This window comes from Anabrus simplex, chromosome 4 (assembly GCF_040414725.1).
Source record: "Anabrus simplex isolate iqAnaSimp1 chromosome 4, ASM4041472v1, whole genome shotgun sequence".
In the NCBI taxonomy this organism is placed as follows: domain Eukaryota; kingdom Metazoa; phylum Arthropoda; class Insecta; order Orthoptera; family Tettigoniidae; genus Anabrus; species Anabrus simplex.
This window is the reverse complement of record NC_090268.1, coordinates 241,700,743-241,989,100: the sequence shown is the minus strand read 5'-3', so window position 1 is coordinate 241,989,100 and position 288,358 is coordinate 241,700,743. Positions and strand designations below refer to the sequence as shown.

Here is a 288,358-nt window from a genome sequence, read left to right as displayed (position 1 = left end):
GTGATGGGCAGCCTGAGACTAGGTCTCGAGGTTTCTCGAGAGTAGCGCAGGCAGTATTTCTCGCGAGAAATTTCGAGAGATACCGAGAGCGTTGTCCCAGCATTGTGCGGCGAGCAGCGTGTCGTGGGGCTACGGGTAGTCGGAGCTGAATGTTGTTTGCGGCGAGTATGCGAATAGCCAACCACAGGCCTTCTCCATTTTGTAAATACGTGTCAGCAAGCGACTAGATCGTTCATTTCTACCGAGGTCTAATTTGACGCAGTATAACATAATTATAAGGGATACGCGTTATGGCATTGTATGCATTGGTAGGTACACGAATGAGTGGTTTAAATGCAGACCCTGACGGCTACTGTAGGTACACGTACCTGGATACAAGAGGCGTGTATTATTCGAACTCGAGACGAGGTAAGAATTGCCTTGCTGCATATGCAACCACCATTACGCATGAGAGTGGAATGTGTAATCTAAAATGCTTCAGTTTGCTCCAATTCTTTCGAAAGATATGTGTACATCGATATCAGACCCCACATTCAATAACATTTGACCACTGCTTGTGTTTACCGATATTTTGATGATGAAGGAAATCATTCCTTACAATGTTATAGAGTATTCCCTTCATAATTAGGTACTTCAATATATGACGGTGCAATGTAAAATTGTACTAGTTGTACGCGACAACTTGAAGACGATGTCCGAAACGCAGTGTAAGTCGTGGATGCCGGTTATTTTGAAGAGATGTCACATAGCACAGCCTGCTGTTTTGCTTGTTCAAAGGAAGTAAAATACGTCAGCAGAAGTACTTCTGGGAAGATACGGCACTTAGAACACACATAATATCAATGAAGAGGAATCGTCACAGAACACCTCCGGCCCGGTCTACATCCAAGAAGATACCCTGTCGACTAGTGATACGCAGTCTGATACGAGGTCTTGAGATTTCACAAGATTACGCAGACGCTATTTCTCGCGAGAAATTTCGAGAGATCTCGAGAGCGTTGTTTTCGCCGAGTATGCGAATAGCAAACCACACACCTTTTCCATTCAGTAAATATGTTTCAACAAGCGAGTAGGGCGCTCATTTCTAGCGAGGTATATTTTGACGCAGTATGTCACAATTATAAAGGATATGCATTCTGGCATTGTATGCAATGGTAAGTACGCGAATGAATAAGCTAAGTACAGAAACTGACGGCTACTGTATGTACACCTACCTGGATACAGTACTAGAGGCGTGCATTATTCGAACTCGAGACGAGGCAAGATGCGCCCTGCTGCATATGCAACCACCATTATGCATGGGTGGAATGTGTAATCTAAAATGCTTGAGTTTGCTCCAATTCTTTCGATAGGTAGGTGTACATCGTTATCAGACCCCATATTCAATATCATATTATGAGCACTGCTTGTGTTTACCGATATTTTGGTGACGAAGGAAATAATTCCTTACAATGTTATAGATTATTCGCGTCATATGTAAAGTTAGCATAATTGCCCAACAATAACAAATGCACAACAAGCAATTTCATGGAAAGGAAATATTACAAGAAGTACTACTAACTTAACTGTCTAAATCCAGCATCATTATACACAAATTCACACACAACTTAAGTATTTCCATTACTTAACACTATGGCTGACAATACTATAGGTTGAACTTATTACTAGCTTAATACTGCAAGTGATAATAAACTTAAAACATAACTACCCAACAACTACAACAACAAGCAATTCCGTGGAGAGAAAATATTAGAAGGAATACTACTAGTTTAACATTCTAAATCTAGCACACAATCACAAATTCAGTGCCTGTCGTTTACAGTTTTTACTTTGCACTAGCACTAATCATCATCTTACGCGATTTTGGTACCGGAAGAAAATCTATCAAAGACTGCTGCAGAGGATTTATTCCAATCCCTTATGGTCCTGTTTACGAAGGAAAATTTGGCACATAAGTATGCTGGTTATTATTACACTACCGGTACTGTAAGTGACCGTTGCCACCGGGATATTTCCCATTTGCAATGTATTTGTTAATAATAGACTAATAATATAATTATGTACTTCGGTGTATGACAGTGCAATGTGTAATTGTGTGTAGTTGTACGCGACATCTTGAAGACGATGTCCGAAATACAACGTAAGTCGTCGATGTCGGTTATTTTGAAGAGATGTCACATACCACAGCCCTAAGTGTTGTTCATTCAAAAGAAGTAAAATGCGTCGGCAGAAATACTTCTGGGATGATCCGACACCTAAAAACACATAATATAAATGAAGAGGAATAGTCACAGAACACCTCCGCCCGGTCTGAATCACAAAAAGCTACCCTGCCGACAACGATTGTGAGGCATCCTGGTAGGGTTACATCCTAATAACAGTTATTAACAAATTATACGGGTTATTCAGCTAAGAACCTGAAATAACTCGTGGACAATTTAAGGTACTGGCATTCTGTCTTCACTTTCGTTAATGGTATTAAGGAGCTCATAGAACATGCAGTGCTTTCTTAGGATTTTGACAAAATTTATCGTCACACAGGTTTCCATATGGGAACTGCTGATGATAACTATCAAGCTTACAGTCGTAGTTACTGGGACGTCGCGTCGCACAGCTCGCAGCACACGAGAATCGGCCTCGAGAGCGTTGCCCATCATCCCTGCTGAAAGAATTGGAGCAAAGTCGGGCATTTTAGATTACACGTTCCACTCATGTGTAATGGGGGTTGCATATGTAGCAAACCACATCTTCCCCGTCTCAGGTTCGAATAATGCACGCCTCTAGTATTCAAGTAGGTGTACATCCTATCTACAGTTATTCACAAATTATGCATGGTTATTCAGCTAAGATGTCCACAGTGAACAGTTTAAGATACTGATATTCGGTTTTCACTTTCGTTAATGGTATTGAAGGGGTTCATAGTTGAACATGCAGTACTTTTCCAGGCTTTTGACAGAATGTATTGGCTAATACGTTTTCATATGAGAACGTTATTTCACACAATAACTGCTAATGAGAAACTAACAAGTTTACAGTCGTAGTTACTGGTACGTCGCACAGCTTGCACTATAGGAGGATCGGTCTCGAGATTCTCGCGAGAGTCTCGAGATCTGCGACGTCAGTCTCGAGAGTCTCGAGCGAGAACGTTCGCCTTCACTACCTTACAAAGCAAATTATGTGTTGAGGATCAATGACAGCATAGATCGCTGATGGAGAGCAATTTTTACACGGAAGTAATTGGAGGTGCCGACGGAACATCTCACATTGCTTGTACTGTTTGAGTAGAGCAGCCGCATCCAGTTGATGAGGAAGCTCTGGAACTCCGTGGCCACGCAGTGAGTAACCATATACGTAGGGTTGGGACACAGCCGAAGGCCATCTCCAAATGGAGGAAAGCTAGATGTAATGGCTTTCTCTTCTCCTGGTGTATTGTTCAACACCTGTGTGGCAAAAATTACATTTATATTGGTGGAACTTTTGACAAACTCCCATTGGTTTATGATGAGAACTGATTAAGAACTCAGTTGAAGATCTTCAGGGAGTAACGTAGGAGGCAAACTGGTTGACAGTCTCGACACATAAATGAGTCGCCCTTGTTTTTAAAAGTAGGTACTGGTACACTCCCATTTTCAGTCAGTGTGAATTTGATTTGATTTATCTATGGCATTAAAGAAGACTGTGAACTAGGAATAGTGGTTCCGTGAATTTCTACAAATCAGCTGGCATGTCATTGGGACCAGGTACTCTTCCTTACGCGATAATGGTGCTCACTCTCTCTCTCTATCTTTCTGGTCTTTGGAGGTAAACTTGATTGAAATCACTGAAGTGCTTCTACCGCTGTTTTAAAATTACACTACTGTCTTGTAGTCTATGCCCATCCCTGTCCTTCACACACTTGTAATGTTCAGTGTGTTGGGCTACCTTACTTCAAACCCTTGCCAGTCTGTAGGTAACCTTCTCACTATCCTCTTTGCTTAGTTGCTCATGAAGGCTGTTGTATTTGTCTTGCGCAGCCACTAAAATCCTCATGGCTTACCGTGGGATGTTTGTGTACTTTTGCATGCTTTATTAACCATGAATTTCCTTCTTCTTTGTCACTTCTTGCTAGAGTCATATTAAGTGAGTTCAAATTATTTTAATGGTCATACATATTATTCAAATGTGTGGAGGGAATCGTGCAGTTCAACCACCAAACCTAAATCAATGTTAATTGTCTGTACATTGTTGTTTACAGATTTGCATCTTCCTAACCCCCACCCCTCCCCCAAAGTAGCCGAAAATTGCTCTTTTCAATCTTTCCAGTCTGTTCACTCCTGGTCACTTTTTTAGTTGTCAGTAAAATCTGCCCTTAGTGGAACCTTTTTGAATCAGAAAACTATCCATATCGGAAAATTTTCCCGGTCCCGTGAATTATGGTTTAATATTAATGTACCTGTATTTAGCGGAACCTGCCTGACTCAGAAACGGAAGGAAATTCTGCAACTAACGGAAAAAATGCGTGGATGTCCTTCCTAACCCTTTTCAGTACATACGTATGGATCTATGATGGCCGAGATAGCATTCAGCCAGGAAGTGAACTCGGATCTTCTATCTGTAGACATGACATGTGGTGTAGACATCCTTTACTTACAGGAGTGCAGAAAGGCTGAAACTTGAAGCAGGAAACTTAGGGGCCTCCTTCGTCCCTTATCTAATTTCGTCACCATGCGAATGTAACTTTAATGAGTTAATGACTAATGGAACGCAGGAATTATGAAGAGTTGGGTACACTACTTGCTTAACCATGCAGTGCATTTTTCCTAGAAAGGTCACAGATTTAGTGTGATTTCAGTTAGCAATTGTGGAACTTCGGGCTGAAGTTACAGTGTAATTTTAAAAGTGATGGAAGGAAAGAACCGCATGGTTTTAGATTTGCACACAAAAATTAAGATTTTAAAAGCTAGTGAGAAAGACAAATTATCTGCTAAGCAGACTGTAGCAAAGTTTACGATTGGAAAAACGCAAATTACAACATTCTTAAGAAAAATTCGGAATTAAATTAAGGGTGGTCAAGGGGAAATTGAGCAGTGAAATGAAACCTCAGAGTAACTGCGAATGAGGAAATAAACAAAATTGTTTGGGAATGACTTGTTAGTGCAAGAGTAAGGAATATTCCCTCATCAGGGACAATGCTACAACAGCATCTAAGAGACCTTGCGGAAAAGATCAGAAAGGAAGATTTTACGGCTTCCAATGGTTGGTTGGAGAGTTTTAAAGGACGACATCAGATAGTGTTGAAGGAGGTATGTGGAGAGGCTGCAGACGTTGTGGAGGAAACATTGGCAGATTTGACTTCAAAAATTGGCTCTCCAATTAATTGAAGACTATGGACCCTGGAACATAGCTAATGGCGATGAAACCGGATTATTTTTCCAAGCACTAGCTAGCAACACATTATCTCTGAAAGGGGAGAGATGTACAGGAGGAAAAAATTCCAAAGATAGATTGACATTTTTATGTGGTTTTCTTTCTGAGGAACTTGAAAAACTATTCGTTATAAGAAAATCAGCAAAACACACACGCTTCAAAATCATTGATTGAAAGAGTCTACCTGTCGATTGGAAATCCAATAAGAGGGAATGGATGATGTCATACATAATGGAAGAATGGTTCGTGTCATTCAACTCGAGAATGAAACAACAAAACCAGAACGTCATTCTATTTCTCAACCTTGGTACATGCCATCCAGCAATACGCCTTTGTAACATTAAGCTTCCATGATTCCCTAAAAATATTTCTAGTGTAACTCAGGTGATGGACCAGGGTGTCATTGTTTTAAGATTAACTACAGAAAACTGATAATGGCATCACTGCTTGCAAACACGTAATGAGTGGCCTCAGTCACCGAATTGTCTAAGTCTGTCCATCTGCTTGATGATGTAACTTCGATCGCAGAATCAGTGATGTCACCAAATACAGTATGTCAATGCTTTCACAAAGCCAAGTTTATCTCACACCCTGATTAAGGAACCGTAATAAACAAGAATACTCATGTGCTACAATAAAATCTCAAACAATTTAATTATGGTAATGTCAGTGCAGAATATTACATAGCCATTGGTCTAGAAGTTGAGACAGAGGCGGCGTTAGAAAACATCGAAGAGTTCATGAAAGGGTGACCAGATGCATGTAGGTAAAACACCTATTTAAAAAGGAGGACAATGTTGAAAAGAAAGACAAAAATTTTCTATGAAAGTCTGAATTTAGACTCTTATACATTCTAATTTTTACTTACATAAACAAAAAATAATAATTTCCATATTATGCAGCAAATTCTTACAAAATTTAAACAATGAAACTAGTTCACGCACCTTACTGATACTTTTCTGAAAATTCAGTTGCTTTTATGTGTTTTGGCGTATGTAACTTATAAAAGGTACACATGCAAATTCCGTTAGAGTATATACAACCATTGAGGAATTTTGCATATTCTACTTTGAAAATATTCGTATTATCTGTCCATTGTGCTGAGATCAATCAAAATACTATTTCTACATTTGCATAGTGCCCTAGTTTAGGAAAACGTATTCTGCAAGTTTTAGTAACTCGGAATTACAATTGACTTTGCTCATTTCTGACTACAAGGTAACTTGTTATATTCAGGGCCATTACTACTCTCATTCAGGAATTGTTTGAAATTGCAGAACTGATCAAAAGGTTTCACATCATCAATTTGAAAGCTAAATACAGAATACATTTTGCAAAATCACAGTAATCGATATTACTCTCGGAGCCATCCATTTTTAACAGGTTCCTTCAAATCCCGGTTATATCTGTCACTTGTCATGTTGTCAGTTGTCGCACGTTAACATAGCGATGTTCTGACGGAGTATTGCTGAGAGCGAAGAATGCAGTATACAGAGTGAAAAATAGCACCTGCTGGTATTATCACAATACAGTCCGGCTCCATGGCCTTGTTCACAGGGGTCCTGGGTTTGATTCCCGGCAGGGCCGGAAATTTTAATCATCATTTCATCCTCATCACGACGTACAGGTCGCCTATGAACGTCAAATCGAAAGACCTGAACCTGGAGAGCCGGACATATCCCCGGACACTCCCGGCAGGAAAAGCCATACATCATTTCATTTCATTACAATACAAGGCATGCATAGAATAGTCATATGTACTGTATATCCATAATCCACCCAGACCCCGGGCATTGGTCTAAAAAGGAGGATATGTCCGGATAAAAGAGGACGTCTGGTCACTCTAGTTCATCACCCATCAGCTCCAAGAAAAGGAAAGAGAAATTGATGACGATGATGAAGATGGTTTATGTAACGTGAAGTCCTATCAACATGCCCTACAAGCTAGTGGAAAATGATGCGGAATTGTTCAACTTTATTTGCCATGCCCGAATTTTAATTGAGAACTGTTCAACCGGCGATAGTTGTGTCCAGCATAAAATTCAGGATTATTGGAAGAAGTAAATGACAGTACTGTACAGTGTTACTATTGGTGTTATGTCTACAAAGCATGTAATGTGTATTTACTATACTACTGTGCACTTTGAGGAAGTTGCTTCTGGAATGCAAGATATCAAGAAGTTCCGAGTAAGATAAATCTGTGTTAGTGTTGATGAACTAGTATACAGTATATGTGTGTGTTGTTAGTGTCATAATTGTAAATACTACGGTACACAATCGTATAAATCTACTGTTGGATTATTCAATTTAGGTAAGTACTTATGATTATTTTATTTTAACCACCTTTATGAACCAGAGCCCTGCGTAGGCTACAGCAGGAAAAAAATTATTGGCCCTTGGGTTTGTGTTGAGGACAGGTTTTACTGTAATTTCTTCAGTATTAGTTGCTGTGTAATAAGTGATCCAAATCTTTATGCAGACTGTAACATGCATCACTTCTGTTTGAGCACCTAGTTTTCGATATCCCTTTCACCAAAACATGTGTTTATAATGTTTCTCACTAGTATTACAAATACAACCCTTAAAATGACTATGAATTACTATTTGCAAGATTAAACTGCAAGCTATCCAACCAAATTCAATTAATATGCTGAATAAGAGACATACAGTACATACGGACATGCACCTTTAATCCAAGCCTGCAGGTTACTGTACACCCTTGCTATATTAGCAGCTTTAATATTAACATTGTCTCCTACAATTCATAATGTGGGTAATCCTAAATTCTCAGGTTCCATTTTAGAGTTGCTTCAGCTATCTCAGCTCGTTTATATCCCAGATTGGATGTAGCCTAAATCCTAGAAAGCATTTCACAGGTTGACTGTTTTCCAAAACCTCTACCTTTCTCAGAACATCCTTCTAGTAGTTAACTTTACTGTTATATGCGGAATTAAGATTCTGATCAATCCTTCCTAACTGCTGATCCCTCTCCGGTTTATTAGCATAACGCAAGCACAGTTTTTATGCTCCAATATAATCGCATTTTCATGTTTCCAATTTGTAAGTTCTGAAGGTAAGATGTAGCTTGGACACAGAAAATGGAACCTGTACTGTGATAATGTACAAGAAAGGACCTGGAAACAAACTCTCCATTTATAAGCTGCTCTTGAAACAATGATTTAGTGCAGTACATTTAATTATCACAATCCTTCCTTTTGTTACATTTGAAATCTTTGCTCGAATATTGTTTCACTTTTTGTGTAGCAGAATAGTCCCTAGTTCTGTATATTTCCCATAAGACAGGATGATTTCTAATTTTATCTATTGCACTTCCACACATATCACTTTTACTACTTTTATGCCTTAGACAATAGTCACTATTGTCATTAATTTCATTCCTACTATCATAAGTACTGTAGTTACAGAAGTTGTACAAGAGTCATTCCACGTCAAGAGATACAATTTTTAATTACTTTACCTTTCCAGAAGCAAAAACGAAAATTATTATGTTATCTGCTTTATTCCATAGCCTTATCAAACTGAATTGTTATAAGAACGGTAAAACTTGTGTATATTTGTACTGGAGATCTAAAAACTTCATCTATTGATGAAATGACGTATGTCATCACATGGGGGCTGGCTTGTATATTGTCATGAGACTTTCATAATGAAGAAGTAAGTCGCTCTCTAAGAGCTTAGGAAAGGTTCACCGTATGTCATGTCAAGCACAATAAATTGGCAAATTATATCTGGTTTCAGTAGTATTACTCAATATCAAAACACTGGAAGCTAAAATGAGATGCTGTCCATTTGTTTATCCAAGCAAAGAATTCATAAAACCATAAGATCCCATTGAGATCCTAACTTAAACATTTGTCAATATCATTTTTCGACATCATAGAAGACAATGTGATTTTATCTATTGAAATTTTTTGTCATGGCTTTTTGAAACAGAATTTTGAATTAACGTACATTGTAAACTTCAAAAATCTCATCACGTTATATATTATTAAATTTCTTCGTCACGTTGTACCATTTGAGTCATTCCACGTTCACTCTCTCTTTGAAGGTTTGGTTCTTGTGATCTCCCCAATACTTTTTTCATTCGTTCCGATAGTACGAGGCGGGATCAAATATAAACAGGATTTTATTTTTTACTAGCCATATCACCTGGCGCTGCCCGGGCATGTTATTGTACCCCTTTTTCCTGTTAATTATGTGTGAAGAGAATGTTTTGTAGGTTTCGTTATTGTGATGTTGATTGATTAAGAACTATTTTGTAGTTTAGAAGTTATTGTTGTGTTTAATTGCAAGTCTTATAGATTATTTTCTTTCTTGTTAATCAAACTAATCTCGGTAAGTTTGGACATTTTCTTCATCACCACTTTTCGCCATGCCTATGCAGGTGAACTGGCACTAAAACGGCATCCATTTTGCCACAATACAACTCTGCGACCGTGGAAACTATTGTTTTCTCAACCAACCACTACTGGTCTGCATTTAGGGCAGTCGCCCAGGTGGCAGATTCCCTATCTGTTGCTTTCCTAGCCTTTTCCTATGATAAAAGAAATGAATTAGGAATGACTATTCACCTTTGCGTAGGTTTTATTAAACAAATCTCAGCATATATGTATGAGACTATGTTATGTAATACGTGAACGAGGTTAACAATAAGTCAAAGAGCATTAAACATCCAAAGAGTTCTCATTAGATACATTACGTATAACTAACTTCCATAGAAGTTATATCATCACATTCACCCCCTCCGCAGAATTGAACAAAGTCCTTCAGATAAGCTGGAGGATGCGGGATGCGACTGCTGCGACGTAGTGGCGTTTCGTCTTGAGTACGAATCGGGGTTCGAAGTGGACTATCAGGAGTTACAGGGATATTGACCTGAGTTGCAGGGCTCCCTTCATTGGAAATCTCATGACCCGCGGTGGATTCACTAGGGAGTGGCGCTGGTCCATCATTCGCTGTGGGAGTGTCTTCTCCTCTCGGTGCCAGGTGCCTAGTAGATACTGTAGACTCTCGGCCGTCAGGATACCGGATTAGGGCATAATCATGATTACCATTTAGGAGGGTAACTTCTTCAACCAGTGGTTCAAATTTAGATTGGCGATTGAAGCGACGGAGTAGCACAGTTCCAGGTTTTAGTAGCCATGTAGGAGTGGAGTAGCCATTGCTACTGCGTCGTGGGTGGCCAAACATGCGCTCGTGAGGAGTAGCATTTGTGGCTGTGCAGAGTAGAGACCGAATGGCGTGAAGCGCTTCTTGAAGTACGGATTCCCACTCGGTGATTGACAAACTTTTATCTTTAAGGGCAAGTTGAATTGTTCTCCAGATTGTCCCATTAAAGCGTTCAACCTGGCCGTTACCCTGTGGATTGTAGGGTGTAGTGCGGCTGGTGGCCACTCCAAACGAAGCGAGAAAGTTCTTGAGATCCTGAGACATGAATGATGAGCCTCGATCCGTATGTATGTAGGATGGGGCTCCAACGATGCTGAAAAGTTGAGTTAGGCAGGAGATGACTGTCGAGGAACTCGTGTCACGACAAGCGAAAGCAAAGGGGAAACGAGAAAATTCGTCAGTTACGGTGAGAATGTAGCGATTTCGAGTCTTAGTAGGCAACAGTCCTTTGAAGTCCAGATTTAAACGTTCAAAAGGGGCTGTGGTCTTGATAAGAGAGCCTTGATGTCTGAAAAACTGAGGTTTTACTTCCGCGCACGTCCTGCATGCAGATGTGACACGCCGGATATCTTCTATTGAGAAGGGAGGAATTTTAATTCGTATCCAATTACCCATTCATGTGATGCCTGGGTGACAAAGAGATTGATGAAGAGACAGTAGTTTTTCATAATCTGTATTATTATTGATGGAACCGACTCTCGAGAGTGCATCAGCAGCTTGGTTTTGGTTGCCTGGTCGATATACAATGTCATACGAATAAGGGGATAGTTCCAAACGCCAGCGCATTATCTTCTCATTCTTTATTTTCCCGGGATGTTTTGAATCAAACATGAAAGTTACAGAGCGCTGGTCAGTGATAAGGTGGAAATGACGGCCCATGAGGAAGCGTCTCCATTTACGAATGGCTTCCACAATAGCATAGGCTTGCTTTTCGATTGCTGAATGGTGGCGCTCAGAACTTGAGAGCGTTCGAGAGAAAAATTCAACAGGGCGTTTATTTTGGGAGAGGGTAGCAGCAATAGTAGAATGTGATGCATCAGTCTCGACTGTGAACGGGGCATTGTTGTCTATGCTACCAAGAGCGGCATTTTCTATAGCAGACTTGATATCTTCAAAAGCTTTAACAGCAGTGGCAGATAGGGGTAGTGAGGCTTGACACAGAGGTTGAATTTTTGCTGAAAAATTAGACACGAAGGGCGAATAATGTGAGAACATGTCAAGCGCTCTCCTAAGAGACTGGTGGCCACATGGAATTGGATAATCTCTGAGAGGCTCAATCGATCAGGATCAGGCCTAATAGTCTTGTTACTGATTGTATATCCCAAGAGTCTGATGCATTTTTGTGAGAAGTAGCTTTTCTCAGAGTGGATTGTTAGATTATACTTGAAGGCCGCTTTAAGGAATTTATCGAGGTTCACATCGTGTTCATCTTGGTTTGCTCCACATATTGTGACATCATCTAGGTAAGCGTAGGTATCTGTAAGACCTTCAGCTTGAATGACCTCATCAATTACTCTCTGGAATGCTGATACTCCGTTTGTCACACCGAATGGTATTCTGGTGAACTGGAACAATTTTCCACAAGCCTCGAAAGCGGTAAAGGGGCGATCGTGCTCAGGGATGGGTACCTGATGGTAAGCACTGCGTAAATCAACGGTACTGAAAACTTCATATCTTGCCACCTGTGTAATTATATCGTTGATTTGTGGCAGGGGGTATGCATCCAAAAGGGTGAACTTATTAATAGTCCGAGAATAATCGACTACCATGCGACGTTTGTGATTAGATGTCGATACGACATGAACCTGAGCTCTCCAAGGAGAAATACTACTCTCAATTACACCTTCCTTCAGTAGTTTTTCAATTTCAGCTGCAATGAACTGCGAATCACTGTCAGAATAGCGACGAGATTTAACAACTGTAGGTTTACAATCAGACGATAAGTTAGAAAATAGTACAGCAGGCTTAACTTTGGCTGCCGCTAGTCCATAAATATGGAGAGGGGCTTTAGAACCTCCGAAATCGAACTGGACAGAGGAGTGCATCTTCATTAAGTCACGACCAATTATCAGATCACAACAGAGGTTAAGCAGGACTGACAATACTATTTTTGAATAATGGTGTCCACACATTTTAATATCTACAGTACATTGACCAATGATTTTAGCTTTATGTGTGGTAGAAGCAAGACCCACTTCTACAGAGGTAGGATGAATTTTTAAATTCAGTTCTCGAGCAATGCGATTGTCTATAAAGCTCAGATCGCTACCAGATTCGAGCATGCCCGAAATAGAATGTCCGTTAATTATCACGCCTGTCTTAACTGACAATGACAATGGGGCAGATTGTTTTAATTTGCTAGTTTTAACCGAGGTAGACCTACAAACTGCCCAGTGCAATTGGGCCTGTTCTAAAGACCGTGCCTGAGTGTAAGCATCCGAAAGGGTAAGAGTCGTGTTCTCTAATAAGCGTTGGCGAATAACAGGACTGACTAATCCTCTGATAAACGCATCTCGTATGCAGTCGTCACAATTAGTTTCAGCAGTCACAGCTTTAAACTGACAGTCTCTGCTGAGAATTCTTAGCGATTCTAGATAGCGGTCGATTGATTCATTAGGTTGTTGCCGCCGAGTAAATAGTTGATGTCTAGCGAATATTTCGTTTACCGGCTTGACATATAAGTTCTTAAGAATAGATATTGCATCATTATAAGAACGGCAACGACTTACGTGTTCGTAGACTGCAGGAGATATATAGTTTATTAGCAGACGGAGCTTTTGCTCTTCTGTAGCACCCGGATATTCACTTAGGAAGTTTTGAAATGTTTGGGACCAATGATTCCAGCGAGTTGTGGCTGTTGACGAATCTGGATCCAAGTCGAGTATAGTTGTTTCAGGTGGTGTTGCATTAGATCTGTTTAATAAATTGATAAAAGAAATGAATTAGGAATGACTGTTCACCTTTGCGTAGGTTTTATTAAACAAATCTCAGCATATAGGTATGAGACTATATTATGTAATACGTGAACGAGGTTAACAATAAGTCAAAGAGCATTAAACATCCAAAGAGTTCTCATTAGATACATTACGTATAACTAACTTCCATAGAAGTTATATCATCACATCCCAAAATTTCAAAGAAATTGGAAATTTATTGAACGTCTCTCTTGGTAAGTTATTCCAATCCCTAACTCCCCTTCCTATAAACGAATATTTGCCCCAATTTGTCCTCTTGAATTCCAACTTTATCTTCATATTGTGATCTTTCCTACATTTAAAGACACCACTCAAACTTATTCGTCTACTGATGTCCTCCCACGCCATTTCTCCACTGACAGCTAGGAACATACCACTTAATAGAGCAGCTCGTCTCCTTTCTCCCAGTTCTTCCCATGCCAAACTTTGCAAAATTTTTGTAATGCTACTCTTTTGTCGAAAATCACCCAGAACAAATCGAGCTGTTTTTCTTTGGATTTTTTCCTGTTCTTGAATCAAGTAATCCTGGTGAGGGTCCCAAACACTGGAACTGTACTCTAGTTGGGGTCTTACCAGAGACTTATATGCCCTCTCCTTTACATCCTTACTATAACCCCTAAATACCCTCATAAGCATGTCCAGAGATCTGTACCCTTTATTAACAATCATATTTATGTGATTACCCCAATGAAGGTCTTTTCTTATATTAACACCTAGATACTTACAATGATCCCCAAAAGGAACTTTCACCCCATCAACGCAGTAATTAAAACTAAGAGGACTTTTCCTATTCATGATACTCACAACCTGACTTTTAACCCCGTCTATCATCATATAACATTGCCCACCGTCTATCTCACAACACTATCGAGGTCACCCTGCAGCCGCTCACAATCTTGTAACTTATTTATTACTCTCTACAGAATAACATCATCTGCAAACAGCCTTATCTCTGATTCCACTTCTTTACACATATCATTGATATATATAAGAAAACATAAAGTTTCAATAATACTGCCTTGAGGAATTCCCCTGTTAATTATTACAGGGTCAGATAAAGCTTCGCCTACTCCAATTCTCTGAGTTCTGTTTTCTAGAAATATAGCCACCCATACAGTCACTCTTTTGTCAAGTCCAATTGCTCTCATTTTTGCCAGTAGTCTTCCATGATCTACCTTATCAAATGCCTTAGATAGGTCAATCGCAATACAGTCCATTTGGCCTCCTGAATCCAGGATATCTGCTATATCTTGCTGAAAACCTACAAGCTGAGCTTCAGTGGAATAACCTTTCCTAAAACCAAACTGCCTCCTGTCAAACCAATTATTAATTTTGCAAACATGTCTAATATAATAAGAAAGAATGCCTTCCCAAAGCTTACATGCAATGCATGAGACAGTCTCAGCGACAGTTGGAATCGTGTACATCATATCTATAATGCGGCACGTAAATACATTACCTTATAACTTACTGCTACACCCAAAGACTAAATGGAATGCACCCACCAGATTTTGTACTCTTTGGTTTTGAGAACTGTTTTTGTTTTTGTACGAGAAATAACGATGCAAATAAAGTTTTAATTTTGTAGAAAATAATAAAAGTCATCACCTGTGTGACTATCAGACGAATTCCTTTTTATCGGGTAGATTTTCGGGTTCGACGTAACATTAGTGGCGACCGTGACTGGACGTGAACAAAGCAGTAATTTGAAATGGATAAGTTGACTAAATCGCGAAAACCAATACGTGCGATGTTCACGAAAACATACGATGCGGTGATGGCGGAAACAGACCCCAACAAGGTAAGATTGCATTTTACTAAACTAGAACGACTAGAAAATGAACTCAAGGATGCCGATGAGAAAATATTAGAAGTGCTTCTCGACGACAGTGACGACGAACGATACACAAATGAATACGACAAAGTGAATGAATATCGTGATAAAGTAGATGAAGCTCGTCAGAGAATGGAGTTGTTGTATTAACACAACGTACAAATGAAGGAAATCAAATATCGAGTGATGGTTTCGTAGGTTTCTCACAGAAAAAGCTCAAACTGCCGAAAATCGAACTTCGAAAATTTTCCGGAGAGGTTAGGGACTGACCAGGAGTCAGTTTCGTCGAATTCATGACGACTCAGACATAGAAAAGGAAGATCAATTTCAATATTTGATCCAATGTACTGTTGAAGGAAGTAGAGCTAGGGAGGTGGTAACTAGTTTCCCACCAACAGCTAAAAATTATGATAGTGCAGTTCAGTGCCTTAAAAGTAGATTTGGAAAAGAAGAATTGCTCGTAGAATTTTATGTTCGTGAACTACTTGGACTTGTGATTCAAAATGTTTCTTCAACACAAAGACTAACTCTCCTAAAGCTCTATGATCCCTTAGAATCCCACCTTCGATCCCTTGAATCTCTGGGCATGACTGCTGACAAGTACGCAGCATTCTTGTTTCCGTTAGTTGAGTCATCTCTACCAGAAGACCTGCTGAGAATGTTTGTTTGTCCAGCCCTTGTCCCGTTTCCCTACGGGGTCGGGTATGAGGTGAGATGAATTTGTCGTGGCGTTTTTTTATGACCGGATGCCCTTCCTGACGTCAACCTCATCAGAGGAGTTAATGAGAGATGAAATGAATGACGTGATATATGATAGTAGGGAGAGGGTGAAACCCGGTGCCGGCACATAGCCTACTCCTGTCGAATAGCACCAAGGGGTCTGCTCAAGGCTTAACGTCCCCATAGAAGACCTGCTGAGAATATGGCTTAGAAATTCTGTCCATCACCCTGTTAGTGACTCTACCGAGGATTTATACTGTGACAAACTATCGCAACTGATTGTATTCCTCAAGAATGAAGTGGAAGGTGAACAGAGGGTAGCACTTGCCCAAGGAGGATATAATACAGCAAATCAGAAGCCTACAAAGCAGAAACCTAGGTTAAACGAAGTGGAAAACATAGCCACTGCTAGTAGTCTCTTCACAGGAGACATTAAAGATCTTGGAAATATATGTGTATTCTGCAGAAAATCTCATGTGAGCAAAGAGTGCTTCAGGGCAGAGATGATGACTCTAGTGGAAAGAAAGAATATTTTGATGAAAGCAGGGTATTGTTTTCAGTGCTTGAAACCTGGTCATGTTGCCAAGATCTGTAAGGGTAATGTACTGTGTCACTTCTGTGCAAAGAAACACGTTATTCTAATGTGCCCAACATTACCTTCAAATATTTCCAAGGAAAATGTGGAAGAAACACAAGACGAAAAGGAAGGTGCCAGTGCTACCTTGGGTAACCAAAACTGTAGTCAGGATGTTCTTCTGCAGACCTTGTTGGTGAAGATCACAGGAAGAAAAGGGGATCGGGTAGTAAGAGCACTCATAGATAGTGGATCACAACGATCATACATATTAAAGAAACTGGTAGATACCATCGGACTGGAACCGTCGGGATCTGAAAACATGATTCATGCTCTGTTTGGAGGAACTGAATCAAAAGAGTATCTACATTTTAATTATCAAATACAGTTGAGCGGTTTAGATGGCAGGGACACATGTAAGATCCCTGTATTGGATCAACCGATTATTTGTGGTACTGTCCCTAGAATCCAAAGTGGTCCTTGGATGAAAGAACTCGAAAAAATAAAATCTTTCTCTCTGATTCTGGAGAAGGGACGCCTGAAATTGAACTTCTTTTAGGAGCGGACACCTACGGTACACTTCTCACTGGAAGAATAAAAAACATGGAATGTGGACCAGTGGCTGTTGAGACTCGACTTGGGTGGGTTGTTATGGGGAGGCTATCTCTGAACAGTCTCTCAGACTCATCCAGTATGGTGGTATCGTCGATGTTGACTTTGAACACTGCAATCACTGATTTATGGAAGTTGGACACCCTGGGAATTAGGGATCCTGCTGAGAAGACATCGAAAAAAGAAATAGAAATGGCTACCTTGGATCATTTTAAGAAGACTGTCTCAATCGACGAGGAAGGCCGTTACGAAGTCCATCTACCATGGAATGAGGTATCTGAGAAGCTCCGCGACAATTTGGAAATTGCTGAGAAGAGGTGCAGGACGACAACTAACAAACTGTTGAGTAGCAACAAGTATCAGGAATACAATGTTGTGTTTCAGGATTGGCATCAAGAAGGGGTGATTGAAGAGGTACCCTTTCAAGACCTTGAGAATAAATGTCACTATTTACCTCACAGAGGTGTATTCAAAGAAAATTCAACCACACCGTTAAGACCCGTATTTGATGCTCCTTGCAGGGGGAAGGAAAGTCCATCTCTGAATGAGTGCCTGGAGAAAGGACCAAATCTGCTGGAACAAATTCCACCTATTCTGATCAGGTTTCGCCGTCGTGAAATTGGAGTAATTTCGGACATGAAAAGGGCCTTTCTGCAAATTTCTATTGCTCCTTCAGACAGAGATTTCTTGAGATTCCTATGGTGGGAGGATTCCTCCATGAAGAAATTCAAGATATTCCGACATCGACGAGTTGTATTTGGGCTCAAGTGTAGTCCATTCTTGTAGGGTGCTGTTCTTGACCTCCATTTAGAAAACAGCCCTCCTGAACTGCAAGAAACAGCACAACTATTAAAAAGCTCATTCTATGTCAACAACTGCGTAACATCCCTTCATTCAGAGGAGGATACGACCCAATTTGCTGAGAAATCTATGAAACTACTTTCAGGAGCCAGATTTGAACTACGTGGCTGGGAATACACCTCAAGGGGAAAAGAGAATACGTTTGAGAAGATTTCTCCTGTTCTTGGATTATTATGGGACATGGAAGAAGATGTATTGTACTGTGATATGAGGCCTCAAAATGAGACTGGATGTGTTACACGAAGAAAAATCTTGTCATCTGCTCAGAGGATTTTTGATCCCATTGGTTTTTCATGTCCTCTGACCTTATTCCCTAAACTTCTCATTCAGGATAGCTGGAATTCGAAGATGGGGTGGGATGATCCATTGCCAGAGGATGTACAGAAGAAGTTTAGAAAATGAGAAGCTGAAGTTTGGCGACTCTCTGAAGTGAAAATACCGAGACATTTCATAGTAAGCAGGTCTGAACAAACCTGGAGTTTACATACATTTTGTGATGCCAGTCGGAGTGCTTATGCTGCAGCTGTCTTCATACGAAGCTGTGCCGGTACTGAAGGGATTGTTTCTGTTCAGCTGGTCATGGCAAAGACAAGAGTTTCATCACTGAAGGAAATTTCAATGCCGCGATTGGAGCTCCTGGCATGCTGTATTGTTAGTCGACTAGTAAACTTGGTCAGAGAAAGTCTGAATTTGAACATCTCCGAGTTTTATTGGACGGACTCTTCAGCGGCATTGTATTGGATCAAGAGAGATGAGTCGTGGGGAGTATTTGTGAACAATCGAGTGAAGGAGATTAGATCTCTGACGAGACAAGAAGACTAGAGGCATGTTCCTGGGGAGCAGAATCCAGCTGACCTTCCATCTCGAGGCTGTTCCGTAGAAGTCCTGATAGACTCCAAATGGTGGGAGGGGCCCCACTGGTTGAAGTTGGCAGAAGGGGAATGGCTGACATCAGAAGTCAACGTGGATTATGACATCATCAAACAAGAGAGAAGAAAAAATTCCCCATCGCTGATCAATTCCTCAGCGGAGAATGGAGATGCCTGGTACTTAAGAAGATTTTCCAAGTTTTTTCAAATTGTCAGGCTCATAGGATGGATACTGCGATTTGTTGGAAAATAATTGAAACGTAGCAGTTGTAAAAGTGGGGGTGATCTCTCTGCTTCAGAACTAGCACAGGCGGAGAGAAGGCTCCTGCGTCTTGTCCAGGCAGGGGTTCTGGAAGATACTGAAAGACGACGACTGAACTCCCTTTGCACCTTTGTGGACCAAGATGGTCTTCTGAGGCTGAAGACTAAAATTGTTCAAAGAGAAGATGAGGGAAATTTTAGATATCCCATTCTTCTGCCTTCCAGTCACAAACTTGTAGAGATTCTAATCAGAGACTACCACATACAATATTCTCATGCGGGTGTTGGGGTGTTACTTAGAATATTAAGGGAAGAATACTGGATCTTAAGAGGTCGGAAGACAGTACGAAGGGTGATCACAAAATGTGTCAAATGTCGACGATTTGAGTCAAAGAAAATTGATGTAGAACCTGCTCCATTGCCAGACGGTAGAGTGAAAAATTCGTCCGTCTTCGAGGTCAGTGGGGTTGATCTTGCGGGGCCACTGATTTTAAGGGGTGGAGAGAAAACTTGGATTTTGTTGTTTACTTGTGCTGTGTATCGAGATGTACATATTGATATGGTGTTAAACCTTTCCACAGAAGCATTTCTTCAAGGACTGAGACGATTTATTGCAAGGCGGGGACGACCCAGAGTTATATACGGTGACAATGGGACCAACTTCACAGGAGCTGTGAATTCCTTTGACTCTTTGGACTGGCATAAGATAGAAGAGGAAACATCTTCAAGGACGATCCAGTGGAAATTCATTCCACCCATGGCTGCTTGGTGGGGTGGATGGTGGGAGAGGATCATTCAAATGGTCAAGAAGTTGTTGAAGAGGATGTTGGGAAGAGCCTCTCTCACCTACGAAGAGGCTTTGACTGTCTTATGCGATGTGGAGTCTGTGGTAAATTCTAGGCCTTTGACGTACCTGTCTGAGGATCCAAGCGACTTAGTGCCACTGACTCCTGCAATGTTCCTGCAGGACAACCGGTCGATTGGAGTCCCTGATCTGGATTGCCTTGACAAGACTGATCTCAGAAGACGGGCCAAGTACCTGCAGCGTTTACGGGAGGAATTGAGGAAAAGGTTCCGTGATGATTACCTGAGCCTTTTAGTACATCCGCAAGTTAAAGGAAAGTGTCGAAGGATGCTAAAGATTGGTGACATTGTGTTAGTAGGCTCTGATCAAAGGAAAAGACTCGATTGGCCTTTGGGTAAAGTGATTGAGATGCTTCCTGGTAAAGATGGTAACACAAGAGTGGTTCGAGTGCAGACTGCTGGACGGGACATCATCAGGCCCATTCAACGTTTGTACCCAGTGGAGATTACTTCATCGCAGGATACCTTACACGTGGAAGATGATGGAGATAATGAACAAGAAAGTGTTATTTCTGCTGTAAAAGATGAAGTGAAAACGAAAAGTGGACGTTTGGTGAAACTCCCTGCACGATATAGGACTTAAGTTTTGTGATAAGTTCTTGTCTTGTTAAACTGTGAAAGTGAAATGACTGTCAGATTATTTTATTGGTTCATTTTGGTTTTCTGTTAACAGGGGAATAAAGAAAACCAAAAGGTGGGAGTTATGTTACATCCAGAGACTAAATGGAATGCACCCACCTGATTTTGTACTCTTTGGTTTTGAGAACAGTTTTTGTTTTTGTACGAGAAATAACGATGTAAATAAAGTTTTAAGTTTGTGGAAAATAATAAAAGTCATCACCTGTGTGACTATCAGACGAATTCCGTTTTATCGGGTAGATTTTCGGGTTCGACGTAACACTTACTTTTATTATTGTTTGAAAGAATCGCATTTGACGCTAATATTGGTCGTTTTCGATTATTCTTGTACGCCATTCATATTCATAGAATATAAGCCACGAATACGTTGGTCATGCAGCGCTGGTCTTTGCCACACGTACATCTATAGTTTTGGTAATTTTCTCTTTCACGCACTTTACTTTTAGGTTTTAAATGACTTATTTCAAGTGTTTTTTAGTTTTCTTAATTGTGAAGTTGATTGATTGTTTATGAACTCTTTTGTAAATTTGTCAATTTATAAATATTGTTGTATGTATAATTTTACGTTCTAGCTTGAAATTATTTTCTTTTGCCTTAAAGTATTTCCTTGTGGCAGCCCAGAATGTCCGGGAAATTGCTACTTAAACATAATTCATATAACATGCCACCTGTGGAAATCCGTCAATTTACAGAACTGATTTCTTTATAGCGATGTCTTCTTTATGCAGATATCCATGTTGGTCTACCTGGGATTTTAATTTCGTGATATCCAGACTCTATAATGGCCACACCAACGCGTTCTAATTGGCTGAATGTTCCTCTTGGGCAACGTCATCTACACGTGCCGAGATGTGCTAACTTCTGGTGACGCCGAGCCTTTCTCACGGTCCCAGGGAAGCATCGCGCAATATTCAGCGACTTTATGTCTCCATGGTTTCCGGTCTCAACTATCCTGCGATCTACTACTTTTCACCATGCCTGACTGAAATTGGTTTCAACAAAATTATTTAATATGGCAAATATAAATCTTATTGTCTCTTATGGGCCGTCAGGATACAGCTCAGTATAGCAGATATTTTAGATGCAGTGCAAATGGACTCTATCGCTATAGGATTATTGAAGGTTTTCGATAGGTTAAATCACTGCTGACAAAAATGAGGGTTCTTGGACTAGACAAAAAACGCTTGAATGGATGGCTAAATTTCTAAAAAATAGAACTCACGACTAGGTGAAGCATATGATCCTGTCATGATGATGTGAGTAAAGAAATGGAATCAGAGATAAGGCTTTTTACAGATGATTTTATTATGTATAGTTGCAGAATTTTCAGTAGCAGCAGAAGGACCTCAACAATATTGCCAGATGGACAGCAGACAATGGGGTGAAAAGTTAGGTTTTACCACTAGGAAAAATCCTATCCCAGTTTCAAATACTGTATTGGGGTGAATGCACCTTATGGGGTTCGCTGTAAGTACTTAGGGGTTAATGTAAGGAAAGATCTTCATTTGAGAAATTATGTACCGTACGCGAGATTGCAATGGTGTGAAATGTCAGGTTGTTTTAACGAGAGGAGGAATCCTTTCCCAGTTCCAATTTCTGCATTGATGTGGTTAATGTACCTTATGGAGATCGCTGTAAGCACTTAGGGTTAATACCAGGAAAGATCTTCATTTGGGAAGTTATGTACGCGAGATTGTAAATAAAGGTAGATATTTTCACATGGTTATGAATAGAGCCCAAATTCCCATGCAAATGCATGTTTCTTTTTAATACCGGGTACGGTAAGCTTGTTACACTTATGTCTCCGTTGTATGACGTAACGATTTCAAATAACCGTACTTTCTTCTGAGATTTTTTTATGTTTTAGCCATTTCAAGAGAAAATTAACGCATTTTGCATATTTTTAAGATATTGGATTTCAAAAGCGAATATTTGGACCTTTACATTGCACAACGTGAATTTCTTCTAACTTGGGCGCATATATAATGTTAACTTGCATCATAGTGTCTTGAAAGAATGTTATTTAGTATGCAGAAATTGGGACCTTTTATCGACGTTATATGTCTAGTATTGAAAGACTCAGAGGAAGAGAATGTACTCCTGGCATCCTACTTGACAAACAGTTACATAATATAGAAGTCCTATAATCCAATGAGCCAAGCACTTTCTTATCTCTTGTTCGAGTAGGCCGAAACATTGACGTAAGCTGGAAGGCCCCACGCCTACCACTGTAGGTCTAATTCTTAGAAATAAGGTGTCCAGGTTAAAACAGAACCGTAAAATGAGCATTACGAAATGACGGCTCATTTTCAAATTTACTTTTCGTCAATGTTTGGTGCTAGGCATTTTTGTGACGTTGCTTTACTAAGATAGCGGCTTAGAACTCTTCGTTTTGCACTGAACCCTGCTCTGTTATTATCCTAGAATGTTCTACCCGAAACTATCACTCACACTCGGCTGAGGCCAAAATGATAGATAGATCCCTGCGCGGATATACAAAATAACATCAGCTCCGCAACCGCACTTCCTTCATCCGCATCCGTGAATGTTTATCCACATCCGCAAATTGTTATCCGCGGATATTATCAATATTTACATACAGTATATTATACCCAATGTCTTGAAACAGATATATCTGTTAACATAATACAATAGGCCTGACACCTGGCACCACAACCCCTACAGTCACAGGTGTATTGCGTTGTTCCTTTCTTGCACTAATTGCGGGCAGAAGCCAGTTAGGCTTAGGTCAGATTTACGGCTTTATGATTTCAAGGATCTATATATTACCATTCTTCCATATCAATGTTAAGGGTCACCTAACTACAAGCAGAAGTAAGAGTGTACCTGAGTGAATGTCAATGAACAACATTATTTAGAAATTATCAGCAAAATTATCCACACTGACATACAGTTTGTAACTGCCAAGACAATAATTTCGCGGATATCCGCATCCGTGCAGGGCTATAATGATAGAATGAAATAAGGCGTTGGAAAGCAGCACACTTGGACACTTCACACTGCAATTTAGTGTTGGACTGCGTTGTGAACCATTGGGATGGTTTGCGATTTCACTACCTGTGATTTTATCACAGTGGTTTGGTTGGAGCTGTGTACACCCGTGACAGAGCTCATGAAATTACCACTCAGAGGACCGACACTGTGACGCGACGAGTGCTACGCGCGCGAGAGTCAATCATCTATCGCGACTAGGACCGCTGCAGCAAGACCGGCTCCACCCATTGAAAGAGTAAAGCAGTTTTCATATTTAGGCCTGGCTTTAGACAATAACTTACGTTGGAATGAGCTTATCTTAAATATAAAGAAAAAATATTAGTGTAATTGGAGTACTAAAATGATTGAAAGACTATGGAATAAACAGCCATCACTTAAGAAACATACACACCTCCCTTATACATTCACAGCTTATGCACATGAATATAATATGGGGATATTGTACACAGGAAGCTATAAAGGGACTAGAAACTCCGAAAGGGAGCTTTAAAAATTATGTATGGATATGATTTACTAAAACCACATGTGGAAGTTTTGTTAGGAAACATACATACTACCAGTTCAATGCCAGATTAAATACTCACAAGCTTTATTTATGTTCAGGTATAAAAATAATATGATTTCTGTTAATATAGAACTACGATACAGCAAAGACATTCACACCCATAACACAAGATCAGCAAACCAGTTTTACAAAGATTCCACTAATACTACCAAATATGGTGTTAAAAGCATTTCTTATTCATCAAGCACAGCCTTTAACAATCTACCTCCCAAATTGAAACAAATCAATAAGTTGTACAGATTTAAGGAAGAAGTACGCAGGTACTTCCTTGAACAGTATGTTGGAGAATAAATCGATAACCACTGTATACCTATTTTCCACCTAAGTTTAGTTTATTTTTAATATCTTCTTTTCTCCGTGTAAAATGATATTATGATGTAAATCAATAATTGTAAAATATTCATTGTTATATATGTAGGCCTAAGCCTTATCTGTTAACTGAAACTAAAAAGCTGCCAAGCTGTGATTGTAAAGGGCAGTCCCTCCTTGAGCCACTAGCTCACTGGGACATTCTATAACCAATAAAGTAACCGAAGTAGCCGGATTGCTGGTATTGGCTAACACGAAAATATCACGTACATATTATACCAACATCGCTAATGTGATAAATGCAACATCATAGGGATTTTTTCCACATATGAAAGCGCTTCGCCTACAAGTACGCACCGCTAATAATCAACTGGAATCACATATATTCTACTAGAAAGGAGAACAAGGAGCTGATTATTTAGAAATTTCAACGTTTTCTCTTAATTTCACTTCGCTGGACAGATAAAAATACGTGATAAAACTGTTAAAATGATATTAATAACATAGTTTTGAACGTTTCAAAATAAATTAAGGTGCGAAATTCCTCAATGTATTCGCTCTCATGAGAAATATGAAACATAATCTGTCGCCTTAGTTTTGAAGTGGTGGGAAATGTCTTACATTCAGCACACAATGAAAGGGAAGTACACCTGAAATAATAATGTTATTAGCTTTACGTCCCACTAACTAGATATTTACGGTTTTCGGAGTCGTCGAAGTGCCGGAATTTAGTCCCGCAGGAAATTTTTTACCTGCCAGTAAATCTACCTACACGACGCTGACGCAATTCAGCACCTTCAAATACCACCGGACTGGGCCAGGATCGAACCTGGGGTCAGAAAGCCAGCGCCTTAACCATCTGAGCCACTCAGCCCAAGTACCCACGAAATGATTATGTTAACCCAGTGAACGGCTCTGGTAATGCTAAAATAATGTTGACATGTGGTACAGCAGCACTTCACATAGTGATGGTAACCTTAGTAATGAGACGTTCAGACACTAAAAATGTAATAGGTTTTTACCCATTAAAGGACATGAGTGCAAATACTCTATTGACTCTAAACATTGATATTTAACCCGAATTGACGAGCTTCAGTTCGGTGTAGTCTGCTTGATAACAGATTACCGCAGCATGAATCGGAAGGTGTTGTCAGTGTAAAACCCTGCGTTACAAACCCAGCTAATCGCTCCAAGTCACTATTTCTTCTGTGTAAATGTGTACAAATTACTCCATCTATCACATTTATAAGTTTTGTTATACTCCAAGATCCACCCAAACATTTCCGTACGCAAGCACAGATTATTGTAAAACACACTTGCACCTAAATCACTCCACACTTTGAAGTGCATAGACACTGACAAAATATCACATTATCAATGATCTTCTATCTAAATTAATATTTTTCGAGGAATACGATTAGGTTCACCGTTTGGAATTAGAGAAAAAGTCTTCCCTAATCTCAGACTTATTCTCAAAATGATGTATGCACACTACATTTTTGTTATATACTTCAAAATAATCACGATGTATAGTCCTAATCAATTTCTATCTGAATGTTTTATTCCGTAGAAAACTTAAAAGTAGTTGTATAAGGGGCATTATCATAGTTAGACTCAAACCTGGTTCACAACACGATCATAACAAAGACATTCTCACATTACTGCTTATAATTGCAGATCCTAATTGTCCACTGACCCATATAAATACACTCGCAATCTTATATTCTACAGGGAAACAAACATTTATCGTCAAATTTCATGAAATTACACCAACTACATACGATAACAACAAACCAAACAAACCCACAATTCCAATATGTCGGGCTACTCGATTCTCCATCTTCGAACGATCGAGAGTAGCATTAAGGTCTGAGGATTGGTGTCGGTCTTGCTAAAATATATCAGACCTTAATGCAGTTATCGTTATTCGCTAAAATTGTGACGCATTCGGTTTATTCAAATGTAAACATGAGCATGTGCGAAGTATCCGTTTGGTTCTTTCTGTTCGTTTAGTTTGATTAGGAACCGTTAGTGTAGTGATCTATTTATTGAAATTTGTCTTTAAAACTATTTTGATATATTAGGATGTGTCAATAGTATTATGTGTCTGGATGTAATTCATATTACAACAGATGTAGGCTACTTACATTTAGATCACCTGTATTTAGTGCATCATGATGATTTCTTAGTTACAAATAATTTATTAGGATGGATTAAAACATTCGAGGATAAATTTGTCAATAGGGAGGATGATTTCCGTGTACTTGATGAGCTATTTTTTTCGGATAAGCCAAAATGTCTGTGTTGGTGCCTATCCTTGTGCATTTCTCAATTACTATTCCTTTTGAGGTTTTTAAAAGTGAGGTCATAAAAAGTGATAAAGCTATTTATTTTATCTGTGAATGAAGATTATATGCTCGTTATCAACAAGTTTTCAACTTATATACTGTTACTTACAGTACGTATTTACATTGCCAACGATATGCATATGCCATCGGAGAACTTCAAATAGATTCTCCCATTCAGTATCTGAAGTGAAAGAGATGTAGTATAGCAGTTTGGTGAGTCACTATCAGGTCATTGTTATGAGATAATTGAAATTCGTATCAAGGTTATGTTTCTAATAAATTTCTTGAACGAGTTAGGCAGTTGTATTTAAAAGCGTGTGGTGATATAGACGTCATTCAAATAAATGTATTTCTAAAACAAGTATTGATTTTAGGAAGAAGAATTACGGTCTCGAATAATTTACAAGGGTAGCCCTTACTATATGTACACAATTAGATAAATTTCCAACTTCATTGAAATAATTTTAGAAATTACTAGGTAAATAATTTATAGGTAATCTGCCACTTGGACGACAGCCCTAAATTCAGGTCCTTGGTGATTGATTGTTTGATTGAATTGAATTGAATCTGACACACTTTGAAACGCATCAGATATTCCCCCAGCACTGATACCGGTATGTTAGAATGCAAGCCTATATTACCTATTTTCTGGACCGTACTAGTTCATGGGAAAGATTTTTATTTTGAATTTTCCACATATTGCTTATCGAAACATAGAATATTTGTAGATGGTATTGTTGTATTGCGCAAAGTAAAGTATCATTTTCGTTATTATTGACAACTTCGCAATTCAATGCAATAATCAGAAGGTTATATTTATGTATCAGAGGCTTGTTTATATTCAACCGATGCGTCGGCCATGTTGATTTTATTAAGGTCTGATAATATTGTAAATGGTCTTGGCTGTAGTCACAACACATTCGCTCTGCTCTTTTGCAGTTCCAGTCTGTGTGTGAAGCCAGACTATGTGGAACTGCCGCTGGCGCATGCATATACATCTCAAAATATTTTAACATCTTGATTGCTGTGATTTACTGTTGTAGTAGGACGAACAGAAGTGCTTAGTGCGACGAATTCTGTTGGTTGGTATGTTCCAACACTACGCGGCGCTGGTGTAGATAGTGATCAACTGTCTCCAAACATGTGATTCTAAATGAGATCTGATGTGACTTAATTTGGAAGTTATCGTTTAACTAAATGATTTAAAACGGCGTGCTCACTTTTGTGATGTTTCAGGACTGTGTATTCTGTTTACTGCCCGATGACTGTGTTTCGTTCGAATTAAGATACAGTGTTCCTTGTTTTGAAAGTAATATGTGAAAAATACGTAGGAAATATCTTGCAATTAGTAATGATTTAATGGCATTATTTCTGAAATTGATTCGTCAGTATTTTAGCGAATATCTCAAACGTGTATGTGTCTATAGAGCTAAGTGATCTTTCATTAATTGACCCCGAAATCAAACTCAGTTGCAGTTATAAATTATAATCTTAAAACCCATGTTCAACTGTTAGTGTACTTGCTACGTAATACAGTATAATCATATTATAACTCTGCAAGCACCCACATAATTGTTACGTACCGGTACGGCGTGCACATTTAATTCCTATATAACTACTTAAAAATATATTAACATGCTTAGCTTAATTAATCTTGCCAGCCCTTCACACCATCAGTCAGTTAACTAGACACCTTTGACATTTTCTGGGTATGTTTTGCGGTCGTACGAGCTCGCAATTTTTTCTTGACCTCTTTTATTCGGAAATAACATCGGGATCGTATTGTAATGGAAAATTAATTTTTGTACCAAATCCTGAGCAAGGTTCAGTACAGCACCCAAGTCCATAAGAAACAGTATTAGAGGAAAACTGTCCAGGCATTCTTGAAATACTTCTCCCCATAATGCTTCTTGGACACTAAAATTTTTCGCTACTTCCTCTACCTGAGAAAACATAAATAATAAATTCGATGGGTAAATGGGATAGTTGAGTGAGTTACTATATCCTGGTAGACTTGTTAGGACTGAAAACGGACTGCCTTTTGTTTCCTCTGCATTGTCCGAGGACAAGTTGGTTCGCCAGCTGCAGGTATTTTGATTTGACACCCGTAGGCGACCTGCACGTCATGATGAGGATGAAAATACGACGCATTCACCCAGCCCTCGTGCCAGCGAAATTAACCATTTCTGGTCAATGACCTGCCAGGAATCGAACCCGGGATCCCTGTGACCAAAGGGCAGCACGCTAACCATTTAGCCATGAAGCCGAACTCCTCTGTATTGTTTTGCAGAAACAAATACATGCTGTAAAATCTGTCACTTTGCTTGCATGTTTAACAAAATCCCCACAGAAGTGATGAATAACATTCATTTTTGAACTGGTGAAAGTAATTACTTGTTCATCTTCCCAACTTGATAATAGTGGCTGATCAAAAGTAAGTTTACTGTAATTTGTTCCTGAGCTGTACTTATGATTTTGGCAATCTCTTTGACAACAGCTTTTGCCATGGCTCTAATCTGACTGAAAAATAATGTTAAGGATACTATCACTTAAAGGGAGATCTTGACGGGGGTAGCCTTCGATCACTTTGATAATAGAATGGGATCTTTAGTGTGTGAAAAATACCGTTTTTTAATTCGAATGTTTATCGTAACCCGACTTGCAACCCGGTGCATAGCAAATTGTAGGCAAATTCACATGCGTTAGTAAATTGATGCATATGACAAATTGCACGTCCTACTTCTCAAATGCTTAATCGTTTTCACTTTTCAGTTCACGAAAAGTTAACACCAGATATTTTGCACGTATAAAACTGAAGAACGTAATAAAACTACCGGAAAAAGACCAGAATCAGTTTACACAATTCCACATTAAGCCGACAAAAAGCGCGCGTTCTTGGACTTTTATCAACAGCAGCGCCGCAGTTGGCGGAGAACATATACCCTGTGTCTGTTAACACGTTATTCATAGGGAGTCATCACACTATTCATTTCTATTCTTCCTGTTATTGGCTACGCCTTGGCTTCAAGCATGGTCAGACTTCACTAAAGGCCGTGACACTGAAACTTGGCAAAACTGAATCTGCTACACCTTGGAGTCTTACTTGTAACATATTAGTGGTGGGGACGGAGCGGTTCGTTTCCGAGCAAGTACTGTGACGTCATTACTCGGTTAAACCGAGTAGAGAACCGAGTGCAACTTTATAGCGGTAAATTTAAACTTTGTATTGACCTTCTAAACTACAGTTTACATTCATAAAGAAGATTATCAATTATTATCACGGTACAATGCTCCGTACTATCTATTATTGGTTATTTGCACAATTTTTTATAATGTAATATAAATTTATCAGATAACGTAACAAACAGTGTAATTAAAATTCTTTGCTTAATATGAGGCATATCAACTGGACATAAATAAAGAAATAAACATACAAATGAATAAATAAATACAACAAATATTAATGCATAATATGGATACACGTACCGTATTCCATAAAGTGATAATTGACGAAACGAAATCTAGTGCTTTGAAATGTGCCTAAACTCATATAATGTCAAACATTTCATTTATAACTATGTGGTAAGGAGATAAATGAGAAATCTGCTAAGATAACATCAGTAATGGAAATACGTATATAAATGATCTCAGTTCTTCATCTTGTGACAAGCATTAAAATCAAGACATAACACGCTGTACACAGAGAGTATGGTAAGTACCGTTAGTGTTCTGTATTGCATGGAATAGGTATTGTTTAGGAGGTATTTCTGTTAAGAAATATCAGAGTTTCAGCTCGTCTTGCAAAAAGCGACGACCTTCGGTCTGAAAGAGTTTGTCCAACACATCAAAACACCTCCTATGCAGGCACATATGTAGAAGGTACGCTACAGTAAGCAAGAGCAAGTACATTTAAGGGTCAATGAATATTGACATTTCACGGCCGCATTGTAATCGACATTGACTTTCAATCTATTATGTCGTGTAGCGTACATTTAGTACGTGTCGAAGAGATGTTAAGTAAAGAAAAAATGGCCAACCGGACATCAGTGGGATCCGAACCCGCAACCTCCCGTGTTCGCGTTGGTAGCTCTACCAATTGAGCTATGGTGGCCTAGTTCTTTTTTTTCTGTTGCAAAGGATCTAAAATACAGGTCTGGCTCTATCCTCAACAACCGTCAGTGACTGCATGTCTTCGCATACAAAAGTAGCCAAACTCCTATGCAACTTATTTTTTTCCTGCACTGTCTCATCCATACGTAGGAATGGAATTACTTTCACGATGTGCAACTGTATTTGTACCATGTCCTTACGATGCGTCCGTTTTATGTGATTCCATAAATATGACGTTCCTCCACCTGTACAATAGATTTGATAGCAAATTTTACAAGTAGCGGATTTTTTACCTGGACGACTAGAAAAAAAAAATACTGCCATGCTTTGGAGGACTGTCATGGCATTATTGCTTCTTTCTTATTACAAATATCGGTAGAAAATAATACGCAACAACTTTAAACAAAGATATAATTATATAGTATAAGGAAACACAAATAGAACGGACGTCTCAGTGTGGAGTCTGAACAACAGCACAGTGGTGTTGCGAGTGTTGCCTGGTTGGAAGTTTTACTGAAGCACCCGGAGCGCTATACGGAGTATTCGAGTTGAATTGGTTCTCCGCTGTGTCGTCACGTGAACCTGAAGAACCGAGTTACTCTACAGTTCTACTCGCTCCGTCTCCACCACTATATCATATGGGAAGTTAACCGTCAATGATGTTTCCTCAAATAAAACGTTGCTGGAAGAGCAGTTTTCATTGGATATGTAGGCGGCCCCTAGTGGACTTTGACTGAACTAAATAACCGTAGATAACTTTTCTTTGCCTAGAGTGAAAATCAGCAGAAAAAATAAAGATGGAGTGAGCTGTTTTTGCATATTTATGTAACGATAATTGTGGTGTAAAATAAAAGTGTAGCTAAAGCGGATTCAGTGTGTTGTGTACTTCACTACATAATTGGTGACCCCGACGTGATTCAGTGACGGAAGTGCGCAATAAACATCGCGAAGTGCATAAGTGTAGTGTAAGTGTGAAGAACAATGGATGAAAACAACACAACGGGTACGCCAACGGCAAGCGAATCTCATTCAGGACACATGGCAGGTAAAGCTAACAAGGTAAGCATCAAGATCCCTCCTTTCTGGATAGAAAAACCTAAAATATCTTTGTGGCGGCCTCTAGTATCAATATATGTGTATAAACTCATATATGTGTTATAAACTCCTTGAACTTTGTTAGGGTTTCGAAGACTTTTATATATTGATGTTCTGTGCTTCTAATATTATCTTTATTCTCTCTTATTATTATTCATGTTTTTACTTTCGTCCCCACGATAGTTGGAGTGTTAATAAAACACATTAATACACCATCCCTGTTCTGTTATTCAAGTACATAATCATCATCAATAACTACATTGGTGACTCCCGACGTGATATTTAAATACGGCGCGGAACACATTTTGTGGTTAGTCAAGTGTTAAAATGACCGATGCCAGCAACGAAACAAATCCACCGGCAACAACAGTATGGAACGAAGCGGGTATTGCTCGCATTTCAGTGAAGATTCCGCCCATCTGGAAGAAAAACATAAAGGTATGGTTTCTTCAAGTTGAAACACAGTTTGCTATGTTGGGTATCACTAACGAAACCACGAAATTTAATCATGTTGTTGCGTCATTAGAAGCGGATATTGTAGAATTAATTTCCGACTTTTTATCTCGACCACTATCTACCACTCCGTTCACAGAGCTTAAAGCACGACTAATTCAGGAATTTGAAGAGTCAGAGAATAGGAAAGTGACGAAATTATTAACAGAATTAGATTTAGGTGATAAGAAGCCAACTCAGCTCTTGCGTGAGATGCGAACTTTAGCCGGTAAGCAAGTCAAGGACGATTTCTTGAAAACCATATTTATGCAGAGGCTTCCTGTTACCGCACGTTCTATATTAGCTACGAGTAAAGATAATCTGGACACAATAGCCACTATGGCTGACAAAATTGTTGAAATTTCACAGCCGGGATTAAATGTTTGTGCTCAAACCGCGCAGGCACCATCCACCATTGCAGTCGATAAAATAAATGATGTCAGTAACAATCGTATCTCAGGACTAGAAATGCAGATCGCTGAATTAACACTGAAAATCAATGAACTGAAAACGTTGTCACGTTCTTCAAGAAGTAGCTTACGATCATCTCGTTCCTCACCAAGAAGGTCACGAGACAGGTTCCGATCAGCCCATTCTTTTAATCCTAATGGAGCACTATGTTGGTATCACTCTAAATATCGCAGCAGGGCAAAGAAATGTCAGAGCCCATGCTCATATCAACCACCTTCCGCTCAAAATTCTAACATGCAGTCAAACTAAAACGCTCCACACTAGCGGCGGCAGGTGATCGGAGTCATTTTTCACGCCGCCTATTTCTCACAGACAGAAGTAGCGGAAGTCGTTTCCTGGTCGATACCGGAGCTGATATTTCTGTTATTCCACCTTCGGATAGTGATCGCCCAAAAAGGACAGATCGTAAACTTTATGCAGCAATCGGCACTGGTATTAACATTTACGGAGAGCATCTACTAGTACTCAGTTTGGGTTTACGGCGCAATTTCACATGGAAATTCGTAATTGCAGATGTGCAATCACCGATTATTGGAGCCGACTTCATTCACCATTACAACCTTATCGTAGATCTAAAGAACAGGCGACTCATTGACCCATTAACATCAGCAGAGACACCTGGCACATTGATTAAAGTCTCGGGCATAGAAACAGTTTATCTAATGCCACCAGATCAAAAACATGCTGACATTCTAAAGAAATTTCCCAACTTGCTCCATGAAAACGTCCATTTCGACATCCCAGATACCTCTGTTTATCATACCATTGTCACAGAAGGACATCCTGTAGCAGCAAAGGCACGACGACTACCACCAGATAAACTCAAAGCAGCTAAAGCAGAGTTCCAACAAATGATCGATATGAAAATCTGCCAGCCATCAAAGAGCGCCTGGGCAAGTCCCCTCCACTTAGTTCCCAAGAAAGACGGATCCTGGAGACCTTGCGGAGACTACCGTGCTCTCAACAACATCACCAAGCCTGACAGGTATCCTATTCCTAACCTTCAAGATTTTAACAGCCAACTACATGGAAAACGAATATTTTCAAAAATAGATCTGATCAGAGCTTATCATCACATCCCTATACATCCGGACGATGTACCTAAGACAGCAGTGATAACTCCATTTGGTTTGTTCGAATTTCTGCGCACCCCATTTGGACTCCGTAATGCGGCTCAAACTTTTCAAAGATATATCGACAGTATACTCAGAGACCTCGATTTCGTGTACTGTTATATAGATGACATCCTAGTGGCATCACAAGATGAAGAAGAGCACAAGAAGCATCTTCAAATGCTTTTCGAACGACTCAGTACGTTCAACATCAGAATCAATCTGAACAAGTGCATTTTCAGTTCAACAGAAGTACCTTTCCTGGGATATGTGATATCTGCAGAAGGAATCAGACCACTACCAGAGCGAGTGCAAACCATTGTTGACTATCCGCTATCCACAACAGTAAAAGAACTGCGCCGGTTTCTTGGCCTCATTAACTTTTACCGAAGAGCACTGCCAAATTCAGCCAGTAAACAGGCAGAGCTTTTGAACCTACTCCATGGGACTAAGAAAAATGACAACAGAAAATTGAATTGGACAGAAAACCTTCGACAAGCCTTTAATGGCCTAAAAAATAGCTTGGCCGATTCAGCACTTCTAGCTCATCCATCTTCAAATTTACCACTAATTTTAATGGTAGATGCCTCAGATTATGCTATTGGCGCATCATTGCAACAAATCAAAGACAATAATCTGCAACCATTAGCATTCTTCTCCAAGAAACTGACAAATGCAGAGAGGAATTACTCAACCTACGACAGAGAACTCCTCGCTGCCTAGTCAGCTGTGAAGCACTTTCAGTACATGCTTGAAGGACGTGATTTTCCGATTTACACCGACCACAAGCCACTCACCTTCATGTTCAAGCAACGTTCAGACAAAGCTTCTCCACGTCAGATACGACACATTAGTTTCATCGGACAGTTCACCACAGACATACGTTACACTACTGGAAAGGAGAACATCGCAGCTGATGTTTGTTCACGAATTGCTTCAATCACTATACCTCCAACTGTTACCATGGAAGAAATAGCAGAAAGCCAACAATGTGACGAAGAACTTCCACACATTAAGAATACGTCACTTGCACTTCGAACAATAATGTTGCCCAATGGTAAAGAACTCGTTTGCGACATGACTGAAGATATGATTCGTCCATATGTACCTCGACAACTACGACAGGCAATTTTCAACTCGCTACACAATCTAGCTCACCCTGGTGTTCAAGCAACCATTAATTTAGTAAAAAAGCACTTCATTTGCCCATCACTAAAAAAGGACGTAAAGACCTGGACATCAGCATGTATTCCTTGCCAACGAAGTAAAGTCTGGAGACACACCAACAGTGCAGTGGGACAGTATCCTCCAACGACAGCAAGATTCAGTCACATTAACGTGGACATAATTGGACCCTTGCCTCCATCACAAGGATATCGCTATTTACTAACAATTATTGATCGTTTCTCCCGATGGCCAGAAGCAGTTCCATTAGCTGACATCACAGCAGAAGCAGCTTCATTTGCCATAGTCTCAACATGGATATCTCGTTTTGGCGTGCCTCATATCATAACTACTGATCGCGGAAGGCAGTTTGAATGTCAACTTTTCAAATGCCTCACAAGCACACTGGGCATCGTCCACATTAAAACGACAGCATATCATCCGGCAGCAAATGGAAAAAATGAACGCTGGCACCGTCAATTAAAATCTGCTTTGAAGGCACATATGTCTGATGACTGGGTTTCGAAGCCTCCTCTGGTCTTGTTAGGACTTCGTTCCTACATAATTCCGCAAGTCAACACCTCGCCAGTGGAAATGACTTACGGCTCAACAATTAGGCTACCAGGAGTATTTCTCAACGAACAGAAACTAGTAACTGACATCCCAACCTTCGTTTTCAAATTGAAGGAACAGTTGAGGAACCTAAGACCAGTCCCAACAGAACATCACGACCGCAAAAAGATCTTTATTCATCCACGGCTGATGACGAGCAAGTTCGTTTTCGTTCGACACGATGCGGTCAGAACACCTCTTAAATCACCATATGACGGGCCATATCCAGTCCTGTCTCGCAGTGACAAACACTTAGAGGTGGAGATGCCAACAGGGAAACAAACTATTAGCATTGACAGATTGAAACCTGCCTTCCTTCTGGCAGACCAATCATCGGACAACAAGGAAGACATATCTGGAGAAACTACTCTGGACATTCCGTCGAGTTCCATTCCAAAGACTGTCAACCTTCAGAAGAAGACAGGCAGCACTCAATCCAATACACCCGCACCACGGATCACCAGATCAGGTCGAAGGGTCACCTTCCCTCGAAAATACATGGACGCTGTCACTGCCGAGGGAGTGTGTGGCGGCCTCTAGTATCAATATATGTGTATAAACTCATATATGTGTTATAAACTCCTTGAACGTTGTTAGGGTTTCGAAGACTTTTATATATTGATGTCCTGTGCTTATAATATTATCTTTATTCTCTCTGATTATTATTCATGTTTTTACTTTCGTCCCCACGATAGTTGGAGTGTTAATAAAACACATTAATACACCATCCCTGTTCTGTTATTCAAGTACATAATCATCATCAATAACTACATCTTCCTTCAAGTGGAAGCTCAGTTTTCTATCTAAAGTATTACCCAAGAGGACACTAAATTTAACTACCTCGTGTCTCAGCTCGAACCTAAATATCTCGAAAACATTTGGGACATTATCAAAAGTTCGGAACTGAATAAATATTCCGCGGCTAAATAACGCCTTCTAAATATCTTCAAAGGAAGCGAAGATAAACAAATAAAACGGTTGGTAACAGGCCTAGAATTAGGCGATCTGAAACCTAGTCAGCTTTTAAGGAAAATGCAGTCCTTAGCAAGCGTGGATGTTTCCGAAAAAGTGATTTGTACCTTGTGGCTTGAGAAATGACTGGACTCTATCAAACATGTTCTAATCGTATCTGACGAAAACTTGTAAAAATTCGCAATTATGGCCGACAAAATCATTGAAATGAATCCCTGCAGTAAACTTTACAGTGTGGAAAATTGCGGTACTGATGCGTCCGTAAGTAACGACGCTATCACGGAACTCTCTGCACAGATAGCAGCCCTAGAGCAACAGATAGCTTCAATACTCACTTTCAGGCCCCGCAGTCGAAGCTCGAGCCGAAACTGAAGCAAAAAGAAGTACGATCCAAACGGAAAGTACTGTTACTATCACTTCAGATTTGGTAAAAAGAGCTTCCCTGACAAATGCAAGCCTCCATGCTCGTGGAAAAATTTGGAAAACACCAAACAGTAGTAGAGTTGGCAGCAAGCTCCACTACTGAAAGTAGTAAGGATTGCTGTATACCCCGTTTATTTGTACGTGACAAAAACACGGATTTGCACTTTCTAGTGGATAGTGGAGCCGATGTTTCAATAATCCCTGTCACTTCCAGTAACAGAAGCTGTGACCCAGATTTTATATTATTTGCAGCTAATGGCACATAAATCCCAACTTATATACTTAGAACACTGAATATTGATTTCGGACTCCGCCGACAATTCCAATGGCCTTTCATAGAAGCTAAAGTTGGCAAGGGCATATTAGGTGCTGATTTTCTGAAGAAGTTCAACTTACTAATTGACCTAAATAAAAAGCAGTTAATTGATGGCCAGACTAAACTCTCCGTCATGGGTGAAGTAACAGCCATCACAGCTGATAATGTTGTTAGCGCAATGTCAAATGCACAAAAGTTTGCCGATCTCTTATCCAGTTACCCAGATTTAACGAAACCAAATTTACTACCTACTTAAATCAAACACGACATTCAACACTTCATCCCAACTGAAGGACAACCAGTATATTGCAAGCCCAGGCAGCTGGATCCTCGGAAGCTACACATTGTTAAATAGGAGTTCCAGTTTATGCAAAACGGTGGAATTATTCGACCATCAAATTCGCAATGGGATAGTCCTCTCAAACGGGTCCTCAAAAAGGATGGAACTTTTCTACTAAGCGGCGATTACAGACGACTGAACGCACAAACTATCCTAGACCGATATCCGATTCCTCGGATTGAAGACTTTCAACATATTTTGAGGGGTAAGAAAATATTTAGCAAGCTCGACCTCTTTAAGGCATATTTCCAAATCCCTGTAGCAGATGAAGACAAATCTAAAACCGCTATTATCACTCCGTTTGGGTTATATGTGTTTATTGTGATGCCGTTTAGACTCCGTAATGCACCAAGCAGTTTCCAACGTTTCATTAATGAGGTATTTAGAGGCATAGACTTTTCTCCATATCTTGATGACTGCCTAATTGCTTCAGAATCAGTAGATGAACATCGTGAGCATCTTAAGATTGTGTTTGAGAAGCTACATGAATTTGGCCACCAAATTAATGTCTCCAAGTCTGTACTTGGTGTAGAGCAAGTGGAATTCTTGGGACACTTAATCACCATGGAAGGCTCCAGACCCTTACCAGATAAAGTGAAAGCGATTGTTAACTACAAACTACCACAGACAGTTCGTGTATTCTTAGGTACCGTTAATTTCTACAGACGTTACCTCAAGGATGCAGCAGAAACGCAGTCTCTTTTGCATGCTTATCTCAAAGGTGCTAAGAAGAAAGGTAAGCGACGAATTCACTGGACACCAGAAGCTATCACAAAATTTGAAAATAAGCAGGACTTGGCAAATGCTGCACTGCTTACATTTCCTGACCCAACATACCAGCTGGCCCTGGCAGTAGATGCAAGTGACTTTACAGTAGGAAGTGTCCTGCAACAGTATGAGGAAAAAGGATGGTAACCTATTGGATTCTTTTCGAAGAAGTTAAGCGATACACAGAGAGCACATAGCACCTATGACCGTGAACTGTTAGGAATCTACCTCTCTGTCAAGCAGTTCAAATATTTTCTCGAAGGAAGAGACTTCATAATATATACGGACCACAAAACGACTCACTTTTGCATTTAATCAGAAAAATGAGAAGGCATTTCCATGGCAGCTGCGACATCTTCAGTATATCTCCCAGTTTACAACAAACATCCAACGCATTAGTGGCAAGGACAATATCGTTGCGGATAACATATCACGGACTGAATCTATGACTGTCATCGATTACGACACAGTCGCTGAAAGCCAACGTCAAGACAGTGAACTTAAACAACTTCAATAGGAAAGTCAGTCACTCGTGTTCTAGAGCTACCTACTGCCTTCTGGAATGTCGCTGTGGTGTGACACCTCCACAAACAACATAAGGCCATACATTCCAAAATAATTTCACAAACAATTCTTTCTTCAGATCCACAACACGGCGCATCCAGGAAAAAAGACTACTGTTAGGCTGATAACTTCCAAGTTTATCTGGCCTGGTATCAAGAATGACGTCAGAAAATGAACGCAAGCTTGTATGGGATGTCAAAAAACAAAATAACAAGACATACCAAATCGCCAGTCAGCCATTTTCAAGAACCTGATGAGAGGTTCAGCACTGTTCACATAGACTTTGTTGGCCCTTTTTCACCTTCTGATGGTTATCTCTACTGCCTCACATGTATAGATCTCTTCACCAACTGGATGGAAGCAATACCATTGCAAAATTTAGCAGCAGAGACGGTGGCAAAATCATTTTATGATCATTGGGTGGCGCGGTTTGGTGTCCCAGCAAATCTAGTTACTGACCAAGGCCGACAGTTCGAAAGTCAGCTCTTCAAGAATCTTTCTGAATTGTGTGGTGTGAAGCTTAAACGTACGACAACCTATCATCTGCAGAGCAATGGTAAAGTTGAACGTCTGCATCGAACAATAAAAACTGCTATCAAAGCCCACAACTCTATAAAGTGGACAGACAACCTTCCGACTGTGTTGCTAAGTCTACGCGCATCACTCCGGGAGGAGTCGACCAGTTCAGTTGCACGAATGGTGTATGGCACGCATATTAGGCTTCCAGGTGAATTCTTTGATAACCCTCCATCTCATACCGAACCAGAAACTTTTGTCTCCAAACTTCAGTAGTACATGCAGCAACTCAGGCTGGCACGCATATTAGGTTTCCAGGTGAATTCTTTGATAACCCTCCATCTCATACCGAACCAGAAACTTTTGTCTCCAAACTTCAGTAGTAGATGCAGCCACTCAGGCCTGTGGAAGTTAATCACAAAACTTCCCGAACTGTGTTCATCCATAAAGACTTGAGTAAATTTACTCATGTATTTCTGAGAATTGATAGAGTGAAAAAACATTTGTAACCCCCATATGAAGGTCCTTTACTGGTAATTGCCAAAAATGATAAATATTTCACGGTTACCATTAAAAATAAATCTGTGAATGTCTCCATTGATCGCCTGAAACCAGCCTACTTCATAGCAGCAGATGATGAAACTTCTGCAGCTCGTCATGAAGAACGACCAGGTCTCTTGCAAGGACTCTGCCCCCTGATGGATCAACCGCGGATTCCCAGGACAAACCCAGCAAGGAGAATGTGGTAACAAAATCACGTAGTGGAAGGGGTGTCAGGTTTCCCACTCGCTATTTAGTTGATGTTGTATATATTTAATATTATTTTAATTATGGTATATTTCGTTTATGATTATATTGTTTTTGTATCGTAACTTGGTTACTGGGGGGGCGGGGAGGGCGAGCGGTGTAAGCCGCCCCTAGTGGATTTTGACTGAGCTAAAAACCGTAGATAACTCTTCTTTGCCGAGAGAGAGGAGCAGCAGAGAAAAGTAAAGGTGGAGTGAGCTGTTTTTGTATATTTGTGTAACGATAATTGCGGTGTAAAATAAAAGCGGATTCAGTGTGTTGTGTATAGTATGCGCACCTTTTAGCGATATTTCTTTGTAACGGAAGGAGGAGTAAGGAGGGAGCTCTCCCGTTTCCGGTAATACTGACAACTGAATGGAAATGAAATCTGAATTGAATCGATAATATAATCGATCGATATGAATTTTCTAAACATTTATTACCTTAAGCCAACAATTGTGTCATACACACATTATATAACATTATATAACATTTCTCGATGCGAATCTTGTTCCCAGAATGAATTCTATAGTTTGGCTTTGCTGTGTAAACAGCAACAGTACTAGTACGTAAAGTGTACGCCAGATGTCGCAAAGCGATGCATAAGCGATTCATAGTTTGTGTTTCAAAGGTTGCCGATACGAATCTCGAAGATACCCGATGTCGACCTATTCAGCACTAGGGTGTCCATGTATCGCTAAAAGGTGCGCGTACGGTACTTCACTACAGATACATATAAAACAAGGTGAAAAATGAAATAAATACGTCAATGTAAATATGAGAATTAATAAACATATGGCTACAACTAGAAAAAATATACCATTCTGTGTCCATCAAAATACATTTCTAATATTGGAAATCAACTTTAACCGTGTAACCGGCAAGCGGTTTACCTTCAAGCTGCAAGCATTTAGGCGAGTTTTGCAAGCAACTTTTTAAAAATTCATAAAAAAAATGTTGTTTTTTCAATTTATTTGTATGTATAACTAGTCATTTTATTCAGAAAAAACGAAGAATACTATAGTAGGAAATTAAATTTACCAATTTAGTATCCTGAAGCAGTATGGGTGAAGTATCCAACACGCGCTAAGTATTCCAAACTAATCCGAAAATTCTGGGCAACGTGTACGGAAAAAGTAATATTATATGACGATTTTACTATATGCAAAATTTGTACAATTTTATGCTGATTAAAAATACGTAGAAAAGTTTCACTACATTGAAGCAAAATAGAACTGAAATAACCCTAGCACATCGCACCAACACGTGAGTCTACTTGGATTCTTCCTCGCTACCTTCGGGGTGGTGGCTCATCTTTCTTCCTAGTTTCATAGGCGTCCAAAAATGTTCTAATTTATGGTAGTACTGTTGATGGACACCAAAATTACACCCTTGGCACCAGAAGTGGGTGCGTGAATTTTACTTCTGCAGTCGAACAGACAGGGCACAACCGCAGTTTCTTTCCTGGGAGGCGTACCAGCTGATGTCCTATGTCTCCTTAAGATCCAGGTGGAATGTTTTGAAGAGTTTCTGCATCTACAAGACCTTAGACAACACTAACCATAAATTCCTCATGTTCAATGTGTTTTTCGGTGTTCAAACTATAGAGTATATAGGCATCAAAAATGACCATTAGCAACAGGTTATAGAATACTTCTTTCCAGTTGAAACGTTTTAGTGACATGACTTTAGAAAAATATGGAAATATTTGTGATTTTGAAGTTTACCACTATTTTTCAATGTTGTTATTAGGGTTCAGACCCGTAGTCATAACTAGAAAAATAATTGTTTTTCATTTCTGATACTGTAACGTCAACCCATTTTTACAGACGAGAATACGGACCCATATTTCCGGAATTCGTTTTATTTCGAATAATTTCCTGTGTATATTTCTTTGTTTCACTCACTAAAAGATTCCAGATAGCATTGGAGAAATACAAATAGAAATAAGTAAGAGGAGGACTGTTTCTCGGAGGGCAATTTCGTATACCTGAATCTTGAACTTCTCTTCCACTTTTATTTCTGGCTCTGGAGGATAAACTCTTGTTCATTTCGGTTCTGTTTGGTCAACTGCATTGCCGTCATTATCATCAGTGGCTGGTTCATTGTGTTCCACATCATCGTCAATATCATTGTAGAAATCACTTACCCTAGGCTCATATAACTCGTCACTACCTGACGAATTATTGTCAAAACCATCGTCAGTTCCTTCTAAACATACGTCACTATCACCTTCGCCGTCCAGATCAAACAAACAATTACGAATTTCACTACTTCCTGACAATTCACTCATTTTGCGCCACGAAAGCTAATGCACATCGGACAACCACAGCAACCACAACAGAATGACCGTCTGCAAAGCGTTCTTGTTTTTCCACGTGCATGCCGCACACTTTTCACACTAAACTACTTCAGAATTGTATTCTGTTTATAGAGTAGAGTTTGTTCTTCAAACATGATGCAAGATATGTCATAAAGGTGTTGAGTGTCAAGGCGCTATCTCGAAATTAGTGAGCGCTAGCGTAATGCATCTCGATAGCGACTCTGCCGGTTGAGTAACAGGGAAATCAGTCGCGATCGCGACGACTGCCGGTTCCTGGGCTAACATAATCACTCCAGGGTCATCAGTTTTCTTTACTTGCCAGAACTCTTAACCATGGCATCAGCATCATTAACATGTTTTGTGTAGTTGTTGATCAAAATATTTGCAAAATAGGGCAAAGATAGACAGAAAATTTCTTATAGATGTTTTTCACAATATGAACAGCACTCTCTTCTATCACTTACACTTTGCCTAGCAAGCTGAATCAATACACATTTCTGATTCTTACTCTGAAGGAATGCTACCGTAAACTGGGGTGAATAGGTCCACGGGGTGAATAGGGACAAAAACTGGGAAAATTAAATTGAATTAAGCAGCTCGCATGCGTTTTGGTCTATGGTGATGGTACTAGTGCACTTAAGATGGATAATCTCTTGTTTGCCAAATGTTTTGGCACCAAAATTGTAATATTTCATTTCTTGTGTCGGTGGACCTGCTAATAGGATGTTAATTTCCTTAGAATTTCCATACTGTGTGCAATGTTTCCTGATATCAGCTTGTGGCTAGACTGATGTGTTACTGCAATACTATTCTCATTTGGGTGTGTTTATGTGAGTATTTTCACATAATAGATGTTAATGTACCGTTATTTTGAAATCAGCTGTTTACTTTTTTTGTTGAAGGCATATTTCTTCCATTAAATTGGGGTGAATAGGGACAAGATAAATATGCACAAAATAAAGACGTTTATCTGAAAATGTGAGTGTGACTAGGTGATTTTGAGGAAGCTACTGAAGATGATCCAGAACAACAAGAATATGTTCAAAATGAAGTAGACTCGAGTGGTGAAGAAGGACAAGATTGTGAAGTTGAGAAAGCAAGGGAAGGAATATACGATATGAAGGAAGGAGACTGGGTCAAGGTCCAATTTTCTTATGATAAGGGTGTGAAGATATTCATTGGAATGATTCTACAAGAACTTGAAAAGGAAAAGGACAAATGCATTGCAACTGTTACGGAACCACATTTATTCCATGGACTGCCGTGTCATATCTTACTGGCATATCTATGAACATTACAAGTGACACAACACTGTTTATCTTGTTTGTGTAATCTTTGGTTGTGGTGTAGATCATGGCGTACAATGTATCTCTTGGTCAGTGCAGTGAATTGTAAACTTGTTTTATGTAAATAAATTGGAGCATTTGTGTTAAATTGTGTTAACGTTACATTATAAGCACTTTTCTCAACATCTGGCGACCGTGACAGGACTAGTTTCCGCGCAAATATGGCAGAAATTATGAAATTGAAAAGTGAACGAACACAATTGCGCCGATTGTTTACACGTGCTGGCAATGACTTTGAACAGAAGTTAAATGCAGAACAACCCACAAGAGAAGAGGTCTCCGCAGGATTCAAGATCTTCGAGGACAAAGCTGAACGATTATTCGTGCTCGATGAAAAAATTCGTGATGTTTGGTACGCCGGAGAGCACGAAGAAGAAGAAGAGATCGCTGCCGAATACGAAATCATGGAGGGATACCGCGAAAGGTGGTTAACCTTAAAGACCAGGTATGAGAATTTTTTGCATGATGACACACTCAGTGACAATGGGGCAAATAGTATTGCTAGTACTAGTTCTAGTAAATCCAGGAGTAAAAGAAATTTAAGATTGCCGAAATTAGAACTTAAACAGTTCGATGGAGATGTGCGCAACTGGATAGCCTTCTGGGGGCAGTTCAGAAAGATACATGAGGATGACGAAATCGAGGAAGAGGATAAATTCCAATACCTTTGCCAGGCTACTGTACCCGGGACGTCAGCTAGAGAACTCGTGGAAAGTTTCCCACCCTCAGCTTCAAATTATCAGAAAGCTATAGAGCAATTAAAATCGAGGTTTGCAAGAGATGAACTTCTGATTGAGATTTACGTTCGTGAACTCTTGCAATTAGTACTTCAAAAGAGTAGCATGCTAAACGATATAAGTCTACGGAGTCTTTTTGATAAACTGGAGACCCAGTTAAGGGCACTAGAGTCACTAGGGGTTACTAGCGATAAATATGCGGCAATGCTCTACCCGCTTGTAGAATCAGCACTACCAGATGACATTTTGAAAGCATGGGAGCGGTCTCGTATGTCGCAGGCATGTAAGAAGGGTGACCAATCTAATTATCTCGAGACACTTTTGAGATTTTTGAGACAAGAGGTAGAAAGTGAAGAACGTCTCCTTCTGGCTCGTTCTAATTTCCTAGGTGGCTGTGGGAGTGCATCGCAAAATAACAAAGAAAAGCTACCGACAGCAGCAGTAATTTTCTCGAGTGAAGAGAAAAGGGGTGATAGGGCATGTATTTGGTGCGATAAAGGGAACCACATGTCTCAGGACTGTTTTAAAGCTAGAGGTCTCACTACAGAGAAAAAACAAGAAGTTTTGAAAAAGAAAGGAGCATGTTTTCATTGCCTCAAGGTGGGCCATAGTGCAAAAAAGTGCAAAGTTGTACTCAAATGCTTGATTTGTTGCAAGGGGCATCACACTATTATGTGCAAGGGTTTAAAGGATATAATTCCAGTCGATAGCAGCAAGAAAAGTTCACTTGAGAAAGGAAACGAACCAGGTAGAACAGAGAACTTACTGTCTCATCAAAAGGGTCAGACATTGTTGCAAACTTTGGTAGTTAAAGTGTCGGTGGACAAGGTTGTTAAGTTGGCAAGAGTGTTACTAGACTCGGGATCTCAAAGATCATACATCACGAAGGACAGTGTTCACAAGCTTGGGCTGAAGAAGATAGGGGAAGAGACGTTAATACACAATCTGTTTGGTGGAGTAGAGACAGGGCGAGAAGTGCATGGTATTTATGAAGTTACTCTTAGAAGTTTAGATGACAAATTTGAGTGCACCATTCCTATGTTGGACCAACAGAAAATTTGTGATTTTGTACCCCGGCTTGAGACACAGCGGTATTACCCAGTGCTTCGAAACCACAACATAATCTTATCAGATGTAGGCTATAATGTTCCTGAGGTAAAGATATTACTTGGGGCAGACGTAATGGGGCAACTGCTAACAGGCTGCAGATTAGTTTTAGATGACACGATGGTTGCTCTCGAAACTAAGCTGGGCTGGACGGTGATGGGGCAGCGTAGAATATTCAGCAACTGCAATACAGTAACTGACCTCTTTAGTATGGCAGGTTTTAATGTAGCTGATTTGTGGCGTCTGGAAGCCATAGGCATTAGCGACCCGGCAGATGTCAAAACCAAAGAAGTTCTAGAAGCAGAGACACTTGAATTCTTCGAGAAGACAGTGAAAGTTGACCAAGAAGGAAGATACGAGGTTTGCCTTCCCTGGAAAGAGGGGCACCCGCAGCTGAGGGACAACTACGATCTAGCGGAGAAGAGATTGTTGAGTGTAAGCAAAAGACTAGAAACCATTGGCAAGTTGGAAGAGTATGATGAAATCTTTCGTGAATGGCTGCGGGAGGGCATAGTGGAAATGATACCCTCTGCCAGCAAGAATGATGGTCACTACCTCCCTCACCAGCCAGTAATAAAGGAATCTAGTATGACCACCAAAATTAGGCCTGTGTTCGATGCCTCAGCCCAAGATAAAAGAGGCAACTCACTTAACAGCTGTCTGGAAAAAGGACCCAATTTGGTGGAATTAATACCCAAGCTGTTGATACAATTCAGAAAACATGCTATTGGAGTGACAGCTGATATCAGAAAGGCATTTTTACAAATCAAGCTAGCCCAAGGTGACAAGGATTTTTTAAGATTTCTTTGGTGGAAGGACTGTCGTAACAAAGAGGTGGCAATCCTCAGGCACTGCAGAGTTGTATTTGGAGTGTCGTCTAGTCCATTTCTACTGGGTGCGACTATATCACATCACTTGAGACATGCGCCTGAGGAACTGAATAGTACTGCAGAGCGACTCAGAGACTCTTTCTACGTGGACAACTGTGTTACCAGTGTAGCCAATGAAGAACAGTTGCAGAAATTTGTGAGGGAAGCTACTGCACTGATGTCTACAGCACAATTTGATCTTCGCGGATGGATCAGCAGCCCCGTTCATCAAGAAGACAGAGCTGCTATGCAAGATGGAGTTGTTCCAGTCCTGGGTCTCTTATGGGATGTCACTACAGATGAGCTTCTCTGTGATGTCAAAACCATTGCGATGACCACTTGTCGAGTTACCAAGAGGAATCTGTTGTCTGTGGCTCAGCGTGTTTTCGACCCAATTGGCTTCACATGTCCGTCTACCTTACTACCAAAGCTGATGCTGCAAGAAACATGGAAACACAAATTTCGATGGGATGAAGAGCTTCCGGATAGCATTACAAGTAAATTCAAGAACTGGGTGGAGCAGATGCAATGGTTAGCTAGATGTCGCCTTCCAAGGAGAATGGTACAAGTGGACTGGGGAGCGGAAGATATCAGTCTTCATGTATTTTGTGATGCGAGCAAACTTGCTTATGCAGCTTGTGTATTCTTAAGGGCAAGGAGAGGCGCAGAGGTATCGGTCCAGTTGGTCCAGGATAAGGCGAGGATTGCTCCTGTCAAACATGTCACTATACCACGTTTGGAACTGTTGGCAGCAGTCATTGGTACCAGAATTTCTACCCAAGTGAAAGAGGCGTTGGGACTACAACGGTGCAGAACATTCTTTTGGAGCGACTCGTCAGTAGCCTTGACTTGGATAAAGCGGGCGGACAACTGGAGTACATTCGTGGGTAACCGTTGTCATGAAATACGACAGTACACCAATACTGAGGATTGGCGCCACCTACCGGGGACTCTGAACGCAGCAGATCTTCCATCAAGGGGATGCAGTCCAAAGGCACTCTTTGAGAGCAAATGGTGGGAAGGACCACGGTGGCTAAAGGATAATCCAGAGCAGTGGCCTTTTTATGAAATTGCCGCACCTGAAGACGAAGTCAATATTGAGAAACGGAAGACAGTTATATCGAGTGTGGCGTGTAGTTCACCTGACTTTTGCTCGCGTCTCTTGTATTTCTCAAGTTATGTCAAGATAGTCAGAATGATTGGTTGGATCATCAGATTCTTCCGCAACCTTACTAAGGCAAAACAAGCAAGAAGAGGTGAACTCACTGGTGAAGAAATGCAACAAGCCGAGAACACCTTGTTGAGAGTTGTGCAGCAGGAATGCTTTCGAGATCACGAGCAGGAACTTGAGAAGAAAGTCAGGGTATTCAAGGACGAAATGGGAGTTCTGAGGGTTGAAACAAAACTTACCTTTGGGGAAGAAAGTGAAGCATTCACGAAACCCGTCTTGTTGCCGTCAAACCATGCCATCGTGACCAGATTGGTTTGGGACGAACATCATCGGTCACAGCATGCAGGGCTACTGACGCTGTTAGCTAGACTCAGGGAAAGATTCTGGATTCTTGGAGTTAGGAAAGTGGCAAAAAGAGTTATTGCAAGATGTGTCAAATGTAAAAGGTACAAGGCTAGTCCTACAGCACCAGCTTTTGCTCCTTTGCCCAAGGATAGAGTGGGCTCAACAGCAGCTTTCGAGGTCTCGGGAGTGGATTATGCTGGACCGCTGTACCTGAAGTCTGGAGAAAAGGCGTTGGTTGTATTATTTACTTGTGCGGTGTATCGTGCGATACATCTGGAGCTGGTGCAGTCTTTGACAACTGATGCTTTCATTCTGGCGTTAAGAAGATTCATTGCCCGGCGTGGAAGAATTTCTGTGCTGTACTCAGACAACGGGACCAATTTCATAGGACTTAATAATGCCCTGAAAGCGTTGGATTGGGATGAGATTGTCACCCACTCGGCTGTGAGAAAGATTACTTGGAAATTTATCCCACCTACAGCAGCCTGGTGGGGAGGATGGTGGGAGAGACTAATCAGAACAGTGAAAGAACTACTGCGTCGAATCTTGGGACGAGCCTCTGCGTACTATGAAGAGTTATATACTGTGTTATGTGATTGCGAGGCGACGATCAACTCTAGACCACTTACATACATTGAGGACCATTCGTCTGAACTAAAGCCTTTGACACCAGCAACATTTCTGCAGGGTATTCCTACAAATGAGACTCCAGATTTGGATGCAGTTGACAAGGTTGACTATGTTAAACGATGTAGGTACCTCCAGAAACTACGTGAGGACCTACGACAAAGATTCAGGAATGAATACTTGGCGCTCCTAGTTCACCACGGCCAGAGGAAGACCAACAGCATCAAGGTGGGAGATGTGGTATTGATAGGAGCAGATTCCACAAAACGTATCAACTGGCCCCTCGCGGTCGTCGTGGAAGTGTATCCAGGGAAGGATGAAGTAGCAAGAGTAGCCAAACTGAAGACATCTGAGGGAGAGCTGATCAGACCACTCCAGCGTCTCTATCCATTGGAGGTGCACACAACTCCAGAGGAGTGGAAACAGCCTGAAACTGTGACTATCACTTCGCCTGAGACAAAGCCTCCACATGAAGAATTCAAATTGTCAAAAGGGGGGCGGAGAATTAAAGTGCCATCAAGACTTGATTTGTGAATACTCTTGATGTGACCTTGCTTTTGTGTTCATTTATTTATTGTGTTATGTGTTTTTGTTTCAGTTGTGGTACGGAGTATTTTGCAATTGAAAATAACAATTGCAAGGTGGGAGGATGTTACGGAACCACATTTATTCCATGGACTGCCGTGTCATATCTTACTGGCATATCTATGAACATTACAAGTGACACAACACTGTTTATCTTGTTTGTGTAATCTTTGGTTGTGGTGTAGATCATGGCGTACAATGTATCTCTTGGTCAGTGCAGTGAATTGTAAACTTGTTTTATGTAAATAAATTGGAGCATTTGTGTTAAATTGTGTTAACGTTACATTATAAGCACTTTTCTCAACAGCAACTTTTCTTCGCCACTCAACCAAATGTCCAGATATCTTCATATTCCCTGATGTGAGTGATGAATACGAATTCTCAAAAACTGACGAACTTGCTTTTTTAAAGCCACCAACTATGCGATGAGAACATTACACTTCAAGCCAAACCTACTTTCAAAATGACTGCTTTGTTTGGAAAGTCATTTTTTTAAATTTTAGGTCAGCCGTCCTTTTAGAATTTGTAATTTGTGTCTTTTTGCCATTAAAATGATAGCAAAAGGTTTAAAATTAATATTTGTGTTTTTAATTTTGTAATAAATGTGAATTTATTTTCAAAGAGGTAAATGATGTCCCTATTGACCCCTCTGTTTGGCTGAATAGGGATCACAATAAAAATAAACACCTGTCCCTTTTCACCCCGACCTTGTGGTGAATAGGGACATGGATATATGTAAATATATATGTTCAGGGGAAGGGAGAAGCAGATTTATGTTATATGTTATGAACAATCTACGGGACATTACAATATATAAAACTGTAACTTTCAATACTAAGTTATTTATTACTAAGATATATCGGAAAAACTGAAAACGTTGTCCCTGTTCATCCCAGTTTACGGTACTTAATATTCCTCAGAAATTAAAATCTGCATGATCTTATGTACACTTGTACATACATTTAAGAGCAATTCTGATGGGACCGATAACCCACCTCTGTTTAAGCTATTAAACTTGTCATTGTCCACTGTTTCATTTGATGTGTTCGAGATACAGTACATGCAATTAAGTTTACTGGCTTGCTTAAAAGCTAAATGACCTGAAATGTAAATGACAGGAAACATGTTATCAAAGTCTACTTCTATTTCATTTACTTTAACTAGCACACTGGAAAATTCACTGCATACATCTGTTTCGTCAGTTGTGTTTAATGAATCGGAATCTAATTTAACGTGTTCTTGCTTAAATATATTTCTTTATATTTTCCAGACCGTAATCCTAGCAAACACTGCACTCTTATCTTTTTCTCAGCTTCAAAAACTTGTAAAACAGATACATTATAATTGGCAGCACACAACTGTCTATAAGAACTAAATCTCTTCTCAAGTTTATCGGTTTGAAACTTTCCTGGCAACACATACTCGGCTTCATGTAGATCTAAACAAAAGCTTATCAACTCAATCATGGCACTTGTTGTTTGTATGAGAGCTTTGTAAATGTCTACTGAAAGGTGACCGTATTGCAAGGTCATATTAAACCATGTCCTCAAGCAATTCACAAATTCTTTAATAAACTGTAATCTGTTATCATCTCTTGTTGTGAATGGAGAAGCATCCATTTCTCTCTTTCTGCTTCAAATTGACTTGCTCTTAATGTTCATAACTGTCCACCATCTATTAATCAAGTTAGGAAAATATTCTACTTCAGAATAGCCCCTTGTAGACACTGCTGTAATTGTCTCGTTACAAAAAATATTAAAAGCAAGAGGTACGTTCTGCCTCTCCATGACTGAGGGAAACACTGACTTGTAATTAAGCCTAGAGGCACACTTCAATAACTTGTTGGACTCTAACTTGTACAGTTCTCTCAACACTGAAAACTGGGCTTTGAAAACTGAACAACGATGGCCAACAACAGGATCAAATGTGGAACAAAAGAAGGGGGTACGATGCGCATTCTTATCCCTGAAATATCACTATAAAATTTGTCACAAATGGAACATAATAATTGCTTTTGCACATATCAAGTGGAATATCTGCGGCAAATTAAGAAATACCGTCGTTATTTGAGAAATATGAAAACATCCTTCAGGCTTGTAGACAGGACTGGTTTATGTCGTACTCCGCTGCTGGTGCCGTCTTTTGTTACTTTCTTCAGGTCCAGGGCTAGCACCGTGGAATGGGAGTGCTATGTCTGTGGATTCTCATTATCTTTGTCCATTCGCTGCTGGTGCCGTCTTTTGTTACTTTCTTCAGATCCAGGGCTAGCACCGTGGAATGGGAGTGTTATGTCCGTGGATTCTCATTATCTTTGTCCGTATGACTAGAGCGGCCAGTTCAAACAGAAAAATGGAGGTCAACAGAAAAATAGCATGATCCCTGGACCAATAAATATTTTTATTTTTGTTCGAACGAAAGTAGCTCGATCCCTGGACCAATAAATCACTAGTCCACAGAATTATTCTTATGTACATTGGCCATACCATTCTGTCGCCTATTAAATATTGCATATCGCGATACAATTCAGGAAATGATGTCATTGACAATTGAAGCAATGAAACGAAAGCAAAGAAGTTCAGTGAATACAGACATCACACACGAAATTGTTGAAAGTGTAAGACAAAAGACATACGTGTGTCACTGTGAGCGTAACACCAAATGTACTTGTAAGGTGGTAAAGTACGTGTATATAATATTCTCCAAAAATCAAATATTTCTTAATTTGCCGCAGATTTTTCCCTTGGTATGTGTTAAAGCAATTATTATGTTCCATGTGTGACAAATTTTATAGTGATATATCAGGGATACGAATGCGCACTATACCCAATAAAAAGTACATAAAAGAATCACACTTTGGGTTGGGCATCTTATAATTTGAACTTCCATCTAGAACAGAAAACATGTTGCGATTTATCCGATTATTATCAGAAATAATGCTAAGCACATTAAAACAGCAATTTTGGACAGTACTTATAGCTTTTTTTTGTCAAGATAGCTAAATCATCACCTGTTAAACTTTTTTACTGACAATAGTGCAACTACAGTAGAAACACTCCCAAGAACAGAACTTATCATAAAGGCCTGAATGGTTCTAGCTATCTTTCCTGTTTGATTCTTTGCATGGCCATGCACAACACCTGACTTATACTGGCAATATGAGTTCACATACATTTCATCCAAAAGGAGATTTACCTGTCACTCCCTTACAGAAAGACCACGTGCTATACTCTTGAGAAAACTGTCATTATCTTGATCAGGTGACACACGTAATGCATTTTCTATGCGTTTGAGACGTCTAGAATGTGGAAGGAACATAATGTTTTGACTGCGAATAGCAGCATAACAGGAAGAAGATATGTAGTAAATTAGAAATGAAAACTGAAAAAAAAGTTGGAATATTACTTCTTGGACACACACAGGATTTGAAACTGAAAGCACTGCTTGTTTCGAGCATGGAAATTCTTCATCGGAGTGAGATTCAATGAAAGTCCCATGATCTGACAGCTGAACAAAATTGTAGATTTGGTAGCCTTAACAGTTTGTAAAACCCTCCTTGCTGACTGTTTAGGAAACAGATGGTTGACAGAAATTAGTGAAAATGAATTTGTATTTTACACTCTGTCAATTAATGAGCAAGTTTTTGAAGTTACACCTCCTCTCTTTTCTGAATTTCTTTACGCATGTCATCTGGAGTTTTTCTTATGTATGGACTGGGTTTGGTTAAATATTTGGGAAGGTTTGGGAAAATTCTAGGGAGAGCACCAGACTTTAATGTAGGCCTATCTTTTGTCTTTGTTTTCCTTTCACCATTGTGATCAATGTAAGTTTTAAAATATTTCCACATCTTCAGGAGCAAAGGGTTTCGCGCAGACCACTCTAGATGAAGTAGGGTTCCAGTTGTCCTTGGGGACACATTTCAACTACGAAGCTTTCACTGCATCATCCTTAGGATATCTAAACACTGAAATGTATCCTTCTTGATTAGAATCATAGTTGCTAGAGCACGAAGGAACACGGCAATGTCTTGGCATCTGAAATTAAGCATAGCTTTAGTTGTGGTTGTCATACTTGTGCAACGTAAAATAAAATAACACAACCATGCTGCTCTTTTAAACTACTCAGTTTTAAAAATACAAACACGGAATGGCTTTAAAAACGATATGGATTGTCACTCTTGTACTGTACGTACTGCAACATGAGAAAGCTCACCTTTGCCGTCAATTAATGCCGTTCCAGGAAACCAAATAGTGTGTAGGTTAATTTTTTAAACTATATCAGATAAAATATCTTCAGTATACTCTGAATTTTAAACAATGCCATCAAGTTAATTCACACACATCACAAAATATTATGATACACCAGTTTAGACCTGTTTACAAATTATGAACACATAAAGGCCGGTCTCCACTGTTTAACATTTAACACCAACATGTTAAATTTAACATGTTAAGGCCGGTCTCCACTGTTTAACATTTAACACCAACATGTTAAATTTAACATGTTACAGTTGACATGTATACTGTGATTGTGTCTTCCAATTGACTTTGCATGTTAACTCAGAATGTTGAGTTAACACTTTTAACATGTTGGCGTGTTTTCCGCTCCAAGTGGAAAACATGTCAAGTCAATTCGTTGTTCGTGCGATGTCGGCACAGCTTCGGCAACTTCCATGATGTTTCCATGCAAACACATAACCTAAACGACGCAAACGACGTGCTCCTCATGTAATAGGATTATAATTACAACACTCCGCAACACTCCTTCTCTTTGTTATAAGCTACAAATACAGTACACGCACGTGTGTCGTTCTCTCTGCACTATACTAAAATGTATAGTCAGAAATGGAGTAGAGCAAGGAGATTACTCTGGACTTAATTAATGATATAATAGAAAGGCCTTATTTGTGGGATGTCTCATCAGAGGAATACAGATATAAAGCAAAGAAAGCCGACAGTTTCCTGGAACTCGAAAATATCTATAATTGTTCCCGCGAGTAAATCGAAAAAATAAAACTAGCGTCCCTCCACTCCCAGTACAGTCGAGAATTGCAGAAAGTTCAGAAAATTCGGTAGTCGGGAGCGGACGAAGTTTATACTTCGAAGTGGTTTGCTTTTGAAGCAATGAGCAGAGTGAGGGGAGAAAATATGCCTAATAAAACTGCATTTCTAAATCATAACAAGAAGCAACAGTGGCAATAACAAAGGCCAATTCCTCTTCATCTGAGTCCATTGTCCTTATTTAAAAATACTAGACACCATCCAAATGTATTACCATAAACTGATATGATGAACAATCTGTATATAAACAAAGAATGTCAAGTTTAACATGTTTATTAAGTGTGGACACAATGTTAAATGAAACAGTTTTTGACATTTAACATTTAACATGCTAATGGTGTCACCAGTTAACATTTAACACTTTTAACATTTAACATGTTGTTGTTAAATGTTAATCAGTGGAGACCGGCCTTTAGTCATATGCTTGAATCCAAGCGACGTTGTCGGATCTTCAATGTTTTGGCCTTAGTAAAGTCCGGGCTTGCTTCACGGCACCACTCTCTGATAAGTATGTTGGTAACTCTTACTCATGTCAACGAATGTTCGTCAATTGTTTTCGATGGCAGTAAACACCTGGGCAGTGCGCGAATATGGCAACTTCATCTAGGTTAGTTACCTTTCTCTGTATTAATCAGTATGAAATGTAATGCTATACATTATAGTGCGTAATGTGTTGAATAACCAAGGTATTAATTATGTGTCATAGAATTTCGTATTCCCTTATTATTATTTTAGATCATCACGGAGATATATTGAAATTGATTTCATTGCTATTGTTGATTGACAGCACTTTGATGTTCTATTGATGTATGTTTAGTCCTAACTTGGAGTCAATAATAATAGAATTGGATGGCGTAACATAGAATTATTTCATTATCTACTTTGAAACTCTATTTCATGATTATTTAAAGCTTATAGCAAGTATCCAGTCCATTGTTACAAGTATCTACACGAAGTACGGTATTTCCTCGCAAAATGATGGTCTGAAAATTGGGAGACCGAAGACTACAAGATATATAACCTATGTCATCATTAAGCATATAAATGATTCTCATTAACGCTGTGATTGTACGTTGGCTGTTACACAACTTGTCACCATATTGTAGACTTTTTTCTGTGTAATGGAAAAACATTTCATTTCACCGTCAACATTTGGCAGGACTTAAGCGCTTCTGTGAACTACATGTGCTAGAAACCAAAGGAGTAGCTTAAGTAGACAAGCATGGTGAAAATATAGGAATAATTAATTTTGGAACATTATTGAGTGATAGGACAAACTTGCTAATAGCCTGTTACAAAAATTAGGTTAGTTAGGATGAACTAGGCCTAGTGTTTTATTTTCCCTCTTGGGTAAAAGAATCTGAACTTGACTGGATTGGATTGACACAACCACCATTTCCACTATAGCCCTCTGCCATGTTTTCTTCTGAACTTCTAGATTTTAGCAATCCAAGAATTTTGGTGATTTTTTTTTTCCAATTTCATCCTCCATTCTTATAGCTTTTTATCTTGTTCAGACATATTCTTACACTCATTGATATTGTTCCCCAATTATTTTCTTGAGACTGATCTGTTTATTAGTGGACCAAAAATACATGTAGGTACTCTGTTCGGGGCTTTGTATATCAGTGATTCGCAGACTGAGTTCCATGGAATCAATTTGCAGACTGTATGTGTTTGTAGATGTTAATCAGAGAAACAGTTAGAGCTACAGTGGCATCTATATAGTTACAGAAACTCGTCCGGTCCTCGATCTGTAATCATGTCTGAAGTAAGTTAGTTTTGTGTGTGCAGGAAGTACTGACAAAATGATGAACTGCCATGAATTCTTTCCGAGTTGTGTTGTATGTTTTAGTCAACCAAGAATCGTGTTTAATACGGTAAGATGTTTGAAAATTCAGTATGAAATCATGGAGTGCAAATTTGATTGAATGTTCATATGTTCAAAGGCATTTCAGAGGAAAATGGAAGAATATTAACTGGAAAGGATTGCAGATATTTAATTAGAATGAACAGATTTATTTCATCATATTTTAATTCTTATTTAGGTTGAGCCATGCAGTAACATTGAAAGGGAATTTATGGCCATGATTGGAAAAGTTGGGAGATTTAGTCCAAGTGGAACAACTTCCACTGCTGCTTGGCATGTAGGCCTATGAGTCATTTAGTTTACTGTTATAGAACTACTTAGATGTAGAGTGTTTAATACAACATTCAGATTTCAGCTTAGTATTCCTCTTGGTTATACTGTACACGCACATTCAGTTGTTTCTTTTACAGGTATAATCTGTTATCTAAATGTTATTTTATTTATTTACAAATTAGTGTTGACAGACTGAAGAACCTAACAGTTATAACTTAATATAAACTGACACTATCCAAAAGAAATTAAAAAAAAATACTCTTCTCAGTTTTTGTTAAGTGAATAAGAAACCTCCAATTAATCAGCAATGAATCCAAAATACATGAAACAGATAGACTCATAAGACTTGCAACTGAAACTATTTGTCTTATCAATGTTATCTGGACAATTAGGAGGACACCAAAATTATCAGTAGCCTAAACTTCAGGGCATTGTTTTCTGGTCAAGATATGTAGGTTACAATTTTTGCTATTATTGATCATTGCCTTATTAAAGAAGAAACTTTGCTTCAACTTTTGAATAATTCATTGGACCCATATATTCAGTTTTAAATCTGAAGTTAACAATTCTTTACATTTTTTGGGTCATATCATCTCCAGAAGTAACAATTCCTTGACTTATGGCATTTGTAGAAAGCCCCTGCAACTTTTAACGTCATAAGAAAGGATTCTGAGGATGATAAGGTACTTCTATCCTTGTCTTGGAAAAGGTTAGGCGTACCCTGCAAGAGATATGCAGTTCCTGGTGTACTGGGGAACTGTGAAAAATGCGCAACCAGTAGTAGACATCATGAAGGTGGGCATAATCAAGACAGAAGAAGTGGTGTATTTTATGGAGAAATTATTGGGTTGAGCGAAGTTAAATGGAAGGGGAAAGGAAAGAAGGGAACAAGGAAAGGATATACACTATACTGGAGTGGTGGCTGAGAGGTGAAAAATTGAGTGGGCTAATAATTTCAAAACAGCTTTCTTCTTCTTGTACTCCTCTTTATTAAATCGATCCACCTTGTTCTAGGTCTGCCCGTTGCTCTCCGCTCTTTCCCTCAAACTTTATCATCTATTTTGGTGTTCCTTTCCACTCCATCCTCATCACATGTCCAGACCATCTTGGTTTATTCCTATTAATTCTATGATTTACGTTTTCCATTCCAACTTCCTTTCTCACAACATTTCTCAATCTATCTTTCCCGTCATTCTTCTTACATATATAATTTTATTGGCTTGGATTTTACTCTTCTCCCTATTTGTCATTGTCCAGGCCTCAGCCGCTTGGCTTTATTTGTAGTTGTGAATCTCCTTATGCTCAGGCACTGAGGAATTAATAGGAATTAAAATCTCAGTAGACCTTTGTGCAGGTAAGCCAAGTACCCCCTTTCACAGTCATATATTGAGACGCACAATGGTTTTAGCAAGCTTCGGTGAATCAATCAATCAATCGTCAGTGATTTGCATTTAGGGCTGTCGGCCATGTGGCAGATTCCCTATCAATTGTTTACCTAGCTTTTTCTTAACCTGTTTGAAAGAACCCAGAAATGTATCAAACATTTGCCTTGATAATTTATTCCAATCCCTTACTCCTCAATTATAAATGAATATTTGCCCCAATTTGTCCTTTCGAATTCCAGCTCATCTTCATATTGTGATGTTTCCTACTTTTAAACGCTTTGCTCATTCGTCAATTAATGTTGTTCCACGTCATCTCTCCACTGATAGTTTGAAACATACCACAGTCAAATATCTGCTCTCTTTACTCCCAAGTCTTCTCAGCCCAAAGTTTGCAACATTTATTCATTCAGAACAAATATTTCAGTGGTGGACTATATTATAACATAGAAGTGAAGAGACTACGAAGGAGGTGCAGGTTGTAAAGATATAGTTAGAAATGTTTCTGATAGTAAGGAGAAATTGAATAAAATTACTAGGAAATTGAATCTAGCGAAGAAGTCAGCTAAGGATAACATGATGGCAAGTGTAATTGGCAGTCATACAAATTTTAGTGAAAAATAGAAGGGTATGTGTAGGTACTTTAAGGCAGAAACCAGTTTGAAGAAGAACATTCCAGGTATCATTAATGAACAGTGGGGAGTGTATGCGAGGATCTTCAAAAGGTAGAAGTAATTAGTCAGTAGTATGTAAAGATTGTTGTTTACAAGGATAATGTCCATATAGAGGAGGTAACTAATATTAAAGAATTATTAAAATTTACCTATGATAACGAAATTTACAGTAAGATACAAAAGTTGAAAACTAGAAAAGCAGCTGGAATTGATCAGGTTTTGGGGAATATACTAAAGACAATGGGTTGGGATAGAGTTCCATATCTGAAGTACTTATTTGATTATTGTTTGCATGAAGGAGCTATACCAAATGAATGGAGAGTTGCTATAGTAGCCCCTGTGTATGAAAGAAAGGGTGATAAACATAAAGCTGAACATTACAGGCTAGTCAGATTGACATGCATTGCTTGTAAGCTTTGGGAAAGCATTTCTGATTGTATTAGGCATATTTGGGCAAAAGTACAGAACACCTTACATTTTCCAGCGCTACGCATCCAGGCGCGATTGCACTGTCATTTGTTTCTCTCTCGCTCGCTTCTCGCGAAGGACTTGATCGTGCGGTGGACAGAGCTGCCAACTGTTCATATAAAACACTAGTCCTAGTGCAGCGGCGCTACTTTTATTTACGAATCTCATTAGTGCAGCGGCACTACTTTTATTTACGAATCTCGTGACAAAGCCATTGGTCTGGATTGGTTAGGCCATTGGTCTGGATGAAGCAAAGGGGGTCTGGGGGCGTAAGCCCCCAGGTCAGAAGCCGCGAAGCGGCCCTAGGCCTCTAGTATCCCGCGTGACAAAGCCATTGGTCTGGATTGGTTAGACCATTGGTCTGGATGAAGCAACCGCCCCCAGGTTAGAAGCCGCAAAGCGGCCTTAGGCATCTAGTATCCCACGTGACAAAGCCATTGGTCTGGATTGGTTAGACCATTGGTCAGTGACAAAGCCATTGGTCTGGACTGGTTAGACCATTGGTCTGGATCAAGCAAAGGGGGTCTGGGGGCCTAAGCCCCCACGTTAGAAGCCGCGAAGCGGCCCTAGGCCTCTAGTATCCCGCGTGACAAAGCCATTGGTCTGGATTGGTTAGACCATTGGTCAGTGACAAAGCCATTGGGCCTGGGGGCGTCCAGGTTAGAAGCCGCGAAGCGGCCCTAGGCCTCTAGTATCCCGCGTGACACCTCCATTGGTCTGGGCAGTTGTGTATTTCTTGTGCGCGGGTTGGTAACGGAATTCACTTCATTGCTAGGAGTGACGTCATATCCCATAGCGTCTCACCCAATGGAAATGCTGGTACGTAGTTAGGCGATGGACTATGGCGCGTGATAACTTCTATTAGGTTATAAAAGCAAAAATATTTCTACCCATATTTGCAAATTTTTTTTGGCGTTAGTTGCTTTATGCTGCATCGACACAGATAGGTCTTATGGCGATGATGGGACGGGAAAGGGCTATTAGTTGGAAGGATGCGGCTGTGGCCTTAATTAAGGTACAGCCCCAGCATTTGCCTGGTGTGAAAATGGGAAACCATGGAAAACCATTTTCAGGGCTGCCGACAGTCGGGTTCGAACTACTATCTCTCAAATACTGGATACTGGCCGCACTTAAGCGACTGCAGCTATCGAGCTCGGTATTTGCAAAATTAATAACTGGTTCGGTAGAAAGCAATTCGGCTTTAGGAAAGGTTATTCCACTGAAGCTCAATGTGTATTATTCCAGCAAGATATAGCAGATATCTTGGATTCAGGAGGTCATATGGACTGTATCACGATTCACCTATCTAAGGCATTTCATAGGATACATCATGGGAGACTACTGGCAAAAATGAGTGTAATTGGACTAGACAAAAAAGAGTGATTGAATGGGTGGCTATATTTCTAGAAAATAGAACTCAGATAATTAAAGTAGGTGAAGCTTTATCTGACCCTGTAATAATTAAGAGAGGAATTCCTCAAGGCAATAGTTTTGGACCTTTGTTTTCTTATATATACAGAGTGTTTCAAAAATAATATACGTATTACAAAGTAATATTTTGTGCAAACTATCGATCGCTGTGCCTCGGCTCGGCTATTGGAGAAACAAATACATAGTTAGTTTATATTAATAGCCGCTGGATGTCAGTTGTCGTTTGTTTTGCTTGGTAAGCATCATTTGTTTAAAATGGCTACCCCGCAGCAGCATAATTTTGTATTCTCAAGTTTGCGAAGTGCAATTCTGTGATTACAGTGCAAAGACGTTTCAGGTTGAGGTACCAAATTGATCCTCCGAATGGGTGGAACATTCGCAGATGGTATCGACAGTTTGTAGATACAGGATGTGTACGTAAAGGAAGGAGTCCTGGCCGCCCTCGTGTTCTTGAAGAAAATGTTGCACAAATTGAAACTGCTTTCCAACGTAATCCTTCAAAATCAATTCGTCATGCCAGTCGGGAGTTACAGCTGCCTACAACAACAATTTGGCTTGTTTTGAGACATTAGTTGGTTATGAAGCCGTACAAGTTACAGCTATTACAAGCTCTGCATCCTGATAACAAACACAAACGTGTGGCATTTTGTAATGGGATTCTTGATGTTATTTACAATGATAACACTTTCGCATAACGCATCGTGTTCCGTGATGAAGCGACTTTCCATGTTAGTGGTCATGTGAACAAACACAATGTTCAAATTTGGGGCCTTCAGAACCCACATGCAGTCATCGAACATGTACGAGATTCGCCCAAAGTCAATGTGTTTTGTGCAATATCCCGATTATCTGTTTACGGCCCATTTTTCTTTGATGGAAACATGGTTAACAGTCAGCATTATCTCGCTATGTTACAAAACTGGTTGTTTCCGAGGCTGCACAAAGACAACTTCATTTTTCAACATTTTCCCTTACTGGAGTTGCCAAGTGCGTGAATATCTGAATGAAACTCTACCGAACCGTTGGATTGGTTGCCAAGGAGCTGGCGACTTAGCATGTCTCAGCTGGGCTCCACGGTCACTGGATTTGACACCCTGTGACTTCTTCCTGTGGGGTTTTGTTAAAGACAACGTTTATGTACCACCACTCCCACAGAACCTGGAAGAGTTGAAGAACCTGATCTGTACTGCCATAACATCAGTGATGGACATGCTTGCCCGAGTATGGGAGGAATTTGAGTATCAATGTGATATTGTTTGTGTTGCTGATGGAAGACGTACTGAAAATCTGTAGTCTGAAAATGAGAGGTTCGTAAATATGTGTGTAAAGTTTCATATTCGTATGCTTACAGTTTAATAAATATATGCATTCGAAATATGTATATTCTTTTTGAAACACCCTCCTGTATAAACTGGCTGATGTACCCGTGCTTTGCTACGGAATTCTACATTGTATACAGAATTCTAAGTTAGGTAGTGTAAATACCGGGTGAGTTGGCCGTTCGGTTAGGGGTGTGCGGCTGTTGGCTTGCATTTGGGAGATGGTGTGTTTGAATCCCACTGTTGGCAGCCCTGACGATGGTTTTCTGTGGTTTCCCATTTTCACACCAGGCAAATGTTGGGGCTGTACCTTAAGGCCAGGGCCGCATAAAAAAAAAGATAGTGTAAACGTTGTGAGCGAGAATGTATTAAATTGCATAGCTCTTAATGTTGTCCTAGAAACACGACAGGGAAGTCACCAGACACATTTTCTCATATGATGACTGGGTTAGGGAATTTTCATTGTAATAGTAGGCCTGCTTGCCTACCATCAGTCACAATCAGGTTGGGGAGTTTTCATTATAATGGAGAACACTCAATCCTCGCCTGCCTTTTTACATCCTCAGAAAGACTCTCTTAGTGGTTTTCCCAACTGAAATGAACATGGGTCATTATAATGACGTCAGTAGGAGTAGCACAATTAAAATCAATGGTTTCATATGAAATACTTGATCAAATGAAAAACCAAACATTTTCTCACTTTTAACGAACAGTACTACGCTGCCGTACTAACAGTCCAAAGTTGCAGAGCTGGAATGACCAAGATGCAGACATCCGTGAACACACTTCATCTTTTTTCCGTGACGGGGGGTTTCGAATAGTGGATAGTCTCAAGGCAAAAATGTGCCCATTTACTTATCTGTTTCCTGGGAGTACTCGATGAGTCGGAAAATCTCAGTTCACTACACTGGCGAGGGGAAAAAAATCTGACTTGGAGGCAATTTTTCCTCCAAGCCAGAGAAGAAACCACTCTTTGCTGCTGATTTGGAATAAAATGAATGTAGATTTAATAAAGTGAAGAGGAAGAAGCTTTGCTTAAGAAACGGCTCTTTCCAGGGTTGAATTTTGAGTTATTTAGTGAATTGTGGTACTATAATTTGGAATAGGCCTAAATTGTAATTCTAGACCAGTTCATACTACTACTAACTGAGCCTCTGTCTTAAGTGTGCACACTGCTCATTCAAAACAGTGCGTCGGAGTAGGTATTGAATAGCTGGAATACTATGACGAACGAGTGTGTTACGTACCAGCAGTATCAGAAAATGTATGAACCAGAGGAATGGCATGCTAAAGAAGAAAGTTATCTAACTCCCCAGCTATTTCCTGCCAATATTCAGTCAGGCTGTTATACTCGGTACACAGCAGTAATCCCATCTATCGGAGTTGAGTGTCAGCATAAGAGACAAAGAACATCACAACAAACAACGGTCAATGTAATGTTATTGTTGTTCAACATTACGCGCTTTCGATATTGTAGGCCTTCACATTTAATTGTCTTCCGGCTCTGAAATACCATTCTTATCTTAGTCGGTACGGTAAGACGGAATTGAACATAAATGATCGGATATTGTATTCTCTATAACTTTTGCTATGTAGTACTTTTCCATAGGACCAATAACATAGGTATCTGAAAATTAAATTTTAGGTGTCTTCCCCTAAACTACCATTTCACCAGGATGAATAAAATTATTTATAGCTTACCCTGTAGTTTCTTATTCCCCAACTCTGTATACCGGTTTTTATTAAATTCTGTTAACCCATTTTCGCGGGGTTCGGCATTGATGTGGACTTAAAAACAAAAATCCAAATTCATGAATATCTGTGTTGTCATAGCTGGTATGGTAAAAATGTATAAGACATAAATGATAGGAAATTTAATTCTGTGTAACTTTAGTTATGTAGTATTTATCGATATGACCACTAATAATATAAATATTTGAGAATTAAATTTTAGGCCTTCCCCTAAACTACCGTTTCACTCAGCGTGAGTAAAATGATTTATAGCCTAGATTGTAGTGGCTCATCCTCGGACTTCACATTCCAATTTTTATTAAATTCTCTTCAGCTGTTTTCTCGTGATGCGTGTACATATATACAGACAGAAATGACGGAAAAGTAAAAAGTGCATTTCCTTGTTACTGTGGTCTTGACCAATACAGAAATACCATTCTTTTCAAATTCTGAGTGATGTACAGACAAAACTCTTATTTTATATGTAGAGATGATATATAAATCATGTGAGTAAGGACGTGGAATCAAAAATAAGGCTATTTGTGGATGATGTTATTCTGTACAGGGTAATAAAGGTGGGGGGTTGTTTATTCTGGTGAAGGAAACTTATTGTTCACATGAATGGTTTACTGATGAAAGGGATGAAATGTTAGGGATAAAATTAGTTTGTGATAATATGAAGGAGGTGGGAATTATAGGAACATATAGGCCTGGAAGAGAGGAAAGAGACATGGAAATATTTGAGAAAATAATAGATTATACTCATAAAAACAATAATAATGATATGGTAATAATTGGGGGAGATCTAAACTTGCCTGAAGTTGAATGGAATGGAGCTGCAAGTGAAGCCCATGAACAGAAACTGGCAAATAAGTTAATTTGAGAGGGAGGATTTACACAAGTAGTACAAGAACCGACTCGTCTCAACAACTTGCTAGATGTATTCTTGGTTAAACCATGGGAAATTGTTGATAAAACTGAGGTAATTGAAGGAATAGGTGACCATAAGGCTGTAATAATGGATGTAGGACTTGTACCAAAAATGCTTAATAAGAGGGTCACACAAGACAAGAAATTATACAGAAAAAACTAAAGTTGATGAATTTGGGACTTACCTTAAATCACAATTCAGTTGTTGGATAAGTGAAGGGAGTAATGTGGATACACTTTGGGCTAAATTTAAAGGAATCGTTTGGGAAGGAGAGAAGAGTTTTTTACCTGTTAAGAAGGGTAAAATGACCTCAGACCCTGTTTATTATACAAGGGAAATAAGGAAATTAAAAAGAAAATGTAGAATAGTAAACAGAAAAATCAAAGAGGGTAGGGAGAATAGAGAAACTAGAAAACAGCTAATGAGGGAACTGAATATAGTGAAAAAGGAAGCAAAAGAGAAATATATGAATGGCATACTTCAAGAGGGTAATGACCACAAAGGGAAATGGGAAAAGATGTACCGGTATTCATATATTAGGAATCAAAAAGGAAAAGGAATCCAAATTCCTACAATGGTGGGAGAAGGGGCTGAACACTACTCAACACATACTGAGAAAGCAAATCTATTTAGTAGGGAATTCAGAGATTCAGTAGAAGATTGTCAGGAGTTGGAAACAGTAACAGAAGATAGAGAGGGAGAGACACATAGGGAAACAAGAAGCTTCTCATTCACAAATGAAGATATTTTCATAGAAATCCAACTGCTTCAGCAAGGAAAAGCAGCAGGAAGTGATCAAATTACTGGGGAGGTATTAAAGACAATGGGGTGGTACATAGTGCCTTATTTAAAATTTCTCTTTGACTTTGTCATAAATAATAGTGTAATACCAAAAGAATGGAAGGAATCTATAATAATACCAATTTATAAAGGAAAAGGTGATAAAAGGAAACCAGAGAACTACAGACCAATCAGCCTGACCAGTATAGTTTGTAAAATACTGGAGAGTTTAATAGCAAAGTACATCAGAGGGATATGTGATGATAAAAATTGGTTCATGAGGAGCCAGTATGGATTTAGAAAGAAATTTTCTTGTGAGGCACGACTGGTGGGATTTCAGCAGGACATATCAGATCAGTTGGATTCAGGAGGCCAGTTAGATTGCATAGCCATAGATCTTTCCAAAGCCTTTGATAGAGTGGAACATGGAATATTATTAAAGAAATTGGAGGGAATAGGATTGGACGTAAGGGTTATACGTTGGATAAAAACATTTCTAAATTCAAGGGTTCAGAAAGTCAAAGTAATAAATAATATATCACAGGAAGAGAAAGTTTGGAAGGGAATCGCACAGGGTAGTATAATCGGCCCGTTACTTTTCTTAATATACACAAATGATTTACGGAACAATATAACATCAAAAATAAGATTGTATGCAGATGATATAATTGTTTATAGGGAAATAAATAACATTGAGGATTGTTCAGAATTACAAAGGGACCTTGAAAGTATCCAACAGTGGGTTGAAGAAAATAATATGAAGGTTAATGGAGGCAAATCAACTGTTACAACATTTACAAACAAGAGCTTTAAAACTGAATTTGAATATACTTTGGATAAGGTAGTTACCCCAAAAGATGGCAAGTGCAAATTTGAAAGTAATTTGCACTGGAAGGGTCATGTTGATGACATTGTTGGGAAAGCATACAGATCGTTACATGTCATAATGAAGCTACTTAAAGGATGCAACAAAGAATTAATAGAAAAAAGTTACTTAAGTATGGTTCGTCCATTATTGGAATATGCAAACAGTGTTTGGGATCCTCACCAAGAATACCTAATAAAAGAAATAGATAGTGTGCAGAGGAAAGCAGCAAGATTTGTAACAGGGGATTTCAGGAGAAACAGTAGTGTATCAGAAATGTTAGAGGAACTTGGGTAGGAAACTTTAAGTAAGAGAAGGGAGAAAACTAGACTTATAGGATTATATAGAGCCTATACAGGAGAAGCATGGGGAGAAATCCGTGGGAGGCTTCAGTTGGAAAATAATTTTATTGGCAGAACTGACCACAAGTATAAAATTTGAAGGAATTTTAGCAGAAGCGACTGGGGTAAATTTTCATTCATTGGGAACGGCGTGAAGGAGTGGAACAGTTTACCAGGGGTAGTGTTTGATCCTTTTCCAAAATCTGTGCAGGTATTCAAGAAGAGAATAAACAGCAACAGGGAAAATAAATGAAATGTTAGAGGGCATTCGACCAGTGCAGGCTATTGTAAATAAAAAATGTGTGTTTAAAAAAAAATTTAATTCCATCCCCTGGTCCATGGAGTTTGGACAGCCAAAGTAGGGGACTGCCTGTAGAGGTGAAGTACAGTGGGGACTTTGAGGGCCCTGGGACCGCTACGGTAGCTGTGAAGGCCCTTCAGGTACTCTGAAAACTGGTGGCAAAAGGGGGCTCTGGTTAAGACGCAGCAGGTCGTTATGCTACTTAGGTTCCAAAATGGGTAAAAAAAAAGTAAATAAATGCAATGTAAATTTTAATCTTATACCAGTTGCATAGTATTATTTGAAGTAATTCCACATATTGTATATGAGTTGACTGTGTTTGTAAGTATAGGAGATATTATAAGTAGAATTTTGTAAACAATATAAATTTATTAAGGATGATCTGTTTAATAGAAAAAATTGTTAGCATAAATTGTATATTATTGTATTCTAGAAATTTTTTTTCTTCTCTTGTTAATTTAAAATTTAGTGCTTGACAATAATGTATTTTATTGTACCATGTGCCACCGAGGTAGACACCTCATTTGCAAATAAAAAGATTTTGATTTGATTTGATAAATATGTTAGAAGATTGTGAGAAATTGCAAAATGACGCCGATAACATTGTAAGATGGACGGTATGATGATAAACGGTGTTAAAAGTCAGGTTGTGAGTTTCACAAATAGGAAAAGTCCTCTCAGTCTTAATCATTACGGTGGGGGGTGAAGGTTTCTTTTGGGGATAATTGTAAGTACCTTGGTGTTAATATAAGGAAAGATCTTTATTTGGGTAATCACATAAATGTGATTGTAAATAAAGGGTACAGATCTCTGCACATGGTTATGGGGTAGCCTATGTAGGAGTTGCAGTAAGGATGTAAAGGGGAGGGCATTATAAGTCTCTGGTAAGACTCCAACTAGAGTATGGTTCCAATGTATGGGACCCTCACCAGGATTACTTGATTTAATAACTGGAAAAAATCCAAATCCGAGTGATTTCTGACAAAAGAGTAGCGTTACAAAACTGTTCCAAAGTTTGGGCTGGGAAGACTTGGGAAGGAGACGAGCTGCTCGACTAAGTGGTACCTAAATACAAAGTATGTTACAAGTGTTATCTTTTTAATATCCTCGTCTATTCAGTACTAAGAGATCTTTTTTAAGCATTAAATATTATTATAAAATGTTAAGGGACATGTTTCACCCCTATTAAGGGCATCATCAGCCTCAAACTCAAACCTGTATGGTGAAAAATCAGGATCCTGATTGTTCTTACAAGTCGTAAAAAGAGGATATCAATGTAGGTGTTAGTCTAAACATAAAGAATTATTAGAATGTCCTTTTTTAAAATCGTAGTATCAAGCTGCATGTCACAAGTTCACAAACCCCCTGCGGGTGGGGGACGCACATGCAGAATACACCTGCGGTATCCCCTGCCTGTCGTAAGAGGCGACTGACAGGGTCCCAAGGGCCTCTCAACGTGTGACTGTGGATTGGCGACCACAGGGCCCTTAGCTGAGCCTTGGCATTGCTTCCAGTTCCTTGTGCCAGGCTACTCACTTTTGTCTCCTGTCCGACCTCCCTTGGTCAACTCTTGTTCTTTTCCGACCCCAACGGTATTAGAACATTCGAGGCCTAGGGAGTCTTTCATTTTCACGCCCTTCGTGGCCCTTGCCTTTCTTCGTCTATTGCTTCATTTTTCGAAGTGACGGATCCTTTCTTTCTTCTTTTTTCTCTCTCTTTACTCCCTATGGGTGGGGTACGGAGACGAATAATACACCCACGGTATCCCCTGCCTGTCGTGAGAGGCGACTAAAAGGATTGACCAAGGGATGATTGAATTAGAACCATGAAACTACTTTTGATTCGTACCATCATGTGGGGAACACCATGGGTTGCCTGTACTTGTGAGTAGTACCACTAAATTCGGTACGAAATAGGTTTATGATTAGTAGCAGTAAAGAGGCTGGCCTGGGGGTTTCCAGTACCCGTGCGTCGTACCCATGTTAGCAACACCGCGGGTCTGGGCGTAGCCTGTGAGTTGTACCACTATATGAGCGACACCGTCGGTCGGCGTTGCCTGTGATTGGTACCCACTATGTGAGGAACACCACGGGATAGTGCGAGTCCCTGTGGTTAGTACACCTGGGTGAGGAACCTCATCAGTTTGCATTGGCTATGAGTGGCGCCATTGTGTGAGAAACACCATAGATCTGTGTTCCCTGTACGAAGTACAATACTTGTGAGTGGTACCCTCTCGTGTGGAACACCGTGAGTCTTTGCTACTGTTGATTAGTACCCCAACATGACAAATACCATGGTTCTACTTTACTCGTGACATGTACCATTCTGTGGGGCTTTAGACATGGATTTTGCACCCCTTTAGACATCAAGCATCATTGTGCTTTATAAGTGGTCCCTTGGTCAGAAATACTATTATTTACGATCTTTTTTTTTTTGAGTCTGATGCACTGTTTTTTTGATTTTTTTTGTTGGGTTCATGTCCATCTATTCATTTTTCATGACATTTTTTATTTTATTTTGGTCAGTGGATGAATTTGAACTTTTTGTTATTTCATTTCGTACCATTAGGGGCCGATAACCTCGATGTTAGGCCCCTTTAAACAACAAGGATCATCATCATCAAGTTCACAAGATTTCTGGAGCGTGAGTCAGATGCGCCCAAAAATCTGTTGAGGGTATTGAATAGGTGGATATTAAAAAAATAACATTTGTAACATACTTTGTATTTACGTACATTTCAATATGGACCTAACATGAGAATTATAACGTGTAAGTGGTATGTTCTGAGCTGTCATTGGAGAGATGACGTGGAATGATATTAGTAGACGAATGAGTGGTGTCTTCAAAAGTAGGAAAGATCACAATATGAAGGTAAAGTTGGAATTCAAGCGGACAAATTGGGGCAAATATTCATATATAGGAAGTGGAGTTAGTTATTGGGATAACTTACCAAAGGAGATGTTCAATAAATTTCCAATTTATTTGCAATCATTTAAGAAAAGGCTAGGGAAACAACGGATATGGAGTCTGTCACCTGGGCGACTGCCCTAAATGCATATCGGTAGTGATTGATTGATTGATTGATTGATTGATTGATTGATTGATTGATAAGAGTAATACTGATATTCAGGTAAGGGGAGGAGAGCTATAATTAGAAGATGTTTAACATGAAAAGGTCTGAATTCAAGTCAGCAGTTAGATCAGCATATAAGATATGTATTGACCTAGCTATGTTTTCATCGGTAGCAAGATCTTTCATCCTACTCCTTGGAATATCAGCATAGTTAAGACGGTTCTTTAGCTGAAAGCTAGACTAAAGTATGTCCATATTTTGCCGAAACTGAGAAAACTCTGAAAACAAGGTTCGTATGGTTTCTTGCATTGGGACTAAATTACGTCCCAAAATTAATTTAAAAAGGAGATAGGCAAGGTTTCAATGATGCAAGACCTAATGCATCTTGGAGCTAAACAAGCGTAAGTCATGTTACTACAAAATGCTTCTAAATATTTTAGGGATCTATGAATGTACCTAAAGGTGTTGTTTTAGCTCTAAGCAATCAAATAATCGGTTCAAGTCCTTGGTGTGGGACAGAGTATGCATATCTTTCTGACAAAGGCAGTGTTAGTGATTCTTTTAAAGACTGAGGCTTTGAATTGCAGTACTTACGAACCATGAATTTAAGTAGAGGGGAAAAAGTTAGTAGCCTTATCTGTGAAAGGAAATGAGCGTACTCAAAAGGACAAAGTAACTGGCAAAAGGAAATCCAGCTTTGCCCTGCTGCTTCTCTGACAGAACTGAAAGTGGATGTTTAAACTTTATATATGATCAGTGCTTTACTAATGAAGTGACCTGTCATTTTTACTCTAAAATGTACTGCAAAAACTTCTCATAATGTTTCCGAACAAAGTAATAAGGAAACTTGTCATGAAGTATCCTTCATATGAAAGGACAGGCAATAATTATATGGGAACTTATGTCAACATTTTGATATTGTATGTTGAAGAATGCTACGAGGAAAGCAAAATATTAGCTTTTCAAGTTGGTATTTAATGAAGAGTTCACTTTATCTAGAAAGATAATTTGATTGATCCTTATAAATGACAGCCAAAGAATGCATCAGCAGAAGAGAAAGCAAAGGCCATTAAGGAAGAATAAGACAAACACACAGACGGAGGAACTTCGAGGTACCGTCTAAAAAGTGAGTATAAGGAAAAGGCAGTGCTCGGTACCAATTAAAAATCATAATAGCTGACCTCTAAAAATGTTTGCCAACACTGTAGGGCCTACTTGGATAACTCGCACTTCTTAATTTTATAACGTGTGGTAAAATTAACTGTCATTGTAAGTGTTAATCTTGAGGTTTGTGAGTGCATGATATTTTGGGAGAAAGCAAGAATTCTGACAAGAGCAAATCAGCATTGTTCAGTAAAACTTATTAACTGTATTCAGAGTGGAGTAAATTGCAAAAAGCGCAAATAAGTTTAAAGACTTTTAGCGCCGTGAAGAGAGGTTTAGAAATAATTTGGACAATCTATTTGATATTGCACATGCAAATGCTCTATAAATGATGAAGTTGGAAGAAGACAGGATGTTTCTACTTCAGCAGAGATAGCCAGGATGTGAAGGCTTCCTTGCAGGAGTAGACCAAAAACTCACGAATGAAGAAGAAAGGGTGAGGCAAAGAAAATTACAAATTACATCCCCTAATTCAATCTTATCTTCATTTCAGTGAAAACAATAGATGAATTTGTGTCAACCAAAAGCAGATATCTGTTCTCTTGCCTGAAGATGGACACTAGTTTCATTCAAGAATGTCCTTTGACATGAACAAGCAACACTTCATATTTAGAAGCCTAAAGGATAATTATGGAGTTTAAAGCTGTGAATAACAGTGTTGAATGGGGTGTTAAATTAATGCAAAGTTTTCATTGACTGCTGACTAGATGAGGAGCAAAAGCAATTTGTGTTGTGTTGTGTACAAGAACATCGTACACTACCCAGATTGCGAGAAAGAAACGCTGAGAAAAAAGTGTCCACAAGAATATTAAAAACCATAAAACAGTCTAAAGAGTGAAAAAAATGTAATATAACATTATGTACTGAACATGTATCAGTAGCTTTTCCACAGACTTAAAACTACAAAACCTGTAATTCCTAACATTGAAAGTTCATGCTCAAGTCAGCATGGGTTAATATCGGCCTATTCAACTGTTGTTTTTGAGTAAATCTGACCCAATATAAAATATTTAGGTGATGAGCCCCCCCCCCCCAAAATACCATAATTTTTTTATTTTAGCAAAATGAGGGAGACCTTAATGTGGACAGATCAGTAATATGCAGAATAAATTTGAGTTGTATACAGGAATACAGCTTATCGTCTTTGTCAAGAGTCCAGATTTGATCATGCACCAGACTCATAAAAGATCTGCTTAGTGCGAGATAAGGCCACAAAGAAAAATGTGATTTCCTTAACCTGTAGGACCAGTAGTTTCACTGGTATATATCCATGATTTTACACGAAGAATATCCGTGGGATTTTCTAGAAATCGGACATACTAGTTCTTGCTTTCGTGATATCTTCTATGATGGGCAAGCAGGTAGTTTGAAAGGCTATTGATAGCTGTGCTACCAAAGTAATTTTTTGCCTGAAGGGGCTGTATAACCATAACATAACCTTTTATGATTTTCTGCATCTCCATTCTTCATGTATAGAATGTATACCGGCAACTTTAGAGGATATTCTCACAGCCTTCTTCTCATCTCCATTCAAAGGTCTCCAAACTGTTTACAGAATGTCAGTTGTCAGTGAGGTTATGAAGACAGACTTTGAGAACACATCCTGACCTACATCTTTTTTCTTCTGGTACTCAGTCATATGCCTTTTCTTGACCTACAAAACAAACAACAACAACAAAAATCACTTTCTACTGTTTGCCTCCGTAGCATAATGGTTAGCGCTATTAGCTGCCATCCTCAGAGGCACGGGTTTGATTCCCAGTACACTGGGTGAGTTGGCCGCAGTGTGCTAAGTGGGGTGAAACGCTGGCAACCAGGAATGAGTTAGCTGGAAAATGTATGTCCAATGATGGACTATTTATATTGGCATTATAAATTTACTCATTCGGGACAAATATTTCGGGTTCTCTGTGGGAATCCACATCTAATCATCTGATGGCCAGGTAGGCATCAATTTTTGGTAATAAGACAAATTCTGTCATAGTGCATTGGCACTGCCGGTGGCTCCAAATAGCCTACGCAGTTTCCTCCATGGTATGCACTAGCCATGCTTCTTGGTGGGTGTGCTATTTACCAACTGATGAGCCCAACTTAGCCTACTGGGGCTAAATGCTGGCAACCAGGAATGAGTTAACTGGAAAATTTATAATGTCCAATAACGGACCATTCATATTGGTATGAGGCACTTTTGTGTATGTGGGGCTATGCACTTTCTCCATTCACCATCCCTAAATTGTAACTACAATTAGTGGAAAATAAATAATAATAATAATAATATCCAGCAATGTCAGGAATTCTGAAGAATACTGTTACTGGCCAGAGTCTGCATTTCTGTGATGTCGAGTATGTGCCAGACATTTGATCCACTGTTTCCATTCCTGTTTTAGTCATATTGTACATTGTTGCATGTCCATTCATGTTTTAGTCATATTGTACATTGTTGCAATTGCAGGTTTCTTTTCACCTCCTGTACTAGTATCAATTTCATCATCAAAATTCATTGCTCTTAGAACTACACGTTTTCTTCTTTGAGACATAAGAGACAACAGTCATGTTTTCCCGGAACCCAAACAGGCCACTTTTTACATCTGTCCTTTGCACACGTGAACTCCATTCTTATGAACTGTACCAATTGGAGTCAGTTTCTTGTCCTGAAGTTCTCTTGCATGAGGAATGCTGCAAAACCAATTATCAGTTATGTTATGCCCAGTCCCTTCAAAAGGTCGAAATAACCTCTTTACAACTTCTGTCGGTGAGTTATTTACTATATATGGCCCCCCTGGTTGTTTGCCAATGCAAATTTCCATTGACTGATTGTACCACGTCTTAGCATCAGACAGTGTCATCATTTTCAAACCATATTTAGCTTGTTTGCTTTGGATGTACACTCAAAAACTACATCTACTGTACCTCTAACACGAACAAGTTGCTCGTCAATAGTTTCATATTCGGGAAGTGTATAATTAAAAAATCTCCCTACTTGGGGCTAATTTATTAAGTGCCCTTCACTGCTGTCGGTCCCTGATATCAATTACATGTTGCAATTGCAGGTTTCTTTTCACCTCCTGTACTAGTATCAATTTCATCATCAAAATTCATTGCTCTTAGAACTACACGTTTTCTTCTACCCGCCCTTCACAAAAACTCTCTCATACGTACAACACAAGGAGTAGAGCCACAACAGACAATAGTCATAGTAACGCAATAAGGTCCACAAGATTCTGTAGCAGCAGACAAAGGGGTAAGTTATAATGCAACATCAACACTTACATTACAAGCACAACATACACACAATATTACTTAAGTTCATTTCCATTTGTTCCAGATGCTTCTTCCATTCTATAAATTGAAAGAAACATAATCAGACACTCAAAATTTGGATTGAAGCCCCCTTTTAACCATAACTTACATCAAAACAATCAACTTCCAACGGAGAGTCTGGCCGCTACAAACAAGAATTAAACATGTCAATATTTCCTCTGATCAAATTGCCAAACTGCAGCAGCAAGCTTCATCAAATCTAGAAGCCATTTTCCAACGAACCCAAGACTTCAATTCTAGATTATCATCAAAACTAATCACGCATAATGCAAAATTACAGTCTTTTTAAATAACATTATTTAGAGAGCACAATTCTTAACTAAAATTCTCAATACTGAAATGTTACTGTATTCTAGAAACCAACGCACTTCAGAAACTATAGCTCCTACATAATAACATCCAATATTTATATTTATGACTCAAATTTTAATACCAAAATTATAGTTGAATCAATTTTATTTTAATATTGCAAACAATTTTTAGCCAAATTTTCAAATTGTAAAAACTGTGTTTTGGACGTCAATGTGTTTTAGATTTAAGAGTTACTCCATTTTAACATTGCAAAACATATTGTCATAATTTTTAATGTGTATATTATTCTTGTGTTTTAAATATTGTTATCAATGAAATTAGATTTACATTCAATGTAATGAAATTTGTAACAACAATCCAAATATGACAAACCTTGAGACAATTGTATAGGCTGATGATGCTTATGAATAAAAGCGAAACATGTCCCGGTAAATTAGTGTTGTAACATTACAACTTAACAACACAAACTGTAATTTGTATTGAAAAGGTGGATCAAAATAACCAACAAATTGTTAATATATCACACCCTGATATCAAACCGAAGAGCACCCAACAAGAACAGGAATCTGTGTAGACTGATTGTTGCATGATATCTATGCTGAAACCAGTCTGATCCCATAATTCTTTGAGATTTTGATGGCCAGAGTGATACCTGCTAGTATCAGAATATCAATCGCACACTTTATTTCGGATTTATCGGTATGCTTAGCATCGTGATCTGTTGGGTAATTTCTGGCAATAGTGTCTATGTAAATGTTTGTGCAGTTAGTAATATTTCTGATCATTACATTATCCACGAATAGCGAAAAACACTCGAGCACTGACTAGCACTTTTAGCGCGGGCCTGAACACCAGGGAGATGTAATGCTATTTTTTGTTGACGTGTCCCAACGTTCCTTGGAGGGGGATCTTTTTTCCACCTAGTCTCTTTATCTTTACCCAAGTAATGATTTCCTCCTTCATGGTGAACCCCCCTCTAGGGACACCAAGACCTTGATGTCGGTGTGGGGGCTTGTGTGCTTGTTGATCCCGAGGGCTGTGCCAGCTCAGGGTTTCCCATGTTGTATTGGCCTCGGTGTAGGGCCAGGCTAACAAGGTGTCCCCCGAATTGCCTGAGAGGTGTCTGTGGTCTTTATTCTTCATTACTATCTCTAGTCTTCTATTTTTGTCTTTTTAAATTTCATTCCTTTTCCTGTCTCGCTACCCTCTCTGCCTCGGGTAGAATAGGTTAGTACGGAGGTTTTATCCTCCCCCAATCACAAGTTTCGGGTTGTGGCGAGGTGATGCATGGCTACTGGCTGAGTAGTTCCTAGCGACCCCCTCCAGATACCGGGCGCCCTCTGGAGTATATAGCCTTGCCTTCGGTACATCCCTTGGCTCTGCCGAAGGTTGACTTCATATTTCCGGAGTACTTGTGGGACAAAAAACGGAACCTCTCTCTTCTATTCCTTCCTTATCAAAGGGCGACACCCTTCAAAAAACTGCGTCCAAGATTGGCAAGAAACGCAAGCGGTATACTCCAGTTCCAGTGGATTATGTAAGTGACGAATGTCTTCCTCGATTCCTGGTTGCTTCCAGGGTCAATGGTAAGAGTTTTCTTGATGAATGTCCTTTCATTATCTGAAATTCCATCGAAGAAATTGTTGCTGGTGAAGTTGACGAGATGCGCAAGCTCCACGGTGGATCTGTACTTATCAAGACTTCTACGGCTGAACAAGCCAAGTTATTCAGAAAGGTAGAGGTGAAAAACGAGAAGCACTAAACTGTTAACTCCTGCAAGGGAGTTATATTCCACAGGGATTTGGTTAAGTCTTTCGATGGTACGATGATCTGGTACGGGGTGTAACCGACGTGAAGAGATTGAAGAGGCGAGTGGGTGATAAGCTACTCGATACGGGTGCTTTCATCCTTACCTTCGACACCAAGACCGTACCTGAACGGATAAAAGTGGCAATGTATCGTCTGACTGTTCGTCCATATATTCCGGCACCAATGAGGTGCTATAACTGTAAAAAGTTTGGTCACACCTCATTGCGATGTACAGGTTCGACGACCTGCAAAATGTGTGGGAAGTGTGAGCATGCTGGGGTCAACTGCCTGGGTACACATGTTCCGATCTCCAAGGAGTGCTACACATTCAAGCGGAAGAAGAAGATCCAGGAGATAAAAACGCTGGATAAGCTATCTTATCCAGACGCCAGGAGGAAGTTCAAGTCCATGGCTGCTCCGGAGTTCATCTCCTTCGTTGAAAAGATAGCAAACGTGACGATCACTCCACAGAGTTTTGTACAGAACACTAGTACTGAAAATGCATCAAAAAGTCAAAGCCGGCAACAAAATTCAATAACTAAAGAAGCTGGAGATTCAAATTGTGAAGCACCGAGAAGAGCGTTACTATCAACGTTGCCTGGGAAGGGCCCTTCCCAGGAACGTTCGGCTGGGAAGTCCTCCCCCAACAGAGCGGAGGTAAAGACTTCCCCAAATAAGGCTGGAGAGTCCAGCCCTCCTTCCAATGCCCAGATCATAAAGGAGGAGAGGGTGAAGCCACAGAGCTCCCTTAAAAAACTGGAGAAGAAGCCTTCTCCAGCTCAGTTGGGGTTCACAGGATCCCCGAAGAAATCCGGCAAGCCATCTGCCGGCTCTCCTCATAAAAAGACAGAAACGGTGGGCAAGAACGAGAGGCCCCGCCGCTCTCTTGTTCGGTCACTTTCTGGCGAACCTAGTTCTCCCAGGAAGAAGGCCCACTGTTCCCGACCAATGAGATCACCGTCCGTGGAAGATCCAGTCACTGCATCTCCTTCTTCTGAGGAGACAGTGGAGACTGAACCACTTATTGTCGTGGATGGTGATTGTGACAAAACTGATACCGACAAAGATGGCGGAACCTGGTAGGTAATGGACCGAATGAAGGGCAAGAAATTGCTCTGAATTCGAAGCTTTACCTATCCATACAGTCACACTATTGCAGTGGAACTGCAGTAGTTATCACTGTCGCCTAGCTGAGTTTTGTCAATTGATATCCGTCTATGCGGCCTCCATAGTCTGTCTACAGAAATCTCGTTTGAGACCTGGACACGACTATGAGAGAATATTGTTTTTATTCCCAAGACAGAGTAGCTGTAAATAGCGCAGCAACTGGGGGCGTTTGTACCCTAGTTTGCTCCGACATGTTCAGCGAAAAAGTACCGCACCGTACTCGGCTAGATGCAGTTGCAGTTCGCGCTCCATTGCCAGTAATGACAACGGCTTGCAACTTGTACATTCCACTGGATTACGACCTTGAAATTCCTGCACTACAAGATTTGATCACTCAGTTGCCTCCTCCTTTCCTCATGCTGGGAGACGTGGACGCCCGTAACATACTATGGGGGTCTCCGTCTTCCTGTTCTAGGGGGAGCATGCTCGAGCGAATGATCAACCTGTTCGATCTTTGCGTGCTTAATATAGGGGAACCGACACATTTCAGCAGCGCACATGATACATTCTCACACCTGGATGTCACTTTGTGCAGCTGTGCGCTAGTTCCTCTGCTACGGTGGCAAGTACACGACGACCTCTGTGATAGTGACCACTTCCTGATAATTCTCTCTTGAATCAAAGACAGTCCGAAGTACCCAAGCGCTGGTCAGCGGCACTTCGTGGGGGGCTGACCGTGCGGTACTGCTACGATTTTACACTGTGCCAGTCCTCTCCCAAATTGACTATGGAAGTGCGGCTTATGGCTCTGCATCAAAATCTATGCTGAGCCTTTTAGACAGTATTCACCATAGTGGAATAAGGCTGGCAATGGGAGCTTTCCATACTAGTCCCATTCCCAGCCTACTCGCTGAAGCGGGAGTTTCACCTTTACGGATACGGAGGTAGCAGTTACTCCTCATGTACGTTGCGAAAATTCGTGAAATGCCGCTACATCCAAGCTATCAATGCATCTATCGTACCCAATACCACCTTCGGTGTCAAGACCAGCCGAATGCCACACGGCCGGTTGGGTTTTGGATTGGTAGCTAGCTCACCGAACTCTATAGCTGCAGTCGCTTAAATGCGGCCAGTATCCAGTATTCGTGAGAAAGTAGGTTCAAACCCTACTGTTGGCAGCCCTGAAAATGGTTTTCCGTGGTTTCCCATTTTCACACCAGGCAAATGCTGGGGCTGTACCTTAATTAAGGCCACGGCCGCTTCCTTCCCACTCCTAGTCCTTCCCTGTCCCATCGCCGCCATAAGACCTATCTGTGTCGGTGCGACATAAAGCAACTAGCAAAAAAAAAAAAAGATTGGTAGCTTGTGTCATGATTTGGATATTGATATCAGTGGTTGTCTTAAACTCTTAGCAAGGTACCTCCGTGGTTGGTTCCGCGACCGGATATACGTCTAGATCTGCTCCGTGGACCCAAGGTGAACACGGATTCCTCCGTTTATCGGAGGTATTTCCAGGACTTCGTTCTCCAATATCCGGCTACGAGACATATCTTCACGGATGGTTCTGAAATCGGAGATAATGTTGGTTGCTCTTTCGTCATTGATAATATGAGCACGAAGATCTCACTTCCTAAATTACGGTATGTAGCGTGTATACTGCAGAGCTTTACGCCGTCTTAGAGGCTCTGCAGTCTATTGAAACCTGTTTCTCGCAACATCCACTGGTACAGCAGATACATGACCTTCTGGCCAGGTTAAGGGCTGCTGGCACCAGAATCACTTTAATGTGGCTTCCAAGCCACGTTTGGATTGCGGGAAACGAACTTGCGGGTGAAGCTGCAAAGGAAGCTGTACTTTTACCACCAAGAACAGTCAATGTGCCCGCTAAGGATATTTGTTCTCAGCTATGTCGAACCATCTTGGTGTCCTGTGAATCGGAGTGGCTAGCTATCCAAACTCCCAACAAGCTGAGAGCAATTAAGAAGACAACTGCCGTGTGGCGGTCCTCCTTCCGACCTTCACAGAGAGAGGCCATAGTATTGTGCAGGCTGAGGATAGGTTATTTACGATCCACGCATTCTTATCTCCTAAAGAGGGAAGACCCCCCAGTGTGTTCTTGTGCTGCCGACTTCACCGTGGTCCAGATCCTCACAGAGTGCGCCGATCTCTCTGGTCTAAGACGGAGCCTCGGCTTGCAGGAAACACTCGAACGCATACTAGCCGATGACGCGACTACTGCTGATCTCGTCATCCGCTTTATGTTACAAGTAACTAATCTCATTTTGTTCCGTATTGAAGATACAATAAGTAAACTCTTTCAAGATTAAAATTATTGTGTCCACCTTTTCAATACAAATATATATTTTTAGTGGTTAAATTCTACATGAATGAAACACACCAGTTAGGGACATGTTTCGCCCTAGTTATGGGCATCTTCAGCCTATATTAATCCTAAGGTCAAGAATTAAAAATATAAACATTGGAACTTAAAGTAAACTAACGTAATACTAAATACAATTGTCTTATGCTGTTTACACAGTTTACAGTATGTACAATAAGTACATTAACCTTGCCAGAATTTATGAACAATGAATTACATTTTTTACAATGACCAGACCTCCAATTGCAGATTGGATTGATCAGAACTTGAATTGGGGATTCTCAATAGTATTGACTAGAATTTATCACTGCGTGAGTTGGGGTTTCTTCAGCTGTTATAATCGCCTGAGTCATAAGAATTTTTACAACACCGGAATCTTGGATAAAATCGTTAATGTTCAACTTATAGTCCACATGTAGTTGGAAATGAAATCCATTCAAACGAAGACAACATTTGGGCCAAAAATAAATGAAATGTATATAATTGTAAATTTAAGAGGGCTTTCTTTTGTACGATGCTTTAATTACATTTCTTATCCAAATCTCGTTGACCTTATTCTGAATTCTGTTCGTATTATGAACAATGAAATTTGTATTAACTTATTTTATAATGACTAGAATTCCAATTGTGGATTGGATTGGTCAAGCGTGAATAGGGGTTTCTCAAAATGTATTGACTAGAATTTATCACTGCGCGAGTTGGGGTTTCATTAGCAGATATGGTCGCCTGAGTCGTAAGAAATTTTAACAATACCGGAACCTTGGTTAAAGACGTTCATGTTAGGGTTTGAAACAGTTTGAATATTCCTTTAGAAAGAAGCATGGCTATGTTCTAAGGTTGAAGCTTGTAAGTAGGATACATATTGTTGATTTCAATAATTGTTTATCGGAATAAAAATATTGTCATTCTTGTGGATAAACTTCCCATTGGTGCATATTCAATCTGGGAGGAATATGAGTTGTCTGTAACTGGATAAGAGAAAAAACTGGGAATTAGAATGATGAATGTGGAACCCAATACGGTAATAAAGTAGAGTGAGTGTTTATCGTATGAACTTACTTGTCTTGTCGACGTTAGCTGGGATCCATTGTTCCGGTTGTGTCTAAACGGCTAAGCTTGCTCCTAGTGTAGTATCGATGCTGAAGCGGAGGGGTGGAGCCTGGTGGGGAAGGGGGCGTGATATTCAAATTGTGCGTCTGTATTGTTGCTTGAGAGGCGTTACTTGAATTGGATTGGGCGGGCCTGGCATTAGGTGTGGCTATTGGAGCGCATGCGTTCTGTGATTTAAACATACTGGGAACTTTATTCTGATTTACGGCCTGGATTAACCTCGGAGTTGTTTCGTATAACGGATTTTTGTTATCGATGGCATCGTTAAGATTATTATTTTTGTTATAAGATTGATCCAAATAAATGTACAAGTTTTCTGTTTCATTCAATAATTTCCCTTTGCTTAGGTTTTTAATGACCGTCAAATCATTTTCTATAGAGGTGAACTTATGGCCTGTTTGTCATATGCTGGCTCATGGCCGAATACTTAGTATGCTTGGAAGCATTGTAATGTTCCAGATACCTCGTGTAAAAGCTCCTCCCGGTTTGTCCAAAATATGTGAACCCACGTTGGGCACATTTTAACCTATAAACACCTGACCCTGAGTAAATGTTGTTGTTATTATTGACTCTACTGTGGTTGAGGAATATGTTCCGATTATTATTTATTGTCTTGAAGGCTATGTTGACGCTGCGTTTTTTTAAAATGCTAGCGATCTGATGGATAGCTGGGCTATTATACATAAGGGTGGTGTAGCTGTTTGTCTTTGATTTCTCTGGGACTAGGTTGGACGATAACTTAATTTTGATCTTATCAATTAACCGATTGATCACATTTACTTTAAAGCCATTGTGCCGAACCAACTGTCTTATGTAATTTAGTTCTGTTTCCAAACTTTTTGGCGAAAGGGGAATTTTTAGTGCCCTATATATTAGGCTATGATAGGCAGCTAGTTTTTGGGCCTTAGGATATAAGGAGGAATCTTTAATAGTTATGGGTGAATGAGTAGGTTTCCTAAAAATTTGAAATTCAAAAGTGTTATTCAAGCGTGTAATTGTTAAATCTAAAAAATTTAAGGAATTGTTGACCTCATCTTCTTTAGTGAATTTGATGTTAGGATCTATTTTGTTCAGTGAGACTAATATATCATGACTGTTGGTAATGTCCTTATTGATGATCACAAAAGTATCATCATCAAATCTTAGCCATAAATTAATGCCCTTTATTTGTGAAATTTTTGTATGTTCTATATAGTCCATGTAGATATCTGCTAGAATGCCAGATAGAGGGTCGCCCATAGCTAGGCCTTTCTGCTGATAATATTTACCATTAAAGGAGAAGCAATTATTGTTTAGAACGAAATTTAATATCTTTATGAATTCTCCAATTTCCATTTTACTAAGGCCGCTGTGTTTATTGATGTTGTCATGGATAATTTTAATGGTTTCTTTAGTAGGAATGCTTGGAAACATGTTTGTGACATCGAAGGAACATAAAATATGGTTGGGTTGCAGTTAAAATTTCTTCAATATTTCGCAGTAACTGATTGAATTTTTTAAGGGAGATTTATTGTTGAAAATATGTTTTCTTAAAAGCCTATGAATGAATTTCGATACTTTATAGGTAGGGCTATTCCTGCAATATATAATGGTACGCATTGGGATGTCCTTATGAATCTTAGGTAAAGCTCTTGCGGTCGGGATACTGGGGTTCACGTTGAAAAGTCTTTGTTGCTCTTGCTCGTTGAAAAGAAAATTAGAACTTTTTACTAAAGTTTTTAAATTTCGCTGAATTCTTACAGTGGCGTCTTCGTTAACTATCGAATAACTGGTATTATTAAAAAATTCTTCTGTTTTTTGGTGTAAAATTGTTTGTCTAGTAGGACTGTGGAACCTCCTTTATCTGCCTTAGTAACAATAATGTTATTGTTGTTTATTTTTGTTTTTTATTTCTGAATTTGTTTTTTATGATTGAAATCAAAATTAGCATTTAACTCTTGGGCCAGTTTAGGTAATTTCTTTTTTACTTCGTATCTAACATCGTTTTGAATCTCAATGGGGTGTTTCGAAATACCGGTTTCTACCTCTGCTACTGTATTGATGTTGGTTGTTTTATTTCGGCTAGGCCAATTATACTTTAGGCCCTTATCCAATATCCCAATTTCTTCCTGAGAAAACTGAACGTTTGTCAAATTGACTACTGTGGATGTGTTAACATGTGGGGATGCTGGTCTTTGTGAAACCTTATGTGTGGGAGATCGTATCTTAGATTGTAGTAATTGGGATTTTTTTATATTGAGTGTTGCTTGCTTCCTTTCTAATGCAATGTTCAATTTGTAGTTCACATGTAGTTGGAATGAATTCCATTCCAACGGAGACAACATTTGGGCCAAAAATAAATGAACCTTATATAATTGTAAATTTAAGAGGGCTTTCTTTTTGTACGCTGCTTTAATAAATTTCGTTGACCTTGTTCTGTATTCTATTCATATTGGTTAAACCCTTCCTCTGCGTGGGTTTTAGGAACTTTGGTACCAATTTTTGTTCAAGACATTGTTTTAAATAAGCTATATCTTTTTTTAAATTGCCTATTTTGACCTTAAGATTCAAATATCTGTTTAAATGATAATTTGCCTGGTTGGCTATCAAGTCACAAGTAACTAATCTCATTTTGTTCCGTATTGAAGATACAATAAGTAAACAAGTACAAGCAAAGGAGGCCTTTCTTAAGAAAAGAAAGATGCTCATCTCGAACATTGATATAAGAATTAGAAAAATGTTTTTGAAGACTTTCGTATGGAGCGTGGCATTGTATGGGAGTGAGACATGGACAATAACTAGCTCAGAACGAATGTATTTCATCCACCAATGAAAAATCCAACACAACATTCAATGATACAGAATCCTTTATACTGAGTAAGGGACCCAAACATAATTGGGGAAATGATTCAGTATTTCAACATATCACCACCATTATTACTGAAACCGAGAACGCCATCAACAAAATACCCCATGAACAACGCGATGAAATCGGATATGAAATTAAGAAAAGATTCCACGAACCTGCTACGCAGGCGTAGCAGGGGGAGAGGTGATACTCCCACGTGGCGCGTCCCAGGTGGCGGATAGGGGGGTCCTAACCGGCTTGCCGGCGGACTTGAGGGAAATAAAATACCTCTCGTGGACCAAACACACACCCCCTGTGGGTGGGGGAGGCTGACGAATAATACACCCACGGTATCCCCTGCCTGTCGTGAGAGGCGACTAAAAGGGGCGACCAAGGGATCATTGAATTAGAACCATGAAAGTACTTTTGATTCGTACCATCACGCGGGGAACACCATGGGTTGCCTGTACTTGCGAGTTGTACCACAATGTTCGGTACGAAATGGGTTTGTGTTTAGTAGTAGTCATGAGCGTGGCCTGGGGGTTTCCAGTACCCGTGCGTCGTACCCATGTGAGCACCACCGCAGGTTACGAAACATACCTGCTGGAGGATATTTGTTCTCAGCTACATCAAAACATCTTGGTGTCCTTTGAATTGCTAGCTATCTGCACTTCTAACCTTTTGAGGATAATTAAGAAGGCAGTTGGCGTAGCCTGTGAGTTGTACCACTATATGAGCGACACCATGTTTCTGCGTTGCCTTTGATTAGTATCCACTCTGTGAGGAACACCACGGGGCCCGTGGGACCGGCATCCGTGCCTAGTACACCTAGGTGAGGAAACTCATTGGTTTGCGTTGGCTATGAGTGGCGCCATTGTGTGAGAAACACCATAGGTCTGCGTTACCTGTACGAAGTACAATACTTGTGAGTAGTACCATCTTGTGTGGAACACCGTGAGTTTCACTACTTTTGATTAGTACCCCAACATGCCAATACCATGGTTCTACTTTACTCACGACATGTACCATTCTGTGGGGCCTTAGACATGGATTTTGCACCCCTTTCGACATCAAGCATCATCGTGCTTTATGAGTGGTCCCTTGGTCAGTAATCAATTATGTATGATCTTTGAGTCTGATCCACTGTATTTTGGTTGTTTGTTTCCTTTTTTTTTTTTTTTTTTTTTGTTGGTTTCATGTCCATCCATTCATTCTTCATGACGACATTATTTTTTTTTTTGGTCAGTGGATGAATTTGACATTTTTGTTCTTCATTTCGTACCATTAGGGGCCGATGACCTCGATGTTAGGCCTCTTTAAACAACAAGCATCATCATCATCATCATGAAAAGATTACCACAATACATCAATAGTATCAGTAAGTTGAACAACAACCAAGGTACCAAGAACTATACACAACTTAAAAAACTCGAAAACAAAATCAAACAGAACAATTTGCTAACAACTAGAGCAGATAAAGGCAACACAACTATCATGGATAAAGACGAATACATAACCAAAACCAAAACTTGTTTCCAAGATGAAACTTTTCAAGTCAAAAACAAAGACCCTACTAACAGCATCCAAAGAAATCTAAAAACTTTACTGAAAACACCCATTTTCTTTTAAACGAACAAGAAACTATGAAACTCATCACAATGAACCCAGGACTACCTAATGCTAAAGCATACCCAAAGATTCATAAAGACAACATTCCAATGAGGCCCATAATAAACTACAAACCAAGCCCTACTTACAAATTGTCACAATTTATTCAAACATTTCTCAAAAAACATTACGTATTTTTAGCCAAAAAAACAATAAGAAACTCAATAGAATTCTGTAATATCACCAAAGAAATAAAAATAGAACAAAACCATAGACCATGGACGAAAGGGGCACACACATAGCTCTGTTCATTGGAGATATTTTCTGGAATCTGTTCAGTACCTGGATGCACGACTTGTCTAGGTTCTAGAGTAGTGGAGAATGTGGATGATTGTTTGTGTTTAATGATGTGATCACCAAAATCTCACTTCCTAGTGTCTGCATCGAATATATTGCAGAGCTCTTTGCCATCTTAGGAGTCCAGCAGTTTGCGCAGAATCATGAATGAGGTCATTTTCTCATGTGTACTGACTCATTAAGTTCTCTGCACTCTGTTGCTGCCTGCTTCCTGCAAATTCATGACCTTCTAGCCAGGTTGTGTGATGTTGGCACCAGAATAACTTTTGCGGGGCTTCCAAGCTGCATGGAGATTGCAGGGAATGAATTTGCAGATCAAGCTGCAAAAGAAGCAGTACTTTTATCACTTAGACTTACGAAACATACCTGCTGGAGGATATTTGTTCTCAGCTACATCAAAACATCTTGGTGTCCTTTGAATTGCTAGCTATCTGCACTTCTAACCTTTTGAGAATAATTAAGAAGGCAGTTGGCGTATGGTGATCTGCTTTCTAGCCTACATGAGAGAGGCTGTAGTTCAAAGTAGGCTGACGCTAGGTCATGGAAGATTATTATTATTATTATTATTATTATTATTATTGTACCGGGAGGTACACCTTAACGCTGCACATTCAAAATCGGCGCCTAAATAAACTTCTCTATCTGTCATACAGCGAAACTGAAACTACACCAACTTGGAAATTTAATCTGAAGATGCCACCACTGGAAAAATTAAGTAATTGTTTTGGTGTGAAATTTCCTGAACTGACTGAATTTCTCCTCATTTTGTTTTGCTATACATCAAAAAGTTTGGACATTTTTCTACAGATGGCACTACCAAAAAACTATGATCATGTACCCTGGTGCAAGGTGAAAGAAATAATTTAAAGAAGTTTCATATTCCTAGGTTTTCCATAACTGATCTATGTTCATTTATTTCTGGGTTGGCAATACTTCCTTTTTCTTTCTGCCAGTTTTGAATCTGGCCAATCAAAAATTTATGTAATTAATTTTCAACCTATCACAGACTTCTTGTTCAATCCTGAGTGTAACTTTGAGATTAACCAATTAAATTAAGAGGGTGTGGCTGGTTTAGTCTTGAATTCTCTTGAACCTTCCCTGAGGGTTTATAAACTGCGGCTTTTCACGTTTCCTTGCCAATTGATCGTCTTTCTAAGTGTGTGTGTTTATGCAGGAGGCGGGCGGCCTCTTTCGTCGGTAATGGCCACATAACTTAATTCTTTCTTGCTACCTCCGCAGCTTTATTTTGAGGGCAAGGTCCGACTCTTTAATTATGTAACCATCTATATATATAAAATAAGGGTTTTGTCTGTACATTGCTCAGAATTTGAAAATAATGGTATTTTTGTATCGGTCATGTCCCCAGTAACAAGGAAATGCGCTTTTTACTTTTCCATAATGTCTGCCTGTCTGTATGTACATGCATCACGAGAAAACGGCTGAAGAGCATTTCATGAAAATAGGTATGTAAAGTCGGGGGATGAGCCACTACAATCTAGGCTATAAATCATTTTATGCACGCTGAGTGAAATGGTAGTTTAGGGGAAGGCCTAAAATTTAATTCTCAAACATTTATATTATTAGTAGTCCTATCGGTAAATACTACATAACTAAAGTTATATAGAATTAAATTTACAATCATTTATGTGTTATACATTTTTACCGTATCGGCTATGATAACACAGATATTCATGAATTTGTATTTTTGTTGCTAAGTCCATATCAATGCTGAGCCACGAGAAAATGGGTTAACAGAATTTATTGAAAATCGGTATATAGAGTCAGGGAATAAGAAACTACAGTCTAAGCTATAAACAATTTTATTCACCCAGAATGAAATTGTAGTTTAGGGGAAGGCACCTAAAATTTAATTTTTAAATACCTATGTTATTGGTCCTATCGAAAAGTACTACATAACAAAAGTTATAGATAATGCAATTTGCGATCATTTGTTTTATTCAGTTTTACCATACCGACTATGATATGAGTGGTATTTCAGAGTCGGAACAAAACTAAATGTGAATGCCTACAATATCGAAAGCGCTTAACATTGATCAACAATAACGTTACATTGACCATTGTTTGTGATATTCTTTGTCTCATGGTGCCACTCAACTCCGATCGATGGGATTACTGCTGCGTACCGAGTATAACAGCCTGACTGAATATTAGTGGGAAATAGCTGGGGAGTTGGAAAAATTTCTTTTTAAAAATGCCATTTCTCCGGTTCATACATTTCCTGATTCTGCTGGTATGTAAAACACTGGTTTATCTTAGTATTTCAGCTATTTGATCCCTACTCTGACGCGCTGTTTTGAATGAGCAGTGTGTACATTTATGGCAGAGACTCGCTTAGTAATAGTAGTAGTATGCCCTGGTCTAGAATTACCATTTACCGGGTGACTTGGCCGTGCGGTCAGGGGCGCGCGTCTGGAGCTTGCATCCGGGAGATAGTGGGTTCGAAACACATTGTCGACAGCCCTGAAGATGTTTTTCCGTGGTTTCCAATTTTCACACCACGCAAATGCTGGGGCTACCTTAATTAATGCCACAGCAGCTTTCTTCCAACTCCTAGGCCTTTCCTATCCCATCGTCACCATAAGACCTATCTGTGTCGGTGTGACGTAAAGACACTAGCAAAAAGGAATTACAATATAGGCCGATTTCAAATTATAGAATCACAGTTCACTAAATAACTCAAAATTCAACCCTGAAAATAGCCGTTTCTTAAGAAAATCTTCCTCTTCACCTTTATAAAATTCTATATTCAGTTTATTCCACATTAGCAGTGAAGAGGGGTCTCTCCTCTGGCTTGGAGGAAAAGTTTGCCTCCAAGTCAGATAGATTTTTCCGCCACCAGCGTATGAATTGAGATTTTCCGACTCATCGCGTACTCCTAGGGAACAGATTAGTAAAAGGGCATAGGTTTTGCCCTTGGACTCTCCACCCCCCCGCCCGCCGAAAAAGGACGAAGAGTGATCACGGCTGTCTGCGGCTTGGTCATTCCAGCCCTGGAACTTTGCACTGCTTGATCGGCAGCGTAGTACTGTTTGTTAAAAGTGAGGAAAGGTGTGGTTTTTCATTTGATCGAGTATTTCTAGTGAAAGCATCGCTTTTAATGGCACCATTGATACTGATGTCATTGTAATGACCTATGTTCATTTCAGTTGGGAAAACGACTAAGACAGTCTTTCTGAGGTTGTAAAAAGGCAGTTGGAGAGCGAGTGTCTGCCATTATAATGAAAACTCTCCAACCTGATTTTGACTGATGATAGGCAAGCGGGCCTACCATTACAATGAAGATTTCCTAACCCAGTCTTCATATCAGAAAAGACGTTTGGTGACTTCCCCGTCACGTTTTTAGGGTAACGTTAAAAGCTATGCAATTTAATACAATCTTGCTCACAACGTATACACTACCTAATCTAGAATTCTGTATACAAAGTAGAATTCCCTAGCGAAGCACGGTTACATCAGCTAGTTATTTTCTAAATGTAACTTTTCTTTCGGCTAATGTAAAAACTTCATAAAATCTTTCATTGTAAATTGGTGATATAGAGTGAGTTACCCTCTCGAGCTCCCCTTCATCTTGTTTTGAGGTGTCTGCGATTTTGTAACCTTGGTTATGGATTACAGTAATTCCTATGCGAGTCACCTCAGTAGTTTAGGAATAACCCCTGTTTCATCAGCCTAGAGCCCTATAGGTTTTTTTAGTTTTCTTTATCTTGGAGTGAAGTGTACGCCTCCATTCCTTTTGTGTTTGGGCCAGCTATTTAACCTGTTCTTTTTCCATGAAGGCCTTGTAGGTTGGGTATTAAATACCCCTGTATAAAATTATTTTCAAATTGTAAGTTGTGTCTTGAGAGACCAGTGATTGTAAGTTGATGTTGCCTTGAGTAGGCTTGGAAAACTGAGACCCTGTTAGCTCTTTTTCAAAGTTTTGTAATGGTAAAGTGTGCCACTGGGAGGCTAGATATTGTGATTTACTGAGCAAGTGCTCTTGAATTAGGGGATTTCTGCCCATAACTAAACTACACCACTTCCATTCGTAAAACTGTAAAACTAGGGGCTTGAAGCCCAGAATCTGTAAAAATAATTCCTAGTCTTGTTTCAAGATTGCTTTTGTACCTGATATGTTATGATCACAAAGTGAAAATTGTTAAGCTGTTGTTTTCTGAAAAAATATAACCTTCAGTTCAAGTTTCAAATTAAATTCAATATTGTAGATAGACCCATTCACCCCAGCACCTTCTTTAACCTCTTTCTGCTCCACGGATATCCCCGTAACAATTATTATTATTATTATTATTATTATTATTATTATTATTATTATTATTATATTTGCCTTTATTTGTAGTGGCGTAGTTAGGACTTATGGTCTTCTCTTGTGCTTAATCACACTTCTTTAACAGTGTACATATGAGAAAAATATTCATAATCTTATCTTAAAAACTACGCTTACAGATTAGAAGTAACATACCACAAAATAACATAAGCTCAGTAAACGTACATTCATACGTTATCTCCACAAGATTAATTCAACCTGGTGACACACATTGAGCAGATGCTCACAGCAAGATGAATTACAGGAATTTAAACTTCTTATGGCTCTAATGTAATGGGGAAGTTCCATATTTTTGCTCCATTTCCAACGAAATATCAGCTATATGCTGCTGACCTGCTGAGAGGGATAGCAAGTGTGCTACCAGAGTGTGTGTGTTATGGTGGTGGAAAGAGGATGTGAAATTAAATTGTAGGGTATATTCTTGTTTAATATTTGAGAGATTAATACTGCCACGTGGAGGTTTCTATGTGTTCAAATTTCAGGCCGGAATGTTTGATAATAAGGGGTAACATGAACATGGTGTAAGGAGAAGATAAATCAATGAATCTAATAAATGGTTTCATAGCACGTAGTATTTATAGGTGTAATTCTAATGTATAGTGGTAGCATATTTTGATGATATTTAGTAAGTGGAGGGAGCATACACTTTTCTAGAGACATTGGTAATGTGTTATCCCCAGTTAAGGCTAGTTTATATTTACACCAAGATTTCTTACCAAGTTCTCCTACGGAATAATTTTACCAGATCAAGTGAGTGGAGGAATGTTTTTGTTCTTTACTGCACTGATTTGTTTCAATTTCTCAACAACAATAGCTTCAGATTTTGATGGAATAATTAAAATGTAGTTTGCATGAGCGAATGCGCACATACTGTTTGTCAGAGTTCCTGCTTAACTAATGTCAGAAATTTTAGAGTGATAGTAGATGTGTGAGACTCCGTGGCTCAGACGGCAGCGCGTCGGCCTCTCACCGCTGGATACCGTGGTTCAAATCCCGGTGACTCCATGTGAGATTTGTGCTGGACAAAGCGGAGGCGGGACAGGTTTTTCTCCGGGTACTCCGGTTTTCCCTGTCATCTTACATTCCAGCAACGCTCTCCATTATCATTTCATAGCATTTATCACTCATTAATAAATCACCTTGGGAGTGGTGATTTGTGATTTGTAATAACAGCCTATATATGTTTCATTCATTACATTCCTGACCCGGTCAATGACAGGAAAACAGGTTGTAGGTTTTCATTTTCAGTAGATGTGTATATCGTTGGCATACAAGTGATATTTACAGTATTTTAGCCGTGTCAATATGTAACTAATATAGGGAACAAAGGAGTGGTCCAAGTACTGAGCCCTGTGGCACTCCTGAATATTTTGTTGCTCATTCAGATGACCTATTCTGAAGAAATGAAATAAATTTCATTTTGGATCCATATTGAAAATTATGTTATATAAGTTTGGTATTGGTTCCACCTATAAGTTTATTTACAATTCATAATTGTAAAAACATAATATTAAAATAATAGGATATGTTTTGGCCACATTAGGTCATCACAGACTGTCTAGAATTAACTTAAAATTAATATACTGAAAGTTACAAAACATTAATAAAATTGAAATTAAATGCCATGTGGCATCCGTAGAGGCCTGGTGCAGATCCTTTTATTTGACTCCCGTTGGCGACTTGCGCGTCGTAACGAGGACGAAATGATGATGAAGATGGCACACACACCAAGTCCCCATGCCAGGGGAATTAACCAATTATGGTTAAAACTCCTGTCCCTGCCGGGAATCGAACTCGGAACCCCTGTGACCAAACGCCAGCATGCTAACCATCTAGCCATGGAGTCGGACATTAATAAAATTCACACTCATACGATATAAGGTACTTGTAAATCAAAATAACTTCATGTTTAATCATCAGATGAAGTTGCTTGATGTAATGTGATGAATACGTAATAAATGACGATGATGTAATTAAAAGTTTCTTCTGTCCTTAAAATACATTTCACACAAAAATAATGACCATTGGTTCTGTAAAATTGTTATTCCACTTAATTCTAGGCAGCTGAAAATAGCCTAATGTGGCTGAAATATGTCCTGTTATTTTAATACTAGCAGTTACCTGCAGCTTCGCTTGCGTGGATTTCGTAATTTGATAAAAATAATCGTTCCTCAGTACTGTACTAAAATATTATCTGAAAATCCCTAAAGTATAAAAACAAACTGAAAAATTGAGTCTTTGTAAACCATGTATGTGCTATTGCCTTTTGGGCCTGTGATGAACATATGATACAGAACTGTACATGTGTGAAACAGTTTTCTTTCATGTAAAAAACATAAAACATGTTTCTTTATTTTTAAAAGAGATTCCAAATACCTATTTCGACTTCTGTAAAATCTTCACTTTTTGAGATAGAACTATCCCTATAAAAAGAATTCAAACCCTTTATCAGTCCTTTTCACAGCCCCACCTAAGTCGATTTTCCAAAAACAAAATAATACATATTCCTGTATTTTTAAAGGACTTTCCAGATACCAGTTTTCACGTCTTTGTCATCTTCAGTGTTTGAGATATACAATTTGCTTTACGTCACACTGACACAGATAGGTCTTACGGCGACGATGGAATAGGAAAGGGGAGGAAGCTGCCGTGGTCTTAATAACAGTGCAGCCCCAGCTTTTGCCTGGTGTGAAAATGGGAAACCACGGAAAACCGTCTTCAGGGCTGCGACAGTGAGGTTCGACCCCCTATCTCTCGGATGCAAGCTCACAGCCGCACGCCCTTAACAGTACACACACCTTTATTTTTCTCCCGATCTTACAGTTTACACAACCTAATTGATCTTAACAGAGAAAAATAACAATCCTCAATTGGAAAAAGAAGAAAAAAATAAAACATGCATAACTATGACAATTACAGCAAGGACAAAAAACTAGGAAACCTAGATGTCATATACAATACATTGTTAAGAGTACAATGATATCCCCCATTGGTGGGCATAGCAGCATGAAATAAGAACACAAGGGAAAGTTAGTCCACTGGCCTCTCTGCCAGCTGAATTTAAAAATAAAATTGAAATTAAAGGGGCAAATAAAAATAAAATTAAAAATAAATTTAAAAGGGCAAAATACGGCAACCTCATGTTAAAACCACTTCATTTCCTGGATACGTGCTAGCATGTGTCACCCGTCTGAACTAGCAACTATTGCATATCCTAGTAAGTCTCTCTGTGGTGGCACATGCTAGCACCTCTCCTCCCCACTTCCCCGCTACTAGTCAGCAGCTAGGAAGGTCGACCAATCCACTGTGCTGATTCAGTACATTACTTGTGTCATGACATGCTACTACACTATCTTCCATCTCTTGGTACAACTGAGACTTTGCCTTTAAGGCTACTGAACATCTGTTTCTGGTTTTAGACAAAAAAACTACAGAAATTCCCAGCACTTTTCCATTACGCCACTATCCGCCTCAAAAGCTTATCTTCATTGCACGGATGAGAAATCCACTCCAAACTGATGTTTCTTAAACATCCGTCTCTCTTTCAGCATTCCTTTACACTCTGTCAGCAAATGAAAGTCTTTCCTTTCTTCACCACATAATATGCACAACGTATTTACTTTTAACTTAGTCCAACCTTTGTTAACATATATACCTAACAACCACCAGATTAACCCCCTTCACATCCCCCTATTTACATTTGCCACTCTCAGATTTAGCATCTGATTTACTCTCAGAAACATTTTTAGGGTAGCCTTCTCCCGGCATTTGGCCACCAATTCTTGTTCAGCACAGCCAACTCGCCTGGCTTTTTTGAGATATAAGTATCCTCATAATAAGAATTCAAATTCTTCTTCACTTCCTTCCACCCCCACCTCTCCCCCTTAAGTGGAATATCTGGGAAAAAAATACGTGTTTATTTCTAAAGGAGATTCAAAATACCAATTTTCACGTCTGTAACACCTTTAGATTTTTAAAAATACAGTATAAATATCCTCATTCAAATAATTCAACTAATTGTTTAGTTCTTTCACCCCCACTTAAGTGGATTTCTCAAAAACAAAAGAAGACACATTTCTTTATTTTTAAAAGAGATTCCAAATACCAATTTTCACATCTGTAGCATCTTCAGTTTTGAGATATAAGTATCCTCAAACAATATTCAAATCCTTCTTTACTTATTTTTACCCCTTCCCCATTAAGTGGATTTTCCAAAGACAAAAGAATAAGTGTTTCTTTAATTTCGAAAGAAGATTCCAAATACAATTTTTATGTCTGTAACATCTGCAATTTTTGAGATATAAGTATCCTCATAAAAAGAATCCTACTCTTTTTTTATTTTTGAAGGTGATTCCAAAAACCTATTTTCACGTCTGTAGCATCTTTAGTTTTTGAGATATAGGTATCCTCATACAAAGAATTCAACATTCAACCAATTTTTCAATACTTTCACCCCCTTAAGTGGATTTTCTAAAAAAAATTGTCGTATGTTTCTTTACTTTTACAGGAGATTTCAAATACCAATTTTCACGTCAGTAACTTGTTAAGTTTCTGAGATATACTGTAGATATTGTCTTTTTAAAAATTCACTCTGTCACTCCTGTTCACCCCCCTCCCCTAATTAAATGAATTTTCCAAAAACAAAATATACACGTTTCTTTATTTTTAAAGGAGATTCCAAATACCAATTTTACATCTGTAAACTTTTAAGTTTTTAGATATAGATATCTTCATTTAAAGAATTACCCCACCCCACCCCACCCACCCACCTTTTCACTCCCTTAGCGAAGGAATATCAAAGAATCCTCTCTTAGTAAGCACCTACACTCTACTATAAATGTATCCCCAAAATCTTATTTCTTTGTGTCCAGAAGTTTTGGCTCGGTGATGATGAATCGGTCAGGCAGGATATATAGATGATGATTTTACAACTTTGAATTGTAAATAAACTTATAGGTATCAACTAGGTGGAATCAGTATATTAGGTAAGTTTTGAGAACACGTTTTATAATGGCATTTTTCCACATTGATGGAAATAGGCCGTTTGTGAGGCAGGTGTTTTATTATGAATAATGAAAGGAAGTATAGTGTCAGTGATATGTTTTTGTATGAATATGGATATTTCATCTGATCCTCCTGATTGATAGTAGTTCACATTTCACATGAATATCTGTGACTTCACTAAATTCAAAAAATGGCCTATGTGGTGGTGGTTGGCTCAGAAAAGAATTTGTAGTCTGAGATATTGTTTGCAGTTCAGATTCAGTTTTTATGTCAGAAAAATGAACATTTCATCTCTCCAGTGAGATGCCTGGATTACATGGCTGGGGAAAAGCTTTCTGCATATCAATGGAATGAAGTTCTTTCAAAGTGCTTGCCTCATTTAAATTTCCAGCCAGGTGTTGGTAGGAAGAAAATTTATTTTTTTAAATTATTACTTTAATTCTATTCTGAAATGTCCGATAATGCTCGAGCACGCTGGAAAAGAGACTGCATCTGTAGAGCCAATGTTAAGCGTCACGGTGAGACCATTTATTGATGTCATTGGTCAGTCATTGAGGAGCAGGTCGGGAGACTTTGGCCGTACACTTATGTGTTTTCTTTCCTCTCTTTTTTTTTTTTTTTTTTTTTTTTAACAGTTTCCTTTACATCACACCGATCACTCCGACACAGATAGGTCTTATGGTGACGATGGGATATGATAGGCCTAGGAGAGGGAAGGAATTGGCCATGACCTCCCAGCGTTTGCCTGGTATGAAAATAGGAAACCATGGAAAACCATCTTCGGGTCTGCCGACAGTGGGGTTCGAACCCACTATCTTCCGGATGTAAGCTCACAGCGCGCTGTCCTAACCGCACAGCCAACTCGCCCAGTTGTGTTTATATATCAAGGAGGCCAACTACCACTATAAGTGAACTAACGGTTTCAACTTTTTTATCAATATTGTTTATATTTTTTACGTCATCCCAAGGGCTGTTCAAGGCATCAACTCTCAGGTGATCTAAGTTCATGAGTTTAATGTCCTTGAACGTGATGCATCTAGTTTTATACGTGGCTACTTCGATTGAATAAGGGCTGGTTCTACCACCTACGGGTAAAGTAGCGCGTAACTTGCCCTCCACATAAAAGGATATTTCCTTTCAACCCTCCTAGGGTAGTTGTAAGTTCGCACCTCATTTTACAACTACCTTAGGAGGGTTTAGAATACGTTCACATCTAATGACAACAGTAGCTGCAAGACATAGTTCCTGTGCTTATGATATCACTTTTCCTTTGTTAGAACATATGTTTTTACCATTGCAATTGGAGAAGTAGGAGAAAATTCAAAGAAATATTCTATAAGGACTTCACAAGTTCATATAAGCTGAAGATCTAGTTTTAGTCTCGGAACACATGGTTTTAGAATGACTAAGTGATAGTTTTTCAATGACATAGTTTTTATTTAATGTACCAGAATTTTAAGCATATAAGGTCACAAGGCTAATTATCTAGATTCTTGTTTTAATATTTAAGGTTAATATTTTAGGATTGATGTAAGGCTGAAGATGCCCTATAGAAAGGGCAAAACATGTCCTGAAGGTATCTGCAATCGTATGTATTTGTAATCACTTACAAGTGGACGGTATTGAATAGGTTGACTAATAAAAATACCTTTATTGGATTTTAAGTTAAGACTTACCTGCCGGGCAAGTTTTGAGAGCTGAACATTATTAACTGTATTTTTGGTGACATACAGCTTAAATTAGCTTAGAAGGTTGACAAAAGCATGATACTGTAACAGATCGGTATTGTATTGCAGGATTTTGAACATGAATGCTTCCCTTGAGTTGCAACAGTCACACGAGCCTCTAGCATCGACAGTGTCGGGGACACATATTATGATTATGTCAAGCTTTCATGAAGAAACTCTACTAGGGTACAAAATCAAAAACCTATTTGGAAATCATCTCATATGAGCTTTAATTTTCCAATTTTAATTTTTAAATTTCCAGACGCCAGAAGTTAGTATATGTATCCGAGTTACCTCAAGCATCCTCGTAGCGTAATGGTTAACACGCTCGCTTCGTAAGCTGAGGTATGCAGGTTTGAGTCCTCATTATGCCGAATATTTTTATTTTCATAATTAGCTATTGTATTCATCTGCATGCCTTTTTTCTTATGTTCTTTTGTTAATATATTTCATTGAAATGTTTCGTCACAATATTGTCTCTACTAGGAAAATGCTTTATATGTGTGCTACTTATAGAAAGTGATGCTATGATTAATTCCAATCATCATTGATCTTCATTTAGGACTGTCGCTCAGGTGGTAGATTTTTTATCAGTTGTTTACCTACTCTTCTCATAAATGATTTCGAAGAAATTAGGAACTATTCCATTCTTGAATTTCTCTTTCTATGAATTGATATTTTCCCCAATTTGTTCTTTACCTTTATCTTCCAAATTCATAAACATTAGAATGAAATTATCAATAAATGGAAGCATGTGGGACTTAAAGGGGTTACAGAGTTAATTGCAAATAGAGGATCATGGAGATAATGAATCAGTTCACAGAAGCCTGCAGTTAGAATGTTCATTGGCAATAAGTCCATAGGAAAGATGTGTGATATACGTATATGGAAGCATGTAAACGAGAGTTAAGAACAACGGCGGGGAACAAAAATAAATTTGAACTTAAATTAATAAGACAAAGAGAACCTGTATACCTTATGTTTCGGAGTGAGCGCCTTAACCACTTTACTACGTGAATACTTAAGAAAATGCTGCCCTACATGACAGGTTATAACTGGTGTAAGAAAATGTAAACATTAAAATCGTGAGATTTTAATCCCTATTAGGTATTGATTTTGAACGTCATAGATTAATCCCACGAAAACTTGACATAAATATTTGTTCATAACTCTAAGACTCCTCTTATTAGGCTTGTTGGTGATGATCAGCAGATGCAAGCAGAAGAAAATAAGACAATCGAAATGAGCTTCATACATCTAACGATAGATGGCACCTCAGTTGAAAGCGAGAAGTAATTGAAAATCAGCCTAGCCAACCCCATATATCGGTGTCTAGCTCTGGGTAACTACCTAGGTCTTACGAGGAGGTGGTAGCACGCAAGTCAAACTACCAACTGATTTACAACCCCGGGTAGTTTACCTCCCGCGTAGCTGCCATCCAGTTTACCAGCAGATGGTTGAACCGGCCCCAAGACAAATATGTTGTCGTGTCGATATGCTGGGAGTAGGGATCTGACCATGTGGTACTATTTTCTGTGGGTTGTTAGTGTGAACATTAAGTCAAGCAGTGTATGTGAAGATGAGGTACGGTTTATCAGTTTTAGTGGAAGTATTTATTGACATGTCGTTCGGAAAATAGATAACGGTTGTTTTTTATCTTCAGCGTATTCCAGTAAATTAGTATTGAAGTCTCCAAATATTAAAATATGTTCATACGCAGGTGATAGGGTCTACAGAATGTCTTCAATGTCTGAGAGGTGACTTGTACGTTGGGGCCAATAAACAACTCCTATTAGGATTTATCTGTTGTCCTAGTGATCAACCGTAAATGTTATAGCCTGTTATGTTTACCATGCTACTAGGAATAGATTCACGTAACCAGCTTTTACTAATACAAGCTACTTGTATATTGCTGTTTTCAAGAGTTGTTAGCTCCTCATGGTGGGCAGGTAGCGATTGAGAATTTAAGTGAATGCAGTTCAATGAGCGTGAGTGTCCGACTCATTGGCTGAACAGTCAGCATACTGGCCTTCGGTTCAGAGGGGCCTGGGTTCGATTCCCAGCCGGGTCGGGGATTTTAACCTTAATTGGTTAATTCCTACGACACGGGGGCTGGGTGTATGTTCATCATCATTTCATCCTCATCATGACGCAGAGGTCGCCTACGGGCGTCATTTTTTGTAAACAGAAAGACCTACACCTGACGAGCCGAACCCGTCCTGGGATATCCCGGCATTAAAAGCCATACAACATTTCATTACATTTCAGTGAGCGTGAGTTGGCTTGAAATACTTTCACTAATGATGTCTGGCAGCGGGATGTTGCTGATTTCGGATAGGAGAGGTCAAGGTTAGAGGAACAGTCAGGTCCACAGTTTGGAGTGGGTAGAATGGTACTCATCACACATTGCAGAATACAAAGTAGAATACATGCTTCTTACCTTCAAATGTCCTCCGGTATTTTGCCAGCTTTTCACACACTTATTCATATGGAAAAAAAGCACTATAACACAAACATTGCCATTTTCTTTTGTTGTCTGCATCTAGCCAGTTGAGCATGTCCATCTCCATGAGTGTGTTTAAATAGTGTTTCTTCCCGCCATTGTCCATTATCACTATTCAGCCATCCTGAGACCAGGCCCGTCTTCCCACCAGCTCATGCTCCTTGTGACAGGGAGAGACTCTGTTACCTGGAGATACATCCCTTTGAGGGTGCGTTTAGCCTGTCAGACTGCATTATATTGATGATAGCGAGTAAATTTGTCTATTATCGGCCTCTTCCCTGTTGTTAAAACAGCAGCAGAAGTTCTTCTATGGCACCCAAGCCTATGGCAGCATTCAGTGCTGTCCATGGTAAGCTCAGCGGTTAGCTTCTGATTCACCATATTGAGTACCTTAGTTACTACATCTTCCTCTGGGCATTCACTGATCCCATGGATGAGGAGGCAGTTTTGCCTGGAGTATTGCTCCGCTTGGTCTATTTTTTTCCTCCTCCACTCTCATGTTCGCTGCAGTGAGGCTAACTCCTCCTTTATAGAGACCAGTTCAGCTCCAACAGTGGCTTAGAAATCAGTGAAATCTGAGAGGAGATCCTGGAGCGTCTTATGGGAGTTGGTAGCACTGTTAGCGGCAACAGTAGCTTGGTTGAGATGAGCTTGAAATTCTTTCATCTGATCTTCAAACGATGAAACTTTATCCTGCACGGCCTTATGGGTCATCTTGAATTTTGTGCACTCTTAACGGTACCATAAATAAACTGTTTTGATCACTCCCGACAACTAGATGAATCTACGAATGAGAATTTGTTTAAATTAACACAGTGTGACTTCATAGATGAACTTCACTATGCGCCATCTTGTGTTGATTCTTATGTCTTAAAGAGGGAAGTACCCCTAGTATGTTCTTGTGGTGCTGAATTCACTGCGGCCCACATCCTCGCAGAGTGCGTGTATGTTTCCCACCTAAGACGGAACCTCAGCTTACAGGAGACACCCGAGAACTCATACTAGTCGATGACTAGAATACTGCTGATCTCGTAATTTGCTTTTTATTTGAGAGTGGATTAATCAAGCGCATATAAATTTCGAGTGTTCTGTTATTCAGTAACTTAGGTTCCCTTGTCATGTGTTTGTGTCCTTTTCAGCATAAAAAATAATTTTGTTGTTTTATTTAATTCATTTTCAAATTCCCTCACTTAAATTCTTTTATTTTAATTTTTATCTCCACTTAAATTTTTCTGAGAGGATGGTTGCCTAGTTGTACTCCCTCCTAAAATAAAAATTGCCACCACCACCACCTTATAAACAATCCCACTTAACTTTCTGTTCTTTCCCTTATAACGCCTCCTAAGAACACCTCATCTCCTCGTACCTAAACATCATTAACTCTTTAACCCTTTCTCATGGACAGTCTTTGACTCACTGTCTGGCAAAAACTAGAGTAATAATTGCTTGTCAGGTATAGTTGTGGAGTAAACTAAACAATTTATTCTTTTAAAACCACCTGAGATATCGATTTCAAATTTTGCAACAAGGAAAAATACACTATACTTATTCTAAAATGATGAAATGAGGTCACGTAATTACACGCAGGAACCCCCCATTTCGGAATGATACATCAAGAAGCATCCAACATGTTGCAAGTTAATGTTAAATTGCTTGTTCTTAAAGTCAGTCCGATTTGCTCGACCTCATGGGGCTCGCATTTTCTTGGTAATGCAGAGAACGCAGGACTCCACCCTGAATCTCCCAAAATACTTTTTTCGGGATCCGTCTGAAGATATTTAGATACCATGTCATACTGCCTCTCATGCATACAAATTATAAACTATTTGTCATTGAAAGGGATTGGAAGATAAATTGATATTAGTTGGAATATTATCTAATTACATACAGGCCCATTGTCCAAAACAGAATCAGCTGGAGGATTCAAATTGATAATTATTTTTTGTTCAAGTAGCCTAATGTTTTAGCAGGGGACGGTACCTGAATGAGCATTTCCTGTCCTGTGCAGTATACCGTATTTTGATTTCCCTCAGGTTCATCTTCTGTCCCAGCTCCTTCCCACACCATTTTTATGATTATGCCTACAACTTCAAACTCACGACCATTGCATTCGTCAACATATTAATCTAATTTGTAACAAATATCCTCTTCACTCAACAGGTTATGTGCAGCCATGTTGCTGCAATGTCATTACATTCAGGCAGCTGTCTATTCTAACAAAATGTATAGAAACACTTTATTTTAGCATTCTGTGCATGTCAGTTGTATCTAGGAAGCATGGGGAATTCACTGGTTCCAAGAAGTTATATGTTTAGTAGACCGATGGCAGAGGAAGTTGGTTCGAAAGTAGAGTACGCTCTACTACGCAACCCGTGGGAAGCAATGTGTGACTCCAGTGCGCTTTACTATGCAACTCGCAGGACAGAGTTAAATGTCCAGCTGCATCATCTTTGACCGAGCTCGATAGCTGCAGTCGCTTAAGTGCGGCCAGTATCCAGAGGTAGTGAGTTCGAATCCCACTGTCAGCGGCTCCAAGGATGGTTTTTCGTGGTTTCCTATTTTCACACAGGCAATTGCTGGGGCTGTACCTTAATTAAGACCATGGCTGCTTCCTTCCCACTCCTAGCGCTTTCTTATCCCATCGTCGCCATAAGACCTATCTCTGTCGGTGTGATGTAAAGCAACAAAAAAAAAAAAGGCATCCTCTCTGCTGACTCAGGTAATTCTTTCTTTCATAAACCCCAATAATATTGATTGCACATCATCAAATGTCAAATGGAGGTGAAACTTTTATCACTTCCATATATCTGAGGCTTACTTGAAGCATTCTGAGCGTGCTCGATACATTTCTGAGAAGTAGGGTGTTGACCTTACTTGTAGGTCCAATGAGAAGATTTTGAAATCATTCATTGTGATACATCTATAATATGACAGCACATTAGCAACTAAGTACAGTTTAACCTAACATGTTAAATTTAGGTCGGTTTTTGTTTACAAATCACCTCTTGTCAGAGCTGTGCATTTCCTGTATAAATTTTCATTTTGTAACATTTAAATTTAATTTTGCAGGTTTGATGCCAACAAGATCTGTTGCTACGCACATCCAGATGCTCCACTTATTGAGGATTACAGAGCTGGGGACCAGATATGTTCAGAGTGTGGCCTCGTTGTTGGTGACAGGTTTGTTATTTTTAATTTGAGAGAGTGAACGTTTAGTTATCATTTCCATTCCCTGTTCGTAGCTATGGAGTAAACTCATATCCTCGCCCTGAGGTGATAGAGGTCTTATCAGGCACACACCCAGTAGAGGTGAGCTGCATGTACCATTTTAGCCCCATACCAGCTCTCCTGCCATTGTTAAATCTCTGGTAGTACTGGGATTTGAACCTGGATCACCAAGGATGGCAGCTAATATGCTAACCGTTACTGTGGAGGCAGACTCTACCTTGCCAATAAGTTAATGTAGATCAAGTCAGAATTCAGAGGTCTGCTGATAATGCTGTGTTAAACAAACTGCCAGACAGATATTGTAGTGTTCTCTTTTCATTGTATATACACATTAACACTTAGGTCTGGCTAAAGACAAGCACCATCCTCTTTCCGCAGGAGGTGTCTACAAGATCCTGTGCAGCTGTGTCTGGGTATACATAGGTGCTACAAGACGCAGCATTGCCACACGACTGAAGGAGCATAACAGACATAGCTATCTGGGAAAAGTAGACAGATCAGTCGCTGAACACTCGCTGCTAGCAGGCCATGACATCCAGTACAGCAACACCAAAGTACTGTCAACCACTGTATCTTATCACATCCATCTACAGAGGGTAGCCATTGAGATCCTGAAGCACAGCAACAGCTTCACCGGGCGAGTTGGCCGTGTGGTCAGAGGCGCGCGGCTGTGAGCTTGCATCCGGGAGATAGTGGGTTCGAATTCCACTGTCGACAGCCCTAAAAATGGTTTTCCATGGTTTCCCATTTTCACACCAGCAAATGCTGGGGCTGTACCTTAAGGCCACGGCCGATTCCTTCCAAATCCTAGGCCTTTCCTCTCCCATCTTCACCATAAGACCTATCTGTATCGGTGCGACGTAAAGCCACTAGCAAGCAACAGCTTCAACCATAAGGAGGAACGTGTAAACAAAGCCTGGTTTCCAGTCCTGAAAGCCTTTAATCCTGGAGGACACGATGGCCGTGGCAGACCAGAAAAAGCATTGGGTAATCAGTTGCCTGTCTCCACCAAGGCAGGTTGACATACATCGGGCTTCTTAATGCTTCAATCATTGGCCGAAGAACAACCAATCAGCGACCACCCGTCCAGCATTGCAGACCAATGGGCGAGCAATGCACCAGAGCCTGCACTGTACAATGAAGTGGAATTGAAACACCACTCCATTCCACTGTGTGAGCTTCGCTGCTATTGATATCAGTGAGAACCCTCAATAATCTTGATTAATAAATTTCATGATGTTCCGTATTGATATCTATAGTATGTCATAGAAAGAAAGAGATCCACCTTATCAATACTAAATTTAATATTGTTATTTAAAACAGGACCGGTTTCGACTTATTACAAGTCATCTTCAGCTGTCATTTACATACACATTAGAATCATGTTCAAACAGTTGTATCTTACAAATAAACATGTCGGGTTTGATAGACATTAGGTAGTATGTCTAGAAGTGAAATTCTGCTTCTTACATCTAAGTTTAAAGGATCAAAAATATTAAAAAGATATCTATCTTTAACACATTAAAAAATTACAACACATGATAAAATTTCTTGTTTACACCTGACCTTGAATATAGCATTATCGTTCAAGTTTTACTAATAATAGTTCTTAAAAGGACATTTATATTGCATTGTTTTTAGTCGACTAAATATGCTTAAATGTAGCCGCATGTGCTTATACAGATACTTCTTATTAGGCTTAGAATTCGTCAAAATGAGTAATATGAATTCAAAGTTGAAATTACAATAACAAAGTGAAGTGCGTTTGAAATAATAGTGATCTAGGTAATTGTAACCTCTGTTGATTAACTCCTGCAATTATATGCTATTTAAAATACATTTCATGCAAAGAAGACATTAACACACTTCAATATATAAAGAGTAGAAAGGTATAAAACAATCATATACGTTTTGTACCGGGCGGTACACCTCCACTCCGCTAATTTAAAATGTGCGCCTGTTGAAACTCCTCTGCTGGAGGAAGTCTGAACTTTATTGACAGTATTAATTTTCTACCGTCTCAGAAGATGTCACCACGTGGAAAATTTTGAGTTTTTGAACTGTGTCATTTTTGATGTGTTTTTGTTTCGCTTGAAGTAAGAAGTGTGAACTTTCTCTTCTAGAGGACACTACTGAAGATCTACAATAGTGCAACCTAGTGCGGAGTCAAAGAACTATTTTTTGGAGAAAATTTAATTTCAAGAGTTTGTTCTTTGTTAAATTTTTTTCTATCATTGTTTAAGTTGGCAATATTTACCCCTTTCTTCCCCTTGTTATGAATGTATCCAATCCCGAATTTCTTCAATTAATTTCTATCCAATCAGATGTATCTTCCCCCAACTTGAATCTGTTGCGGGGTCCTATCCAATAAAGAGTTTGTGGGAGGGTGTTTTCTTTCCCCTAACGCCTAGAAACTTGCGCGAGAGTATTTAAACTGCTGATTTTTGGGTCTCTCGGCCACTTCTGTTCCATCTTTCAGTGTGTTAAGTACATAGCAGGGGGCGGGAAGCGCCTCTTTCTTCTCCAGCCGTTCAACACAAGGTAATGGCCGATTAATAACTTCTTTCTTTGCTAGCTCAGCAGTTTAACTTTCGGGGCGGGTTCTAAGCATTCAGCCATGTAACCTTTTCCTAAAATGTAACTACTCCTTTCATATATTCTCTTTTAAAACGACATATTGGGATAGAGAGTGCTAACCCTCTCGAGCTCCCACTCACATTGTCTTGAGGTGAACTTATTTTCCCAACCTATTTTTCGTTAATGTAAAACAAATTGTTCTTTTCTTAAGTCACCTCTTTAGCATGGGATTAGCCCTTGTATTAACGGCCTAGTGCCAAGTAGGTCTTAATCAAAGTGTATTAGGAGTGCAAGTTCGCCTCCTCTCAAATTGTTATTTTAGAGGTCATTTAATTAACCTGCTTTTCTTTTAATAGACCTCAGTAGATTGGGTATTTTACCCCTGTGTTTATGTCCGTTGAGGACAACTTGAAGGTGGAGTTTGGTGTGGCCTGGGAGAGGCTTAAATTTTGAGAGCGAGTGGCTCTTTTGAAAATTCTGGGTTGTATGCCTCATGGAGGTTTTTCAGTGTAATTTGGAGCAAGGGCTCCTAGGTATGAATGGGGTTTTCTCCCCCTCTGTTAAAACTTGTGTTTGGGGTAAAACTGAGCTGATTGCCCAAGCATTGTGAAGTCAGGGCGCGAAGCCCAAATTCTGTAAATATTGTAACTAACCCCTTTTGTATTGCTACTTTGTACCTGCCATGCTTGTTATTTCTTTGTTTTCGAAAAGAAAATATAACCTTGTTAAATTTTAAATTAATTTTACATTGCACTATAATTTCGTAGAAATTCATATGAAGTAATGTTCTTTCCTCATGCGTATGTGTCACGTATACAATTTACAAAAGAATCAGAAAACAACTGCAAACTGAACTATCTCGATTTGACCATTACTAGACAAGACAATCATTTATCTTTCAAAATTTATCGCAAGCCTACCCATACAATAAACACAATAGCAACAGATTCCATTCATCCTAGCTCCCATAAAAAAGCAGCATATTACAGTATGGTGTATAGAGCCTTTAACATACCGCTTTCAAAAACAGATTTTAATGAAGAGATACATTTAATCCAAGAAATAGCAAGAAAAAATGGATACAAGAAAGATACAGTCAACTCAATCATTCATAAATTCAAATCAAAACCCAAAACTAAATGATCAAAAATAGACAAACCTAAGAAAAACTACGCAACCTTTACATTTAATAACACGCACATATACTCGTTAACCAACATTTTCAAAAAACATAACCTTGAAATAGCCTACAGGACTACACATAACAGCAACATCATCATACATAACACAAAAACTGTCAACAATAACAACAAATACCTTCGTTCTGGAGTTTACCGTATCCGCTGCAATAACTGCCTAACAAGTTACATAGGACGTACAGGCAGAAACTTTACTATCAGATACAACGAACATGTCAACGCCATAAAACACAACCATTTTTCGGCAATAGGACAACACATGGTTGATTACAAACATAACTTTACTAATATAGATAATGATACGATAATATTAAGCACAAACCCCAAAGGACCCTTACTCAATATTACTGAAGAACTATATATAACAATAGACCAATATGCCAACCCTAATTATAATATTAATGAAATCACAGAAAAAACCAATATTTTATTTAATAAAATCATCCCTTTTATAAAAAACTATTATTTGAGAACAGTCAATAAACAACACCACGCGCAATCCACAGCGCAGGAGATAGACACAACTAACTCCACCTCTACACAGTTAGCAACTCCCCTTCCCCACCCCTCCATTCCCCTCACGACAACAGACACCAATACCACAAGTTCACGATATAGTACACGCCAAGCTGCCAAGCGATACACTTCCCAATCATCTCACGACAGTAAGTAATCTCTACCACACACACACACACACACACACACACACAGACACACACAAGTTTAACACCTTAACATTCTAATGCGCTTCTAACTGATTTCATTTACTTTTTACAGATAGTTAGCAAGTATCATAGACCGAAAAAGAACCACCTACAACAACAGCTTTCATAACCCCAGAAGCACATTCATCTTCAATCTGTATATTCAACAAGACAATATAAATTTATTGTGATTGGACTTTAAGCAAATAGTGGCCAATAGTGCCCTATTTGAACTTGGCATGTACACGTGAAGAACAGTACTTCATATGAAGTTTTACAAATTTGCAGGACTGCCTCTTACCTTTTAACTTATATTGAAATGTACCATTGTTTTATGCTGAATTTAATGTTTTTTATACAGTATATATTTGAAGAGGTCATTCAATACAGGTTTTAATTACCTGGCATTTCATTTCTCAACGCAATCTCAAAATTTCAGTTTCACATTACTTAATTTGACAAAGTTTATATAAAGTATACTACCCCATTTGAAATTGACACATACGCATGAGGAAAGAACATTACTTCATATGAATTTCACAAAACGTATATGATTGTTTTATACCTTTCTACTCTTTATATATTGAAGTGTGTTAATGTCTTCTTTGCATGAAATGTATTTTAAATAGCATATAATTGCAGGAGTTAATCAACAGAGGTTACAATTACCTAGATCACTATTATTTCAAACGCACTTCACTTTGTTATTGTAATTTCAACTTTGAATTCACATTACTCATTTTGACGAAGTCTAAGCCTAATAAGAAGTATCTGTATAAGCACATGCGGCTACATTTAAGCATATTTAGTCGACTAAAAACAATGCAATATAAATGTCCTTTTAAGAACTATTATTAGTAAAACTTGAACGATAATGCTATATTCAAGGTCAGGTGTAAACAAGAAATTTTATCATGTGTTGTAATTTTTTAATGTGTTAAAGATAGATATCTTTTTAATATTTTTGATCCTTTAAACTTAGATGTAAGAAGCAGAATTTCACTTCTAGACATACTACCTAATGTCTATCAAACCCGACATGTTTATTTGTAAGATACAACTGTTTGAACATGATTCTAATGTGTATGTAAATGACAGCTGAAGATGACTTGTAATAAGTCGAAACCGGTCCTGTTTTAAATAACAATATTAAATTTAGTATTGATAAGGTGGATCTCTTTCTTTCTATGACAACCCTCAATAATGCCTAATGCAGTCTTCGGTGAAACGACGGGACCATCGCATGCTCCTGGACCACGGCCTACAAGCCTGGAAAACACTGACATGATTTGTAATGCCAGCTGTGAAAGCCTCAATTGCTACATGAAGAACTTAACGGTTATAAATTGACTGGGGACTTCGATTTTTGAGCACCTTCTAATACAATTGGACTGAAGTGGGATAAAACTCACCACCTTCATCTCAGAAAGTCAGCATTCCATCTTCTTTGTCACTCAGCCTGGGTTCTTAAACTAACATAGGGATTCTGTATAACTTATGCTGTTGTAGAAAAATAACTCTTCTCTTATACTCTGTTTAATTATTATTATTATTATTATTATTATTATTATTATTATTATTATTATTACCATAGTTTCGTGGAATGCAGAGGTGAAAGAAGGTGCTGGTGGGAATGGGTCTACTATCTACGATATCAAAGATTAATTTAAAACTTTAAAATAAAGGTTATATTTCTTTTCAGGAATCAAATGTTAACAAATAATATTTCAGGTACAGATAGTCAGGTAAAAAAACAAAAAACAAAAAAAAAAAAACAACCCAACCCACAGAAAAGACTAGTTACAGTTTGAGCTTCAAGATCATAATTTACCAAGGTCCCAACATCACAATTGTTATGTTAGACAGGTAGAAAAGGAGAGATATCTTCCAAAACACAATTTTCAAGAGCACTTTGCTCCAACAGTTACAATTTATGGCCTTCCAAAGGCACCACTCAATATTGCACAAATATCAGAAAAGAGCTTACATGCTCTACAAATTCTACCAAGGAGGCTGCTCTCTTAAATCCTTATGGCCTACTCAAGGCAATTTTGCACAATACCTTACAATTTCTGGCCTCTCTAGGCACAACCTATAATTTACCATACCTTTTAGTTTACGCAGGGGTATCTAGTATCCATTCTACTGGGCCTTCATGAAAAAGAACCCGTTAAATTACTAGCCCAAACTCAAAAATGTATGGAGGCGTACACTTGCGCTCCTTGAAAACCAAGTTTAAAACCCTACTTGGGCTTGCGGCCCGATGATACAGAGGCTAATCCCAAACTACTGAAGTGACTAGGACAAGTTCATTTATGATTTACAGGAGAAAAACAATTACAAAATCTTAGTCACCTCAAGATAAATTGAAGGGGAATTCAAGAGGGTAACACACTCTCTGTCCCCAATTTACAGTTTAAGTCTCTAGGATTTACATGACAAAGAAGAAAATTTACATTTCTAGAAAATTGACAGTTACATAGTTAAAGATTAGAACCTTCCCCTTGGGTTAGTTTGCGGAGATAGCTACAGAGATAGAAAACTGGTGGCCATTACCTGGGCTGATGTTCTGCCTGCCGAAGAATGAGGAACCCCGCCTCCTCTCTTAACACACACACTCAGAAATTCGATGATCTATCAGACAAGTTAGCTTGAAAAAGCTACAGCTTTTATACCCGAGGGGAAGTTTCGAGGAGGCTCCGGACTAAATCCGGACACACCCTCTCATTTTTATTGGCAGATAAAATAGGTACAAGAAACGTTTGATTGGCTAAAAAATAAATACAGAAAATTTCTAATTGGCCAGACTCAAAGCTGGCAGGATGAGAAGGAAGTGTTGCAAACCTTAAAGTATCAAAAAATAATGAAAGTCAATTCAGCTGAGAAAACCTATAAATACAAAACTTCTTTAAATTTCTAGTTATTCGACTTTGCACCAGAGTGCAAGACATCAGTTCTTTAAATAGAGGCATCTATGGAGAAACGTCCAAATTTCTTGAACCCAGTGATACAACAAAACAAGGAAACCCAGTCAATTTAGGAAACTTTAAAATAACATATTACTCTGTCATTTAGTAGTGGCATCTTCTGATCAATGTCCCAACTTCGTGCACTGGATGTTTCAAGTTTTGTATGATAAATAGCGTTCCTTAAGGTGCTTCATTTAAATGCACGGGGATGAAGTGTACCTCCTGGTACAATAATTATTATTATTTGCTGGTTGTTTGATATCGATCTGACATATAGAAGGATTTTTGGCAACTCAAGGATGAGAAAGGGTTAGGATGGGGAAGGTGGTGGCTGTGGTTTTAATTACAGTACAGCTCCACCATTTGTCTGGTGTGAAAACAGGAAGCAGTGTAACGTGGATGGACGCGCAGAAAACTTGAATCTAAAACTTGAGTACAGCGTCTGAAAGGGAAGAAAACACTTTTCCGCCCTGTGAAGTACACATTGTGATGGCCCTCAGAAAGTTTCTGAGGGGAAGAAATACTTATCACGGGTCTGCTGAACTTGGTAGTCTGTCACAGTGTTGCACACCAAGTATAAGCATAGTATACTTTGTTAAGACCTCTATTATATAGGCCAGGGAAGCGAAAACTCAGGATGCATGTTTTTGTTTTCTTTTTCACAGATGATATGTTAAAAGACTATAGTGATCCATACAAGTGCAGAAACAGATCAAATGGACCACATTCTGCAGAATGAAACCAAGCCCCAAGATAACTGAACTGAGTAAAATACAATTAAAGTTACATTGTAGCAAAATATTCCCAAATTACAATGTGCAGTTAATTGCTGTGTCACCTAAAAGTATACCAAAGGACATCCATTTCATAAAAAAGTATGATCACTGATGCACCATCATAAATGAGATATTGCATAATTTTGTGGTATGATTCCTTTCTGCAGAATGGTTTACAGTTCACAATAATTCTGCTGTAATAACTCAAGTAACATATTGTGAGTTTCAACCACAATATTCACCATCTTCATTTCCCGTTTCCAGCTTTCCGGGTTGGGTTGTGAATCAAGGATCTCCATCACTGCCTGTCTTTCCACCACTCTTATCCTTTTTTAAGTACATCTTCTGGTTTTCCACCCCTCTTCTCTATGCACTCCCACACTGAATCTGTCCACCTCTTTTGGGGTCTCCCTTGTGGTCTTTTTCCTGTTAACTTCTCAGAAAAAGCGTTTTTTGGCACTCTCTCTTCTTCCATTCTCATCATATGTCCATATCACTTTAGCTTTGTTGCTTCTGTCCTGTCTTGAAGTTTCAAGATTCCTGTCCTTTTCCTTATCTCTTCATTTCTAATCTATCCTTCAAGATTCCTGTCCTTTTCCTTATCTCTTCATTTCTAATCTATCCTTTCTGGTTTTGCCCTCAGTACCTCTTAGGAATTTCTTCTCTGCTGCCTGTATTCTACTCTCCTCCCATTTCGTTGTAGTCCACGATCCAGCTGCATTTGTTAGTATGGGTTCATAATAGGTTGAATATAATATTTTCTTACTTTTTTTTTTTTTTTTTTGGGACATCTTGATTCCACAAAATACCCCTTACACTCTGGTAGAAGCTGTTTGCTTCTTGTATTATTTTCCTAATTTCCTTGGTTATCTTTCCATCTTCTGGGACCACACTTCCCAAGTACTTGAAACTTTTAACCACTTCCAGAATTTTACCATTCAGTTTTATCTTTCCCCTTCCCTCCTTTCCCTTGTCACCACTATTGTTTTACTTTTCTCTGTGCTTACTTTCATCCCAAATTTTTCTATCTCTTGATTTCATACATCTACTTGTTTTTGCACTTCTGTTTCATCCTCATCCCATCTCACTATATCATCTGCAAACCACATGCCTTTTGTTGCCTGTCTTCCCAATCTCTGTCTAATGTTCTTATGAATTTCATCCATGACTATGATGAATAGTATGGGGGTAGTACACTTCCCTGTCGGAGACCAGTTTCAACTTTAAACCATTTTGTTTTTCCTATACTAGTCTTCACACTACTAACACAATTTTTGTTCATAGCTTTTATCATTTGCACTTCCACTCTGTTAACTTGTTTTTTCCTTAATGCGTCCCATACTAACTGTCTGGGCACACTATCATAAACTTTCTCAATGTCATTAAATGTCATCAATATGTCTTTTCCAAACTCCCATCTTTTCTCCATCATATGTCTTAATGTAAATGTCTTATTATTCTTTATATAAATCACTTTCTATATATAAATCACTGATTTAGGTGGTAGACATGCCAGTCATTCAATTTCAAAATCTGGTGCCCCCGAAAAACCATCAATATTGTCCTCCACACACTCATCTCCCAGCAGTGTGGTGTAGAACTCCCTAGCATCTCCTGGAATTAAGTCCATGGCGGATTGTATGTTCTGAAGCTTTGGGACTGGAGTTGGTTTTTCATTCACCCACAATGGTACCAGTTTGTCACAGTCAAGGATGGCCGACCAACTTTTAGCTTCTTGATGTCAATCTCGGAATACTCCCCGGAAAATGAGTTCCTCATAAAAATGGAGAATGGTTTGTATTTTTCCAGCATTATGTCATGTGTTCTGTAACCAGGAAATTTTGTTGTTCTTTGTATCCACTTTTCTGTTTATCATTTTTTCAAGGTCATTACTACCACGTAAACTATCCATTTTTGTCACTTCTGAAGGATTCTTCCTTCGACATGTCTTCATGACTGCTGTGTAGTCGTTGGGCAAATAAAGCCTTTGTTGATGCTTCAGTGTTGACTGAATGTCATAAAAATCAGCATCATTAGGGAGAAAGCTATTACCTGCAAATTATTTTTAGTGATGGATGTACTTCTAGGGCAGCTTTCAACATCAGGGTCAATTTGATGTTGCGATTTTGCCCCGCACAACTATCTGACCACTAAATCAGTTCCTCGATATCATTCCCTACGTTTTTTTCTATGTGTTGAAGAAGTAAGCATGATCCTACTTCTTGTGCTCCTCTACCGGCTGTACCTTCAGTCCACACATAGCAATAGCCTTTGTTTTTCTTCGCTGCATGAACACCACAGTTATACAGCCAAAGCTGCCTCTTATAAAACATGACATTTGAGGGAATTCTTGCGAGGGGCAAGGTTTTTTTCCATGTCAAATGTAAAGCATTCGAAGGAAACCTCATTTTCTGCGTTCTTCATATCACTCCTCATAAGCTGTTGTGCCCCCTGTGCTAAGTCAATATGTTGATTGTATACTTGTTCTAGTTTCTGCTTCTCTTCCTGTGTGTTACTGTTTTGGATTTGAACAGTGTACTTTTCATATATACTACAGGTACCCTTTTTGAGACTCTTGAATTTTAAATTGAATCTTCATGAATATTCTCCTGTAGGTTGAAAGGCTTGCAGGCTCAAGGGCATGTTTCTTGTATGCTTCATACATGTCTTGTAAAGTCAAGTCTGGAAGAAATTCAGCATCACTACATTCCCTTCGGTAGTGAGAAATGTGTTTAGGTATTTCCTGATCTGCTCAGGTCAGATAATTTATTTTTACCAACTTGATTTTTGCCTCTCTTATCGGTAATAGAATCCAATCTCGTTTTATGAGTGCAGTATCTACACACACTGTCGATACTGCCAAAGTGCGGACAAACATTTCTCTACACACAACGAACTTGCCTAGACGGTATTTTAGTGAGTATGACCTATGGTTTGTATTTCGACCATATCATCTGTTCACAATATGTTTGGAAACATTGCTTGAGCAGCACAGTTACCAATCTCCCAAAATTTCTCAAATTGCTGCTTTCGAAAATTTACTGTCAATCTCTCATGGCAGTTATTTGAACAAGAACATATAAAATCCTTGAAATCCTTCACCTTTAAAATGTACATATTCTTTATTTCTATTCCTCTTTAATCGTTTTTCTTCTCTTGATATTCCCCGTTTCGTTTCTCTTGTAGGCCTAGAAGAAGGGTCATCGGTGTCTGCTGAATCTGTACTGGATGAACCAGGAATATACTCCTTGTCTTTACCAGAGTCATAACCATTTAAACTTTCTGTTGTTGGCTCTGAAGTATTTACAGTAAATCCTGAAACAAACTACAGATGATTTTCAAATTGTATGCACATGTACTCTATGTTGTTAGCGTAGATATTTGCCATATAAGATAACAATTTATTAGATCACACAGTCTGATAATACTAAACCTCATTTTCAGTAATAATTTGTAGTTCACATTCCACATTCCTAGTATCAGTTCTCATATCACCATTCATCTAAACCAAACACACACACATTCTTATCTGGTTTTTAAGAAAATATTAGCACAAAACTCCAACAAAACTATACAACAATCTGCTCTTTGATCCCAGAATGCTTTGTGAAAATCAAGGCAGTCTGCATAATCAGAGCCAATTTCTTTTTCTGCTGAAAGGAACAAAGCCACTTGGATTCTTTCTGCAGAAAGTGAAATGGGACATTTTCTGTCAGTGTTTATTTACTCCCTTCATGGATGACTCTCATATGCAGGATGAGGGTTAGTTCTTTTTTGCAGAACATGGAGTCATAGTCTACAAACAATAATCTACCATTAATTCATTTTTGTTTACAAAGAGGCTTGGTTCCATTCTGCAGGATGTGGCCCAAATGTGTTAAAGGTACAAGTCACCAATGCACACACAAGATGAGACTTGTATTGAAGAAGTAAAAACACTTCTTAGAATCTTTATATTTGCTGTAGTTTTGACAAATGTTCAGTATTGATTTGTCTTCTATTAGGTACAAAGCCACAGTGAGTTTTGAGAGGTTTGAATTCCTAATCTTGTGCTTGCAGTTTGACAAATAAACTTGTCAGGCAAGGTGGAAGGCGATTATTTTGCACCAATGCACAGAATTTGAACAATGCATTCACAATTGCAATATGTGCTGTAAATCAAGCTCATTTTTTACAGTGGATGAACAACTCCTGGGTTTTTGTGAAAGATGCTGTTTCCACATGTATATCTCAAGTAAGTCTTACAAATAATGTAACCCGTAGTGGGTGACATGGTACCTGAGCTGCAAGAAAGCGTTTAGTTTTTATTCTGGATGAATCGAACTATTGGACGGCGATCTCAAGAGTGTTTCCTATACATCAAGAAATTGTAATTTTATTTTGTTTTCTCGGTGAAAATGTTTTGTGTATCTCGAGAAATTGTTTTTTTTCTAGGTAAAGAATATCCGAAAATTATTTTGAAAGAAAATTATTTAGAAACAAACTGTTTGGACATACGAAGAAAAAATGTGTTATTATGCTTTGTGTATTTCAATTATTCCAGTGATAGCTAGAAAACTTGAAGATTGTATAATTTGGTCTTGCTGATTTTATGTTTTAAAATATTGGGTCCAGTTTAAAAATGAACTCCCTATACCAATACTTGTAAGAAATTGATGGTTCAATTGTTGCGTCAGCAATTTCTTCATGGCTTGTCATTTGCTTGATGCCCATATAAGGTTAGGGTTTTTGTAATTGGTTGTAATTAGAAGTGTTGTAATTGGTTTAACATGGAGGTGTTTTCCGATTGGCGGTTTGATATCGAACGATTTCCGGTATGATGTGAGGTACGCGTGTGCTACCGTTTTCTTGTCGTCTTTCGTTTTCGATCTTCGAAGGGGTCGGACGCGCGGTGCGCACGGTACGGGCCTACGGGGCCAACCTGCCCTAAGGTAAGCACGTTTAATTATCTTAAAATTTGGTAATATGTGATTTTGGTTTTTTCTTTCTAAATTTAACTTTCGTGTGTTTCGGCCTTTCTTCTTAAATTTCGCGAAATGTAAATGGTCTTATCCTGCCAGGAAATCACCTCGGATCTTAGTTTGGGCTATTTCATTTATGCCTCTGTGTTACACGAGGCCACCTTTTGTTTGGAGGTTTTCTTGTTTTAAAATTTCTTTTATCCTTAATGTTGCAATGTGTTAATTTTCCGTCAGATTGCCTCCAGTAGCTCTGTATAAAGAAATTACGAGAAATGTTTGTAGTCGTCCTATGATGGACCATCCAGAAGATTGTTTGTTATATCCTATCTGGTTTATTGTTCAAGATTCAAGTTGCAGTTGTATTTCTGTTCCTTTTTTACGAACTGTTTTCTATAGGTTTCTGTTCTTTTCTTTGTTTTTCTAATTATATTTTATACGAAGGGTATGGGCGAGTACGTTCTTTTCCTTACAACATCCTACGATCCTACAGCCTCATAGGGTCCAAGTCTGCTTTCCACACTATTCCTGTATGTAGTTGTCATTTAGAACCTTAACTTTTTAAATATCCTCTTCCGCATCTTTTATTTTATTTACGACTAGCTGCTGTACCCGTGCTTCGCTACGGAATTCTACATTGTATACAGAATTCTAGGCTAGGTAGTGTACATGTTGTGAGCAAGATTGTATTAAATTGCATAGCTCTTAACGTTACCCTAGAAACGCGACGGGGAAGTCACCAAACGTCTTTTCTCATATGAAGACAGTGTTAGGGAATTTTCATTGTAATGATAGGCCCGTTTGCCTACCATCGGTCACCACCAGGTTGAGGAGTTTTCATTATAATGGTAGACACTCACTCTCCACCAGCCATTTTACATCCTCAGAAAGACTGTCTTTGAAGCATATATATATAGGCTGTTAGTACGATGGGGTCGCCACTCCCAGTGATACATTAATGACTGAGAGATGCTATGAAATGAGAATAGAGAATGTTGCTAGAATGAAAGATGACAGGGAAAACCGGAGTACCCGGAGAAAAACATGTCCCGTCTGCGCTTTGTCCAGCACAAATCTCACATGGAGTGACCGGGATTTGAACCACGGTTACCAGCGGTGAGAGGCCGACGCGCTGCCGTCTGAGCCACAGAGGGTACATGAACCAGAGGAATGGCATGCTAAAGAAGAAAGTTTTCCAACTCCCCAGCTATTTCCCGCCAATGTTCAGTCGGGCTGTTATACTCGGTACGCAGTAGTAATCCCATCTATCAAAGTTGAGCGGGACCATAAGAAACGAAGAACATCACAACAAACAATGGTCATTGTAAAGTTATAGTTGATCAGAAAAAAACAATGGTCAATGTAAAGTTATTGTTGATCAGTGTTATGCGCTTTCGATATTGTGGGCCTTCTGAAATACCACTCTTATCATATTCGGTACAGTAAAACTGAATGAAACATAAATGATCAGAAATTGTATTGTCTATAACTTTTGTTATGTAGTACTTTTCGATAGCACCAATAACATAGGTACCGGTATTTAAAAATAAAATTTTAGGCGCCTTCCCTTAAACTACCATTTCATCTCGGGCGAATAAAATTATTTACAGCCTAGACTGCAGTTTCTTATTCCCCAACTCTATATAGCGGTTTTCATTAAATTCTGTTAACCCATTTTCTCGTGGCTAGGCGTTGATATGGACTTAGCAACAAAACTACAAATTCATTAATATCTGTGTTATCAGAGCTAGTACGGTAAAAATGTATAAGACATAATTGATTGGAAATTTAATTCTGTATAACTTTAATTATATAGTATTAATCGATAGGACTGCTGATAATATAAATATTCGAGAATTAAATTTAAGGCCTTCCCCTAAACTACCATTTCACTCGGCGTGAATAAAATTATTTATAGCCTAGATTGTAGCGGATCATCCTCCGACTTTACATAGCGATTTTAATTAAATTCTCTTCAGCCGTGTTCTCGTGATGCGTGTACATACATACATACATACAGACAGACAGAAATTACGGAAAAGTAAAAAGTACATTTTCTTGTTACTATGGACATGTCCGATACAGAAATACCATTCTTTTCAAATTCTGAGCATGTACAGACAAAACTCTTATTTTATGTATATAGATTTTATTCTCAATGTATGTAGCCAACCTTATCCTTGCTTCCTTTGTGTTTTGATAACTTGCGTGATACCGTTAATACCGTATTGCTGGTATCGGGATGATGCTGATGATTATCTTTTTTATTTATTATTACTTTGACGTTAACATTTTATGTATCTTTTTGGCCGCGAAAATCAAACCAGGCTACAAATACGACATCAAAATTGTAATGGTCTGTGGCACAAAGACCAAGTACATGCTAAATGCTTTGCCTTACCTCCGCAAATATATACAGACGGAATCCCTCTCTGGGAATTCTGTCTCAAGTAAGAGACCAACACTCTACGAGGATCAGATAAAAATGTCACAGTAGACAAATGGACCTCAGAAAAGCATGCAGGTAGATGATAAAAAAGATAAACTAGTGTTAATTGCTACTACATGCACCAGTAAACTTGATACATAGCAGCAAACTCATCATCCTTACTCGTTTTGCTCATTGCTGAGTGTTGTGACCTCATAACACTTATAATTTCTGCATTGCAGCCTTGACGAAATACCTCCATCCAGAGCGGTTTCCAGCTTTCCTTAACATGATCTGAAGAGATATGATCTTCTTCGTCCGATCTAACCATCTTCTTTCTCGTGGTCTATTGCATTCAACTTTGCCTTGAAAATGGTCTTCTCCAAGTTCTGTTATCTTCTGAAAATTTGGCCAAGGAACTGGAGGTAACACTCACTTGCAGGAGAAGATAGGCGTTTCTTGATGCTCCATTTATCCATAATGGAAACATTAGTTCTTCTTTCCACTTAGTACTGTTAAAAAAATAAGTAAGAAAAGAAAAGCGGCATATCTATGTTTAGCTTTATCGGTGAAAAAACTCTGGTTTCATTTAAACCAAATCCAAAACGGTAGTTGTTTTACTGTCCACTGCTCATGATCAACCCACCATCAGAGACACTATTCTCCGGACCACCTTTTGAGCAGACTAAAGCGGAAGTGAGTGTATAGACCAGGGGATGGCGTGGGCGACAGGGGCAGCGCGTTCGGTGTTGTCACACGGTAGGTGAGGGGTCAAGGGGGGTGCGCTACTCAGAGCGAGTTTTAGCAATGGTGCATTCAATGCGGAGCTGCCATGCTTACTCACGCAGTGGATGTCCTGAACACGTGGGTGCAGTTTCAATGTTTAAAAAGTCAGTGAGAGAATTTTATCAGTGTGCTTCGCATTTACAAAAACAGTGTATGTGCTTATTGTGTGCTAATTCATAATTCTTGTAGTCTCTTGTACGTTTGTAGGTTTCTTCTTACTCGTTATTGGATATTATTGTGCAATGGATCCAAAAAAAAATTCAGACTGTTATCAGTTGCAGAAGAAACGCAAGATTTTTACTTCCGGCGAGAGAAATATGATTCTGTCTGTTTATAAGCATTTCCGAGCGAATAATATTGACGGCGGGATTAGTTTACCTCGTGTGCTGACCCCGGTTCTGATTCCGACTTGGGTGTGCAGCCACTCGATAGTGACACAGATTAATTGCTGCGGCACAAGGTAAGCTGACGCTGAAACCTCCTGCATGATGATGATAATAATAATAATATGTAATAATATTTTTATAAAAATATATTTGTAATAACTAATTTATTGAAATTGTACTCTACAAAGCGGGGGTGGGACAGAATTTTGCCTGGATCCCCAACTTCATCTGTCAGTTCCAAGTTAATTCCAGTACGAGTAGGCCCATATATAATCCTCACTTCTCTCCCTTTTTCATAAATCGCTCGTGAGTAGCAACTCATTTCAATCAGAAATCAGGCCATATATTTAGATGATAATAATAATGAATAATAAATAATAAAATGTTATATATGTACACACACACACACACACATACTGTATACTGATAATAATAATAATAATAATAATAATATGTAATAATATTTTTATAGTCCGCCTCTGTGGTGTAGTGGTTAGCGTGATTAGCTGCCACCCCTGGAGGTCCGGGTTTGATTCCCGGCTCTGCCACGTGGTACGAGAGCTGGAACGGGGTCCACTCAGCCTCGGGAGGTCAACTGAGTAGAGGTGGGTTCGATTCGCACCTCAGCCATCCTCGAAGTGGTTTTCCGTGGTTTCCCACTTCTCCTCCAGGCAAATGCGGGGATGGTACCTCACTTAAGGCCACGGCCGCTTCCTTCCCTCTTCCTTGTCTGTCCCATCCAATCTTCCCATCTCTCCACAAGGCCCCTGTTCAGCATAGCAGGAGAGGCCTCCTGGGCGAGGTACTGGTCATTCTCCCCAGTTGTATCCCCCGACCCAAAGTCTGAAACTCCAGAACTCCACCCTTGAGGCGGAAGAGGTGAGTTCCCTAGCTGAGTCCGAGGGAAAAGCCAACCCTGGAGGGTAAACAGATTAAGAAGAAGAATATTTTTATAAAAATATATTTGTAATATCTAATTTATTGAAATTGTACTGTGAAATTGTAGTTAGTACATTAAAATTGTGAAAGCCTCCGTGGCTCAGGTGGCAGCGCGTCGGCCTCTCAACGCTGTGTTCCGTGGTTCAAATCCCGGTCACTCCATGTGAAATTTGTGCTGGACAAAACGGAGGCGGGACAGGTTTTTCTCCGGGTACTCCGGTTTTCCCTGTCATTTTTCATTCCAGCATCACTCTCCAGTATCATTTAATTTCATCTGTCAGTCATTAATCATTGCCCCAGAGGAGTGAAACAGGCTTGGGCAGCCGGCTCAATTCCTGTCCTCGCCGCAAGATGGGGCTTCATTTATTCCATCCCTGACCCGGTTATTGACTGGAAAACAGATTGTAGGTTTTCACATTTAAAATGTAATTCAGTAAATTAATTGTTTAAAGATGTAAGCCGTTAAAAAACTGTATGGGATTCTAACACTAATACGTTAATGTATTAATTATTTTAAATTCATTCGAGGTTCAATCCGTGAGCTGTGGTGTATTATAGTGGTGGAGTACAACTTTGAATCGCGCGTCGGCTCATTTGGCAACCACGGCGAGTGTGACAAGACAATGACGTCACTTCCGCTTTAGTCTGCTCAAAAGGTGGTCCGGAGAATAGTTATAAACCACGTATGTTAAAGGGTTTTATTGCAACTGAATGTGGAGTGGATGCTTATAATCAGATGTGTAATTGATATTGTTGGAGCCGGAAAACTAGGTGGTGGCCATAGCGCATATTTTATGGAATGCTGAATAGTGCATATGAACTGCTAAGAAGCATTGCTTTGTTAAAAGAAAAAGAGAGAGACTTTACAGAAGAACCTAAAAATATTGTCATGAATTTTGGACCGACAAGGTGAATTTGATACTTTTACTGTGACTTTTATGGCCTTGAATTATATCATAAAATGTTTTATTAAGAAATAAAAAAAATATTTCAGATAAAAAATGATGTATGAGGTATCATCACAAATAATAGTCAAACATTAGAATCGGGGATTATTGAATACTGAAATACTATTGTAATATGATAGTGGGCTAGTATGTAAATTAATACTCGATTGATAGTTTCTACACTAAGATTTATTAATTCTAAAAACCACTTACACACAGTTACACTCTCAGTTCTCACTGTTCAGTCACACCAAAATTTCAGTAATACTTACAGGCCAAACAGTTAAGCTACACACTGTCGCTTGTCCCTTGGGCAGTTCAGGAGTAATACCGAGCAAGTGGCTGTGCGGTTTGGGTCACGTAGCTATCAACTTGCTTTCAGCAGCCCTGAAGATGGTTTTCCATGGCTTCCCATTTTCACATCAGGCAAATGCTGGGGCTGTACCTTAATAGGACCACGGTCGCTTCCCCACTCCTAGGCCTTTCCTATCCCAACGTTGCCATAAGACTTATCTGTGTCGGTACATAAAGCAAATTGGAAAAAAAAAAGTTCAGGAATAAGTATGCTGTACACTTTAAGAGGCCGCACTGTTGATAACCTAAGCACACACAACAGTCTAACAAGTTCATATGAGGTACTTGGTTTGCGTTCACATTGCAGTTGCTCTTCTGTGCTGTAATCCCTTGTTCTCTGAAAACCGTAGGTAGTGTGACGTAAAAACAGTAACATTATTATAGTAATCTCTTGTTGTCCATTCACAGATCTCCATCGACTCTGTAGCTCGCTGTGGTACACACCACACATCAGTGTCTCGCTGACTGCACTCTTCACTCGTCAGTCGGTGGCACACTCGGTCCTGCTCTGAACTTTCACGTTCACTTTTAGCTGCTATATTTATGGCCTGTTCTATTAAAAGTCTCAAGTTCATACCGAAAATAATTTCATATCAAGATCTACAAAGAATTTACAAGAATAAACTTTTACAAGATGCAGTTGCAGTGCCATGCCAGGACATATTTAAACAAAGTGACTCTTTTCAATCAACATATAACTGAGCTGTGCGATAGACATGCCCCTGAAAAGAAGGCTCGAGTTTCGCAGTAGCCAGCTCCTTGGCTCTCAGATGAGATTAGAGGACTAATGGCTGAATGTGATGCTGCTTATAGAAGACTTGAGAAAAATTGCACTCCTGACAATCTACTTAACTATAAGAGACTGAGAAATGCCACGACCAAAGAGATTAGAAACTCGAAACTACTACACGCTCACCGTTTAATTCAACCAAATGTTTCAACAGGTCTGTTGTGGAAATCCATAAAGAGCTTTGGCATTTCCACAGGACAAGATGACGACGAAATAACTATACCCTTGGAAAAACTGAAGATTATTTTTCATCTAACTGCACATTAAATGCAGCCCTGAAACAGGAAGTTCTAGACGGGAATTACACAAAGACTCGAACAGATAGAGAAAACTTCTACTTTCGACCAGCTCCTTGGCTCTCAGATGAGATTAGAGGACTAATGGCTGAATGTGATGCTGCTTAAAGAAGACTTGAAAAAAAGTAAGGTTTGCTATAAATCAGATAAATTCAATGTCGAAAGGAAATGACAGTATAAGAATAGAAATGATAAAAATTATTGTTCGCAGGCATCATGGTGTGAAGTATCCAACCATTAACCAAGGCTGTTCCGATGATAACATCTAGGGATACTTTCCTATACCTTTTTAATCCTTTCCATAGACTTCAATAATAGGAAGACATTTGATTGCTAAAATCGACCCCTCCTTTTAGCTCCATTGTAATCGGAAACAGAGAGAGGCTTTCTGACAGGTTCACTGTCTGTTTTTCTTTCCAGAGTCTACTAGACGGTCACTATGGCTCGGCAGTGTTGAGAGCATTAGAACAGGTTGCTTGTCAACCCACTTGATGACTCTAGTACTGTGCTGACACATCTTACCCAAAAATACCTCTCCTTTCTACATTTTCTGTTTCACTATCAATGGTAGTCCACATCTATTGCTACGAAGGGTCGTCCCACACACAAATGTTTCGTACCTCAGAAGTTCTGCCGGAGGTACACTGGTGTAGAAATTATCAGCATATCAGCCTTCCTTTAGAAATCCACATAGAAGCTCCATTACAACAGAATGAGTATGACCCACTTCGCTTTCACTCACACTGGATTTTCCTGCCTAGACCTAGACCTTAGCCTTCTTCTGTACACAGTTTATACATCTTAACTCCATATTTATGAGTTTTGTTAGGAATGTACATTCTGAAAACTAAACAGCCTCAACCATTTATTTTCTCATTGTCAAGGCATTCTTCAAATTTTGGTTTAATTTATCACGGAGGGGTGGGATTTGATAGAGATGATCACCTGGTTGATGGTTAGCTTCGTTGTCTGCAAAGTGCCACAATCTCAAGAGAAGAAGGAAACGATCCCATGGCATTACCCATCTAATTAGTCGCACTCATATAAGTCATTCTTGGACCAGTAAGAGTTGATGAATTGATAGTTGAGTGAGGAACAAGACTCATACACATGATAATTCCTAGGAACTGTTTCATTTCCTCAGTATTAGTTTCCTTCCATTTCAAACTTCTTGATTTGCTTTTCTCATTATGACTGTTTAAATTGTTATGGCATACTTGTTGGTTTTCTGAATCATAATTTCTAGTAGATTGTTATCCATGAAGTGAGAGTATATATCAGTGGGCTGTCCCTCTTCAAACTGCAACTGAACCTTTGCTTCCCCACGAAAGACAGTAAAGCCTAAATCATTCCTGGTTATATCACCCCAACTGCAGTCTGATTTTCCTGATTGTGTTTTAGCTTGTTCACTGTGACTACCACCTCTGTGTCTGTTCGAGAGGAGACTGGTGAAGATGATGAACTTGATAATAAAAAATTGGGATCCTCAATATCACTACATTTGATATCTTCATATCGTAAAAGATCCCCAGTATCAGACTCCTCTAATGGTTTTTCTAAACGAGATCTGCTGGTTCATTGAGAAGAGTCCAAACTGGAACACTCTTTGGGTAGCTGGCAGTCTGCTAATCTACGTTTTATCTGAAACAATTCACACACATTCCTTAGCTTTCCATGCATATAGATGAGAGTAAGATAATGAAGTCTGTGTATAAATAACGTTCTTACCGTGATGCTGCATAGAAAGGGTGCCAGTTGTAAATCTTGTAGTTACTTCACACGCTGACAGGGATATTCACACGCTGTCACGAAAGATTTTTGTCAGCCTATAATGACTGCTACAGCACAATAATACTCTATCAATAATGTGTAGGTCCTACTATCTACCACAGTTGCGTGGGACATCTAATAAAATATGAGGCACTGATAACTTGTTCAGCAAATACTAAAAGCTGTATTACATCTATGTGCCAATAGTCACCTGTCTCTTGTGTTATAACGTAGTTGTTAAACTTACACATGTGGCATAGAACATCATAGATACCCTCTGTGACTCGCTGTTGTACTTTTATGAAAAGTCATCGTAGCAGCATAGGAAATAAATGTGTGTTTTGTCCAGCACCACATTTTAGTACTGTACGAATCACATGTGACTCGCAAAGCAGTGAACATGTTAATCATAACTCAACATTTTATTTTTAGTAACTTTCTAGTTTAGTTAAATATAAATAATTTAGTTATTAATTACTTAACTCAATAATTACTTATTTTATATTATTAACATTAAAATTTAAAATTGTTTACTATATAAGACACAATATTCATGTCTATTTATAGTCTATATAAATGTTCTTTTAATAATTTCAGTCAATATGTAATATGTCCAATTACATGGATAGAAGTAGAGCAAGCTCTCTATATGCTGAGAAGTGTAAGTCAGCAGGAGCTGATGAAGTTACAGGTGACATGATTAAAGCTGCTGGTCCACCAGGAATGCAGTGGTTGTATAGAGTTCTCAGAACAATATGGAAGGATAACGAAATACCTGAAGATTGGACAAAAGGGATGATAGTTCCTATCTTTAAGAAAGGGAGTAGAAGGAAAAGTGAAAATTACGGAGGTATTACCCTCTTATCACACGGCCTTAAAATTATGGAGAAGATCATTGAAGCCAGAGTAAGGGATATACTAAAGCCTATCTTAGAAGAGCTTTAGGGCTGGAAGAAGCACAACAGATCTGATATTTGCTTCGAGGGTGTTGGTAGAGAAACACTGGGAAAGAGGAAAAGACCTAATTATTGTGTTTATGGACATTGAAAAGGCATATGATAATGTTCCTAGATTAACTATTTGGAAAAGTCTTAGAAAACTTGGTGTACTGGAGTACCTTATTAGGAAGATCCAAATGCTATATGCTAATTGCAAAAGCTGTGCCAGTATTGGAGATGGTCACTATGAATGGTTCAGTACAACCAAAGGAGTACAGCAGTGAAGTGCCTTATCACCTCTTCTATTCATAACATTTATGGATACCATTTTAAAGGAACTAAAAGGAAAATGTAATAAAAATCTTCAGGCTCTGGTGTTTGCAGATGATGTGGCAATATGGGATGAAACAGAGGAGGGAGTGCAAAATAATCTGAATGCATGGTGTAAGAAGTTTGATGATTATGGAATGAAATTTAACCCATCAAAAAACAGTAGCATTGAAAATCAGCAGAGCTTTAGGGCTGGAAGAAGCACAACAGATCTGATATTTGCTTTGAGGATGTTGGTAGAGAAACACTGGGAAAGAGGAAAAGACCTAATTATTGTGTTTATGGACATTGAAAAGGCATATGATAATGTTCCTAGATCAACTATTTGGAAAGAGTCTTATGCAACATGAAAATACAGGACCACCAAGTTGAAGTAGTATACCAATTCAGATATTTAGAAAGCGCAATGGCTAGTAATAATAGAGCTTTAGAGGCGCACGGCTGTGAGCTTGCGTCAGGGAGATGGTGGGTTCGAATCCCACTGTCGGCAGCCCTGAAAATGGTTTTCCGTGGTTTCTTCCCATTTTCACACCAGGCAAATGCCGGAGCTGTACCTTAATTAAGGCCACGGCCGCTTTCTTTCAACTCCTAGACATTTCCTATCCCATCATCACCATAAGACCTATCTGTATCGGTGCGACGTAAAGCCACTAGCAAAAAAATAAAATAATAATAGACCTGAGATAGAAATAACAAACAGAGTAAGCAAAGGCTCTAACTTCTACCTTATTGTTAGACACCTACTATGGGATAAGAAGGTCCCACATAGAACTAAAATGATCCTGTACAAGTCATATTTCATTCCCGTCCTTACATATTCTCTGGAAACCTGCACACTAACATCAGAGGATTGTAGTAGGATTCAAGCCTGTGAAATGAAATTACTTAGAACTGCCATCCAAAAGACACAAGTTGATCATGTGAAAAATGATGAGATACGATCTAACCTAGGTCTAAATGAGTCGATGGGGGAAAGATTTAGGTTATCGAGACTTAAATGGTTCGGGCATGTTAAACGAATAGCACAAGGTTACCATGTGCTTATTTGGAAAAGAGAATAAAAGGTAGAAGACCAGCTGGAAGATCAAGAAGATGGATGTACCAACTGAGAGAAGATGTGCAGAGAAGAGGATGGAATTGGGAATCTGTCATGGACAACATCTTTTTGAATAGGCAACTTTGGAAGACACTAGTTTCCAAACACCCTACCCGACTTGCTGAAAGGGCAAACCAATGATGATGATGATGTAATTTTAATGTAGGTATGTACATGTATAGACAAACATTTTTTAAATAATGCATTAAACTGGTCAGATGCCAAGTTGGATAAATCCTTAGTCAATCAGTCAAGCCTTCTCCCTGGGTTCACTTATGCCTTTGTTAGATCTATGAATGTCATGACCAGATCCTTTCCATATTCCCAATTCTTTTCCATTAATTGCCTCATTCTGATGATTGGGTCCACTGTTGAACTTCCACTTCTAAAGCTGTACTGTTCCTCTTGCAGCTCTCCTTCTGCCTTTCTTCTGATTCTCCTCTTTGATATCCTTTCCAGTATTTTTACTTGTGATAAGAGTGTAATTCCTCTATAGTTTTCACACAATTTTTTGTCTTCCTTTTGAAAGACTGGTTATTGTTGCCTCTTCTCAGTCTTCTGGCACATGTTTTATTTCCATATGCACTTTAACAATCTGTACACCCATTGTAGTGCAACAGGTTCAGCAGCCTTTATCATTTCCACACTATTTTTATCCATCCTTGTTGCCTTCCCCATTTTCACTTTACAGATTTCTAATTCCATCTCTGACATGGTTTTCTCGTCTCATACTGTTGAGTCATCACATCATATTACTACCATCTCCTCTGCACAGTTTCTCACATTCAGCAGTTTATCATAATACTCGTTCCATCTTCTCTTTATTTCTTCTGGATGTGCTATCAACTCTCCACCTTCATCTTTCAAGAGCTTTGTATAAACGCTTTCTTTCCTGTTACTTTGTATAATTCCAAACAGCATTAATTTACTGCCAGCTCCATCCATTTCCATCATTTGTGTAAATTCTTTCTAACTTTTCTTCTCTTACCAAATTCTTTTACGTTTCCTTTTTTATTGTTGAGAGATAAGAATTTCATATTGGTCTTATTGAACTGAGATTACAATAAATTAAGTATATATTTTGGTTCCACCTATTCAATACAAGAATATTTATGCAAGTTACATCACATATAGTTTACAAGTGGTACCGGTTTCGACTCCAGATCTGGGTCATCATCAGCCGATAGCTCAAAATGTGCAGATACAAAAACCACAAAATCGATCCACAGACACATAACAAGAAGCAAAAAGGCATAAAATTAATGGTTAAAAACAATTGTTTGTGATGAAAGTTCACATGGAGCTGTTTATCATATCAGTATGATGCGTTAGGGTGGGGCATTAAAAATCTTTAAAATATTGATGTGAAGATAAACAAATACAATGATAAATCTTACAAGACATGTGAAAGGTAGATGAATCTGGGTCATCAAAACTTTAAAATACATATAACTATTTGTCTTGCTGCTTCTTATTAAAAGTAAATGTGGAAAAAGCAGAAGCGTTGGAGTTTTTCTTTCGTTAAAGTGGTCTTGGGGCGGTGTTTGAATTTTCTGATTATCCGATCTATGAAAAAGTTGTTTTAGCCATTGAATTTAGCAGTTGTATGGATAGTATTCAATTTGTTTTTTTTAAGTCTTTCTTAGACATTGGTATGTTAAATGCACGAAAAACTAAACTATTGTAAGTTGCACGTTTGTGTGCTTGTGGGTACGAAGTATCTTGTCGGATAGTAGATGCTGTTTGTGTGGGATTTCTGAACATTTTATAGGATAGAGAAGAAGGGTGTTTGTCAATAGTCAAGTCTAAGAAATTTATAGTTTTTTTTTGGTTTCAGATTTGAGAGTAAACTTAATGTGAGTGTCGATGTTACTGAGGAGGAGAAGCGTAGAAGCCGCTTGAGTAATTTCTTTGTTCATAATTACTAGAGTATCATTGACATACCTGGCCCAAAAAAGGATATTAGCAAAAAAAAAAAAAAAAAAAAAAAAAAAAAACACTATACATTTCTTAGACTTGACTATTGACAGACACCCTTCTTCTCTATCCTACAAAATTTTCAGAAAACCCACACAAACAGCATCTACCATCTGACAAGATACTTCGCACCCGCAAGCACACAAACGTGCAACTTACAGTAGTTTAGTTTTTCGTGCATTTAACATACCGATGTCTAAGAATGACGTAAAAAACAAATTGCATACTATCCGTGCAAGTGCTGAATTCAGCGGCTAAAACAATTTTTTCATAGGTTGGATTATCAGAAAATTCAAACACCGCCCCAAGACCACTTTAACGAAAGAAAAACTCCAACGCTTCTGCTTTTTCCACATTTACTTTTAATAAGAATGTTTACAAAGTCACCAACATCTTCAAAAAGAACAACGTAAAAATAGGTAGCTTTTAGAACCAACAACAGGAATATAGAGGTTTTACACAACTCTACTTCAGTCAACAAATCTAATGTTTTTTTCAAAATCTGGGGCTTGCAGATTTAAATGTAACAACTGCAGTTCTTTGTATGTGGGGCAGACTGGGCGAAGTTTTACTGTTAGATACTCGGGACATGTTAACGCTTTAAAATATAATAAGGTTCTCAGCAATAGGACAACATATACATGATTCCAAACACAGTTTCACCAACATAGAACAGGACATGAAAATCCTCGAAGAAATAGACAAAGGTTCTCTCAGTAATGCAACCAAAAATTGTTTCATACATCTTGACCAGTACTTTTAATCCTAATTTTAATTTTAATGACATTTCAGAGAAACCAAACATTCTTTTTGACTTTGTCATCTTTATTTTAAAACTTATGAAGTCTTTAAACTCTAGTTTGATTTTCTACGCTTTGCGTAGTACCTACCCGCGTCATTTACCTCTACTACCTCATCCATCTGCCCCGCCTTAGTCTCACCCTCCCCTTCTATCCCTCGTCCCTCCCTTCTCCTTTCTCCTCCCCCTCCCTCACTCTGTTCCCTTTTCCTTTCTGCTCTCTTACACATCTCCTAGTTCAGTCTCTGACTGCATGTCAAGCATTTAATCACGCTGCACAAGGTGAGTTATACATTATCTTCTCGTTCTTTCCCTTGCCTTAAATTCTACTACACACCTAATTTGGCGCTTATTATTCTCATTAGGTCTTTCTGGTTTCGCATCAAACTGGGACTAACAACAACCATTGTTCAGTAAAATATGACCTTCACATGAATACCTCACACCTCAAAATTACTTGGACATACATCTTACAAGATACCATTGAATGTCAACTATGATTCTTATTTGTTGCTGAAACCTGCATTTTATATTAATCAGCACTTTGGTGTTTGACTTCAATTTTCCTTGCAGCAAGACAAATAGTTATATGTATTTTAAAGTTTTGATGACCCAGATTCATCTACCTTTCACATGTTTTGTAAGATTTATCATTGTATTTGTTTATCTTCACATCAAGATTGTAAAGATTTTTAATGCCCCACCCTAACGCATCATATTGATATGATAAACAGCTCCATGTGAACTTTCATCACAAACAATTCTTTTTAACCATTAATTTTATGCCTTTTTGCTTCTTGTTATGTGCCTGTGCATTGATTTTGTGTTCTTTGTATCTTGCTCATTTTGAACTATCGGCTGATGATGGCCCAGATCTCGAGTCGAAACTGATACCATTTGTAAACGATATGTGATGTAACTCGCATAAATATTTTTGTACTGAATAGGTGGAACCAGATTATATACCTAATTTTTTTATTGTTATCAAAATACTTTCTTTTGCTTTCGTCCTCTGTATCTCTATCTCAATTTTGCCTTGCTTTCTTCTTTTGTGTCACTGCTTCTCTCACCTTTTCATTCCATCTTGGTATCTCCTTTCCTTTCACTCTCGTCATTGTTCTACTACTGGGAATCTCTGCCCCACTTATAAATGCCCTTTTGAATTAGGACCCTTCATCTTCCAAATTTCCTACTTTAGTAACTTCATTTGTTATTTCAGTCTGTGCAGAAATTCCTCCTGTGCATTCTTATCTTTTAATTTCCACACTTTATTTTACTATCTCTTATGTATGTTCAGTCATCAGCCCTAAGGCTGGTTGGATCCTCAACAGCTCCGCCATCAGCTGTCGTAGATTGCGTAGGCATCACTGAAGAGACGTAGTCGGGAAATGAGGAGTGAGGTAGTTTCCATTGCTTTCCTCACTACTTACCTCCTTTAATTTTTCCCATTTTCCCCACTCTCATTTTTGCTGTCATAACTGTATCACCTCCATCAAATTCTTCTCCTGGTAAAACTGTTACATCCATTAACTGTCTTCAATGTGTCCTTTCTGTCAGAAAGTAATCAATTACTGATTTTATTCTTCTGTCACCCCAGCCATATCTTGTAATTTCTCTGCCATTTTGCTTCCAAAACCATGTTTTTCCTACAGTCATTCCATTTCTCTCTCAAAACCAAAACTTAATTTCTCTCCTCCATTCCTTTTCCTATATCCATATGGTGCGATTACTTCTTCCCTTACTGGTCTTTCGTTTCCCACCCTTGCATTTAAGTCTCCCATTATAATCGCTTCCAGATCAGTTATCTTCTTGTCTAGTTCCTCCAGGAATTAAATACCCTCCTCTTTGTTCCCTGTCTGTGGTGCCTACACGTGCATGAAGTCCTTCACTTCGTTCCTCATTCTCAGTCTAATTTTCATTATCCTGTCGCTCATGTACTCTACCATATCCACACACTCCTGCAGTTGTTTTGAAATTACCAGGCCCACTCCATTTTTTTCCTCTTCTCCACTCCAGTATAGTGAATATCCTTTCCTCATTCTCTTCTTTCATTTTCCCTTCCATTTAACTTAGCTCAACCCCATCATTTCTATCCCCTGTTTCTCCATACAATTACCTCGTCTTATGCTGTTCTTGTCAGGCTCATAAATAAGGTTAATTATGCCCACCTTCATGCTGTTCGCTACCGATCGCCCATTTTTTCATGGTTCCCCCCAACAAACTCCATGTCGTTTTCAGTGTATGCCCTAACCTTTTCTGAGGCAAGTTTAGAAGTACCATATTCATATTTAGGCTATTATTATGGTGGGGTCGCAACTCACACAGCCATTTTATACCTACTGCCAGGTGTAACTTGAGGCTGCTCCTTATGGGTACAGATTTCGTTTGCAACCACTTCATTGAAGTACAGACATTGTTCTCAGGAGAAAGTTCTTCTGTTTTATCTGCTGTGGTACGGAGATCTTCGTCTGCATCTGAACTGTTGACTGTGGTCTCCTTTCTGGTGAATTTGTTTGTAATTTCCTACACAAATGCTTCATGTGACATCCAAAGGGAGGATTCCTCTGCCCGTAGCTTTGGTTCTCCCTGTGGGTGTTGGGTAATGGCCGCTTGACCCTCAGCCAGACAGTCATAGGTAGTACCATCTACTGTCACCGTTGGTAACAGGTATTTACACATTGTAAAAATAACTGACTAGCCCACTGCCACACTGGAGTGGAATGCTGGTAATTTCACAAAAGAAAAGGCCTGAAGACCTTTAATATTTTGTAATAATCACAATAAATGAAATTAAATTGTTATTGTTGCCTTCTGGAAACTTGATTTTTTAAATAAATGACTGTTTAAAAATGTCATGATAAGTTTGAAAGTACAATATAGGCTTCTGGCACTAAAAGGTGTAAATGACTCGCATATTGTTGATAAACTTGACCATAATAGGTGCTGTATTTATCCTGTATTGACTTGTCTAAACCTATTAAAAACTATTTAAAATAGTATTATGGTTAAATCCACCTTGTCATTACACTTTTTATTAATGCAATGATATCTTGCAATGGGTGGAAATGGGACCGCTAGTACATTTTATCAATGAACGATATAGTAAACCGCTTGTCAGATCATGTCCAGCCATTTGTTTTCTTCCAACACCCTGCAGGATTATTAATAATTGTATGGTACATATTTACATTTTATAGGAAATAAAGCACAAAAAAAGAACAAAGAGTTTTAATGCTGTTAAACACAAGATATATTCAGCAGTGGGAGAAAGTAGAAAATAATCATAAATTCACAGACATTAATGAATAAATTTGGCCCAAAAAGGTAAATTCATGAATGTTTTGAAAAATGTAGAAATTTATCTTGCACAGAAAAATAATTTTGATTCAAGTTTAAATGAAAAATTTACAGATGAAAAACCAATATATAAACTAGCATTTAATAATTCGGGGATGAAAAGAAGAAAAAGATAACTGATGAAGATCTTAGTTTTTTTATGAAGTGATTCACATTTAACATCTAAGTATTGAATATTTTATGTGATAGTAATTTCCTAATGTACCTCTAATAACTGTTTATCCATATTATAAATTGTGATATAATTTTTCTTTAAATTTACGCTAACCAACAAAAATTCTTATATTGCTTTTTTATTCTTTGATAATGTAATTAAGTTAGACTTTGATGGTCGCTGATGAAAAGAATGTATATTGTTCTCAAAACATGTTCAATGTATAATAGTTCCATTAATAAAATGTGTATTGACGAGCGGATTCAACCATAATACTACTTTAAATAGTTTATCATAGGTTTTGACACACTGATGGCGTGGGAATCAGTTTCAATATCTTGAATTGCAAGATATCAATATTTTGATGTCAAAATATATTGATTGTTACTATGTGATCAATTGGTGGAGGGTCCTGAGATATATCACTGTTTTCAGTGCAAATTTTGTTCAAAAGTGCAAAGAAAATGGTTAAGTAGTTCAAAATTGGCAAAAAAAAAAAAAAAAATGGTGAATTACATAAGAATTCATGAAAAAAATGGTAAGATGACTAAAATTTGTGATATGTCATGACTGTAAAGCATTCGCAAATCATGCAATAGATATTAATTATTTATCCGTATTATAAATTATTATTTATTTATTTATTTACAGAGTTAACGCCCACATTGGAGCACTTAAATCAGACTACAACAAATTTGTCTTCCTTTTCTTCTCCCAAAAAGTCTTGAGTCTGGTTGACCTGGCTGCCCTCTCCGCATCCATTATAACATATTGTTTCCTCTGTACAGTGGTCAGAGGAAGCCTGATATTGTATTATATTATATTATAAACACTTGCAATTTATGGCATTTCTGAAAAACCCATTAATGTAAATAAGGGGTCTCTACTCATAAGTATTGCTTCATCTCTATTCTTTTCAGGTTTATGTTCTTTCACTCTCTGACAACTTTCAGTTTGTTACAAATATTGATTTAAAACCAATTGTTTTCAGGGTGATTGATGTTGGTTCAGAATGGCGGACATTCAGCAATGAGAAGGCTGGAGCTGACCCATCTCGAGTTGGTGGACCAGAAAATCCTTTACTTAATGGCTCAGACCTCTCCACCATGATTGGTCCGGGGAGAGGAGATGCTTCTTTTGATGGGTTTGGTGCATCTAAATATCACAACCGTAGAACTGTAAGTTCTTATTTTTCTCAGATTAGTCTTGTAAGTTTTATGCCTTATATGCTGTCTGAAAATGCTGACATTGGCCAAGATTTATGATTAGTTAGGATTTGGACCCAAGTGATATGCATTGATGAGCAATTGAATTAGAAATAGCTTCTGCTTTGCCAAAATGACACTGTGGTTGGCCTTGCAAATGTAAGAATTTGACATAGCAGCTGACTGTGAAGTCTTTGGACCTTTCATTGGTTGTGTGACTAACAGTTAAGCGTAGTTTGGGCAGGACGAGATCTTAGTACATTTGATTGCAGTCAGATTGTTGATGCAGATGTTTGAGCCATTCCATCACTAAAGTTGTGCTTTGGTTTACCACGGACAATTGTTTCAAGAGTGCGCCTGGATAAACTTTGCTGATGGCAAAGGTCGCTGTTGGCAAGCTCAGATGGTAAGAGTGGATACAAATTCAGTGCTGGACAACAATAGAATGTAAGCCGCGGTACCATCCATATACCATCTGCTCGCAATGAGGTTGAGAAGTCACCATCTCACCTAGGTATATGTGCTCACAACTCTTCGCAGAACACAGGGACTGGCTTAGGCAAAGGAACCTTGCCATTGGACTCTCAAAGCATGGAAAAAGGTCTTCTGGATAGATAAGTCAAGATACCAGTTGGCATGTGCTGATGTCTGAGTATGAGTACATCACCCAACATGAGGCATTCAATTCCACTTGACAGTAGGATACAGTGGTAGCATCCTCATATGAGGAATGTTCACGTGGGTGGAAATGGGACCGTTAGTACATTTTATCAATGAACGATATAGTAAACCGCTTGTCAGATCATGTCTAGCCATTTGTTTGCTTCCAGCACCCTGCAGGATTATTATTAATTGTATGGTACATATTTACATTTTATAGGAAACAAAGCACAACACAAAGAAAGTTGATCACAATCTAAAATCTTAAGTTCAAAATGTAGTCTACTGATTGGAGAAGTCACATAGGCTTTTATGGGACAATCTTGAATGATGTGCTTCACCGTTTGTCCGTTGGCTCCACAGTTGCCCTTTGGAGTAGGTAGCTTGTTCCAGTTAAACAGAAAGTCAGCACAAACTCCAGAGTTGGTCCTGATCCAGTTTAGTTTTGTCCATATCCTGAAAGGTATGTCAAATCCAGGAACTTTAGAGGTGACTGATGGCAGGTCTTGAAAGTCCGGAGGTGTGAAAATCTTCCAATCATGGGACCACAGTCACACTATATCAAAGTTCTCACCAATTAGTCTTGCAGCTGTCTTCATAGGGGGCTGTCTTGAATGAAGTCTGGTTAGGTAAGTGTAAGATAATGTCAGCATGAGTAGGAAGATCCTGATTTTGGAGTATCTTGTGGTATTCTTTGACCAGAACATTATACCTGTGGAGGTGAGGTGGAGGGATGTAGCTCAGAACTGAAAGCCATTGAGTAGGGGTGTACTTAATTATACCGGAGATCAATTGTATTGTTTATTGATTTCAATCAGGTGACAGGTAGGGTCCCTCTTAGAGACAGGCCTGCCCAGGGAGTGGCGCCCCTGCCTATGTGAGTCCCAGAGTACGCTGACCCAGTGTGTAACATCAGGTAAAGGGTCCCAGCTCGGGGTAACGAGTGAAGACCCCAGTGGGAGCAAAGGTGGAGAATATGATTTGGTGTGGTGGAGCTGGCGGAGGAGGCAACCAATTCCTCTGGGGGTAGTACAGGTGGAACCCAGTGCCGTGTGGGACGAAGGGGGATCCTTAAAGGCTAAGGGAGCAAACCCCGAAGGAAAATTCTCAATTACGTTAGACCTAGCAAGCCAGTAAAAGAGCTTATTTGTAGTTGCTTTCAAAACACATATGAGCCTCGGAACACATTTATCAACTAAATTAGGATACCAGCATGTGCAGACTCATGTCAGTGATGATGGTTTATGGCCTGATGATAAACAGGGTCTTGCAAAAATGCAAAAATCCCAGAGAAGACTAACACGAATTGGGACCATCAACTTACTCAGTCTCACAGGAGAATGCGGCCAGTATTCAGGAGATAGTGGGTTTGAACCCCAGTGTCGGCAGCCCTGTGAATGGTTTTCCGTGATTTTCCATTTTCACACAAGGCAGATGCTGTGGCTGTACCTTAAATAAGGCCATAGTCGCTTACTTCCGACTTCTAGCCCTTTCCATTCCCATCGTCGCCATAAGACCTATCCATGCCGGTGCAACGTAAAGCAACTTGCAAAAAAAAGTGAACTAGTGGACCTCATGGAAAGGAGGAAATAAATGATACTGGGGTTGAGTGAATTGAGAAGGAAAGGAATGAAGAAATTAAGATAACAGTATACACTATATTGGCATGGAAATGACAAAGAGATGAGGAATGGTGCTGGTTTCAGCATGAGTAAAGATCTAGGAGTCGGTAACATTCAGTATGTTAGTGAGAGAATAATAAAGGTGACTGTGCATTTAGGGAAAGAAAAACTAATTTTGGTACGGATGTATGCACCTCAAACTGGATGTTGTCAAGAGGATAATAACCAGTTTATTGATGATTTGGAAAAAGTTATTAGTAAAGAGAGAGTAATCATTATAGGAGATTTGAATGCACAGATTGGGACAGATAGAACAGGATATGATATCGTAATGGGATCTCATGGATATGGTGGAAGAAATATAGAAGGTGAACATCTCCTTGACTTCTGCATGAGCAATGTACCGTACTAGGTCGGTGAAAAAAAAATAAAAAAATAAAATAAAAAATACAAAAGATGGGACATCACGTAAAAAGCCACAATTTACCAATATTTCCTGTCCTCGATGACCTGGCTAGTTCAGCGGAATGTCCGTAATCTTGGTCTCCAATATATCACTAGATAAAATCTTAAAGATGTAAGTAGGACAGGAATTGCTTTGAGTGAGTGAATGAGAATTAAGATATTACTTCAAACAATATTTTAATGTGCTAAAACATAAGTTGGATTTAAAAAAATCCCCTTAGTTAACTTGATACAAAGTATATTACAATAATCGTTGATAGCCATCAAGTGGCAACAGGTCAAAAATCAATTATTTTGGAATCCGTAGAGGCGTTACACAAACACTACTCTGTACATTTAAATAAGTTTGAACAGACTCGACTATTTGCGTCGTACTTAAATGTCCTGGTACATGAGATAAGCAACAGAACACTTCGCATATAAAAGAAACTAAGATTAAAGTTTTTCCCATAAGTCTGGGATACAAAATCCACACAAATGCTTAAATAGCACTTTTTGACACCCCCAAAAGACACTGAAGCTATTATGAGCCTGAGCTCATAATCAAAGATGAGGATAGAACTCGCAACCTCGAAAATGCATACGTACTTCCCCCCCCCCCCCTCTAGCAATGTACAATCAAATGACAAACAAGAATATAGAGACATAATAAAGAACAATAATAAACAAATCACAAATATTCCACAGGATCTGAAATAAACACACAGAAAGAAATACACTGGTCTTGCAGGCTTGGTGATGTAATCGCCTCCCTGGGTCTTCTTGATGGGCGACGTCATCGACCTTCCCTTACTTGGGGAAATGGCAAGGTCATCTAACACTCGCTGTGTTAACAAAACAAACGTCTGTCTGCAGATACACATAGCTATATGGCCAAGCCTCCCTTCTGGTTTTCATCACATGTTTTGGGTCCCCTCTCCAACTAACAGTCCAAGGCAGCTCTCAGCTGAGCGGAATCTCACCCTTCACATAATAAGAAGCATATCTCTCTGTTCTGGAACCATTTCTTCAGACTCATAGTTCACAATATCCGGAATACACTCTGTAAATCTCCTCTCTTCATGCAATAGACCCTTGCTGGAATTATTTCAAAAACTCTTTGTAATGGAATGTTGGGATTCACTGTCCTCGGCATCCTTTGCATATCTGTTAAAACTCACGCACATTTACATACCATGCAATTCCTATTCTTTAGGTCGCCTGGCACTTCCAATAAGTCTCTCCCCCTTTGATACTTGTAAGGCATCTCCGTCCTTTAAATTGTAATGATCCTAGCTCCACAAACTTCCATACATCACTCCCCAATAAGAATAACACTACATGACTATAGGACAAACCTAATTTAATCCAACACCCTCATTACATACGCAAATGACACAAAGTTTATAACACTGAGTACACATGCATTAATCCTCAGCATAATTATATGATCACCATTAAGGCGTACTGAACTATTATTTACAAAGAAAAATATGCAAAGCTAACCTGTCCCCCTCTCATGCTAAAGAAATCTGTTCAAATTTATCTGTTACATTGCGACCTCACAGCTTCTCCATGCTGGACTATGGTATATGGATTTAGCCCAACATCTCACTAGTGTCGTTCTGGACTGCTGGTCCTCGGTTCAGCTCCAATGTATGGTCCATCGTAATGCCATCTGCTTGAATTCTGGATTGTAGGAAGGTCTTGTGCTCAAACACCTCTTGTCGTAGATACTCGTACTACCAATAACTAACATGTGGAAAGTATTTGATAAACTTTTCAGCACGCTACTGCACACAAATCTCTGGATCAAAGTTCAATAACCCTGCTGTCTCATGGGCTAAAAATTCTCGAGAAGATCATAGAAAGGAGATTGAGATGAAAATTCCTAGTTTCGTGTACTGGCTACTTCTCCATGCTACGAATAATACTGTAAGACTGGCCGACACTATATATTCGAATATAGATTCTTTGTGATTTCTACAAGCTCACGACGCAGCCTCCCTCACATCCATCTTCCGAAGAAGGAAGGAAAGAAAGAAAGAATGCCATCTCCACTCAGCGTTCCCTTTTATAAGTTTTGACACAGATGCCACATACGGGAAAACCCCAAGATACAAATGCTTCCCCTTTGTGCAGATCAGAGCTTGGTTCCCACGCTTATCCCACTCAAATCAAATTAAGAAAGGCAATTAATATTAGCACAGCAGATCAGTTCAGAGCACTCAGTAAATTATAATAAAATTTTCTGTTATTTTAATTTTTTCAAATTCCGTTCATAGTAGTAGTTATCGTCCTATTTTCATACCTTGCCAGGCCTGCTTTATGCTGCGTTTCTTCTTATAAGAGTGGTATATCTTGGTGGCTTTTGTCTGTGTGCTCATGCTTTCTGTGGCGTGTCGGAGTGGTACTTAGTGCTAGGCTCTCGGAAAGGCACTAAGGCATCGGACTGCCCCATGGGTGGTATACGTGAATCCCCAGACTGTATTCAAGTTGCTTTATCCTTTTCTCTGGCTTCCTTGTTCTCTCACTCATCTTGCCATGCCCGTTCTTGCTTGCTTTGCCCCCTCTTTGAGCTCCAAGCTACTATTTGCACCTTTCCGATTTCGACTCCCGGTACATCGTTCCTGATACGTTAAATATTATCTCTCAATACCCAGCGAAAGCCTTGACAGTGACCACCGTCTATTAGTAGCGGACCTGAGAAACTTCTATCTGTCAAAAGTACAGAACACCAAGCTCGATAGCTGCAGTCGCTTAAGTGCGGCCAGTATCCAGTATTCGGGAGATAGTAGGTTCGAACCCCACTGTTGGCAGCCCTGAAAATGGTTTTTCGTGGTTTCCCATTTTCACACCAGGCAAATGCTGGGGCTGTACCTTAATTAAGGCCACGGCTGCTTCCTTCCAACTCCTAGCCCTTCCCTGTCCCATCGTCGCCATAAGACCTATCTGTGTCGGTGCGACGTGAAGCAACTAGCAAAAAAAAGTACAGAACAGGAAAATGCTAAAAATCAAAGTATGGGAACTCCAGAAAACAGATAAGAGAACTGAGTATCAGAACTGGATAAAATCCCTGTTACCAAGAGATGAAAGGAAAAATGGAGAGGCAGAATGGACCGGACTAAGGGACACATTGGTTAAGGAAGCAAATGAAGTTTGTGAAAGGCAAGTATGAAAACAAGAGAGAAGGAAAAACCTTAGTGGAATGAAAGAGTGAGAGTAGCAGTCAGAGAATGAAATCTTTTGCAGAAAGAAAGGGGTGGGAGAAAAATAAACTGGTTCTTACTAGAGACGAGGCAAAGATCAGAAACCTCAAACAGATATACCGAAACAAGAAACTGGACATTAAAGGAACAGTTACAGAAGAAAAGACTAAGGCATGGAAGATATTCATTCAGAAACTGGAGGAGGACAGCAGAGGCAATAAGAAACTACTGTATAGTGTTATCAGAGGTAAAAGGAAACCAATGAATACCATAAAGTCACTTGAGGATGAAAATGGAAATCTGGTAAAGACAGAAAGTGACTTGAGAGAAGTTCTGAAGAACCATTTTGACCACCTACTGAATAGACCAGTTCAACAAAATACAGAACCAGAAATTCAAGCCTACAGTGAGGAGCATCCCATCACCTGGATAGAAATTGAGGCAGCCTTAAAATCTATGCCAATAGGAAAATCATCAGGTGCAGATGAAGTTAATGTGGACATGATAAAGGCAGCAGGCATCCAGGGCATACAGTGGCAGCACAGAGTACTAAATGCTGTATGGACAGACAACAAAATACCTGCAGATTGGAGCAAGGGCGTTATAATTCCCCTTTTTAAGAAAGGAGCAATATGGATTCAGAAGTAACAGATCAACAATGGATCTTATTTTTAGCACCCGCATGCAGCTGGAAAAGTATTGGGAGAAAGGCAAGAACCTTGTTATTGTATTCCTGGATATAGGAAAGACCTATGATATTGTTATAAGAGATAAGATCTGGGAGTGCATGAGGAAAATAAATGTCTCTGAAGAACAACTGGTAAGGAAAAATCAGATGTTGTACAAAGACTGAACTAGCTGTGTACAAATTGGGGAAGGTCGATCATCATGATTTGAGACCAAGAGGGGAGTTCAGCAAGGAAGTGCACTGTCCCCACTACTATTCATTACTGTTATGGACAATATAATTAAGAATGTCAGGGAAAAGTTAGGTGAACTGAATGCAGTGGCCTTTGCTGATGATATCATGATTTGTGGTGAAACAGAAGAGGAAGTATAGACCAGACTCAATGTATGGAAATCCCAGTTCAGGAATATAACCTCAACATCAGCAAGACTGAGACAGTGGTGATGGCAGTCAACAGAGATGGGCGTCCAGCAAGTGTAAAACTAGGAGACCACCAGCTAGGGTGTGTGGATAGTTTTCCTTACCTTGGAAGTATAATCTCCAGTGATAATTTGGTCAGAAAGGAAATTACAAACAGAGTGCAAAAGGGATCAGAATTCTACCAACAATTAAGAACACTTTTATGGGATGACATGATTCTAAAACCAGCCAAACTTATGATGTTTAACAGCTATTTCATGCCAATATTGACCTATGGTATTGAAGCGTGCACCTTCACAAGAAGAGATTCATCAAGACTGCAAGCATCAGAGATGAAAGTTCTTAGATCCACCATCCAGAAGACCAAGATGGACAAGTTAAGAAATGAGGAGGTGAGGAAAAAAGCCGGAATAAAGACATCCCTATTAGACCAAATCGGCACATCCAGACTACGGTGGTACAGGCATGTGATGAGGATGGAGCCTACAAGAACAGCCTGAATGAATTTGGAAAGACAGGTGGAGGGACAAAGACCTGTAGGAAGACCTAAAACCTGATGGTTGAACATGATCAAGGTTGATCTAGTTACCAGAGGATGGACAGTGGATGATATTCTCCATGACAAGTTGTATGTGGGCAGGAAGAAGTGGAGGAGGCTCATGAACAGTACCCAGGAAACTGGAACTGTATAATGATAATGATTGATTTCAACATCAATCTTCCCGATATGAGGGCTGTTTAACCATACAAAGTGCAATATTCAGTTGCCAGTCAAAAGGGACAATCAATTTTTAACCTTAGATGTTGAATTAATTGCTGCTATTTATGCCAATACATGTTGATATGTCTGTAACCTTGTTTTTAAATGGTCTTGATAATGGTTCGCCTCTTACCCCTTTGACTACTGCTAAGTTGTCTGGTGGTGTTTACTGCTGCATGGCGACTGCTTGCTGCCACGCTTTTACTTCTTGTATTGTAGGAGTGAGGAAGTTGTAGCGGGGGGTGAGCCGGGGAGGAAAAGTTGGGCGGAGCTTTGATAACTCGCGTAGCATGTGGAGGGGAATATTTAGAGATAGTAGAGGGAATAATTGTGCCTGTTTGTGTAGTGGGAAAATTAATAGATGTGGAATTGAAAATATTAACCTCTTAACTGGGCATGACGTATATATTCGTACGCTGAATGCTACAGGATAATGGGCATGACGAATATGTACGTACTCGTCTTTTACTGCGAATATCTCCTGGGTATAATACCAATATAAATGGTCCGTTGTTGGACATTATAAATTTTCCAGCCAACTCATTCCTGGCTGCCAGCGTTTCGCCCTCGTGTGCTAGGCTGGGCTCATCAGTTGGTACCTAGCACACCTACCAAGACGCTGACTAGTGCATAAAATTTACTCATTCGGAACGAATATTTCAGATTCCCTATGGGAATCAACATCTAATTATCTCCTGGGTATGACGAGCTACTTTGCCGCGTCGTGTATTGTCATCTTAATCGATGTTTCTCCTGCTCGATGACGGCAAATATCACATGTCACGCTTCTTGAAGCTTATTTGTTTTTATTTCACAACTGTGTGGTGCTACTTGTCCGCAGCCGGCCAAATATGGCAGCATCTAGTTGAAAGCATAAGTTGGAAACACTCAAAGAAGACAAGATTATTCAACACTTAGAGAATGATTGTGACAATTTATCTTCTCAGAAATCCAAAGATGAGTTTGATACAGATGAAGGTGAAAGTGGTTCAGAGAATGAGAATGAAGAACAAGATGAACAACATGAAGGCGAAGTGCTAGACATGTTTCAACCTTTCCCGCCACGTGGTGTTTTACGTCAGAAATTTGTATTTTCTGGTGCTAGTGGTGTAAATGTGGACTTCGACGATGAATCCAATGTGTTGGAATATTTTGAACAGATCATAGGGGATATGTTTCAACTTATTGCCGAACAGACCAACGTGTATGCTAAACAGATTTTAGAAGCCCATCCGAACTTGAAACCACGATCACGAGCGAGAGATTGGGCGGATACAAATCCAACTCAGAAAAAAACTCTAACTGGACTTCTAATGCTGCAGGGGATAGTTCATAAGCCAGAAAACAGTATGTACTTCTCAAAACGGTAAAGTATCGCAACCCCTTACTTTTCGAAAATTATCTCCGAGACAAATCACTGCAGTTCTAGTGAGGTAAATGACGTAACTGACGGTGAAGTTAATGTAAAATCTTTCACAATGTCACTAGCATGATGTGTAATTCGTAAATGTTCCTTTCTTTTATTTATTTTAATTTTAGGTGCTAACATATGAAACACACACTCAAATTTCAACCAGGTAAATGACCTTGCAGTTAATGAAAAATGGTTCAGAATGTCACATGCATGTTATGATATTTATAAATACCCCTTGCTTTTATTTATTTCAACTTTCAGCTGTAAAATACGGACCAAACTCTCAAATTTCAACCAGGTAAATGAACTTGCACTTAATGTAAAAATGGCTGAACATTTCTCTAACATTAAAATTAATTAATTAAAACTCCTTATTTTACTTTTTGTACCACATATGAATGATATTAATGATATTACTAACTTTTCTGCCTATCCTGCCATTTAACAACAATCTGCTGCAAAAATACACAGGGCAGGTTACACCAAGCACATCAATAATACCCAGTTAAGAGGTTAAAAATATTACTTTTCTCTAATTTGTGCGTTCATAATAGTTTTGGTATTTCGGTAGTTTTGGACTTTTTATCTCAATCGCATCATTTAAGTTTTTATCTTGATTAAAATGTTGATCTAAATGGATATAGATATTTTCAAATTCTGTCATTAATTTACCCTTTTCAACCCTTTTAATGATTGTTAAATCTCTCTGTTGTAGTGACCTGGTGGCCAGTTTCTTTCATGTGAGAACTCATTGCAGAGTATTTATTATGTTTTGAGGCATTGAAATGTTCTTGATATCTACTGAGAAAACTACGACCAGTTTGGCCAACGTACGAAAAATAGATTCTGGATCCTAGATAGCAGTTGTTGTTTGAGTTTACGATGTTGTGATTAAAAAGTATATTTTGGTTGGTGTTACGAGTTTTGAAAGCTATATTGATATCTTGTTTTTTCAGGAGATTTGTGATTTGTTGAATGGTAGGATTAGTAAAGGTAGAAGTAGCGTATTTAGGTTTTTTTGGGTTTATCTTGGTTAAGATTTGTTGCTAACTTAAGTTTCACTTTATTGGTGGTCCGATTGACCACATCTAGTTTATAACCATTGATTAATGCTAGATCTTTTATGTTTTAGATTGTTGGGTGAAAGAGGAATTCTAAACGCTCTTTAAACCAAACTGGAAAAGGCCACTTGCTTATGAGGTTTTGGATGGAGTGAATCATTTTTTATTGTTTGGGGCATATGATGGTTTTCTGTGTATTTGAAAATCAAATTTGTTACCTCTGCATGTTACATTATCGTCAAGAAAATTTATTGAGTTATTGTTTTCGTCCTCTTTTGTGAATTTTATATTATGGTCAAGGTTGTTAAAAAAATCCAGAATTTTCTCACTACTGTTATGTCGATGCTCTTGTAAAAACTACCAGCCTCAAACTCTACAATGTCATCTGATTACTTTCAAGTCTTTAAATAGTAAACATCATCAGTACGACATACGTTGATTACGTCAATAATTAATGTATTGGAAACAAACTACAAATTCTTGTGATAATCATAGCTACAAATAATTGAATAAGTAGTACGTAATGTGAAGATAAAGGCCCATAAGACTTTTAAGAATTTTACAAGTTCAGGAAATGCGTGAAGCTTTTAGCCAGATTTCTTGCCCTGAACTTTAAAGTGTTTTACAACATAATTGTCTTCATTCACCATTTCAAATCTGAACAACACTATTGAGATTTAGACATTCAATGTTTAAAAGAATTCAAGAATTTTATTGTAATTAATCTAATTGAAAGTATACAGAACTGTCAATTTTCTCGTTCACAGCCAAGCTGTCATTTTATACACTGTGTAATAACTGATCTTCAATTACAATATAATTTTTTGTAAATCAGTTTTAAGACCGTAATTAAGTACAAATAACTTATAAAGATTAAAGTCAGGATCCTGAACGAACCTTGAGATATTATTATGGCTGATGATGCCTGATAGACGAGCAAAACATGTACAAAATATAGACTTTATATCAAGGATGGAGTCCTAATTATAAATATACTTTATGTATTGAATAGGTGAACTTTCAAATAAACACTTGTATTTTAACATTATATTGAATTTCAATACGGGCTCAAATATGAGAATATGTACTTGTAAGTGGTATGTTCTGAGTTATCAGTGAAGAGATGGCGTGGAATGACATTAGTAGACGAATAAGTTTGAGTGGTGTCTTTAAATGTAGGAAAGATCACAATATGAAGATAAAGTTGGGATTCAGGAGGAAAAATTGGGGCAAATATTTGTTTATAGGAGCAGGTAGCAGGTGGGGACGCTCTTCGGGGGCAGCCCTACCCAGGGAGTGGCGCCCCTGCCTATGTGAGTCCCAGAGCAAACTGACCCGGTGTGTAACATTTGGTATGGGTGGTTTCAGACTCAACGGCATCTACGGCGGGAGAAGGTGGACTTTGGTACGGTGGAAATGGTGGAAGGGGCAAACCTGTAGCGTCTGTACTCCAGAGGAGCGGCTACGAAAGGCGCCTGTCTCCATGTTAGGGGCGGCCTAATTTTGAACCTGGCAGTTGGTATAAAATGCCTTTGGGTGTGGCGAGCCCATCGTACCAATAGCCTATATGGATAAAGCATATATGGTACTTCGGAAAAGGTTAGGGCGTCCCCTGCTGTGAAGAGGAACCATATTTGCCCCTACCCGGCTACAGCTGGATAAAGGGAAACGATGATGATGATGATTTGTTTATAGGAAGGGGAGTTAGGGATTGGAATAACTTACCAAGGGAGAAGTTCAATAAATTTCCAGTTTCTTTGAAATCATTTAAGAAAAGGGCTAGGAAAACAACAGATAGGGAATCTGCCATCTGGGCTACTGCCCTAAATGCAGATCAGTAGCATGACGAATATAAGACCAAGTGTGAGGACTCAGCCATTATAGCATGGTTATTTGTGGTCCCGCCACTGCAGGCACTGTAAGCGATTATATCCAATACATGCTCCACATATAGACAAGTGCGGGAGATGTTCATGTGCAAAATTTTTCAGTGAATAAGTTGAATTTTCTTTGCTTTCAGTTCCTAAACTCAGATCACTGTGTGTTGTGTACTTCAAGTATATATCTTATGTGGCTTGATTAATTTAATCAGCATGCTGTACTGTTCTGTGCCTGGCTGTAAGTCAGGCTATGGTAGAGTAGTTGATGATATGCGATTTTTTTTATCACCAAAGGATAGGAGTCAATTTATAAAATGGGCCAGAGCTATTCCACAGAAGGATACTGAGTTGACGCGTAATGGCAGAATTTATCATATTCATTTTTCTGATGAAATGAAATGTCGTATGGCTTTTAGTGCCGGGATATCCCAGGACGGGTTCAGCTCGCCAGGTGCAGGTCTTTCTATTTGACGCCTGTAGGCGACCTGCGCGTCGTGATGAGGATGAAATGATGATGAAGACAACACATACACCCAGCCCCCGTGCCATTGGAATCAACCAATTAAGGTTAAAATCCCCGACCCGGCCGGGAATCGAACCCGGGACCCTCTGAACCAAAGGCCAGTACGCTGACCGTTCAGCTAACGAGTCGGACATTTTTTCTGATGATTTAAGAGTAAAATCAGATAATTTTATAGTGAATGGTGAAAAAGTAGATATCTCTCGTGTGAGACAGAAATTACGCCCAGGAGCAGTGCCTCACTTTTCCTCCCTAATTTGCCGAAATACCTTTAAAGTGAGAATAAGTCCCGTGAAACTCCCAACACGAAAAAGAACCTAGACACCATGAGGAAAAAAAGATTGAAGACGGGAGTGCAGCAGCGAATGAAGAATTAAAAGGCCAGTCTAATGTGATCAAAATTTGGGTCATTCTAGAGTACTTTCTGATGCCGAAAGGACAATATTATCGCTCAAAATACGCCAAAATTTTTATAATAGAAATTAAATTTGAGCTAGATCCAGTCTCAGCTCAGCAAAATCAAGAATTAATTTGCTGGAGAAGCAGGTTAAAAATACACAGGCATTTAAGTATAGAGATAACAAACGCCTTAGCAAGAAGGAAAAGATCTTTTATAACGTCCCGTTTTATGAACCAAAAACTGGCATATATTTTCAATTTTGATGGAATACGGGACATCGGGACAGTGTAAAGCAGTAAATTAATGCCATGACGAATATAAGAACTGCCTTGGAATCGAAGCGTTTTGTGTCTGTGTATTAGCGTGACGAATAGAAAACTTGGTATCATTATTTGAAATGACAATTTTTCTCCAGAATGAAGGAAATCTGGCAAGATTTATAATCTCGAACATCCGCCAAATCTTCACAAAGCTTTCGAAAGTCTAATAAGCGACAAATTGAGCTGGTAAGTAGAGTATTACCTTTAAATAGTTCATGGGTGTTTGTTTTAATATGCTCTGAGTTATGTGTTATTTATCTGTACATTTACACTCCAATAACCTGTGCTTTCCACAGTATCTGATGAAGGCTGTAGCTCTCTTATTTTTATGTTTGATATTTTACATTGTACCCTACTGTGGTATTTTAATTGTAATCTCTCTTGTTTTTTAAAAGACAGTGCGTTTACTTATCAGTTAGAGTAATACGTTTCCTCTGGCATCATTTCTAAGACCAGCTGATCGGTACTTTGGAGCTTGCACACTCTAGCGCTGCCTGGCGGAGCATGCTTGAAGTCGAGGAGTCCTCACTTGTTCTTTTATTCATCATGTCAGTAGTGATTGATAGGGTAAAGTGCAGACGCTTCTCGCAGCCGCTCCTAACCTGGGAACAGATGCTGCTTAGTGGGTTCTAGTGTCATTTCCTACACTAGGGGACCATTACCCCACCTGAGGGAACTCATCCACCTGAAGCCGTCAGTTCTTGGGAGGTTGTTTACTGCTGCTTAACACTTGGCATTGAGGCACTGGCTGTACAGATGACTCCATTACCATATCAGGGTAACAGTACACTGAACAGACAGTGAACAAGGAGAGTCTACATGTTCAAAATTATCTTCTTGTTCCTCTTTAAGAGGTCGTTATTCTATGTACTGTATATATACAAATAATCTGTGCATATTTGTTTCCAAATTTGGTTATAATGCAGGGTGTAGTTATTTTCATCAAGGTTCGTACAGTGCTCTTGACATACAGAAATGTGGAAGTTTGTATTTTCCTGGCCACTCTATTGGCAAATCCGTTCTTGCCACAAACAAGAAGTGTGCCACATAAATGCATAATTTAAGAATCTCATGTTTTTTGTTCGGAATTAACTTTAAATGTCTTATAAAATATTCCTTGTAAATAGACAAAGTTCATCTCCGTTCGATGCTTGACAAACAATTGCATTAAATACATGCTTCGGCCATAATTGTGGTCTCCTTCAGCCGTAAAATTCATTGGACTTACACTTGTGGTTAAAAATTATTAAACATACACTGAAAATCTCTAAAATGAGTGTCACCTTAAAACCGTTTTTAAGAAAATGTCCATATGAGTGAAGTATGATTAATAAAGACATCATTCTTAAACATTCAAACATAACATTTTAACGTTCAAAGTCTTAGTCGTATTATATTGTGTTGACCAGTGGTCTTGTTGAAAAAAGTGTGAAATCATAGAAATTCCAGTGGTAAAAATGGTCCTGATTGAAGCCAACACGAAATAAGCAGGCGGTTGATAAGTAAAATTGTGTGACACTCCAGATTAAAAGTCTACAAAAATCAAAGAAAACATTATAAAATAACATGAAAATGAAAAACAAATATGAAGGGATGCATTGGGTACATGACTTGCTCCATATTGTCATGTCGATAAGGTTTCAGTTGCATAAATATGCCTTCACTATGTTGATATCTGTCAAGCTGCCAAGTAGATCAGCTGTTGGTGATGGAATGCAGAAGGAAGGGAAAGGAAACTGTGTTGGAGGGGAAACCATATGGAATGTGCTATGAATTGAATTGTGTAGTTGCCATTATAAAAACAGACCCCCCCTAGCCTACTGCCATTCAAATTATGTTGTCCAGTTGTTGAAGTCACGGTCCAGTTGGAGAGTTTTTGTTATATTGGCAGGCCCCCATTGGCTACTGCCAGTCACAATCGAGTTAGGGAGTTTGCATTTTATTGACAGGACCCCTTGGCTACTGCCCGTCACACACACCTTGGGGAGTTCTCATTATAATGGAAGGCTCCCTTACCTACAGCTAGTCTCACTTGAATTCTACTGCCATTTGAATTATGTTTTCCAAGGTGGTTGTTGAATCTAGGTTGTTTTATAAAATTCCTTGTAAACTACGTTTTTCTTTCGCCTCTGTGGCTGCATAATCACAAGGGTGTCAGAGAGCTTACACGTGAACAGGCTACTTATAACTGGCCATGAGAAAACAATCATTCCATAAATCCATAGCAGCAACTTTTAAAGACTGCTGCTGAGCATTGTTGTCATTGCCATGCATACTTTAATGGAAAATTGCAGTCATTTTGCATAGGAAATGCTAGTCGGAGGAAATCAAAGGAATGCATGAGATGACAACTGTGCCAATACAAAGCTTAGGAGATATCACATTCTGTAGCAGCATTATAGGTGGTTCGGACTGAGATTGGGAGTAGGAAAACCTGGTGGATTTTAAGCATGGAGGAACACCACAGGGTAAGGCACCACATCCTCTGTCTCCACCATTGAGTCCACAGACTTATATCTCACCATCTTAATAGGAAGTTTGTCCAATAAGGATTCATTGATGCTTGCTGCGGTGTCATTCTTAGGCGTGAGAATCTCTCTCCTTAAGCCAATTTGGGTCTTTAATGTGTGAGTTGGTCAAAACAGGGTAAATTCTGTCTCGCAAAATTTTCAGATCTTTAACAACTTCACGGAGATTTACTGGAATATGGACTTTGCCATCTTCTTCATTTAATTCTCCATTGCCAATTTCAAGAAGTAAGTTTGAAGACTCTTCAGCCTTCAAATTGCGTTTGAGATTGACTCTCATATTGACTTGCAAGCATAGGACTTTAGGCCACAGGTGGGATGACTTGAGGCATGCATTTACCTCATCACTCACGACAGTTAGTGTCTGCAGGAAGTCTCCGGCCAGTAATATGTTTACTACTCCAGATGCCTTGGAAAGTCCTGTCCAACGCTTCCCTTGTGAGCCATAGTACACTCGTCCTAGACTGCTGGGCTGAGTGACTCGGACAGTTAAGGCACTGGCCTTCTGACCCCAACTTGGCAGGTCTGGTGGTATTTAACAATTATTATTAAATCACTACTACTACTACTACTACTACTACTACTACTACTACTACCACCACCACCACCACCACTACAGTAGTAGTAGTAAATCTTGTAATGGCAGCCATATTTGGCAGCTTTTACTCGTCTAAATAGGATTGTCATGTTGAAACAAAATGTTTTGACTAGAAAAATTTAGTCTGTTCAAAAAGTGTAATTTTTAATTTCAAAATAAGAACACTTTTGATCATATGTACACAAAACTGAAACATGTCACAGAGAGAAACAGACTGTTAATAATATATCTAATGCTCTAGCAAAAGTTTCATCACTCTGAGAAGTATATTCGAAAAAATATTAGGAAAAATGTATTGGCAAACAATCATTACTTTAGATCACATTATTACGATAGGTTGCTGTATGGCAGGCTCGTCATCACTTTTCGATATTTGATTCTGATACATATTCCGAATCTGTCTCGGAATCTGTTGGTTCATTCTCAATGTCAGATCCATCACTTTCATCTTCCGACAAATTTTGCACTTCATCTTCACTAATTTTCTAATGAAGATGCCATATTTAAATATACACTGTGAAAAAAATGTGTATAATCAATTAAATGACAATACAGGGTCTTTTTTATGGCCTGCTCCGTGTGTCAGGAGAACATGCACGGAAGGCGATAGCGCGTCCGGGTGATTCATTTGCTGAGAGATATAGTGCTTCATGACTGGCTAAGATGATCTAATGCAGTACGGTAGCGATAACCATTGCTTCACACACGGCATTAGTTTAGTTCATCTGCGGCATTGGTAGCGTATTCAATATGTTTGCTTTAAAATAGCGTAGTTTCTGTAGGAATACTAATCGTGTGTTTAACGAGTGATGTATACAGTAGAACAGTGTGTATTCATTGTGTTGTGCTATGCGAAGCATTCTTCTTATACAGAATGCAGCTTTCGAATCATTCGCAAATTTCCTGGAATCCTCCCTCCCATAGGAGTACGGTACGTAGATTAGTAAAGAAGTTCCGCACCACTGGGTCCATTCTTAACAAGAAATCACGCAGGAGATGAACCGTTTTAACAGAGGAAAAGCTTGACGAAATAGGAGCTCTCTTGGAAAGAACTCCAACAAAATCCCTGTCACGTCTCGCCGTACAAGCTAATGTGTCATTATCTTCTGCCCACAAAGCAACAAAACAGTTAAAAGCAAAACCGTATAAAACCACCCCTGCCCAATATTTGAGAGGACATAACAGTTTCGCTAAGGTTCGGTATTGTAACTGGTTGCTTCAGTCAGTTCACAATGGGTATGTTGACCCAGAACTTTTATTTTATAGTGATGAAGCATGGCTACACTTAAGTGGCTATGTAAATAGTCAAAACAATCGCTACTGGTGTGCAGAAAAGTCCCACCAGCTGCATGTCTGTCCACTTCATGATGTAAAAATACGAGTTTGGTGCGCAAAAAGTGCTTGCAGAATTATAGGGCTTATATTTTTCTGTGAAACAATAAATGCTAATCGATATATAGACCTCATTCTCAGACCATTCTTTCAAGAGCTGACGGGAGAAGAAAGGAGTAATGGTTAGGCCTACTTTATGCAAGATAACGCGACAGCACACACTGCTCATCGGTCTATGGAGGTAATACGGGAACTTTTCGAAGATTGTGTGGTTAATTATCCTTCTAGGCGTGTTTGACAGCTAGGGACAATATTTTGAACATCAAATGTAATGCCAGGTAGGTTTTAGACTAATAGTTTTACTAGCTGCCTGCTGTAATTTCTTGATGGATACAGTACTTTTGCATCCATCTCGTGGCACAGGCCAGAGTAAAGTGTAGCTTCCACCTAAGTGCCAGTCAACATCCATGGCTGTGACAATATGGAAGTTGCAGGGGTATGGGTAGTGCTGAGTAATGACGTTCAGAGCATGACTAGAGCATCTGAGTGTTATGAAAGGTGCTGCTCATAGGGTCAGTCGTGCTGCAATAGTACTTTCTGATCCAGTGAGGAAAGCAATGTACCTCACTCCTCATCTTGCCTAGTACGCCTCATTTTGGCGCTGCCATTGGTTTTTGGGGTTTCTTTATAACTGCATAACCTTTGGTGGTGCTATTTGAGGATCCAACCAGCCTCTGGGCTGATGACCTAACAGACAGACAGACAGACAGACAGACAGTTTTACTAGAAATGGATTTCTAAAAGTGTGAATTGCCGTGAGTAGTGGGGAGGAAAAGCGTGCATTATACTGGCTAGCGACCGAGTGTCATTGCGCCAGCCGTGCCGTGTTCTGAGTGGTGCTGCCGAGCATGGTAAAGAAAAGACCCTGTCTATATATAGTACCAGTAAATTGCCTATACTAGTTGAAAGTTTATGTTGAGAACTTTGAATCAAACAGGTCATGAAGGAAGAATGCTAGAGCACGGAACAGAGAGAGTGTTTCCATGTACAATAATTTTAAGTTCTATTCCTAAACTTGAATTTATTCAGTGTTGGAAAAATAAGTTCATATCACCTCTATACAGTTTCTGATCATCTTCTGAGCTGGTTCTACGCGCATCGTCCCATCATGATACCATGGTCCCTCTTTGCTGATCACTAAAGTACCACGATCCATCAATGACCGCTCACCACCATAGTATCACGATCCATCGAAGACCGCTCACTATTATAGTACCACAATCCATTGATCACTGCTCACCACCACATTACCACGATCCATTGATGACCGCTCACCACCAAAGTACCACGATCCATCAATAACCTGGATGTTCTGGATGATCTTGTCGCGGGGTCACTTCACTCGTAATTTTACTTAACACGCATGTCCATCTTTTAAAAGTTCATTACAGATTAAAAATTTCATTTTGGTTCTGTATTGATGTCACTAAACATGTACAATTGCGAATGTAAAAGATCCACCAATTCAGTACATCATATATTCACATAAAATTATTATCTGACAGCATGTACTAGTATATGTTTCATCCAATTACATACCTGCCAACTTTCCCGATTTAGGCAGGAGACTCCCGATTTTTGACAGTTTTACCCACCTCCCGATTATTTGATTATTTCTCCCTATTTTAGCTTATTTTTTGGTGAACTTCAAACATTTGTTTTCAAATCCCACCATTTCAGCTTTGCATGCTTGTGGTCAGAAGTTCTTCGCTCATTGGCCGCTTTCACATGAAATATCAGTGTTTATTAATAAAAGAAATGTGTGCGAATGTGCAATTTTTATTGAAACCTGAATGTCGTGACGCGTATATCGATTGTCAATCTCTTGTTCTTGCATGGTATGTTTGTATTACAAGTTGTCCATTTCATGACCGTATCGATGAGTATAATCAAGAAGTAAGTATAAATAACCACCTAATCGATACTTTATTATTGCCTCAGGCAAAATTGAATATAAATTAACACTTACAGACATGTTTCGACCACTTAGTGGTCCTCTTCAGCTTTATAAAGAAAAAAATTGAGAAGGAAAAAAAAAGAAAAAAAACATTAGGACAATAAGCACAAATGAAAGTCATGGAGGTCATCAGAACAGGACATCTTGCCTCTCGTTCTTGTTTGGAAAAGATGTTTATTCTGTTTATCATAGGATGGATCAGAAATGTTGTTCCATGGTTTGTACGTACGTCGAGGCAGATCAAAAACAGCTGGTTTAATTTGGGTATTTAAAACAGTTATAATGTCTGGTGGTGCATGTTGGATCCATTTTTCTTCCCATTGATAATTTATATTGAAGCCTGTATTGAAAATTTCAACAGCAGATTTTATTGCTGGATGTCTGATTTTTAACTTACCGGATCACTTGGAATGTAGTTATGAATTGGAAGGTCTGGGTGATCCAGTATTTTCTTATATTCACTTAACAAAGCATCCTGTCTTCTCAGTGCAGGTGGATAAATGTGACTTGTAGTTGGAAGCCAAAATGTTGGTGTAGTTTTTAGACAACCTGTGATTGTACGCATTGTAGTATTGAGCTGGATGTCGAGTCTGCTGGTATGGTATGGGGAAATGAAAACATGACATATTACAAGATCTTAAAACAACGTTACCTTTTTCAAATAAATAGAACATACTAAATAAGAAAGGGAATTGCATCCAAAACAAGGTGGGCATGACTAGCCGAGAGGACTGAGTCATTTGAAGTTTAAAATTGGCGAATGGAAGATACCGCAGGCAAACTCCGGCGCACAAATGAAATTTAAATTAAGAATTTACATTTAAAAGTTAAAAACCAAAACATAAACCAAACAGTGTTCACCTCAGAGGGCCAGTAGTCGCATCACAGGACAGATGGAGGAGACCTCTGCTCCCTTCGCCGGTCACAATTCAAAGACAACAAACTTGACATGCTCTCACTGAGTTGCTGGTTGCCAGAAATAGGGCAATCAGTAGCTAACCAATCAGGGCACGGGAATTACACTTGCGATTCTTGCATTCACCAACAAACAACTTCGTTATTCTAGCCTATCACAGAGCGCTTCTAGAAAAATCTTTCTGCTGAACCAGCATATTACTGGATATAAAGAAACGACTGGAAAAGTCTTCTTACACGTGTCAGTACGCCCTGCCTCACAAGTTATTACCTTAACTTCTACAAATGTTAGATACACGGTTATTTACATTATAAAATTTTACACAATAACCAAATTAATTTAGTAGAGTTGCAGAATAATTAAATAACACTAAATATCTTATGTGCATAATTTCAAGTTACATGAATGATTTATAGAGTTTACATTCCTAAATAAAAAACGCTGTTCTTCACGTACAGAAAATAAAACGATAATATTCATTTTATATAGAATAAAACAGATCCAAAAGTTCTTCTTCTTGGTCCTCGTCCAAAATGATAATTTTAAATATCGCACTCAGTCAATTTTTTAAGACAAAACCCAAATTAACATATGTTACAAAATCAAAATGAAGACGATGACTCTTGTCCTTCGGTAATGTCCTTAATGTGTTTTTTTTTCTTTTCACATTTCCAAATTTAGCTAGATAAAAAAAATATACACAGCAAGGATTGAGATTTCAATGTCCATTACTTTTTTTTGAGGCTTCCCTAAATTGGATAAAATGGTACACCACATCTTTCAAAATACAAGGAAGCACAGCTTTGTCACCATGAGAATAACAGCCATTCTTCACTTGGATTCTCTCTCTCAGCTCTTTTTCACTTGATGCTTGCTGCTTGAAAACTGCTCCCAAGTATTTGAACTTGCAGATTCTTGAAGGATCAATCCCCACCTGACAGCATCAGGAGTTGTATCCCTGTGCTACCATCTCTCAAACTTAGTAGAAGGTGCCCAGTCTTGTTCACTGAAGTTACCATGGAAGCAGGACTGCATCATCAGCAGGGTTAGGATTTTTAGGTGCAAATTTCAGATGAGAAAATTAAAGGAAAATAGGACAAAAGGTGCTGGTTTATTCAACTAATTCAACGATTTATCTTTCCTGTATTCTAGTTTATTGAATTACAAACAAGTACATCAAATTATCACTCATCAAAAGAAGGAAAAAACATGAAGCTTGTTGTACTTCAAGACATTAAGAATCTCTACATTTTAAAAAGTAAGTCTGTTTCTATTAGGAAATAGAATGTCTTTGTAGATGCTAAAGCTTCTTTCGACATCCACAGAAACCATTTGGGCAAACCTTGTATTTATTCGGAATGGCAATTCTACAGATTCTACTGAAGACTAGACTCAAATTTGTCGTTGGCAAAGCCATCTAATGGCTTCCTCATGGAAGTAAAAGTATCCCATTGTTTTTCCTTTTCCAGACCTTGTTCTAATCATTTTATAACTGCAGTCAGGTACTTGTAACTGTGAACACAATATAGTTCTGTCTGCAAATTATGTATTTTCTTCGGTAACAGACGTTGCTGTGCCTTAGAAATTGCACCTGCATCAGCTGGATCCAAAGAATGCACAAACTCTCTTTGTCAAAATTCTCACATAACATAGCAGCACACTCAATCCACGATCCCCAGCGAGTAATGACTGGAAAATTTTTTAGGGGCAGGCCAGTGTTTTTACTGTAGGCAACAACATGACTCTGAGTTTTCAGTGGAATCTTCTTCAGGGCAGAGATGAATTGATTTGCGATTTCGTATTTGTTCCTTATGGATTCACAAACCCTGTGAAGGGCATGAACCAAGCATGTCACATGCTTCAACTTAGGAAATAAAGGTTTCATTTGGTTAACAGCTGAAACCACATATGGAGCTTAGTCCATAACCACAAAAAGTTTTTCAATCTTGATACCAGTAGGCCAGAGTTTTTGGCAGAAGTTCATAATTGATTGCATTATTGTACTGGCATTGGCTTTCTGCAGCTCATACATTTTTAACAACATGGGCTTAACGTTCTCCCCTGCTAAGGGAAAAACTAAAATGTTCAAAATATATTGTTCCATTGCGTCCATGGTTTCATCCACAATGATTCCCACATCGCAGTTAGTCACTTTCTCCTTGATTCTTTGTATAGTTTCTTGGTAAACAGACTCCATGTAGTCTTTTCTTAAAGTACTCTCATTGGGCATTGACATCTTTGTGTATTTTTCAAGAAATCCCTTGAAGGCTGGATGATTCACCTTATTGAGTGGAATTTCTGCTTGTGTAAGAGCTACGCACAAATCAGTGTTTAATTCCTTCAAATTTGGGCTTTTTGAAGAACTCTGTTGAAACACATTTCGTAATAGAAGTCTTAATTCATTTGATGCTTAGAGCTGGAAATGTGTTGTTTGATGCAAACTGCTGGTGTTTTACATCTAACAAAGTTCTTGAATCACAAATAGTACATCGCATAACAGTTCCATCAGTGTCTATGAAATCTTGTTTGAATTCCTGATCCAGAGCAATAAATCAGCCACTGGACACCTTTGGCATGGTAAAATTTAGTAGTACATTCATTGAGTAATGTAACAAAGTGCTAACACCAGTTCACTTGCTAACTCAGTGCTATTATCATACAACTCACTCTTGTGCTTACTCGCTCACTTGATGTCCACACTCTCTTATAACACCGCGACAGTTACCAGAATGTTCTCATTCATGCTGGAACTGCAGTCTCAGCGATTTCTAGTATCTTCGAATAGAACCCAGTGTCAATTCTCGGAACTACGCGGGTGCAGTTGCTAACATCTCTATGTCACCAGTCTCCGCCTCCATGCGAACAGATGACGTCTCTCACAGTAACAAACTCATATTCATGAACAGCATGCTACTGATTCTGGTGGGATAGAAGCACTCATTGTCAATTTCATTATTGCGGGCTACATTATAGCGGTAAAGCGAGAGAAAGAGGTTTTGTCAAACACACAATTATTCTCCATTGTTGCAGGTGTGCTTTCAACTCCCGGGCGGTGTTTACTGAAAGAGGTAGGCTTACTATTCGCACATACACAGCGAGCTGAGGAGGCATTAATTGAAAGTTAAATATTTTATATTAATTAGAAAATTTCTAGAATAAATTGGAATTAAGAAATAAAAAAGGAGAAAAAAGGGGATCATGGGCATGGTTGGGGGAAAAAAGGGATAAAGGTCTCAAAAAAGGAAAAAAGGTGCGTGAAAAGTGCCTCTTTTCGCAACTAGAAACAACATTGCAAACTGTGATATATTTCCGAACAGCTTTAATTTACCCTAACAAAAGAGGTGCGCACCTAAAAATCTTAACCCTGGTCATCAGCATAGACTAAGGGTGTAATGTTCTCCCCTCTGAACCGGATTCCATAAAAATTCTTGTGGAGCGATTCTCCAGTAAAATGTTAAAAGGTGTTGGATACAGACTATTTAGACTGTATTCTTGCCTCTGCTCTGTAACAAATGTTGAAGTTCTCCGTGAATGAGCTCTTGAATTTTACCTTGGCTTTTGTTTCACTCAAGCTGATTTTTATCGTATTGACAAACTTCTTGGATACTCCAAACTCGATTCAGTGGTTAAAGAGACTCACCCTATCATTACAGTCATACTACCTCTCTGACACTCGCTGACATGACAAGAGCTGAATTCTGTCAAGAAGACAGTTTGACAAGATTTTTCTTGAGAAGGGTAATTTGGCAGTAGTTGCTGCATTTTATTTTCATTTTGTCGTTCTTCTGAACTGAATGGATCATTGCAGGTTTACAGTTTTGTGGAACCTATTTCACAGCCAATATAATCTCGGATCAACCTATGGATTCTCCCGCTTTTGTTCCTTTTTAGCCTCATCACTTGCTTCCTTATTTCTGTCAGTATGGGGTGGAGGGTAATCTGAGCCTGTTGTACCTGGAATATGGAACTTGAAGGACTCAGTGGGTTCTTCAAAGTTGAGGAGACTGCTGAAGTATTCTTTCTATATCTTCATGTCGTCTCGTTTATTGGCTAAAATTCTTTAGTTGTCCTTGATGAACTTCTGTCAGCTCTGTTATTCCTTCTTCAAAGAAGTAATCTTACCTGTGCGGTGTTGTTCTCTGTCTTGGGTTTATCTTTCAGTTTCTAGAATTGCGTATACGAGGGCTATGCTGAAAGTTTTTAGCAGAGTGTGAGAACATTTTTTTATTTGCGAAACAACAATTACAACTTTCCAAAATACTCTCCATTAGCACATATGCATTTTTCCATTCTCTGATACCACTTAGAAAACGTTTCAGTCCAAGCTTCTTTCGGGATGTCACTTAGTGCACTATCGTACGCTGCAATGGCCTCTTCATCTGATGAAAACCGCTGCCCATGTATTTTTTCCTTGGTCTTAGGGAACAGAAAGAAGTCACATGGGGCCAGGTCAGGTGAATGGGGGGGGAGATGAGGTAACACTCTCACTTTTCCCCTTTCCAAGAAGTCCATTGTTCTGGCAGCCCTGTGTGCAGATCCGCTGTCGTGATGCAGCAGAAGGTGTCCACTCTTGGACTTTGGGTGCTGTGACCTCCAAGTGGCGAGGACTTTGGGAAGACAGTCATTCACATACCATTCAGCATTTACTGTACGACGTGTGTCCAAGGTCACAGAGGTGAGATGCACCATTTTCGTAAAAAGATAAACCCAAGACAGAGAATAACACCGCACAGGTAAGATTACTTCTTTGAAGAAGGAATAACAGAGCTGACAGAAGTTCATCAAGGACAACTGAAGAATTTTAGCCAATAAACGAGACAAATTTCTTTCCGGAGCCCCGACTTCGTCGAACTTTTGTGGGTGGTTCCTCCCCTGGAAAACACCACACAGAAGACTGTCTCTTCATTTCAGGGTCATAATGGTAGACGCATGTTTCATCACCTGTGATGATATTGTAGGTGTCTTCGGACTGCTCTCCATTGAATTTTTCTAGCATGAAATGACACCAGTCTACTCTCTCCTCCTTTTGGCTTTCTGTCAGGGAATTTGGCACCCAACGGGCACATCTCGTGGTAAGGCCTAAATAATCGTGAACGATGGTCTGCGCTGCTCTTGACCCAATATTTAAGGTCCTTTCAATGCCACACAATGTAAGATGTGGATCTGCTTTAATCATTTCCCTTACAGCATCAATGTTTTCTTAGTCACAGCTGTTGCTGGGCACCCGAGACGAAGTTCATCTTTAATTGACTGCCGACCCCTTGAAAACTTGCGAAACAAATTTTCAACTGTGGCTCTAGAAGGGGCAGCCGCACAAAAAACGCGCAGCAAAGAAGAATTACATTCTTCCGCACTTAATTTCTTTTTATAATCATAAAAAATCATTGCTCGAAAATCGCAGCGCAACAGATCCATCTTGCAGCGTATCTGACTCAGCACTGCCTGTGCTTTCTTCCCTCGCTGTGGAGGAACTACCGCTAGGATGGGTTGCATGCGCATGTTCCAAGGTTGAAAAACAATTGCTCTTTCAAATGAAAATAATTCCATTGTCCTCAGAATTACAGTTTACGCGCTGCTAAAAACTTTCGGCATAATCTTCGTGTAGCCTAGGGCTAGTAAATTACTGCATGGTTAATTGCTGAAGAACTTAGTGAGGATTGTGAGAAGGTTGGAGTAAAAAATCTAATACTGAGACAAATATTCACTTCGTAAGAAAGTTTCTCAGGTAAGGTCTCCAAGTGTTTGATTATAATTGAGATATTGTCTTATCAAGGGAATATTTGTGTTGTGATTTAAATTTTCACTTCAGCCTTCTTACAATCTCCATACATCATGTCAGTAAAATTTATGTGTATTTACTGGCTATTTATCTAAATAGTACTATTGTCATTATTGCCATCTTTTTCAGATGTTTCTAGAATTACATATATAGCAAATGGCTAGTAAATTACTACATGGCTGACAACTGAAGATGATGTCGAAGAATTGTGTAAATCATAACACAAATATCCACTTTGTAAGAAAGTTTCTTGGGTAAAGTCTCCACGTGTTTGATTATGAAATATAAACAGAAGATTGTGTCAGTAAAATTTATTTGTATGTACTGGCTAATTATCTAGGTAATACTGTAGTCATTATGCAACCTTTCTTTTTCTATAGTGACATTGACACTTCTGTTGTTTTCATTGGTAACATTCTTTTTAACTTGTGCCGGAAGTGTGGATCAAGGTTCCATTGTATTTCTGTCACATATATTATCTAATAGCTGAGCGGTAAAGTAAAACAAATTATATTTGTTGTTTATTGGGTTCTTATTTATCTTGAATTGTTCTGTGTTCTTATGCAGAATTTATTTTTCAGATGACCAGTTCAGATCGAGCTTTAATAAATGCATTCCGAGAAATAAATAACATGGCTGATCGAATCAACTTGCCAAAAACAATTGTGGATCGTGCAAATAATCTGTTCAAACAAGTTCATGATGGCAAAAATTTGAAAGGACGCTCTAATGATGCTATTGCTTCTGCATGCTTGTATATTGCGTGCCGTCAAGAGGGAGTGCCACGGACATTCAAGGTATTCATTCAGATAATACAACATATTATTCATTACTGCATCGTTGTTAATGTGTATAATGTGTATACCTTAGTTATGTTACAATGTAGTTTGAGGCCGTTATGAGATACTGTGATTTGTGATGGTGTTATAATCACACTTATAATGACGAGAGAATAGTTACTTGTGTGTGGTACTAGCGACCGTCCTTGGCTTCTTACAGGAGCAACTTTTAATTTATGATTATAGATCTTCTAAGATTTCTGTCTAGACAAGATTAGTAAGAGTTATTTCCCCCATGGCGCAACAGCCCCGAAGGGCCTTGGCCTACCAAGCGACCGCTGCTCAGCCTGAAGGCCTGCAGATTGCGAGGTGTCATGTGGCCAGCACGACGAATCCTCTTGGCTTTCTAGACAGGGGCCACCATCTCACCGTCAGATAGTTCCTCAATTGTAATCATGTAGGCTGAGTGGACCTCGAACCAGCCCTCAGAATCAGGTAAAAGTCACTGACCTGGCTGGGAATCGAACCCGGAGCTTCCAGGTAAGAGGTAGGCTCGCTACCCCTACACCGTAGGGCCGGCCTAGTATGTGCTATTGCTACACGTTAAATCACGGATGACGTCCATATTCAGTCAGTACACAAGATTAATAAGAAAGGATTCATCCACCAAGATTTCAGGGTACTCTGAGCACGTGGAGAACTGGGCCTGAAAGGGGATCATGGATTTGGTATTAGGAGGAAAGGAAGAATATTTGTTCACTTAAAATCAATTCTTCTTTGATCCAGATTATTAACATTTCAACCTAGATTTCATAATAGAACATTTCAGGAGTACACATATAATGTACAATTTGATAACACCCACCACCGAAGAAGACCTGTACCCAGAATTTCTAACAACAGAATTCAGAAGTAAAAAATAGTCAAGATATGACCATGAAGTTTGGTGTCTGCTGTCAATAAATTGACGTAGTAACACAATTTGTGGAGACAATACTGTAAGTGCTAAGTTATTCACTATTAATCTTAGCAATAAATACTCCATCTACATGCTAAATCATGGATGCTGAGACCTGTGTAGAATCTCTAGGATGTGGAATGTGTTTGTAGAATATTTTATTTGTAAACTTATCCTTTAAGGAAGACTTACTGTGTGAATTGGAGTGTTGTGCTAGAATATTTTATTCAAATTCCGTTTAGCTACCTAACCTCTACAGTGTAAAATATTTTTGTAGCATATTGTATACAGTATTACCCCGCATTTACGTTCCCGGCTTTTACGTTTTCCCGTCTTTTACAGCATTTTTTGTTAGTCCTCTGAGATTTCCTATGCTCACAATGCATTAAAATCCTCAAATTTACGTTCGAGACATTTTATGCATCCCGCCATTTATGCCACGACAGGCCGTTCGAGAGGAAAAAATACGAGGTAAAATGGTGTCGCAACTAACCTAAAACTCTTTGAGTAACCACGGTATGACGACCGGATCAAACAACCATTGTCTATAATAACTCTTAGAACTCTCAGTATTGAACTTCCGCTTAACCAACACAGCGCATTCTTTGATATCAGGTATTTTCCACAACGTCCCAAACCTTATTTTCAAATCCGAATTAACTCTCTAAATCTCACATAAACACCAACTTTCCACCATAATCCTATGACTTTTGAATGTAAGTAAACAAACACCCAATAAAAATCAAAAACATGTATAATACCACACATATAGTATCTGGGTAATGGCATAATGCAGAGCCCAACAAATCCGCGAAGGAGAAGGGGGAGTCGCCGCGTGTTTGCTTTATTGCTAAATACAGTATAAGCCACAAGGAGATGTTATCAAATGATTCAGTGTTTGCCTGAGTTCGTTATTTAACTGTTATTGTTTTACACTTGCGTTTGTTGTTGGAGTTGTTAAAGTTATTGTCGCTGATTCGTCACATTTATTTTTGTTTATTTGTTTTGTTTCTTGTTCTTGTTATGTGAGTCAAGTGGTCAAAGTGAATTGCCGCGATCTTCCTTTCTCGTCGTGTGTACTTTTTAATCCTTCTTTGTTATTGCTTTATTGTTTTCCTGCTAATAATGGAGAAAAAAAGAAGGAAGGAAAAACTTTCATTATGGATGAGAAAGTTCAAATATTAGAAAAGGTTGATTCGTACCACGGAACATATGTTTCATTGGCACGCAAATTGCAGCTTCCTATATCCACGCTGAATACAATAACAATTATTGTGAAGCATTACATCAAGTGCTTCAGAATGCGGACCGAACTCCAAGAAAAGGAAGTATGTGTTATACTGCAAATACGAGAAAAAAGGAAAAATGGTAAAAAGTTGGTTCGGAACTTCAAGAGCCGCAGGCATTCCAGTTGATGTGCTCTTAAGGGAAAAGGTGCTTAAAGTGGCAAACATTCTTGGCATTGAAAATTTCAGCATTTCCAGGGACTGGAAAAGGTATAATCTAACCTATAAAACTGTTTGTGGGGAATCTAATGCAGTTAGTGATGAAACTGTGGAAGAATGGATCGATAAAAGATTGGAGGAGCTAACCAAGGATTACGAACCCAGGAACATTTTTAACCTAGTTGAAACTTGACTGTTTTTCAGTGTGTTGCCCAGCAAGATTTTGGCATTCAAAGGAAATAAATGCCATAGTGGGAAAACACAGCAAGATGAGGAGGAGGAGGAGGAGGAGGAGGAGATATGTTGATAAACCTATTCCAACAAATATTCCAGGAGGAAATACTGCCCAATGAATGGGGGAAGAGTACCATAATTGCCATTTTAAAGAAAAGGGAGACATTCAGGATTGTGCAAATTACAGAGGAATAACACTCACGTTCTTCACTATGAAGATCTGGAAAAAAAGTCATTGAAAGTAGGCTTAGGCAGGACACAATAATAGGAGAAGAACAGTTTGGATTTATGCCAGGGAAAGGAGCCATAGATGCCATTTTTTCTCTAAGATAGCTTATGGAAAGACACAGAGAGAAGAAGAAATAATTGCATATGGTGTTCATTGATCTAGAAAAGGCTTATGATCATTTGCCCCACCAAGTAGTATGGAGATGCACGAGATCCAAGGGAGTACCAGAGAAGTATGTGCGCATCATTCGGGATATGTACCATGGTGCAAAGACGCAATTTAGAAGCAGTGTAGGGCTAACGGAAACCATACCAGTTGAAGTTGGTCTCCATCAAGGATCTGCACTGAGTCCCTATATCTTTGATCTGATAATGGATGTTCTCTCTGAAAGCCTTAGAGAACCAGCTCCTTGGTGCATGCTTTTTGCAGATGACATCATACTATGCAGTACTAATAGACAACAACTTGCACTTAAACTAGAACACTGGAGAAAAGCACTGGAGGATAGGGGTCTTAAAATCAGTCTGAAGAAGACAGAATACTTGTGCTTTGGTGGAAAGGAAAATTATAGTGTGAAAATGGATGGAAATCAACTCCACGCAAGTAGTAGTTTCAAGTACCTTGGATCAACTGTATCTGAGGATGGTAATCTAGATCTGGAAATTACACACCGAATTCAGGCTGCCTGGTTAAATTGGAAAAGGCTGTCTGGTGTCCTCTGTGACATAGAAAAGACATGGTCGTTTGCCCCGCAAAGAAGTATGGAGATGCATGAGATCCAAGGGAGTACCAGAGAAGTATGTACACATCATTCAGGATATGTACCATGGGGCAAAGACGCAGGGGAGAGCCTACAAAAGTGTGGTGAGACCTGCCATGATATACGGAGCAGGAACTTGGCCAGTAGTACAATCACAAAATAAACAGCTACATGTAGCTGAAATGAAAATGCTGCCTTGGATGTGTGCTGTTACTAGGAAAGACCACATCAAGAACAGCTTCATACGAGGCAGTGAAGGTAACTGAAGCATCACAGAAAGTTCAAGAAAGGCAGTTGCTCTGGTATGGTCACATTAAGCGCAGGGTTGAGAACTATGTAGCAAGAAGAGTGCTTGACTTGGAGGTGAAGGGCAGGAGGGAGAGAGGCAGACCTAGAAGAAGATGGATGGACTGTGTGCGGGAAGACTTGGCAGAAAAACAGTTAACTGAAAACACCATTTGGGACCGAGGGACATGGAAAAGATTTGTCAAAAGCGTCGACCCCGCATGAGTGGGAAAAGACGAAGAAGAAGAAGAAGAAGAAGAAGATGTATAACTATGTGCACAGTGAATAAAATTTGCTGCTTCTTCCCAACTAACACTTATATTAACACTAATAACACTTTAACCTCATCTGGACCCTCTACAGAGTCTAATTTCCTCCCAGATCAGTGATATTTATAGGTAGTCCTTATATAAACTGTACAATAAAATATATTTGTCCACAGATACACATTTTGGGTATTAAAGGCAGCCAACAGCCTTTAACATTGTCTACTTGTTGAGAACTAGATCTTGCATAGAGCATTCTTAGATTCCAAATAACAATACTGAGGTTAAGGAGATCAAATTGTGAGCAACTGGATTATTAAATTCGAGGAGGAAATAACGAAGCTCCCACCAAGATTGTAGAAGATTTCAATGTAAGTTTCTTTGCTGTCAACCCTTCCAGTCTACTTCTAAACAAAAACAAACCATGAGTTTACAAAACATTATTAGGCGATCTACGGTACCAGATGTATACATAAGTTTTTGTTGGTTTTTGTTGTGAAGAAAAAATGTTATTTTCAAGGAAAATCCAGTTTTTGTTTATTCAAAATATTGGCCATCGGCTTATACACACTTTGCCCATCTTCCAGATAATTTATGGATACCATGCCAGAAAAACTGTTTGTCTTTTGCGGCAAACCATTCGTCGAGCCATTTTCCAACTTCCTGGAAATTGCTGGTGCTGGTCTGCGAGCGTGTGCCCCCTTGATGCAAAGAGGTGATAGATGGCGCCAGGTCAGGGCAGTACGGCGGGCGTGGAAGGATGTCCCATCTGAGCGATTTCAAGGTGTCTTTCACTTGTTTTGCTGTGTGAGATGGCGCATTGTCGCGTAATAAAATCAGTTTGCCATGTCTTCTGGCCCGTTCCGGTCGTCTTTCGATCAGTGCGTGATTTAAATTAATCATTTGTTGGTGATAGCGCTGTGCGTTAATGGTTTCGCCTGCAATTGCTCGTCTTTGCACTTTTGTGGTCTACCAGAGCGTGCACTATCTTTCACATTGAAATCACCACGTTTAAATTGTCAAAACCATGTCTCGTGTTCTAATCGATGGAGCGTGTTCACCATATGTTTCTACCAGCAAACGATGACTTTCAACAGCCTTTTTCTTTTGATTAAATAAGAAAAGTAATGTGTGCCGCAAATGTTCTTTAGGCACAAACATTGACATGATCACTGAACGATACAATACAGGCGCTAGTGTTTCGCGGACTCAGTTTGCGTTGGTGTTGTCAATGCCAGACGAACAAAGTGACGTATGTGTCACATTCATACGCTGCGTACTGTTCGCTGGTGCCATCTCTTAGTGAAACCGGAAAAGACTTGTGCATACCCCTGGTATATAACATTCTTGTTATGGATACTTTTGTCGTTTTGCTGAAAGAGTATGCTAAGGATCATTCATACGGCTTTTAAAATCTTCCATAAATGTTCTTGTAGTCATCATAAAATCCAATGCAAAATATATTTACTAACCTTATAGTGGCAATGAGCTGTTTTGGCTTTATCGTAACTCAGCTCTCTAAAAACTTCGATGCTGCTGTGATCCTATTCTTATAGAAAGGCTCTCTCCCTGACAGTGAACAAAAGTTTGTTTCAGCATATACAGAATTACCATTACAAAACTGCCTTCTGCCATCTTTACATGCATATAGCCAGCAAAATTGTATGGTGATCGTAACTACAAAATCTTAAATATCAGTGATTTTTTTTATTGAGACACAAATGCATTTTCCTTTTTATTTAACAGCATAACGCATGAAGGAAGAATATAGTGCAATCAATTTTATATCCTTAAGACATGGAGGCAGTCTTCAGCATTATTTGTTTTGCTCTATACACAATGCATTAATATTGTCTTTGGTATTTCATAACTGAGGAAGGATACCATGCATGCCAAGCCTGGCAGGAAGCCTTCTTTTTAATGAATACTTTCTCTCTCTCTCTCTCCCTCCAATCGTTCCACTCATGACTGAGTATCGTGACTCAAGGACTTTGTTGTTTCTTTTATAAGCTGATGTCATTCTGTACGAACTTGCATTTTTCGGGCAGTAATTCTCTATGGTAAGTCCATGATCTCTCTTACTTGATCAACCCATCTTTTTGTGACCCTTTCTCGTGACCTTGTGCCAGAACTTTTCCTTGGACAATTCATTTTTCCAGGTTGTCATCCTTTCTTATGTGACCAAGGATTGCAGTATTCTCTGGTACACAGGTTGGCATAGACTTTCTTGTATTCCAATTTCCCGGATGGCAGAATAATTTGTTCGCCTGGCTGTCCACTATATTCGCAACATCCTTCTCCAACACCACATTTCAAAGGCGTTGATTTGGTTCCTGTTTTAGCTTTTATGATCCAAATTTTGCATCCATACAGGAAGATCGAGAACACAAGCGAATGGACTAATCTTTTCTTCGCATTCATAGATATTGTTCTATCTTGCCAGATCTTCTTTAAGTTTGCCTTAGCTGTACGTCCTAGAATAATGCGACGCTCGATTTATTTTTTGCAGCTGATTATTGAACCAAGATAAGGAAACTGACAGACTCTTTGTAGATTGTTTAGGTGCTGTGGCAGCTGAATCTCTGCACTTTTGTTGACAGTCATTAGTTTTGTCTGGTTCCAGTTAATTTCCAGGCCAAGGTTTGACTTTCCTATTGTACGCGATCCATTATCTCGACAAGTTCCTGTACACTGCTGGCTACAAGTGTGTTGTCGTCTGCAAAACGGAGATTATTAATTCTCTTCCCACCAATCAAAAATCCTCCTCAACTGTCGAGGGCATGATATATTCACCATAGATGTTAAACAATTGAGGTGATAAGATGCATCTTTGTCTCACACCTTTGGAGACTTTGAAATTTGATGATAGATCACCAACTCTGACTTTGGCCAAGTTGTTATTGTATAAGCCTTTTATAAGTGAAATGATATGAGATGGAATTTCCATTTCTTCTGGAACACACCACAACTTTGGCCACAAAACACAATCAAAGGCCTTTTGGTAGTCATTGAAGCACAGAAACAAAGGAATGTTGAATTCATGTGCCTTTTCAACCAACTAACAAATATTTAGAATCTGTTGCCTAGTTCCTCTTCCCTTGACAAACCCAGCCTGTTCTGATAGGAGCTGATATCTAATGTAAGGCTTCAAAAGTTAATTTATAATATTCAGTAATATTTTACTTGCATGTGATATTAGTGAGATGATTTGATAATTCCTGCAGTTCCTTGTTGATCCCTTTTTGTGTAATAGAATGAAGATGGAAATGAGCCAGTCCTGTGGCCATACACCACTGTCCCATACCTTGTTACAGATGAAGTGCATTAAACACACTCCTTCTCCCATTTCCTTAATAATTTCCCTAGTGATGCCATCACTTCCTGATGCTTTGTGGTTCTTCAGGTGTTTAATTGCATCTTCTACTTCTCTCCTCAGTATTGAAGGCTCTGGTTCTGAGTTAGATTGATTAGGGATGTTATTTCAAACATTTCTGGTAGTCACATCTGCATATAGATTTTCACGGTATCTTTTCCATCTTTCAGTGGCCTGTTGTTTCTCTTCAATGAGGGTACCATCTTCCACAACCCATGAACGGGGATTTAAGTCGCAGGTAATTTTCTTTACCTTCATAAAGAGATCACGGGGTTGACAGTGCTGCTTATGCAGTTCAATCTCTTCACAGATTTCATGAATCTGGTTTGCCTTATCAGATCTGCATTGCTTTTGAATCTTCCGTGATAGTGATGCGTGCATTTGTAAATATTCATCAGTTTTATAATTATTTCGTTTTAGCTGTTTCCTTCCCTCTATTAGCCTCAAAGTTTCGGCACTTAACCCTGGCTTCCTCGGAAAGGAATTGTGCCGGTGTATTTCCTTACTTGCACTACTCACAGCCAGTGGCGAGGCATGAACTAGATAAGACGGTAGACAGAGATTTTTTTAAATTTTACCTATTTTAAACATATTATATATGGGATTTTGTTTTCAATGCATGCAGATCTATATTCAAGATTCTGAAACTTAAGACAAACCCTGTAACAACCTATAACCTTACGTGCACTCGTTTTTTTTTTTTTTTTTTTTAATATGGGCCTACACTAATTAGGCAGCGGGAGTTGTCAAATAACAACAAACTTTAAGAATTAAAAAATAGCAATATACACGAGTCCCGTTAATCTGAACCCCGTTAATCCCAAAGTCCGGTTAATCCGAACTGAAATATTCAATTTTTAAAATAAATTCTCCTTACTGAAAAGAAAGAACATATTATAGAATGAAGATTTACTTGCATTTTATTAGTCACATTTTACTAGTATAACTTAATGTAAACATAATTACACATCATAAACCATCAATCACTTGTCGTTTATCTTTACAAAGTCTGTTAGTTTCATTTGCCGTAGTGATTGGAACCTACTCGAAGATGCAGTGTTAAACCAGCGTCTCATAAACATCATGTCAGTGGGCGTAGCAGCGGAGTGTTGCTCGACGTAGCATACAGCAAATTCTAAGGCGGCCGCGGCATCTGAATGCAACACTAGTTGTCCATTGTGGTCTTCTTCGTCGTCACTCTGTTCCTCATCAACTCCAGATTCTTTCTCCACCATAGCTACAATTTCTTTGTCTGTTTGTAATTGATGACAGTCAGCTTCCAACCACTCGCTAATGTCATTTTCATCGGCTTTCTCACATCCAGGAAGTTGTTGAACGATTTCAAGGAGATTGACATTTGCGTGCTTCCGCTGGACTCTCGATGAATGCGAGACTCGGCCAAAATTTCTTCCACGTTTTCCTCATGAACTGCTCACTGACACCCTCCCATGCCTTTGCTGCCCAGTATACCATGTCATTTACATTCACGTTCTTCAGTTTTGAAGAATAGTAAGTGAATTGTCATTCTCAATCACATACCTGAGAAGTTTCCGTTTATACACAAGTTTTACATTTTGCAGAACACCCTGGTCCATTGGCTGCAATATCGATGTAACATTAGGAGGCAAAAAAATTGCTCTTATTTCACCACAAATTAATTCACTCACTGCTGGGTGGGATGGAGCGTTGTCAATTAAAAGCAATGCCCGAGAAGGCAAACCACTTTTTACACTAAAATTTTTTACTGAGGGAACAAACTGTTTTCAAACCATTCCTTGAAAAGTTGTGCATTCATCCATGCCTTTGATTTCTGTAGTAAACTGGAAGAGTGTTCATGTTACAGTTTTTAAATGCCCTTGGTTTTGCTGACTTGCCGATAACCATTAGGGGCAATTTATTTGTTCCTGCAGCATTACTACACGCTAATACAGTAACACGTTCAGTACTCATCTTAAACCCAGGTGCACGAGACTCCTCCGCAGACGCAAGGCTTTTACTGGGAAGAGCCTTGAAATTTAAACCCGTTTCATTGGCGTTATATACTTGTTGCGGTGAATAATTTCCTGATGCTACCAAGTCATTAAATTCCCTGATGTAATCTTCTGCAGCGGCATGATCACCCGATAGCTGTTCTTCCGTTATTGTTAACTGACGTATTCCATGCCATTTCTTCCATCTATCGAACCATCCAGTACTGGCAATGAATGAAGCATCTCCATTCAATAATGTATTTAAATGACGCGCCTTTTCTTGAACAAGAGGTCTACTTAATGGAGTACCTTTTTGCCTCTCCTGTGAAAACCATAAATAAAGTGCTTCATCAAGTTTATCGAATTTGGACAGTTTTGATCTTTGGCAGATTTTAAGGATGTCTATTGATGATGCTGTGCAAAACTGTTCGATTTTAGAACGGTTTCTTTTCCAGTCGGAAATCATAGCTTTTCCAGCACCAAACTCGACATATAATTTTGAAGCACTGTCACCCTCATCCAACTGCGTCAGCACTTCATTTTTAATTTTATTTTTAAGAGTACACGACCGAGCTCGATAGCTGCAGTCGCTTAAGTGCGGCCAGTTTCCAGTATCCGGGAGATAGTAGGTTCGAACCCCACTGTCGGCAGCCTTGAAAATGGTTTTCCATGGTTTCCCATTTTCACACCAGGCAAATGCTGGGGCTGTACCTTAATTAAGGCCACAGCCGCTTCCTTCCCACTCCTAGACCTTCCCTGTCCCATCGTCGCCAAAAGACCTATCTTTGTCGGTGCGACGTAAAAAAAAAAAAAGTACACGACCTGTGCTTTCGTTTGCTTGCCATTTTCAAGCCTTAACTTAATCAGATTTATCACAGTATAGCGCTGCTAACAAGCTGAGACAAAGCCAGCAGCTAACTGAGGAGGTAGAATCACCCAGCACTGTGGCGTGCTGCTGTGAGTCACGTGTTCACTTTCTGCAGCGCTACCACTGAGAAAGCGGCAGAACTATTAAATCAACATCACAAGCAGCTCTTCACATCCCGGGCACAATGCAAAAGTGTAACCTGTTACCGTATTTTAGCAGTTTTAGGAGACAAGTTTTAACCTAGTTTTAGTCGTTTTCTCCTCTACGAGTTCTAATTTTTTTTTTTTTGCTAGTTGTTTTACGTCGCACCGACACAGATAGGTCTTACGGCGACGATGGGACAGGAAAGGGCTAGGAGTGGGAAGGAAGCGGCCGTGGCCTTAATTAAGGTACAGCCCCAGCATTTGCCTGGTGTGAAAATGGGAAACCACGGAAAACCATTTTCAGGGCTGCCGACAGTGGGGTTCGAACCTACTATCTCCCGAATACTGGATACTGGCTGCACTTAAGCGACTGCAGCTATCGAGCTCGGTATGAGTTCTTAACTACCCTACTGTAATTATATACAGTATTTTGTTAAAGTAACCGCTAAAGAATTGATATTTCGAATTACAGTATGTACTGTACTGTATTGTAGAAACTATTTTCCTCAGACAGTTGAGGCGCTGGCCTTCTGACCCCAACCTGGCAGGTTCGATCCTGGCTCAGTCCGGTTGTATTTGAATGTACTCAAATATGTCAGCCTCGTGTAAGTAGATTTACTGGCACGTAAAAGATCTCTTGCGGGAGAAAATCCCGGCACCTAGGCGTCTCCAGAAACCGTAAAAGTAATTAGGGGATTTAAAAACAATAATATTATTATTAGAAAATATTTTCCGTTTAATCCGAAAATTTCATAATCCGAACAGACTCCAGTCCCAAGTAGTTCGGATTAACGAGACTCTACTGTTTTTCATTGTTATGTAGATTTAATATGAAATATAAGAAATAAATAGATTTTTGTACAAGTCACCTTAAACAATATTTTTATATGAAGTAATTGAGTTCAGTCCGCCTGTCCTTCACTTCAGCAAATATATCTGTTACTCTTCTCTTGAAGTCAGGCATCTTGCTAAGATGCCACAGCAGTTCCTTCTCTGTAGTTAGAGTTCCTAAGTCAGAGTCTTTGGTTGGCCATCGAATTCCTTAAATAGGTTTTAAATCATTTGAAGGCACTCATAGCACGTTCACTAGATACTGACATTAACAGAATAAACATCATCAAGTTCAGCAGTTTTGTTGTTTGCGTATACACACTCTGGAATTCATTATTAAGAATGTAAGCCAATAGTTGTTGGGGTTATAATACTGTGACTAGTATTGGCAGGCAAGAAAATGCATGTACTTGGAGGGTTTTGATGCTGTCATTCATTTATTTGGTGTTGATTTCCTATATTTAGTATTTTGATATTAATAATAAAATAATAATAATCATCGTATTGACTCGGTTACCGTGCACGGACATTTCAGGTTGATGCCATTTGGCTGTCTGCTCGTCAATTTCGATGTTAAATTTCACTCTAGGATCACTAGATGGCAGATCGAGTAAACCGAAACTCCCTTGGTCGTCTGTGGCTTAGATTTAATGAATTTTGTCGGGTAAACACCAAATGTGTCACCAGAGATCTTTTACAATGCCGACATCGTACGACATGGAGTGTCGAATGGACTTTTTTCGCCCTTCAAAAATCTGACTACCTGTGCCATGTTTGAACCCGCTATCTTGGGATCCAGAGGCCGACACTCTACATTGATCCACAGAGCACTGGTCTTATAAACCAGGGGTTGGGAGTTCGATCCTCCCTGGGGGCTATGATGTGGATGTCATTTGAATATTATTATTTTATTTTGAGACGTATCTGATAATAAAGTAAATTCAAATTAATTACACTAAAAGCATGCCATACCCCTGTTGGTAGCATAGGCTCAATGCAAAAACATTTTAGCCTGTTGACCGGTACTGGTCTTGAGCGCTATGTCTGTAAGAAATGTCTTACATGGTAGCCAATAAGAGCACCTTTATAACTGAGATCCAAATACTAGCCAGTGAGAGCAAGAAGAGACGCTGGTAACTCTGTCTACTGGGCAGAGAAATCTCGCTATAGGAAAGTCATAGTTCAACACACAGTCGAATGTGTACAGTTAGGGAGCACGACCAGTCAACAGGATTATATTACTGAATGTCCAACAACAAAACTACAAAGAGGGAGCATCTGCACGTACTCAATATCTTTTAACGAGATTAGTACCAAGAAAACTAATGACACACCATAATATTTTCATGTTCATTATTCAACATTCTTAACCATATGAACGTAAAAGAAAAACAATATACATAGTTGAATATTCTAGAATGCTTGGTACAAACATATCTGTGAATGTACAAAATTAATATAATTCCAAAACCTACCGCAAGAATCATGTGAACATTTTTTCGTATTTTAATGTATTATTTGATAAATTTTATTACATCCATATCATAGAATGTTCCAGAATGTTTAGTATAAACATACCAATGAATGTATAGAACGATTCACCAATATGAACTGAACTTCAAAGTGTACTTCAAGAACGCCATAAACATTTTACTTGTTGAAATTGTATTTCACCAAATTATCTACTACTCACGAACAGTACACTAGAAATTTATGTAACACATACATGTCATAGAATTTTGAATGCTTGTTTTTAAACCAGAAGATACATCATATCATTGTATATTTTATATATTGTATATTTTAATCTTATCACTCACATCATGTGACATTCTTCATTAGATTTAGTAATGTTTTTAAAATTATTTTAAGTTAACTTTAGATCTTATGACCAGCTGAAGATGACCTCTATGAAGGTCGAAACCGGTACTGCTTAGTAACAAGGTATAATAAAGTATTGATTAGGTGGACAGTACCCATTCTTTGTGATTATGAATGCTTTTAGTTACCCCATATGTAAAAAATTTTTTACGCTATTTGAAATAAACATATTTGGTAACAGAATTACACTTACTTTATAATTGAATGATGTGATGTTGATAGATTTCCACTACTGCACAAAAACCATGGCAAGAGCAGCAATGCTAAAAGCTATGTAACAGTCTAACCAATCCATGAATAATTCAAGCTAGAGATAAGTGCTGCCCCATGCGTCATTTACGAGAAACGATCGGTATGCCGTTTTATCGAAGTATGTCATTTTAGGACAGGTTCCCTATGTCGATTAGTAATGGGGGAATGAATGTTTTTTAGGTGGTGATTGATTAAAAAATATTTCTTAACATCTAGGATGTAGAAGACCAGCCTTTATGTAAAATTTTAAGATCCTACCTCAGAACAAAGGATATTGTGTTTTTGAGAGTCAACCACCATCTAAATCCCTTAGGGGAGAAATATTTTGAAGTATATGTTATTTTACATCTAGGACATAAAGGAAAAGCCTTCTCGTAAAATTACAAATTTGTACGTCAAACGGTTTTGAAGGGGTGAGTAATTTAGTTTCTGGAGATAATACCATTTAACACCTTAGGGGTGGAGTTAGTGATAGGCAGTCTGAGACGTGGTCTGGAGATTTTTCGAGACTAGCGCAGGCAGTTTGCTCGCGAGGAATTTCGAGAGATCTCGAGAGTGTTGTCCCTGCATTGTGTGGGCGAACAACGTGTCGTAGGCCTACAGGTAGACGGAGCTGAATGTTGTTGGTGACGAGTATGTGAATAGCCAACCACAGGTCTTCTCCATTCCGTATATACGTGTCAACAAGCAACTAGGGCGTTCATTTGAATGGATGATAACCATAACGGTATAAGTAGCATTTTGGTCATTTAGAGAAAAAGGCATTTAAACATCTTCAACACTCATATAAAGCATGCTATTTGTAGTTATACCACCCATCACTAGAGCGCAGAATATTACCGCTATCACTTGTATCTCTTTGCTGGTGAAAGGATACATCCTGCACTTAACTCATTTTTTTTAAAATGTCACACCGTTATGGTTTTCATCCATTCATTTCTGCCGAGGTCTATTTAGATACAGTATAACAATTATAAAGGATACGCATTCTGGTAGCTACTGTAGGTTCACCTACCTGGATACTAGAGGCGTGCATTATTTGAACTCGAGACGGTACAAGATGCGTCTCGCTGCATTCGCAACCACCATTACGCAGGAGTGGAGCGTGAAATCTAAAATGGCTGAGTTTATTCCAATTCTTTCGACAGGTAGGTGTACATCATTATCAGACCCCACGTTCAATATCATTTGGCAACTGCTTGTGTGTACCGATATTTTGGTGACGAAGGAAATAATTCCTTACAATGTTATAGAGTATTCGTCCGACTCCTTGGCTGAATGATCAGCGTTGAGGCCTTCGGTTCAGAGGGTCTCGGGTTCGATTCGTGGCCAGGTCGGGGATTTTAATCATGTCTGATTAATTCTTCTGGCTCAGGGACTGGGTATTTGTGTTTGTTCTAACACTCTCTTAATATCCACACAACACACCACAGAAACACGCAATAGTGATTACCAGTGGCGTGCACTGAACCTCATCTACCCCAGCAACCCCAGCGGTGCTGGAGTAAATAACTTTGTACTGTTATTTTCTTATCATTCCTTATAACGCTTTTTATAAGGTTTAAAAAACTGCGAACATCTAAGCAAGTATCTCAACAATCCGCTCGCACTACCACAGTTCAGCTTCTCCATTGAGCTGGGTTTCCTTGCTGGCACGAAAGTGAGCTACCCCAGCGAAATTAAAGTCGCTTGGTTGACGCATGCACTTGAAGCTTCTTTGTCCTGGGAGTGGGGCGGGGCTGACCCCCCCCCCCCCCAATCCCCCCAGACCGCAATTTATGGCGACAGGACAGCTAGCTTGGTTAAGGTATGTTAGTTTTAATACTTGACACTCAGTGTTCAAAGAGACTACAAGAAAAATATCGACATGTTAACAGGATAGCCATTTGTACATCGTCTTACTAATAAAAATAGAGCCAGTTTATGAAATAAATTGTAATACCGGTATAGAAGAATATATTTTATTTCTGTATTTCAGCGTGTGTAAAGTTTTTTCGAGCAATTCATTGGTGGCATGTGTAGATTTTCCGATAACCGCAGAAAAATATTTAGGTTCCCCAGCTTAAACAGAGAGTTAAGTGCGAAGTAAAAGAATTTTGTATTTGCTTGTCTTTAATGGTGGTATATAGTGAATTGTTGTGGTGTTCCTCTTGGGTTATAGGTAAAGGTTTCGCGAGTTCTCTGGCATTCTTCATGAATATAACATGTGTTATACGTTGTTAAATTGAAATAACAAATAACGTAGTTCAGCCTATTCAATACAAATAAATAAAAAATGTAGTGTTACATTCCTATTTAATTATAAGTGGAAGCGGTAGCGGTTTTGATCCCAATCCGGGTCATCAGCCGAATAAAATGCAAAAACATTGCATAGGTATATAAGATATTAAAGAATGAGTCTTTCACACAACAGTTGAAGAGGCAATATAAGATAATGGGGATTGGCACTGTGCGATTTTAAAACGTTAAATCTAGAAGGAGTAGAAGGTCAGTCAATTATATGAAGTAAGGCATTGAACGTTTTAAAATCGCACAGTGCCAATCCCCATTATCTTATATTGCCTCTTCAACTGTTGTGTTAAAGACTCATTCTTTAATATCTTATTTACCCATGCATTGTTTTTGCATTTTATTCGGCTGATGACGACTTGGGGTCGAAACTGGTACCGCTTCCGCTTATTATTAAATAGGAATGTAACACTACATTTCTTATTTATTTGTATTGAATAGGTTGAACTACGTTATTTGTTATTTCAATTTAATTGTGATGCGGTTCAATATGGAAGATCATTAAATTTTCATCTTTAAATGTTATACGTTGTGATGAATATTTTTCCTCGTTTATCGTCGATGCATGTACACTCATCAAGCGAATGAAACTATAAAACTTTGGCGACAGTAAAATACCTGTTAAATTTTGCTGCTTCAGTTTAGGTTAGGCTTTTTAAGTTGTTAAAAACCATGATTGTACTATTGTGAAGCGTCACCAAGTGAAGCTATAAGTACATTTTTCAAAATCTGCTGTAGATCAAGTTATGATGGTGCCATCACTACCGTGAATAACATATTTATCAATTTGGAAATATGTGCGAAAATGCAGCCTTATAAAATTGTAATGTTGACTTTACAGAGTGTAGTGGGGCTACGATTGCTTATATTAAAAAAAAAAACCTTTTTGCAGCTGGGGTAACGAATGTGTTCACTGCATGCCACTGGTGATTACACCCTTCCACATAGGGTTGGCGTCAGGAAGGGCATTGGCAGCCGTGAAAGAGGGCAGAATCCACATGTGCGACACAGTTCACACCTTTTAAACCTAGGAATTTCATTTTTGTCCGTATTGAACTGAGAAAGGATGATAGGAAAACTTAAAACGGTCCACCTTTTCAATACAAAATGTTACAGTTTATTTATAACATGTATTTGTACTTGGAATTAGTTTCAACGCTGATTTGCGTCATCATCAGCCAAAATGTGGGAATAGGCAAGCATTTAGGCATTTATATTACACAAGGCGTTACATTAAACAATACACATCTTACAAGGAGATAAAAACAGGGACGAGTATAGAAACAAATGAATCGTTGAGAAAACAAAAGTTATACATATTAAAAATAACCTTAACCACACATCTTGCAGTGCGAAAGTGTCCTTCTTGAATGATTCCTGAATATGAAACACACGTGCACACATTTCTGAAGAGCCAGCAGGCAGGACAAAGTAAAGTGAAACCTTAAGAGTTCTCATTTTTCTATGTTCTGACTAACTAATGAAGTCTCCCTTGTGTTCCTGATAAACATACAAAATAGGAAATTCTCCTTCACTCTCAACAATAGCTATAAAGACCAATGGTAAAATTTCATTTTAAATATTGTGCAGAGACGTGAAAGCATGATTTTGAACATGATATAACTCCTTCATATAACTCAGCTTTTTACACAAGGTGTTACATTAAATAATACACATCTTACGAGGAGATAAAAGCAGGGACGAATGTAGAAACACATGCATCGTTGAGAAAGCAAAGTTATACATATTAAAAATAAGCTTAACCACACAACTTGCAGTGCGAAAATATTTGCCTTGAATGATTCCTGAATACAAAACGCACGCGCACACACTTCTAAAGAGCCAGCAGGCGGGGAAAAAATAAGGTGAAACCTTAAGAGTTCTTCTGAGAAGAGTTCATCATTCTTTCTATGATCTCATTAACTAATGAAGTCTCCCTTGAGTTCCTGATAAACATACACAACAGGAAATTAAACAATACACATCTTACAAGGAGATGAAAACAGGGAAAGTTATACATATTGAAAATAACCTTAACCACACATCTTGTAGTGCGAAAATATTCATCTTGAATGATTCCTGAATACAAAACACACGCGCACACATTTCTGAAGAGCACGCAGGTAGGAAAAAATAAAGTGAAACCTTAAGAGTTCTTCCGAGAAGAGTTCATCATTTTTTCTATGTTCCGACTAATTAATGAAGTCTCCCTTGAGTTCCTGATAAATATACACAACAGGAAAATTCTCCTTCACTCTCAACAATAGCTATAAAGACCAACGGTAAATTTCATTTTAAATATTGTCCAGAGACGTGAAAGCATGATCTTGAATATAATATAACTCCTTCATTTAACCCAATTTTTTACACAAGGTGTTACATTAAACAATACACATCTTACGAGGAGATAAAAACAGGGACGAATGTAGAAACAAAAGCATCGTTGAGAAAGCAAAAATTATACATATTAAAAATAAGCTTAACCACACAACTTGCAGTGCGAAAATATTTGCCTTGAGTGATTCCTGAATACAAGACGCACGCGCACACATTTCTAAAGAGCCAGCATCCAGGAAAAAGTAAGGTGAAACCTTAAGAGTTCTTCTGAGAAGAGTTCATCATTCACACCTGCCAAGAAGAAGAAGAAGAAGAAGAAGAAGAAGAAGTTACATAGAGTATTCACGTTATAATTAGGTACTTTGGTATATGACGGTGCAATGTCTAATTGTACGCGGCAACTGTAAGACGATCGTGATGTCCGAAACACAATGTAAGTCGTGGATGTCGGTTATTTTGAAGAGATAGCACAGCCCTGTGTTTGTTCAAAAGAAGTAAAATACGCCCAAATCAGTGAAGGGGAACCGTCTCGGAACACCTCTGTCCCGGTCTGCATCACAAGAAGCTACCCTGTCGAAGAAGCTTGTGGGAAGTGATTAGTAATTTGAGAGGTTTAAATCTTGAAATATTAGACATTCAACGTCCGGAAGAATTCGTTGGTACCGTTAATGGTACAAGGTCCCAGAAAAATGGTGTGTATCAAATTCAAGATTATTTCCGTTAAACCCCTGAATTTTACAAATAACTCTGTTTTGCAATAAAGAAAAGGAGTCAGAAATTCAGTCGAGTACCTTTGCTGGTGTGTAGACTCAGTTTTACATTTTCAACAACTTCTACATGATCCCAATTCTTATACATGTACTATTTTGAATTATATCATATTTAAAACCTACAGCATCCAAAGTTCTGTCAAATTTCAAATTCAAACGTCTAAGGGTTTGGAGGGATGAATAATTTCATCATAAATCATCACCCCCAGCCAAAACCTCTTAGAAGTGTATTAGGATCTTTTCTTATTTAAAATCTAAAATATATAGGAGTAACCTTCATATGAAATTTTAACATACCGGGCAAGTTGGCCATGCGGTTAGGGGCGCACAGCTGTGAGCTTGCATCCGGGAGATAGTGGGTTCAAGCCCACTGTCGGCAGCCCTGAAGATGGTTTTCCGTGGTTTTCCATTTTTCCACCAGACAAATGCTGGGGCTGTACCTTACTTAAGGCCATGGCTGCTTGCTTCCCACTCCTAGACCTTTCCTATCCCATCGGCGCCATAAGACCTCTCTTTGTCGGTGCGACATGAAAAAAGTTGTGATTGGAAAAATTTTAACCTTGTATGTCAAATGGTTTCAGAAAAATGAATATTTTTGTCATCAAGCCCCAAACCCCAGTCAAAAGCCCTTAGTAATATATTGTCTCAAGACCACTTCTTATTTAAAATCTAGAATTATAGGAGCAACAATTATGTGAAATTTTAACATTGCATGTCAAACAGTTTCAGAGAAATAAATATGTTTGTCATCAGAACTAACCCCCTGTCAAAACCCCTTAGGGGTGCATTGTTTTGAGACCAATTTCTATTTAAAATCTAAGACATTGAGGAGTAAACACCATGTGAAATTCCAACCATGTATGTCAAGCGATTTCAGAGAAATTGATATTTTTGTAATCAGGCCTCAGCCCTACACCCCGATCAAAAACCCTTAGGGGTGTATTGTCTTAAGACCACTTTTTATTTAAAATCTGTTACATATAGGTGCAAACATCATGTGAAATTTCAGCCTCATATGCCAGTCGATTTCAGAAATATGAATATTTGTGTTTTTAGACCTCGCCCTCATGATCAAAACCCCTTAGGGTTGTATTATTTTAAGACCACTTTTAATTGAATTTCTAAGACATATAGAAGCAACCACCATGTGAAATTTCAAACTCATGTGCCAGATGGTTTGAGATTAATAATTTATTTATGTTGTCACGACCCCCCCACCCCCATAGGGTTGTATTATTTGAAGATCAAAATCACTTCTTATGCAAAATCAAAGGCATATAGGACAACCATCATGTGAAATTTCAAACACATATGTCAAACGGAGAGAAATGTATAGGTTTTAGCCAATGCCACCAGTCAAAACTCCTGAGGGGTGTATTATTTTAACACCACATTTTATTGAAAATCTATCACATACAGGAGAAACCATAATGTTAAATTTCAACCTTATATATAGAACGGTTTCTGAGAAAGGAATATTTTTGTTTTCAGATATTAACCCCCATTTAACCCTTCAGGGCGTCCGGCTCTTCGGTGTAGGGGGGAACGCGTCCGCCTGCCACCTGGCGGCCGGGGATTTTTCATTGTAATTGATTAATATCCCTGGCTTGGGGACTGGGTGTTTGTGTCGTCCTTAATGTTCCTTTCCTCACATTCAACACTTTACACTTCCGTCATTTCCAAATACACGCAGGTTCACAACATATGGTGCAAAGTAGGGGCAAAAGACCTTCTTAGGTCGACGCTCTGAATAAATAGCATTTTAAAAAAAATCCTTCAGGGCTCATTTTTTTTTTTCTAAACTTGTCTAGTTCATCTAGTACATAGAGAAGCAATCATTGAGTGCAATTTCAACATTGTCTGGTCAACTGTTTTGGAGGAATGAATATTCTGGATTTCAGGGATTTACCCCCATTTCATCCGCTCAAGCGTGGAATTCTTTGAAACCCTTCCATAGTGGGTGCCTATTGCCTTTTATAAAAATAGATATGTACCAATTTCCATGTCTATAACGTCTTCAGTATTAGAGATATAAGTATCCTGATAAAAATAATGGTATATTCCCCCCCCCCCCCCGCTTAAGCCTCTTAGACGGATTTTCCAAAAACAAAAAAAAAATATGTGTTCTTTTCTTTTTAATGGAGATTCCAAATATGAATTTTCACGTCTGTAACATCTTCAGTTTTTGAGATTTACTTATTTTTAAAATTCACCCCTCTTTTCACTTCTTCTCACACCCCCTTAAGTGGATTTTCCAAAAACAAAAAAATGTGTTTCTATATTTTTAAAGGAGATTCCAAGTATCAATTTTTAGGTCTCTAAGCTCAAGGTTTTTTAGATAAAGGTATACTCATTTAAACAATTCACCCCCCTTTTTATTCTTTTAGTGACAGAATATTTAAAAAAATCCTCTCTTAGTGAGCACCTACACTGTAATATAAATGTGTCCCCAAAATTTCATTCCTTTCTGTCCAGTAGTTTTGGCTCAGCGATGATGAATCAGTCAGTCAGTCAGGACATGTTATTTTATATATATTGATTACAAAAAGAGAAGGCATGTGATTTGTTAATAGAGAAAAGGTGTGGGAAACTCTGGAAAAGAAAAGGATGTGGAAGGCAATCAAGGGAACTCGTTAAAGCAATGTATAAGAATTATTTAGAAACCAAACTGGACTAAGACAGCGAAGTGTATTGTCTTCACTTATGTTTGTAATAGTTATGGATGAAATTCTAAAGGAAACAAAGGCAAGATATAGAGGGGATATGAAAAAATTGTTGTTTGCAGATGTTAGTGACCTGGGGAGTCAACAATACAGAAGTGCAAATCCAACTAGAGGCTTTAAATGACAATATTGAGAAATATGGTATGAAGATCAGTGTGGAGAATAGCAAAACAGTCGTGATGATAAGAGGAGAAAGAGAAATAAAAGGAATTGTTAGTATTAGGGGACAAAACCTTGAAGTTGTTAAATACTTCAAATATTTGGAAAGTGAAATAATGCAAGATGCAGGGTTGGATAAGGAGATCAGCAGAAGGGTACAAGTGGGTAATACATTTACCAGAATATAAGGAACCTGGTGTAGAACGGAGAAGTTCCTATGAAATGTAGAGAGAGAATGTACAAGATGTACTACAGTATACCCCTATATTGGACTTTGACAGCAAGAAATGAGAGTAAAATTCAGGCCAGTGAGATGAAGTTCCTGAGGAAGAAGAGAGAAAGTATAATAAATGTTGAGGTCAGAAAATAGGTAGGGGTAGAAAAAGTGATTGATAGGATGGAGAAGAATAAATTGAGGTAGTTTGGACATGTTTTGAGGATGGAGGAGGGAAGGATACGAAAACAAGTGTTGGGAGGCTAAGATGGAAGGAAAGAGGAAAACAGGGAGCCCCAAAGCAAGATGGATGGACTCTGTCAAGAACAGTTTAAGAAAAGGAAGACTGGAAGGAGAGGCAATGGTGAAGTGCCATCAACACCCTGGTCTGGCAGGAGCTGGACAAGGGGAAATGTAAATGATGATGATGGTTAAATACGGTATAAGGGTAAATGTTTCTACCCCTTAACAGGAGGTCCTGAATTCAATTGTCAGCTCATCCCAAGAATTTTAAATCCTGGGAACTGAGGGCTGGAACAGGGTTCACTCAGCCATATGAGGTCAACTGAAGAGCTGTCTGGTATGAAAGACAGTTGACGTATTAGTGAAAATTAGTTTATTTTCTCTCCTCAAATAACTGCGGTCGTTGGGACATATGCATAAAAATGTAGAACATACTGCAAGTACAAGCAGTAAGTAAAAGCATATGCTAATAGCAAATACTAGCAAGTAAAAGCATTTGCTTAAATTGATATGAATAACCTTTTACTTGTGTGGATTAGAAAGTGCTACAAGTTTTTCCAGCATATGCCGACTTCTTAGATCATTCTAACTGGCATTTGCTAGTGGTGCAAGCATGCCGGTTGCTGTAAGAGGTTAAATTCATCTGAAACGACGTGTTAACCGCCGTGACCATACAAGTTTGCATTTGGTGTTACTAGTGTTTACAGTTCGTTTCGCGTTGCTGAAGTGCATGTTCAGTGTTCTGTGATGTAAATATTAGAAACAGATGTAGAAATTGACATGAATCACTTTATTTCAGTGATCAAACCGTTACCAGTCTTATTAAGTATATCGCAAACTCCTTTGATGAAAACAGCCAAATTACATGGTGTTGAACAGTTATGTGGGAGCTGTGAGAAGACTCTTGGGCAGCAGTTTACAGCAGATCAGGGGGGATAAGAAAAGGATTCATAACATGGAGATGGAAGTGAAAAAGAGCAGTGGTCGTAACATTAAAGGAAATAGAAAGACACAGCTGAAGAAATGGGAGGAATAGCTGCTAAATATAATGGAAGGGGAACAGAATCCACCATTCACTTGTGTACCAGGTATGTTTTGAAACTTTACTAGACTCACTGATGAAATGCTATCCTTTTGCATGCTGTATTGTAATGAGGAAAAGAATCATTAGGCCTAACGTATTTCTTTCTTTCTTTCTTTTATGAATCATTCTTGTTGAGTTAAGCTGTAGGTCAAGGTCAGTAGTTCTATTTCATGACTTCAGGAGGATGTGTTTTAGGAGGAAGTAAGGAACACGCAGCTGATATCGATGACACACTACCACTATATTGTATAACACCACCATTAAGACAAAACAAGAAAATGAAGTTAGCTTCAGAGACAGAGGTAAAATCAGAGAAAGAAATGTTTGTATTCAACTGAGATGAGATAATCCAGTAGCATACAGGATAGAATCACAAATATATAGTGATATAAGAATATAAATTAATGAAAAATATGAGCCACACGATCACAGTGCTTCACTGTCATGGTTCATGTACAGCAACGAGTTGAAACAGAATATTAGCAATTTCATTTCTTCCCTATGCACCACGCCTTCTCATGTCATCATAACCATATTCTTGTTCACTCCCATCACTAGCCCCATTATCATCTCCTTCGTCAGTATAAGCACTATCAAAATTGTCCTCATCTTTTAAATGCTTAGAGACGTTATGTAGCACAAAGTAACAGATGATAATTTGTGAAATTTTCTCTGAAGAGATTCTGACTTTGTTTGCTAGTAGAGGGAAACATCTCTTCAGTTGACCAAAACAACTTATTATTACTCTTGATTTGAGGTTGCATGCGATTGTGATTTTCTTCTTGTGGATTTTGACCGTTTCGGTAAGGAGTTAGCAGCCAAGGTTCAAGCCTGTACGAAGGTGGTTTGAAAAGTCCGTGCCAAGTCAGAGATGGCACCACCGGTGCGTATCGAGGTCATGTTTAGTAGCATCTCTTGGATGAACGCACACCAAGTTTCAGCCATATTGGTCTATTTCTTTGTGTTTGGCATTCGTGTGAATCAAGGAATTGTCATAAAAGGAAAAGAATCTGAGTATGACCTTGTTAAGAGGTCAAAACCAGTCCTAGACATGTGATAATCTGCATTGTATTGATCAGGTGGAACTTTCTTTTCCTTTTATGACAATTGGTAACTATCAATACGGAAAAATGAAATTTATAAATCAAGATGAATCAAGGAAGTCGAGTGATTTTCAAGAAATGGATGAAAAAGAATTTCGTGTGGCGATTAAACATTACTTTATGAAAGGCAAAACGCCTTAGGAAACTAAAGAGAAGCTTGATAAACATTATGGTGACTCTGCACCTTAGATTAGAACAGTTTATAAGTGGTTTCAAAATTTTCGGACTGGCCATATGGGCACAAGTGACCCTGAACGTTCTGGACGGCCTGTGGAGGTTACAAATCCAGAAATCATTGATCAAATCCATGATATGGTGATGGATTATAGAAGAGTTAAGGTGCGTGAGATTGCTAGTGCTGTGGGCATCTCGACTGAACAGGTACATAATATTTTGCATAAACATTTGGATATGAGAAAGCTATCCGCAAGATGGGTGCCGCAATTGCTCATGCTTGACCAAAAACGGAATCGTATGAAGTGTTGCAAGGATGGTTTGCAGCTATTCCAGAAGAATCCGGAAGACTTTAAGCATCGTTTCGTCACTGTGGATGAAACATGAATACATTACTATACTCCTGAGACCAAACAACAATCTAAACAATGGGTTACCAAGGGGGAATCTGCACCAAAAATGGCGAAGACCGTTCCTTCGGCTGGAAAGGTTATGGCGACTGTCTTTTGGGATTCGCAAGGGATAACCCTCATCGACTATCTGGAAAATGGTAAAACTATTACAGGTGCATATTATTCATCGTTATTTGACCGTTTGAAAACCGAGCTGCAAGAAAAACTCCCGCAATTGGCCCACAAGAAAGTCCTTTTCCATCACGACAATGCACCAGCACACACCTCAGCAGTTGTGGTCGCAAAATTAATGGAAATAGGATTTCAACTCGTTTCACATCCCTCCTGTTCTCCAGACTTGGCTCCCTCGGACTACTATTTGTTCCTCAATTTGAAGAAATGGCTGGCAGGACAAAGATTTTATTCAGACGAGGAGGTGATTGCAAACACTAATGGATATTTTGCAGACTTGGACAAATCCTATTATTCGGAAGGGATCAACAAACTAGAACATCATCGGATGAAGTGTATAAGCCTAAAAGGAGACCATGTCGAAAAATAAAAATGGTTTACTCCAAACACGAAGTTTTTATTTTTGCACAGACTTTTCAAATGCCCCTCGTAACTTGAATCACCCACCAATACTGCTTCTCCCGCATGCTCTCGTAATCCTTCATACACACATGAAATCATAAATATGTGACTGTCATGAACAAAACCAGGCCAGCTAGCATCAAGACTTATAAAATGTTTGCCTGAATTGCACGTTGTTTGTACATTGATAGAAGCAAAATTTTTGCTGTTTATGTATTCATCGCCATGTAGTCGTGGCTTTAAAATTGGTACGTGTGCACAGTCAAGAGCACTGTTCACACAAGTAAAGTTAAAGCATTGCTGTCATTTTACCTTAGCTATATTGATATCTTGTGGTTGTGACAGAAATTTTATCCAATGATGTGCTTTTTGAAAAATTTTTCTCGCTGATGAAATCAATGGTTCTACTAACAGTACTTAAAAGCACCCTCGTATCTTTTATCCCAACTTGGAAACGTGGATAGCCAACATAATGAAGAAATAATATAAATTAATTGCCAGTCCACAAAGAAGGAAATAAGAAGAAAAAATAAATTGAATAACTTATAGGAAAATGAATGATTCTTGAATTGCAGTTTCTTCAAGTTAAGCACGGGTTCATTTGAATTATTCTTTTACTGGGAGAATACATATTTTATGAATTGGTCTTTTCAACACACCAGAGTTAGATCGGACTGTTGCTACACATACTCGACCAGGATGAATTGCTTCAGTTATTCTGCATTTCCAGCGAAGTGGTGGTAGATTGTCATTTTTTATGAGAACCACAGTTCCAAGGCATAAATTAGGAAAACTTTTGGTCCACTTGTGACATTGAAATTGAAATAATAAATAAGGTAGTTCAACCTATTCAATACAAATAAATATGAAATGTAGTATGACATTCCTATTTAATTAAAAGTGGAAGCGGTACCGGTTTTGACTCTAATCTGGGTCATCATCAGCCGAATAAAATGCAAAAAACAATGCATAGGTAAATAAGAAATTAAAGAGCGAGTCTTTCACAAAAACAGTTGAAGAGGCAAAATATGTTAATGGGGATTGGCACTGTAATTTTAAATTGTAAAATCTAGAAGAAGTAGAAAGTCAGTCAGTTATAAGAAGTAAGGCGCAATGTTGACAAGAAGAGGTAAAAAGTTAAATGAGCCAGCGAATGAGGCGCGAAGTTACAATTAATGAGTCTGAAGTCCCAAAATTGTTTAGAAGTCGAAGACGAGTCGCTTGATTGAAGCGAATTGCTAGCTCCTGAAGATCAGCGCAACACACTCAATGTCCAGCACTGTGCTTTCAAATGCCGACTGAACTCGGTGAATAGCTTGATGAACCAGTCTGTAATTGCTTCGGTTGCAAAAATGTGTGTATATATGGATAAATAATACAATTTAATATAATTTAAGTATGTAAACAGGATCTTGTCTGATGTCTCGCTTCATAATATAGAGGAGCATTCATAAGTCTTCCAACAAATACAATCATCCTGATCAAGAATAAAATTAAGGTTCCTATCCTAATGTTGCTCTTGGAGCTCAATTTATTATGCTTTTTCAGTTCATCTATTTCCTTAGCATAGAAAAGGGATTGTATTTTCTTAATACAGTTTTCAATGTTGTGTCTAGTTCTTTGGGAGACAACGTGTCAAAATTGCTTTCTGTTGAGCCTTTGCGGCAGTTTTATATAAATCGTAAACAATGTCCAATAACACGGTGCAGTCTTAATAAGTTTGAGAATTTTGTGATAAATTTATTGCTGTAAGGAATAGTTGTGAACACTGTGAGGTTTCTTTGTTCAAGTAAGGTTTTTAATGAAGTAGCATCCGGGAGATAATGGGTTCGAACCCCACTGTCGGCAGCCCTGAAGATGATTTTCCGTGATTTCCCATTTTCACACCAGGCAAATGCTGGTATCTTAATTAAGGCCACGGCCGCTTCCTTCCCATTCCTAGGCCTTTCCTGTCCCATCGTCGCCATAAGACCTATCTGTGTTGGTGCGACATAAAGAAACTAGCAAAAAAATAAATGTAATAAAGTGGTATCTTTATCATGTGGCCATGGGGTGGAATCTTTTTTCAACCAATCAGGTCTATGCCACTGGAGTTTACAATAGATTAATGAAGCTTCATATCCTAAAAAAATGAGATCAGCCGGATTACTTATCTTCTGATGGTAGGCCTACATGATGCCACGCTCTTACGGAAGTTATGTCTTGAATTTCTGCCACGCGATTGGCACCAAATGTTTCCACTTCATGGGACAGGAAGCAAGCCAATTTAATACAAGCATAAAATCTGTCCACACATGAACACTTTCAATACTCAAACATAGGCTGGTAAGTGTTTTCTTTATAAGTCTCGGTAGCAATAAAGCTTTGCATAATTCTAAACGTGGTAGTGTGGTTTGTTTTAGTGGGGCTACTTTTGACTTTGCACAAAGCAGCATGACAGCAATCTTCCTTTCAAGGTTAGAAGATTTATATAGGTACATGCTCCGTATGCCCTTTCTGAGGCATCACAAAATTCATGAACTTGAATGCTCTTTACTTCACCATCAATCATCTCTAGCCGTGGAATGCTTGTAATTTTTAGTAAGTTGAAGTTGGTTAGAAAAAGTTTTCCAATTCTGCAGAAGTTGTGAGGTTAATTGGTCATCCCAAGGTACTTTTTTTTTGCCAACGACGTTGCATAAATATCTTGCAAAGAATTATCATAGGAGCTAGTAAACCTCATTGATCAAATATTGCTATTATTCTTGAAAGGAGAAATCTTTTTTAATCTTAATGTTCGTGGATTGCTGATGAGAAATAGGATCGCAGACAATTTGGAAATTAATGCTAGATGGTTGCTGCATGAGACCTAATGTTCTTATAAAATCACTGTTGCAGTTAGTGACAGCATGTTGATTTTTCTTGAAGGTGTGTAGGAATAGATAGAATTCAACAATTCTTGACTGTTCGTACACCATTTACAAAGATTAAAACCTCCACATGTTAGAAGGTCTTGAAGTTCTGATTGGAGAATTTGGGCTTCTTCAGTTGAATGAGCACTAGATGTACAATCGGCCGAAAGCAGAATATGTGACCTGCATTTTTCTGCAAATTTAATTATAAAGATTACAGATCTGACAGTGGCACGAGGTTCCTAACACATCCATCTATAAGTGTGTGTGACATTCTTTTCCAGACTGAAAGGAAAATTCATGAAAAACTGAGCTTGTTTAGGTCAATGTGGGGCGATATTCTTTACAAGTGACTTGCCTCAGTTGAGGCGATTTCAGTTGTGCCATCAGGAGCTGGCTGCTGTATTGAGCACACTTTGGACACTATTCCTAAACTGGTCTACCACTATTTAAAGTGCCGGTTCTTCTTCAGAGCGTGAGAAATCCATGGAGATATTCAAGCTCGACAACGTGTTAAGTCTACTTGTAAACTATCAAAAGTGGCCTTGAACTGGTTTTGGTGGGTAATTTAAGCCATTTACTTTATTTAAGGAAAGTGCCAGTGTTGCTTCAATCCGGTGTATGTTTTAATGTTTCATGTGCCCTCTTTAAAAAGTTTTTTTTAAGTATGTAAAAGACAATATTGCTTTTCGTAATGTTCCATTTTAACTCATGTGTTCTCTTATAAAAAACCAAAGATATTTCTTCATGGGGACTAAGAATAGTATTTACAACTCTTTTGACAGTATTATTCGTAAGTCTAAGGAATTGAGTGTTGTATTTGGTTATTTGCATATCACTGTAAAACAGCTGACCATGTAGCATTGGTGTTAGGCTCCTCTAGTGCTGCTCTGCTAGGTGAGTGAACTCGGTGAGTGATCTAACTAGGTATTCTATTCTTCATGCCAGGCTACCTATGACAGTTGGTGGTGAATTTGTTGAAAATGCAACCAGCTTTTGGACTGAGGGTTGAACATTATTCTAGCAGTTCAGTAGCTGTGCCTGTAGTTTACATAATTCTCTCCGTATAACATTAAGCATATTGTAGTATTTCTTATTTAACTCTCTTTGCCCAATTTTCTTCAACTATATTGCTAGAGGCCCCACAGGCTCATGTTAGCAGATTCGATCCCAGATCAGTCATGTGGTATTTGAAGGTGCTCTAATATGCCAGTCTCGTGTTGGTAGATCTACTGGCACGTTAAAGAATTCCTGAAGGACAAAATTCCGGCACCTCATTGTCTCTAAAAATCATAAAAGTAGTTAATGGGATGTAAAATCATTGTTATTGTTGTTATTGTTATTATTGTTATTATTGTTGTTGTTATTGTTGTTATTATTATTATTATTGTTATTATTATTATTATTATTATTATTATTATTATTATTATTATTATTATTATTATTATTATTCCTTACTTGCCATATGATCTCTTGATGGAATAATTTTATGAAATCAGAATCCTAACATTCATGTAAACCAATCTCTTTTCTTTAAATAAATTAGTTTTCTGTTAGACCTTCGCTGTGTGGTTTGGAATATTCCACTTTGAAATACATGGCACTGTACTCAGTAACTTAATTTTTATTCAGAGGAATTAGTATAAAATTCAAACTTCTCAAATAATAAACTAGTGTATTACAGTACTTATAAACAATTGTTTAATGATTCGTATAGTATGCAAATTAACCTGAACTGTTTTTCTATAGTTGGTGAGTTGAAATAATTTTTATTTTCAGGAAATATGTGCTGTAAGCAAGATAAGTAAAAAAGAGATTGGACGCTGTTTTAAACTCATATTGAAGGCATTGGAGACTAGTGTGGACCTGATTACGACGGGTGACTTCATGTGCCGCTTCTGTTCAAACTTGGGTAAGTTATATTGATCTAGTTGAACGATTGAAGCTCTCTGTACATTTCTACTAGTTGATAGAAGCATCCGCCCAAAGATTGTCAACTTGCGAGGATGAAGTGATAAGTGTTACATTGCTTCCACTTGGGCCAGGCTCCTCTTGTTCATCTTTACGAAAACTACCTTTTGTCCACAAACTTAGAGTTAGTTCTTCCCGTGGTAAATAATAATAAATCAAACAAGAAAACTTCACTGACTTCTGCCTTTCTAAAATCTTGAAAAGTGCAGATAGGAGTTTTGCTTCATTACAACAGCCTCAACATATACTGCTTTAAAAGCAATGCCAATTCTGCAAGAATGAAGGGTGAATTATTCAGTGCAAATTCTGCATTTCTTTTCCTGTTAAGTTAAATAATCTGGAAGGGGAGATTCTGACATCTCAAAAGAAGCATGGCTTGCCTGCTGTGAAAGCAGCTTTATGTTTTTTTCCAATGTTGTATCATATTGACGTAAGTCTAATAAACTGATATAACTTGAAAACAGTATTCTTTAACCCATGGGTAAATAACACCAATATCGAGTTCAAATAATTATTATTACATACTTGCCAACCCTTCAGATTTATCCGGAAACTTCCTGTTTTTAACTCGTTTTACGATTTTACGATTAATTTTTACTTCTTCCTATTTTCGACCAATGTAACCTCCAGTACGGCCAGTACTTTTCCCCTAGGATAAATTCTTATGTGCTTGTGTAATTTACGAAACCTCATTTTCAAGCGTATGTATTTGATGCTTTATTTCGTGAATGTTTCGTCCTTCGCCTTCGTGTATCGTGTTTCGCGCTCACCACAGCAGTGTGTGCACTTTATACAGCTGGAGATTCGGGACAGCAATTGTCCTGTAAGCAAGAGACGCTGGCGCGCACTAGCGATTCAGTTAATCGGGATGAAAGAATGAGCTTGTTATTGTGTTGTTTGCGCGCTGTTGACATCGTTTTTGTGCGTAGTTTCGTCAGAGTTGTAGGCCACGTGCTTTTTCTTGCATTTCTATGCTTTCCCCCTCTGTGAAAGTCGTATGTTAATAATGTATGGGACATATTGAATTGTTTTGTATGTGGAGTTCCGCTTACTTTTAGTGCATAATTTCAACTAGTTGAATGTGTTTAAGGGGGTTGTGTCGTGACAGTTTCTGGTATTTTCTCTTCTCGTTACGACCAAAAAACATGACAAACATTATCTCCAAGTATTCAGAGATACCTATAAATTTCCGTTCATTTTACCGTCTGATAAAGGAAACTACAGTTACCGTATTTTCTCACATAATTAACGCCCTTGCATAATTTACGCATCCCAATATTTTTGGGTCCAAAGTGGAGAAAAAGAAATTTTCACATATTTGACGCACCCACAACTTCGAACATCCATCACGCAGCTCCAGATGCGTTTCGAAATGAAGATGTGAACTTATCATGTAGCAGCCTTCCTACTGTGAAAGCAGGCATTCCAAATACAGGGCAATGTGCTGTTATTAGCCGGCAGGAAATCCCACTGCACTAGTTCAGTGAGAGAATCAGCCCAGGAGTGACTAGTGACGCTCTCTTCCAGTCTGATACAAACAAATTTTACGAGTGTTCCAGGTACGGGACATTCCATGATCTCAAAATTGTTTGTTAGTCCACAGTATTCGAGTAATACTGCATCATACAAACTCGCAGTGATCAGTTGCGCCGAATAGGGCAGCGGGCAGCAAGTATTCAGTGTCCAAATGCAACGTGCGCTACAGCAGTAACAGAGAAGTGTACCTCAGGCGACCAACAAATCTCGCAGAGTATTTCGCGGACCAAAAAGCAGCAAGTTTACGCAAGTAGAGGAGGATCTGCTTAAATATATGATTTTGTTCCGCAACGTTGGATAAGTCGTTCCTCACGAAATGCTGTATTTTAAAGAATGAGAAATAGCCGCTGCACTTGGAATCGGTGTCTCAGATTTGAAGGTTAGCCGAGGCTTGATTAATAATTAATTATATAATTATATGAAGAGAAATGGACTTTCTCTTAAATGAAGATCAACATTATGCCGAAAAATGATGAATGATTTCAACCACTTTTATCGCTTTGTAATTGAGAAGTGTAAAGTGAAGGAATATTTGATATCCGAAATAGGAACCGCAGGTCAGACGCCAATCACATTCCATATGCCACAAAGTCGAACAATCTATAAGGAACATTGAGTATTATCATACGCGCTACCAGGAGCAAAAGACAACGTTGTACTGCAATGCTTGCTGTAACAGCTGATAGCAGAAAGCTTGCACCTTACATCGTTCTAAAACGAAAAACGATGCTTAAAGCAAAATTTCCATGAGTGATCCACGTTCTTATTCAAGAAAAAGGGTGGATGGACATGTCACTCGAACAAGGTTGCATACGAACGGTTTGGGTAATCTAGCAGGGTTCCGCCTTTGATGCCCGGCCCTTTTCGTGTTGCACAGTTTTTGTATTTTTGCCAGTATGTCGTTATGACATGACATAAATTGTACTTTTATTAGTTCTTGTTTGTTTCACTTCAAGTCGTATTGTCAGCTTGTAACAGGAAGAATATTTTCCATTGTCGGTACTTCAAACCCATGTGTCTAACTTACCTGATGTGCCCTTATTTTACTTTTCAGAAAAAATCTCACGCCGGAATTTCACGCCAAATGACGATAACCATAGATGAGTTGAACCAGTTGTGTTTATATTATATTTGATGTATCTTTTAAATGTAAATAAATTCTAAATCATTTTAAAATATCTGAATTCCTTAATTGATTTAGGCATCCAAAATTTTTGCCTGTATTTTTTTGTCAAAAATGTGCGTTAATTGCACGAGAAAATACAGTATTATGCATTTTGTTGCATGTGTCGGTGTGACAAATATTATTACTTGCATGTAAGTGTCATACATGAGAATGATTAAGTACATTTTCTTCTAACCATTTTTGTTTTCTTCGTTTAAGGTTTTAAATTTAATGGTTAATTCACTTTGTAACTGTAGATATGTATGCCTTTTATTATCCTGACCTTTTTTCACCTAGACCATGGTGGAATACATGTGATGAAATCCAAGAATTAAAAAATCTGTGTTTACATCCATTTATTATTATTATTATTATTATTATTATTATTATTATTATTATTATTATTATTCACGTAGCTACGTCATGTGTACCATGATACAATCTATTTTGTGAGGTTATGTCATGAAACATGTGCTGTGTACATATATTTATGAGTTTAGTTCTGTAACAATTGTGAAAAAACAGGTAAGTGGCAGTGTACTTCCTAACCATTATTTTGCCTAAGACTTGTCACGCCTCTCAGCCACGTACGGATATGCAGTCCATCAGAACAATTGTCATTGTTTAATTTAATTTCCGGGTTGAACCGTGTTGTACTTGTACGCATATCACGTACGCAAACGTCGGCAAACTGTACATGATATGCGTACAAGTACAACACGGTTCAACCCGGAAATTAAATTAAATAATTCTTCACACCGTGGAAGCTTCACTTCTAAGAATTGTCGTTGTGTTCATTTTCATATGCTTATGTGTAGTGGAAAATGAACCTTACATACCTTGTAGCATAGGTCTGCTGCAGAAATGTATGTATGATTCCCTCCTACAGTATAATGCATGTAAGTTTCATTTTTCTGTACACGTAATCATAGGAATATGAAGACGTGGACAATTGTTCTGATGGACTGCATATCCATACATGGCTGAGAGGCATGACCAGTCTAAAGGAATATAATGGTTAGGAGGTACATGGACAGTTACCCGGTTTTTCACAATCGTTACATAGTTAATGTAAGAACCTGTAATTAATAGTATATAATTTATTACTACTTGTATATATGATGCGTAATCCACTACAGTATTATGCAGCACATTGCAATATCCAGAATATCACTAGGTAAGGTGAGAACTGTTTAGAACCTTCCTTCCACTTGTAACTATGTATTAAGCACTCTAGAATTTACGAGAACATGTATCCTTTTAGAAGCCTGGCCAGGCAACCTATATAAAGGGATGGTCTCAATGGTGGAGCGGAGTCATTGTTTAACAGGAGTTGTGTTGTGTTTTGGCCGACATGCTAATGTAAGCAGTCAGCACTCAGTTGTTTCAAGGTTGCAGTCTCCATGTGCTAAATAAAAATCTGTGTATGCAATTTGACAGCGTTTTGTGTGCGTCTTTATGAATACATTAATATGTGGGGGAGATTATTTTGAAAAGGTTTAGACCAAATTTTGTGAGTTAGGATCCTGAAAATGACTCTCTCTGGCTGGTCTTCAGCTTGAATGCTGTTACATTTTCTTTCAGTTTTATTTAGTTTGTCCATGCCTTGACAAGGAGAAAGGCAGATTTCTGTGTAGGAAAAAATACAAGTTTTTGGTAATGTGTTTGCTTAAGCTTTTTAGTCATTACCAGTTTTTTTTCATCTGTCACCTTTATCTTTCATTTTCTTATCACCTCTGGTTGATATTGACCTACTATTTTCTTTCTCATTACAGGTCTTCCCAATATGGTTCAGCGAGCTGCGACTCATATTGCTCGTAAGGCTGTGGATATTGACATAGTTCCTGGGCGTTCTCCAATTTCTATTGCTGCTGCTGCTATTTACATGGCCTCTCAGGTTTGTATGACTGCAGCTAGGGATGTAGAACTTAGAGATGGGCTAATTTTTTTTTGGAAGGCCTCATGGATGTAGCTTTTCCTAGTACATGGTTTTTTATCTCGAGTCCTTGAGGAGTATACATACTGAAAACTTCTGCAACAAACGTACGATGTTCAAGTCACAATTTTCCATTGTTCAGATGTTAAGTAACCGAGAGAGTTGGCTGCACAGTGCGGGCCATGTAGCTGTAAGCTTGCATTTGGGAAATGGTGGATTGGAACTCCACAGTCGTCAAGCCCTGAAGATTTTTCCATTTTCACACCAGGCAAATGCCGGGGCACTATGTTAATTGAGGTCACAGATGCTTCTTTCCTGTTCTATCTCTCTCCTCATACTATTGTCTCCAAAAAACTATCTGAGTTGGTTCGATGTTAAATCACTAGCACTCAGACTGTTAAGTAGTCTACACTGGTGGCTATAATTGGTTTACACACGATATTATCAAACTCTTAAGCAAAAAAAAGAAATGTGCCAGGAAGAGAAAGTTTTCAAAATATGATGAAGATCGATTTAGGCAGCTTAGAAGTGAACTAAAATCTAAAATAAACATAGCATATAAAATATATATTCACAACTTAGAAAATGGAATAAAACACAATATTAATAATTTCTGGACGTTTACTAGCAGTAAAAGAGTAACGCGAATAGGTGATAATGCCTATTTCTATAACGACAACAGGTATGAAACTGGAAATATTGCGCAAGGATCTGCGCAATATTTCTCGTCGGTGTATACCATCCTGGACTTTAATTATAATATTGATAACATGGCCTTGGATGAGATTCCTGTATTACCAACTATGGATGTGCTCAATATTACTTCTATATCAGAAGAAGAGGTAAAAAGAGTCATAAACAAGAAACTAAAACCTAAAAAGGCTAGCGGTCCAGATAACATCCCACCTTATATAATTAAAGGATGTGCAGAAATACTGGTTCCACAGCTAACCTTCATTTTCAACCTTTCATTAAAAAAGTCTTGCTTCCCTGAAAGGTGGAAAATATAAAAAATTACACCAGTTCCGAAGGCAGGCGTTCATGAAAATATATCTAACTACCGCCCTGTTTCCATTATTGACGCCTTTGCAAAAGTATACGAACGTATACTATATTTTAAGATCTATAATCACATTAAGGCAGGTATTTCAGAATTTCAGCATGGATTTTTACCTAATAGATCTATTATTACAAATCTTGTAGGATTTACTCAGACACTGTATGATGTATTGGATAACAACGGAAGAATGGATGTTGTCTATACAGACTTCGAAAAAGCATTCGACAAGGTAGGTCATAAAATTCTTGTCCAAAAAATGCACCAGTTTGGGTTCTCGGGACCACTACTTCGAATGTTATGTACTTACCTGATAGATCAACGTCAGTATGTGTCTTTTAAAGGCGAAATCTCAGACAACTTCATTAGTTACTCCGGTGTTCCTCAAGGATCTAATTTGGGTCCCCTTCTATTTTTAATTGTGATTAACGACTTGCCGAATAATCTTCGTCGTGCCATTTGTTTGCTGTTTGCTGACGATGTACAACTATTTAAAGTTATACATAACAAGAAGGATGAGGATTAACTACAGCAGGACATTGATCGTGTTGTACAATGGTGCGATATGAATCATATGTCTCTTAATGTAAAGAAATATAAATCAGTAACTTTTATCAGGAAAAAGAAAGGTACGATTGCGTCGTACTATATAAAATATACCGAACTAGGAACAGTTTCGGCAATAAGAGACTTAGGAGTAATATTTGATGAAAAATTATCATTCAATGCCCATATTACAAAAATAATGAATGATGTCAACCATATGCTCGGGTTTATAATAAGGAGTTCTAAATTATTTACTCAGTCATCGATTGTTATTCAGTTATTTACTAGCCTTATTAGGAGTAAATTAGAATATGCATCTGTAATTTGGGACCCGTGTTCTAAAGAACAAATACATACTATTGAAGTTGTTCAAAACAAGTTTTTGTGGTATCTGTATTATAAAACAAATAAGACATTTTGACCTTTTGATACATCAACACAGTATTTAAGAAGTAACTTTAACCTCACGTCGTTGTACAACAGAAAAATCATTATTTCTCTAAAAACGTTAAATAAAATCGTACAAAATAAATTTTAATTCCATAGAACTGCTCAATTTTATCTCTTTTCATGTTCCACAAGCTGGAGCTCGCATGAACACAGTATTTCAAGTTTCCAAGATCTAGAACATCTCATCACTTGAACTCGCCATTTATTAAAATGCTACGATTTTACAACACATTTGCTGCAGGAATAGATTTATTTTCTGAATCACACACTGTCATTAATTCACATTTAAAGGCCTGTATTTCTAATTTCTAATTTATTAATTCAGACTCCTTTTTCTATATAATAGGTGCTCTTTAACGTATTTATTATTTTAGTAATTTACTACTCTAGTTATATCCTTGTTTCAATTCCAGTATTTTTCATAGTGTAGAAATAATCATTGATGTATTTTGGGTTGTCATTTTCTCTGTATATGTGTTTTCCAATCATTCTTCTTCCTTGTCTTTATTATCTTCAGGATTATTATTATTATGTATTATCTTTACTGACATGTATGCATTATAAGTACTGTTGGACACGTTCGCATCGGATTCTAAGGTTGTGCGCGTGTGAACCGGTCCCTGTTTTTTGGTTTTTATATAAGGTTAAACACTGTTCTCGTAGCTTGAATAAGTGTTAAGAGTGGTGAGAAGAGGACACAAAATAGGAAGAAAGCAAGGACCTACCATCACTGAATGTAATTAGAAAGATATTTGCACTAAATACCATCCTTTTTAACAAGAGGACAAAAGAGGTTATGAAGGCCGAAATAGAGTAAAACGCAAATTGCAGATTGAAACAAAGACCCCCAGTGAAAGTCCCCTAACACAAAATACATTAGTAACTGATAGGCACCACATGACGACGACACACACAGGAAGAAAAATACTAGTCTTCGAAGACACCTGCTTATTCATACTGGCGAGCGTCCTCACTCTTGTGATCAGTGCGGTAGAGCATTTAAAGAAAAATCTCATCTTCGAAAACACCTGATCAGTCAAACTGGATTGCGTTCACACCCATGTGATCAGTGTGGTAAAAGGTTTTCCCAAAAATTCACCCTGATTTGTGAAATTAACTTTCGCATACCATCCTAAGTGTATTTGAAGGTGATAATTTTGCATCGATTAAATAGTGTTTGCGATCCCACATAATAAATATAGTGACGACGACACACACAGGAAGAAAACTACTAATCTTCGAAGACACCTGCTAGTTCATACTGGAGAGCATCCTCACTCATGTGATATATATGGTATAAGATTTACTCTAAAATCTGATGTACAGAAACACCTGCTTATTCATACTGGCGAGCGTCCGCACTCTTGTGATCAGTGGGGTAGAGCAGTTTTGTGTGAGAACAAGTCTCAGATAGACCCCAAGTTTCGTAGAAAAATGGCGGATGACACGGAAGCTCGTGTAGAAGATGCTCTAAAATACCTAACAGATATCGCGAAAACAGGAGGTTATATGAAGAAAGAAAAGGAGGAAATCCTAAAAGCAGTGAGTGTACTGAAAAATTACTTCACTGTGCAGAAAAAGGCTCAAAAATCAAAGAACGATGATGAAAACCTGCCATCAATGGAGGTTAAGGGAACGCAAACAGAGAGCTTACAAGAGAAGAACGACATCTGTGTAGCAGGACAAGTGGCACCATCTAGTGTCCAAGAACAAGAGTTAACAAGAGGCACCAAGCACACGCTGCCACCTACTGGAGAAATGGCAGATGATCTGAAGACCGAGCTACATTGAACACTAGAATACAAAATTACTGAAAAAATCAACAATCAAATGAGAGCAATGATAGAAGACATCAGACACAATATAAAAAATATGATTAAAGAGGCAATGGCAGCTACAAAGCAGCAGAACCCTGTAGACCGGAATTTGTAAGAATAAATAAGAACAACATCATACGAGAGAAAATCAACCTTCTCACGGAGGAGAGTAGTGGAAGGGGAAACCACTCCACCTGGGAGCAAGAACAACAGCCGTATGCAGAAGTATCGCATCAACACCAAGAACAAAATCAGACAACGGATGAAGAAGAAGAGGAAAAATGGACAAGACAAACCTACAAAAGGCACAGATGCCCGGAAAGACAGCAACAAACCATGAACGGTACAGGAGCGAAGGACAATGACTTACAAGCAGAAGAAAAGAGGGCCTGGCTGTATGTGGGAAGACTAAAACAGGAGACAACGAAAGATGCCGTAAAAAGATTCCTAGCCAAAAAAGGAATCACAGAGAACGTTACTTGCGAAGAGATAGAAACAAGATACAGCACCAAAGCTTTCAAGGTAGGAATACCTTTCAAATTCCTTGAAAGTGCAAACAAGAGGGAATTTTGGCCAACAGGAGTAACAGACGCTACCGTTTTATTCAGTCTTTTCAAAGGGAAACAGGGACATCACTTGAATAAAACAACTCAGAAGCTCTCGGAAATTACAAGACTTGGAGAAATCGATGGGTGAAGAAGCATGAAAATAATGTTATGGAATGTAGAAGGATTAAAGAGCGCAGCATGCATAGCTCCACCAGACTTTCTTGAAGGATATGATGCAGCTATATTCATGGAAACCTTTCTCACAGACCATTGGCAGCACCTGGAATACTATAGCATACACCTGCTAGCAAAACAAGGGGAAAGAGGAAAGGAGGAATAACAGTCCTTCTTAAACCGTGGATAACACCAGTTGTATCGACATCAGAGCAGAACCACTCCATTCTAATAGAGACAAAATACATCACAATATTAGCAACCAACTTTCAGCCAAATGCAACGGCTATAGATACAATAGACGAATTGGGCCAACAAATAACACAGAGCAAGAAAGACATCCCTCTAGTTATTGCAGGGGATTTAAATTGTCGGTTGGACATACCAAATCACAAAACAAAATTAGTAATAGATTCACTGCAAGAAGAAGGTTTCATCCTGCTAAATGACACTAATGTCCCTACATATATTTGCCACAACGGCAAAAGCACTACAGACATCGCCCTCATAAGAGGAGAATTAAAAGGGGATATCAACCCACTTTGGAACGCGAACCACACACCAATAAGAAAAGACATTCCAATGAGCATCAACAAACAAAGTGAATGGTAGACAAAGAAAAACAAGAAAGGAGACCACTCTCAAGGAGATTGGATATTAGAAAAGTGGAAGAAAGCCAAGAACAGATGGAACAAATCAAAACACTAATCGACAACTCAAATGTAGAGGAAGCAGTGCATGAACTGGAGAAACTCTTAACACAAGCAGCCAGCCCCAGGAAAGTGCGAAGAGCAAAAGCATGGTTCGATCAAGAGTGCTGCGGACATCGAGAATCATACACTCCTCCAGACATACGCCGAGAAAAGATGATGCTACAAAACACTAACATGGGAGAAGAAAACGGCAGACAGGGAAGAAGAAGGAAGAAGAATATTTGAGGAAGCCAGGAGAGACCCATTCATAGCAATCCGCCCTCGAAAGCAGGGACAGACCCACTATATCAGCATAGAGGAATGGACGAGACATTTCAAAGTTCCTGTAGGTATACTGGGCTGTGCTGACCTTCATCTCATACGTTGCTGCAAGCTGCCCAGATAGTCAGATGACCACCTGCTCCAAAAATGTCCCTTCATCTTTTGAAGATGATTCCACCTGGAAAGCCTGGAAGTATTTGATAAGGTTAGGTCTGGTTCAGGTATGGCCATCATGGGTTCTCCTATCACGAAATGTCCTGGTAAAAGATAAGAGGTGTCATTTGGGTCATTGTTCAGGAGAGTGATTGGACATGAATTTAAAATGGATTCTGTCTGACAGAGGAGAGTAGTCATTTCTTCAAATGTCAAGTGATTGTGCTTGGTAACTCTAGTAAGATGAAATTTCATAGATTTCACCCCAGCTTCCCAAAGACCTCCGAAGTTTGTTGCTAGTGGAGGAATGAATTTCCAGGTAAATCCTTCTTGGATTCCAACATTATCAATCTGTCGTTGGTGTTGCTCTTTTTGGAATAATTCGTGAAGTTCTTGAAGTTGATTTCTGGCTCCGATGAACGATGAACCATTGTCACTGTGAAGTTGAAGTACCTTTCCTCTCCAGGCTATCATTCTCCTTTAGGCAGCAATGAAGGCTTCAGTGGTTAAATTGCTTACAAGTTCCAAATGAATGGCTATGGTGGCTAAGCAGACAAAAGTGCAACGTAACATTTTACTTTCGTGTTACTACGGGGAGAACCTTGTTTAATGAAGAAGGGTCCCGCAAAGTCTACACTGCGATATAGGAAAGGACGAGTGGGCTTAACTCTTTTAGCAGGCAGCTGGCCCATCAATTGCGATGAGCTCTCGGCCCTGAACTTGTAACATGTCACACATTTGCGAATGACACCTTTGACAGTTGTCCTGGCGTGAGGAATCCAATACTTCATTCTAAGTGATGCAACTAGTAGCTGTGTGCTAGCATGTAGTAATCTTAAGTGTTCGTCACAAATAATTAATTTTGTGATATGGTGATGTGCTGGTAATATAAACTGATGTTTCTGGTCATATGCTGCGTCTGCATTACGTAATTGCCCCTCCCCCCCCCCCCCCACTCTGAGAAACTCGTCTTTATCAAGAAATGGAGCGAGAGATTTTAACTGACTTCTCTTGTCAACTTCTTTTTTCAGTTGGAGATATTGAACTTCCTTCTGAAATTCCTGGTGTTGAATATATCGTACACAGCAAAGTAGTGCTTTGTTGCATTCTTCCGTGCTTAGATTTCCTGTAATCTTTGCATGAGAGTGCTGTAGATTGTAGATGAATCTTTTACAGTACGCAAAGACACGTTTCATTCTTGATAACGAGGAAAACCTTGTAGCAATGTCTTCATTATTGCAGCTGTTGATTGCACATGTAGTGGGTTTGGCTTCAGGTGCTTCTGAGGTACATTCTGCAGTACTGAATGGCCATAATTTTTCAGGCTCGCATAACCAGGATGGTCCATGCCACCAGAGGTCGTGTAATTTTAATGCTTGAGGCTCGCTTCCTCGTGACAATATGTCAGCTGGATTCTGTTGTGTAGATACATGCCGCCATGTGCAGTTTTCAGCCATGTCCTGGATTTCAGAGACCCGGTTGGCGACGAATGTTTTCCACCTTGACGACCGTTATGAAATCCATTGTAAGACAATTGTTGACTCTGTCCACGCATGAATAGAACCAATATCCAGGTTGAGACTCGTGAACATTCGCTTAAGTAATCTTGCTAACAGGAGAGAGCCGCACAATTATAAGTGTGGAAATGACAATTGTTTAAAAGGAGCGACTCTTGATTTAGAACATATCAAATTGCATGAAATAAGCCCTCGTTCATCTGTGGTACGAATGTATACGCTCGCCCCGCAACCACGTTCAGAGGCGTGACAGAAACCACGTAATTCACAATTTACAATTTTAGTTTTGCTTAAAATGTACCTGTCAATTTTTATATCGTTAAGTTCTGGTAATTGCGAGTAAATTGCATTCCAAGTGTTAAGAAGCTGACTCGGCAGGTCTTGGTCCCATTTTAATTCATAAGTCCAAAGTTGTTGCATAACGACCTTGCATGACAGAATAACTGGACCCAATAAGCCCAGAGGGTCAAAAATTGCAGGAATAGCTGAGAGTACACTTCTCTTGGTTTCATGAGAAATCCTTTTAACAGTTACATTGAATTGAAATTGGTCCGTAGAAGGGTGCCAGAGTATTCCCAATGTTCTTACTGTGTCTGCATTGTCGACTTAAAGTGGTGATTTGGTTTCTCTATTTTCTTCTGGTATTTTGACATGTCCTTACTGCTGTTAGAACACCATAAGTTCAAATCCTCCTCTTAACATTAATGTCTAATTCCTGCTGTAAGCGAATGGCTTCTGATTCAGTATTGGCTCTGGTTAGGAGGTCATCAATATAAAAATCCTTTCTAAGGACAGCTGCTGCTTGTGGAAATTCCTTTGACTCGTCATCGGCTAACTGTTTCAAGCATCTCACAGCAAAAAAGGGAGCACTTGCCGTTCCGTAAGTAACTGTCGTGAGTTCATAACACTGGAGAGGTTTGGTGCTAGTGTTTCTCCATAGTATTCGTTCTAGTTTCATGTCCTCGTTGTCAACTTGAATTTGTCGATACACATTTGTAATATCTGCGACGAGCAATCTTGTGTGATCTGAAATGTAGTACAATAGAATGCAGGTCGTCTTGTATGGTAGGACCTACGAGTAACTTATCATTCAAAGATACGCCACTGTCAGTTTTAGCAGACGCATCAAAGACAACACGAGTTTTAGTGCTGGTACTTGTTGGTTTGAATACAGCATGATGTGGCATGAAGTATCCTCCATCTTCAGTGCACTTGGGTACTGGTTTCATTTGGCCAAGTTTCAGATACTCGTTCATGAATGCTGAATATTCTTCTCTTAATTTGGGATAACGATTAGGTTTCTTCTCAGTACTGTAGAATCTCACTACTGCCTGTGGGTATGAATTCCCTAACTGCGATGAAGTCTGTTTAAATGGTAATTGAACTCAGAACCTTCCTGTAGCATCTCGCGTACTGTTCTTGGTGAAGTGTTCTTCGCAATCTCTTTCTTCCTTGGTGACTAGTGGCATATTCAGTTCTTCTTTTTCCCAGAATATTTTAAGTTGTGTGTCTAATTGGTCTACCTGGATGAATAGTGATGTTACATTTTCCCTTTGATGTTGTTGTATGGGTGCCTGGCCAGCTACTACCCAACCCAGTTTCATATTTTGCAATGTTGGATACTCATCACAAGATTCCTTGCCCTCCAATATAACCTTAAAGAATATGTCTGCATAGAGTAGCAAATCGATCTTGCTTGGCATGTGGAAATTTCTGTCGGCGTATTTTATATTGGTGGGTAGATTCCATCTTGAAATGTCGATTTTTCTACTTGGCAAGTTGTTTGTAATCTTTGGTAACACTAAGCATATGGCATCTATGTTGAAAGGGCTGACCACAGATTGCAAATGAATAATGCAGTGTGAGGTTTGTACTCCTGCACCATTAATTCCAGTTACTGGTGTAACATGTTTTTGTTTTCTGAGACGTAATAATTGAGGTAGTTCTTCGCTCACGAAATTTGTTTGAGAACCTGAATCCAAAAGACATCTAGCCTCATGCATATTACCATGAACTTCCTTAATCTTGACTATCGCTGTTGATATTAAGACTGTAGACAGAGCGGATTCCTTGACAGCGCAGTGAGTAACATCTGTTGAACTGGTTGTGTGATTAGCTACTGCCTGGCACGAGCTGTGTTTCCTTGCTGTTTTCCGTGAGCTAAGCATTGGCCTGCTGCGGTCACGTCTGGTGTCATCATGCAATAGTGAATTATGATATTTTCCGCACATCTCGCACGAGCCTGATTGGCACTGATCGACATTATGATTATTGCCCAAGCAGTTAAAGCATAATTTATAATCTCTCTCAACATTATGTCTCTCATGGACATTGAGCCTTTTGAAGGACTTGCACTTACATAGGTAAAGTGAGCTCTTGCAGAGTACACATTGGTAATTAACACTAGCATGCACATTGCTTACTTGATGTTTGGGTGTAGTTCTAATTGTCTGTTTAATCTGTTGAACTTGAGTCCCTGGCTTGATTGCCTCAAGTGCTAAACATCTCTTTTCTAAAAATGTCCACAACGCCTCCAGAGATTCTCAGAGCCTGAAGTGTGTATTTTCCATGCCTTCCTAGTCGCTGGGTCTAGTTTGTTGATTAACAATTGTGACAATAATAAATTTGTTGTTTTGAAACCTGTCTATTAACTTTTGCCAAACTATGCTGTAGTTTTCAGCAGATAGAGGGAGACTTTGTGCAGTTGAAAGAGGTTCGTTTCTTAAACTGCTAATTAAGTAGTGAAATTTCTGAATATCTTTAAATCGTGATTGTTATGGATCACAGATACAAAAGAATCGTGAAATCTTCTCCAGTCTTCATACTCGCCTCCAAATGGTTTCAGTGTAATAGTAGGTAATTTGATGTGGACCCCATTGTAATTATTGCTTACTGAGATATTCCCTTGACTGGAGTGTCTGGAAAGATCTGTTATTTCATGCTGGGTGATTATTCTATGTCGACCTTTATCTGATGATATGTGTCTTCAAATAATTCTCTATCTGCTTCGTATCTTTCTCCCTCCTCACTGATTTCTAACTGGGGTTGATTGTCCTCATACTTTTGTTTCAATTCCTCTAAACTTTCTCTACAAGAGATAATATCCATAATTCCCTGCTCACTGTTAAACCCATCTATGAAGTTTGTAATATGTGTCACGCTGCTCTTTATTACACCTTGTTTGCGTATTAGAATTTTAATACTCTCCTCTGCCATAACGAAAGGATAGGAATAAAGATATAAATTGGATCTGACCTTGTAAGGTGTGTGAAATAGTTGTCATCAAGGAGCCATCTTGACATGACTCCGGGTTGCTACTGCCAACAGTCCACAGGTTGTACGCTCCATAGCGTGGAAGATTTGACCGGCGCACTTGGTAGCTCTGATATAGCGGCGTGACATTGCGTGCAAATCAGCCATGTGGCGAGTTGCGTCGTAAATTGCACCAAAATATATCGCATAGTGTTATCATCATAATCCAGTCACTGTAAATGCACTATGTATACTGTCACATAAGAAGGAAAACTCGAATATCCTGCCCGGAGGACCAAAATATTTGACTGAGATGAATTATTGTATGTTCATGATCTAACCTCACCTCTGGTGGTCGCATATAGTAACCCCATAATAAAGTACACCTTCGGAGGACCACTTAAATGTTATTAAGAAAATACCGTTTGTAAAAAATATAGAGCACACAAGTCACTGATTTATTCAGTTATACGTGAAATAAAACACACCAGTATGTACTGCCTGTACATATACAATTATACATTCACACATATGAGGTAAGCACTGATACTAAAAACACTAGAAATATTATTTAGACTTGAAAAGACGTAACTAAAATTGTGTGAATGGTTTGGCTGAACTTAAAAATGTTAGCACTGTTGTGCAATTACATTATTTCATGAGACTGTTGTCTCTACATGTTACTCGCGGCATGTCTGTCGCACTTCTCCTGGTCCCTAGCCAGTCACTCACGCCAGAACAAAGTCCCAGAAGGAAGGTGCTGCTCTCTATACACAACTTCATCAACAAATACATTATATAAATGAAATACTACAATATTGTTAAGTTAAAACACAAATAAATGATATAATTGCTTAAATATAATTATTAATGCAATATGTGCAGTAACAAACTGAAGAATCTCGAATCTGAAAAATGGGATGAAATCCAAGACAAGATCAATGGTGCGGTTGAGGACACTCCTCCAGGCAAACCAAAAGATACGGGAAAGGTAGAATGAATGCAATGAGGCACTCGGACATAGGACAGAGGCATGGAAGAACCAAAAAGGAAGAGGACCTATTATCCTTCAGAACCCAGATGAAACTAACAGCCCGGGTATTTCGAAGGATCAAGAGACAATACGAAAAAATCGGTTGAAGAAAACACAAGATGATTTCCAGAAGAATAACACCAGACTCTTCTGCCAGACTCTTCTGCCAGACCTTCAAATCACAATTAAAAGGCTATTAGGCACCAGAACTCTGCTTCAGAGATGAAGAAGGGAAATTTGGGATGACCAACGTGGAAAATTTTGATATTCTCGCCAGGTACTTCCAAAACCTACTGAACTGCGATGGTCCACAAGAAAGGTTCGAAATCAAGCCTCCAAAGATAACAACATCTAATTCACTACCACCTGACAAAGAAGAAGTTACCCGGATTATTCAAGGGTTAAAGGACAACAAAGCTGCAGATGAAGATGACATCGTGGCAGAACTCCTAAAAATGGGGCCTACTGAGTAATAACATTTCTGGCTCTATTACTTGGGAACATATAGGAAATGGATAGGATCCCTAAAGACTGGCAGACAGCTCTGGTACATCCATTGCATAAGAAAGGTGATAAGGTGGAGGTTAATAATTACAGAGGATTTCTACAGTTTTGGTCCCGTATAAGATTTTCTCTAAAACATTACTAAATAGAGTAGAAGGTATACTGGATCAAGAATTAGGAGAATATCAAGCAGGCTTCCGGAAAAGTAGATCACATGTGCGGAACAAATCTTCAATCTAAAGAGTATCATAAGATACAAGATGCTGGGGTAGAACAAATATGTGGCACTTTTTGTGGACTTAAGAAAGGCATATGATGCCATTGACAGGAAAACCGAAAAATTCATTGGGGCATGGAAGAAGGGAATTCCTAATAAAGAGACTTTCAAGATTGGGAGAGGTAAGGAGAGTATAAATATAGATTGTTTGGCATTCACTGATGATTTTGTGATACTCTCCAACCATATGTCAGCGGCTAAGAAAAGGACTGAAGAACTCCAGATGATGGCAAAGAAGACTGGGCTTCAAATTTCTTTTGAGAAGACTGCATTCATGACCAACATTAAAGAGGCCCCTCAGTTGTTGAAGTTAGGAGACAAAAAAGTAAGGAGCATTAAGAACTCTTAGTATTTGGTAGAAATTTTACAAGAGTATGGGTCGGAAAAGAATCCCATTAAGGAGCAGGAGAAAAAAAAATGGAAGTGGTATTTCAACTGACAAGGAACACGTACAACAAAAAGGTTTCATCTCATGGGGCTAAATTGAGGCATCTTGACACCCGAGTGCCTGTATGCAGCGGAAACATTGGAAAAGGTGGACTTGAAGCTATCTGGAAGAGAGAAAGAAAAATGCTAAGAAAAATTCCGGACCCAAATGTAAAAATGAGGGAGAGGAGACACAAATCTAACAAAGATTTATATCAAAGAACTGAAAGAGTGTTTGAACTGATTAGAAAGAGAAGGTTACAGTTCTATGGACACTTGTTGAGGATGGTCAGCACGACGAATCCTCTCGGCCGTTATTCTTGGCTTTCTAGACCGGGGCTGCTATCTCACCGTCAGATAGCTCCTCAATTCTAATCACGTAGGCTGAGTGGACCTCGAACCAGCCCTCAGGTCCAGGTAAAAATCCCTGACCTGGACGGGAATCGAACCCGGGGCCTCCGGGTAAGAGGCAGGCATGCTACCCCTACACCACGGGGCCAGCTCTATTAATGATACGTCCAGTTAGTAAAATTCCGATATTGCGATATTCTGCATCACAAGTCGTCATTACGAAGAGGCTCAACTTCGTCGCTGATTAATGCAATAATCTTCAAAGTCATCAGTTTAAATGCTGGAATAAACATACCACCTCCCGTCTTCCCCGCTCCAACTCATTCTTCGAATAAACTTCTTTTATTTTTTGCCCTTCTTTCTTAGGTTACCATACAAGTATTTCAAATGGAACCTCTTATCCCGCGCAAAAGGAGAACAGGAGAAAGGTGACAAATGAATAACATTATGCCCGGCACCGCTCAGAAGAGCGATATAATGTTAAATGTTATACACTGCTGACTTGATCGTTAATGTTAATGCCACGTTAGTTAACGAGCTTGTTATAGTGTTTTGTGAAACGCAATTTCCATAACATCACGTTAAAATCTTAACAAGACGTTAACTAATGCTCCATTATCAGATTTTTAACAATGGTTGATGAAACTGGCCCTTAGAGATTTATTTTTTCTCTCCAGAAGAAGATTAAGAAAAGCAGTTTTTATACTGCAACAGATACCTTATAGAACTGTTGGCAGTTTTAGTGTAAAGCAGTTTTAATCTACGTGTTTATATTTTTTTACATAAATTATGTGTGTTAGATTTCACTTTTGGGGATTTTGTAGTTTTAATGTTTGCTGAAGGCGAGAACGTACCAGTTCTCGAAACATTTGAGATACCAGTATGAATTAAATAAGTAAACATATACAGTACATTTTTATGTAATAGTATTGACAAGGCAGACCTCACTACAACCTTGTTTCATAGGTTTTTGATTAAATCATTCAGGCGGGTTGTTCATGTCTGCCTCCTTGCCCTGACACTCAATTTAGTATTCCATCTCAGGCATATTTTATTCCATTCAATTCCATATTTAAGGGTTTCAACATTAATGTAGTGTATCATCATTGTGCCTAGAAAAAATGCCATGTAATAATATATCAGCTTAGAACTGTCCAAAAAGGTTCTGTCTTCTAAAGTTCAGTATTGCATGAGCTATATTGATGAATTTTTGTTCTAATACATGTACTGAAGGTCAGTATTTATCCCCTCAGCATTGTCACACATCTGAATTTCTAGATACGATGAGAGTATGTGGAACTTAAATAGGATAGGCCTACCTAAATACCATGCTAACCATTGTTAAACACACCAAGGCTTGCATTTAATTCACTACACTCGCCCTGTCAAATTCACAATTGATGATCTGTCATACAATTGTGCTTTTTAATACATTAAACTTCACTTTCTTTACTTCCACTTTTTGTTTCACACTGTAGTATTTGCTGATTCAACAATATTCATAAAACTGCACTCGGACAACGCTGCATCTGAAGCCAAGCTTGTAATCCACTCCCGCATCTACAATAGTTTATCTCTCTGGCTTCTCAGTTCAGACCGTGTTTGTTTTTACACCTACACAATGTCACAAGAGGTCTTGGGTTTAATACATATTCCATAAAGACTTTGCAGATATATGCGTGCATTAATTCTTAATTTCAAACTTCATTATTATCATTAAAGAATGATTTGCCGGCTTCTAATATATTTAAATATCCTACATTGGAATTCGTATTCTTAAAGTCCACCATCACGTCATAAGCCTTTTTGTCCAGGAAATGCACCACTTTTAATGTTCAGCTCTGCTATTGTATTATTAACAGTTTCTAGTGTCATAAACCAAGTTATTCGTAATCATTAATTTTATGTCTGTTTTACATATCCGACAATAGTTTATTCAATCTATATTATCCACATTTTGTGGTAAAGTTCTGTTTAATTAGAACTTAACTTGATCACCTAGTTGTAGGCTTGTAACAAAGAACAATATATTTATTTACATAGCGACATTGTATGCTTACAATATTGTGATTTTTTATTCACCTTTTCAATACAATTGGTTTTATGTTGTTAGATCATAATGCTACAACACTATTTTATAGGGACAGTCTCCTCCCCTACCCCCACCTCGACAACAGATAAGGACTCCTCACCACATGATACGCCAATGTATATCGCCTCGCCGAATATTTCTTCCCCTAAATCCCCTACCCGCCCTTCACAACAGCTTTTCCATACGTATAACACAAGGAGTAGAACCACAACAGATAACAATCAGCGTAATGTAACAAAGTCCACAAGGTTTTGTAGTAGCAGTCAAAGGGTTAAGTGAATACGTACAATCAGATCACAGTAAAAGCACAATAACACACAACATTATTCACGTAAATTTCCTTTGTTACAGACGCACCATAATTCAAATATTATGAAAGAAACAAATCAACTCAAGATTTTGGATTGACATCCCTTTTGACTAAAACCCTCATAAATACAAACTACTACCAACGGAAAATCTGATCATAAAAACAAGAATAGTTCGCTGAAACTAACTAATTCAACATTTTACTGTTCAAAACTATTAAATTACAGTAGCAAGCCTCAAAATTAAAACTTGAAGCTGAATTCCAATGTATCCAAGATTTTAATCTTCAGACGCCAATAAGTTTTAACTATAATTACGACTCAAATTTTTAACATAGAAGTCAAATTACAATTGTTTTTAATAAACTAGAACTTTGAGAAAACAATTTTAGCCAAATTTTTAACATTTGAAGATACTGTGGTTTGGACGTCAATATCTTTAGAAATAACGATTATTCCAATTTTAGTATAGTCATTCATATTGTTAAACTATTAATGTGTTCATATATTCCTATGTTTATATATTTTATTACTTAATTTTAGAACTATAATTAAGCACAAATTTGTCAAAGCAAATCAAATGTAACCGGTCTTAACCTTGAGATGATTATATAGGCTAAGGATACTTGAAATTCAAGCGAAACATGTCCCTATAAAATAGTGTTGTAGCATTATGATCTAACAACATAAAACCAATTAATTGTATTGAAAAGGTGGAATAAAAGATCACAATATTGTAAGCATATTATAGCAAATTCAATACGGGTCTAATCATGAGATTAGTTACATGTAATGTGATAGCCAACCAGGCAAAACCTAAGACAAACAGGCATATTAACCTCAAGGTTAAAGTCAGTAAGATTGCTAAAGATATATGGTTTTTGAAAGAATGTTTAAAGTGCAGTATAATACCTAAGTTTTTAAGGTTTACCCAAAGAAAGAACATATCAAGTTCCAAATGTCTTGGCACCCAAAACAGAGTAAACAAAATAGGCTAAAAAATGAAATAAAGTTGCTATATAGAATGAAATTGTTACTAAACTTGCATTACAAAGTACGCTCAAGTACGTCCCGATTTATCCCCATTAGAATGGAGTTCAATTCAACAGTATACCAATGAAAAACTTTCTAACATCTTAGACAGAAAGCAAAAAACTCTGAAAAACAAATTAGAACACCTAAAAAAAGCTCAAAAAAAGTCAACAACACACGTAAATAGAGAAAAAGACTCGATTTCTTTAATGAAAAACACCCCCGCGGCAATTAATTTATCAGACACCAACTTTTCTGAAAATGAAATGAACATACTTAATAAAGGAGCTAAATTCAATTGGTCCAATCCGCAAAAAACGGAAGATTTGACAACCACAATAGCGGAGTCAGAAGTAAATATAGGGAAATTGCCGGCAGAAATACAAAATGATATTAAATTCGAAGTAAAAAAAGAAACTCCTAAGTTTAGTAAAAGAAATGAAAACCAACTCCAACCAGACCCTCCTAAAACAAATAAAGGAATTAAAAACAAAAATAAGGGATAACAACGTTATTGTAACCAAGGCGGGTAAAGGTGAAACAATAGTCCTAGTAAATAAAAGCGACTACATTAAAAAAACCGAAGAGTTCTTTTCTAATGAATCTTACACTATAGTAAATAAAGACCCGGTCTCTAGAATTCAACGAAATCTAAAAACAATCCTTAAAAGTTCAACTTGTTTATTTAATGAGCAAGAACAACAAAAAATGGTTAACATGAACCCGACAATACCTAAGGCAAAGGCACTACCCAAGTTACACAAAAACAACAACCCATTCGACCAATCTTAGAAGCAGGAATAGCCCAACATATAAAATGTCAAAATTTATACATCAGTTTCTTAAAAACATAAGTTCTATAATACTTCCTCAATTAAAAATTCAATTGAATTTTGCAAAAAACTAAAGAACTTCAACTTGCAACCCCACCATAGGATGAGCTCATTTGACATTACTAATATGTATTCAAACATCCCTATTAAAGAAACAGTGGAAATTATTAATTCAAACCTCTGCAAACATAGTAACCTAAGTAAGCTCAAAATAGATGAATTTATTAAACTACTTAAATTCGTATTAAATAATAACTATTTCACTTTTAACAACAAAATTTACCACGAGTTGAGTTTAGCTACGAGTGACCCCAGCTCAGGGATATTAGCAGATATTTATATGGACAACATGGAACATAGAATAATTAAACCGAATATGGAAGGACTCTGCCTTTGGCTAAGATTTGTAGACCACACGTTCGTAATAATAGATAACTGGAAAAATAATAGCGAAAAAATCTTAGATTTTAAAAATAATATCGACATTTACATAAAATTTACTAAAGTAGACAAAAAAGACAATTCATTAAATTTCCTGGATGTTACCGTAACATGCTTAAATTCTAAATTCGATTTTCAAATATTCAGAAAGCCGACACACATTTCAATAACAATAAGAAATGATTCACTCCACCCGAAATCCCACAAACAGGCAACCTTTTTTAGTATAGTCTACAGAGCTCACAAAATACCCTTATCAGCCGCGAATTTCACGAAGGAACTAAATTTTGTAAAAGAACTAGCACTAGTCAATGGATACAAAAAAGAGAGATGGTAAATCGAATCATCAATAAAGTAAAACGCAAATTAGCCACAAATCTCGCACCAGAAAAGACTTAAAAATCAAAATACGCAAATTTTACTTACACCAGTCCAACGATTCATCAAATAGCAAACCCACTGAAAAAATGGGATATACAAATAACCTTCAAAACACACAACACCAATAAAAACTTATTCTTTAATCATAACATAGTAAACTCCAACAATAACAAATTTCAAGGCTCCATAATATACAGACTATCATGCACACAGTGTAAATTTTCATATGTTGGCCAAACTGGCTGCAGCTTCCTTACTAGATACATGGAACACTTTAACGCCTTAAAATACAATAAATATTCCACAATGAGTAACCATATGAAAGAAACCGGCCATCAATATACCTCAATAGACAAAAACCTCACAATAATCAAAAGGATTGAAAAGGGGGAGCTAATGATGAAGTTTAAAAATATATATATTTATTTGGACCAATATTTTAATAAGGAAATAAACCTGAATGACGCGGTCGATATAAAAAGTCCGTTAATAGAGCAATTGCCAATATTATTACAAACTTTCAAATCAGATAATAGTAAATTCTTTAAGATATTTAATCTGAAAACTCCCACCACAGAAACTACTTCGACAACGCATAAAGATTCTCCTCCACACAACACGCCAAGGCCCAATGCCCCGCCTACGGTCTCCTCCCCTACCCCCACATCGACAACAGATAAGGACTCCTCACCACGCCAAAAACCCTCACCAAAGAATTTACTATTATCTGATTTGAAAGTTTGTAATAATATTGGCAATTGCTCTCTTTTCCGTACATACAACACAAGGAGTAGAACCACAACAGATAACAGTCACCATAATGTAACAAAGTCCACAAGGTTTTGTAGTAGCAGTCAAAGGGTTAAGTGAATACGTACCATCAAATCACTGTAAAAGCACAATAACACACAACATTATTCACATAAATTTCCTTTGTTACAGACGCACCATCATTCAAATATTATGAAAGAAACAAATCAACTCCTCAAGATTTTGGATTGACGTCCCTTTTGACTAAAACCCTCATAAATACAAACTACTACCAACGGAAAATCTGATCATAAAAACAAGACTAGTTCGATGAAACTAACTAATTCAACATTTTACTGTTCAAAACTATTAAATTACAGTAGCAAGCCTCAAAATTAAAACTTGAAGCTGAATTCCAACGTATCCAAGATTTTAATCTTCAGACACCAAAAAGTTTTAACTATAATTACGATTCAAATTTTAACATAGAAGTCAAATTACAATTTTTTAATAAACTAGAACTTTGAGAAAACAATTTCAGCCAAATTTCATTTGAAGATATTGTGTTTTGGATGTCAATATCTTTAGAATTAACGATTATTCCAATTTTAGTATAGTCATTCCTATGTTTATATATTTTATTACTTAATTTTAGAATTATAATTACGCACACATTTGTCAAAGCAAATCAAATATGACAGGTCTTAAACTTGAGATGATTATATTAGCTGAGGATGCTTGAAATTCAAGCGAAACATGTCCCTATAAAATAGTGTTGTAACATTATGATCTAACAACATAAAACCATTATTGTATTGAAAAGGTGGAATAAAAAATCACAATATTGTAAGCATATTATAGCAAATTCAATACGGGTCTAATCATGAGATTAGTTACATGTAATAGCCACATTGCCCAACAAGTTGGTGTTTTCATCATCCTGACCTGTTAATAGTCAGCCATGATTACACTTGATTATGGCAAGTAATTTATTTGATAATTCAGGTAGAGTTACAAGCAGCGCAGCTCCCAAGCAACAGTCTGGTTATGTAATTTCTTCCCTTTCTAACCTAGTCTATATGGAGTGCATCATGGTTGCTTAACATACAGTACTTAAAAGGTTAAGAGCCTGTCAGAGCTCAAAAGGTGAACTAGTCAACTAGCCAGATAATCTCTATTATTCTTTGATTTATATTTTATGTTTCTCAAAAATTTAGACAGACTTTTAATGTACTATTGTGTTTTTTACAGGCTTCAGAAGACAAAAGGAGTCAGAAAGAAATTGGTGATATTGCAGGCGTGGCTGACGTTACAATTCGCCAGTCATACAAGTTGATGTATCCTCACGCTGCTAAGCTGTTTCCTGAAGACTTCAAGTTTGCTACTCCTATTGAACAGTTGCCTCAGATGTGAATAGTGATTGAGATAGTGGTGCATTAAACTGTCAAATGAGGAGAAGACAAGTGTGTATGATTTAGACAGCAGAAGTAATGTTTATTTGAAAGAAAAGCATTCATGTTGTACTGTATTTTGTACATAATTTTTGTGATGTGATTGTTACAAATATTATGACTGTTATGTCTTTCAGATCATTGTCAAATGACACTCCTTACATGGTGTACTACTTATTATTTCCAATTTTATGACCAATTTAGTTTTTCAAAACAAATTTCTTTGATTTTGAGTAATTTAAGTATTATTAAAGAAGTACAAATAGGGTTTAGTCTCTTGCAGTTTCTCTTCAAAATGTGTGTGTGGATATTGCAGAAATCAAATGTTTTGAGATGGAAGGTTTTCATACACCAATTTTTAACTTACTGAAGAAGCTATTTGAAAATAAACTTAAGACTATAAAAGGAGTGCATCCTCTGTGATTAGTGATATTATCATCGAAACTTTACAATCCATCTGCATTTAAAACAGCCATTTTCATTTATAATAACTAGAGCCTGAGAATTCAGGCATTTATTTTGGCTAAAATAAACTCTTAAAATTAGGCAGTAAAATCATTAAAATAGGCATTTAAAATGACAAAAATGGTCACTACAATAATAAGAATGGTTTAATATACACTACTTAATACACATTTGCATCTTACATAGCAGGTAGGGGCCCAGCAACCCTCTTAACCAGTTGGCTTGTGGAGTGAGATATTCAGTAGAGATTTGTATAATACAAAAATATTGTGCAAATGTTATTTTTTATCTATTAAATTAATATTTGTTTTCTATATTATTAATACAGTATATTGGAATTACAGTATGTTTTCTGTGCTGATTCACTTTAGTATGTAAATAATAGCAGAAAAATCTAGAACAACTCAAAAAAGACAAAAAGAGGTGGAAAGCTAACGTAGGGAAATACTTATGGTAAATTGAGATGTAAAACGTTATCTTCATTACAGAGTAGTTAAATCTTATTCACAGTTCTTCTAGGAAACTGGACTATTTGGATATCCACAGATTGAATCCAGCTACTGATATTGTTGCGCCGTTCCCGCGTCCAGGCATGGACACGAGATCCTGACTAGCTCTAAATTCAATTGGTTCAACGACTAAGTTTTATGGGTATGGGTTCCATAAGAGAAAAATGTTCAGGTCGGTTAATGGTAGATTCTAACTAATGTTGAAAGACGTCTCTTACCCGTTACTAGTTAGATACCATACTCTTATTAGCTCATAGAGAAGTTGTCAACTGAAGATACCACTATCTTATAACTAATACTTATTCTAGGAACACATAGAAAGAATGCTGAGGTTATACTATCTCACATTTATTTAAATATTAAGTTAGACATTATAAGAAAAATCATCTTAAATTTGACCAATGAAAACTTCTTGAAGTGAGTAATTCGTTGTTATTCCTACAGTCTGTATTCTTCACCAACATCTCAGAAAAATCATATCCTCCGAACTCATCGTAAATAAACGCATTCTAGGATTCTACCATTTCATTTCATGAGTCCATTGATCTCTCAACATTATAGAATATTAGAAGAAATATTACATAACATTTGGGAATTAAAAAGAAACATATGGTTTCGTTCGTAGGCAATTCACTTACGAAGTTGGGCGATAATAAATTAAACTAATATGAATGAAATTAATTATATTTACTTGTGCCATACTGACAAGAAAATAAACATTAAAATCAAGAATATTAAGAGTGTTGGATGCATCCTTTAAAAAGAAAAAAAAGAAAAATTGTATCAATTACTATTTACAATATCTCTGATTAAACTTTCTTGAGAAATAAAGAACGCTTATGGAATCATTGAGTTGGTGTTCAGATAAGAATTGGAGTTCAAATTGTCTGAATATCAGTTATTCTTCGAATAAATATGAAATTCAGTTTGTGACTACCTATTCCTTACTCATAGGACTGACACATATTTCAATTTACACTAACTGTCTCGATGCAGGTGTAAAATTCTCAATAAAAACTATCTCAAAACTTCTCCTGATTTTGAATTGACAAGTACACTCACGTATGTTTCTCAGTTTAAATATTCACATTCGCATGCTCAATTGCCTCTTAGTTACTCATATTTTCCTGTGTCACTCACCATAAGCTAAGCTATGTTCAGTGTAAGTCGTTATCACCCTCCAAGTAACGTTATCATAAGATTTAACTTATAAACTTAAGGTAATGTGACCTTAATTTTAGTGATAAGTATTAGTCTACGTGCGTATTTGGTTGTAAGAAACGTCATCATACATACCCTATGAAATTATCATCACACCTACTACTAACGGAAAATCTACTTGGTCAGAAGACACTATCTTCGACTAAAAATTATCCTTTTTGAATAGCTATGTCACCAGTGATTAGTCTAGTAGGTTGAATATTGTTCAGAATAATGTTATACACAGTGAGAGTTTTCAAAATCATCCGAAATAATAATTCAGTGAAGGCTTAAATATTATCATGACTACATGTATGACTCTCTAGACAATCCTAACATGGATAAAAACATTGCTCTATCAATCTCGAGATCGTATCCTAAGCTATGTGAAAATGCATAGGATTAAGAATTATCATATGGAATTGGCAAGAATTCACTGACACTCTCAGAAACATCATTTGAAAATCACATCGTCTCACTTAGAACAACTATGACTATCTCTCTCGAAGAAAATAATAAATATGACCATCATAAATCACTATCATCCTTATACCATATCTATAACGCGTCAGTTATTACTCACATTTCACGTATAATAAATCTCTCTCTTCATCATATGCAAATCACTTCATTAAACTGCACGTCAACATGCCGTGACATTCTTAAAATGCCCTCTTTGCTTCCTATCATCATAGTGCCAAATTTAACATCATTGGTGTTAATGTCAACTTCACACTTTACTCTTCACTGATAATAATAATGACACTAACTATTTACTCTCACATATCACTGGAAACATTACGATCGGAATATCACTTGGTGACCACGCCTACTAATGAAATTGACATTTCATATAGATGAATACCTACTTCCAATAATCTCATCTAGACGTTTATCTACGCACTGTCTTCGCACAAATACACATATCAACATATAATTATAAAAGGTAATATTCTCTTACTTACGAAAACGACTCAGATAATAGAGTTAGCTTTGCTCAAGGTGGTCTCGATGTCTTCTCATCTCCGGTCATCTGAGATCAGGATCTCGTCATCTGGTTCCTCCACGAATGATCGGGTTCATCGTAGCTCTCCACAATTGATCACTGGTCATCTGGGATGATCAACATCGTATCGCCTCATCAAGATCCAAATAGCGTTGCCTTGCTTCTTTACAGGCTCATAGTGGAATCTCGTACGTATGTAACAGAATAATAACAAAATATGTGATTCATTGCTGTCATTCTTCAACTAATATATCTCTTGTGAAGCTCAAATTGTATGGATTTTGCTATGGTACAGTTAGTCCAATATGCTAGCTCCAAATCGACTAGGATAATTATTAAGTATTTATTCCAATTTGAAAAGGAACTTCTTTCCTCTATATTTTTATTGGTGCGAACGCACTCAACAGCTGATCAGTACATATCTTTTACTATTAAGCGGTATCGGGCAAATTTATTTAAGCTCTGCGCCACTTCGTGACGTAGCTCTATTGTAATCTGGTTTATCTCCTTTTATAGTATTTTATCTTTCGCGCAGCGATTAAATCTTGATAACAAGTGTTGGCCGTGTAGCCACGAATTATATTTCCTTCCAAATTACGGTATTTACTCCAGATGAATAATCTCTTTCAGTCTAGTCCTACGTCTTCTTACTGCTTCAAGGTCTGATTATATAGTGAGTGATGAGCAAATTTTTTTTCTTAAATAATAGGTTTAAATAATGTCCATTTGTCATTCTTTTCCTGCGCCTTCTATACATGGTTCTTTCCATAACTGACTGATGAAAATAATTACATTTCGGCCCGTATTAACGTTAAATGCATTTATTTTAACATTTTGATCGCAGAGACTCCATGTTTGTTCCTACCAGCTCGCATAAAGAACTGTGAAACGGCACAGTGTTCGTGCCAGTGTAATGTACTCACTCCATAGATAGTACATATCTGCCAACCCTTCTGATTTATCCGGAAACTTTCCGTTTTTGAACTAGTTTTCTGATTTTCCAATTTAATACTTCTTCCTATTTTTATCCAATATAACCTCCAGTACGCTCAGTACTTTCCCCCTAGGATAAAGGATAAATTCTTATGTGATTGTGTAATTTACACAACCTCATTTTCAAGGGTATTTGTTTGATGCTTTATTTTGCAAGTGTATTGTCCATCGCCTTCGTGTATCGTTGTTTCCCGCTCACCAGAGCAGCGCACGTGCTTTATAGCAGGGAATTCAGTACGGCAATCGTCCTACAAACAAGAGAGGCTAATGCGCGCTATAGACTCTGTTAATCAGGACGAAAGAATGTGTTTTTTATTGCGTGGTTAACATCGTTTCTGTGCGTAGTTTTGTTGTAGTTGTAGGCCACGTGTTTTTTCTTGCGGTTCTTTGCTTTTACCCCTATCAAAGTCCTATGTTAATAATGCATTTGACATATTGATCTGTTTTGCATGTGGTAGTTTTGCGTACTTCAGTGTATTTGTGTTCATTCTTACTTCATAATTTTAATGAGTCAAATGTGATCCGAGTTATCTGATCTGAGACACCTATAAAATTGAATTTCCGTTCATTTTACAATGTAATAAAGGAAACTATCATTTATTTTTTGTTCTGTGTGTCGGTGTGATATAAATATTATTTGTATGTATGTGTCGTAAATGAGAATGCTTTGGTACTTTTTTTTGGTAACATTATCATGTTTTCTTACATTAAAATGTAATGGTCAGTTCGTATTTTGACTGTAGATATGTAGGCTATGCCTTTTATCTTGTTTTATTTTTTTGACCAAGACCTTTGCGCAATATACGCGATGAAATCCAAGTATTAAAAAATCTTATTTTTATTTCTAAAAGTTGGCAGGTATGACAGTACTAAAGTCTAGCCCTGCTGTATCTCCTCTTCCATGGTTCTAATATTTAACCAGTTGCACACTTCAATATACTCCTTATAATGACACAGGTTTTCAGTTTCCACACTCAGATATCCAGGACTGGTAACCAAATAGATTCTAATACACATCTGCAATAATGATAGGTCAGTAAAAATAACCATGTCACAGAAAAGAATAAATGACAAATTCCTGAAAAACTAAGTGCATTGCTTATGTAGTCCTTTATGTTGGAGATCTTGTAAGTTTTCTCAGATGAGCACGAGGATCATGAAGTTAAGCTTCATAATTGGGAATTTATTTCTAATAGAGTGGGTAGTTCGTCTTTTTCTACCCTGCCCAGTGTTTCTCAACTCATTACATCACTGGATGAGAGATTCTTTGCAAGGAATGAAAAGTGAGAGACTATGGCCTACACATGGTTCCTGGTACCACTCTGATCCAATATTCTACCAACTCTCACTGTTTTCTACCAACATAAATCCCTTTTCTCCCCTGTAATAATCTACCTTTGATTATCCCACAGTATGGTCAACATCTTTTCCTTTCATATGCCTTTTCAAGTATTTTACCTCTTAAAATATCTATTTTGGTAGGTACTGAAAACCTAAACTGATAAACCCTTTCTGATATATGATTGGTTTTGATTCATCTTATTTTTCTGCAGTGATCCTTGAACTTTTTATGCAGTAATACAAATTATTAACAGCGAGAATACAGTGGAATAAATAGCATAATTTGTAGATGTGGAAAATAAACCATTTCAGAAAAAAAGAAAAAAAAAAAGCATATGTAGCATACCACACAAATTTCTAGAGGACATGAAAGGAATAAAAAAAAGTGCAATTTTAGTTTTGAATTCAAGCGATTTGTGTGCATATGTAAATATTATTGGTAGAAAGTAATTCATTGAAATATGCAAAAGGAAAGTATAAGAAATTTGGGCAAATTATTCAAGGATATTTGAACCACCTGCATTTTGCTGATGACGTGCTCATAAGTGAAAATCTAGAAGAGCTAGAAAACATGATTCGAGAATTAAAAACTGCCTCTGCTAAGATTGGTTTGAAAATGAAAATACTAAGCCCAGACAGTCAACCACTTAAAATGGGAAACCAATATACAGAAGCTGTCAATGAGTACATATACCTTGGACACAAGATAAAACTTGGAAAAGACAACCAACATGCAGAAATTCCTCGCAGGATAGGTATGGGTTGGATAGCATTCTGAAAACTAAGATTCATCCTGACCAACAAGGATGTTCCAATTAACCTAAAGACCAAGGTTTGTAATATGTGCATGCTGCCAGTTACTACTTACGGTCTGGAAACAATGACTGACTAGGGCAAGTTTTTGCAAGCTTCAGCGAACACAACGAGCCATGGAGCGACAGATGCTAGGGATCAGCCTTAGGGATAAGATCTGCTCAGAGGACATCAGGAGAAGAATGAAAGTAACAGACATCCTGGAGAGAGTAGTAAGACGAAATTGGCAATGGGTAGGACACATAGCTCAACTAGACTACAACAGGTGGACCTCTAGGATTGTTCACTGGAGACCATGGGAACACAAGAGGGGCGTTGGAAGACCCTAGAAGAGATGGTTTGATGACATAAAGCTGTTGGCTGGAACACGCTGGTTCCAAATGGCTCAAGACCGAAAACAATGGAAGCATATGGAAGAGTCCTACATCCAGCAGTGGATTGAAATAGGCTAGAAAAGAAGAAGATATCAGCATACTGGCCTTCAGTTCAGAGAGAGACTTCGATTTGATTTCTGGCTGGCCTGGGGATTGTAACTGTGTACGATTAATTTCTCTGGCTTGGGGACAAGGTGTTTGTGTTAATCTTAATTACATTTCCTGTCTACAAAAAACACACTAAGTTACCAACCAACATAGAAACAAACACTCAATAGTAAATCATCCGTTCATATAAAGTTGGCATCAAGAAGGGCATCTGGCCATAAAACTGTGCCAAATGCCCATTAATTGCCGACCTCAAAAGATTAGGAAAAAGATTAGTAAGAAGAAGAAGAAGAAGAAGAAGAAGAAATCCGTTTGCTTCACTGGTTGTGAGAGTAGAAATCCATTTTGTGCAATGTGGTGTACCTTACACATTCATTCTGTTTGGCTAGGAATCGTTAGTGATCTCGCTCGAGACAGACATCACGAATATCAGAATCTTGTGATCAATTCTGCCATACTGCAATTTGTGGGATGTCCCTGTAACTATGACCGTGGGCTTAGAAGCTGATAGATCATTGGCAGTTATTGCGTGAAGTAACAGTTTGATACAGAAACAACCATAATGTGTTTACCAATAAATGTTGGCAAAACCATGCTGTCCAAGTTCTGAATTTTTATTCAACGTTATAAAACCATGCACAACATTTAGAACTGCTGACTAAATATTACAAAACATGTCATAAACCTTAGTAACTTCGAGAAAGTTTTCTGTACTTATCTAATTTGTTTCGTCCATTACCTCCAGTGACTTCGTTTGGTACTAAGGTTACAGAGGAGGACAACTACGATCATAATTTGTCTCACTTGTTCATAACATCGCCAATTCAGAATCGTTGACAAGTTTATGCAACATAAACAATATTGTATATAATGACCCCTCCTCTTCTTGTCCATTTTTAGCCTAATCTATGTTCAATGGTTATTTGCATGGATGGTTTGAGGGCAGAAGTGAAAGTATACTATGCGTTCAATGTTGATAATAAGTTTCTTTTTCTTCTACCAGAAACCTGTAGCATATACACAGTAGAGTTCTACGCCATCTCTGATGCTCTGTGGTAGAGATCAGACCAGCTAGGAAGACAGCTGTTGAGGGGAAGTGTGCGAGTGAGAAAGCAGAGCCGTGGGAGCGAGAACGCCGACTTCTCCTTCTCGCTCAATGTTGTGGTGACGTACAGTTGACCCGAAATATTTGTTGTAACTGACAGATTTTTAGTTAGTGGAATTCTCTTCCAGCTGCAAATTACAGACATGCCTAGCCGAAATTAATTTATTTACAAGTGTTACAGATGATAGATAGATTTAAGGAGTTAGAACATAATTTAACTTCTTATTATAGTAGCTGTCAAAATTGTTTTCGTATATAATTTGTAAAGTCATTATTTTTATTATAATTTAATGTTAAATTAACTTTACGACGATGTAGATATACGGTGCAGAATATGGTTTGCTATAACAGTAGGCTTCATAACCTGATCCACATCATGTGAAATAAGTCAATAATAATAATAATAATAATAATAATGATGATGATGATGATGATGATAAGAAGAAGATATATGAAGAATATATATCAAGAATGAAATGCACTACAAGAAAAACTCTCAGATACTATGCGAAAAAGGAGGATAAATTTTTACGGTTATCTTCTCATCAGAATGAACTCTAATAGATTACCCGAACAAATCTTTGACTTCTAACGTAATCATAAAACAAAATCAAACTACTGTAGTTTAGAAACAAAAAGACCTGATAGAATTAAAAATTCACTATTCGGTCGAACAGCTAAAGTAATAACTAAAGAATAAAATATAAGGTTCCAAGACAAATCTACATTAAAAGTCAAATCTATTATCTCTGAAGACAGGAGGAAACGAAGATCAGAAAGAATGAAGAAATACCGGGCACTAAGATAAGAACAACACACAGAGAAAGGATTGATTCAATGTACCCCAAAGAGGGTGAAACGAAATAATAATAATAATAATAATAACAACTTTTGCTATAAGGTGAGAAGCAGGGTTAGACTATATAATCGTTTGACCCTAGCTCCTTAATGCCAAGATTTTGTTGCTCTCTTGTAAAATAAGAAATGTGACTTAACGATATGGCATATATAACGATATAATGGTTGTCAGGTACAGAAATAAAATATAATTCATAAAAAGAAACACCGTAAAGGATCTACACATGCTGAGTAAAAGACAACAAAATATGTATAAAAAGATAACTTAAATGACACTTGAAAATAATAATAAATAATAAAATAATTACCCTACATTCACAAAATGAGCACATACTTGTTTTAAATGTCCTCGACAGCTCTTCCGTTCCACTGAGTCCTACGTCATCACTTCTGTCATCCTCACCGGAGGACGTGTCGTCGGCTCCCAGCTGGATCACAAAGGACTCTATAATGTCTTCAAGAGGTTCCTCGTCAAAATCTTTCTCCACCTTTGTTGTGTGTTCACATTTACGCTTCCAGTCTTCGGCAGATATTGACGCGAATTTCTGTCTAGCGAGTTTCTCTACGTCGTCAGTAGTGAAGGTGACGTTGTGAGAAGCTACCCAGTTCTTCACTTCTGCCCACATTATTTCAATACTGTTTAATTCGGGGTGATATGGGGGCAGTCGAAGGACCGATTGTACTGTTTCATGAGGTCATCTAGGATGTAGGTTTTCTGTGCCAGCTTGTGCAATTTGATAAGCTGATTAAAGCTCGTGTTTGTACATCGTCTCATGGTGTAGAGTGTTCCTATTCACTACCTAGGAGATTGTCACTTTCCGTGAACTGGAGGATGGAACGCAATCTACTTCCTTGTTGTGATATGACGCGTTGTCAGTCACGAGAACACTGCGAGGTGGAAGACTAGGAATAAGCATATCTTTCACCCACTTAAAAAAATTATCACTATTCATGTCATCGTGGTAGTCTCCACTCTTGCTGCCAGACTTCTAGATCAGCAGACAGTTCTCGATGAAGCCCATTTCCTCGCCAGCATGTACAACTATAAGTCTTTTTCCTTTTGACATGGGCGCTGATATACCGAATATTGAATTATCGGACCAGCCTTTGCTGGATACATGAGACGCATGTATATACGTTTCATCCGTGTACACTATAGGCCATAGCTCGAATGATGTTCAGTTCCTAAAGTTAATGGCTAAAGTTAATGGTTTTAAAGAGAATTTTATAGAACATTTTTAATGCTGTATGCGTGGTTGGAACTGTAATTTCATTTGTCCTACAGTTGTTAGGCAGACATTTTTTCTCAGTTCAATAGAGCCCTGCAATAATGAAACCCAATGTTAAGAGAAAAGCGGGAATATTGATAAAGAAAACTAATTGAATCTAACTGTTGATACGTCTGACTCACCTCTAAAGCTGTGTAATTCGCGCGATGGCTTCATCACAGAGCACAAGATACTAGCAGACACACTCATCGCTGTGAATATTATGAAAAACTGAATTATGACTTGTTGGTTTGACGTTTCTAAAAATGGGGATTAGAAGGTCAAATACGATATTTGGCTTTTCTGAAGTATCATTAAGTTTATGATTTGGGGTAAAATATTGATCTATACATATGAAGTAGCTTTCAGTAATGTTAAGGAGGCGTCCTTTGTTGATTTTGAGAATTTCCATATCTTGTCTTATGTCTGTGAATTTGTGATTATAGTCATGCATATGCTGTCCTACAGCTGAAAATTTATGGTACTTCAGGGCATTGACATATTGACAATAGATTATTTATTGTATTACCAAAGAAACAACAAACCCTAGAGAAAAAGCTGCATACGTTAATTTATTCTAAACTCAACAATAACTATGGTAAAGAAACCAACAAAAACACTAGGCCCTAACATGCCCAACCAATTTCACCCTTGACTGTGAAGTCTCTTTGAAGGCGATAAACTTTTTTCATATATTTGGAGGTGATGATGCCATTGCTTTCATTTCTCTGTGTAGAAACTGGGATCTCACACTTTTTACCAAATGGTAACAGTCAAAACTGAAAAGAAGTTTATGACTGGGATCACATAGATGAGTCACACAGATTCTCACTTTTCCCTCTCCTAAAAGTTTAAACATTGGTCTATGACAGCCAGTCAACAGCATTAATCATTTCTGAACGAAAAGGGAATATGGACATTTGGAAAGTTCGTTTAACAAAACAACAGTTTATTCGCCAGAGCAGGCGATTTTAGACTATCCATGCCATATTTACCTTCAGAATTGACTACGCGAACAAACTTGTGACTGGTTTGGTTGTAGGAGAGCCGTGTCTAATTAGCCGTTTAATCGGCAATTACTGTTACACTCCTCTCCATTGGTCTGAGCGTTTTACATTCAACTCCAAGTCTTTCCTTCACTAACTGGGAAATTCCAACACCACACTCAACATTTTTCATTTAGGCTACCTGTCCATTGTAGTTTGTGATGGAGACCAGGTGTCCTCCCATATTCATAACCATTTGGGATACTATTCTCCACGCCACACATTGCCATATGATTTGTTCTGACAGCGTGGATTTAGTCTTGTGAAAATTATGGATTTGAACTAAGAGATAAACTGTCTTTTATTCATTTGCTTTATTCAGATAATCAGTTTCTGGTTTGTCTTCGATTTTCCTCTGTAGAGTTCATTATGGTTAGTCACAAGCTTTTATCGCAGCCTCAGAATTCTCAGTCGGAGCCCCTAATGTATAATTTCCTTATGACTGCTGTCCTTACTCCTTGGATTGAGACATCATTGTTCACATGAATTTCGTACTCATCATCCAATGTATTTCCTGCGGTTGAATAGCTTGTTTCATCATAGATTTTTCCCGAAGAAATATCTTGTCACTGTCTGGTCTTTTGTGGAGCTGTTTTTCTGGTTTGAAGATAATGGGGATAATTCGAAAACTGACTAGGCTCACTAGCTTCAATATATTTTTCTTTTAGTTTGATCTTTTATCTCCACCTCTAAAATTCAGGTTACAAATACAAGAATAATCCGATGGAATCCATTGACTACCCTTGGTTGATCCTTGCCTTGATATAGCATTAAGCCAATTTGCCCGAAATTCTTTACTTGGAGGGATTTCATGATACATCACACCTGAAGAATTTTGATTCCTTGCTATGATATACAGAGACGAACACAACAATTTATCATTTTACAACCAGAAAAAGAAATGGCGTATGGCTTTTAGTGCCGGGAGTGTCCAAGGACATGTTCGGCTCGCCAGGGGGAGGTTGTTTGATTCGACTCCCGTAGGCGACCTGCGCGTTATGATGAGGATGAAATGATGAAGATGACACATACACTCAGCCCCCGTGCCAGCGAAATTAACGAATGATGGTTAAAATTCCCGACCCTGCCGGGATTGAACCCGGGGCCCCTGTGACCAAAGGCCAGCACGCTAACCAATTAGCCATAGAGCTGGACTTTACAACCAGAGAGACCCACACACACACAAATACTCGATGCAAACGCATGGGAACCTAACGATGTAAGTACGGAGATAAACTGGGTACGTTAGCAGGCGCGCCTAGCAGAAGTTTGTGGCACTAAGAGCTCATGCTGAACATAGTGCAAGCCTTCGCCTGCAATTGTTGGAGTTATCATTTAATGATTTTATTTTACGATTACTGAAAGTTGGATGAACTTAAAGACATATCAACAACTGATTTACTGGCAGGTAATTCCAGAGAGAATAAAGGAAAAATGAAGCAAATCGGTCCAGTAGAACGCATGGACGGATTTGCCAAGCCTGTTTTTTGTAAATTCTTTTAATTTATAGACTAGAAGACCCGTGCTGCTCCACAGCATTCGTTATAAATATGTCAGATAACTCATCTTGATATGTGTGTCGTAGTCATATTGTTTTGCCTGTCCTTTTCAATGGTTTTATACAGTAGCAGCAATTGGGAAATAAAAGTGGGGTGGCAAAAAATGTACAGACAACAAAACGTACATGGTTTAGTGGAATATAGCGGGCTGTGGGAGGGGGGTGGTAGGAAGACGGCATGGTGTATGCATGTAAACTGAAAAAAAAAACTCCAAAGTGGGAATTATTTATGCTCTCTGAGCTAATTTCCACAGAGAGGTAAATGTTTTACCAACTTGAGTGGCAATAATTTGAGATTCTGATTCAATAATAGACTATACAAAAAAAATATCACCAAAGGAACAATATATACATCTATTACAATTAAATAGAAGTACGGCGTGATTATGCAATTAAAATCATTTAGTATTTGACTAGACAGTAAAGAGACTGCTAGACGGACGAATATGCGCTGCAAGTCGGTGTATCATACCTCAGTGTCCATGATCTTGGCAAAAGATTATACCCCTGGTACCCTTCCTCACAGCATATGTAAAGTCCCCACTACTTGCTGTGGCGCTATGCAAATCAGTTAGCCACGACGAGCGACTTTTTGTGTGTATTTCCGCTAATAATTAACGAAAATAAAGTAAAGAATTAGCTGATAAAAAAATGGGGCTTGTACAAAGTGCTTTTATAAAAAAAACTCCTATATTCTTAGTTTCAGATGGCTAAAATGGAATAATTTTTTCTCCACAAAGTGGGGGGCGACTGCCTCCCGTCGCCCCCCTTCCCCTGTCGCCGCTACGGGTTTTATGAACTTTTATTAAGAAGCACATTATGGTATGCTGCAGTCCTTAGTCAGAATTCATCCATTGTGACTTCATCATGCCACCTGTTTGGTAAACATTTATCCATATATTTGCTTTTTTATCCTGCAGTTCTTGATGTAAAGCTTGGTATTGTCTCCTAGAAGGCAATGGTATTTTTAATCGCAGTTCTTCTATGTATATAGAACAGTTGTCTTGTGATCTCATAGGTTAGTCTCTAAGGAACGCATCTTGCCAGGCAGAGAACTATTTTAAGATACGTGGCTGTCACTCTTTCTGCTGTAAGCTAGGTTATCCTTTGATAGGTGTTCCCAGATAATGTCTTAAGGCGCATGTCATGATGGGGTCTATTTGTTCGTAGACTTTTATCTCTTAGCAGGAGCATTCCCCCTGTGAGTGGGGGCAGTAGAATAACACCCAGGATATCCCATGCCTGTCGTAAGAGGCGACTAAAAGGGGCCTCAGGGGCTCTGAACTTTGGAGCATGGGTTGGCGATCATGGGGTCCTCAGATGAGTCCTGGCATTGCTTTCACTTACTTGTGCCAGGCTCCTCACTTTCATCTAACCTATCCGACCTCCCTTGGTCAACTCTTGTTCTTTTCAGACCCCGGCGTATGGAAGCCTAGGGAGTCTTTCATTTTCATGCCCTTCGTGGCCCTTGTCTTCTTTTGGCCGATACCTTCATTTTTCGAAGTGTTGGATCCCTTCCACTTTTCTCTCTGATTAGTGTTATATAGAGGATGGTTGCCTTAGTTGTACTTCCTCTTAAAACAATAATCACTACCACCACCTCTCAGCAGCATGTAGGTTATTAGGAACGCTCTGCCATCTGTTGAGTATGTTCAGAAGCTGGGGAAGGTCAGGGAATCAAAGCAAGACCAACTAAAATACCTCAGATCTTAACCGACGCATCGAAACTGTCCATAATGGCGGCAGCTGGAGTGCTAGCGTGCGTCTGGTTTGATTTGTGTAAGTCGCGTTGTTACCAATATTTACGGAAATTTGAATATTAGTAATCGTACATTACGGTATATTTATTTATAGTGTTAAGAAGGTTATAGATCGTCTTTCAGTGCCGTAAGAAGCTGTTTGTTCTCTAAGAGCTTGTAGTGAACCACATACTATTCTTTGACTCTTGATATAGTTTCCGAGAAACCTTCCGCTATTATCAACCAAGAAGGCTTTGAATGAACAAGTAAAGATCGGGCCAGCTAGGAAGACGTGTGGTCGCGCATGCGCTCTTTGGACGATCCAGCACAGCGCATCCCCTTCTAACAGAGCTCCCGCTACAAGGACAGTTCAGTGCATAAGTTTACACTTAGCTGACGCGCGCTGCTTTGTAATTTCTCATTGTGTAGTAACTGTGATTAGTGGTGGTGTACGTTAGGCCTATCTATGACAGTATGGAAGGCGTTAAAACTAGCCTGCATCGTAAGGTGGCTAAAGAGTTAGACTCGTGCAGCAATCTCGAACCTTATAGACTTTATGGAAAGGGAGGCAGTGGAAGAAGAGTTAGTGATAGATTGTAAGAAAGTGCAGGAAAGAGTAGCAGCAGCTGCTGAAGTGTCTGAAAGTTCTGTGGCACGGATTAAGAGCGATAAAACCGAGCTCGATAGCTGCAGTCGCTTAAGTGCGGCCAGTATCCAGTATTCGGGAGATAGTAAGCCCTGAAAATGGTTTTCGGTGGTTTCCCATTTTCACACCAGGCAAATACTGGGGCTGCACCTTAATTAAGGCCACGGCCGCTTCCTTCCCACTCTTAGGCCTTTCCTGACCCACCGTCGCCATAAGACCTATCTGTGTCGGTGCGACGTAAAGCAACTAACAACAACAACAAAAAAAGCGATAGAATTAGGAAAACCTATGGACTATGGACAGTCTGTTTGAAACAAACAAAAAAGAATGTTACTGGACTGGACGACTTTGACGAAGGTGCCGTACGTCGTATTGTTAACAATTTTTATTTAGTTGAAAAATGTTTGCCTACAGTTTCAAAAATTCGTGCAAAGTTAGAGAAAGACTTAAAGTTCAAAGGATCCAGAAGTAGTGTCAAGCGAATCCTTCGATCATTGGGATATCGTTGGAAAAAAACTAACACTAATAAGCGCATCCTAATGGAAACGCATGACATAAAATACAAAGGATTTGTTTATTTTAAAAAAATTGCCCAGTATCGGGCGGAGGATAGGCCTATAGTGTACACGGATGAAACCTATATACATACGTCCCATGTATCCAGCAAAGGCTGGTCTGATGATTCAATGTCCGGTATATCAGCGCCCATGTCAAAAGGAAAATAGACATAGTTGTACATCCTGGCGGAGAAATGGGCTTCATTGAGAACTGCCTGCTAATCTGGGAGTCTGGCAGCAAGAGTGGCGACTACCACGATGACATGAATAGTGATAATGGGTGAAAGATATGCTTATTCCTAATCTTCCACCTCGCAATTTTCTCGTGATTGACAACGCGTCATATCACAACAAGGAAGTAGATCGTGCTCCAACCTCCAGTTCACGGAAAGTGACGATCATCTCCTGGCTAGTGAATAGGAAAATTCCACGATGTACAAACACGAGCTTTATGAGCTTATCAAATTGCACAAACCGGCACAAAAAACCTAAGTCCTAGATGAACTCATGGAGCATTACGGGCACTCGGTCCTTCGACTGCCCCCATATCACCCTGAATTAAACAGTATTGAAATAATGTGGGCAGAAGTGAAGAACTGGGTAGCATCTCACGTCATCTTCACTATTGACGACGTAGATAAACTCGCTAGACAGAAATTGCTTTTAATGTAGATTTGTTTTGGAACCTTATATTTTTTTCTTTAGTTATTACTTTAGGTGTTCGACCGAATAGTGAATTTTCTGTTTTGCGGTTACGGAAGAAGTCAAAGATTTGTTCGGGTAATCTATTAGAGTTCATTCTGAGGAGATGATGACCGTAAAAATTATCCTCCTTTTTCGCACAGTAGCCTATCTGAGAGTTTTCAATTTTCTTATAGTGTGTTTCATTCTTGACGTATGTTATCTTATTATTATTATCGACATATTTTACATGATGTGGTTCAGGTTATGAAGCCTACTGTTATAGAAAACCATATTCTACACTGTGCATCTAAATCGTCGTAAAAATTTTATATTGAATTATAATTTAAAATAAGTACGCATATTGATACACGAAAATGATTTTCACAGCTACTATAATAAGAGGTTAAATTATGTTCTAACTCCTTACATCTATCAATCATCTGTAACACTTGTAAATAAATTCATTTCGGCTAGTTATGTCTGTAATTTACAGCTGGAAGAGAATTCCACTAACTAAAAATCTGCGAAGTGTTACATGCCAGTTATAACAAATATTTCGGGTCAACTGTACGTCGCCACAACACAGAGCGAGAAGGGGAAGTCAGCTTTCTCGCTCCCACGGCTCTGCGTTCTCACTCGCACACTTCCCCTCACCGGATGTCTTCCTAGCTGGCCCGATCTTTTTTTTTTTTCTAATAGTGCTTGTATTAAATTGATGATGTATTTCTAGTTAAAATAAAAATTAAATGTATTTTGGTTATTAGGCTAACACATTGAAGATCTACAAGTGGTGACCCGGAAGCACTACGATGTGTTAATCTTACATTGCTTGTCATCTGCACCAAAATGGCGAGTGAAAATAGCGACGATGCCAAACAATCAATTTAAAAGGCGAGTGTAAAATTACCTCATTTCTGGGTTGAACAACCAGAAATATGCTTTTCGCAAGTAGAAGCGCAATTTAACCTTATCGGAATCAAATGAAAACATAAAATTTAACTATCTTATGGCTCAACTCGATCTTAAAATTGTTGAAAACATTTGAGACTTGGTATCATCAAACGAGAAGAATAAATACACGATCGCTAAGGAACGACTTTTGATGATTTACCATGAAAGTGAAGAAAGACAAAGCAAAAACGTTAGTGATATTGAACTTGGTGACTTAAAACCAAGCCAATTACCGTACTTCGAAAAATGAAAGGTCTCCGTGGTACTGAAATTTCGGATAAACTTTTGAAAACATAGTGACTTGACAAATTACCTAAGGAAATTCGCAGTGTATTAGTGATTGCTGACGGTGATGTTAATAAACTTCCAGTATTGATAAGATATGGGAAATTAGGTTCGCTGGTAGTGTTGATGAAGTTAGGTCTACCCCACTTCTGGTTTCTCTTCATGAAATCATGGAGAAAATATGAGTTAGAATGATAATTCTCGTCCCAGGTCGCGAAGCCGTAGCTGCAGCAGGCCCAGATATTGACCTGAAGGAAAATACTGTTACTACCATTCAGGTTAGGTTCCAAGTGCAAGCCTGACAAAATGTATCACCGTGTCAGTGAAAAGATCTGGCGAACACGAGGCAGCAGTCACTGTAGCGGTTGCGTGCGCTGCTAATGATTCATTGAAAGTCCACTCACATAACTACCGTCTGTTCGTCAAAGATCGTCATTCAGTACGTTTTCTGGTCGATAGTTGAGCTGATGTTTCCGTTATACCATTAACAAAATTGACAGGAAGTAAACCATCAGATGTCAAGCTTTTTGCAGCCAATGGAACTCAGATACAAACTTTTGGTTCGAAATTAATGAATATTGATTTAGGACTAAAGAGAAAGCTCGAATGGCCCTTTATTATTGCTCAAACATCCAAGGGTATTTTAGGGGCTGATTTTATTCACCAATTCGGTTTATTAATTGATTTAAAAAACAAAAAATGGATTGATAGAAACACGAAGTTGACTGTTTCAGCTGACGTAGCAACTGTTTCCGAGGCTGATTCAGTTAGTACATTGAAAGCTAACTGCCATTTTTTGAGCTCATAATGACATTTTCTGATATAACAAAACCTGCTAGTACACCTGGAGAAATCAAGCAAAACGTTCGAAATTTCATTGCGTCACCTGGTGGCCCACCATTATTCTGCAAACCTCGTAGACTGGATCCTCAGAAGTTTAGCTTGGCAAAACAAGAATCCCAATTTGTTGAATAATAACATTATCTGACCATCGAAGTCTCATTGGGATAGTCCCCTGTGCCTTGTTTCCAAGAAGAACGGACAATGCAGAGTGTGTGGTGATCATCGTCGACTTAAGGATCACACCGTTCCAGATCGCTATTCCATTCAAAGGATCGATGATGTTAGCCAGATCTAACAAATGCATATTTTCCAAGCTAGATCTCCTACACGCTTATTATGAAATACCCATAGCTGAAGAAGACAAAGAAAAGACTGCTGTTATTACACCATTTGGACTTTATGAATTCAATTTCATGCCATTCGGGTTACGGAATGCCCCGAGTACCATCCAAAGATTCATCAACGAAGTGCTACGAGGACTGGACTTCTGCTTCGCCTACCTCGACGACATTCTAGTTGCTTCTAAATCCGCAGAATAGCATGCTGATCATCTTAGCTTAATTTTGAGGGACTAAGCCATTTTGGACTGCGCCTTAACGTCAGCAAGTTCATACTTGGGGCAAAAGAGATGGTATTTCTTTGTTACCTAATTGGCAAAGAGGGAACACAACCAGACCCCGAAAGAGTAACTGCAATAAAGAACCATAAGCGACCTGAGACTGTCAGAAAACTTCGAGCATTCTTCTTCTTCTTCTTGAACGGTGTGGTTGGACTCATTTGTTATCGTCCAGTCACGAAACCAGATTAATAACTTCAACACTGACACATATATCACTCGTAGTGAAAAGTTAAAGGTATAGCTGATAGAAAAAACCACACAGGACTCGCACAAAAGCATGATGACCTCATATAAGACACAGGTTAAGGTGATTTATATCCCACCAAAAATATGACAAACATTTTGCAATGGAAGAGTGAGAACAAATAGGCTGTTAAAGGATTATAATACAATATGTGCATCATCAAGAAAATGATTTATGCTGTTAACAAGAGTAGGAGTTAGAGAGGATAGTAAACACGAAATACTTGTGGGGAGGGGATGTTCATGTTTAGCAAAGAGGATAGGAAGCGCTGGCGGGAAACATCAAAAGCAGGACATTGTAACAGGAGGTGATTACTGTCTCTATCAGGCAAGCCACAAACGCAGGAACTTGGGGGAGAAAGATGAAATCGATTTTTATATTGGGGAGTAAGAGCATGATTAAAACGTAGACGAATAATAGATGTGATGTGATGCGCCGAGAGTACGTGCCATAAAACCACGGTTTAGGAGGAATAACAGGTTGTAATAGATGATAAAAATGTCCCTTTTCTCGTGACGATTCATTCCAATCAGACTGCCATTGTTGATACGATATAGCCCGCACTTCATGCATGAGATCAGGAGGAGGGATCGCTAGAGAAAGAGAGGGAGATTGTTGTGATGCTCGTTTAGCTGCCTGATCAGCTGTCTCATTCCCCATGACACCAGAGTGACTGGGAACCCAAACCAGAGTTACGTATACGCCAGAACGAGTAAGGATATATAAGAGATACTTGACGCTATGTAAGTACCAATTAGGGGAAGAAAGAGGCGAGCATAAGGCGTGCAGAACATTTAGTGCATCCGTGAAAATCGTAACCTTATCATACGCATGTGACCTGATGGTAATGGGGGCTTGTCGAATAGCAAACAATTCGGCGGTAAAAACAGAAAAGGCAGAAGGGAGGGAAAACTCAGAGAAAGTATACGGTTGAGGGATATAAAAGGCTGCTCCAACGCCGTGTACTGATTGTGACCCGTCGGTATAAATACTTACTTCCCTTAAGTAGAGGGAAAGTCGAATACGTTTAGTTGCAAGAGGGGAAAGAGGGGTAGAATGTGTTAGACAGGAAAATGATTCCGAAGAAGATATAATTATAATTACTTGAGGACAAAAGGACTATCATAAGGGATAGATTATAAGGGCAATGTGGGTAAACGGAGGAGCTCAACTTCTCTCGGGATAAGAGAACGAAAGGCGGTATATAAAGCAGGGACACGGTTTCCACGGGGAGGTTGTGAAGAATAATAAGAACGTAAAAGTCGTAGCTTGGGGATAAGCTGAGACCGGGTGACAGTAAAATATTTGAGGACATACTTCGAGCATTCCTTGGTTTAATCAATTGCTTTCGCCGACACATAAAGAATGCTGCTGAAAATCAAGGCCTTCAGAATAACTACCTCAGAAACTCCAAAAAGAAAGACAATCGCCAAATAGAGTGGACTGAAGAGACAAATGCACAATTCGAGAAGTGCAAAGAAGATCTATGCAATGCGGCTTTCTTAAACATGTCTTAGCACGAACTATGAACTCGCACTATTTGTGGGTGCTTCCGATTTTGCGGCTGGTGCTGCAATCCAGCAAAGAAAAGAAGGTGAAGAACGGAAGCCCATTGGATTTTATTCTAAGAAGTTCACTGGTGCCCAAATAAAATATTCGACATATGACCGTGAACTGCTCAGTACTTATCTAGCAGTCAAGTACTTCAAGTACCTTCTAGAGGGCAGAGTTTTCTCAATCTACACAGATCATAAGCCCCTGATTTTTGTCTTCAAACAAAACAATGAGAAAGCTTCTCAAAGACAACTTCGACATCTCCTGTACATTTCGCAATTCACAACTGACTTGCGCCATGTATCAGGAAAAGAAAATACAGTTGCAGATCATCTTTCCAGGACAGAACTGCTTTCCATCTACTATGATGATATCGCTAAAGCACAAATGAAGGATGACGAGCTTATCTTCTTGCGTTCAACTCCTCAAACTTCGCTGCAGTTTAAGCCACAGTCTACCCAAGCTGAAAACATACAATGGTGTGATATATCTACAGGCAATATCCGTCAATATGTTCCGGAAAGGTTTCGTTTAGCTGTGTTTCAACATTACCATAATATGTCTCATCCAGGCATCAGAGCAACTGTGAAACTGATTTCTTCCATATTCATCTGGATAAACATGAAGGAAGACGTAGCATGTGGACAAGGTGTTGCCTGTCCTGTCAGACAAGCAATATATCGAGGCACACAATATCTCCCATTTCAGAATTTTCAATAGTCGATCAACGATTCAGTGTAGTGCACATAGAACTTGTAGGACCACTACCACTATCCGAAGGCTTAAGTTACTGCCTAATATATGTGGATAGTTTCTCAAACTGGGTCGAAGCTGTTCCTCTCCAAAACATTACAGTGGAGACAGTGGCACAAGCTTTCTACAACAACTGGATAACCCGGTTTGGATCACCTAATCAAATAATTACAGATCAAGGAAGACAGTTTCAATCATAACTATTCTGTGCACTAGCCAAAGTACGTGGATGCAACTGACAAGAACCACCAGTTACCATCGCAGAGCAATGGCAAAATTGAGAGATTTACCGCACCCATAAAACAGCAATAAGAGCGCACTCATCTGATAAATGGCCCTAAGTATTACCAATCATTCTCTTATGACTTCGATGTACAGTCCGCGAAGACAATAACTCCTCTCTAGCTGAAGTAGTTTATGGCATACCTCTCAGAATCCCTGGTGATTCCTTTATTGAACCATATTCTAAGCCACGCATGGACCTGCCAACTGTTGTTAACCAACTTCGACACAGAATGAACAATTTAAAATCGGTGAAACAGCTTCAAAAGAATAATACAACGGTATTCATCCACAAGGATCTCCACGAAACGTCTCCCGTCTTTGTTCTAGTTGATCGAGTTAAGTCATCCCTCGAAACGCCGTATGATGGTCCGTATTCAGTTATTAACCGGACGGAGAAGTATTTCACTTTGAGCATCAAGGGAAAAGAGGTGAATATTTCAATGGACCGACTTAAATCCGCCTACCTTCTGGCTGATCTTGATCAAAAGGCTGATAACGCTAGACTTCGTCCAGATCATCAACATCATCATTCTGGTATTAATAATTCTGATAGACCTGATCGAACTTCACAGCAACAGTAGCCACGGTGAGAAACTCGGAGTCGCAGTGGAAGAACGATTCCTTTTCCAGCTAGATTTGTAGACGTTGTACACTGAGGGGGGAGTGGTGTTGGGAACCACATACTATTCTTTGACTCTTGATATAGTTTCCGAGAAACCTTCCACTATTAGTAACCAAGAAGGCTATGGTGGTTTTGAATGAACAAGTGCCTTATGCTCGCCTCTTTATTCCCCTAATTGGTACTTATATAGCGTCAAGTATCTCTTATATATCCTTACTCGTTCTGGCGTATACGTAACTCTGGTTTGGGTTCCCAGTCACTCTGGTATCATGGGGGAATGAGACTGCTGATCAGGCAGCTAAACGAGCATCACAACAATCTCCCTCTCTTTCTCTAGCAATCACTCCTTCTGATCTCATACATGAAGTGCAGGCTATATCTTATCAACAATGGCAGCCTGATTGGAATTAGTCGTCACGAGAAAAGGGACACTTTTATCATCTGTTACAACCTGTTATTCCTCATAAACCGTGGTTTTATTATGGCACGTACTCTCGGCGCCACATCACATCTATTGTTCGTCTACGTTTTAATCATGCTCTTACTCCCCAATATCAAAATCGATTTCATCTTTCTCCCCCAGCTTTCCTGTGTTTGTGGCTTGCCTGATACTGACAGTAATCACCTCCTTTTACAATGCCCTGCTTTTGATGTTCCCCGCCAGCGCTTCCTATCCTCTTTACTTAACATGAACATCCCCTCCCCCACAAGTATTTCGTGTTTACTATCCTCTCTAACTCCTACTCTTGTTAACAGCATAAATCGGTTTCTTGATCATGCAATCCCCGCCAGCGCTTCCTATCCTCTTTACTTAACATGAACATCCCCTCCCCCACAAGTATTTCGTGTTTACTATCCTCTCTAACTCCTACTCTTGTTAACAGCATAAATCGGTTTCTTGATCATGCACATATTGTATTAAAATCCTTTAAAAGCCTCTTTGTTCTCACTCTTCCATTGCAAATTGTTTGTCATATTTTTGGTGGGATTTAGATCACTTTAACATGTGTCTTATATGAGGTCATCATGTTTTTGTGTGAGTCCTATGTTTTTTTCTATTAGCTATACCTTTAACTTTTCATTACGAGTGATATATGTGTCAGTGTTGATGTTATTAATCTGGTCTCGTCACTGGACGATAATAAATGAGTCCAACCACACCATTCTAGAAGAAGAAGAATAAGTGATAGTGCTTGTATTACATTGATGCTGCATTTCTAGTTAAAATAAAAATTTAACGTATTTTGGTTATTTCGTTTCATGTGGGCTAACTCGTTGATGACCTACAAGCTTATTTATTCCAACTATATCGGTGGTGATTAGGTTAATGGTGATTCTTGTGTTCTTCTCTGAAAGTATTTTCTTTATTTTTAGTTACCTATGCAATATGTTTATAGTTTAATGTGCTGTGTGCCTGGATGTAAGTAAGGGGTAGGGCACAAGCTTCAGTGTTCCCGTTTCCAAAAGACCTAGTATTAAGGCAAAATTGGGTTAAGAGCATTCGTAAGAAAAACTTCGAACCGAATGATAGGCCTAATAGTGTTGTGTGCATTAAGTATGTTATCATTTTTGAAATGAAATGTATTGTTAGGGAAGATGTTATATACCCATAGAAGGTGGTGATCTAATTCGAGTGCCGCGCGAACTTCCGAAGTTAAAACTAACAATGCCTAACCTAGCATTTGCCCTATCAGCCAACGTACCTTACTACAAAGCCAAATCAGTCCCGGAAAGATTTGGAAAATCATGACTAAGATGTACGATTTAGAGACTAAATTAGTCTTAAATGGTGGCGCAAGAATGATGGAATTAATTTTCAACGTTTTACAATGAACGTGCGTAAACCAAACGTAACCCCAATTCCCATGAGTGAACATGAGGATTATGTTCTTTTTTATATAAGATACAATTGTGCCATCAATTCTGGTGAGTTTTAAGGTGACAAGTTCTTTAGATGGTCAAGTGTATCATACAAATATCGCTTGCACTTACTCAGCAATACAGGTGGATTTTGGAGGTTTGAAATTTTGTTGGAGAACTGTGTTTGCGGGTTTTACATAATGGGCTGTTTTAATGGTGGTGTTGCATAGTATTTCATGTAAGGTTAATAATGTTCATTGTTGACATCTATATATCTTATTTGCTGATATATATGATATAGATATATCTTATCTACTTTTAGATTTTACGATTTAAAATCGCGCAGTGCTAATCCCCATTATCTTATGTTGATTTTTTAACTGCTTTTGTGAAAGACTCGTCCTTTAATTTCTTGTTTCCCTATGGATTGTTTTTGTATTTTTATTCGGCTGATGATGACCCAGATTGGTGGTCGAAACCGGTACCGCTTCCGCTTATAATTAAATAGGAATGTAACACTACATTTCTAATTTACTTCTGTTGAATAGGTTGAACTACGTTATTTGCTATTTCAATTTAATTATCGACGAGACCACAGACAGTTGTGGAAGATACATGGTCAAAGTTATTGTTGGAAAACTCAGTCCCAGTTAACCTGGGAAGGGCCACCTAATTCTGAGCAGGGAGTTAGATGTGACAAACCATGGTACCATTATGCGAACAGTGAAAGCAGCTCTGCGTAAGTATATTTTTGTTAATTTATTTTTCGACCGTTTTTACAAAGAAGAATAAGTACAGTCTGGCCATAATTTCAATGCATTCTACGTATGCTCAGTGAAGACTCTGATAGTTCTGTCAGTTAAATATCTCTTACAGTCGTACATGAGGTCAGAATCCCATTAACTGAACGGTTCACCCTTCATTTTATGCTTTCCTGTTTCAGGCTTGCTGTGGCCAACCTTTTCAGATGAGGAGGAAAACAAAGTAATCGCATTGGTGACTGACGCTGCTCTCTACATGATTAAGGCTGGGACGAACCTCAAGTTTCTCTACCCGAAGATATTACATGTTACTTGTCTTGCCCATGCAATGCACAGTGTTGCTGAGGAGCTGCGCGAAAAATCGTCCAGCGTCAACAGCGTCATTTCTTCAGTGAACGAAATTTTCGTCAAGGCTCCTTCTCGCATCCGTGCCTTCAAGACGATGCATCCAGAGCTCCCTTTACCTCCCGAGCCCATATTGACGCGATGGGGAACTTGAATCTTGTGAACCCGAGTGACTTAGGCCCATAGTCAGTCATGATTTGATTGATAAAATAAAATATGGTACATTTATTGAAGTACAGAAGTGTAGTTGAAAATATTTCATCTGTGTAATGTCGAAATAATGAGCGAAGGAAGGACGACAGACTGGAGCCTGACGGATTAGCTCGACACAACAAAATCTAGCTACTTCACAGCAGGGGATCTCATTAGTTGGCGAACAAGGAAATACAGAGTCCACAAATAAGTCTTAGTCAGAAAGAGAAAGGGGATAGGTGATACAAAGGAAGCTCGCTACGTGAGTAATGCACTGGGATATTTTTGGCAGGACGGAGATTCCCGTGCCGTCATGGAAAACTACAGCGGTTGCCAGTACATTCGCTAGCCTAGGTTCGGGCAGGTGGAGATTTAAATCACGTGACCGCTTGCCGGCCAATCGTAAAAATTTGATGGAAGACTCAGGGATACCATCTTAAGGAATGATGGATGAGATATTCTCGTAACTCCAAAAGTAATCAGTAATAAATTATTGTGAGTACACGGAGCGATGTAATGAATTTATTAGATGTCATGCATGGAAAAATAATCAATAATTATTGGCAAATTAAATAAATTGAAGGCTGGATTTCTTGGAAACCAGACAGCTTGAATTTCATTGGCTGGACGAAGACCACGTTGTAAGGGACGCTTCCGAAGGCGCGAAATGTGAGGAGCTAAATCCACCCGTATCTCCTAAATCTGTGATCACCAGGAGTTCATATTTAATCCAGCAGATATGCTAGCGGAGTGGATTAATTTGATGTAAATTTTAACGTCCAATTCGGAGTGCAAGTACCGATATTAAAATTCCACCCCCTCCCTCAGGGGTATGACGTCAATGAATCCGCGGGAGAAAGCTTCATCCATATATACGGGACAAGGGATCCTCGCCAACACACTTGAACTGAATCTCTGGAGCTGAACTATCGGTCGCAGCTAACTTAGAATTCTACGGGCGTACAGTAACTCAACATTTAATGGCGCGAGCATCCGCCAGTGTTTGTAAAATGTGATCGCGCTCAAGCAACATGAACTGGAAATAGTTAACGTAGGACAGTGTTTGTCAGTTATAAATATCAGTGAAGTAAATTAATTGCACTGCAAGAGAGTAATATAAATTGTACCACAATAAGTACGTACATAACCGACTGTGTGGCGAACAGTACTTTAAGGGAATAGTAGCCTGTACTTTGCAATATCGAACCGCTATCATGAACACTTCAAGAGTGCCGTATGAAACGGGCGTATCGCGTCGGACGACATAAATCGCGACGGGCGTAAAAGTTGACACCTCGTCGTACGTGTCCAGGTCCATTGTGCGGTAATTGGACGAAGATTAAAATAGTGTAAATATTAAATTTTTGGGTCTAGGAGATTAATTTGTTGTATAAAAGTTAGTGTTCAGTGTTAACGTTGTCAATGGTGAAAGTTTTGTGATAATTAAGGTATTAGTGTATAATGGTAATGTGCCAGGAAATCTTTTGTGGAACTACGCCATCAAGAATGGAGGAGTAAAATGCAGAGAGGGGCCGAAAGGAGCCTCTCATCTGCAAAGCTGTAATGGAATACCGATAACTAAGATGAGTACTAAACTGTAAATAATATTTGGGAAATGTTAGCGTGATTGGGAAAAATGGGAATAATTTGATTATACTTGGTTACCTTCTGTAACAAGATGAGTCGCTTAACGACCCCATCCTAAATTTGTAGCACGGACAGTAGTAAAGATAACAATGTAAATAATCGGGTCTTTTATGTATTCAGTTTGTTGGAGAGGTAAATTTGTATATATAGTGTAGTACGTTAAGTCATGCATGCATTCATATTTCTTTGTAGAATAATTTTCTTTATATTTGATTTTGGTTATTATAGTTAAATAAGACCCGATATGTGTTTTTCTGTTTTGTCATTTTAACGAGATATGTAATGACACTGAAGGAAAATCCAGCTTCGCCATACCAGTTGCGTTTTGTTGTGATTAGTATGTTCATATTTTCAAAGTGAAGTTGTTCAAATTTGTGGGAAGCGATTATAATAATAATTTTCCGAGTAAATCGTATCTGGATTGATTAGTGCCAGAATGAATCGAAATTGTAAAAGGGGTTATGCGTTAAACATATTAAGAGTGGACTACCGTGTAACAGGCGAAAATTAATATTTTTTTAAATTAATAATAATAATAACAAATAAAAATAAAACTACTTTTTTTAGAAGAATTTTTTTATAATTCGGAAATAATAATAATTCATGAGATACTGGAAATTTTTAGTGATCAATGCTTAATAATAAATTTAAGTGATCAGGTGTTGTGTTTGACGGAAATCATTTAATGACGGGATGTCGTTTTTAATTCGGAATTAAAGTGTGTGGTAATTTAACTTGATAAATTAATAATATTGAAAAGTAGATCGGTGCTAATAATCCGTACATGTTAATGAACGTGTGGTTTAAATTACGGTCCAATATTTTTACGTATAAATGTCGTGTCTTAAATTTGCAATTCATTAGCCGGAACACGTAGGACTAATATTACGAAACCATGATTGTCAAATTTTGGTAAATATAATTTCAAGATGTTACGATTATTTGTGGAGAATGAACTAAGGCGTAGATCAAAATGAGATAGATATGTTAAAGAATCTGCAGTCAGATAATAAAAGGTCGTACGATGTCAGAAGTGGAATAAATAAGTCAGTTGATAATTCTGTGAGAAATAAATGAATCAAGGAATATTGAGATAGAAAAGGAAATAAATTCCGTACGAGAGACACTTAGGATATTGAAATGAGTGTAAAATGTACGGGCAGTGTCACAGAGAAATACTGAGTTACGTAGCGGGTAGAATTCGAACCCGTGACAGCATGTACGAAATAAATAGACTGCACAGCTATTCGTCGAGATACTACGGATCTAAGGATAATGAGAGTTCAGAGTCCACATAAATGATCGTATAGTGTAATCATTGTAATGACGAGTAATGGCAATCATGATGTCGTGATAATAATAATAATATTGCAGATAAATGATTGGACCGCCTTAATTAATTGAGCGTTGATAAAGATGTTAAACGGGAATCTAAATGATAATATGCAACCGATAATAATAATAACGATGTAAGGACGATGTTAAATCATCGCGGTCAGATTAATAATAATTGTCATAATAATAACAGTAATGATCCCGTTGGTTGATCAGTGAAATAATTATAATTGCGACCGATATCTTAATATATTTGGCGGAAGTGACCGGTTCATTAATAATAATAACCTCTTGAGTGACGTGAATAATAATAATAAAATCTGGAGTCACCTATTTAATAATAATAATAATAACCACAAGAGGGATATAATAATAATAACATTAATAACCATTTGGGTTTGCATCCCGCATAATAATGACGATATTAATCAAACGTGACAGTGCTAGGAACCGTTGAGTATAATAATAATAATAATAATAATAATAATAATAATAATAATAATAATAATAATTTCGACGATGATAATTTCATGGATAAATGAATATTTCTGACGATAGTTAATTATTTAATTGGTGACAACATCCCTCGATTCGTATGTTTCAATAATAAGAGTGATAAATAATTAGTCATTTGTGACCTCGTTATCGTACGGTTTCCGCACGGTATTTCCCATCGCTTCTCGTTATCTCATCTGTGGCAGTAGTATACTGAGGCTACTTTGTAACATTTCAGATCATGGATAAATAACATGTAAATGCTAATTCAGTGGTATGGCATCAGCTGGACATCGTAAGATAGGAACTGTCCGTATAATCCATTTTTCGTAATTCACGAGAAACATTACCCAGTCCGAGTACCGGTCTCGGAAAAATGTATATAGCCGGAGTACATCATCTTAGTTAAATCGGGAAGCCGACCGTAACATGGGTTATGCTCGGGCTCCCGATAGAAGGAAGCTATATCCTTGAACAACGGTTCGATTCAAATGGAATCGATCCGTAAATTATACCTCAAAATGTCATTTTATTTCAGAAGCAACCCAGCACGATATTGATACCACTTGCGGTATAGCAAGTGATTTGTTTATGTAACATGTGTGGAAAATTTAAATATCGTTGCCAAATGTATCAAAGTTTCGTACGTCGGATGGCGTAATAAACTGCTTTTTCTGGCAATTATTTCAAAGGAAACCATTCTCATAATCTTTTTATTGTAGTTAGATGATGCCTTTTTTAAAGTTAACAGTCACTTCCTAGTCCTATCATGGAGTCCTTAAATTCAAGTTTACAATCGAGCTTTCCCCATTTTTAATTTTAATTGCTCCGTTCATTCCCGTGTTCATTTATGCCGCTATATTTATATTTGATGATTTAAATAATGAACCGACACCCCTGAGATAAATGCTAGTCTGGGACTCGGGAGGTGGACGGGTGCACTTGGTTGCCTTTTATTACGCTGGAAATCATAGGGCAATTGAAGAGGTAAGACTATTTGAAATGTTTAAAATCTTCTCATTTTCGAGGTTTTCTCTATCATTCTTTTCATACCTTTTATGCCTACTCCATCATACGGCGCCTAATTTTGTAATTTTCTCAGTTATTCTCCTTGGCTATTGTTTTTCAATTATATTTTTTCCAGGTGATCAATACGTTTGATGAGGCGGACAGCAAGTACATCGCGAAAGCTAAGGCTGCTTTTAAAATGAAGGGCTTGAAGCCATCCTTGACTTTCATAAAAGCATAGATGAGCGTCATTCTTGAGCCCATCCTAAAGTTGGAATCGCGAGGGATGGAGTTAGTTAAGTGGTCGCTACAATATAAGGAGTCATCCACGAAGCCGACTCGTGGCATGGAGAGACTGGGAAAACCGTAAAACGAAAGTTGGGAGTTCGTGCTGGCTCGCAATCCCGGTTGGAGTGCAGCGTTGGACTTGGAGTGGCGAGTCCGCACCGTCGGAGGATTTTCCGAAATACTCTGCACAGGAAGCAGCATCATTCAACTATTTACCTCTCGAGTCAGTTGACGTCGAAATATCGTTCCCATCATTGAAACTTTTTATTGACTGATTTAAAAAATCATTCAAACCTGAAAACATAGAAAAAAAAATTCCTGGTGTACAGACTAATGCAGATCTACTTCATTGACACGCCTAATTCTGAACATTATGTAAATGAACTTTTAAACTGTAACTTCTATAAGAAAACTGCTCATATATATACTTGGAGCTTGAATGCGAGTATAGCGCAGTGTATCATACATACAATTAGAAAATAAAGCTCGTATATTGTGACTGTTCGTCATATCATCAGGAATACATTATGGCATTCTACCGTTCAAATATGCCGTTTTCCGCGCTCTTATACGATAATTAGCGCCCAAGTTAGCGCACGTTTATCCTCCCCGGGATACGAGTCGCGCGCTGTTCACTCCATGGGTCAAAATCTAATCATGCGTACTTGCTATACCGAGACATATTTTAGCCTGCGGGCGAAAGCGCTCTCAGGTGGTGCGAGAGGGACGAAACTAGTCACGCCGATATCTAGGTCACAAGCACGGCTCTCAACCCTGGAAAAATATAATTTCTTCGCTCTTTTCCCGCGAAAATACCATAAGACTTCAACTGTTTCAGAAAAATTAATTGCAGAAATCAGGTAATACTTGACGGATTTCTAAGAGTCAAAGCTCATAATGATCGGCAGAATTTACACAGATTTATCACACCAAGAAGTGCTGTATGTAATGGAAATGTAACCAAGTACGCAGCAAACAAATACTCTAACAGGTGTTCGCACATGGTGAAGACGAATGGCGGGAACAAATTCGCAAGCTTCCTAAGTTCAAGCCCCTCCCACCCGAAGGCGCCAAAGGACGCGATGGAAATTACGTCAAAACGCACGAAGCTATGGTAATAAGAATCGATCAGTGAAAACTGGAGTGAACGAGCTTTAATTTGATAACACAATTAATGGTGGAATATGCCGACCAGCGGAGTGAATTTTCAGAAGGGGTGGAGTTTACCGTCTCCATTAGGTCTGGCACGGTTTCGCTATTTAAAGTAGCGAGCTCGATAGCTGCAGTCGCTTAAGTGCGGCCAGTATCCAGTATTCGGGAGATAGTGGGTTCGAGCCCCACTGTCGGCAGCCCTGAAGATGGTTTTCCATGGTATCCCATTTTCACACCAGGCAAATGCTGGGGGGCTGTACTTTAATTAAGGCTACGGCCGCTTCCTTCCCACTCCTAGCCCTGTCCTGTCCCATCATCGCCGTGAGACCTATCTGTGTCGGTGCGACGTAAACAACTAGCAAAAAAAAATTATCATATTCGGAATACGAACATCTACAATGTAATGCGTAACCATTCTGAATACTTCGACACTTCTTCTTTTTCACCATGTAATCAATTTGACATTAAGCCACTTAATAAGAAAGTCATAGGTCTTATGAAAGATGAATGTAGTATGAATATTACTACTGAGATTATTGGTTTAGCACCAAAAATGTACGCATATGAGACAGAAAATTCATAATCTATGAAAAAACAAAAAGGCGTGCGTTCAAGTGTAGTTAGCCATTTACATGTTCAACACTATCGTGATGTACTAGCATCTGAAAATGCTGCTTTTTGTAGGCAAATGAGAATACTTTCACGCAGACATCATGTTTTACTATTAAACAGAATAAATGTTCATTAATTCCATTTGATAATAAACGTCAGTGGAATAGTGCTTCTCTTACGAGTGTACCATGGGGGTACAAAAACGTATAGCTGTTCGTTATGCCATGCCTTTCTAATGTGAATAATATTCATGAAACTTTCATTTTTGTAAATATAATGATCACGTGTGAAAGGGGAAAGATAATCTAAAAATATTGAAAATAGAAGAAAGATTATTACATCATCATTCATTTAAAAAATTCTATTTTTATTTCCATATTCAAGAAATAAAATTATGTTAAGTATATATTGTTTAGATTTTTTACATTTATCTGCATTATTTAAAAACGAAATTCGATTTTTATCATTTCTAAATTATATATATATGCAATACGCGAAAATCAGTAATAGTGCTCTTTATTCATTTTTAATTTCTAATTTCATTCACATATTGAATATGTAACATTGTGTTTATTTTCGAAAAATAATGAATATGTAAAACATTTTCAGATAATTATAACATTTCTACATTTATATAAAATCACAAATAATAATAATACGGTAATGAAGCCATAACACAAAGACAAATCGCTTGGCAAAGATGGAATTCCCTGAAGAATCCAGAAAGATATGAAGACTTTCTGGAGGCTAGGAAACATGCAGCGAAAGTGATCCGCCAAGTAAAGCGCGCATTTGACAAAAAACCAACTGACACAGATCGAGCAGGACTTCAATAAGAATAATACTAGGGATTTCTACAGAACCTTCAAACGCAACCTCACCAAGTACACCCCACCAAGTCTACATTTCCGAGATCACAATGGGAAACTTGCCTACAATGACAAGGATAACTGCCAAATCTTGGCTAAATATTTTGAATCTCTTCTTAACTGCGAAGAACCGGAATCAGAATTCACCTTTGAAGAATCCAGACATCCCAACCCAGACTCTTCTCCCCCCACAAAAGAGGAAATCAAACAGATAATTACATCATTAAAGAACAACAAAGCACCTGGAGAAGATGCGATAATTGCTGAATCTGGAAGTCTGCAGGTGAAAAGGCGATCGATAAACTAACTGAGATCATTCGCGAAATCTGGGAAACAGAGAAGATCCCAAATGATTTGGACAGCAGCCCTGATTCATCCCCTACATAAGAAAGGCGACAAAACAGATGTAAACAACTATCGCGGCATATCCCTTCTCTCAGTAAAATACAAAATTCTCTCCAAAACCCTTCAAACTCGGGCAGAAGAGCAACTTGATTCACAGTTGGGTGAATACCAAGGAGGCTTAAGAAAAGGGCGATCTTGTGCAGAGCAGATCACGAACCTTAAGTCTGTCCTGTCGTACCTAAAATTCAGGAATAAGAATTTTGTAGTTACTTTTGTTGACTTCCAAAACGCCTACGACTCCATAGATCGACACACACTCCTCCGCATTCTGAAGGAAATGGGCTTAGACAACAAAACGAGAGCTATCATTCAACAGACCTTAACCAGCACTACGTCCAGGGTGAAATTCAGGGGAGAAATTTCGAACGTCTTCGAAATCAAGACTGGCGTTAGGCAAGGGGATGGAATATCACCGCTTCTCTTCAACTGCGTTCTGGAGAAAATCATTCGGGAATGGCGCAAAGAGATGTGCAAGGAAGAGGTTGAGAATGGCCTTAGAATAGGATATAAGAAAGATTATCTTATCATAGACTGCCTAGGTTTTGCAGATGACCTAGCGATCTTTTCTGATTCCCTAGATACTGCTGAAAAACAAATTAACCAACTGAGAATCCAAGCAGCAAAAGCTGGCCTCCAAATCTCTTTCCAAGAAACAGAGTTTATAACCAACCTGCTCCTGCTCCTGCTATTTTCCTCAATATTGTTGAGAACTCGTTCCTGTATGTCAGGTGTTCTTTTGCTCCTAGGTGGTCCATTGTCAGCAACACGTCTGCTATGTATGTATGTATGTATGTATGTATGTATGTATGTATGTATGTATGTATGTATGTATGTATGTATGTATGTATGTATGCATGTATGTATGTATGTATGTGTGTATGTGCTGCTTTGCAAATCTATAATCAAAATCGTACATTTTTAGTTTTGAGAAATCTAGTATGACCATTCCAAATAAATTGGCTTTGCATAAACTATCTCCGTTTTTCATTTCAACAGTAATAAGGCCACGATCAATGACATGATAGGATTTAAAATTCGGTTTGGACATGTACTTGCGTTTCCCATACCGTCCTTCCCATTAATTAATTAAATGAATGTCGTGATATTTGCGTACATTTTCCATACTTTTCCCATAGATGGAGTTATTCATGAGTTTGAAAAACGTACTTTCAGATGTTGAAGTAGCACGTTGACGATGCCCTGTAATTAAATCCATGTTTCCTGCCATGCTTCCTGCTTAAACGCGATAATATTATGAATACACTCTAATTGTAAACCGTATTCTAGACATTGAACAAGACATTGAATGTGAATAACATACCTTCATTTTGGAAATAGGGTAGCTAGCAGTTTAACACTCTTTGACGTATTATCAGGGGAATTATTTTACAACACAAAAAGGAAGGTCAGAACGTGAATTATGCAGATTAGAAGGTTATGCAAGAGATACCTCTAACACGAAAACGCGATTAGGATCTTTAGCAGCCAGATAAACATCAAAATGTTCAATTTCATTCTGTTAGCCACACCAAATCTCTATAAGGTCCCTCTTAGTTGGTAACTGTGAGGTTAGGCATGCTGTCTTATGCAAAATCCGACGGGGACAGTATGTATGTATGTATGGTAGGGGTCAGTGATTTCGGGTGGTGACTCAGCGCAAAAGATGTCGACGATTGTTTGTTTTGGAACATCCATAGCCCTACTACTGCGGTGCTTCATCATGCGTGAACCATATGCGCTGAATTAAATCCACTGGAACGTCTTCCAGCAAACCTTGTAAATCACTTGTTAAAAAGGCGCAGTACGACGCTCCTGTGGATGTTCCCGATAAAATGAAAGGACCAATAATGTGTCACCTATTATTCCAGCCCAAACATTAATACTGAACTGTTGTTGATGTCTGGTTTGCACAATTTCTCTGGGGTTTTCATACGCCCAGACATGCGTGTTGTGAAATTTCTTCACTCCATTTCTGGTAAACTTCGTTTCATTGGTAAACAGAATAGCAGAGGAAGTGTTGCTCCTGAACCCACATCTGTCGTAACCAGGTACAACATGCTGCTCTGGGTGGAAAGTTAGCTGCAGTAAGACCTTGGACTCTTCGAGGGTGATATGGATAAAGGCACTGTTCTCGTAGAGTCCTCCACACTGTCATATGACTCACATCCAACCTTGCCGCTAATTCCCTGGTGTTGCTCCTGCTATTTTCCTCAATATTGTTGAGAACTCGTTCCTGTATGTCAGGTGTTCTTTTGCTCCTAGGTGGTCCATTGCCAGCAACACGTCTGCTAAGCGAGCCTGTTTCGCAAAGACCCTCATGCATTCTTTGGAACGTCTTGTTGTTCGGTAAACGTCTATTAGGAAAGTGTTCCGCATACAAACGCCGTGCTTCAGAAGGTGCATGTATGCCATTTTCTGATTCGAGTACCCCATTGTATCACGACTTGTACGTGCATTCAATGACAACTGACAACACGTATCACTCCACTTGTACTGTACGTGCCCTCAATGACAACTGACAATACGTATCACTCCACTTGTACTGTACGTGCACTCAATAGCTACTGATAACACGTATCACTCCACTTATACTGTACGTGCACTCAGTAATAACTGACGATACATATCATTCGACTCTAGCTTATGCCCTGTGTGGAAGTGTTTACTTTGCTAAGCAACTGACATCAAGTGGCTTTGAATGCAAAAGAAATGCACACAGACATGAATAGGGACGAAACGTACAATTGTCCTGTGTACTCTACACAAACGACCAACCTGCACAGTGAAGTGGTCTGTGTTATGTACACCACAAACAATGCCTGTAACACGGAAACGAAAGCAAATAAACCATATGTTTACAGGACATGTTTTGCTTGTTGTCAGGTTCTCTATCGAATCCCCGGAGCTTTCCTACATATTTAGTTACACCCTGTATATGTTATGCTCTACAGTTGCAAAGAAACATGTCGTTGACGAAATTGAGCACAGAACTTTATAACGCACTATGATGTGGTACTAGTGGATCTGTGGTAGAGTGTTGGCCTCCGATTCCCAAGAGTGCGGGTTCAAACCCGGCAGAGGTAGTCGGATTTTTGAAGGGCGGAGAAAGGTCCATTCGACACAGCATGTCGTACGATGTCGGCATGTAAAAAATCTTTGGTGGCACATTTGGTGCTTACCCAACAAAATTCATTAATTCTCAGCCACAAATGCCCAAGAGAGATTCGTTCTACTCTGCCATCTAGTAGCATAGAGTAAAACGGAACGTCGAAATTGACGAGCAGACAGCCAGATGGCGTCAAATTAAAATGTCTGCCCACTGTAGCTCAGGCCATAGATTATTATTATTATTATTATTATTATTATTATTATTATTATTATTATTATTATTATTATTATTATTGTCATTACGTTGTTTAGCGAATAATTTGTAAACATAAAACTGAATTTTAGTAGTTTACATTTTCCTGCTATCTGTTATAAGAATATTATTATACTTTCATTTCATTTGACTGTTTGGTGCAGTTATCTCAGATAACACCATATTATTTAATAAGAAAGAAAATCGCACAGTGTGCAAGTGTGCGTCATATACCGTAGTTGTGCTCAATTTCGTCAACGATAAAGTTATTTGCCTATACTCTAGAGCACAATAATAAAGTTATTGCTTTTACATCGCACTAACTACTTTTGACTCCTTTAGGAGACACCGAGGTGTCGGAATGTTTTCCCGCAGGAGATTTTTACGTACCAGTAAATCTATCGACACGGGGCTGACGTATTTGAGCACCTTCAAATACAACCAGACTGAGCCAGGGTCGAACTTGCCAATTTCGTGTCAGAAGGCCAGAGCTTGTAGAGCATGATATAAATTATGTCTGCACACAGTTTTCCTCACCATTCACATATGCGATCCAAGTCTGGCTCATGAAATCTCTTAACTGAGAACACACTATAGTGAAAACCGTGTACCACAAAACGAGTCACCGCGTCTTAGTTTATAATCATTTTTTGTTCAGTCTTTGGCTTTCGTAGTGTAGAAGTCGCTCCGGGTTTCTTGTTTCTTCAGCTTGAACTTGTGCAGAAGTTCATCATATCCAACAAGATATGGCAGCATTTTTCTTAACTCCAAGGTATTTATATAGAAGAGCTCTCTTGTCATATCTTATACCAAGCGTGAGAGTGAATACTTGAATATATCGTACTCAAAACTCTCTTTAGAAACACGCTCTCTAATTCTTTCAGGTCTTCCATTTTAAGATGGTCCCAGATGAGTTCCTGTCTGTATATTGCTATTGGTTTTATTTTTAGATTGAAAAGGTTCAGTGCTGTTGTGAGTGAAAGTCGGCCAACGTTCCTAATACCGCCAATAGCTAGTATTGACGCAGAAGCTCTCTTTCTGATGTGTATTCCAAATACTATTCCACTTGTTGCAACGTCACTCCCAGATATTTGAACTTGTTGACAGTTCTAACCTTGTGCCGTCGCATATTATGCCGCCTCGGGTTAGTAGTCTACCTTCTCTTCGGAATGAAAATGAAAACCTACAACCTGTTTTCCAGTCTTTGACCGGGTCAGGGATGTAATGAATGAACCATATATAGACTATTAGTACAATGGGGTCGCCTCTCCCAAAGTGATATTTGAATGACTGAGAAATGCTATGAAATGATAATGGAAAGTGTTGCTGGAATTAATGATGACAGAGATAACCGGAGTAGCCGGAAAAAACTGCCCCGCCTCCGCTTTGTCCAGCACAAATCAGCCGGGATTTGAACAACGGTATCCAGCGGTGAGGGGCCGACGCGCTGCCGTCTGAGCCACGGAGGCTCCCCCTGTTAGGAATATCATTGCTAAAGTCTTGTTTTTGTTTATAGTCAGATCGTTGCCCTTGGACCAATCTATTAGTCGACTGAGGGCTTCCTGTGGTTTGTCTTGGTGTTGTGATACCATTGCTATACCATCTGCATACAGTATGATTAGGTCTTCGGTGATCGATATAATTTTTCTGGATGACGCCGTATGTTGCTACATTGAATAATAGTGGGCTGATGGGATGCTTCGAATATCCTGGGTAAAAAGGAAGACCAACGAGGAAGTTCTCAACTTCTTAAATAAGAAAAGAGAAAAAGAAAATAGCTTATATCAACGGGTGAAAGCTCAGGTATATCATGAGTGGTGAACGATATGAACTTCTCCAACTCATTACCCAGGGGAGAATTGAAGGCAAACTATATGTGGGAAGACGGAGAACTTCCTGGTTTAAATTCCTGCGCCGCTGATATGGACGAACTTCCACTGAAATCTTTCGAGCCGCTGCTTCGCGAGTTATAATAAATTGGATCGGCAACCTTCGTTGGGAGACGGCGTTCTTACAAGAAGATGGTATCTTTTTGTAGGAATCCTACAATTTGCAATACTGGACTTCAAGTGGTGATGTCGCAAACTCTTACATAGTTTTCTGCTAGAATGTCCCTTATTATGTTTACTGTGTGATGATTCCCAGTAATGTTTTTCAGTTTATTCAGAAGTAAGATTGTTTACCGAGTCGGGTATGAAGTGAGATGAATCTCTGAAGCGAGGTTTTACGATCGGATGCCCTTCCTGACGTCAACCTCATCAGAGGAGAGAAATGAATGGCGTGATATATGATAGTAAGAAGGGAAAGAGTGAAATCCGGTGCCGACACATTGCCTACTCCTGTCGAATACCACCAAGGTTTCTGCTCAGTATTTTACATCACCATCCGACGGACGAATCTCCATCAACAGCTTCATACGAACGCTGCGGAGAAATTTGGAATTTAATCTAGTGATTAGAAATTGTATACCACTATCTCTCTACCCTGGCAGCCAACATTCTGATGGTGACCTTTTTTGTCCAACGGGACTCGAACCACGGTTTCGGACCATCTTCACGCCTTAACACTCTCGGCCATCAGGCGGGCTTCCTGTTGAATCTAGATTCCCTCCCTGTAGGTGGGGCGGTAGAATATCACCCACAGTAGCCCCTGTCTGTCATAAGAGGCAACTAAAAGGGGCCCCAGTGCCTCATAACTTGGAAGCGACCATGGGACACTTAGCTGAATCCTGGCATTGCTTTCACTGTACTTGTGCCAGGCTCCTCACTTTCATCTATCATATCTGACCTCCCTTGGTCATCTCTTGTTTTTTCCCTCCACGAAAATATTATGTTGGAAGGCTTAGGAAGTCTTCCATTTTCACGCACTTCATGGTCCTTGTCTTTCTTCATTTTTTCGAAGTGTTGGACCCCTTCAATTTTTCTCTCTGATTAGCGATAGAGGATGGTTGCCCAGGTGTACTTTCTCTTAAAATAATAATTACCTTCACCACTACCACCACCACCACCACCACCACCACCACCACCACCACCACCTGTTGGATAGAGAAATTGTAAAACACTAAAATAAATAAAACGAACTAAATAAATCGTTCAAAACTCAAGGTGCTAACATTAAAAACTATACAGTGATATTGCGCTGTGTCTTATGTTTTCTCGATTCCAGAATGACGTCACAGGTTGTCAACGCTGAAGCATCAGTGATTGGGTGTTGGTAAATGCAATATAACAATAAAAATGGCTACGATGACAATTTGAAAGGTCTTAGGCATATTTACATAATATCGCATAGTCTTTGGAAATAATTCAATGTTCTTCATAAGATATGTGCACGACACGTTGGGTGAAAGATTAGCGGAACGTCCAAAGGACGATGCTTCATCGATATCATTTAAAATAATTTACAACTAGAGTTTCAGGTAATGTAAACAACATTTGAAATATGTAGTTCAGTTAAAATAATATAAACTTGTTCAATGTTGTTATGGATTAATAACTGTCATACAATACAAAACAATGTGATCCAAAGCTCTTGCCTGTGTGGTATAGTGATGATTACTGTTTCTGAGGGGAATCAACATGATACTCATCGCCTCTTATCTCTAATCATGGGTGAAAGAGGAAGAGACCCAAACCTTCGCAGAAAGGAACAAGACGGTTCATAAAAGGTGTGACAGTGAAAGAGTCCCTAGAGAATAAGAATTGATCAAGTGGGATTAGATAGAAAGGTTGGAAGCGTGCAGCCTAGCATAAGTATGTGGGAACAATGCCAGACTGGTTAAACTGTCTGTCGATGGGTAACACAGTCATCAAAACAATGTCGGTGAATGCATTCATGTGAAATGTCCGATATTGTTCGCCTCTTTTCAGAAGGGGTTAGAACTTCATTTAGGTGCATGTGTGTGTTAGTTTACGGTATAAGGGGTTAGACTTCTGTTCTTCAGGTATGTGCATTCGTTCATCACAATTGACAGGCTGAATCTGTGCAGCTAGCGCTGGCCTTCGCAACCCAAGTTGGTGAGTTCGATCCCGGCTCAGTCCGGTGCTAGTTGAAGGTGTTTGGATACGCCAGCTTGATCGAGTTATTGTATTTCAAGTCTTAGATTAACACTTTATAGCATTGTTTTTCTTGCATTTTAATAGAATATATTTAGGTGGCTTATTTAAACTTTGAATTTTAACTATTATGGTCATAATTAATCTGATAAATTTTAGCGAATAATGGTAGACTAGGTGTTTTATTCCATCTATACCGCGAAGGGAATACAGAATGCAACAGTAGATCGGTATATTGAACACCACCCTATCCGGAAAGCTGGAGGGTTTAAATGATGATGATGGCAGAACATGGTGCCAAGCAAGCGCCTAAAAATTCGCATGGCTGGTCAGAGGCAAGAGCCCCCAGGGGCTCAGAACTTCGGAGTGTGGGTTGGCAACCATGGGACCCTTAGCTGAGTCCTGGAATTGCTTCCACTGTACTTGTACCAGGCTCCTCACTTTCATCTATCCTATCCGACCTCCCTTGGGCAATTCTTGTTCTTTTCCGACCCCGACGCTATTAGGTTTTCAAGGGCTAGGGAGTCTTTCATCTTCACGTCCTTCGTGGCCCTTGTCTTCCTTTGGCCGATACCTTCATTTTTCGAAGTGTCGGATCCCTTCCATTTTTCCCATTATATAGAGGATAGTTGCCTAGTTGTACTTCCTCTTAAAACAATAATCACCACCACAACCTCAGAGGCAAGAACTGAGAAGGATGGGAACCAAATCTGGGGTAGGGTAGTAGGGTGAAATTATTTTTGTATGTACGTCTTAATTATATCTTGTCTCTTATTAAGTGTGTAATATTTTATTGTTGTTATTTTAGCCGACAAGCGTTTAGAATTGCGTACGTTTACCTTCATAGTTTTCCAACAGACCTGGAGACTTAGTTACAAATAATGAATTGCGTACTTACATACTTACTTAATTACTTACTAACTATAACCTATATGTAAGGGCCAAAACTGCATATTTTCAAATTATTTTTATAGAATTAATGAGGTGAAAAACTAATTATCACGACTAATTCCAAAAATATGTGTATTAATGCCCATGTAGGCTGTGCCACTTACTACGCCACACACTGTCATATGTTTGTTGCACGTTTTATGGAGCTATAAATTTACACGTGGCTTTTATCATTATTCAACATTTATGGATGATATTTTCTTGACATTTTGCATCCTAGTGGGTATTTTGTTTAATTATTTATTTAATGAGTTTTTATTGATGTATGTATCTATTTATTTATACAAACACGTTGTAAGCTTGTTTCTTTGATACAGGTAATGTACGGTAATTTTTTTAATCAGTTCGTAGTAAAACAGGTAAAAGAGATGCGTACGAAAAGTAACGATTATGAAAAAGGAATTCTGGAGGAACAGACTATCTTATCATTTAGAGAGTCCAGATATGTTACTAATAGATACCTATGTCTTTAAATCATTTCAGCAGAAAAATCACGTCAGTATTCATTGAAAGTAGTATTTAAAGTGTAAACCACATTTAGCTGATAAACATAATAGCAGATTTGTAAGCTGCATTGTACATGCAGCGACTACTCACGGCCGGACGGCAGCATGACTCCACACTTTACCGAACTACAGTACACCTTTAGTTCTAGAGTCACTGGGTAAAAATATTACAAAGATGAATTGTTAAACCGCTTTCTTAACATCAATTAATGAAATATTATCCATCACTCTTCTTAATTCCTTCGGGGAAATTTAACTTAATTTATCTCTTGACGGAGAATCGTCTTTAGTTTCTTTAAGTTGTGTGGGATTGTCCTGTACACTTTATCTTTTATTAAATTATATTAAAATTCTTCTTATTCTTCTTAAGACGCCGTCTCCGAGTGGAGGTTGGCGATCCACGTAACTATCTCTGATCTTGACAGCGCAGAATGGAATGCCATTTCTGAAGTATAGCAGTGCCATCTTCGAAGGTCTTTCAGCCATGAATTTCTTCTTCCCCCAAAAGATCTCTTCCCCTGTATCTTCCCTTCGATAATAAGCTGTAATAACTGATACCTCTCACACTTCGGCATTTGAGATTTTCATTACCCAGGATATCCGCAAGAGACGGCGATACAGGAACATTTCGAAGGCATCAATACGTTTTTCTATGATTGGATCCAGAGTCCAGCTTTCACATCCGTATAGGAGAACAGAATATATATAGCAGCGGATCATACGAATTCGTAGTTGGAGACTGAGATCTGACCTCACGAAGAATTTCTTCATGGTAATGAATTGTTTCCTGGCCTGCTCAATTCTAGATATTATCTCCCGTTTGGAGTTACATTGGTCATCCAAGATGGTACCGAGATATTTGAGAAAAGACACTTGCTCAATTATTTTATCTTTTATTGTGAGATTTGTCCGGATTGTCTTCTTCGAGAACACCATCAGTTTCGTTTTTAAGGGGTTAACATATAATCCAAACTCTTCACTGTGCTGAACTAAGGAGTTTATCGTGCACTGAAGGGCAGGCATGTCATCAGCTATGGCAACAGTATCATCTGTATATGTGATGTTGTTGATGATTTTCCCGTTAATTTTGATCCCACCATAGTCTTCCAATGTTTCTTTAAAGATTGCCTCTGAGTAAATGTTAAACAACAGAGAGTACACAACCCTGGCGGACACCCTTCCTGATCGAAGCAGTTTCTGAAGTTCCTTGATCAGTTTTGACATTTGCAAACTGATTCCAGTACAGGTTACTGATTGTACGTAAGTCACCGGAGTCAATACCTGTTGATCTCAGAATCTCTATCAGCTTGGGGAAGCGGGTTGGCAAAACATTGTTACTGATAATTCTATCGGCAAACATTTCCTCAATTGCCCGTATTGAAACATTGACTGTACGAGGCGTCGCAGAGTCCTCCTGAGGAAATCTGAAACTGCGTTCCCTCACAGTTAATTCTGCAAAGGCAACATCTGACTGCGGAGACTTTCCACATTGTTGAAAGATATTTACGAACAACGGGTTGGTTTTCTAAAACGAGGTTCGAACCATGGCCATGGTTTTAAACCACTTTCCGATTTCTAAAACGAGGTTTCAATCATGTATTTAAGCCATGGTCTCAGACATTGGCCACGGCTAGAGGTGAGAGCTTAAATGACATTTCAGAATATCTGTGAACGGCGCATCTGTTACACAAAAATATCTGTCACTTTGATCTGTGATTAGGTCACAGCAAGCACAAGCATATTATATGATTATCGTGACGGTCACTCTTTGGTCACTCGCGGCCAGTATGGAAATACTTCTAGTTGATATGATGACAATGTCGGGTAGTATTTTTCGAAAGATTCGGGACTTCAGAAGTGGGAAAAATAATATTCAAATTTATAATTTGAAGTTTTAATAAAGCATAGGGTAAAGATACTTAACATGATGTGCAATTAATTAACAAGCGGAATGTGATTACTCGTGTCGTGTCTCCGGGATACCAATTATTTACAGTACATAATGTAGGTTTAAAAATAATACATTTATGAAATTAATACAAAGATTCCTCTCATATACAGGGTTATTCAGCAAAGTTGTCCACCTCAAAATAACTCGTAAACGCTGGAAGATATTGACATTTTGTTTTCACTTTCAATCATATTACCAAAGGGCTAATAATCGGACTTGAAGTACTGTGACATGACGCTAATATTTTCTGAGATCATGGTACTAACTTCGCTTTTCTTTGAACGGTACCTATTTTGTATACATAGCCTTAAATCTACAAACATTACAAATTCAGTACCGTGATTATTTTGAAATTCGGACAAGTACTTCTCGAAAAAAAAAGTATGTATCCAAACATGCTTCATTTGCCATCTGAGGACTGATCTGTTCGATTCGCGCTACGTATGAAACATGAGCTAGCTATTGGCATATAGAGTTGCTGGATAGGTATTCTCTCTACTGAGCTCATAAACACACTATGGTAAAATGTGTGATTTAACACCTTTAATATCGCCGTAGGCAATTGGTAAATGAAAAACGGATATAGAACTTGAGCTATAACAGATAACATAACCCTGTGAACGTGATCCAAGTACACTACTTATATTTTGTCACAAATACTTCCGTGACAGCGTATCTCATATATCGGTGTTAGAAAAATATCGATGATAAAGTAACAGGCTGTGATTTATCGACCATTTCTAGCCATGGCACTTCGGTGGTAGGTTTAACACCTCGGCTACGTAGTCTAAAATGGAGGCGCTAGTTCAGCTGCGGGATTGCGAACGTCAAATTGATTTAGGAAGAGCGTTAAATCCTAGAATTAGGATACTGAGGGACAGGAATAATCCAATGGAAACGTTCGATGAGAGTCAGTTTAGAAGGAGATTTCTTTCATCGAAAGAATCTACGAGAGATTTAGCTTTCATGCTATAACCTAACCGTCGCAGAGATACAAGAGGTGGAGCGTTAACTGTTTTAATGCAGCTTCTGATAGATTTAAGGTAAGAAATGAAAGGTACGTTTTATGGTAGAGTACCGGTACCGTAGTTGCGTGTTACCTTTGAAGTTTATAACCATATGCTTACCGTATTTTGTTCTTTCTTTCAGATTTGATGCTAGTGGATCTTTCCATACGATAAAAGCCGATTTCTTTATAATTCACGAGAGCGTGGGTTGCCGTGTTGTAAAAGTAGTTTCAAGAGCGGTAGCGATGCTGAAACGAAGGTTTACTTGTTTCTAAAAAGGAGACCAGCGTCCTCAAATTACAGAGCGTTTCTCAGAGATATCCAGGTAATCACAAACAAATCTTGATAGGCCTAAATATATGTGTGTAGCCTAAGTGAGTCTAGAAAAAACTCGCTATATGCACAGTAGTAGGCTTATTGAAAAATAAAGATATTCAGGTCAACATTATCACATGCATTAAAAATGTATTTTGAAATAAGTGGCAATTATGCAGACATTTAAATATCAATCATTTCGTTCCTTCAGGTAACCTATAAAATAGTAATTTTTAAAATAATATATAAAATCTTGTTTACAGGAGCAATTTTCCTGGCATTATTGCAGCTATAGATTGCGCCCATATTCCAATTGGTGCCCCCAGCAATCAAGATGCTCACCAATATTATACCTATAACAGGAAGCACTTTTATTTAATACCTTGCGAGGTTGGTGGATATAATTTGATTTCTCAGCGACTAAGTTGAGGCGACCCTAGTAAGTTCAAAATATTTGTTTTAATTCACCCAATTTATTTTTTAAATAGTATTGACTAATAAGTCAAGCTAAATTTGGCTCAGTTTTGGCCAGTAAGTTAGTTCCAGAAATAAATGATGCAGGACTCGAGACTTCTGAAACAACTAGTACAACACAATCTCGTCTCAAAAAATACCACAACAGGATGTAAATGGATCAGAGAAGTAAGAGAGGATCTGAAGGAAATAGGCCTTACAACAGAAGACACCAAAAATAAGATAAAATTGAATACAAAACTCAAGAATACAAACCTCCGCTTTACCCTTACACAAAACAAACCAACAACACGCACATTTTCAACTGAGGAAAGGGCACAAAGATCGGAGCGTCTGAAGAAGTACTGGGAGGACCGCAAAGCCCGAACAATCCCTTCAAAGAGACCTGAACGACGGACTGACTAAAGTGATCCTATGTGGTCATAAAAGAAGAAGAAGAAGAAGAAGAAGAAGAAGAATGTGAACTCTTGACATTTTTCCTTGTGTCTGTTTTTAAGCAATCTATTTGATTTTTTCTCAAACATAATTAACCAAGCGGTGCTACATTCTTTTAAATTCATGTCAATCACTCAATCGTCAATCAATCAATACTGATCTGCATTTAGGGCAGTCGCCCAGGTGGCAGATTACCTATCTGTTGTTCCCTAGTCTTTTCTTAAACGATTTCACAGAAATTGGAAATTTATTGAACATCTCTCTCGGTAAGTTATTCCAATCTCTAACTCCCCGTCCTATAAACGAATATTTGCCCCAATTTGTCCTCTTGAATTTCAGCTTTATCTTCATATTATGATCTTTCCTACTTTTAAAAATACCACTCAAACTTATTCGTCTACAAATGTCATTCCACGCCATCTCTCCGCTGACAGCTCGGAACATACCACTTAGTCGAGCAGCTCGTCTCCATTCTCCCAAGTCTTCCCAGCCCAAACTTTTTAACATTTTCGTAACGCTACTCTTTTATCGGAAATCTTCTTCTTCTTCTATGGCTCTACAGTTCATTGTGAACCTTGGCGTCTTCAACAATCTTCCGCGATTCATCTCGATTCAACGCTAAAACTTTCCAATTCCTATAGCCCATTTCCGAAAGATCTTCAGTAACTCCATCCATCCATCTGGTTCTCAGTCGGCATCGTCCTCTCTGTCCCCCTGGATTTCTATTTAATATCTTTTTAGGTACTTCCGTATCACTCATCCGTGCTACATGCCCGGCCCTCTGGCTGATTTCACTATTCTTCTAATAGGCGGGTCTTTATAAATGTTGTAAAATTCATGATTGTACCTCCTCCTCCATGTTCCTCTTTCACAGACTGGGCCGATGATTCTTCGAAGTATCTTTCTTTCGAAGACATCCAGCATTCCAGTATCTTTTGCTGTTAATGGCCAAGTTTCCGAGGCATATGCAAGCACAGGTCGTATAAGTGTTTCATAGATGGTTAATTTAGTGGTACGGGTCAAGAGCCTTGAGGAGAGAAGCCTTGTTAGAGCAAAATAGTCTCTGTTGGCTGCTATTAATCTCTGTTTAATTTCATGAGAGGTATCATTTGAGTAGGTGACTGTCGATCCCAGATATTTAAACTGCTCAACTCTCTCAAAGATGTAATTGCCCACGTTTATTGAGGGTGGCATGTTCTCCTTACGTGCTTTCCCAGCAGCCATATATTTAGTTTTCAGTCCCATTTTCCTACTGGCTTGTTCAAGGGCGATGAATTTCGAGTTCTTGCCACTACACATCATCGGCATAAGCAAGTATCTGCACTGATCTATAGAAAAATGTTCCCCTATTCAGGAGGTTTGCATCTCTCATCACCTTCTCCAAGGCAACATTAAAAAGGAGACATGCCAGCGCGTCTCCCTGCCGTACCCCATTTAGAATATTTAATGTCTCAGACATCATTCCACCCGTTCTTATATTGCTCCGTGTCCCACTTATTGTCATTCTAACCAGCCTTACCAATTTTCCAGGAATACCCAGTTCAATCATAGCATGGTACAATTGCTCTCTATTTATACTGTCATACGCGCCTTTGTAATCAATGAAGGTGATAATCTGATCTACAATGGACTTTCCTGGGATAAATCCACACTGATAAATCCCAGTCTCTCTCTGAAGAATTGGGAGAAGACGGTCAAATAGAATGTTGGAGAATACTTTATATCCCAAGTTAAGTAGCGTAATTCCTCTATAACTATCACACTCAAGCTGATCCCCTTTCTTATATATAGGACATATTATTCCTTCTTCCCATTGCTGAGGCATTTTCTCCTCATTCCATACTGAAGTAGCTATTTTTAGGAAAGTCCGTTCCAATTCATTGCCACCTTGCTTGAACAGTTCCGCTGGAATATAATCTGTTCCTGTTGCCTTGTTATTTTTCAATTTCTTCATGGCAGTTATCACCTCTTCTAAAGTCGGTGGACCTATATTTTCGTCAGGGTCATTTTCTCCTTGCGCATCAATTGAGTGCTGCTTTTCTTTGGATTTTTTTCCAGTTCATGAATCCAGTAATCCTGGTGAGGGTCCCATACACTGGAACCACACTCTAGTTGGGGTCTTACCAGAGACTTATATGCCCTCTCTTTTACATCCTTCCTACAACCCCTAAACACCATCATAACCATGTGCAGAGATCTGTACCCTTTATTTACAATCTCATTTATGCGGTTATCCCAATGAAGATCTTTCCTTATATTAACACCAAGATATTTACAATGATCCCCAAAAGGAACTTACTCCATCAACGCAGTAATTAAAACAGAGAGGACTTTTCCTATTTGTGAAACTCACAAGCTGACTTTTAAATCCGTTTATCATCATGCTATTGTCTGCTGTCCATCTCACAAGATTATCGAGGGCATTTTGCAGTTGCTCACAATCTTGTAACTTATTTATTACTTTATACAGAATAACATCGTCCGCAAGAGCCTAACCTCTGCTTCCACTTCTTTACTCATATAATTTACTAGCTGATGTACCCGTGCTTCGCTGCGGAATTCTACAATGTGTACAGAATTGTAGGTTAGGTAGTGTACACGTTGTGAGCAAGACTGTATTAAATTGCATAGCTCTTAACGTTACCCTAGAAACGCGAGGGAGAAATCACCAACCGTCTTTTCTCATATGAAGACTGCGTTAGGGAATTTTCATTGTAATGGTAGGCCCGCTTGCCTACCATCAGTCACAATCCGTTAGGGGAATTTCATTATAATGACATACACTCACTCTCTACCTACTTTTTGAATCCTCGGAAAGCCTGTCTTAGTGGTTTTTTCCCAACTGAAATGAACATAGGTTATTACAGTGACGTCAGTAGGAATGGCGCGATTGAAAACAAAGATTTCATATGAAATACTCGATCAAATGAAAAAAAAAACATATTTTCTCACTTTAAACGAACAGTACTACGCTGCCGATCGAACATTCCAAAGTTCCAGAGCTGGAATGACCAGGCCGCAGACAGCCGTGATCCGTGAACGCTCTTAGTCTTTTTCGGGGGGGGGGGGGAATCGAATAGTGGAGAGTTCCAGGACAAAAACTGAGCCCTTTTACTAATGTGTTTCCTAGGAGTACCCGATGAGTCGGAAAATCTCAATTCACTACACTGGCGGCGGAAAAATCTATCTGACTTGGAGCAAATTTTTCCTCAAGTCAGAGGAGAAACCCCCTCTTCACTGCTAATTTTGAATAAAATGAATGTAGAATTTAATAAAAGTGAAGAGGAAGAAGCTCTTGTTAGGAAACGGCTCTTTTCAGGTTGAATTTTGTTATTTATTGAATTGTAGTGCTATAATTTGGAATATGCCTATTGTAATTCTAGACCAGGTCATACTACTACTACTACTACTACTACTACTACTAAGTGAATTGCACACTGCTTATTCAAAACAGCGCGTCAGAGTAGGGATCGAATTGCTGGAATACTATGATGAATCAGTGTGTTACGTACCAGCAGTACGGTATCAGAAAATGTATAAACCAGAGGAATGGCATGCTAAAGAAGAAAGTTTTCTAACTCCTCAGCTATTTCCCGCCAATATTCAGTCAGCCTGTTATACTTGGTACGCAGCAGTAATTCCATCTATCGGAGTTGAGAGGCAGCATAAGAGACAAATACACTGCCTGCTCGATCTGCGTCCGATGGCTGCTTATATTGCCTGCTCATTTCATATTCAAACGTGTAATACAACTTACAAACAATCTGCCGCTAGATGGCAGCACCAGACGTTCCCAGTTATCGCGTGAATACAACTAGATAAGCATACAAGCAAAATGTAAAATCTGAAAGTAACAGAAAAATTAAAGAATTTTACATATAAAGTGGTGCTCTAGAGTTATAGCTTCAGGACTTTTCGAGAAGGAGGTTTCGACGAACAAGAAAACCTGGAAACTGTCTATATGGTACTTCCCTACATTACTAAGTAGAGTTTTCACGAATTTGGCCACCACAGTTTCTGACAAAAGTTCCTGGTGCTTATTCTTACTAAAACACTTTATCACTTTAAAGTGTTACACTGGCACAAAGAAGGTAGAACATAGTTTTTTTATAGTCTAGAGTAGACTTGCAGATTTCTTGCAGTACGGTAGAGCCGCCTCAACAAATTTCTGTAGCCCCATAATTAGGCCAATAAATCGTTGCTGGGGATAGCGCAGGCTTCCTCCATCCAACTATTTGATTAAGTTCATCAATGGGGATGCATTAAATGAGGTGGAAACGTTATTCAAGCACATGCTGCATTCTGTTTTTTCTTCGATTACACGCATTAAATAACCACGCACTAATGCCTGGGAAGAAGTTTCAAAAGTGAGACACACTGACTCAGGGGGCTCACGAACATCTTCCAGTAAATCAAGTACATACTCAGGGAGCAACACTGGTTCTGTTTCGTCAACTCCGGGAGAGGATACTGAGGCAGAAAATTTTGAATTTTGCTTGTGGATAACGTTAGCACCATCGGTGGAAATTAAAATACCGGATATCAGAATTTTCTCTATGGAATTTTGAACAGCCCGGGAGTCAGTCATGTCATTGCACGCTCGTCCCATTCTTATAGCACTAAACATGGCTTCAGCTGGATCTCCTGAAAAGGCCCGTGTCAGCACATAAAAAAATCCATTCTGTAGAAGATAAACAATGCACGAAGAAGTAGATAAAGCAGTAACGATAATAGCTTGATGTGTTTCTTGGTAAGTCCCTTTTTATTGAGAGCTTTGGACCTTCTTATATCTCTACAAGATATTGACAGAAACCGTCTTTCAGCCACTGGAGACGCTCGTCTACTGGGGAAAAGAACATAATTTTGTCCGGATTATTTTACCTCAAGTGCTGTGTTTTTTCGCTGGTGTCTTGGACACTGAAGAATTTATACACAGATTTCATACATCGTATGGTAGGTCCAGCCTCCGAAAAATCGACTCTTGTCGTCAGGCGCGATGAGTTTTCCATTAGGAACTGCAAAGCTGCTGTGACTGGCGGTGAGAACACTTGCACAGCATAGAGTACATTCATCTTTTCAAAAGAACTTGGTTCGACGTGCTTCCTCGTTAAATTCCGGACCGGTTCCACTACGAGATTCTTCTGAAGACGATACAGTTCCTGTACAAAAGATAAAGTGATAACGACGTCTTTATCTGCCATATCATGCTCAAGAAACTGAGATAAGATGTTTTTAATAATATGACAATAATCGAAAGACAAATATAGTTGTCGCATGGCGTTGCATGGATGAACTACACACGAGTTTAATTCTCCATCACCAAATTTCTTAAACATTGAAGTATTTGTTCTATGATTGTCCGTCACAAGACGAATAACATAGAAACCACATTTTTCGACAGCTTTCAAAACTTGCTCAAGCAGGAGGAAACGCTCATGTCCTTCTAATGCCTTCACCATGAAGTAGGCAGCCGGAATTGTACTTTTCTTCGTCAACCCATGAATCACAAAGCACAACCATTTGTTGGCAAGTTGAGGGTTTGTTCCAATCTATTCGTTATAGACTCCCTCTGTTTCGACCAGTCCATAGAATCTGTCCTCTTCTTAGCAGCCGCTCTTTAATTGCCATTTCGTCGCAAATAAGGGAGCAAACTTTTTCCAGATCATTCAAATTAGTTGCTTCTGCTTGCAGAATACCAGCTCCACACTTCACCGTCCCTAGATAAGTAGTATAATTGGATGGTTCGGGCGCCACCACCTCCTCCGGGCTCCCAGGGCTCCCTCCACCACCCGCGGGAAATTTGAATTTTGGCGGGAAATTTGAATTTTGGCGCGAGATTTGAATTTGTAAACAAAGCCACGTGCTTTTTGACAGCTGTCATCGACAACAACGCATCGCTAACCTCACTGCTGCCATCTTGATGGGCCTAAACCTCAGTAGTGCCAACTTAACCTAACTAGCGCGAGGTAAACAAAGCCACGTGTTTTTGACAGCCACATGCTTTTTGACAGACAACAACGCATCGCTAACCTCAGTACTGCCATTTTGACGGGCCTAAACCTCAGTAGTACCAACTTAACCTCACTAGCGCGAGATAAACAAAGCCACGTGCTTTTTGACAACTGTCATCCGCCATCTTTAAACTACAGAGCACTGTGCTGCCCTCTTTATCGTAGTAGATGTAAATTCGTCACCTGTCATCGGCAGTGCTGCCATCTTGGCGGGCCTAAACCTTAGTGCTACCAACTTAACCTCACTAGCGTGAGATAAACAAATCCACGTGCAGCTGTCATCCGCCATCTTTAATCTGTAGAGCACAGTGCTGCCCTCTTTAGCTACTTACCTTTGAAATGTGGTGGCGGATAATTTGAAAAATGCTTTTTGACAGCAGCCATCTTTGAGCACCGTGCTGCCCTCTTTAGCTACTTACCTTTGAAATGTGGTGGCGGTAAATTCCACGTGCTTTACAAACCTATATGCTTTTCTGACAGCTGTCATCCGCCATCTTTAATCCAGAGAGAACAGTGCTGCAATCTTTAGTTGAAATGTGGTGGCGGCAAATTCCACGTGCTCTTGTTTGGAAACAAATCAACATGCTTTTTGAAACCGCCATCTTTAATCACCGGGCTGCCCTCTTTAGCTACTTACCTTTGAAATGTGGTGGCGGTAAATTCCACGTGCTTTACAAACCTATATGCTTTTCTGACAGCTGTCATCCGCCATCTTTAATCCAGAGAGAACAGTGCTGCAATCTTTGGTTGAAATGTGGTGGCGGCAAATTCCACGTGCTCTTGTTTGGAAACAAAGCCATGTGCTGTTTTTGACAGCTGTCATCCACCATCTTTAATCTAGAGAGCACCGTGCTGCCCTCTTTATCGTAGTAGATGTAAATTCGTCACCTATCATCCGCAGTGCTGCCATCTTTAGGTAGATACCTTTGAAATGTGGTGGTGGATAATTTAAAAAGAAAAATTCTACAGCTGCCCTCTCTCGACGCTAATTGCATAAGATGGCGGCTATACATGACTCCTTAACGGTGCTTACGCAAGATGGCAGTGTTCTAGTCGTGTTGCAATTACTAAGCGAGTGACCCGAGCGAGTTGACTACGCAGTGTGCTTTCTTGATTTTCGTATGACATATATCAGTGTATTTGCAATTACTAAGCGTCTTAGCAGTGCGATGAACGAGTTAGCTACGCGGTATAGATTTTTTATTTTCGTACTATATAAATCATTTGAAGTGTTGCCGAGTTAGCTATGCGATATGTGCACAGTGTGTTTTTGATTTTCATACTAGACAAGTGATAGGCGAGATAGCTATGCGATATGTGCACAGTGTGTGTTTTTGATTTTTACACTAGGTAAATCATTGAAGTTGTACTTTTGCTCTGAACACATCAAACAATGTTCTTACAGTGTTCGATTCTAGTCTTGCTATGTTTCAATCTAATTTTCTTAGAACAAAGGTATCCCCTAACATGTTGTATCGGATCACATGTTAAGGTTAACGGCATCGAGTGCAGTGTTCGATTCTAGTCTTGTTATGTTTCAATCTAATTTTCTTAGAACAAAGGTATCCCCTAACATGTTGTACAGTGTTCGGTTCTGCTTGTTTAGTGATCTGAACACATCAATCAATGTTCTGATCACATGTTGTATCGAGTGCAGTGTTCAATTCTAGTCTTGTTATGTTTCAATCTGATCTTAGAATAAAGGTATCCCCTAACATGTTGTATCGAGTACAGTGTTCGGTTCTAGTCTTGTTATGTTTCAATCTAATTTTCTTAGAACAAAGGTATCCCCTGACATGTTGTACAGTGTTCGGTTCTACTTGTTTAGTGATCTGAACACATCAATCAATGTTCTGATCACATGTTAAGGTTAACGACATCGAGTGCAGTGTTCGATTCTAGTCTTGTTATGTTTCAATCTAATTTTCTGAGAACAAAGGTATCCCCTGACATGTTGTACAGTGTTCGGTTCTACTTGTTTAGTGATCTGAACCCGTCAATCAATGTTCTGATCACATGTTAAGGTTAACGACATTGAGTGCAGTGTTCAATTCTAGTCTTGTTATGTTTCAATCTGATCTTCTTAGAACAAAGGTATTCCCGTAACATGTTGTATTAAGTACAGCGTTCGATTCTACTTATGTAGTGTTCTAAACACATCAAACAATGTTTTAATCACATGTTGAAGTTAACGACATCGAGTACAGTGTTCGATTCTAGTCTTGATCACTTATTTTGTGTTCTGAACACATCAGTCAATGTTCTGATCACATGTTGTATCAAGTACAGCGTTTGATTCTACTCTTCTTATGTTTCGCAAGTCAAAACATGTACAATAATGTTATCGCTGCACACGCTTGCCTTCGCGATGCAGGTTTAAACTTGTTCGATATAAAGCTATGCCTTGAGATAAGAGGCGGAGGTAGAGAAGGAGGAGGAGAATTTTAAGGTCTTAACAGCCTATGTATAGTCGTCATTGTTTAAAGATGATACCTGTCAAAAGAATTTTTCAAATTATTCACCACCACATTTCAGCTAAAGAGGGCAGCAGGGTGCTCTGTTGATTAAGCACATAGAATTTCAAATTGCCCTCCACCGCATGCATAACAGCAGCTGTTATCTTGCGCAGTAGCCTCTAAGCTAGCTTTCTTCATAAGAGTAGCTGCCATCTTGTGCGAGCACCCCTAGGCTATCTCATAAGGAGCTATGTATAGTCACCATTTTGTGTCCGCCATCTTGCGTAAGCATCCCTAGGACGTCTCAAGCCATCTTGTGTCTCATAAGAGCAGCCACCATCTTGTAGAAATGGATCCAATGCCAAAGGGCTTAAGTAGGAATCGAACCGTTGATCTCATCATTAGACTATGATTTTGCTTGTTCCTGATACTACGAACCTACGTATTAGGCGGAAAAATTTTGTCCGTTTTGCTCTACGATGCACTGTTTTCGAGATATTTAACATTTTGCATTTAAGCCTCCAAATTTAATGAATCGAACCAGCACGGTACGTTATACTCTCTACCATAGCTAGACCTGATCATGTTACGAAGACTCGCTTCAATACAAGCTAAAACAGAGCAAATGCCAAAGGGCCTAAGTAGGAACCGAACCGTTGATCCCACCATTAGACTATGGTTTTCTTGTTCCTCATACTGCGAACCTAGGTATTGGGCAGAAAAATTTTGTCCGTTTTGCTCTACGGTGCACCGTTTTCGATATATTTAACATTTTGCATTTAAGCCCTAAATTTAATGAATCGAACTAGCACGACACGTTAGCCTCTAAGCTAGCTTTCTTCATAAGAGTAGCAACCATCTTGCGCAAGCACCCTTAAAGCGTCTCATAAGGAGTTGTGTATAGCCGCCATCTTATGTCCGCCATCTTGCGCAAGCATCCTTAGGGCGTCTCAAGCCATCTTGTGCAAGGACCCTTAAGCCGTCCCATAAGAGCAGTCGCTATCTTGCGCAAGCATCCCTAGGGCATCTCATAAGGAGTCATGTATAACTGCCATCTTGCGCAAGCATCCCAAGGGCGTCTCATAAGAACCTGTGTATAGCAGCCATCTTGCGTAAGCACCGTTAAGGAGTCATGTATAGCCGCCATCTTATGCAATTAGCATCGAGAGAGGGCAGCTGTAGAATTTTTCTTTTTAAATTATCCACCACCACATTTCAAAAGTATCTAGCTAAAGATGGCAGCACGGCGGATGATAGGTGACGAATTTACATCTACTACGATAAAGAGGGCAGCACGGTGCTCTCTGGATTAAAGATGGTGGATGACAGCTGTCAAAAAAAGCACATGGCTTTGTTTCCAAACAAGAGCACGTGGAATTTGCCGCCACCACATTTCAACTAAAGATTGCAGCACTGTTCTCTCTGGATTAAAGATGGCGGATGACAGCTGTCAGAAAAGCATACAGGTTTGTAAAGCACGTGGAATTTACCGCCACCACATTTCAAAGGTAAGTAGCTAAAGAGGGCAGCACGGTGATTAAAGATGGCGGTTGACAGCTGTCAAAAAAGCATGTTGATTTGTTTCCAAACAAGAGCACGTGGAATTTGCCACCACCACATTTCAACTAAAGATTGCAGCACTGTTCTCTCTGGATTAAAGATGGCGGATGACAGCTGTCAGAAAAGCATATAGATTTGTAAAGCACGTGGAATTTACCGCCACCACATTTCAAAGGTAAGTAGCTAAAGAGGGCAGCACGGTGATTAAAGATGGCGGTTTCAAAAAAGCATGTTGATTTGTTTCCAAACAAGAGCACGTGGAATTTGCCGCCACCACATTTCAACTAAAGATTGCAGCACTGTTCTCTCTGGATTAAAGATGGCGGATGACAGCTGTCAGAAAAGCATATAGGTTTGTAAAGCACGTGGAATTTACCGCCACCACATTTCAAAGTTAAGTAGCTAAAGAGGGCAGCACGGTGCTCAAAGATGGCTGCTGTCAAAAAGCATTTTTCAAATTATCCGCCACCACATTTCAAGGGTAAGTAGCTAAAGAGGGCAGCACTGTGCTCTATAGATTAAAGATGGCGGATGCCAGCTGCACGTGGATTTGTTTATCTCACGCTAGTGAGGTAAAGTTGGTAGCACTAATGATTAGGCCCGCCAAGATGGCAGCACTGCCGATGACAGGTGACGAATTTACATCTACTACGATAAAGAGGGCAGCACAGTGCTCTGTAGTTTAAAGATGGCGGATGACAGCTGTCAAAAAGCACGTGGCTTTGTTTATCTCGCGCTAGTGAGGTTAAGTTGGTACTACTGAGGTTTAGGCTCGTCAAGATGGCAGTACTGAGGTTAGCGATGCGTTGTTGTCTGTCAAAAAGCACGTGGCTGTCAAAAACACGTGGCTTTGTTTACCTCGCGCTAGTTAGGTTAAGTTGGCACTACTGAGGTTTAGGCCCATCAAGATGGCAGCAGTGAGGTTAGCGATGCGTTGTTGTCGATGACAGCTGTCAAAAAGCACGTGGCTTTGTTTACAAATTCAAAACTCGCGCCAAAATTCAAATTTCCCGCCAAAATTCAAATTTCCCGCGGGTGGTGGAGGGAGCCCTGGGAGCCCGGAGGAGGTGGTGGCGCCCGAACCATCCAATTATACTACTTAGATATCTGTCTAATGTACTACGTGAAGGTGACAGTATTCATTTTGACCTCCGCCCATACTCGTATCCTTTCGGAGAAGCAATCCGCCAACAAATACAATGCCAAATAGTTTCTTCAGACCATACCGGGCGCAGTTTCTGAAAGTAATTTACTTGATCTTGGAAGATAAATGGCCTTTTCAACACCCTCAACTGCAGCTTTCTTTATAGGCCTGATGTTCAGTGGTTTGAGTTGCGTATTACAATCTTAAAGCTGTTTACTTGATCGGTGTAATTTTTCTTCCAGATCTACTATTTTCTTCTTCATTCTGAATAGCGCAACACGAAGCCTTTTATTTGTTCCCTTTAGATTTTCAATGCTGCTGACATTCAACATATCAACTTGACAACCAACGTAACATGGTTCTTTGTTACTGGTATTCAGGCCTACCTCTGTATCCGTAAACGGAGAGTCGACTGGAAAGAGAGAGAGAATCTGACATTAGTTTAACTATAACTGTTAAACCGAAATAACTAAATAGGCCTTACTTGCAAATGAATAATACTAATTGTACCGGGAGGTACACCCCAACGCCGCGCATTTAAATCTAGCGCCTAAAAGAACTCCTCTACTGGTGAAACAGTGAAATTGAAACTACACCAAGTTATAAACTTACTCAGAAGATGTCATCACTAAAATATGATGTAATTTTGTTATCGTGAAGTTTCCTGAACTGACTGTATTTCTACTTGTTTTGTTTGCCATTCATCAAGAAATTTGGACATTCTTCCATAAATGTCACTGCTAAAAACTATGATCTTGCACCCTGGTGCAAAGTGAAAGAACTTTCGTTTTAAAGAAGTTTTGTATTCATATTCTTTTACTAATTGATGTTCATTTATTTTTGGGTTGGCAATATTTATCTTTTCTTTCCGCCAGTTTTGAATCCAGCAAATCCCTAATTTCTGTAATTAATTTTCTACCAATCATAGTCTTCTTCTTCTTCTTCTTCTTCTTCTTCTTCTTCTATTTTGAGTGTAACTTTTAAATGACCCAATAAAATGAGAGAGTGTGGCTAGTTTAATCTTGAATGGTGTCGAACTTTCCCCGAGGGTTAATAAACTGCGGATTTTCACGTCTCTTGGCCAATTGATCGTCATCTTACTGAGTGTGTGTGTCAAGCAGTAGGCGGGAGACCTCTTCATCAGCTGCTAGAACTTCTATAAGGTAATGGCCACATAACATCTTTATTTCTTGCTAGCTCCGCAGTCTAACTCGAGGGAAAGGTCCGAATTCGTTAACCATGTAACCTTCTTTTCTAAAAATGTAACTTTCTGCCGGATAATGTAATAACTTTATAAAATCTTCAACTGTAAATCCCGGATAGAGAGTGATGTACCCTCTCGAGCTCCCCTTCATCTTGGTTTGAGGTGCCACGTTTTTGTAATCTTTTGTTTCTGCCATGTATTAAGGTTATTTCTATACGAGTCACCTCAGTAGTTTGGGAATAGCTCCTGTTTCATCGGCCTAGTGCCCTTTAGGTTTTAAGAGTTCATATCTAGGAGTGGAAGTACACGCCTCCAATCAATTTGTGTCTCGGGCCGTTTATTTAACCTGTTCTTTTTCACTAAGGGCCTGTAAGTTGGGTACTAGCTACCTCTGTGTAATGTGATTTCTATTTGTAAAGAGTGCCTTGTAAGGCCAGAGATTTTTAAATATTCATGAAACGTTGCCTTGAGTAGGCTTGGAAAACTGAGAGCCTGTTAGCTCTTTTTCAATTTTGTGATTGTAACGAGTGCCTCTGGAAGGCTAGATATTGTATTATGGGAGCAAGTGCTCCATGTATTAGGGGGTTTTCTTCCCTTGAGTAAGATTTGTGCTCTTTGTAGTTTTGAGCTTGTAGCTCAGGAAATCTAAAGTTAGGGGCTTAAAGCCCAAGGTGTCAAGGTTCTGAATCTTGGATTTTTGAAAATATTGTTCAATGATTGCTACTTGTACCTGCAATATTGTCTTAAAATCTTGTCATGTGTGAAGTTCTGAAAATATAAACTTCAGTTTAAGTTTTAAATTCAATTCTTGACATTGTAGTTAGACCCATTCACCCCGGCACCTTCTTTCACCTCTACGATCCACAAATACCCCGGAACAACAACAACAACAACAACAACAACAACAACAACAATAATAATAATAATAATAATGATAATAATAATAATAATAATAATAATAATAATAATAAGCAGAAGAACAGTATATTGACACGATTTTATACTACTAACAAGCGACTCGTAATGGAATCTATGACAGCATATTATTCTCTTTTTTACCTTCACATTAACAGTACAATTGTCCCCAGAAATTATATTACTCAGTATGTAATACTTCAAACCTTATATAACGCTTACCATTTTCTGCAATGATGTTTGAAGAGCTCTTGTTAGACGTCTCTGTGCTTGAAATCTTATCTTCTTCTTCGCTGAAATTAGCGGTTGTTTATAAGCTGGATAATCAGGGAAAAGGTTGGGTACAGATCCTGTTTTTAATTTTCGCGTCTTGCTGGTCACTTTGAAATCGTCAGTTACGAAATGTAGACTGCAAACCACGGAATAGTCAGAAGGAATCCATTTACTTCCCTTGCTGTTTCCTTCCCTGGATATAATACATTTATTTTTTATATTACTTTATTAATTAATTCCAACGAGCCAAAGGCTCATATACAGGAATTGTACAACACAATTTGTTTAGCGTCTAAAATTAAATTGATACATATACATTGGCTGCAAATAAATACATACATTTGTTATAATGAACGTTACTATAAATATTTCCTTTACGTTACCATTACACAAAGTCTTATCAAGAAAGTCATCTATTTACTTAGGTACCGTACTGATTCCATAGCACTTTCTTTAATTTAATTTTGAAAGATGACAGATTGGATACTGATTTTAAATCTCTTGGAAGATGACTGCATGATTGAATGGCTGAGAACTTAAAGCTACAGTTGCCATACTTATATGAGTGTATTTGAAAGAGAGCTATGTCACCTATTTGTCGTGTGTTATTATTATGAATGTCTGAATTCAGGGTGTAGTTACTATCGTGCAGGACACTGTTTAGTTTAATTTTGTGAATTAATATTGATGATCTAAAAGCAGTGCACATAGATAAGGACATAATTTTACTATTAGCGTATAGAACTCGAATGGGTGTGTCAATAGGAAGATTATAGATATGTTTGATTGCTCTATTTTGTACTACCAAAAGTTCATGAAGGACTGTATTTCTGCAACGAGACCAAATTACGTTTAGGTATTGTAAGTGACTGTGGATGAGTGAGTAATATACTGTAAGTAGAACTTTCCTACGGACAATATATCTTAATGTTTTCAAAAACCCAGATACTGGAGCTATCTTTTTTGCAATGTAATCAACTTAGATGTTTGCCTATTATTAGACCCAGATATTTAAAGTGATCGACCTCACCTATTTCCATGTTGTTAATATATTTGAATGATTTATATTTTGATACTCGGCTTAGTTATTATCATATATTTAGTTTTATTGACGTTCATAGTTAATTTATTGATACTGAACCACTTGTTTATTGCGAAGATGTCTTCTTGCATATTATTGATCACCGAGTCCACTTTGTCACCAGTGTAGAATACCTTTGTGTCATCAGCGCTAAGCATAATTTTACCCTTTAAATTTAGAATATATCATTTATGTATATCAGAAACAATGTACGGCCCAAGATAGACCCTTGTGGGACACCACAATTCACCTCCTTGTCTGTGCTCTGATAACCATTGACGGAAACAAATTGCTTTTTTCCTCTAAGCTAGCTGGGGAACCACTCTAATGCAACACCACGAATTCCAGCATCTTCTAATTTAGATAACAGAATTTCGTGATTTACCGTGTCGAAAGCTTTAGCGAGATCAATAAACAATCCGGCCGCAATCTGGTTATGTCAACGCTGTCTTGAAGCATCGACACAAGATCAGTAACTGCGAGTTCTGTGCTGGAATTCTCCCTGAAGCCATACTGGGATCGATAAAAATCTGTGTTTTTTAAGAAAACCCATTAGTCTTACCTTTATAATGCTTTCTAATATTTTGGAAATGATGGGTAGTATGGATATAGGTCTATAGTCCCCTGCGTTACTAGTGTTCCCTCCTTTGAAAATCGGGATAACTTGAGCAATTTTTAAAGCCTGCGGTACGACCCCAGTTGCCATGGATTCATTAATTAATGTAACAAGCTTAGTTATTAGCTGTTCATCAAAACTTTTGATCATAGTAGCTGTAATACCATCTACTCCACAACATTGTTTACTCTTTAAATTCGTAATTATACATTTGACTTCTGTGTTATCTGTTGGATATAAAAAAGGGATTCAAGCTGGAGGTTACTATTCAGATCTATGATATCATGTGTGGTTATCTGAGATGCAAGATTATCTGCTATGGATTTGCAAGTTTATGAGCTGTGCTTTTTGTTATATATAATTTCATTCAAAATTTCCCACGTTTTCTTAGGATTTTTATCATACACGTATATTTTTTCCGAATAATAATTTGTCTTAAGTTTTCTTTTTAGGAATGTTACTGAATTTCTACATTTAATGTATTCCTCTCTCAAAGGAATACTATCTTTGTATTGCCCAATCTTATGTTTAGAATGAAGAGTGTTCCGTTGCTTAACGAGTTTTATCAATTCAGATGTTACACTGAGGAAAATGGAAATTGCACACCCAGAAGGAGTGGTGCTACATTGCTGCAATTGAATATGCAGGGCGAGTGTTCAGTTGTGATTCGATGATTACACTTTCAGGTCCCTCTGACCTCAAGTTTGGACAACAATCAATACAGGATGTGCCCACCACGAGCTGCAATACATTGATGAATTCTTCGAGACATGGAGTCAATAAAGCCCTGGATCGCTTCCTGAGGAATTGTGGCCCAAGGGTCAGTTGTTCCAGAGTTGAGGGTGGCTGAGTACGGTTGGCCAGTTGTCGACCCATCATGTCCCACACATGCTCAATAGGACTGAGGTTCGGGGATCTGGCGGGCCATTCTAAGGTTGTGATGTCGTGGAGAGCTTCTCTGGACATGTGTGCAGTGTGAATCCGGGCATTATCCTGCTGAAATATCCCATTAGCAGTGTTCACAATCATAGGGACAACCACTGGGTTGAGTACCCTAACAACGTACTGTCGAGAAGTCATAGTGCCCTCAACAAGCACTAATTGTGACTTCACATTAAAGCCAATAGCTCCCTAGACCATAATGCTTGGTATTGGCCCTGTGTGCCTCTCGACAATAAGAACTGGGCGGCCCCTCTCCCCGGTATGTCGGCGCACACGATTCCGGTGATCACTGCGGGCAAGACAGAAGCGCGATTCATCACTAAAGACGACTCTATGCCATTTGTCGACCCACGTCGATTTTTCTCGACACCAGGCCAGCCTTACACGTCTGTGTTGTGAGGTCAATGGAACACCTTCTGCAGGGACACGGGCTCGTAAGCCAGCTGCACGCGGGCGATTACCAACTGTTTGTTGTGTAACGTGGGATGCCACAGCTGCTCGAATTTGTGCCGCTGTTGCATGGGGTTCCATCCGGGCCATCCGAATGATGCGGCGATCCTCTCTCACAGTTGTCCGTCGCGCTGGGCCTGTGCCAGGTCTACGAGTGTGGGTACCTTCATTTGACCACTGCTGCAATACACGTTGTACCGTAGATGCCTGTCAGCCGACACGTGCAGCGACAGTCCTTAGCGATAATCCAGCCTCACACAGCCTAATTATCCGAGCCCTCTCAAACGGCGACATTTGTTGATAGCGTGCTCTTCTCTGTTGTTGAGGCATGTTTGACGGGGAACACTTCACTGCACAGACTGCAAATCAACTACGTAACTACACCAGAGTCCGTATACTGGAGTTGATTCCTCCGCGACCAATCACGTGGGGAGACCTGTAGCAACAATCCAATGGGTCTGAAACTTTGATCGTTTACATAACTACATGGCATCGTTCCGTATCTTGAAAATCAATACAAACGACCAATGCCTTCATGGTGTTGCAATTTCCATTTTCTTAAGTGTATCCAGGGAGTTGCCACATTTATTTTGAATGCGCTTTATGGTATGGTGATTGCCTCTATTTGTGTTTTTCGGGATTTGAGTAATAGGGGAGCTGTACATGTGGTTCATCTTAATTTCCTGGGCAGAATGTCTTGCATTCGGTGGCGGGAAATTAGTGTTATTTAAACTAATTTTATCCCTGCATTTTAAGGGTAAAGTCGAAGTCTTGTTTTGGATATAGGTTCTCTTATGTTGCCATACAGTATCTGTGATAAGGATGTTATGATCACTTATGTCATTATCTACATTCGAAACTGTGAAATATATTTTATCTGTGTTAACTGCTACATGATCCAGAATAGTTGATGTTCTGTCAGTCGTGAGTGTTGCTTAAATTTTGTTACACAGTGTGAACCCATAGCATGAAAGGATATTTATATACTGCTTTTTAAAATTTTATTTTGTAAAAGTGTCAATATTTGTATCACCAATAAAAAACAAGGTGTATTGTTAGTCTGAAAAAGGAAATTTTCCAAAGATGTTAAAAATGACGTTGCATTGCCCCTCACAGGATTGTATCCTCCAATTATATGCAGACTACCTGAATTTGAATTCACAGCTGAGATGTCTACCCAAATCTCAACTGAGATCAAGCTATGTTTCATTTAACATTTGTTAAATATTTTAAATTTCCACTTTATATGGATAAATATCCCTGACTCACCACCCCCCTTATGTATCTCTGTGAGCAAGCAAACATGAGTAGTTACTTAAATTAATATTTGGCCTCGTTGCTTTTAACGCAGGTTTCGGATATAACCAAGACATCGACTTCACCTAGGATATGGAGCAGTATTTCTAATTCGTCTAGCTTATTTTTAACACTTGCTAGCTAGGGGCTTTACGTCGCACCGACACAGATAGGTCTTACGGCGACGATGGGGTAGGAAAGGCCTAGGAGTTGGAAGGAAGCGGCCGTGGCCTTAATTAAGGTACAGCCCCAGCATTTGCCTGGTGTGAAAATGGGAAACCACGGAAAACCATCTTCAGGGCTGCCGATAGTGGGATTCGAACCTACTATCTCCCGGATGCAAGCACACAGCCGCGCGCCTCTACGCGCACGGCTAACTCGCCCGGTATTTTTAACACTTCTACTGTTAATATGCAGTATTTTTAGCTTATTACAGTAAGGAAGAATGTTATTACTATGAATATTGTAGTCATGCACACTCACAAATTTTAATTCCCTACAGTCTTAGGGATTAGTGTCGGTATCGTCCCTGTCGTCATCGGCGTTTTACCGCCAAGGCCATCTTGAATGTCCACGGAGATATAGTTTCTAGTTGCTGCTAATACGGCTTCCATTGTCTTGGTAAGATGTCTTGTTCGTTATTTCGGGTTGGAGTTTGTAGATGGCATCTATGCACCACTCTTGATGCAATTCTGTACTTGAAGGTATTTCATGGAATGAATTACCACGGCATTCCGGTTTCTCTTTCTTTGATTTGCAGAAAGGCACGCAGCACTACACCATTTTCACTCAAACCAAGTACAGTACTACCCTACTTCCCGCTATTTCATTCCGACAGGTCTGGAGCCGGTTGGTACTGCCACCTGCTGTGGGTATTTGTAAACGCAGTTTTTCATTTTTTTCATTCAGTACCATGTTAAAATGTTGTAATGAGCAGGCAGTATAAGCAGCCACCGGATGCAGATCGAGTGGGCAGTGGACAAATAACACCACAACAAACAATGGCCAATGTAATGTTATTGTTGATCACTTTTATGGGCTTTCAATATTGTAGGCCTTCACATTTAGTTTTTTCCGACTCTGAAATACCACTCTTCATAGTCGGTACGGTAAAACTGAATGAAACATAAATGGCCGGAAATTGTATTCTCTATAACTTTTGTTATGTAGTACTTTTCGATAGGACCAATTACACAGGTATTTAAAATTAAATTTTAGGTACCTTCCCCTAAACTACAATTTTATACAGGGTGAATACAACTGTTTATGACTTAGACTGTAGTTTCTTATTCCCCGACTCTATATACCGACTTTCATTTAATTCTGTTAACCCATTTTCTCGTAGCTCGGTGTCGATATGGACTTGGCAACAAAAAATACAAATTCATGAATATCTGTGTTATCAAAGCCTGTACGGTAACAACGTATGGCAAAAATGATCGGAAATTTAATTCCATATAACTTTAGTTATGTAGTATTTATCGATAGGGCCACTAATAATATAAATATTTGAGAATTAAATTGTAGGCCTTCCCCTAAACTACCATTTCACTCAGCGTGAATAAAATGATTTATAGGCTCAACCTCAGACTTCACATACCGATTTTCATTAAATTCCCTTCAGCCGTTTTCTCGTGATGCGGTAATTTTCGGGAGGGTATTGCACGGCGCAGAAGTTTGGGGGCTGGATGAGAAAAGAGAAGAACTAAGAAGGATTGTTAGTAGTTTTGCTAAGTTAGTAATGGGCTTACCGAGGTGCACAGCAAATGCAGGGGCGGAACTAATGTGTGGGGAGGATTTGGAATCAGAGGGGGTAAAAAGAATAATGAGATACTGGATGAATTTAAAAAGACAGGAAGGTGGGAAGATATTGCAGGCAGCATATAGACAGCAATGTACGAGCATGTATAGGGGGGGGGGGTGGCTTGAAAAAATAAAGGGATATGTGGAGAGGATAGGATTAGGACACCTGTGGGGGGAGGTATGGTCGAAGACAGAAGTTAGAGGGATGAAGATACTGGAAAGGAGGATTAGAGATATCCATAGGCAGAAATTATTAGGGGAAAGCAGACTGAGAAATTCACTAAAGGTTTTGACGAAAATAGAGGAGATAGCAGGGTTGAATATTAGATACGTTGATAGTTCAAAACGATATGGAATGATGTGGTGGTTGTTAGGTTTGCCAAGGAATACAGGTTGGCTGCTGGGGAGGGACAAGACAAAGTGTATACTTTGTGGAGCAGTGAATGATGAATTTCATTTGCTAAGAGATTGCGAGGAAACGAGGGAGATAAGACATGGATTATTGAGTGAAGAGCATCGGAAAATATTGGGAAGGGCGGATGAGAAAGCAATCTTGAGATGGATTATTAAGCAGTGGGAAAAAGGGGGTGAATTGAACAGGTATTTATGCGCGGCAAAAAAGGCCTGCGAGAGTAAAATGAAGGAGGCTGAGCTAGAGGTTGGACAAGGGAGTAGGGGGGTGGAATAGTTTTGTATGTATATGGGAAGAGTGTCTATATAAGGGAAGGGGATAGTATGATAAGATTCAAATGAGCTAAGGAAGATAGGAGTTGTGTACTTGGTTGAGTATGGGGAGTTGGGTAATGATATGGGATTACATGAAGGCAAGGTCTTTCTGTTTGTGTTAGAGTTGGTGGGAATGCAAGTGTTGAAATGCTGAGTGGTGTTGTTTGCAGTATTGATTAGGTGTAGGTCAGTAACAATAAAGTGACGAAAGCGCAGAACGAAATAAGGACACTTGATGAGCATGCTTGAATATTGAGTAAGAGACAGCTACAGCAAATGACTGTTACGAATAATATTCTTATACATAGATTATTATTATTACTATTATTATTACTATCATTATTATTATTATTACTATTATTCTCTCTTTTAGTTTTACTCTCTTGATTCTGGGGTGTTAATTCTACGGAATGAGGGGCATGACACGAGGCTCTGAGGATGACTGCTGTGGTGGCTCTACTTTAGGGGTTTCACGTTTCCGGAGTGTCCAACGAGCCTTATGACATGCCCAGGGGATACGATAATTTTCTCTTCTTTTTATTTTTTGGTGATCTGAGTGGTTTATTATTTATTATTATTATTATTATTATTATTATTATTATTATTATTATTATTATTATTATGATTATTATTATTATTAAATTAGGGCAGGTGCCTTTTCTCGCCATTCATGCATATTAGGGGGGATAAGGGAGGATGGGCAAGGGAAAATGACGGGGTGGGTAAGGCCCACTCCAGATAAGCAAAGGAAGGGAAGAATGCGATAGGTGGGATAGGAGAGGAGAGTGGATCCAGTTAGATGTGGTTTGTTGCAATGGAATGGTGAGAATAAACGCACTGTCATCTGGTTAGGATTGTTGGGGTTTCGCCTTAGGGCTCCACAGTTAGTGCCGGCTGTGTCATCATGAGGAGGGCGGCCTTTTTCTCACCAGGGTGATGACACGGCCGGACGGTAGCAGTAGTTAGTAAATTTGTATTCTCTATTGTTTATTTTTCCTTTTCTCTGTATGTGAACATGTATAGGGGCGAAATCGCCTGTTATGTTCAATAAATGTTCTACATACATACATACATACATACATACATACATACATACATACATGCATGCATACATACATACATACATACATACATGCATGCATACATACATACATACATACATACATACATACATACATACATACATACATACAGAAATTCGGAAAAGTAAAAAGTGTATTTCCTTGTTACTATGGACATGACCGATACAGAAATAACATTATTTTCAAATTCTGAGCAATGTACAGACAAAACTCTTATTTTATATATATATATATATATATATATAGATACGGTACGTATAAGTTGAATATATTTGAAACAGTTAATTCCTTCTTTGTCGCAAATTTGTCATCAATTTCTACACAGTAATTGCAGAAGTTTAGATCGTACCATAGGCCTAATATACAGAAGGTCCTGTAGTAAATTTGCATTCAAATTCAGGTAAAACTTTTGTGCGTGGGGCATTTGGAATGATACTGTTATGGGGAAAAAAGGCTTTTTAGCAAAAGGAATACTAACAAATTGAATTATACATTTCAATTTCTCACAACCATACATTTCCCCTTCCTATTTCCTTTTCTCATACCGTTTTTAATAGTCTCAGTAGTTATCTAGTAGCACTCCTGCCAGTCATTTCACTTTTTCCTTTCTGTCTTCTTACCTGACCAACACTAATCACCTATATATTCCCACTGAAATAGAGAATACCTCGAAATAAATTCCGCATTACTTTCTGGTTTGCAAGTGGTCCCATATTGAAATGTCCCACTGAACTTGTTACAGCCAAGTTTACTTTCACATTTGACACAAGGGTCTGTTTTAGATATCTGCCATATAACAGAATTCAGACTTTTCAGATTCTGTGTCTTAACTCTGACACATCCCTAGAGCATCTCTTCAATGTCCAATATTTGTGTTCATAGGCACTTATCTCAAGATCACACCATATTTAATTCCGCGTGAATCTTAAAAATGTCCATGGTTTTTCATTCTTGTTTACTGCTCGATTACTGAAACACCCATGAGTTACCGGTAGGGCCATTTGGACACTTTCAGTTCTAATATCTGATAGAGAACTTTCAGCTTTCATTCCCTTCATATGAGGACTTGTGTGGACTAAAGAATATACATAACGACAAATGTTAGCCTACATTTAACAATGAATTTATAGTAAAATTCCTTCCTCTCCCTTGTTACGCTCGTCACATTCCAGATTTTCATCGAAGACTATGAAATATTACAGTGAACAACGAGCAAGATCAGTACGCATGTTTAGAATAGCCACCACAGTGATATTTTAATAAAAAAACCTCACTAGGGTCCCAACTCTAATGGCATTGGAAAAATGTACTTACTTCCTTTAGTTTTTCATGTAAGATATGTGTAGTAATCTCAGCGGGAAGCTGGGTCGGTGAGCAGACTGTAATTGGGGGTCAGTGGAAGGCAACGGGAAACCACCACTGTTAATTTTCCCAAGACAACCTCATGGCTTTACTCAATCATAAAGCAGTGTCCGGAGTAAGTCTCCCAGTCGGATCCCCGAGGGAGACATGGTTGAGAGGAGCCTTTGAACGTGCAAATCAATCCAAACTAACCTTGCGCGTAGTTAGAATGATTGCAACCTGGAATATACGAGATCTCCTACAGACAGGAAAACTGATTATTGTTGAAAGAGCAATGAGCCTACATGATCTGGACATACTTGAACTCAGCGAGACACAATGGAAAGGTTGTGGCCACTTTGTCACTCACTCAGATAACACCATATATTTTTCTGGAAGTGAGGATCTGAGTCGGAATGGTGTCGCTGTAGTGATTCCTAAAATACTAGCCAGTGCTGTCGTGGGATTTGAGCCTGTCTCTGACAGAATCATCTCCATTGAGATTAATGCTTCTCCGTGTAGGATCAACTCATTCAGGTTAATGCTCCTACTGCAGTTGCACTGGATGAAGAAATCAATGAATTCTACGAGTTGCTGGAACACATCATCAGAAAGGTTCCTCAGAAGGAAATAGTAGTTATTCAAGGTGATTTTAATGTGAAGATAGGTGAGACTGCTAAAAACACTCATTTGAGACATGTGGTTGGAAGGCACAGTCTAGGTGTGAGAAATGAACATGGCGAGCGTCTACTGGAGTTCTTTGTTGACAATAACCTGTCTATCTGCAATACCCTCTTCCATCATCACCCACGGCGTCGATACACATTGATTTATCCTGGCGACAGTGCCCGAAATCAGATTTATTTCAGTTTGGTGAGGCAACGATGGCGGACTTCTGTTCGGGATTGCAAGACCTATCCTGAAGCAGACTGTGGTAGTGACCACATTATGCTATCCATGTAAATGTGGATCAAACTGAAATTCACCAAGAAGAAGAGAGTGACAGAGGTTCGCATTACTGACAAAAAATTCTCCAAGATTTTGGGGAAAGAATAAGGCCAAAACTCCAGCAAGTACAGGAGGAAGGATCAGCCTCCCAAACATGGAACAACCTCAAGACAATAATTAACTAAGTCTCCCCAAGCTAATCACCCCTGGATATCGAACACCACTCTACTGCTGATAGAAGAGAGGAGCATACTGAAGAAACGTGGCATTCAAACCAAGCAAGACGAAGAAGCATACAATGAACTTTGCCGTGAAATACAACGCAATTGCAGAACTGACAAGAC

The 288,358-nt window shown here is 38.7% G+C and overlaps 1 protein-coding gene across 1 annotated transcript; it reads left to right on the top strand.

Annotated features, from left to right (window-relative positions):
• The first annotated feature begins 55,423 nt into the window (after nucleotides 1–55,423).
• TfIIB (transcription factor IIB) lies at nucleotides 55,424–217,877 on the top strand. The gene is made up of 7 exons (XM_067145464.2): nucleotides 55,424–55,557; nucleotides 103,033–103,143; nucleotides 134,713–134,899; nucleotides 162,076–162,291; nucleotides 192,521–192,653; nucleotides 197,189–197,310; nucleotides 217,517–217,877. The coding sequence occupies exons 1-7, from the start codon at nucleotides 55,541–55,543 to the stop codon at nucleotides 217,676–217,678; spliced, it is 948 nt and encodes a 315-aa protein (XP_067001565.1). The 5' UTR covers nucleotides 55,424–55,540; the 3' UTR covers nucleotides 217,679–217,877.
• The last annotated feature ends 70,481 nt before the right edge of the window (nucleotides 217,878–288,358 follow it).

Bases quoted from the DNA above. Each gene is read 5' to 3' on its own strand.
- TfIIB (XM_067145464.2), top strand. The intron at 103,144-134,712 runs GTTTGTTATTTT...AATTGTTTTCAG, and splicing joins GGCCTCGTTGTTGGTGACAG to GGTGATTGATGTTGGTTCAG. The intron at 197,311-217,516 runs GTTTGTATGACT...TGTTTTTTACAG, and splicing joins CTATTTACATGGCCTCTCAG to GCTTCAGAAGACAAAAGGAG.